At 41.8% G+C, this 251,475-nt stretch overlaps 4 protein-coding genes, 1 long non-coding RNA gene and 2 pseudogenes across 15 annotated transcripts, besides 1 other annotated feature; 2 read left to right on the forward strand and 5 right to left on the reverse strand.

The window, feature by feature from the left end:
- Positions 1-1,031: 1,031 nt before the first annotated feature.
- Positions 1,032-106,981, reverse strand: Mylk4 (myosin light chain kinase family, member 4). 4 transcript variants are annotated; one of them, NM_001368880.1, is made up of 15 exons: positions 83,987-84,172; positions 81,766-82,036; positions 29,284-29,362; positions 28,543-28,963; positions 27,051-27,340; positions 24,987-25,092; positions 22,351-22,444; positions 22,166-22,275; positions 20,668-20,809; positions 17,758-17,828; positions 16,864-16,992; positions 16,067-16,219; positions 12,966-13,044; positions 9,088-9,154; positions 1,032-5,423 (listed from the first exon to the last, which is right to left on the reverse strand). In NM_001368880.1, exons 2-14 carry the CDS (start codon positions 81,922-81,924, stop codon positions 9,113-9,115), a joined length of 1,875 nt encoding a protein of 624 aa, NP_001355809.1. In that variant the 5' UTR covers positions 81,925-82,036; positions 83,987-84,172; the 3' UTR covers positions 1,032-5,423; positions 9,088-9,112. The 4 variants fall into 4 exon arrangements, with proteins under 4 accessions (NP_001355809.1, XP_006516733.1, XP_006516729.1 ...); XM_006516670.3 differs by lacking the exon at positions 83,987-84,172 and adding an exon at positions 106,905-106,981 and having other exon boundaries at positions 3,613-5,423; positions 27,237-27,340; XM_006516666.3 differs by lacking the exon at positions 83,987-84,172 and adding an exon at positions 106,905-106,981 and having other exon boundaries at positions 3,613-5,423.
- On the forward strand, positions 102,238-122,818 carry Wrnip1 (Werner helicase interacting protein 1). Its single transcript, NM_030215.3, has 7 exons — positions 102,238-103,252; positions 105,546-105,737; positions 106,967-107,208; positions 116,461-116,690; positions 120,427-120,582; positions 121,247-121,326; positions 122,092-122,818. The coding sequence occupies exons 1-7, from the start codon at positions 102,446-102,448 to the stop codon at positions 122,365-122,367; spliced, it is 1,983 nt and encodes a 660-aa protein (NP_084491.3). The 5' UTR covers positions 102,238-102,445; the 3' UTR covers positions 122,368-122,818.
- Positions 122,819-142,299: 19,481 nt separating this feature from the next.
- Positions 142,300-153,414, reverse strand: Serpinb1a (serine (or cysteine) peptidase inhibitor, clade B, member 1a). Of its 3 annotated transcripts, XM_030247348.1 has the most exons (8): positions 153,181-153,414; positions 151,350-151,509; positions 150,447-150,622; positions 148,827-148,964; positions 147,598-147,715; positions 145,879-146,021; positions 145,517-145,684; positions 142,915-143,430 (listed from the first exon to the last, which is right to left on the reverse strand). In XM_030247348.1, the coding sequence occupies exons 3-8, from the start codon at positions 150,612-150,614 to the stop codon at positions 143,026-143,028; spliced, it is 1,140 nt and encodes a 379-aa protein (XP_030103208.1). In that variant the 5' UTR covers positions 150,615-150,622; positions 151,350-151,509; positions 153,181-153,414; the 3' UTR covers positions 142,915-143,025. The 3 variants fall into 3 exon arrangements, with proteins under 3 accessions (NP_079705.2, XP_030103208.1, XP_006516787.1); NM_025429.2 differs by lacking the exon at positions 153,181-153,414 and having other exon boundaries at positions 142,300-143,430; positions 151,350-151,393; XM_006516724.2 differs by lacking the exon at positions 153,181-153,414 and having other exon boundaries at positions 151,190-151,390.
- Positions 160,156-163,386, reverse strand: Serpinb1-ps1 (serine (or cysteine) peptidase inhibitor, clade B, member 1, pseudogene; annotated as a pseudogene).
- Positions 165,261-171,120, forward strand: Gm35899. 2 transcript variants are annotated; one of them, XR_873210.1, is made up of 4 exons: positions 165,261-166,019; positions 166,227-166,321; positions 168,142-168,199; positions 169,371-171,120. It is a non-coding gene; the product is annotated as a predicted gene, 35899 (long non-coding RNA). The 2 variants fall into 2 exon arrangements; XR_382172.2 differs by having other exon boundaries at positions 165,261-166,321.
- Positions 176,573-178,576: an enhancer, named in NCBI's record as "nonconserved acetylation island sequence M71 enhancer". NCBI's record gives its function as "enhancer in mouse EL4 T cells and human Jurkat T cells" and the evidence as "EXISTENCE:reporter gene assay evidence [ECO:0000049][PMID:17135569]".
- Positions 181,426-240,836, reverse strand: Serpinb1c (serine (or cysteine) peptidase inhibitor, clade B, member 1c). Of its 5 annotated transcripts, none has more exons than NM_173051.2 (7): positions 198,322-198,348; positions 197,139-197,314; positions 189,080-189,217; positions 186,362-186,479; positions 184,429-184,571; positions 184,085-184,252; positions 181,605-182,433 (listed from the first exon to the last, which is right to left on the reverse strand). In NM_173051.2, the coding sequence occupies exons 2-7, from the start codon at positions 197,304-197,306 to the stop codon at positions 182,041-182,043; spliced, it is 1,128 nt and encodes a 375-aa protein (NP_766639.2). In that variant the 5' UTR covers positions 197,307-197,314; positions 198,322-198,348; the 3' UTR covers positions 181,605-182,040. The 5 variants fall into 5 exon arrangements, with proteins under 5 accessions (NP_001371017.1, XP_011242619.1, NP_766639.2 ...); XM_017315534.2 differs by lacking the exons at positions 197,139-197,314; positions 198,322-198,348 and adding exons at positions 238,732-238,909; positions 240,747-240,836 and having other exon boundaries at positions 181,737-182,433; NM_001384088.1 differs by lacking the exons at positions 184,429-184,571; positions 197,139-197,314; positions 198,322-198,348 and adding exons at positions 238,732-238,909; positions 240,747-240,808 and having other exon boundaries at positions 181,426-182,433; positions 184,085-184,188.
- On the reverse strand, positions 223,429-224,702 carry Gm18311 (predicted gene, 18311; annotated as a pseudogene).
- Positions 240,837-251,475: the final 10,639 nt, after the last annotated feature.

The following is a 251,475-nucleotide window of genomic DNA, read 5'->3' on the forward strand; positions in this document are numbered from 1 at the left end:
CACTCTTGTATGAGACTGTATTTATACCTAGCAAGGTTCAGGAAAAAATTGAAAATAAGTTATTGAAGAAACCTGAATTAGAAGGTATGGAAAGAAGCTACTTGGGGGCAGAGGACCCCAAGGAACCATCTTCTTCAGACTAGGATCATTAGCCAGAATGGTGATGCACTTTCCTGGTAGGGACTAGAAAGGGAAGTCGGAAGGGTCTGATAGCCTCCTTCTGTAGCATATTGAGGGAGACAACCCTGCCTATTCCAGTTCACTCTGGGAGAGGGACAAAAAAGACAGGAGAGGACTTGAATGGCTTTCAACCCCAAGTGTCAGGTCCTTGAGATTTCGCACTAAGAACTTGTTCCTGATGAAGAATGGGTCCATGAACACTGATGTGGTTGGTGAATGCAGCTTCTTCCTTGTGTGAAACAAGTCAGTTGACTCACCTAAAGGGCTAGGCCTGAGAGACTGGGTTCAAGAGGGACATGATATTACTCTAGTGAAAAAACATAAGCCTCTACTTCCACCTGATAAAGGGACCAGAAAATGCATGCCCCTGGGTATGGACTTCACAGCTTAAGGGCACAATGCTACAGGTCTCAACCAGTTCTGAGTTACTCCAACCATGCATACACATTTGGGAGCTGAACACGCTCTTTAGAATAGACACTCAAGGCTAGAAGGCATCACCGCAGCCTATGGCAGGGTAGCTACTCGGTTCCACGCTGGGGAGTTGTCACTGGCAGATGCTAGGGTCATGCAGCTGTGTTAGAGAGAGTGGAAAGCTCTACCCCATTCTCTGGCCCTAGATAATTTGCATATACATCTATGTGTTGTTCAATATTTTTGGATCAGTGGGAAATAGAGCTGAACTCCTACACTGGACCAACCATGCCTTCAAGTGGGACAGCTGCTTTTCCCCTGTGGAATTCTCTGCTAGTCACATAGATGGTTCTGGAACCCTCAGAAACATGAAGCTCCTTTAAGGTACCTTGGAGATCTTAGTGTCATGTGCCATCAGATGGTCAAAAAGGAGGGGATCTGTGTTGTGTTAGCCAAGGCTTCTTTATTGAATAATTTAAGTCACTAACAAACATAAATAACAACAAAGAAAATAATATAGTTCTTTAATATAATACACATATATGACTTACAGTGCACGTTCATAAGGCAAAGAAGTAAAGCCAAATGTTCCTACTACGTTCAGAAATAAAAATATACATGACAGTCACTACACAATCCACTTTTAATTCTGATCTGCATGAGTGAACCTCTTCAGAAGGACACACTGACATCTGTCAGCTAGGGTGAAAGCAAAATGCACACATGTCCAACTTCTCCACACACGGGTTAGGTATCTGTTGTTCTTTTGAATGTGCTTAAGCCTTCAATATATAAAGATCATTTATAGAAACACACTTCACCAGAATGGAGCAAAAAGATATGTAGGGCACTTCTAATTTGATAAACTGCAGACTTCAAGTTGCACAAGGACATGGTGTGAATCTTAAACCCAGTATCACCCATCCACTGAAGGCACTTTGCCATTTGGAAAAGAAATTCTCATCTCAAAAAGGTCACAGTGGTATAACATGTGCTTAGTGTGTACACGTTCCTGGGGTCCATTCCCAGCATGAAAAGAAAGAAGGAAGGAAGGAAAGAAGAAAGGAAGGATTGAAGGAAGGAAGCAAGGAAGCAAGGAAGGAAAAAAGGAAGCAAGGTAGGGAGGGAGGGAGGAGAGAGGGGGTAGAGGAAGGGAAGGAGGGAGGAAGGAAGGAAAAAGGAAGACAGGCTGACTGGCTCTTAGAGGAATATCATAATGAGGAAGATGAACTAAGTTCTAACTTAAAAAGAAATAAGTGAAGAAAAAATTAAAAACAAACACATTGTCTGAGCTCTGGAGCATGGCCCACAGGGATGGCAGAGCTGAGCCTACCCACCACAGCCCACAGGCCCTGCCTTTCCTTATTTATACTTTACAAATAAATTTTCCAAGCAAGCTGGCCTAGAGCCCAAACTAAACAAGAAAATGTATGCACACTGCACCCCTTGCTCAGGGAGGGCGTGACAGGGAGCACTCAGAGAAGAAGGAATGAATTAAGAGCATAACCCTCATTTCCTTAGTATAAAATCCATATTTTGATTCCAAAACAAGAAAATTGACTATGCTAATTTCCATAACTATTCACATGTTCTTCAAAACACTAAAGTACACATGCCTATTTACATTTTAAAGAAAGAAAATAAATTAATATCAGTTGGGCAAAAAGCCACCAAAAAATAAACTCATGGGTCTCGCCACATATGTGTTACCTAATTTAACCTGTAAAGCTTTGCCCTAAGCTATCTTAGAGCAGAAATTATTCCAATTTTTTTTATGGAGCAAATGGGAGCATGAGCTCTCTCCTCCATGTTCTCTAACATCAACTGTTTCTGGGTAAGTGTTAGCATCTTCCAAAGACAAGGACAAGGACACCCTTCTCAGCTATCTTCAGGCTCTTTCTTTCTAAACAGCACATGTGCTGCGGCTCCAAGCAGCTTTGGTAGAACTAAGAAGCCTCTTGTGCCCAAAGAGCGTGGAGAAGAAGACAGCACCCCAAATCCCGATGACCTCTTGGAAAAGTAGATGACTGGGGCCACAGAGCTGGCATCTGCATTGATTGGCCAGCTTTGCAAAGCCCCTTTCCCATCAGAGCCGACATCATAGGCTTTCACTGAGCAGCCTCCCGTGGGTGTGGATCGAGGGGACAGACAAAGCCAGACTAACCATCTCCTGCAGCACTGTAACTCAGCCTGTAATCCTCAACTTGGCGACTGAACTCGCCTCAGCTTGTGCATAAAACGATCTTGCTGGAGCGGGGTACCCACCTTCCTATCCAAATGTGCAAGCTTAACTGCCCATGCGACGATCCACTCTCAAAGCAGTCTCCTCTCTAAACCTCCAAAAACACAAACTAAAGCAATCACACCCACTAATTGTGGGGTATTGTGGAAATTCAGGTGGCCAAGAACTCTTGCCTGTATGTGACCTAAGCTGTCCTTTCCACTTGTGGCAGGTCCAGATGTATAGCAATGTGAGTTAGAATAAAAGGTGCATGTCTTGCTGAAGATCTCTTCCCCAGGCTCAGGGAGAATCCATGCCCGCAACTGAAAATGCCTTTCTATGCAGCGTTTTCAACCAGACCTTTGTGTCCCATTTAGCATTTGAGTGAGTACCAGCCTGCTGTGGTCAAGGAGGATTAATGTGTGTACTGGCTTGTGTTTTTTCCGAGTGCTCAGTGAAGAGCATCGGCTAAGCTTAGCACAGTAATAGAACATTGAAGTCAGAGCTTCTCCACCTGTCCCAGCTTGTGAGTGTGTATGTGTGTGTGTATCTTTTTTTATTAAGAAAATAAGAGGAGGAGGAAGAGAAGGATGAAGAAGAGGAATAGGAAGAAGGGGTGGAGGAGGAGGAGGAGGAGGAGGAGGAGGAGGAGGAAGAGGAGGAGGAGGAAGAAGAAGAAGAAGAAGAAGAAGAAGAAGAAGAAGAAGAAGAAGAGGAGGAGGAGGAGAAGGAGGAGGAGGAGGAGGAAGAGGAAGAAGAGGAAGAAGAGGAAGAAGAGGAAGAAGAGGAAGAAGAAGAAGAAGAAGAAGAAGAAGAAGAAGAAGAAGAAGAAGAAGAAGAAGAAGAAGAAGAAGAAGAAGAAGAAGAAGAATTTTAAGCTTAAAGGGGGGTATTAAAAACCAACCTTGGATGACACATGAGCCAAAAGAAAGGAGCAGGTGTCTGTCGCAGCCTGGGAACGCTGGTTGGAACAAGCAGAGTTTTACACATAGCACAACAGTGAAATGATACTGGCCTTCACTAAATGGTACCTACTTACCCTTTACTTTGGGGCAGGGCATGAAAGGGCAATGAGGAGGTGTTAGCTATTGGTGGGCATGCTTATGGACATGAGGGTTTGGCAGTTAGTCAAGGGTCTCAAGTCAGCCCCGGGTGACAGGGCCACTTGGCTATTCTTACCATTACAATTGTGACATCAATTTATGGCTAAAACTGGGGGCATTGTTTGGCTGAACTAAACTCAAAGGCCATTGGGAAATAAGAGCCTGAATGTCAGTGGAATTTCAGGGAGTTTTGCAAAGTCTTGCCCCAAGCCATCCTGTTCCCTAAAGGCTACCTACAGTGGTGCTCATATATCCCATATCTGACAGCAAATAGCCCATGAGCTTGGAAATAATACTTTGCAACCAATTCCAGGCATAGTAGTGGTGTGTCTTCAATCCCAGCATTCTAGAGTAGATATGAATGGGTTTCTATGAGTTTGAGGCCAGCTTGATCTACATAGCAAATTTCAGGCCCGCCAAGGCTTTATAATTAGGACCTCGTCTCAAAAAAATAAAATGTTTGTAATCAGAAATAGGTTTTGCCTTACCCTTAGAGCCATTGACTCCTATGGGAGTTTGCATAGTTTTGAATTTGTGTAGCTATGATTAATGATCTTTGAAGTGTTTCCATTTACCCAGAGGCTGGAGTCACTTTCTAGACACTGCCCCTGAACACTGCACATTGTAATTCCCTGGATGCACAGACGCAGCTCCTTCTGGTGACACCTAGGTCTTGAGGGAAGCTCTTATGGCTATCTTTTGAAGGTTGTCATTTTAAAGACTAAGCACAAATATGTACCTCCTCAAACCACCAGGTTTAGTGGGGATGAACTTGCACATTAGATCAGAGCAAGGGGAACCCTGTAAAATGGTGGGGAATGAATCTGAACATGGAATCAGCTACTGGGTAGAAACTGTTGCACTTGAGAGAGAGAGAGAGAGAGAGAGAGAGAGAGAGATAAAGAGAGAGAGAGAGAGAGAGAGAGAGAGAGAGAGAGAGAGAGAGAGAGAGAGTTCAGAATGCATGGAAGGTACCACATGTGATGGCTGATCTTGCCTTAGAAAGAAGCCTTATGTTCCAGCAAGCTAATAATCCATTGAATTCACTTCATTTCAAACCACAAAAAAAAATGGGTCCAAATCTTAGAATTTTGTTGTCAATACAATTGCCCACTTGAGAAACATAGTGCAAGGACTAGAAGTCGTTCTCTCTCCTCCAATGCATCCTCCAGATTTTGTGTCTCCAGCACCACTCTGGTAGTCCAAGAAACAGCCTAACATATCCGCTGCCCCACTAACATCCCAAACTAAAAACAAACATTGAAACACAAGAAGCCAAAAAGGCAGAGAAACATCTTCCCCTCTGAACACTAAGTGGGATGTGGGCATCTGCCTGGGCCCCTAGGGAGCAGCCCTGGGTCACCCACTGAGCACAGCAAAGCCTTTCCAAGTTCAAGTTCAAGGCTGCCCATGCTATGGCTGCCAGTCATCCCAGGGGTCAAGGCACCAGAACTGCTGATTTTTCCAAAAGCCTTCTCAAAGCAGCAGCAACCGCAGCAGTTTTCCTGCAAAGCAAACAAAATACCAGTCTTGTTAATTCAGCAGGACTTTAAAATTGTAATTAGCTGGTTGTGCCCCTTAGGAAACCACAGAGGACTTTTCATAATGTATGTGTGTATGTGTGTGAGACAGAAAGAGAGCGTTTGACAAATTCCATTGCACACCAGGGCTGGCTTTTTTTTTTTTAAGTCCCTGTGAGTATTTTAACATTATTTGCAATGCTGAAGGACAAGGCCCTCTTTGTTTCATCTGAAGCACAGCCACTCCTGTGCTCTTGTCATCAGTCCACAGTCAACTCCATTTCAGCATCAAAGTGAGCATTTGTGCTAGGCAGGGAATTTGGTCACCTATCATATAGGGATGGGGGTGAGTGTTCCACTGACCCTCCCACAGATGCCAGAAGCCACAAAAGCCAAATTCCACATATAAAGTGGCCCAAAATAATTGTGTAAAACCTACATACAAGTCCCTACATGTTTAAAATCATCTCTAGGTGGCTAATGGTGCTAGCAATATCATGGCACATGAATAATCATACCCCATTATTTATGGAACAGTGATAAGGAAAGAGTGGGTATATTCAGCACAGACACAGTGTTTTTCTGCAAATATTTTCTATCTATACTTGAATGGCTCCACAGATAGAAGCCACACAAAAGGATCTGACTATATCTCTGATTGAGGCTTATACACTGTTCCTGCCTGGCCTAACCACTGAGCAACAACTCAATTTTTATGCCACGTAAATGAGAAAAGACACAAGGTTGGGTGTGTTTAATAGAAAGCCACTAGGCTTGTTTTCAAGGTGTTTTATTGGTGCATCAAGAAACTGCTAATGGATCAAAAGAGACTCGTGTGTCTCCATTTACATTATAAACTGTGCCTGTTCATAGGACTTGCATCTCTTTCTTTTCCATAAGAATAATCTTTAACTACTAGGTTTTAAAAAACAAGTATTTAATTTAAATATTAGTTTCACATATAAGATCTTTGCAGAAACCTCATTCATCTTCTCAAGTGGGTTTGCTCAGTGGCAATATCTATACACACACACACACATACACACACACACACACACACACACACACACACACACACACACACCTTCTGTTTCTTTTTGTATGGTGCAGAGAATTGAACTTTGGGCTTTGCACATTCTAGGTAAGCAGCATGCCAATGAGCTGTAGCCTTGGCTCTCTTTTATAGTTTTACATTTTAAGACAGGTTTTAATAAGACGCCTGGCCTGACCTTGAACTCATTCTACAGACAAAGCTGGTCTGGAGTTTGCCCTCTGAGTTAATACTCTAAATTTATTTATTAATTTAAAATAGGGGTTCCATAATAGACTCCATGCTCATCAAGCCCAGGCTTCTACCCCGGGAGCTGAGAATAAAGAGAACGTAACTCAATAAAGAAGCACATGGATTGTGTAGATTGGCAAATCTGAAGCCATTCCGCCTGGTCTGCAAGGGAGACTCACACAGGCCAAGGGAGACTGAAGGAACCCAGGGAAGGGAGGCAGGCAGCCCACAAGACCATCAGGAGGCAAACCTGCCCGGTCTCAGTAATTCCAGCACAGTGTACCCAGCTGTACGGTGTGACCAGCTCAGTGCTTCCGCTGCTGTCTCCGCATGGGCTGCGCTGTCTTCCATCACACTGGGTTCAAAGTGACAGCTTTGGCACGGAAGGGTTTTACCTCCTCCCACCACCATTTCCTCTTCATTCTTTCCCCACAGACCCTGGCGACAGGCCTGCCTTGGAATGCAACCTCCTGTCACCCAGTATGTTCATTCCCACCAGGCCTCAAAAGTGACTCCAGGACTCTCTGTGGGAAGGTGGTTTGTGGCAAACCCAGGGGGTTTGTGGTGGCTGGGGACAAAGCTGCTTCTAAAGGAAAGGCTGGGAGAGAACAGAGATCGGGACTAGCACTGACTAGCACTGCTTGGTTGCTCTGTGGCCCTGACTGTTCACAGCTCCTAGTACAGGCCAAGGCTGAGGCTATCACTTAGGCCTGGGGCCCCTATGGACCTAAAGTGATACCTTCCTCTGCTCCTCCGCTTCCAAGCACTTTATTGCACAACAGTTTTTGACAAACAAGAATGTCTTGTACACACAAATCCCAAACCTTCTTAACTCTTCATAGAGTCTTACATAAATGACAGACACTTAAGTAACTCTGACACAGAAGACTATGTGTTTTCCAAATCCTGGTTTGAGTCGTTGACTATGATGCCGGGATTTACTCCCTCCCCATCGTATTCTCCAAAAGATTCAAGGCCACTTAACAGAATATATCCTGGCAGACAGACAGGCAGAAACTCTGAGCCCAGAAAAATGCAGATCAGAATGAAAGATTAAAATGAGTTAGAGCTGGAGTTACTGCTCAGATGGTTCTGGATTTGTCCCGGCACCACAAGATGAGAGAGAGAGAGAGAGAGAGAGAGAGAGAGAGAGAGAGAGAGAGAGAGAGAGAGAGAGAGAGAGAGAGAAGCAGTTTGTTGCAAAAATATAGCCATGTGTTAGAATTAAGCTGCAAAAATGATGATAGACTTTCTAAGATTAGGGCAATATCTCCTCTCAAACACTAAATTGTGGGAGTTTTAAGTCTCTCTTGGTTGGTGTTCTCTTGTTTTAAGTCTTTTCTAGAATTTGCCTTGAATTCACTATTAGTATCAAAGAAGGCATACATAAAGACATCCCTTAATAATTCAACTCAACTGTGTCAGTGTGTATGGTGATGATGTGTGCAGTGATGTGTGTGGTGATGTGTGTGCAGTGATGATGTGTGCAGTGATGTGTGTGGTGATGTGTGTGCAGTGATGACGTGTGCAGTGATGTGTGTGTGGTGATGATGTGTGTGTGGTGATGATGTGTGCAGTGATGTGTGCCGTGATGATGTGTGCAGTGATGATATGTGCAGTGTTGTGTGTGCAGTGTTGTGTGTACAGTGATGTGTGTGCAGTGATGTGTGTACAGTAATGTATGTTCAGTGATGATGTGTGCAGTGATATATGTTCACTAATGATGTGTGCAGTGATGTGTGTGCAGTGATGATGTGTGCAGTGATGATGTGTGTAGTTTCTTGGGGTCAGAGAGCAAAGCCATAATGAGAGGCAGCTGCTATGTGGGGGAATGCAGCCTTTAGCTTCTGAAAAAGCAGGGTATCTCATGCTTTTCAAGTGAAGGGTGCACATCTTCAGGTGAGCTACTTTGTTTTCCCAAGCATCACTCACTGCCCCTGACATTACACAACTGTAAGGGTGACCTGAGATCATTTCTGTGCAAAGTCTGGATCCCACTCTGCTGGGAACTCTCAGGGCTCTACCTGTGTTATCTCAGAGGGGCCACAAGCTGTGGCGTTGAGCTATCTACAATCCACACAATGGGGAGCTGCACTTCCTCCACTGGCACATGGTAAAGCTGAAGTGAAGAAAACACAATAACCTGATTGGAGCCCGCCAGCTCAAACACTCCCTGTTTCCCTCAATGTCCACACAAGAAATCCCCAACTACTCCATTCACATAAGCAATCTGTAGACATCACTCAGCAAACAGTTTCAAGACCTTAAAATCACATGGGAGACAGATTTTCCTGGGGTGCAATCCCAGTTATCCTCAAACAAATGTGATTTTATTTGTTCCCACAGGAGGAGAGACTTAAAACCAACCTTTTGAATAGGCTCCTTTCATGGATTATTTGGTCGTGAGGTTCAGAACACCAGAGTTGCAGTTCTTCTAAGGAAACAAGAGACATTGGGGGAAAAGGGTTAGAACAGTTTCCAACTTACAGTAGGAGGGCATGGGAAGAACGGAAAAATACCCACTGGGTTCGTGGTGCTCTCCCAGCAACATCCAAGAGAATAAAACTCCTAGCAGCCTTCTGCTAGGAACACCTGCCCTCATCTACTGGAACATCCCAACATCACTTCCCTTCCTTCTATTGAAGCCAGCATCCACCCACTTACTCCCTCTTTACATTTAATTTGAAAATGTATGTTTGCTCAAAGTCCACTTTGGCAAAACAAAGGAGCCAGTATTCATGTCACGGGGGCATGACAACTAAAGAGTACAGCTACTTTCAGGTAAGATCAGGGTAGTAGATGAAGGGATGTTAAGTGGCATCAGAAGATTTAAGAGGACAGACAAAGCCTCAGTTGGAGACTCTACAGCCATTGTAAAGGAGGTGGCATTGAACCTTAGCCTTAGTCAACAGGATGCAAGGTGTTAAGGAGTGATGGAGACACGTTTGGTGTGTAGGGTATAGTAGTACAGCTGTGGCTGCTGGTGTATTGTCTTGGTGTGGATAGTGGGAGATGTGTGAAAACTTTCTGATTGTAGATTGTCATGATACAGTTTGGATCTTAACTGCCCCTCCCCCAGGCCCCTGTGCTAAATAAAGGCTTATTTTCCAGCCTGCAGTGTGTTACTGGGAGGTGGTGGAGCCTCTAAAAGGCACTGGGGAGAATGACTTTGAGGGGATGATAGCTTGTTCTTTCTGTCTTTCTCTTCCTGGTCACTAAGTGAACTCTCTTGCTCTCTATCTCCACAGGTCCAATAGTAATGAAATTATAGGTGTGATGCAAAATTAAAAAAAAAAAACCTTATCACAAGAACTTCATCATCTCCTACATTTGTTAGAGCACTGGAAAGGTGACTAATACAGAAGTTGGAATGAGGAGATCCTTTGGTGGAGTATCGGTGGCCTACGGCATTTTACATTCACTAGGAGAAGAACGGGATCTGTTAGTAGATCCGAGAACAGGAAGAAGGGAGAAGGAGGATTCGTTGTAGGAGAAAAGAAGTCACATTACTCTTAGGTACATTTCTTTCTTCTGGCTCCAGCGTGCCAAGGAGTTTTGTAGGAGGTGCCTGGTGAGTTCGGAGAGTTGAGAACATTGCTTCTGATGGGGATGTGTGCTGTGTTCTTGGGGACATAAGACAGAGCAGAGTGTGTTGTCAGAGCCCGAGCCAGAAGGCAGAGAGCTTCCAGCCCTCAATTTCTAAGAGAGAAAAACATGCTTCTTAAAAGAAGACGGCATGTCCAGCTGATCAAAGGCTAACTGAGAGCTTTTGAACATACAGCAATTAAAAGGGATAGCAAGAAAACACAAACTACTTTAAAATAAATGGTTAAAATGGTAGTTTTGAAAAGAATTAAAATTGTATTTTAATACAAATGTAAACTCGTATATTTTTTGAGAACATATAAGAACCAGGTTATTTCAAAAGTAAATCTGTAAAAGTTTAGTCTCAACACAGGTTTAGTATTCCTAATCTAAAACTCTGAGATTTGAAATGCTTCAAAATCTAAAACTTCTTGAGTGTCAACAACATGACTCATAAGTAGAAAAGCCCACATCTGACCTCGTATGCCACGTAATGATCAAAATGCAGGTGTTCTGAAAACTGCACACTCTTTCCTGAAGATGTATGCATAAGATGTGAATGAGACAAGAGGATTCCATGCCAAGATGGGGTCCCTTCCTTTAGATATCTTATTATGTATATGCAAATATTCCAAAATCTGAAGAGATCCAAGATCTGAAACTCTTCATGCCTTCAAGCATTGTAGATAAGGGATGTTCAACCTGTATTTCTTTGAAAATTAAATGTACTGGTTGGATATTGGGACCCAGGAACACTACATTTATATAGTATTAGAGTGAGTCTGGAAACATGATTCAGGCTGTCACCCACCCATCACAACACTTCCCTGCCCCTCCTCAGTGTATGTAACAACACAACAGGGACAGTAATAATGTCAGGGCTATCAGGTCAGCATGAGGGTTACACGTTTTCATCTTCATAAAGCAGTTAGATTCAGTGCCATGTAAGTATAACTTTAAAAACTAGATGTATGCACAGACATTTGAAAAATTATTTTCTTGTAATATCTATCTGCCTCGGGTATCACCAGCTGGGGGGCATAACTCAAAGGTGATTTTGTAGCTGTAGTCCCACGATTTAAAATATTTCTAAGCATTTTTCAGCCTGTATAGTGTCATTAATTCCTCACTGTGGTTTCTATATTGTCCTGACATGTCAATGTGTATTTAGACTCCTGGTTAAAAATACATTGGTGGAAAATGGGCTCAAAATAGATTGGTTGCCCTAATAAGCAGTTTATGCAGTCTGGGTGAGGTGCTGGCTAGGTAATGAGTCTATTTTTATTTGGCATCAGTACCAATTATCAAGGAAAGGTATATTCAGACACAAATAAAACTCAGTACTGATGCTGAATTTAGATGTAGATTTAATTTCAATAAAATGTGGCTGTGGAAAAAGTGAGAACCTGACACACAGTCATTCCAAGGTTTGCTGGTCTGAGAGAAGATCCTTTCCAAACCCCAGGGTGTGTGGACAATGAGGAGGAGAGCAGAAGGAAATGGAAGTGTAGAGAGTATGTACTACCCTAGGCATGACACCAGCCATCTCACGGACGCACACATTAGAGACATCCTCACAAGCCTGAGGTTGGAAGGTGGAACTTGCATGCTGCCTCCATGTTCATCTATCCCAGTTCGGCAGCCTACATGGTGAGCAAAGTTACTCAGTGCAGTGAATCTGCTGTTGGATTATCTCTGTAATCTATGGCTATTTAGAAGAGACAAGCATAAGAGGCAGAGAAGCCCAGTTAGGAGTTGACGGAAGCAATGCAGGGAGCAGGTGTCTCAGGCTAGGGAAACAAGGCATACAGAGAGCTGGAGAGATTCCTAATGCAATTAGAACATACACGGTGCAGAACTTTCAGGTTAATCAAATATGAAATGGAGGACTGAGAGAGGAAGGAAACCGGAAATGCTCATGAGCTGACTGTGCCTCATAATGGACGTTCTTTGCTGGAAGAATGGTTGAAAGTGAGAAGATGGAGAAGAGTGTGGCTTTGGACTGAGAAGACCCAAGTGGAAACATTTAGGATACAAGCAGACATATAATTCTGAAGTTTAGATTCTGTCCCAAAAGGACAGACGAGGGAGTCAGAACACAAAGATTAAGGTGATGGGGACAGATTTCCCTATAAGAGATTAGCACAGTGTGCTCAATTACGCTCAAAAATACTTCAGTCTTTAGTCTCCAATAAAAATCTCTTTCATGTATGTTCAAATATATGTTCATTCCAAGCTTAGTATTGTAACTAACATCTGGTGCCCAGAGGAGGAGAAAGTATGTGAGGTAAATAGAGAATTTAGAATTGTAAATTTTTTATGGAGAAAGTTCTCCTAAATGTACTTCAGGATATCTTCTCTAAACTGTGCTTATATCGCCCAAACCATATATCTGATATCTGTATACAAGTGTGAGTTTGTGGTATGATATATTTCATAACAGATACAGTGATTTCATAATGCTAAAGGTAATATATGAAACATATGTAAAATATAACATTAATATCTCAATAAAAATACTCCAAGCAATATATTTCTAGCACAAGATTTGAGGCTGTAAACAAAGACATTAAGAGAAATCTCATTTAAGGCTGAGGTGACTGTCACATCTGATGAGACAGGCAAATGGCAAGCAAAGAGGAAACAGGAAACATGGTCACCTGTGCACTCAGCCTGGAGTGGAGCTTGTGGTCTGACAACCATGGGTGCTTGAGAGCTTCGCTGGCACTTATTCTCCAACTAAAGGGAAATTGAGAAGCATGTTAAAGGAACACACCGAAGGCCGCCTGCATCAGCAGTCTATCTCTGGCTCTAGTCACAGGTTTTGGTACAGTAGCTAACCCACATTCAAGCTTGTTTTCTAGAATTGTGTGGTATGAAAACATCCAGAGGTGACCATCAGTTCTAACCACAATAACAACACTGGTAATACAGGCAGGACAATAGTCAAGTTCTTATTAAAAATGGAGTGTTTTATCAAATATAAATAATTATTCTTTGATATGACATCTGAGCTTCATAAAATGGATTCTTAACAGACTATTGAAAAATAAAGGCACATTTCTTATAAGAATAAAATGCTACAGTAATTCTCTCTCTTTTTTAAAAGATTTATTTATTTATTTATTTATTTATTTATTTATTTATTTATTTATTATATGTAAGTACACTATAGCTGTCTTCAGACGCACCAGAAGAGGGCATCAGATCTCATTATGGGTGGTTGTGAGCCACCATGTGGTTGCTGGGATTTGAACTTCAGACCTTTGGAAGAGCAGTTGGGTGCTCTTACCCACTGAGCCATCTCACCAGCCCCACTACAGTAATTCTCAATGAATACAAAAGCAATTTAGGTAAGAAGTCACTTGAATATGTCTGTTAACTTTTGAATGAAGGAGTTTTGAAGAGTTTAGAACAGGAGGAATTACTATAATTATAATAGAACATATTAGATTACTTTATAAAGAAATTGTGTTCTTTTGGAGATGAAAAAAGGTTTACAAAATTTAAAAGAAAAATAACATGAAGAGTGATAAAAATGTATTATATCATAACTCTAAAACTTATAAACTTACTTGGTTGCTGATAAATACCACATTAAAATAACCTTTCAAATTAAAAACTGATTGCAACAATATGAAATATGCTTCTGCAAAGACATCAAATAATTCCAAGCAGTCACAAAGCTTCGATATGGAGGATTGCTTTAATACAATTTCTTTATTAAATGACAAATATTGAAGTGTAAGTCTTCACTTGCAATGAAGTTATTGAGAAAAATCACGATTATAGGATCCTGAACATGCAGAAAATATTAAAAACTCCTTAGCCCAGCAACTCCACATGGTTCTAGTTAGTATCCTAAGGTTTTACTGTTGGGTCCCTTGACCACTCCATGGGATAGTGTTGAAAGATGATCATTCCTACACGCTAATGAAAAATGTTTAAGATCTATTAAAAGGTTATTAAGATTGTACCTGTAACTGGCTTCTAATAATATTTCAGGTTCATTTTTGTACCCCAGATATTTATTTGATGACAGTGATATTTGGCCTAAACGTCAACCAAGTGTTGACTTGAGAGCTAAGTCAGTCATTCATCTGTTATCTGATATTTCTTGGATACTTAAGAGACCCCAGACTGTGGGAGTGGGCAGGACTCAGATGCCCAAGTCCAGTCACTTCTAGACCTGTTCTGCACTCGCCATTTGACTTCACGGCTCTCAGCCTCTCTTTCTTTACATCAAATTGTGACGATTATCCCCACACACAACAGGAGTGACCAGAAGTTTAAAATACACACATCACACACACAGTTCACAGTAAATGCGGAGTTCTTCATCTTCCAAAGTTCAAAGAAATTGGCATTTTTATATCTCTATATTGTCTAGGTTCCATCAATGTAAAACAGTAACAACCTTAGCTATTATTTTGCCTAGAGTTCAAGGACAAAAAAGTTAAGTCTGTAAATTGTTCCTCCCCTCAGACTGACATTTTTATTAGGCTAAGTCTCCTCATTCTTTAGAGCAGTGGTTCTTAACCTGTGGGTCATTACCCCTTTGGTAAACTTCTATCTCCAAAAACATTGACATTATGATTCAAAACAGTAGCAAAATTACAGTTATAAAGTAGCAATGAAAAGAATTTTATGATTGTGGTCACCACAACATGAGAAACTGTATTAGAGGGTTGGGGTCACAGCAAGATGAGCAACTGTATCACAGGGTTACACAGCCTTAGGAAGGGTAAGACCCACCACTGTAGAGGCTCAGACTGGCCCCATTGTGCTGTGAACTGCTTTGTATCACTTCTTTCTAAAAGATATCACTTGCCAGACTGGTGTTGTGTGCCTTTAATCTCAGCACCTGTGAGATAGAGGCAGGCAGATCTCTATGAGTTTGAGGCCAGCTTGGTCTACAGACTGAGTTCCATGCCAGCCTTGACATATTCCCCAGGGACAGACGTCCAGTTAAGTGCTTACATGAAATAATGCCCCTCTTGGCATAATACCCCATTATCCATGCTCCTACTCTCCCTTACATCCTCCTCCCTCTTCCTTCACAACCTTGTTTATTAATGGGGTCCAAAGACTGCAGAGAGAATCAAGCAACTGTTACTGACTCTGAAGACCTTAAATGTGACCTACTGTCATATAATTTAGATATAAAGCCATCTAAAGTGGCTTGTCAATGTCCATCCTACTCTGTGAGACTAAAATTAAGCCCCTATATTTCAATATCATACTTGTTCATCTGCTAAAATTTGAATTAATGTGTTTAGAAAAACATAAGGCAGAATGGCATCCTAGAACGTGAGCTTGAAGGAAGATGAACAAGTTTAGTGTCCTTCCTCTCGGATCCTAGCTACATACTGTCTCATCATAAAGTAGTCACAACAGACACTCCTCCTCTGGGAGTTAAGGTCTATGATTAAAAGAAATAATGTCCAAAAGGCAGATTTCTAGCCCATAAATGTTTATAGACATGGACAGATTGAGGGCAGGTCACCTGAGGCCGACCAGAAGGGCTTGGTTGCAAGAACTTCATTGAAAAAAATCAGAGACAAGCTTTAGAGCCCCATCCAGCCTCATGACTGAAACAGTCCTGGGCTTGAGTAGACTGGGTCAAGGAGTCCAGCCTCACTGCGTTCAGAGCCTGCACATGCACTGTAGATGTTACAGAGGGAACGGATTCCACTAACTCCACAATGCACCCTGCACCAAATCACCTCTTCTCCCACAACATGAGATGGACTTGCTTTACCTCTTCTCCTTAATCAGGAGCTTGGAGATGAACTCCTTTGCCTCCTCCGAGATATCCTGAAATTCCTCATCTTCTAAATCCCACCGGCACGCCAGGATGTTGGTCAGTGTCTCGGCATCATTGTCTCCCAAAAAGGGGGACAAGCCACTGAGTCTACAAGGCACAGGGTTCAGGGTGAGTATTTTTTTTAAAACAGTCATGATTCCTTTATAGATAGGATGCTTTCTGGTTTTGCTATTCAAAAATAAAAGCAGAAAAATAGCAATAAACTGCAAGTATATAGTCCATCACTGTAGCCAGGACCCTGCCTATGTGTCTCATCCCCACCCCCAATCCAGCAACTGCAGCAAAGAAGGCTGCCATTATACTTGAATAAATCTCCAACAATAAAGTAAAATTTCTTTTCAAGTATTTTACGGCTGGCAAGACAAAGTACTGTCGCATACCGAGAAAGCAAACTCCAGTACGTCATTGCTGAGATGCACTGAGCAGATCAGTGTATACTGATCCAAACAGATCAGCACCTAGGGTTTTTAAAAATCATGTTTAGAGCTCTTAGTCGTATCCTGGGACTTAAGGTGACCCATGGAGAAGACATACATATCTTTTTCTCCCCCTAGATACAATGGGGAAAGGAATTCACTCCTTTCAATTGTAAGACTCAACAGAACCTAAGCAACAGGAGATGACATGGTGATATTCTAGAAGACATAGGTCAAAGCTGTCATTCTAGTGTAAGCCTCCTAGACCATTCACTGATTAAGGGTGAGTATGTGAGAGACTGGGAAGTTGCTTACAGCATGTATGTGATGACGCCCACACTCCACATATCTGTAGAAAAGGAAACGAAATCATAGTTCACAACTTCAGGGGCAAGAAATTCTGGGGTTCCAAAGTTCACCTTCAGCTTCTCTCTGGGCTTGTATCTGAAATTGAGAGGACCAAGGTGAGAGTTGAGCATGTCAGTCAAAAAATCAAAACTAATGAACATTGAAAACAGGCACCATTTATAAGATAAAATTAACTTCAGTAATACAGCAAACTAAAAAAATAAACTTTTACCAGAAAATGCATAATGTCAAAAACCAACAAACCATTCTGGGGGTGTTTAAAAGTAAAAGTGAATCCTATAACACCTTAATATTCTAAAACAGCTGTGAGACGTCTACTCTGAATAATTGGAACATCTAAATGCAGACTGTGATGGATAAACTGATTCAGTCCCTCACATGCATTTGGACAGAGTAACCCTTTCCAAACTGGCATGACTCACAGCATCTGCTTTCTGCTCATTAACACGCTGAGCTGTTAACACACCCATGTAATTTCTTTGTTCCACTAAGAAACCAGACCCCTCTATAGTCTTGTTTAAACTATTAACATTTTAAAGTCTTCTCTTTATAAATGGAGCAAATACAAACACTTAAACAAAAATTCTGAATGAATAAACTTCTAACTTAATAAACTTCACAGGACTAGGTTTTCATTTCTCATCTTTTTATTAGATGTGTTGTAGATATTCCTCAGTGCTTGAACCTTTGATCTAACAGGGTTAGGGTAAATGCGATTTTCACTAAGTTAATTCTAAATGGAGGCATGGGATCTGAGGCACATCAGCAATGTCTTTGCAAAGATGAACACGCCTCGCATCCCCTGCTTCTATCCATGCACTTACATCCAAACAGACATACCTTCTGGCCAATCCAAAATCAATAATTTTTATTTGCTTAGCATCCCGATTCACACACAGGATGTTCTCAGGCTGCCAGGAGAAAGAGACACATTAGCAATGAAAACAACCATCTTTTACTCAAATTGTCCTTGAACCACAACTAAAAATACAAGATGCTCAGGAAAAACATATCAGGCCTTTCACTCGGGGGCTGGCTTGTCTGTGTGGGTATTTTCTCCTTTAATTATGTGGTGGATGAGGTTGTGGGTAGCCTGCCAACTTTGCATTACCCTGCCTGTCCCTCTTCATGGTTTTAGAGATTGCCATAATGCATGAGTTCAGGCAGGGGCCTTCTTGAGGAGAGAAAGGGAAGGAGCCTGCTCTAGCACTTTCCAAACAGCCTAGTGTAGGCCAGTTCAGAACTGACAGACCACTCCTCCTGTTGAAGTATTAAGTATATTTCCTTCTTGAAGCTATATTTCCCTCAAGATTTACGAGTTCCAAGAGAAATGGCCTGATTCAGTTAAACCACCACACTGAACGCGCAATATAATGCGACCAGCTTTGACCTCTGGATGTTTCCCTGGTGCTTTGTCTATGGGAATGTCCCATGCTAAAGGAAGGATTTTGTCTCCTGCTCATTCTTCATCCTCCAAAATCCCCAGGTTCTGCTGAGCTCTGTCTCAGTGCTTAAAGTCCTTGACTAAACGTTCCCTTGGAGTTAGACGCTAGTACAAGTTGGCCCTGCTAACCTGACAGGCGTGGGGGAGGGGAAGAGAATCAAGCACTACTACTCAGTGTCCCTGGAATGTCCTGCAGATGTAGCTATATTTATTGGGATAGAAAACATTTAAGTCTGGGAAAAATAAGTAATTTCATTTAAAGCCAAGGTCATCCATAAAATGAGAAATAGCATTTTCAAAGAAGAGCCAAGAAGCCTTAAATCCTAATTTCAGCTCCACTAAGAGCTGGGCATTAGCAAAGTTGCCAGGTGCCCAGGATTCCATCCCCATCCCTGACGTGGGCCACGCCCTCTTCCACATCCTGTCTGGTGGAAAGGAGGTCCAAGCAAGGCAGAAACCCAGACACACTTCGTGAAATGATGTAGTGTCGCCATACCAATATCTAATCACCCACTTGGCTGTGTGTAATATCTTTGGAAGCCCTTTCCTAAAAAGCCTCTAAAACAGATGCCTGAGAGTAAAAGCCACTTTAACACTGCAGTGGGTGCTGTCCTAGAGCAGTTGAAGATGTGTTTAAATAATGGGCTGAGCAAGTCAAAACTGTCCCATTTTCAAAGATAATACCATGGTATCCTGAAAATGCTTTTGTAGCATGTGAAAAATCATCTTCGAGGGCACGTCAAAAGGATAATTCCTATGATACTTAAACTAAAGAAGGTCTATTATCCATGTTCAGATAATATTTACAGAAAATATTATTACAAAGGAAATTACTTTTAAGTCACTTCTCAACTCCCTGTGGTGATGGCATGCTCTTTCCTTCCAAAGAGCAGGTCCTTCGCGACCCATCCAGCTGTCACCTTTACTATTATCTTTATATATAAACCATAACTAAAACTGCCCATTGAAAGTCTTCAATCAATGTTACAAAGCCACAGGTGGAGTCATTTGACTTATGATAGGTCAGCTCCTGGCTCCAGTTGCCAATCAAATCCCTTTAGGAATATCTGGAGAATATCCACAGAGAACAAAAGTGCTCCTTGAAAATGCACATTAGAATATTCATCCTGGCCAAGGACTTTGCTAATGATTTTTAACCTCTGACTTTGTCATTTTATGTACCACTTCCCCCACTTCCTCCTCCTGTGTAACAGTGAATGGGAAAGGCAAGGCACATAAATCAAGACAGTGAGAGAAGCCAAGTTCTCGGAAGAGAGGCCCATGGAAACCTATTTAAGGGGGCCAGATTTACTCAGCTGTACCATCCCTGGAGACTTACAATACACGGTATGTTGCATGGAATAAAAATTTATCTCACTGTCATGCTGTGCAAACAGGAAAATGAGAAAATGATCAAGCCACACAAGAAGATGCACTTTATGATAGTAATTCTAACAGACGGGATCAGGGTTATTAGGGCTTAGTCTCTTGTTGGCTTATCTAGAGCTGTTTACAATCCAGTTCTGGAGACTTCATAATGAGAAAGAGATAAAGAGTGGGAAGGAAGTGGACTGGCTTCCCTCATGCTTTCTGACTTGTGAACACTACCCTCTCTGCTTTTGGCATTGAAGCCCCACCTTCTACAGGCCTGCATTTCATTCTCCATGGCTTCTACTCAGAGGAAAGTAAGTCCCAAGCCAGAGTTTCCTGGAAGAATCCAAGAGGCTACTGGGGATTTTTAAGATCTGGAAAGGGCAGATGCAACTTGGGAATTGAAGACTAAAATTCTCCCACCATGGACTCTGATAGTAAGGAGTAAGGAATATTGTGCGAATAGAGCTGGTTTTAATTCTATACTTTTAGGGAAATGGCCTCCTGTGTTGATTTAATGTAGGTAATTATAAGAATCTCAACGAAAATCTCCAAGGACAGACATGCAAATAACAGCCCCTGAAGGTGGTGACAGAAGTTGAGAATGAGATAAAAACCCAAATGAGTGGTGTGACATGAGTCTGTCCCAGCATCTGGGGAAGCTGAATTGAGAAGATAGCTTGAGCCCAGAAGGTCATGATGAGGCTAGGTGAAGAAGCAAGACAGCTCAGAGGGAAAGAGAGAGAGAGAGAGAGAGAGAGAGAGAGAGAGAGAGAGAGAGAGAGAGACCCAGGTTGTTCCTGATTTCTGAAAACATGACCAGAAACAATACAACTTTTCAAAGCTGGTACATCATATTTCACAGGTCCCCCCCAACAGTGTGACAGAGGAGCTAACAAGGCTTTGCATTTCACAGGGTGAAAACCATGTTCTACCTTGAGATCCAAGTGGAGGATGTACATCTGGTGCATGTACCGTATCCCCTCACAGATCTGCTTCATGAACAGGATGGTGTCCAGCTCTGTCAAGTTGCAGTTTTCATCAATGATGCGGTCAAAGAGCTCCCCACCCTCCACACTGCAGAGGGAAGAGGTGAAACTCAGGTTTGACTTTGTAAACTCCACATGCTTTTCTTGTGCTCAATTGCTGCCCAAGTTCCTATTGCCCTTTCATAGGTGTGTGTGTGTGTGTGTGTGTGTGTGTGTGTGTGTGTATGTGTGTGTGTGTGTGTGTGTGTGTGTGTGTGTATGTGTGTGTGTGTGTGTGTGTGTGTATGTGTGTGTGTGCGTGCCCATGCACACGTGCACAGTTATTTCCTTCCTTTCTTTGCCATATGGGTTACATGAGTCTTGTGTTGGATACTTTGAGTACACCTTCTGCACATATGATCTTCAATGTCACATAACTAAAGTCTCAAAGTCCCTGTCACTGGTGGCTGCAGCTCTAGGGGAATCCAAGTCTATCACATAGCAGATACTGGGGATGAAGAGGACTCAAGGACTCTGAGGCGGGATTCCAGCTTTAACAGAAGGTGAGACACAGCCTTCGCCGTTTGAGTTCTTAGATTAAGTGTAATGGCAAAATGCTTTTATGTAGCAGACGCTGGATGCTTACATGTTCCAAATGCCTTCTATACCATGGCCAATAAACCTAAAACCTGAAATAAAAATGAACTGAGTTTTCATGTCTGTTCAGAATTAGAACTGCTTGCATCTTGGGGTGGGTGTGCTGGTGGTCACCGGTAGGACTTGGATGGAAACCAGGGCATCACATACACTAGGCAGGCAGTCTACCTCCCACCTGAGCTGATTGAATCTTTACAAAAGTGGTTCTGAAATGAAGCCGCTTAGCCTAGGATCAGGGGCTGGGCATGCGCTTTACGCTCATGAATGATTAACCACCTCATGCAGAGCGTCCTTTTGCTGGGGTTTAGCTACTCATTGTTACCTGGGATCAGTGTAGCACAAGATATTCTGAAACAGAGACTGCATTCACACAACGTATAGTGTCATAGTTGATTCATTTTACGATGAGCTGCTAGCTTATAAGCTACTATTTACCATGGTTATTTAAGTACTTATAGGCTCAGGAACACTCCCAATCTCAGGCATCCACTAAAGGCTTTAGAACATGCTCTTGAGAATAAGGGAAATAACTGTTGAGGGACACAAAGCTCACAAACCACTTTCCTCTAGACCGCCCAGGATGAAGTCCAGCCTTGGTTTGTGACACAGTTTAGATATAGGCCACATCTATTTTGTCCTGCTGTGTCTCATCAGTGAGTCACAATGGAAGACTGCACTTAACAGCAATTTCCTTTCTGACCCTGGCAAGATCCCATGTCTCTGGCAACTCAGATCCCATGGTTCTGGCTGAGTCATCAGTGCTGTGCAGAAGCTGTGTGAAGGTGGATGGGTAGGAGAGGACACCTACTACTCCATGACAAGGATGATGTCATGCTTGGACTCAAAGGCATCATAGAGCTGAATGAGGTTCACGTGGTCCAGCTGGTTCATGACGCTGATCTCGTTCTTCACATCCTCCTGAGGAAAAGGGAACAGTCAATTAGTGTGGTGAAGACTGGTCCAAATTAGAGACTCAACTCCCACTGCCCTTACCTTGTCCTTTGCACCTCTAGTCTTAATGATTTTAGCAGCCAGCTTCAGGCCTGTTGCTTTCTCTTCACACTTATGTACCTGACCAAAACGCCCCCTGCCAAAGAAGAGACAGTTTAGTTGGACACAGTAGTCTGCAGGGCCCTGTATCAGCCCCTGCCAGGTGGGACAGTATGAGTTGCCTAGGCATTTGTCTCGTGAGTGAGCAAACCTACAAGTACATCTAGTGTATCTAGAATAGCATTGGCCAAGGTGAGTTCTATGGGTTGCCTACGTCCCCCTCATAAATGGAACATTAAGAATACTGTTCCAGGGCCCTGCATTTGTCCTATTCATGCATGAAGGCATAGCCCCAGAGTTCATTCAGCTGATTCCTAGGCATACTAAAATTTGAAAACTACTAGTACAGATAATTAAAAACTTTCTGAATACATATAAATGTAGAAAATGGAATTTGTAAGCATATGAACAATACAACTTATGGGTCAGGGATAAAATTCAGGGATTAAAATCATTCTAGAAACTGCATTTAAATAAAATAACAATTTGCACATAGAATCATAAAAATCAAAAGTACATATTGTAGCCAATGAGTCCCCAGTGAAGACTTTTATGTTAGCTTAGATATCAACTTAATACTTTATAAGATAGCTGCTTCTATGGACATGGTTTAACTGTGTTCCCAGCGGTTCAAGTGGTAGAAACTGAGTCCTCAGAGCAGAGGTGCTGATAGTTGCATTGAGTCTTTAAGAGCTAGGACCTATTGGTAAGTAATTGTGTCACTAGAGCTTTGGGGAGTGAACTGATATAGTTCTTATTGTGCCCTAGTTAGTTGTCAAGAAAGAGTAATTACAAAGCAAACTCCAATTGTTCTATGGCTTCCTGTTCTATATGATTCGTTCTCTCTCTCTCTCTTCTCTCTCTTCTCTCTCTCTCTCTCTCTCTCTCTCTCTCTCTCTCTCTCTCTCTCTCTCTCTCTCTCTCTCTCTTTCTCTCATCTACTATGATGTGATGCAGCAAAAGGGCTCTTCACCATAGCCAAGTGATGCTGGTAACACACTACTAATTCTTCAGAATTGTAGACTGACTAACTTATCTTTGTGTCATCACAAAGTACCCAGCATTTCATTATAATAGAAAACAGATTACTATAGCATCTCACTTATGTAACTGTATTCAGAAGTACATACACAAGGGAAACTTGGCTTGCTTCCCTTAATGCTTATTTAATAAAGCAAGGTAGGACATAGGTCTCTGCTCTGCGCACAGTGGCTTTCATGGCAGAAAGGGAAAGGGAATCTTTCATAACAACATAGAGAACCAGAAAAAAAAGCATATTTCTGTCACCTGCCGAGATGAGTGTGATCATGCTTGACATGTACAGGAATAGTAGCACCCAAAATTACTCTGTACTACTATGAGTGCACATAAGTGACTGCTTAGATTCCAACACTCACTATAGTGGCCCTCTGTGCTGGCACATGTGAATACAGGCACATGTACTTCCCATGTAATCATAAATAAGAGAATGTCTTTTTTTTTCATTAGCACTAATCCTAGAAGTGCCTGGTCAGCAGTGATGTTCCTTCACTGTCTGACTCCAGTTATCTCTCCATGCTAAGGCTCTCACATGACTTATTCTAGAAGGACCTTGATACTGAGACCACCACATAAGGTCCATGCTGGAACACCAGACTCATGCTAGCTGAACACAGACTTGAGGTATACACAAGTTAGCCTAAGGGAAGGAAGGTTTCCTAAGGGAAGGAAGGTTTGTTTTGACTCCTGGGTTCAGAGGGTTCAGCCTATGCCCACCCAGCCCTGGTGCTTTGGGCCTGCAGTAGCATGGCACATCATAGCAGCAGAAGAGCTGCACACTTCATGGCAGCAAGGAAGCAAAGGGTAGAAAAGGATGAGAGTCGTTTCCACTTCTCCCTTCCAGGACTGGTTGCCTAATTTCATTCAGATACACCTCACTTCCTAAAGGTGCTGCCATCATCTAATAATGCCATGGAGTAGCCTATAGTCTCTTATACACATTGGTTGAGATTCTTTTTTAACCCAAATGACAACATTGACATATAAGTATCCTAACACCCAAGAAAAGAAGATGAACCAAAGAAAACTGTTGAGAATCCGGTGGTATTTGGCCTGTTTCAATGTCTCCTCTAAGTAAAAGATAAGCTACTGCATAATGAACACTTTACTACCAACATGTCTACTACTAACTAGTATCCTGTACTTGGTGCTAAAACAAAAGCTAAAACAACAGGAATGAAAAACCAGCAGAAATATGAACTCCATGGCACTGCAAAGGCATGGATCTGATGCATTTCACCTCCTAGGTGCTAACCCTGGCTTTAGACAGTTCCTGGACCTTTTGGCGAGTCACACTGGGTTTTTCCTACTCTCAGACTTTATGACATGGCAAATAAAGCCAATGTTAAACCAGAAGTATATGCCAACCTTATGGGACTGGTGATATTTTTCAAAAATGGTTAAAACCTCTTGAAATGTTTGTTCTTAGTGTTTTCAGTTCTCAAGTCAAGACCAGCAAACATTTCTTCATCTTGGGCTCGGCCTCGGGAAGGCTCCCTGATTTTACTGAGGGGTGGCTGTTCAAGCAGAGCTTCACTCACCCTCCTAGGATCTCAGATTTGCTCACGGTGTACAGATTGTCCACTGAAGCATGTTTGGCCATTACCATCCGATGATCAAATGGAGCGGCAGGAGCAGGGATGTCATCTGTAAGATGACAAGAGAGGGGCTGTCCATCAAGAAGTCTACCCCTCCTTTCTGCACCAAGTAACATGTCTAAGAGTAAAAATCTGCTCATGTAAAACTGAAATACAAATCAGTCACCTGTCTTATTCCTAATGACACTAGATATAAATTTCCACTTCTGGTATGAATGGACTTTAACTCAAGAATATGTTATCTGGTGTCTTTGAAAAGAAATGTCATTCACAAACTCTTTGGGGTCACATTTAGACAATGCAAAACAGCGAGAAATCTGAAGTTCCAAGGCAGTCATATTTCTGGGGCTGGAGCTGATGTTCAATGAAATACTCTCTTAGCATGGACGAGATTCTTGGTCTGATCTCCAGCAACTCAACTTTTTTTTTCTTGTATGCTTCCAAGCCCGGGACCATTTTTCATTTGACCATGAGAAATTAATTGAGCCATCTTTTTGGAAAATGACCCTGTATAATTCATATTTTAATTAAAGCATAGAGGAAAGGGGAGAAACATGAATTATTTCCTTATGTCACTGAAATATTTGATATTGTATATGACTCTTGTAAAATGTTTTAGTCTTTATTTCAGTGGCATTTTAAGTGCAGAGTTGAATTTTTGCTGGCTGAATGGAAATAAAACACCCAATAAAACTATGCAAGTTATATTCTACCACTATCCAATTTCTCCCACTTTCCACCTTCTACCATGTATATTTAAGTGATAGTCCACATTGACATGAATCCTAACATAAATAGCTGCTCAATAATATTTCTCCTAATGGTCTTCATATTTTCCCATGACCATTGCTGTTCATGAATTTGATCATCCCTATTTAATTATTAAAACAGCTACTACATACATTCAGCAAGGGTATAAAGAGAGGGGAGTGGAAACAGCTATGTTCTTTATTTTATTAACTAATTCATTCATTCATTCAATTTTATTTTTGTTTTTGTTTTTGTTTTTGTTTTTCTTAAGACAGGATTTCTCTGTGTAGCCTTGGATGTCCTGGAACTCAGAGATCCACCTCTGCCTCGTGAATGCTGGAATTAAAGGTTTGAGTTACTATTGTCTGGCTCCAAAACAACTAAGTTATTTAAACTTGGCATTTATCCAATACATATTTCCTGAGCACTTATCTTGTTCTAAGTATATACTAAATAGTAAATTAAGTATTACTTAATAATTAAGTTTAATTAATTCAGCATTTTTATATTCAGATAACACAAATCTCTTGGAATTTAATTTTATGTAAACATTTACCTCTCATGCCACAAATATACCTGGAAAAAATTATGAGAGAATTCTTCAGGAAACATTCATTTCTTCAGATTTTATTCAGGCTGGGAAGATATCTCAGCAGGTAAGAGAGTCTTGTGCGCAAGCCTAAAGACCTGAGTTTGGATCCCTAGGATCCAAGTAAAAGCCTAGCAATGTAACCCAATGTTATGGACACAAGCTTCAGTCTCAAAGGGCTATGGTGGGAAATAAGGACATATGATGCCCTTCTCTGGCCTCCACACTATACAGGTACACACTCTGAGCACATATATTTATAGGCTATATATATATATACATATACATATATATTATCATATATGAATATATATATGAATATCATAATATTCATGCATACTTAAAATAGATAATAGATGATAGATTGTAAATAGATAATAAATAGATCATAGACAGATAACAGATCAATTATAAATAGATGATAGATAGATAGATAGGTAAATAGATAGATAGATAGATAGATAGATAGATAGATAGATAGGCAGGAAGGTAGGCAGACAGACAGACAGAACTGTTTCTCTTGCCTATGCAAAGATCAAGTTAAACATAATAATGATATTAATATGGCATATATCTCCATAAAGCTGTTAAGATAAGAGAAGTTAAGTTGGGATCCTTCATGGAATAGTTAGGAAGCTTTAAAAGTCCAGAAAAAAGGCATTTCCTACCCAGTGGGACCTCCAGGTCTTGCTCTCTAGAGGTGGTCATTCCATCCTGGAGTCTATCACCCAGGCTTCTGGCTTGCCTGGTTTCCTCTGTCCTAGCTGTGGGCTCTTCCCCTCTTCTCACTACATCTATTCTGCTCTTTTTGTTGTCCTCACTGAGGAAGCACTCCTCTGCCACCCTGCGCTTACTGCTGCCAGTAGACTCTGTCTGTTCAGCATTCTGGAAAGTGGATCCTGATGCTGAATTTCCAAGGATTCCTGGTGTAGAAGTGGTCTTTATATTACTGATGCACCTGGAAAATAGAATACATTTGCAGTTTTCAAAGATTCAAGGGAAAATGTTCAGATTGTCAAAATGCTTTGGGAACCAATACTTTCTCATGACAGTGTCTGGGGAAGACAATGTGCTCTGTGATGTGAAGACAAGCAGTCTAGCAGTTGAGGACATCAAATCTAGGAAGATCCAGACACAGAGAGTCTTCCAGAGACCCAACTATGAGCCCTAAAGTGGTCATTTAGGAAACTTAATAAAAGAAAATAAATTATAGAAAAGAAGCAATAACCTCTCAAGATTGACAGCCACAGAAGAACCATTATTTGTGGAAGAATTATCTTAACTAGCATGTTTGGCAGGTACAGGTCTTTCTAAACACATCTTCTAGTGATGAACTTCAATAACAATCCACATTAATATATTGACAATTATATTTCTTCAAGTTTAATTTCAAATGCTAAACCTAAGTAATAGTCATGTCTTAAAGACTTCAGAGGTGCTTGAATACTCTTTATTCCAAACACACAGTCATCATATCTAGAGCAGATAAGTTTAATTGAATACATAAATTCCTGAATTTGTACTTTACCCTTCATAATTTTAGTTTTAAGGAAGAAACTTAGTCAGTTATCTACTTCCTACAGCACAAGGGAAGAAACCACCATTGCATGGATTAGGCCAATGTTTTCAGGTTGGGTTGTTAATTTTCAGCTCAACATAATCATTATTTAATTCTTAGTTTTAGAGAGGATATTTTTTTCTTTATTTTTAAATGGCAGAACATTTTTCCATTTGACCTCTAAGTAGTACTGATTGCTGGAGATATTAAAAATGGTGATCTTGGTATTGGTGTTAAGACTTGGAAACAATCAGACTGAGTTCAGGGAGCCCCTGAGCAAGGCCCTGAGCTCCATCCTCAATGGAGAAAAGCAAGGAAAGAAGGAAGAAAGGGGCTGAGGGATGGAGAGAGGGAGGGAAGAATGGAGGGGAGAAAGGAAGGGAGGTGAGGAAGAAGAGAAATAATTGAAAATATTGGCAAGAATAAAGAGAAATAGCAGAATAATAGCAAAATGTAGCCATGAAAAATCAATGCAATAGAGAGCAGGTTCTAAACATTGCCGTTAAAACTGTCTCCATTTCTCTTTCAGAGTGGCCTCAAATGTCACAGCACACAGAGCTGTAAGACATACCAACTGCAGATGTGCAATACTGCAGCACTACCTTTCATGGGACGGGTCACCATTCATGTCCTCAGTGTGCTGGCTTTCAGTCGAGTGTTTGTCTAGCACTGCTCCACTTGCAGCTGCTGAAGCTCTGTTCTCAGCTTCTACTCCTCTGGAATCGTCCTTAGAAGAAATCCCATTTTCTCCTCCATTGTTATCTTCAGTGTCTTGTTTATCTCTCAGGTTGTTGCTTTCTTGTTTCTCCAGACTTTCTATGCATGGAGCATCTTTTGCACCTGCATTCTCTCTTAGCTCTGTGGAATTCCTCTGAACAAATTCTATCTTGTCTTGTCTTTCCACGTGACATATGACACAACTCCTCTGCACTTCTAATGCACTGGTCTTCTCTGAATTTTTCTTGTTAAGTTTGGTAATCTTTTCTTTCTCGGAAGAGAATTGGTCATTCTGGTCAGTTTTCTCTAGAAGTCACAGAACACAAAAAATTTTAATGAAGAATGCACATGGTCACTAATTTTGGCTTTATTTAATGGCACCTCTTTTCTGGCCCCTTTTTAACATTAGATTTAAGCTTTCAGAAGCAAAGCAGAATAAAATATACCCAGCTGACTGATAACTGCATATCAAAATATTTTATTTGTCATGGTTATGGCCAAACCCAGTCAGATAAAGATATTAATAAAACAGTACTCCTTTCTACAGGATTCAGGAATGTGTGATTTCCTCTGAATTAGAGTACAACAGACTTTCTCCATAACTAGTAAATCTCCTAGGATGTTACCTGTGAGGGCTGATGTCCTTCCTCCTTTGACAATTATCCTTTCATCTAGTGCACGGTTGGACCATACATTTTCCTCAGCCTGTGGGTGCACAATCAAGCAATTGAGGTTAACAACAATGTACACACTGCTTAGCTTCAGCACTATCAACAAGGGCTATCTAATTCTTCATGTGACAAGCATCATAGTACAATGATATTTAACATTATACCTGCCCTCTCCCACCTAGCACCAGGATATATCTGCCTTTCAGAAGTGAGAGCCAAAAGAACTGACTTCTGACAATTAAAATTTAATTTCTCAATTAGTTTTACAGTATAGTAAATATATTATTACTGACTATATTTACCTGTTGTGTGAAAATATCTCAACCTTATTCTTATCTATCTTAAATGTTGTTAATTAAATATAATATTAACAAATCAAAATGTCTCCAAAGATTACTAAACTTCCTCAGGAGTAAAGGGAATTTCTTCCAAGTTGAAATTAATATACTATATAATTCAATCATGGATGGCAAAGGCACAGAAACTGATAGTCATATAAAGTATAAAATAATCTGAATTAATGGAATCCTGTATAAACAGCAATATCAATGAAAATGAGATCATTGTTTTCAAAGAAACTACAACTATGTCATGGTGTGTAAAAGATAGCCCAACTTCATTACTTCATTAAAGGGTATGGATAATGTGTTGGCCACTCTTGACCTCCACTTTAGTGATCTTGATTTGGCTCACATATAAATTGAATAAAAATCAGAATATATGTGAGTGAGTTTTCTAAACTATGAAGACATGAAGTCAGTGAGATTCACAACAATGGGCATCTCCATCCCCTAGAAGATGTCTTCTTCACGAGCTGTTAAATGTTCTCACAATCCTAGCTTCCCTGGGTTAGCTTAGCAAACCCTTTCACATACCATGTGATGGGTGAACATTAGCCTAATGTACACAAATTTCAAGCTATACATTATAAATTGATAAAGTCTTATGAAGCCATAGGAAATCAGTCCCTCCTCATATGATTTGCCCCAGAGTTCTGCAAATATGAAGTATCACAAAAGTGCAGAAAGTAGAAATTAAGACAAATTGCAAATACTCTTATAATTCAGAAAGCTTCCTTTTTCCAGATGGGCAGCTCACAACACAGAGGCACATTTAGTACATTTATAGAAAGCCAAGGTTGGAGATCAAAGCTATAGAAAGCCTCTCTCACTTTTAAGTGCAAATACAGAGATGGCAGGGAAAAAAAGGTCATTTCCTTGGGTGAAGCCAGTTGCTATTTTTGTATATGGGCACAGAAGTTGGTACTTACATAATACCAGCGTCCCTTTTAACATTTCACCAAACTGTCTTTGATAATCTAATTCCTACTAGATGGTGGGTTTATTATGGCCATAGTGCTTGGAACAGAGACATTACAAGGTGATAATGGTGATGGTGATGATGGTTACAGCAGCAGCAGAGGTGGTGGTGTAATGGTGGTAATATAAATGAAGATGACTATGATGATAGTGTGGTCATGATGATGGGGATAATGATGATGAAGATGGTAATGATAGCTAACATGTATTGGGAACAGTCTGTGAGAAATTCCTTGATGCACTTTGCATGCACTTGGGATTCTCAGAAACTCTGAGAGAGAGAGACTATCAGCCACATTTTTATAATGAAGTCAGGATTCTAATTTATTTCTCTGTTTGGTCTGTGCTCTAATGACAGTATATTCTGTATGATTTTTTCTGCTATAGAAAGGGATTTTAGTCAACCTATATAATTAGTATTGTTTGGGATCTACCAGAGAGCAGGCACCATAGAATAAAAAGAGTAACAGTTGGGGCCATAAAATAAAAGCATTAGCACAGCAAGGAAGATGTGTATGTTCATTAGTTAAAAGATTAGAATTAACATGGAAGAGGGGAGAAAGAGATAATTTAATTTTAATTCTAAAATGTCAAATAGGGCAGTTTAAGAAATTGTGTTGGTGGCATTTTATATTTGTCTCTTGGTAATTTCTCTTTTGAAATGATTTCTCTTCTGAAATATGTCTGGAGTATTGGTAGGCACCATGCTTTGGGCTTTAACCTGTGTGGCATAAGTGTTACAGTAAGAGCAAAAATTAGCTTAATAATGATGAAAACCTGGTGTGTTTATTCCAACCCATCAACATATGTAAAAGTAAGAGTTTGGCTATGTAACTGCAGAACCAGTCAGACCACATGTATCTGCTGGCAAATGTGAGCATGTTGTGTCCAAACTGTTCAGAGTCTGTAAGACACTGTCAGTGCTGAAGGCACAGAAGCCAGTCACCAAGCAAGGTGTATTGTAATTATGTATCACAGATGCTTTACCCTTTAAATAATGCAAAGCCTCCATTCATTGCCACAGGCTGATTATAGTTTCATTTCCCTATGTAATACTGACATCTAGAGGAACTTTGAACTGAAGCATCTCTAATAAGCTGAAGTGTCTTTCCCTCTCTGCACCTAGCAACCTAGAGGGCCTGCCTTCATTCCAAAAACTTGTCATTTTGCATCTCCATTCCTCCATAGGAGGACACAGGTCTAAAATAGGACACAGGTCTACAGATACACTTTATTTGTCATCCAAAAATGGCATTTGTTTCCTGTGAATGTAGTAGTCGGGATCAGTGGTGTTAAGCCAGACATTCCTAAAACCATTGCAGTCATCCCGCAAGAGGAAGCCTCTTCAGGACAGCGCTTCTTTCCTGAATTCTCAAGAGGAACACGAAAGCTCATTTCACTCCAATTCATGTATTCATCATTAAAAAAAAACATATATGAATTTTCATATGGACACCTTTGCCAGTTCCTACCAATTCCTTTTACAGCTCTCTTTAAATTTAGATTTTACATGTCTTAAAATGTATATTAATAAAATTGGGCAAACATAATTTATGAGTTTCTATAATAAATGTCTCTAAGAATAAGCATGCCCACATTCATTATCAATGCTTATCACACATGCCACACCATGTCACCTCTACAGTGACATGATGTCACTCGACATAGTAGCCAACCACGCACTCTGATGGGCACCCAGTCCCTGGGCATGAGTTCCTTTTGTCCTGTACCTCAAATCTGCCTTCAGGACCACATTCAAATCCTCTCAGAAGTGAGGGATGACGAAAGGAAAATTAACCCCCAAGGGCAACCTGTGCCCACTCCTTCTTTCATTCCAGTCAATAAAAACTACCCTTTTTCTTATGTTAACTTATTTATTCACTTTGCATCCGATCATCACCCCCTCCTCCCATTTCCCCTCACACAGTCCCTCTCCTGAACCCCCATACCCTTCTCCTCTGAGAGAGTGTGTACATGCCCAAATCAATTCTAAAATGGATTTAACCTTAACCATTACTGTAAAAGTGGAACTCCACTAGACCTCCATTGTGTTGTTGGGCCACTGTCCTCCAACTGGGATATAAAGTGTTCTATTTTGGTTTCTCTAGCACTTGAATGAGAGAATTTAGGGCTCTAAAAACTCCCAGGAAAGCAAGGTGCAGTGAAGGGAAGAAGCGCATGCAGAAATGGGTCTATCAGTGTGGGAGTGTTCTGCTATTAGGCTGTGTCACGGGAAAGCGAGGCTTCCCTGGGGACCATCTTGGAGCATCCCTGACACTCATATCCATTGCTTTACTTCAGAACAAAATGTTATATGACAATTATATCCCTGCATTTGGGGATTAGTTACTTCAGAAAAGAAATCTGTCCTGGGCATATATCCAGAAGATGTTCCAACCAGTAAGAAGGACACATGTTCCACTATGTTCATAGCAGCCTTATTTATAATAGCCAGAAGCTGGAAAGAACCCAGATGCCTCTCAACAGAGGAATGGATACAGAAAATGTGGTACATTTACACAATGGAGTACTACTCAGCTATTAAAAAGAATGAATTTATGAAATTCCTAGGCAAATGGATGGACCTGGAGGGCATCATCCTGAGTGAGGTAACCCAATCACAAAGGAACTCACACAATATGTACTCACTGATAAGTGGATATTAGCCCAGAAACTTAGGATATCCAAGATATAAGATACAATTTGCTAAACGCATGAAACTCAAGAAGAACGAAGACCAAAGTGTGGACACTTTGCCCCTTCTTAGAATTGGGAACAAAACACCCATGGAAGGAGTTACAGAGACAAAGTTTGGAGCTGTGTTGAAAGGATGGACCATCTAGAGACTGCCATATCCAGGGTTCCATCCCATAATCAGCTTCCAAAAGCTGATACCATTGCATACACTAGCAAGATTTTGCTGAAAGGACCCAGATATAGCTGTCTCTTGTGAGACTATGCCGGGGCCTAGCAAACACAGAAGTGGATACTCACAGTCAGCTATTGGATGGATCACAGAGCCCCCAATGGAGGAGCTAGAGAAAGTACCCAAGGAGCTAAAGGGATCTGCAACCCTATAGGTAGAACAACATTATGAACTAACCAGTATCCCGGAGCTCTTGACTCTAGCTGCATATGTATCAAAAGATGGCCTACTCAGCCATCACTGGAAAGAGAGGCCCATTGGACTTGTAAACTTTATATGCCCCAGTACAGGGGAACACCAGGGCCAAAAAGTGGGAGTGGGTGGGTAGGGGAGTGGGTGGGAGGGTATGGGGGACTTTTGGGATAACATTGAAAATGTAAATGAGGAAAATACCTAATAAAAAGTATTAAAAAAAAAGAAAAAGAAATTTGTAACATCACACATGGAGCATGACCAAGACTGTGCCTTGAATAGTGGTTGTGTATCTTGTTGCTATGGCAATGCCATGGTGAGCAACTTCTGGTCATTTTAATGTAATGTGTAGTAATATAAAAATAAAGTTATAATGTTCTAAAATGACTTTGTTAAATTTTAATTAAGTTCTTAGTGGGAGAATTGAGAATAAATAATTCCTCAATATAAAGAGGATAATTTTTAGAAAAATAATAAAAGAACCTACACTTTCCTATTTAAGTATAAAAGATTAATTTTAACATTTTATGTCTATTGTTTGTTTGCAGTATGTGTTCCACAGCAGAGCGTGGAGGTCAGAAGACAGCTTGCTGCAGTTGATTCTCTCCTTCCACCATGTGGGGGCTGGAAACTGAGTACAGTCCACCATGCTCAGTAGAGAGTACCTTTATCTGCTGAGCCATCTCATCAGCCTGATGAAAGATCACTTCTAGAGATCATTTGTAAATAAGTCTATTTCTCTTGATCTGAAGATGCTCTCAATTTCCTGGTACACAAAAGAGAGAAAACGCCCTGTGTCTCTGGTAGACAGGAGGAATTCTCTCTCCCACAGCACAGTCTGCCATCGGGTAAGCTAGGACAGGGTCTCACTAGGAATATAGGAAGGGAAATGTTGGTCTTGACCTCATAGCAGACAGACGGACGGAGTGGCTCCTCCCTGAGCTGAGAATGACATCAAGCAGAATCAGTCACCTGAGTAAATAACCCGGAAAATGAAAGCCAGTGGGTGTGTCCACTGTCAGGGAACAGTGCTTCATTCAGAATCATGAACACTGGACTGGACGGGTCTGGCGTTAAAGCTGCCAGTTCAGCAACGTTTAATTAGACCATTTGTCAAATGAAGATACATGAAAACGTAATATGGAATTTAAGTTCCAATTTTTGAAAAGAAACGGCATTCTTCAGTCTTCTCCAGCAGAAAAAAAAGCCAGCATAGCATAATGTTGATCTAAACACCATCTTTGGCTGTTCCTTGGTGACAAAAGCCTTTTCTTTCCTTCCTCCCTCCCTCCTTTTCTCTTCCTCCCTCCCTCCCTCCCTCCCTCCCTCCCTCCCTCCCTCCCTCCCTCCCTCCCTCCCTCCTTTTCTCTCTCTCTTTCTTTCTTTCTTTCTTTCTTTCTTTCTTTCTTTCTTTCTTTCTTTCTTTCTCTTTTTCTTTCTTTTATTGAAGGTTAAACCTAGGACTTCATGCATGCTAAACAAGTCCAAAGCCCAGAGCCTGCCTGGATAGTATGTCTGCAGGAGTTTTGAAAGACCAGTGACTAGGTATGGCCACGGAGAACAAAGTGTGGACCCCCCCCCCAGTGTCTATTCCACCTTTATTGGGGTACAGGCTACAGATCACAGCTATGAATGCTCCCCTCCATTCTGTTATCCAGCCTATCTCTGGAAATTTTAGAAAAACTCAGTTTAAAACAAATAAACTATAAGTTTTTACCTAATGTTTAGTCCCATTGGGTACTTAGTCATACATCTCTTATACCAAATTGATGGGCTGACTCACACTAAGATATATTACAAAAAAGATCTACATTTCTTTCTAAAGATTTACTTATTTTTGCTTTATATGTATGGGTGTTTTACCTGGGCATATGTGTGTAGTACATGTGTGCCTAGAATCTGAGAAGGCCAGAAGTGGGTATTAGATCCTTTGGAACTGGAGTTACATTGTAAGTCTCAGGCGGGTGCTGGGACTTGAACCCGGGGCCTTTGGAAGAGTAGCCAGTTCTCTCACTCACCCACCCATCCCCCATCGCCTCATATTTCTTTCTACTTCCCTCCTCCCAAATGAGAATTAAAGTGGAAACTTAAGGGTTCTTTGGAGAGTCCATTGTGTTGGATGGAGTTGAAGGAGTGTTTTCCTGAAGTGGTCGCTCACAGGCAGATTTGTGAAGGAACATTTCACTGAAGGAGACACAGGAGAGAGGATATTCTGCTAAAGCAAGCATGTGCAAGGACATGTGATGAAGTATTCTTTTCTAATGGCACGCATGCATTGGTCTGCCTTACATTATGTAGTTGAGCTCCATTTGTTGGGACTCTGTGGAGTTGGGCTGACTGGATGCATGTGCTGAGGCAAGATCCATGCTGAGGCAAGACACGTGGAAGACACGTGATGTTTGGAGGGTATGAATAGGACTCAAAGGAGTGACAGAGACAGAGCTTGGCTTGCTTGTATAGCTAGCTGTGTGGCACTTGTTGGTCTCTCGCCTTCACTGATCTTTGCTTCCCTGAGAGAGGCACAGCCAAGAACTTCTCCTGATGTCCCTCCTGGTCCTTCGCCTGTTCCCTCCTGATGACTGGAGCCAAGGCTGAAACCTGGCTGTCTTTGTTAGGTCATGTTACCACTGTTGCTATCCCAACTCAACTGAACTGGACTGCTGGTGTATCAATAAAGTATTTGCCAGTGGATAGAGCTGCTACTGCCTGTTAGCCTGTGAACTGAACTGTCAACAGACAACACAGACAGGAATTGCTCCAAAGAACCTTTCTAAACAGTTCCACTTCTCCTGTATCCTTTCTTTTCCACTACCTCTGGTGGGTAGTGGGCTACAAGAGAACCAACATTAAAAATAGGATTTGAAAAATTAAAGTTACAGAGAATGCAGAATCCTTATGTGTTTCCCTCAGACGATAACTTCTGCATGCCACCCCACCTCCACATCTGCCTTCTTTTGCTCCAAAAAAAAAAAAAAAAAAAATCTTGGCTCTGAATGCCAGGTCCCTGCTCCTAACTGCTCTAATAAAAGTGGTAGTAGAGGAGGTTGGTCTCAGACCCCGAAGTCCTCTTAACCTTACTCACAGTTGTGTGAATGTATGTACTACAGCCCTGTGAGCCACCAGTTTGTCCTTTACATCCCCCAAGCCCATTTTACTTAACAGATGCTCAGTCCTTACTCCCATAAAAGCTATGAGCATCTTCAATTATCCGGGCAGAGTACCTAAAAATCCTGCCTCTTTCTCACCCTTGACCCAGGTAATATGTAGGGATCCCAAATTCCCTTTCCAGAGTGACCTATGGGGTACCTAAGGAGAACTGTAAAATAAAAAAGCCAATATCCCTAACTGTGCCTCTGGTCCTTTGTCTGAAGACCTCCTGGTTTGCTTCATAGCCACAGTGTGATAAGTAGCCAGGGAAGGGCTGAAGCTGATGGGGGGAAACGTCATCAGACAGGGCACAGATTTATAGATCTTTATATAAAAGTATGTCTGAAAAGCATAAGCCATAGTATCCTTTGGTCTCCTTGGGATTCTGTGTCAGGAGAACACTTGAGCATGTCAAACCCAGCACTGCCACTTTTATGAAATTGTGAACGTGAGTCAGTGTATGAGAAACAAAATTCAAAGGGAATCCTCATTGCTTTACATGCATTTGGTTAGACCGAGTCTTACATGTAAAATTCTTTTTGGACTACACAAGACTAAATCTTGGAAGATTTGCACATGAAGTTTACAGTGGTTTTTCATCACCCAATAAAGCTTTTGATTTCTTCCCCTGCAGACAGTTTTAAGAGCATTCATTTCACTTGGTGTTCTCAGTGTGCATTTTATTTTAGACTCAAGTTTATCCTTCCACCTCCTGTCTCCTATCCCAAGCATTTGTCCTATAAACCCCCTTTCTCCCAGACCAGCTCTCTGTGGTGGCATATGCTGGCAAAGCCTGGATAGGAACACAGTGTCTTCTAGTGGTGGGAACGTGTCCTGTGGATGTTAGGGGCCTCAGAGATCTAAACTTAGACCAAATGGGCAAAATACTTAACCTCTTAATGGCTTGCTTCTGCATGCTCCCCAGAAGTAGAAAATGCTATGATATACTACAAAGCAGAATGGCTTTTGGAAGGCTACCATTTTAAAGCAATGAGAAGTTACAAATCTCTTTAAAATGTTACTAAACTTGGTATATGTAATATGAAGCCTAGATAAAAACTAATGGCCTGAGGTGGATGTGAGGTAGCTGTTAAGTGGCTCTGCTGATAAAGCCTAGAGACTTGAACTGAATCCCTGGAATCCACACAGTAGGAAGAAGAGAACAGAATCATGGGCCATACACAGTTCATAGCCTGCACATAAATAAATAAATAAATAAATAAATAAATAAATAAATAAATACATAAATAAATACATAAATAAATACATAAATAAATACATAAATAAATAGTTTAAAATCCTAATTGGTTCTAAATACACTGATTCTTTAGTTGTCTGCAACCTTCTACTCAATGTGTGTCTGTGGACTGGCAGAGATAGCATTACCTGAAACCCTCCTAGAAACACAAACAAGGGCTAGAAGAGCAGCTAAGAGGTACGTTGGGTGATTGGCATGCGTGCCTCTGGGTCCTATCACCAGCACAAGGAAGGAAGGGAAGGAGGGAGGGAGGGAAAACAGAGAAACAAAACAAGCAGAATCCTAGCCCCCACTACCTAGAACCTGCATTTCAACAAGTTCTCAGATAATTGCTGTGCACATTAAAATTTGAGAACATGGAACTAGTAAATCCATATAATAAACTAGTGTGAATAAATTACACAAATATTTGTAACAGCCTTATGAATCGTTTTTAATGCTGCTGTCATCTTTAAAGATCTCACCAGCTAATCTCTTACATACACGAACTCACAGGAATGGCAGCAGGAATGGGAAAATGGCTGAAAACACTGTGCTGGTCTGTCTGTCTGCTGGCCTTGGAGGAAGTCATATCCGAGAACCAAACACTGGGAATAACATCAATAAGGTTCTCTGAGTGTCCAGACCCTGACAATGGCCAGGACTCCCAGCAGGAGCTGAGAAAGGACAATGTGTGGTGGGTATATCATGCTTAGAACTTTCCAATAATTTGGGGTATACAGACTGTCAGACTTGGTTCTCAGAGGAAAACAACATTAAGATTGGTGCAGCCATGCAAGAGTGAATTCCAGAGAACTGAGAATATAGTCATCAGGGTATCTGAAGGAGACTGGTCTTGGGATCTCTGCTGACATTAAAATCCACAGATGTTCAAGTTTCTTGCATCAAATGGTGTAGCCCTTATATGGAAACTACACATGTGCCACATGCTTCCAATTATCTATAGCTTCCTGATGCTGTTTAGTGCCATGTAATGATGTGTGAATGAGTGGTTGTTATACTTCACCACTTGGGAAATAATGACAATGTCTGTACATGTTCAAAGCTGATGAAAAATTTCCCCAAAATTTTCAGTTGGTTGAAGCTACAGGTGCAGGAATACTTGAATGTAGAAAGTAAGTCTGTACATACTCATTGGCTCCACCAGAGCAAAGAATACAGTTATAATGAAACAAGCTTTTTAAACTTGGATTCTCCTTATAAATGTGCCCCAAAGTACTTTCATGTAGAGAAAATTGCCAATCTGTACCTCCATAGAAAACAATAGTCTTCTTAGACTACAAATATTTGTATCACCACTAACATCTGGAACTCTACTTCTACTGTGGTTTTTAAAAATAATTTACCATTTGGCCACCTTCTCAACAAATGTCTTACTTCTAATGAAAATCAGAACATGAACTGCAAATGTTCATTTGTTATTCACATTTCTGCACTGAACACAACTTCTTCAACATGTAACTCCTTTAGCACATTAGTGCAGAGAGACATTTCATGAGTGCTTTTGGCGAGAAAGAAGAGGTTTCAATTAGTCATGGTCACTGCCACTGTTCAGTTTACTATAATTATCGAATATTCTTTCCAGAAGGCAAGAGCAAACAGTAGCTATTTCCTTTATAACAGCTGATGAAACTTGTGTATACATTACCTAGTCTAACACTAAATAGGTGTGAAATAAGTGTCTTTATATACTGAAGTCCTTCCCAGCCAGGTATGGACGTGCTATGCCCACTGTCCCAGTTATCTATGAGAATGAGGAAGGATCACTTTTGCCCAACAGGTCAGGACTAGCCTAGCCTAGACAACATACAAAGACCTGCTTTGGGGAAAATACCATGTGTGTAATTAATTCTACTGTCCCCTCTGTTTTATAAAATCACAGAATGGCTGAGAAATTAGATGAGATCTTGATGCTATCAATGAGCACATGCTGAAACTTCTGATAGAGTAAAGTTCCCCTTGGGTGCTTTACCACAGACCTTCCAAGGGCTTCCCAATGGATGGGCTCCTAATTAAGAATGTTTCTGTAACTTATGAGGGAAGGAGTCTATACTTATTTTCTTAGCATCTGTAGTTTGTGTCCGCTTCTCAAGAGGCAAGAGCTCCACTTGGGCTCAAGACTAGGCTCTCGCTGCATCAGTATCCTGCTGCAGACTCAGTCAACGAAGTTTCACAAGTACCCTATCTCTAAATGTGGCTGGAGTACATGACCTCAACATTCCATTTGTTATAAATCCTAGGTTTTATGTTCAGAAGTAGACACTCTGTGTCAGGTGTTAGTGTGCACGTGAGCCTTAATTTATGCTCTGCCTTAGAATCCTCTGTGGAGAAGCACGTTATTAGTTAACTCTGATGTAACAGTCTTTATTTGAAGAGAAATAACATGAAAATAAAGACAAGGAAATTTGGGGAGTTGATAGGTAAGTTTAGGACCTTGTCCAAGGTGATAGCATCCAGGGTGTTGCCCTTTTCTAAACTCAACAAAATGTACTTTTTATGCATGTTATTTATAGCTCAGAATAAAGTTTTTAAATGGGCATGATAGCTGACAAGATTAGGCCAGATTGTGGTGGTGTTGCACACTGTTAGTCCCAGCACTTGGGAGGAAGAGGCAAGCATATCTCTACCTCTGTGAGGTGGAGACCAATCTGATCTACAGAGTGAGTTCCAGGACAGCCAGGGTTACACAGAGAGACTTTGTCTTGAAAACAAAAAACAAAAACAAAAGATTAAGAAAACTAGATTAGTGACTGTGTTACTAGGTTTTACATTGGTATAACCAATTCCTGAGATAATTAGCTTACAATGAGAAAAGGATTATCTGTGCTTATAGTTTTGGAGGTTTCAGTCCATGCTAAGGTGGACCCATTACTCTGAGCTACCTGGTGACACACTCATAAACAAAATGCTATATGGAAGAAGGAAGAAAGAAGAAAGGAAAGGGCCAGTATTCCAAAATGCCTCAATGTTGTTCTCTCAGTGATCTAGAATTTCTAACTGGAGGTCACACCACCTCCCAACTGTGCCACCTTGGGGACCAAGCTCTTCACACATGTGCCTGGAGTGGGGGTACTAGAGATCTAATTTAGCAATGCCTATGGTATCTAAAGGGAATTCTTGGACTCAGTCTTTGCCTGTGCAGTACTTGAAAACTATGAGTGCTACCTTCCTTCTTTGGCAGTGGAAGTGTCCAAATGGAACTCTCCAGAGGAGAAGAAAAGACGGATGAAGACAGATTCACTCTTCTTCCACTCTGCCGAGAACAGCAGTAAATTACTGTTTACAATGACGTGACAGCTGGCCCCTGTAGCACACCACGCTCTCAGATGGAAAGTTCAACTGTGGGCATCCCAAGAATAAAATTCAATTCTGTTTCCAGGCTCATATAAAACCATGCTCCATCTGTGTTTACCACATGCAGCTGTGCCTCCCCAGCTGCTTAACGATCTTTCTCTCCTTTGTGAACACTCTCCTGCAGAAGTGCACAAACACAACCACCTGAAGCACATGGAGTGAGCAAACACCACACAAGACAACACCGAGCCATATACATGTGCTCTTTCCAAGTGACCGAAGCCTTGCCTGCTTCACATTCACAGCCTGAGACAATCACCAGCTCACAGAATGGAAATCCAAACTGTGAAGTGAGAAGCTGCTTCAAAACACATGAGGAGTTCTTTTCAGCTATCCTGCTTCCATCTCATTATTTTTGTGTATAAAACTTGGGGTGGTAGTCTAAATATACTTTAAGTTCACATGTAATGAGAATGAGATTGGTTCGGTTTGTCAATTAACAATCACTAATAAAACTGCTCATTGTGATGTGATTCAGTTCTATACTGATATGCCTCTCAAATCGATCTCATTTTTGGTGGAGCAGACGTATGCAAATATTTGACTCGCTGTGGCAACATCCATCAAAACGGAGCATGGAAAGTGCTTTCTATGTAATTACTTTGCTGTTGTTCATTCTTTATTTACTCCCACAAAATTAATGCTCTTGGCATGAAGTTGTTCTTCCTAACACTCCTGTAGTGTGATATAAAAGGGAGCATGTCTGGGCTCCAGGTAGATGGATGCCATAAACATGACAAGAATTTTATCATTTTATGAAACTTAGTTTGTATCACCTGAAATTTTTCTCTACTAACAATATTATAACAATCAATGTCAAAGTCAAATTTGGTTTCCCTTTTGAGTTAAAAAACAAAAAATAAATGAAGACTATATTCTTGTTAAAATTAACATTATATAAACGAGGGTTTCAGCTGCCCAAAAAAATGCCCTCTACTCTAAATTCTAAAATCTATATTTTTCAAATGACTAAATAATCAAGGTTGGTTTACAATATAGAATGGATAATTAGTTTTAATGAAATTGCATTCCATTTAAATGCATTATGTTTTTATTAAAATATTGTTCCTATCACTACTGGTTCAACCAAAGTCACTTTCATAGAGTACATATAACCTTTTTCCTTCTAAAAATCTAATTTATTGATATTTAGAAATAAGAATTTTGATAGCAATAATCTCAAATTTATATTGAGAGATATTCTCTCTAAATCACATTTCACCCGAATAATAAGCAATGTTAAAGAAAATGTTCCTGCTAAATCACAAAAAATAATCAAAGAACACTAGCTGAAAAAATAATGAAAAAGCTGGGAAAGCTAGTAATGAATCTGTAAACATATTTATACTTAAAACATATTGTAAGCATTGCCGGATCAGAAAGATGGCTCAATGGGTGAGATCACTTGCCATGAAAGTCTGAGAACATGAGTTCAGTCCCCTGAACTCATCATGGGAGGACAGAATGAACTCCTAAGAGTTGTCCTCTGACCTACACACACACACACACACACACACACACACAGAGAGAGAGAGAGAGAGAGAGAGAGAGAGAGAGAGAACACATACAGACACACACACACAGGCATACAGAGAGACACACTCATTCACATACATACACTAATACACTCACACACATACACACTCACACATGCTCACACACATAAACTCTCATACACACAAGCACACGGACTCACACACATACACAAATACATATAATGAAGAAAATTTATGTGTGCTCATGAGTAGTATTTCTTAATGAAAATCCCACTTTTAAAACTTGGCCTTTGAGAGTTACATGTGGTTTCACTCTTTTTGCAATGGGTTTGTGAGTTAATTTTAGAATATACAAGAGGTGGTGTTTACATATCAGGGCTTAACTTTGCAGATTTGCCCCACAGTGAACTCTCCTTCATCATCTTGACTGTGTGAGAGGGAAGAAATGACTTACCTGTTACCAAAATAGAAGGAATTATCCAACAACAGAAACTACATTTACTTTGACACAAGCCCTCCATGTTTGCTCTGACAGCCATGATAATCACCCAGTGCTTAGGGCTCCTGGAAGCTCACAGCTACTGACAAGGGCTGCTGCCCTGGGTTAGTCAGGACTCTGTCCAAGCCCAGTTCTTCTCTTAGCTTGTCACTTTGCATTCCATGTTATCACTACAAGTTCTAGTTCCCATAGAGGAAGTGGGTACTTCCATACAGAATCCTTATATTATAGAAAGAGTTCATCTTCTGAGATATATAAATTATCCTGTATGGCTCATATCATGGGGTTTCTTTCTAAATAAGTAACTCTGATATGAGACCTTTTACAACAAAATCTATAAAGTTTATCCTCCATTTACAAGCCATCTGGCTGTTAAAGCAGTGTAGTCGTTCTTGTAGAAGATGCTTTGACCATGGCTGCTGTGGCCCGCCTCCTGCTTGTGATACCCATTGTGTCTCCACACTGATCATAGTAACACCATGACAGTCCTCTTCTTGACTAGTCTTCTTGGCATCTCTGAACGCTGAGCACATTTATTCTCACTCCTCCTGGTAAACTCATCCAGTCATTAACTCTACACCAATCATTTCAAAATGTATCTCTATTCCTCTAAAACAATAATTACTAAATCCTAACATTTGGTTATACTATAAATGGTGTGTGTGTTATGCATGTGGGTGTACACACCTGCATGTACATGGAGGTCAGGTGATGTCAGCTGTCCTGTTATTTCCACCTGATTCCTTTGACACAGGGTCTTTCACTGATCTTGGAGCTAGGCTGGTGGCCAGCAACCCCAGCAATGTTCCTTTCTCCACCTCATGCAACACTTCTGTTCGGCCACACTTAGCCTTTATATGAGTGCTGGGAATTTGAACTTAGCTGCTCAGACGTGCCCAGAAAGTACTTTCACCTCCTGAGTCATCCCCAAACCCAAGGATTTTGAACTTTATGTACCAAAAACAAAAAGTCATCTTACATCAACATCTTATTCTCTAAATTGGCTTGTTGCTATAGTTTAGATGTAGAATGTTCCTCTGGTGCTTCTGAGAGGCAGTGGAAATTTTAAGAGCCAAAGCTTAGTGATGGGTCTTAGGTCAGAGGGAGTATATCCTCAAAGGGATTGAGGGATGTCAGCCCTTTCCTCTGCATAAGATAAATTTCATTCCACTACAGGCTCCTTGCCATGATAGGTCAGCCTCACTCACATGATCCCCAAAGCAATGGAGTTGCCCGACCATAAATTATAATGAGCTAAATTAACTCCTCCTTCATTTGTAGAACTATGGAATTTGGAGCAGTCTGATCTGTGAAGAATTTTCACCTCTAAGAATCCAAGGTCAAAGCTGTAGAGATGTCTCAGTAAAATGTCTGTCATGCAAACCTGAGGACTTGAGTTCAGAATTCCAGCAACCATGTAAAGGCCAGACATAGAGAATAGAGACAGGAGATCCTTGGGGTACACTGGCTAACTGAATCAGCGAGATTCAGGTTAGTGAGAGGTCCTTCATAAAAAATACTGTTGAAGGTAATCCAGGAAATCCTGATGTCACTAGCCTCTGGCCTTCACAAGATATCTCTCTCTCTCTCTCTCTCTCTCTCTCTCTCTCTCTCTCTCTCTCTCTCTCTCTCTCCTAATCTTTTGGATGTGTTATTAACCATAATTTCATGATCAGGTGTTTCTATTCCATGCTACCATTTCCTGTTACAATGTCTTATTCAGCTCTGTTTCTTTTGGTGCAGTAAAGATGAAATCAAATGTGAACAAGATTGGATCTTAATTTTCCAACTTTGTGTAACTTTGATACAGAGGGACAGCTGTTTGGGTGCCTTACATGAGCTTCTCTGTAGAGAGCCAAGCTCGTGAAATCTAGATAACTGCAGATGAACAAATTTTAACGGGCAGTAATAGTTGAGAATCTAGGAGGTGTAAGAATGCTTTGAAAGCAACATTCGAAACACACATTTAATATGTAACAGTATATATTAACTGGAAAGAACCTTTAAGAATGGTGAAGCTGAATTTTAAAGGCATGTAATTTTAAAGTAGGTTCTGAGACTCTCATTCCAAACAGCAGCATATAGTAATAAATGTTTCCAGAATATCTAAAGCTCTTTGTTCCAGCCATAGTATCTATTCATGGCACTGTAGCACTTAGGTTAAAATTTAAAATGTGAAGCACAAGTCATATGTAATTCAAGTAGATGCATATCAGAAGATAGACCAGAGTGGGTCATTTGAAGTAGCTTTATCTTTATCTTGTTCTAAATGTAGAAGAAAGAGACTATTATTAGCTGATTTATTTAAAGAAACGATCACCGATCACCGTATCTCTACCAGTGTTCTGTAAGCCAACACCCTCAAGCACTGCTCTTTGGGGCTCATGTTCATCAGAAGCCACCAGAGTTCATGGATGGTCTCTGTGGAGAATAGGTAGGAATCTAAGCTGGTCCTGTTTAGTATTTCACCAGCTTCACCAGCTGTGTTCACAGGCATCTGTGTACTTTCTATGATAAGCAGGGATAGTTAGCAAATTCTAGAATGTGGAATGCCTGTGAGAAAGCCTGCCCAGGCCTGTGTGCCAATCTCACACCACTTAAATCCAAGTTAAAAGGCAACAATAAATCAAAGGACATTGCCAGTGAAACAATCAAAGTGTGGTCAGTGTGGTCTCTGACTATAGCAGTAATAGTGAATTCATTAATCTATGTCATTGTGTCTCAAGAGTTGATTTTTAAATCACTCCAGTAATGTGCAATGGTTTCTAAACTTATGATGGGAACCTCAGAGATAGTACATTTAATAAAATGCTTGTTAGACACTGAGACCCTAAGTTCCCTCTTTAGAACAGATCATTAAAAGATGGGGGTAGTAGCCAGAAGTAGTGACCCATGTCTTTAATCCCTGGTCTGCATAATTGAGTTCCACAGCTGCCAGATCTACATAGTAAAACACTGTCTCAAGGAAAAAAAGGGATTTGGGTGGGGTGGATGGGGGTGCTGGTGACAAGCTTGCTCAGCAGGTAAAAATGTTTGTTGAAGAACCTGAGTCTGATGTCTGAAACCCATATGGTAAAAGAAGAGAACAAACTTCTACAACCTGCCCTCTATCCTCTCTATATATACTGTAGACATGTAATGTGCTCCTCCTTAAAATAAGTAAATAAATAAAAAATATTTTTCAGAAAGTCGAGTATAGTAGTGTGCACCTGTAATCCCAGTGTTGGAAAAGCAGAGAAAGAGACCCTGAAGATTGACCTCCAACCTCTTCATGCACATTTATACACATGTATACATAAAAATTCACATACACATGCATATACACATAGCACACACACACACCCACACCAAAATAAACTAATTTAATCAGCCAAATTACACATTAGTGGGTTGCTCTGGAATTTGGTGCTTAAGAAGACCCCTTAAACCCTGATATAGCTGGCTCTTGTGAGACTAGGCCAAGACCTAGCAAACACAGAAGTGGATGCTCACAGTCAGCTATTGGATGGATCACAGGGCCCCCAATGGAGGAGCTAGAGAAAGTATCCAAGGAGCTAAAGAGATCTGCAACCCTGTAGGTGCAACATTATGAACTAACCAGTACCCCGGAGCTCTTCACTCTAGCTGCATATGTATCAAAAGATGGCCTAGTCGGCCATCACTGGAAAGAGAGGCCCATTGGTCAGGCAAACGTTATATGCCCCAGTACAGGGGAATACCAGGGCCAAAAAATGGGAATGGGTGGGTAGGGAAGTGGGGGGGAGGGTATGGGGGACTGTTGGGATAGCATTGAAAATGTAATTGAGGAAAATACGTAATAAAAAATATTAAAAAAAAAAAAAGACCCCTTAAGCTATGCCTGTCTTCACCAAACTGAACTCCTGCACTGGAGTTTTAAACACAAAGGCATAGGTGAGCACTCTCTGTAACACTTATCAGTGTAACTGCTCAAGCCTAGCAAAGTCCTGAAGAAGGCAAGCTATTCATCTCCATCAGGTGTTCACTCCAAGGGATCGTCTCTATCAAAACCAAAGAATGGCTTGGAGCTTGATACCAGATGTTGTGTTCTGAATAAACATTGTTCAAATACCCATGTGTAAAAAGTATGGACATTAGCCAATGACACTGGGAGATGGTGGAACCTTTAGGAGGGAAAGCCTAGTAGGAAGAAGTTAGGTCATTGTGACTGTGCCCTTTTTTGTTGTTGTTGTTCATTATTAGATATTTTCTTTATTTACATTTCAAATGTTATTCCCTTTCCTGGTTTCCCCTCTGAAAACCACCTATCTCCTCCCCCTCCCACTGCTCACCAACCCACCCACTCCTGCTTCCTGGCCCTGATCTTCCCCTACACTGGGGCATAGAGCCTTCACAGGACCAAGGGTATCTTCCCCCATTGATGACTGACTAGGCCATCCTCTGCTACATATGCGGCTGGAGCCATGAGTCCCACCATGTGTACTCTTTGGTTGACGGTTTAGCCCCTGGGAGCGCTGGGGATACTAGTTCATATTGTTGTTCCTCCTATGGGGCTGCAAACCCCTTCAGCTCCTTGGGTACTTTCTCTAGCTCCTACATTGGGGACCCTGTGCTCAGGCCAATGAATGGCTGTGAGCATCCACTTCTGTGCTCTTAAAGGAGGTATTAGGACCATAGCATCCTTTCTCTCTTTATTCCTAGTCACTATTAGATGAACAGCTTTTTTAACACATACCTTCCACCTGGGTACTCTGCCTTGTCACAGGCTCAGAGGCAATGGAGCCAACCATGGACTTAAATCTCTGAAGTCATGAATCAAAATAAGCTTTTCCTCTTAATAAGCTAATAGCCCCAGTACTTTGTCATAGTACTGGAAAGCTGAATAACACAGGCTCTGATCCTATTTCTGCTGACCAACCATAGACCCTTGAGGAAGTCATGGTCACCATCTGCTTCTGTCTGTTGTGTATTTTCCATAGAACTGTGAGATTAATGCACAGCAACATATATGAAAGTGTTTGTAAAATAAAAAATAATAATAATAACGAGGTGCTAATTCAGTTTAGACTTCCCTTGACCAGGCATTTTCAAGGTCTACACAAACATAGCAGCACACTGATACTCTCTACTGCTAAAATAGAAGGTTCTCCATGTATGAATCTCAGGGTTGGGTCTTTGTCACCTCTGCTGAAATTGGAGGAGTGTCCATGCTTGACCCTTACACGTGGAAAAACACTGTCCATTTTACATAACAGCCACAGAAAGCTACCCCTGGTAATATGTTAGGCAGCACATTCCCCACCCACGGAGTCAGGACAGGATTTCACAGACCAGACTCTCCTGGGGAGGTCACCAAGGAACAGCAAGGGCTGGTGGTGCAGCCAGTACCTGTTAAAGGTCACATCCTACTTTTAGCCCTAAGCAGAGGCTGTCAAATGTATCCTGAAGTGCCATTCAGTGGGGGATCTGGCTTTGAAGTTTTTCCTCTTCAACAAATAAGTTGTAGCCACCCCCATCCAAGTCAAGGTGAAGAATGACTTTCTGGTTGTGTGAAAAATGCATATTCAACCAAGATGAGATGCAGTCTACAACAGTGGCTACTGTCAAAATTGGGACATTACTAAGGAAGTAGCAAAACTGGGCCTTTTTGTGTCCTGTTGATAGGAATGTAGAATGGAACTGTGCTGTGATAAGACATGTGGAAATCCCTCAAAAGAGGGAACCTAACACCTCCATGTGATCCAGCCATGGCACTTCTGCGACTTCTGGGTCTATACACAGAAGAATGGAAAAGAGGCTGTTTTCGAGTTCTATCGCTGTGATAAAACACCATGACTAAAAGCAAATTAGAAAGGAAAGGGTTTGTTTTGCTTACTCTTCCACATCACAGTCCATCATCTAAGAAAAAACAGGCCAGGAACCTGGAGGCAAGAGCTGAAGCCATGGAGGAATGATGCTTACTGGCTTTTTCCTTATGGCTTCTCAGCCTGCCTTCTTATAGCCACCAGGACCATTAGCCCAGGAGTGGTACTGCCCATAGTGAGTTGACCCCTCCCTCATCAATCAACATATGCACCATGGGCTTGCCCAGAAGAAATTCTGGTGGAAGCATTTTCTCAACTAAGGTTCCCTCTTCCAAAATGACTCTAGATTGAATCAATGACATAAAACTGGCCATCACATGGGGCTAGGTTCACTTTGCTATAATGTGGCAGCACTACTCACAGCAGCCGAAAGGAGGGATCCAAACATCTAGGGACAGGAAAATGAGTTAGAGTTAACAACATGTGGTGAGCACTTAAATTAGAATACTTGGCAGCATTAAAAAGGAAGGACATACTGACACACTTCTATACAGACAAACCTGGAGAACATTATTCTAGTGAAATCCATCAATCAAAAAATGATAAACAGTATATGATTGCACTAATGGGAGAACTTGAAATAAATATATCCATAAGATGAAGAATATAGCAAGGTTTGCCAAGAGCTAGGAGGGTAATGGGTGTTCAGTGGTTGTACTTTCAGTCTCTGAGGATAAAGTTCTGGGGATGCTAATGTCAACTTGTCTGGAAAGGGCTGAGATCAAAGAGTCCAACCATATGAATGCACTTAAAGGTTGAACTGTGCCCTGAAGTATGCTGAAAATGGGAGGGCATGGTGAGTCACACCTGTAATCCCAGCATTTGAGGAACTGAGGTAGCAGTAACATCATGAGTTCAAGGCCAGCCCGGGTTACACAGTGAGACCTTTTGGAAGCCAAACCAGACACATTTATTAAAATGGTTGGCATGTGTGCTCTATAATTGGTTAAGAACCTAGGTTCAAATCCTGACCAGGTCATTTCTTAGTCACACAATCTTGGGTAAGCAATTAAGTCTTTCTTGCCTCAACTTTCTATGCCTGGTGGTTTCCATAAATTGCTTAGTGAGTGACTACAGAGGAAGTACTCAGAACTGGGTTAGCACATGATAAGCGCTGTACACATCTCTGATGTTACCTACAGTAAGAGACAGGCATCACACCATAATAGAAGGGATCTCTTCTGAGGTTCAAAACTCCTGAGTATTGGAACTAAAATAAGGGTCAGATGGATGGTAAGGACCACTGGGTGATTGCAAGGTGAAGAAGGAAAGATGGGAGCAGAGGTAGCTCTATGATGTGTGGTCACTGTGAACTTCTGAACCTTGCTTCCAAGAGCAGCATAAGGAAATGAAAAAGAAAGCAACTTTGTTCATATTTTAAAAGTCCAGCTCTAATTCTTGTAAAGTCTTACCCTCCATAAGGCATTTCAGGCTCATGTGTTAAAATTCTCTTTTTATAGTCTTCATGGTAGACATTCACACCTGATCAAACATCTGTAAATGAGCTAGTATAAAAATTGAAACCCCTGAACTGTAAGGCCAATCCCCAAGCAGACCTCCAGGGCACAGACTGCCTCACACCTCTGAAATCTAATTGACACCTGCTGTGGGTGCTTGTGGCCAAGAGAGGGCCTATGACTTTGTATCTCCCCCAGTACCTACTAAGTGAGCGGTGAGAATCTTGCATGTCATATGTTGTCTCCACTCCTAAATTGGAAGTTAGACTACAATCTTGGGCTATTCAACTTGGAGGTCTTATTGATTGAAGACAGATGTGTTAGAAACTCTGAATTAAGACACCTCGTTCAAAACAAAAACAAAAACACCATAGGCAGACCTTATTATGAGTCTGCATCTGAAAATCCAAAGTGATGCAAAACTTGAAATTTCTGAAATGCCATAGAGTACTACAAATAGAAAACAACACACTCAGCCTCATATGACATACTAAAACCATTGTATAAGCTGACAATCAATGTATATGTGCAAGTTGCATATATAACATACATGGATTTCATTAGATCTCAGTCCCATCTAAGATATGACACTATTAAATGCAAATATTTCAAAATATGAAACACTTCCAGCTCAGGCTTTTTAGATTAGGAGCACTGGGCTTGCATTTCTCTTCGGGTGGGGGCAGGAGCAGGCAGGGGGGCGGAGCTGCTAAGGAGCGGAGCAGCTTGCCTGATGAGTAGCTGGGACTCAGACCCACATCTTCTGACTTTACATTTAGTGTTCTTCACTGCTACCTTCTGCTGCCTGTTCTGAGAAGTACCGTGAACCCAATACCCTAAGACGTCTCCCAGAGCCATGGAGTGTTGCAGATGTGAGGAGCTTTGGTATCTCCAACCCATGCACCAAGACTCTGCTACGCACACCAGCTTAACTGCATCTCAGCATTGTCTGACAGCCAGACAAGTCAAAGGCTGCTAGGAATTTTCAATATCCTCTCCCATCTTCCAACCATACAGATGTCTGTGAAGCTATGTCCTGCAGATTCCATTGCAGATAGGGTAGCCAATAAAATAATCATAAAAGAATAAAAATCTTCCATAGAGAACTGTCTGTTCTGTTATCACCTAGAGTAGCAACAGGAGCCTGGCCTTGGACCCAAGGGGGGGAAAAATCAAAGCTTTGGGCTCTAAATTAACATTCTAACCAGTCCTAGAATTCTTTGTTATAGGGCTTAAATTTTTACATATTTAATCTGACATAGTTAAGGCTCTGCTAGAAGATGCTTACAATCTCCAGCTGATACATGGATGTGTGATTGCTGGGTTATTCCATTGCTTTTATACCTGTGTGGTTAGTAAGAGTCACATTTACTTGAAAGAATAATGAATAAAAAAAATACACATTTGTCATATTTTAATTTTATTTCAAAATTAAAAAGCAGAAGCACAGATGTCACTATGAGGGAGTCTTTGGATGTTTCTTCTTACATTAAGAAGTGCTGGAGATGGGGGAGGGGTGGTCATTTTATGGTTGGTCATTTTAACTTTTAACAGGGTGGGAAGTCAGTCCCTTATGGTCTCTGGGTGACTTTGTAAGGCCAGTCTCTGGACTCACAATAGGGGGCTCTTTCATTCTTCCGACACCCTCTCACTGCTGTGGTAGACCAAATGAAAAAAAATATGGGCTGGCTTTGAGCACAAGACTCCTGGCTTCCCAGGAAAAGCCAGCAGCATTCTTTGCAAAAAGACTCTTCAAAGGGCAGGATGTGCAGCTAAATCTTGAGCTACATTCTTGAGTTACATCCACCCACACATGGGGAAAAACATTCCCGTCAGCTTCACACGTACAGAAAGCACAATGAATGTTTATCCAGGACAGAGAAGAACGCAGGAAGAGAAGGGAAGTGGAAAGGAGAGGAGGGATCCAGCACTAGGAAGACCAGTATGTGGGAAAAACAAACACTAACCCTGAGACCTGGAAGGCAGAGATGAAGTTTGCTTCCATGTGCCCTGGCAGTCCAAAAGGAATTAAAAGAGAGTGACAATGCCCCAGGAAAACTATCAGTTTAAAAGTAATACAATATACAATAACAGTATGTCCAACTTCAGAATGGATGGACAGTGTTAATAAGTCAGTATTAGCTGGCTAAGAGAACATGCAGCATCTTCTAGCCTTGTGCTACTTGCCTGTGCTTACTAGTTTATTAGCTATAACTGACACCTGACCTTTCACAATTTGTCTTGCCACAGTTTTCATAAGGATAAGCCAAAACAATTCCAAGGTCATATAGATGAGAAGTCTATTAGACATTTATCAAACTGTGGGTGGTGTGTGCAGCATCAGCTTCACATCATCAGGCATCGTTTGTACTTGGAGGAATTAGCTCATTTTCTACCCACAATTTAATAACTACTTGTGTAATAACCACTAGTATTTTCTCTTACCTGTGTTGGCAACCTATTTGCAAGCGTCTCCATTACTTTTGTTTTCAATGTTGGGGATAGAATCCAATACCTTTCATGTCTTAGGCAACACATCTTACCACTGACCCCCCCCCCACACCCACCCATCCTCATCCACACCTACACCCACATCCTCACCCATTCCTACATCTACAAGGTTCTTTTAAAACTGAATTCTCTTCTTGTCGATTAAGACAAAGATAAACTTTAACCAAGCTCAGAATCTTTACCTGTAAATGAGCAGTGTCTATGTGAAGTTGTCCTGGGTGATATCCGAGGTCTCACACTAGAGACTTGGGTTGTTGAAAAGCCATTCACTCTCTCTTGAACAAATATTAAGGTCTCAGTGCTGCTAACACGGCACATGCATGTCAGGAGGACTCCTACTTGAAACTCAGCTCTATACCTTTTCTATCCAGCACTCTTGAGTTATGTCTACTCACTCTTGAGTGTCTACATGGAGAAGCCACTCCAGCCAGCTTCACACCCTAGGCTACTACACTGAGTCCATACCAGGGAGCAGGGAGAGAAAAGGAAGGGAGAGAAGACAGAAGGGAGGGCGGTGTGGAAGGAAGGAGAAGACTCTGCTCTGCTGCTTCCTTGGATGTAACTGAAAGAGCAACAAAGAGATTTGAGAACGACAAACACATGCACACAGTCAAAAGAGATGAGACAGGAGGTGACACTAGTAGAATTTTGGAACTAAACATTACCAAGAAAGCTAAATCTTAAAGAGAGCAGAGGAAAAATTGGGAAGAAACTTGAGTTCCATTTCAAACCTCTGTAAGTCTGCTTCCCAAACAAATAGCAAAAAAGACATCCAGAAACATAAGGCCTTAAATAATTCTTACTCTCCATCATGTTGAAGGAAGCATATGGAGGTTACAGTCCACTTAAATGAGAAGATTAAACAATCAAACAAACAAAAACCTAAAAAACAAAAGAGAGGCAATCCAACATAGAGAACAGTTTACTCCACACCAGCTGTGCTTTGGGTGCAGTGGGATGAAGTCAAGACCGACCAGAACCGATTTAGAGAATTTTCTCCAAGAACATAAAGTCTGTAGACTATCTAGTACATCTGAATGTGTGTAGAAATGATTTAGATAATTAGTATATAGTTCAGATATTTTTACTAACAAAAAAGAAAAATCTAGATCAAGGCAACCAATAACTCTGGGGGCAGAGGACAGTTTAGCAAGAAATAAAAGTTATGATAATGTTCCACCTTGCAATCACTCATGAGTAGTATTTTCCAGAAGCACGTAATTCTTATTTAACAAAACTTAGTAATAATTCCATGTTTAGAGAACAGGACCAAGAAGGACAACCTAATAAGTTTGTGTGAGTGTGTGAGTGTGTGAGTGTGTGAGTGTGTGAGTGTGTGTGTGTGTGTGTGTGTGTGTGTGTGTGTGTGTATGTGTGTGTGTGCAGTGAGTTGGAAGTAGAAGGTGGGAGAGATCTAATTCTTATCTTCTTTTATAAACAAGTCATTTTTAAAAAACATAAGTATGAACAGCAAAAGAAACAAATATATAATATTTGGATGCACAGAGGCAAGTACTAAACAAATTAGTCAATTAAATGGAAGTGTTCACCTCTGACGAAGAGGAAATGGGAGAAGGAATATGGATTGCTGTTCTCACAAAAACTTTGTGGAATTTTGAGTCTTCAGAACACATAAATGTATATAATAAATATATCAAAAATATATATCATATAAGAATATTAAAGATTTAATATTATAGTTATAAGTGGATTGTCCTAATTGAAGCCTGGGATTCATTGCTATATCATCTCAATGATTAGCAGCTTTCAATAAAATGGAAGCTTTTTGTCTTTGTACTTCTTCAACCTCATTTTATTTTAGATTCATTTTCTTGTCTGTGTATATGTATGTATACTTGCTTGTATGTCTGGTACCCATGGAGGTTAGAAGAAAGTGCTGGACTCCCTAGAATTGAAGTTACAAATGTTTCTGGGCCACCATGTGGGTTCTGGGAACTAATCCTGGGTCCTCTGCAAGAACAACAAATCATCTAAACCAATGACCCATCTCTCCAGACCCTTTCCTTAGTTTAAAAAAAAAAAAAAAAACTTTGTGAATGCTGACAATTGTTAAAATGGTTGAGTAGGATTTGAAATCTATTTCTTCTATTTCCTATCTTCCCAGACCATGGAGAAAAGTTGGCTTTACAGCTCTGATTTGAAACAAATCTGCTCAAGAAATCCAGCAATCAAATATTTAGACATACAGAATACGTGAAGATTTTTCAAAATAGTTAGGTAGCTTCCTCTGCCTGAGTCACCACAAGGTTCTCCTACCCTTAATGGCAGTGCTGAGTCTGTATTTGTCTTTCTGTATTTCTCCTCATTCATGGTCCCGTCAGAGTTTCTCAGAAACTCACGATTTGGCCTTTTGATATGCACTGAAAGCTCGGGGCAGAGGTAGGGGTGGGAGGAGGGCAGGGAGGAGATGACTAGGTTGTGCATCATTCTGGCTCCAGTCATCTCTGGCTAGACAGATACCCTTCATTAGGTTTCTTTCTTTCTTTTCTTTTTTTCTTCATTAGGTTTCTCATTAGAGACTCATGGAGGTCTCACCTACGATCAGTTGCTGCCACTGGCTCTATTGACAGAGCACTTTGAAGATGGCATTGTCTTCTTCCTGTAATCCAAAGTGACATTTCTCTTTGTTCAGCATCTACCTCAGATGAACTATCCACACACAGGACAGACATTCTAGTGACTGCTTAGTCATCCCTAATCTAAGGTGCCATAGGAACTTGGTCTAGACAGGGACAGGAATCCTAGAGAGCTCAATGTATAGGAACTATAAAACTGTACCTCGGATTTTGACCCCATTGAAGAGAAATCATGATGTAACTCATATAAAGAGTAGTTATAAATCTTTTGTCAGCCTATGCTTTAAATATGATCTATGAAATGAAAGGCATGGGAAGGCTGTTTAGAAAAGAACATGTTCTAGCGTTGGGATGTGAAGTACTATGTTTTAGTTTCAGTGAGGCATCTCTGGGAGGCAGTAGAGTCTTTAAGAGAGGAGAGCCTAGTAGGAAGACACTGAGGGATATGGCCCCTCAGTAAGTATCAACCCCCCTTCACTCTCTTTTAGTTATTGCCCATGGGGTGAGTGGTTTGGTTTGCAGTACACTCCTATCATGATGTGTTGCCAGTCTATCAGGGGCCTATAAGCACTGAGTCAGCCCAGTCACAGGCTGGAATCTCAAAAATATAGACTCAGGCAACCCTTTTTTCCTGCAGGCTGATGATCTATGTGCTAATTCTAGAGACATCTGTCTAACATATCAAGAAATGTATCCTTCTTTCTTGCTTGCTTTCTTTTTAATCTGTTGCTAAAAAGGCCAAGACATTTGAACCTATAATTGCAAAGCTTATCATTTATTGGGTATCTTGAGGAATCTGTTCTGTGATGATAAGGTTAACAGTGGAAGCCTACTAGCCTAATGTTCAAGGCAGGGTATGAATCTCATACCACTTGAAGAGAGAATTATCAAATACCTTAGTGATAATAAAAATATGGGCTGTGGATAGCCTTATACGCTGAAAACATAAGAAACATAAAACTCAAGCATACTGAAACTCTGTTGAAAGTAAGTTGTAGTTAAGATGTTAAACTTCTCTTTTAAGTTAAATCTTGATAGGCAGAGAATTTTTAAATAACCTTATGTGTTTGGCGGAGCATGTCATCAGAATTCAAAGTTTATCAAATTTTGATATTTCAAATCATTCTATCATTCAGAAACTTTATGTGTATATCGAGCGTTTGACCTTTTATGATATGCCTAGCAGGTACTTCCTTTTCTAGCCACAAATGTCTTACTTCATCAGCCTCTTCTGTTCTATCACTATCTCAGTATTTGGAAGGCCTGTTTCTATATACCAAAGCAAACATTCCTGATCTCTTATCTTAAACACATTGATTTGAAGGATATCCTAAGAAGCAGGCTATACCAGGGTACCATCTCTTTCCCTTGGCTTATTTACCGCTGTATCAGATGCATATAATGCCAAATGCCTCTTATGAGCAGGAGCATCAGAATACTTGTAATAAAAAGTCTTGTCTACACATACGATGTGTTTAGGAAATATACACTGTATATGAAAAATCCAAACATAGTATTGAGACTCTCTGCTGACAGAATTTCTACAAGTAAAACGTTTCAGGTTAGGCAGATGTAATAAAAAGCAGAGAAGATGGAGTAGGTGTGAAGAGAGTGAGGGATCTGGGCACACAAAGCCATATCCATTTCTCCCAAGAAATCGTTTTTAAAAGTTTTTAGTAGGCCGGTAAGCAGTTAGCATGAAACCAGATCTTCAGTTTTAGGTGTTTGCTTAAGTAGATTCCAATTCTGGCATGCTCTCCTTTCCGCCCCTGAGAAAATTACTTAAATGCAGAGGAGACAAAGGCCATGCCCAGAGTTGCTGGGTTCTTACCAGAGATGAGGAAACAGAAAAAGTTGAAATGGCTCAAGGGAACCACAAACCAAAGTAGCCTCTAATTGTCAGCTCTGCCTACAACTACCTGAAGACAACTCTGGCTTAATAAATTACCAAGTAAGTACCTCCACATGGTATCATTACCTCACAGCAGGAAAGCTCCATTTTGTGGTCGATAATGCATTTAAACATCTCAGAGTGTGATCTCAAAGGTGGCCCTTGCAAAGGCCTCTGTGCAAAGAGCAGAGGTAGAGACAGCCAGGGCAGAATCCAAAAGGCATCTAGGACTAGCTCTCTGTTCTCTTTGTCAGTCTTCCTGAGGCAATGGGCTCCATGAGGCAAAACTCAAAAGTTGTTCTCTCCACAGCTAAACCCCACCACTGCCTGGCTTCAAGCACAGGAAATGCCCACTACTTTAAGGTTCTGTCTTTGAGAAAAGCACAAGACTCTGGAAGGCTTCACAAACGTTTAGAATTAAATGGAAGTTGAGAAGAGTAGAGAGAATGGTGGACAGTAGGGCTGATGCCAACTGCAGGACAGGAGACCCTGGACAGCCTATCTCTTCACACCCGGTACCCTCAGGTGAGACAATGGAGGCTGCCACCCCAGGAGAGCATTCTCTCCTTGAAAAGAGACATCAGTGGCTCTGTGCTCCCTTCTGCCACACATGCATTAAAACTGACATGACAGAGAAGTTTACTAAGCACAACCCGTGTGCAGGGATGATGCCCAAATTCATGCAGAGTGCCATATTTTATAGAAAGAGAATCTGAAGTTCAGAGGGTAGAGAGGTGGGAAAAAAATCTAGGAGGAATTAGGGAAGGAAGTGAATATGATTTAAAGACACTTTATGAAATTCCCAAAGAATAAATAAAAACATTCTTTTATTTTTCAATATCGGTAATTTAAACTTTCAAAGCATTTAGGAACTCAGAGTTGTTACATCCAAACATGAAGATCATAGACTTTTATTTCATAGGTCAGGAATGCTTGGTGTATTTTTAAAAGCACACAGTTCTTATCATCTTATTACAATCACTATTAGTATATAACATTTATAATGACCTTCCTCTGGTCCTGACAGTCTTTATTTAATGTCTCCCTCTACCTCATATAAACACACAGACACACACACCTGCCATTATATACTTGAAAGGTTAAGTCATGTCTCCGAGGCCATACAGCACTAGATAGCAGACTGGGTGAATATGGTTCGGTGGTAAAGCACTTGCCTAACACTTAAAAGCCCTAGGTTTCTCTAGCAGTACAAAAACCACCAACAAAAAAAGTGACCATTTGAACAGAAAATCCTACTGTAGTACACTTTGCTTTTGAGTATTTTTCATGGCAAACAGCAGGGTCAAGAAACCTGGCTATTTTCTGCAGAATGGGAGACCCGTTAGGTGCCCCCTGGAGGGTTCACTTTACATTTTTTTATTTAACTTATCCTTTATTTATTATCCAAAGAAAGTGCTTTGAAACAAACAAAACAAAACACGTTGATAATGCCTGGCCTTTGCAAGTTGAAAGTTCTTTAATTGGCTCCCTGTGGCCTCCCCATGCCTGCCTTCTGCAAGGTCCTGTTTTAGGCCTTCTGCATGTGGGCTCTGCATTCTTTCCTATCTGAGACCGCTCTCTTCCTGCTTGCTCCACTAGTTTCCTAGGTGTGAGCACTCCAGAGAAGGCTGAGGCTGAGAGCCGGCTGGGGGTCCACAGAATGGAGTTCTGTTCTGGTTGCCACAGCAACCAAAACATTTCTGGCACCCGGCAGGCTTCTCCCTGATGTGGAAATCATGCAAGTTTACATGTGCTTTCCCTTGGTTTTCAAAGCACTTGTCAAGTCTACATCCAGTCAGTAGACTCCCTGAGACCTCAGTCTTCCTTGGATTGAACCTACCTCTAGTGCTTCCAACCCAGAGAAACATTAGAAAGAAGCTGGAGAGCAGTAACTGTTTCCAGCAGCACTGGTTTGGGTCCTTTTTTATCTTACATTGCTGCCTCCTCACTTTGCAACCCAGTGCCCCATATAATAATGAAGTCTCTGCTGGCTGCCATTCCTACTTGCAAGGCAATGGTCCTCAGGATGTCCTCACTTCCTGTGAATGTCTACCATCTGTGCTCACATAGAACACAATTCTTAAAATGTGCTTCTGCAAGCCTGACCTTCATTTTGGAGGAGATAAAGGTTATATTTTATTTCTTTCTAGGAGACTCCTTTTCAGGGGCTTTGTTTAGCATTTACAAATTGACATCATTGGTAGGGGAGTTCTTACCAAACACAAAGAATTCTGTTAGAAGCAATGACTTCTGTGTTTTGTTTTGTTTTCATTTACATAACCATGAAGGGTCACTTAATCTGTTTTTTCCCCAACAGAACCACTGAGCTCAAGAGATCCTTCTTGCCTCCACCCAGAAACACAGCTTCTGATCTTTAAATACTGGGTTTTCTCCCTAAAGCACTGCCTTGCCCAAGCTCCACTACCCATCCTGCTGACCCAACAGTGTAAGCAGCTCAGAAGCAATCAATGGGCAGCTGGCTAAGAGCAAAGCACTTGGGGTTGTGTCCAGAGATGGCCACCCATAGCTCATGGATCACACACTCAACACAGCTGCTCTTTGGAGAGCTGTGTTGAGTGAATTTGAATTTGCTGCAAGCCAGCTTGTGCTCCCTGGGCTAAGCCCAAGAAGAGAACATCAGCTGGCCAAGAAGTGTGTCTACAGTGCACGTAGAAGGATGTCCTTGTCACTCTAAGGCCCCAGAGGGAGTGTCTTTTTAAATTTTACAAAAATGCACTTGGCTGGCCTAGAGTGGCTCCCTATTCCAAGAGTTTCCTGGTATTGAAGAAGAAGGATGTATAAAGCACAAGGCAGGTGCTGTCTCAAAAACCCAGTTTTTGTTCATTACCACATTGATTAAGGGCAACAAATAGCCATGGAGTAGAGCAGGTCCCTGTGTGGTTAAAGGCTCAAAGTTCACTTAAGAGAGTAGTTTTCAGGTAACATTCTCTTACCTGGCATTTGTAATCAAAAAGTTCCGTGTCTGAAGAGGAATACTGAATGAAAAGGGCCATGTAGGAATCCCGTGTTGCTGATGAAGAACTTAAAAACCAGGACAGCAATGGTTTATGCTGTTCCATGCAGAGAAGACCCTTACTGTGGGCTCCCATACCTTGTTTTTTCCTTTATTTGAAAGGAGAAAAAGTAGAATTTATGCATCTTAAGAAAATATAAAGTGAAAAATTATCCATCAGGACAGCAAAGACCTGTTTCCAGGAAATGGATCTTGAAAGGAAAGCCTTGGTGTCCTAAGGTTGAAACCAGGAGGCCTCCTGACTTTGAACGTGAAGGATGAAAGAACCCTATGTCCAGGTGCAGGTCAGGCGGGCCCTCATTTCAGCTGCTACAGGAGGCTGCTTAAAGCCCTGGTTGTGGTCCAAGAATATCCTGGCAGTTAGTATCCTGCATTAAAATTTATAAACCACAAAAGACCTTTTCTCACAGAGAAGTTAATTCAGGCTGCATAGCCTTTGAAAAAAACCCTTTAAAAGAAAGTAGTCATCAGAAGAGGTTGTATGGAAAACTAGAAGTAAGTGATGCTTTTTACTCCCCCCAAAATGTACTAAAAATACAGCAATAGGAATTTCAGAAGGAAGGGAAATGGCACCACGTATAATTTTATTTCAAAGAGGTCCCAGGAATGAGCTATGGGATTGCCAGAATTAACTTTTAACGGTAACGAAAATATGGGAAGAGTATTACAGGCTACAGGCCCTGCCTGAAGAATGGAAACTGTCTCACCTTAGTGTCTCACTCTCTGGAGACTCAAGGTCTGAAAAGGTCCCCCAGCCAGTGGCACCAGCTGTGACTGTCCCCAAACACCCTGTTGTCTGTCCTGCCCCTCTGTTACTGCTCACTGAGCTTCATGGGCACCTCCTCTAGAATCTCCTGGGTTAACCTGGCCATCCTTTGGTGGCAGATGCAGTCCAAGAAGCCATTCTGACCCTACAGGTTAGGATAATTCTCCCTGCTGTATGCTCCTCCTGAGTCTGCTCTTACCTTAACCCTTGGCAACCTCCATCGCCTGGGCAGGGTGGGGTGCGATTAGGTTGGGGCTTTTATTCAGCACTATATCCAACTTTCACTCATCTACCCAACATCTCCAGTAAGTTCTCATGAAGTAAATGAAGGCCCCTCCCTAGGACTGCAGCTTTTTTGTTCTGTTATAGCTCCTCATTACCACACATGCTCAAGACAATCAACTCGTAAAGAGAAATGTTTGAGTTGGGTTATGCATAGTTGTTAAGGTCCTAAGACATGACAGATTGATCCTGTTATTTTGGAGTCTGTAGTGAGATAGTACATCACAGTGGAATTGTGTTGCAGGCCATAGAAATGAAAACTAGAAATAAGAAGAAATTAGGGTCACTCTTTCCCTTTAAAATACATGTTTTCAATGATTAAATGCTTTCTAATAGGCTCCATTCCTAAAGATCCATCACCTCCCATAGTGCCAAGGTGGCCCCCACCTTCTACACTTCTATAGGTATACCACCTATCAGAGCCCCCCCCCAAGCTTCCCTGTTTGTGTATGTGTGTGCGCGTGCGCGTGACAGAAATCCACCTGCTTCTGCCTTCTGAGTGCTGGGATTAAAAACATACATCACCATACCTGGGCAACACATCAACTTTTGGGGAGGGGACATTCCAACCAAAATATATGTTTCATTTATCTTTTCTTCCAAAAGGACCTGGGGAATTGGCTCTGAAGTTGGCATTCTAAGGATATTGGTAAAGAAAAGGAAGTAGCAGCAAGAACAGGCAATCACAGTGCTGTTAAATGGTCAAGCCAAAGGCAATCGGGCTGGTGGGCAGTGAAAGCATTTCACTTTATAGGAACAAAAGTGAACACAAAAACTATGCTCCTAGCTGTCTCAGAAGACAACCTGCTCCAGCCTATACTGCACCTGTGGGACACACCTGGAAGATTAAAGGAAACATCTGGAGGGGTACAGAGCAGACGTGGAGGATTACAGGACACACCTACTCAGAGGGTTTCCGATCCAAAACCCAATCTCAAATGTACTCAATCTTGTTTTCCTTCTGATTTATGTAATCCGTCATTTCAACTGCAACAAAATAACTTTCTAGAGTAACATTAACAACAACATTAGGAGTTATTTTATCTATTTTCTAGGTGCCAACTTTATACAGGACTCCGGGCTAACCATTCTGTGCCCAGATTCTGTTTATCTTCCACAGAAGTCTATTTAGCTTGTATTGTGGTATCTACAAGGAAAGCTGGAGAAGTGTATGTAGGTTCCACCACTAGTCATGGTAGGCATGCACAGGCAACTCTTATTTTGGCCTCCTCTGCAGATTGTTGTGGAGAGCTGGGTGCAGAGGAAGCATTTTAAGAAGCCTTTGAACCAGCTTGAGCAGAGCACAGCAAGTCTTTTTGTTTCAGCTTACAGGAGCTGCAAGCTGGGCCCCACATACAGACATGGGGTCTGCCTTAGAAGACCCTGATCTTCACAGAATCCATCAGTCTACTCTGAAACGACGCTATGCTATGTGTGCTAAGTGAGACTTGAGGCCTGCAAAGCTGATGGGCCCAGGAAAGTATTGGATCAACATCTTAGGAGACTGCAGTCTTCTACTAATGCGAAAACTGAAAATCTAGAATGCCTTGCAAGAAAGGCCAAAGGGACTGGGCTGGTGCCTCAGATCTCCTGGGAGTGACCCATGTTGCATAAAGTTTGGGCTGCCCTCCATCCGTGCTTGGCTCTTCCTGCCAGACATGAAGCCTTCCACAACCTCTGTCCCTGTCTGCCCTCTCAATCTATTTTCAGATGTGACTTAAGCTAATGCTGTGGAGTTTGATTTTGGTCAGTTCTCAAGTAGATGTCAGAAAGACACGCTGCTTTATAATTACTCAGGACAATGGCTTCTATCTGCTTCCACATAGAGCAAAGGGATTCTCTAGTCTTCATTCAAGCCTACTGTAACCTATATTCTTCTTTAGAATTATTTTTAACCTATTGGTCTGCACATATCACTTTTCTACTTCAGCTATCTGTTTGATATATCCTTTATATCAAGCCTTAAAAGAAGCAAGCCTTGTATTTAAAAAAGAAAAAAATAGCTTTTCCACTCAGTGGGTAAGGAGATAACTAAAGTTTTAATCCCATGTACATCTTTTTGTCCAGCGTTGATGTAAGTCACACAAAGGTAGCAGACACGGGCTGCAATGTGCTGAAGTACAAGTGGGGTCCTGAATCCATGCCCAGCACCAAATCAGAAAAAGGAGATGTTACACTGGCAATGAAAAGCTGTGCACAACAACTACAGTCCCCACAAGTTTCCTGTGTCACAGTCCCCATAAACCATAAGCACAGAAAACAAGCAAGCAACAGGAGGGAAAAGAAACTCAGTAATTAGTCAGGCCATAGGCTTATAGCATTTACTCCAAACAAAGCTATCTAAGAGCTGTGCTTGTCCTCTGTGTCACTCTGCAAAGATCCTAAGGAGCCACAAGGTTAACTTAACTATAAGAGGTAAGATTAATGGGTAATATTTTTACAGCCTAGAAAAATCCCCAGAGGTAACATGACATCTTTTTAGACCCAAGCAAAAAGGGAAAGAGAGAGAGAGATCTGGATGGTGATCCAGTGGCTGATCAGGCAAAGTGCTAACCATGCTTCTCATTGGAACCTTGGCGTTATTAAAGACATGGTCTCCTCACTATAGCACTTTCTGCTAAAGATGTCTGGTAGGGTCTAGAAGTCTTTATCTTTATCCCAAAGGATGCTTATTTCCAGTGGCTCTCATCCCATAACAAATAATCAGAGTATCTCAAAATACACTGAAGTCAACGTTGCTTATCTAACACAAGTCGCAGGGCTCAGATGGTGTTGTAAGCTCCGGACACTACTGACCTTTCCATGTGACCCTGGGAACTGTGAACCCAACATTAGCACGGACAGAGTGCAGGAAGATCCCGTGGCTCCCTGCCATGGGCACTTACGTTTGCAGGCCCTACCAGTGAGCACCTGGCAGGAGGAACTTGGTGACAACAGAGAATCTCACAGCCTGTTCCTCTACTCAGCATACAAGTGGCTTTCAGTTAAACCACCTGCTGCCTTGCTGACAAGGGCAGACCAAAGAATTTCCATGATGCGCATTCTGTTGGTGTCCTGTCACACAGCGGCCTCCTTTCAAATGGGTAAAGAACTCGATGTCCAGACCACCTCCCTGGGGATGAATGTGACCCTTCCAGGGAAGGCAGGGTGTGCTGCCATTCACATGTCCCCTCACCCCAGCTTATCTGACTGGCTGAGAGACAAATTCTGTGTTTTGTCTGCCTGGGAAATCTAATGGAAACAACTATTAATAGACATATTTATTTTATCAAGGAAAATATGCTCTTAAAATGTTCAAGAAAGGATATTGCCTAGTTCTCAAGGACTAGCCTGAGAGAGCCTTGAGAACACACACACTTATAAACATATTATATATATATATATATATATGCTTGCATCTATTACAAAACTAATCATATATGCACAACTGTACTAGTATCACATTTCAGCAACATTCATGGTAAAAATAACTACTCCTTAATTTTTCAATTGCAGGAAGTAATTAATATTCTGGTGCTTTTCAACCATTAGCATTCACGCAGGTAACCACACATGCTGTTATATAGAGTGTATATCTGGAACAAGTCCCTTGGTCACACCCATGCTGCTTGGCAGGCCTGGGCTGCTGTTTGGGGGAAAAGATTCCACTTTATGGTGAATGGCCATTTCTGTATCACCATAAAATAATAACTGACAAAGTAGAACCTATAAAGCAAGCTATTCAAATTGGTGTTTTCTTTCTAGGTTGAGTCTCAAAGGGACACCAGAACCTAGGCAATGCCTTATTGGTGTTGTTAAAAACAATTTTCAGTGTTCTAGTGCCACTGGAGAGTAGAAGTTCACAATTTTTGACGAAGAAGGATCAAATTGCCTTCTTTTTCCTGAGAGGACAGATAGCATCTGGTACAATGAATGCCTTTCTTTATGCTGATACTGAATGAAGACACTCAGGGTGTGTCAGACCACCCTGACCTTGCAAAACTGATCCTATCTGCAGAGAAAGGATTAAAATTCACTCCAGTGTATTCTCTTTGAAAATCTTGTAAAAAAAAAAAATAGGTAAACCCGAGTTATCCAAATATCCTGACTAGCCATACTCATGAGTTTATCTAAATATTTGAATAAGTATATTAATTCTAAAACTTAAGAAATTATACCTAACAGCTAAAGATAAACAGTACACCAAAGTAAGAGGGCTTATCACATCGAAAGATATGGTACAAAAATAAATAAACAGAGAATAATCCCTCTGGAGAGAAAGGTCTAGCTTTCTGGACATAGAAGAGTTTGCTTGCAAAACAGTAATGATCATAAAAGACATATAAAGTAGCCACAGCCAGCATGGAGTCCTTAAACAGTGTTTATAGAAGAGCAGATTAGACCTATCTGTGGTTATATTTGAATCTGGTCTTGAAAGAAAATGGTCAAAGGTGTGGAGTATAACCAAGAAGCAGGACCAGGAGTCAGTGTGGAGGTTGTATGTCTGTGCCAGTTACCAAGACAACTGCTTATAGGTATATCATCTTATGTAATCTTTCCCCCAAATAATTTGACATTATTATAGCAATGTGATGATATAAGAACTGAGACAAAGAAAAATGGAATGAGTAATGTCACACAGCTATTGCGTGGACCCCAAGGATATGAATTTAAGTAGAAAGGATACTGGAATCAAGATATGAACCCCAACATCTATCTTAGAGTTCCCCAGGCTGTTAATTATGTGTTGGGAAACAATATTGAAGTAGAATAGTTAAAAATAAATTTTAATGGGGCTCAGCTATAACCCTATATTTTATAGACTGTAATATGACTCATCATGAATAAGATGTTAAACAACTTAATAATTCAATAATGAGAAATCAAAAGCTGTATGGTGGAATCCTATCATTTGACTTGTGAGACCCAGATAGCACGGGCTTCATAGAACGTGAGGAAAGGCAGAGATCTGATATTCTATTGACCAGATGAAGAGCTGTGCCTCTTGACTTTGCAACCTTCCTTTTATTCCCAACAAATCTCATTAGAGTACAATGCCATGCCAGTAACTAGCCCCCCTGAGTTTGGGACTCATGACAGTTCTCTGGGGAAAAAGATAGAGAGCAGAAAGTGAAGAATAGAGCTTTCTCTGTGCAAGTTGGGGATAGGTATAGTCCACTAATTAAGACATGGCTCTAGACACCAAAAGAATCTCTTCTGTTCCTTTTGTTAGGCTAATAATAGTAGTTGTCATAATTTCAGAGCTGATGATTTTTAGAAACAATCTGTGCCAGGTTTACCTAGATGTGCACTCCCTGGCTCCTAAGGGTATTTAGCAGTATGTACCCAGTAAACCAACGGGCCTTGTCTCAGGTCTGTGAACCCCATGTTGCTTGATTCTTATGCATATCAGAGAGCAGGATCCCATCACACAATATTTGTATATTCACATGCATGCATATGATCTTGGCTCTGCGGCTCATTCATGCTGGAACTCCTTTCTCCCTCTCCATGGTATCTGATGCCAACTCTTCTGCACTCCTCAGCATCCTTATATGATGGTGAGGCAAACCAGCTCATTTTGCCATCATTCCAGTACGAATGAAAAGAAATGTCAGACACATTTCAAGAAATCACAGACTGTAACAATGTCTGAGAGGGTGTAATGGTGGGGATGGGAAGGAGACCAGCACGGCAGTGCAGTATTGAGATGTCTAAGGAGCAGCCTGGGTACCTCAGAAATGTGGACTCTCCCACCCACGGAAAACAATGGGACACAAGAAAACAGGAAAGGAGTAATGTTTTCCAGGAATGCAAATACGGGGTTCTGGGAAAGAAAGAGATTGGGACCCAGAGAAAGTGAAGGTGCACATGGTAAGGGAGTGGCTCGGGGCTCCTGACAGTGAAAGCTGTGCTGAGAGCAGAGCTAAGTGCCAAAGAGGTCCTATGTCCAGTTTCCTTACTGAGCTTAGTGTCATCTCTGGGCCAAGCTCTGTGCAAACTGTAGCAGGCAACAATTCTGTGAGGTCAATATTATGAACCTCACATGATGAAGGACACAGAAAGGGTCTATGGCACATGCTCACTGCCATAGAGGCAGCAAGAGGCCAAGTGAATTTCAAATCTGTGGTCATACATATGTCTATGTGTATTGCAAGGTAAAATGTTTTACACCACAACCACGGTGAAGCGAAACGTAATAGTCAGGTTGTGCTATAAAAGAGAAGCAGTATATTTGGGGGCTATCTGCCTTCAGAAAGCTAGCTTTGGTGAAACGTCAGTTGCATTTGCTAGTTATAACTTCTATTGGATTGACAAAGTACTTAATTCATAGGAGCTGTTGACGAAACAGTGGAGTATTTAAGAGCACACAGTTTATCTAACCTTACTTTGTATGCTCACACCAAGCAGATCCAGGATACCGTGTCTTTTCTAATGCAGGACTGAGAAAGTGCTGACGTTAGTTTGAACAACTACAAAGAGGATGCTGAGCTGGGGTGCAACTTGGTGGGAGAGCAATGGCCAAGCACACAAAAGGCCTTGGGTTCCATTCTCAGCACCAGGAAAAAACAAAAAGCCTGAAAGCTCACCTGCTGCCCACAATAGTTTTTTCAACTTCTTTCCACTGGAGGTCGCTGTTACTTTGCGTTTGCTGACAAGAACCTTAGTTTACAGGTTGGCAAAGTAGACATTTAAAACCTACCCAGTCTTTTTATGCGTCCTTGAAAAGCAAACAAGTAAAACAGCCATTAAATTGAGAAAAATACTTCAGATCATGTGAGATAAAACAAATTGTCCTTAGAAAACTCTGTATGTATATAAATATTTAATGGTTTTGTGGCCTTTTAAAATCTAAATTACTCTAATGGTATAAACATGAAATTTTATATTTGTTCAAACCCACAGACTGTACAGGGGTGAGCCCTGCCATAAACTATAGAGAATCAGTGTAGGACTGTTAGTTGGAACAAAAGCATGAGTCGTCTCGGCAGTCTGGATTGTGAGAGATGCAAGTGTATGCAGAGTTCTGTAACTTTCTCTTGGTTTTGCTATGAACCCAAAACTTCTCTAAGAAACATTTTTTGAAAGAAACTGGAACAAAAATTCCTGCAATTAAGCCTACATATAAGTTTTAAATGTTGAGCAAATGAATCCATTCAGAAAGAAATACCATCCTGGGCATGCAGCTATAGCACTTTGGTCAAACTTCTAGTCCCAGTAAACCTTAGCTTACTTCTCTGTAGACAGAGAGCTTCATAGGGCCACTGTGTGAAAATTATCGAACACACACACACACACACACACACACACACAGAGAGAGAGAGAGAGAGAGAGAGAGAGAGAGAGAGAAAGAGACATGGTGTGGGAAGTACTGAGTACTTAGCACAGTGCCTGGAACATGCAGCATAAATAAATGCTAATGCTCAATCAGGACAGATCTGCCTCCTGAGGTTGTCACAGAAAGTTGTTGTTGCACTGCTGGAGACTGAGCCCAAGGCCTTACAGTGCTAGCCAAGACCCTGAGTTCCATCCCCATTTATAAAGTACTTAGAACAAGTACTGACATGCAGTGAGGACTATTTCTATATCTGTCCTTAAAATAACTGAATAGTAAAGGAATACAACCAGGTTAAAGGCATAGGTCCTAAATAAGCAATCAGCAAACACAGCCCTAAGGACATAAAAATTGAAGTGGGGTGCAGCACATGTGCACAAAGTGTGAGCTGCCAAGGGCTGCACCCCTCCCTGGGGACGGATAATAATAGTATGATACACTCATTCTAGAAAGAATGTGACCCAACACCTTCAGTTCTTACAATTCTAAATAACTAAGGCCCGCCAGGTCGTCTGAATGGGTCCCCTAACCAAACATCTCTACTAAGAGGAAAAGACACCTCACAGACTCTAACCCTGTTTGATGCCTAAAGAAATAGGAGAAATAGTCTTGGTTTGCCAGGTTCTGCCTCTTTTTGAGACTACCAGTGACCATAAGCAAGTGAAATTGCTGTTGTCAGTGGGTTTTATGTATTCCTCTTTCAAATAAGAGTCATTATTTGACAACTTTTATTAGCATCTAAGCAGAGCCAACACAGTACCTTTCTAGCTTAGTAATAGTTGTTTTTTAAATATAAAGTCTATATAGAATGATTTAAATGAATACTTAGATTCTGGTTATGGGTGGGTTAGATATATTTATGAATTAAAATTTTGTGTTAATATTTCATTTTTTTGTCTGACCCTTGTCTTAATTCCATTAATATAAGCATTAGCCTATGTAGAAAGCATAAGAATAGGCCTAGCTTGCTCATCTGTGGAAAACAAATACTGGAGGCTAACAGTTAGTTAGACATGTTGGAATGTGAGCTTACACAGTACTGGCTTCTAGCCGAGTTATTTCTCTTTTTATAGAATTTCCTGATGCCTGAGCCACTGACAAGATCATTAACCTCACACCTGTCACAGCCTGAGTCTCCGGACTCACCCCCTGCTGTGCAGGCTTCTAGCTCCCATGCTGAGACATTTGGAGAATTTCTGGATGCAGTGCTGAGCCCCTGGAAATAAAGCACGGGTGATAATCAGTGTAGAGCTAGAAACCATGAGCTCAGGAGAAAGAGGGCCTGCAGGACTCAGTGAACTGAGCCAGATCTTGATCTGTAGATCCAATGTAGGAAGTAGCTGTGGGGAGGGTGGGGTTGACCCTAATAGAGACAAGAACTCTGAATAAAAAACGCTCTGGCAGCACAGAAGATGAGTTGGAAGAAAATCCTGATGTTCAGAGAAGATAGTCCCTCCCTTGTGAGGAATCTTGGATAAATCTGCTTCACTGCTCTTGGGTTTTGAGTTCTCCTTTCAAAGATTTGGATAAGCTGGCGTCCAAGGTCCTTCCGCTGTGTGTGTGTGTGTGTGTGTGTGTGTGTGTGTGTGTGTTCTGTCTGTCAGAAAGTAAATCTAGAGTCTTGTGCATTGTAGGCACACGTTCAACCATAGAGCTGTACCGGAAGTTGAGTTACAACCAACATGCCCAACAACACAGAAGATATTAACAAAGAACACCACCATAATCTAAAAGCGGCAAAACCTCCCGCTGGGTGAAGCCACGAGCCATGGACTAATACTAAAGATTTACGAAGGTATTTTAAAAGGCATGTATATCTTAATTCCATAAAATGAACTCATACTTTCCCCTCCCTGAAAAGCATTAGGTGAGGTTGAAAGAATTGTTAAAATGAACACCAGGGGACGGTACACAGGCAGAGGCTGTCTCCATGCTCATGATCATCTCTGTGTGTAAACTACATATGGCCCAAGGCTCAGATGCAGAAGAAAGCAATGCTCTGGAACTGGTTACAGTTACAGAGCCCCACATTTTTACACAGTCTTTCCACGAATACATGCTATTTTATTTTATCCAGACAGTACCCAGTATGACAAAAAAGGACAGGTACACACTGCTATTCAAAGAACATAAAGAACTCCCATGGGGTGGAAGAGTTGGGGCTGAAAACTCTATTCTTGGGACAATGCTCAGTGCTGGTTTTGAGAACCAGCACAGGAGTCACTCTCAGTCCTCTTCCTGCATGGGGACTGTGACCAGGCATCCTTCATTTCTGTTGTGGCAAATACACTAACACAGGGGAGGAAGGGAATTACTCTGTTTAAAATTCCAGGTCACCTCTCTCATCTGGAGGAGCCAAGGCAAGAACCTAAAGCTAGCACATCACATCTGTTGTTAAGAACAAACAAGAAAATAAGTGTGTGCTTGTTTGCTGCTTACCCTCTGCTAGCTTTATTCAATCCTACACAGTCTAAGGTCCAATCCCTCCCATTTGCAATTACCATTCAAAATAATCCCCCAAGGACATGCCTAAAGGCCAATATGATCTAGATAGCCCCTCTTTAAGATTCTCTTTGATTCTAGGTTGTGGCACACTGACAATTAAAACTAACCAGCACAGCAGATTAACTGATCCCAGCTATCTGGGGAAATACTAGTGTGTGCCTCTGAGACAAAGAAGGGAAGGCCTGGGTGCCCACCAAAGATTCCTACTAAACACTGGCTGCTTTCAGAAAGTGGTTTCCACCAATGACCAGGTTTAGAAAGCTGTCTCCCCCACATAATAAGTACTCCATATAGGGGCAAGGAGCAATAGTAAGCACCTCCACCATTTTTTGTGAGCCCCGTGCAGAAAAACCCAGTGTTCGTGAGCATTATGTCTGTGTCACGTGAAAAGCCATCTGTGGACAGAAAGAACTGACAAAGGTGTGCAGGCATCCTGGGGACCTGTGCAACAGTCAGCAGTATATCTGGTAAGGCCATGCTTTTTCCTCTATAAACTTTTTACTTTGAGACAGGGTATCTTGCGATGAACCCCAACTCAGAGATCTGCCTGCCTCTGCCCCCTGTGTAATGTAATTAAAGGTGTGCCCCACTAGGCTGCATGTATATTTAAGCTTTGTTCCTCATGCCTCAAGAAGCAATGCTGAGACCCAAAGCCATACATGCACTGTCTCCCTTGCACCCAGACACAGTCCCCAAGGAAGGCTTGTTGTGATGCCAGTGCTTGCCTCTTCATGACTTTCTTCTTAAAGTGTGCAGAAGTTCCCTGGTATAAGCCAGTGATGCCAAGAATAGGCTGGTAACACTGCAAGCTGGAAAGTGGTAAAACCAAAGCCGGTCACAACAATAAAAACCAAACTGAGCAAAACAATGCTATCTGATTGGCAAGACCTCAAAGGCAAAACTTTGAGGTCCTCTCTGTGTTCTTCCACAGTCTGGCCTACTCTGCTCCAGCTGTTGCTATAGCAACTATATGGAGACTTTTCCTGGACCCCTCAGAGCTACTGCATCTTCCTAGAGTTCTCTGGAGTTTCTGAGTGAACACCAGCTGAGACCATGCTTACACAGAGGCTGCTGAACATGCCACAGGGCATGTTAAACAGCATTAGAGACAGAGCCTGGTAGACTTCAAGTCCTACAACAGGGGTGCAATTATGAGTCTTCCCGTCCACAGTGGCCAGCTTAGCCCCATCATGCTGGGGTTTCCTTCTTTCACCCTCTCACACTCCAAGGTTCCATGTCTATCTCTAGGAGCCAATTCCCAAATTAAGGATCCAAACACAAGGCCTGCTTTCAGGTTCTGCTTTCTGGTGGAAATTCAGGAGTGGCAGTTTGAAGACACTAAACACACAGTCTTGGTAATATAAAAATCCTAAGCAAACTTTCCCAATATCAATGTTGAATAGTAGATGTCTCTTACTATCAATTTTCTCTTTTCTCTAGAAAGAAGACTCTGCTGTTGCCTGCTTATCTCAGTTTCCATGGTCTTTGTGATTGCTGCCACGCCCACACGATAGACAGAAAAGAGAAGACCATATGGAAAAGGACCAGATGCCACTGGGCTAAGACCTGGAAACAGTTCCTGGTGAGGGTGCTGGAGGCTGATCAGGGAACACCTAGTTGTGGGGGCAGGGGTTAGGTTCTCTGAGGTCACATACTAACAAATCATTTAAAATGCATGTCGTATATGCATTGCTGTACTTATCAAAATCATAATCTTGTTCTATTTTTGCTTTGGCTAAAATGCTTTAAATAGGCTGGCATATTAGAATATTAATAAAAACAAAAGTAACATGAAAGGGCAACCATTGGCATGTATTCTTGGGAGATCTGTTCCTGGAAGCCCTGCAGTTTTTTAAAAAATCTTTTATATAAACAGTCACAAGGTTTACATATGATTGGGTACCTCTTCTCCTATGCTTTAAATCATCTCTGACTTACTTATAATACCTAAAGCCGAATGTATGCTGATAGCTGTTGTTCTCTATTATTTAGGGAATAATTACAAGGAAAAATGTCTGCAGATGCTCAGTACAGACATGTTTTCTCCATGGTTGGCTAAATCCACAGATGTGCAATTCAGGGATATAGAGGGCCAATTGTGTAGTAAAAGTCACAAAGATAGTCTGAAAAATGGAAGTCTGGGTAATGCTAATAGATAAATGTGCATTTTTATGACCATAATGGTTTTGGGAAATGGAAGAACACAGTCTGGTAAATTATATTTAGAAATTTCATTAACACATGTGTTAGACATTCTCTTACCTAGAAACAGACATAACTAACAACAATTATATATTTAATCATGTCATTTTAGCTTTGACAGAAATAGGCAAAAAATATATTTTCTTTATATTAAGCAACTAACAGAAATTATATAAATTATCATAATTTTGATTATTCAGAGACACTGGAACAATGCACATTGTAAGTTTCCTCATCTGTTCTGTATTCAAGGCCATATAGAACTTTACATGAGACACAATCTACACATAGTGCAACACAAAACCTTTACCCCTTGACCGGACAACATTACAAATGGATTTTCTTACACTTCTGTAAAAAATAATCTATAAACTGTGTAAATTTGCCCAAGGGGGCAAATTTCTAAGATAACCAGTTGTCAACATTATAAACAACCATTAGTGATGAAAAGGGGTAAGAGTTATGTTGTAAATCTGACATAAATGAGCTTTTCTTTACAGGTAAAAAGCTACAAGAGACCTTTAAGAAAATATGTGTGGGACTTCTAAAGGCAGATATCAGAGGCAGAAATACCAGTGGCTCACATCTCAGAATTTCCACACAGAAGCTGCAGGCCCTCATGGTGTTTCTCACAGAAGAAATGTAGCCCTCTTGATATTTCCCACAAAATATATATTAAACAGCCAGGTGTGATTAATGCTTGGGCACCAGTGACTGGGTCTGAAGAGGTAGACAACCGTGAAATCAGGACTGGCCTAAAGACAGGTTTGTATATGCTTCAGCGTTTTTGTCTCTTGCTGTTTTTCTCCTGCAGATTTTACCTGGCCCTCAACTTTTATCTCAAGATTCATCTGTTCTTTTGAATGTGAACTTGATAATCATAGAAGTGAAGGCTCAGGCATTAGCAAAGCATAGAGCTGTGTCTTCTAAGCACCACCGAGACACAGGACTTGTGGCTCCTTGTAGGATAAGATATAAGTGATGCATGTATGCACACTGCTAGAGTTTGCGATGAAACCACCCTCTCAGGGCATCTTTTAAACTGTACATAATATATTGCCATTGAAGCAATAACACTCCAGTGGGGCATTGGTTCTTTGTGGAGAAGAGGTGAAGAAAATCTTACTCTTGGTATGTGTAAAGAATGTGCATATATAATGCATTCAGGTATAAATGGTATTTACTGAAAACAGAGTATCTGTAGAAATAAAGTTTAAGGGAAGGTCTGCGGTGCAGTTCAGCAGCACTTAACTGGCAACTTCAAGGCCCTGGGTTTGATGCCTAGCACTATAGGCACACAAGCAATTTTATATTAACATGGGTAGGAGTAGGGGGATGGAGAGGGGTTAGAGTAAGGGAAGGGGGGCTAGATGTCCTCAGGAACATGTCCTCAGGAACACCGGGTACCTCTTTCTGAAACAGGACCTCACTGAAGCTCACTAATTAGGCTAGATTGGCTGGCCAGGAAGCACTTGGATTCAGCACTGAGGTTACAAGATAGGTCACTATGCCTGACATTTTTTACATGGATTCTGGGATCAAACTCATGTCCTCATGCTTGCAATGGGAGCACTTCACCAACTGAGCCATCTCACTAGTGCTTCAGAAAAAAAAAAAAAAGTTTTGTTTTGTTCTTTTAAAGGAAATGAAGTACAATGTCATGGAAAAGTTGATTGGGGGAAGGAGTGCTGGGAGAGAATGGAAGAGAAAGAAAAGGATGCTGAGAAACACTGTTGCAAGCGTGCCTGATACTGAGAAACACTGTTGCAAGTGTGCCTTTCCCATAGACTGCTGATCCCCCATGGTCTTCTGCAGTGATTGCTAAACTGTCTTAAAGTGTTTCAAAATGACTTAGCAGACGATAACTGATAAGATAATCAAGGGCTCGGGGAGAACTGTTTTTCTGGGAATGGACACCTCCTCTCAGAAAGAACTAATCTCTTTCCACTGAGAACCATTTCTCTGCCAGAATTATATTTTGCCCACCAAATTCCATCCTAGGAATAGCTTATGGAAAGCCACATCAGCTGCAGCCCAAAGCACAGAAGTCCCAGCCCTCAGCACCCCTCAGTGCTGTGCCTACAACAGATTTCCTACAAACAGGGTGAATCTTACATTTTTTTCTTTCATAACTAAGACATAAAAAAGACAAGAATGAAGTGATGCCAACATTATTTTTAACTCTAGTACCCAAAACAGATCACCAACTTAAAGTTAATTCCAGACACAGCTGCTTCAAGATTCCCCGAAAGTTGGTCTTATTGCTAGAAATGATGAAAGTTGCCACATGTCACTATTATTATCCCAGCTCTCCTAAGACAGTAGTCCTGGGCAAAGATCCAGCAAGGCATAGATCAACTGCCTCTGGCAAGCACCGCTCCTGGACTGGAAATGTTCAAAGAGAATTGCAAAATGAATCTTCCCTAGGTCTGGAGGATTTCACTACCTGTGCATTCTCAAGTGCAGGTTCCTGCTTGGGGCCTCCCCATGCCGCCACTGACCGAAACAGGCGCCAGAAGACCGAAGACGACAGAAGGCACACGCTACCCACAATCCAGAGGTCTTTTCTTCGAAGCGTGGAGTCCATTCTCTGGGAGAGGCTGTGAAGTCCCTGGCTTTGTGGGCACCTTCCCTGCCCTGGTCTAGCACAGCCACTTTTGAAGTTCCCTGTGCTCCCTGCTCTACTCTGAGGAGTGGGCATTGTGAACCCGCAATGGGATTCTTTGTGCAGTCCTACGCTGGGTGTCTCCGGTTACACGATCATCGACTAATACTCTGCTTCTTTAAAAGGAAACACATGATGGCTTTTTGTGACAGATCAGAGACAGGTGCAGGGACGGAGGGAAATCGCCGGTCATAATTTATACTGTTCGTCCCCTGGTCAAGGACTAGTAGCTGCATCATAACTGGCATCAGCTGCCTCTGCTGAGCCAATGCCACCTAGGAAACTTTCCCTTGCCTTTGTGAGGCAAAGAGCAGAAATCGGGGGAGGGTAGAAGAATGTAATTTCAAAAATGAAAAACCTCCATCTTTATCTATGCTATTTTGAGATCTAAGAATAGTCATTATGAACACGGCTGGTGGTACAATTTCATAGCAGCTGTCAGGAAATGCCACCCGCTATTAAAACAGCCAACTCAATCAAAATAGGGACACCCATGCTTTACCCAACCAACCCTTTCTAGTCTTTTGCCCATCCGGCTAAGAAATAGTTTTGCTTAGTTCAGTCTTTGGATATCTGTGAGAAGCATTTAAACATCCCAGGGACTATGAGAGCCTGACTCTATTTGGACCATCTTAGTCTTCACTCCAAATGGAACTGTAGAAGAATGGAACCTGTTGTTGATGGTGTGTTATTGTATTTTGAGGGTTTTCCCCACTTCTTTTTGTCCTTTGTCTTTGAGACAAGGTCTCATGCAACCCAGGCTAGCCTTAAACTTTCTGTGTAGCTCAGAATGATCTTCAACAACTGATCCTCCTGCCTCTCCCTTCTAAGTGCCAGGGTTATAAGCACAGTTATCATGTGCTTATAAGGTTATAGGGTTATAAGCATGGGTCATCATGTCCAGTTTATGTGTTGCTCAAGCTCAGGCTTCATGCATGCCAAGCAAGCATCCCACCAACCGAAGTACATTCCCAGCCCTGAAACCTTCTTACTGAAGAAGACCTTTCTGCACAAATCACAATTAGCATAAATTCAGAAGGGATCCGCCTTGAAAAGCCCTGGAGGAGTGGCCCACAAGACATATTTTTATAAATGGACCATCCAAACTCCAATGCCGCTTAGTTTTTGTGCTTGGGACCAAGCTTTCAGGGTAAATGGCAGGAAATTACGGTCTCACAGGAAGGTAGAGGAAACCAAAAGAGGGGAGCATAAATTGTCTTGAGTATAAATTGTAGAAATATGGGTTGGGGATATAGCATATCCCTGATAATTTGGTTTGGGTCCCCAGAACCAAAAGTATGAATATAATCATTTAATTAAAACTCTACATTTGGTAGTGTCAAGGTAGCTATAATTGTAGCTGTGAGAACTATTTTTCATTTACAAGGTCATGGTATATACATGCTGGCTACCACTCTCATCACCCAGATCAACTGCTTATCAAGTTCTACTTGATTTCAATAACATACTTTGAACATGTTTAGATCTAGTGTACATAGTGGTACATGGTTATCTGTGGAAAATACTTTATTCAACCATTTATTTAACTTCCATATATGCCTGATCTTCTGATCATGTTGAGGGTGTCCTCATGGGACAGCTGGGGCAAGGGCATGGCCTAGGAGTGAGTGTAAAATCTAGGCTTTGTACTGAGCACTTCAGACATAATGGGGGAGTACTTGATCTCTGCAAAATCTTGTCGGTAAGACAGTCAGGCTGGTGAGAAGTCAGGTTGGAGATGACCCAGAAGTGAGGGATATAGGCTATTGATGGTGGCACAGATTTAATGTCTTCTAGAGGTAAAGACTGGCCTGCAGAGTTGGTCTTTCAGAGCTCATATGTGTGATATAAAGGAAGAAGAGGAAAAATACCTGGGGGAAAGGAAGTGGAGCTGCAGGTGACTATCACGTCCTATTTACTGACAGCTCCTCGCTTGAGGAGAGGTCTTTGCTACCCTCCAGAGTCTTTAGTTTTGAGATATGGGATGGAAAAGAAGGAACACATGGAAGCAAGCCTGTGGGTTCCTGCTTTAAGTCAGAGCCCTTTTTAAATCCGGCAGCACTGTAATAGAAGAGCAACGGGGCATTAGAGGATCAAATGGAAAATGAAGACAAATTAAAGAAGCAAAGTTAAAATCATAAAGTAAATTAAATGTTTTGAGTCCAAAGAAGTAGAATATGCAGTATTTAATAATTCACGCAGAAACTGGAGGAAGAGAAAGGTAGTTTAAAATAAACCCAGTGAAAGGAAAATAAATGAAACAGAAAATCCTGGTTAAGAGCAGGAAAGGTAAAATAAAAAAGAACCCGAGTTTCACTGAACAAATACAGGTTGTTAAATTTATATACAGCTTTTCTGCTCTTGGGACTGAGAGCAGATAAAGTTGCTTTTGGAAATAGTTCTCCAAGCTTCCAGAACAAAGCTGTGTCCCCAGAGAGTCTGAAATCCAGTGAAAATTGCCTTTCAGTTCAGCCAGCAAATGTTTCTGCCATTAGCAGCCTTAATCTTCTCAGAAAGAGATTGGGAGGGGGGAGAAGAGACGGTGAGAAACTTACAGGCCTTTAAATGGTCCTGGGAGAGAGAGTGGCACAGAAAGATCTACAGCAGCCCTACAGAAGATGGAGACAGCCATGGTAGCCCAGCTGTGTCCACACACCCAGGCTGCTGGGTTGGCTTCTCTACCTGCCAGCTGCTGGGCCTGCTGGCTGTGCTGCACCCACAGGTTGGGCTTTGACCACCATCGGGAGAGCTCTGATCCTCTGACAGCTGTACCTATCCATTCTGAGCAAGGCCAGAGAAGGACAGAGGTACTCATGGTGACAGCTCTGGGCCCTTCTCCATTTATAAATAAAAAACTAAATGGGACATATGGCGTTCCTTGTCATCGGTATCTACCTTCGACTGATTCAACTGTAGCATGAAACCAGAAGGGACCTGCTACAAAATGTTTGTTTACTTCTCTTAGGGTCTCTGTGGACTCTTTTCCCCCAAATGCCAAAATATGTAACTTCCAAATTAGGCTCTGAACTTTCTAGAACAGTTGGTAATCATAAAAATAACTCTTCTGAAGAAAGCTTATAACCCAACTCACCATTACCTCACAATTTAAGGCTGTCCGTTTAACATTTTTATCACATAAGCTTGGCATGGTGGCACACAGCTGCAATCTCAGCTCTTAGAAGGTAGAGGCAGGAAGATCAGAAACCCAAGGCCATCCTAAGTACACATGGAGTTCAAGGTCTTCCTGAACTACACAAGACCCTGTCTCAAAAGAAGCTTAGATCATAGATCTATGAGAACAAATGGACTTGACAAATAATTAAATCCATATAAACTGTTTGTTGGTTTCTGTGGAGCAAAGTGACAACGGATGAGCAGTTTTCTGTTTCCTACAGAAATTCATGAGGAGAAAATAAATTCTGTTTCCTTGTTTGTGCTATTAGTGGCCCCTATGAGGGTGTCTTTCATACTCCCTTACATTTTGTCTATGACAATTTCTTCTTCTTCTGTCTCTAGGAAGCTGGATGCTTGCATGCATTTTAATGGCTCCCTCTATCTGTGGCAGGCAAATGGCTGGGACCCAGGAGTTTAGGACTGTGAGTTTTACCATATTAGCATTTCTCCCACCCCAAATCTATACAATATGTATTACAAAACAACCATACAATGTCATGTACAAAAGGAAATTCTTTAAGATAAGAAAAGTAACTAAATCATATTGTTTTTTATTACCTGTCTGAGGTAGAGAGTGTATCCACTGGAGTGTTGTGTCTATAGAGGCTAGAGGTATCTGGTCCCCTGGTACTAGAGTCACAGGCTGTTATGAGTGACCCTCTCTTGGGGGCTGAGAATCAAGTGCAAGGCCTTTTTAAAGTCAGTGTATGCTCTTAGCCATGAGACATCTCTCTAACCCCTATAATTCTTACTTAATTTTCAAATTTTTCTTTAATATTTAAAGCTGTTGTAAATTAATCTTTTTGATTTTTCGTACTTATGTGTGTGAGAGAGATGGGGTGTGGCACATAGGCCACCACAGGGTGGAAGGGTTAGAAGACAATCCTGTGGGCTCAGTTCTTCCACCTTCATGAGGCTTCTGGATTCTAACTCGGGCCACTACGCTAGCATGCAGCACCTTTACCTACTTACTCATCTCTCAGGCACACATCTTTTGAACAGTGTAACTTGGAAATCCACGGAATCAGATATGAGTATATGGTGCAGTCACCTAGATACCCATGCCTCATATATGTATACTGTTTTTCCTATGTCACACACCCACGATGCACCAATGCCCATGCACAGATTAGCTTTTCTCTCTTTTTAATAAACTTAGCAACTTCATTTTACTCTGACTCATTGTGAAATTCTATTCTACAGTATAGTCAAGGATATGCCTTTACTTGAGTGGAGGTCCCTGGGGTAGCAGATGCCCACAGTATTGTGGTAGCAGGCTAGACTGCTTTCTCTTCCACCGCTGCCACTAACACTTCCCCCTCACCTTATACCCACTCACCCAAAATGCTCACCAAGCTTCAGACATAGTATTAAACCTGCTTTGATAGCACCTGTCATCTCACTGATCAGATTAGGCTACTCCATGTTTGATTTTTGGTGCATCTCAGAGCATTTGCTCTGCATAGTGGTCACAGGACTCTACCATCATGACATCAGCGAGGAATGCTGTCCCTTCTCTGGACTCTACTGTCAGTAGCTCTACCTCTCACAGGGCTCAGGAATTTTAGGAAATTAGAAGCTACACGGTTGTGCCCCTCATGGTGCTTCTCTGAGTTTCCAGCCCAAACCTGCGTTTTACATGATCCTTCTCTGAAACACGTTTTCTATAGCATATTCCATTAATATGTATGTATGCACTCATGCATGTTTGGTTGACAGGGGTGATGATATGGAATCGAGGGCCTCCAGCAGGTTATGCACATCCTTTATCACTGAGCTACAGTCCCCAGGAACTCATTTCAACACTCCTCAGCACTGCAGGGAAAATGCACTTTCAGAGTCTTCCAAACTATCAACCCAACTCAAGGGTAGAGTTTACCCACAGTCCTCAGACAAGTGGAATGGAAATCTGTTTTGCAAGCTTCCTTCCTCCTACACACACATGACAACATTGAACTTGAACATAAAAGGCACTGTCCAAGAGGTAAGGTAGAACATGGTTACCTCATTGTCTCCAGACTGCAGGTCCAGATCCCCCGAATTCTCCTCCAGGAAGCATTTCACCTTCTCCACCTCCTCCATGCACTGGAAAAACGCCACCTTCTCCAGCGGGTTGCTGCTGTGGCACGAGCTGATTTCTTCCAGCCTCTTCACCTTCAACATACTGGTGGTGAGCCTGATCAGGCTGCTGTCAGGAGTGGGGCTTTCATCTCCCTCTGTCTCAGATTTGTAAATGAGGACACAATCATGACTGCTCAGCACTCCCTTCTCTTGACTATAAAGAAAGGAAACAAAGAAACAAAACCTTCAGGTCACTTATTCTCCATCAACTTCCCAAATCAGGAGCAACCTGGATATTCACATGGAAACTTTTTCCACTGCTAGAACTTTTAAAAGGAAAACAACAATTTTTATTTTTATTTTTATTTTTATTTTTATTATTTTTTTTTTTAGCATTTTCTCAGAGATTCAAATAGTAAGAAGTACCATGCCAGGTGGCTGTGCGCATCCTTCACTGCATTAAACAAGACATACACTGAGAAAAAGTAAGAAATAGGACCCCAGTGTTGTTTATGCAGTATATTTCAAATTGGTTATTCAAATAAACCACAGGCCTTTTACACATAGGAACATCTGGGAAAATCCTTTTGTAAAAGGAAATTTATATCATCTAGGTTAAGAAGTAATAGATGACTATAGAGGTTCTTCTGTCTGGTATATGCCCCCTTCAGGAAAGACTGATTCACTGCTGCTTGAAGAAGAGACAGTGGGCCTCACACCTGCCTTGAACAGAGATGACCATGGGAGGCTGACATCTGAAAGGTTTCACTTGCAGCCGAGATGTTTGTGCACTTTTCTTTGATCTTCCTTCCTCCCCGCGCCCAAAAAGTCCAAAATTCAGTCTCTTCAGGCTTTCAATAAAGGACCAGGATGCTGTCCCCCCCTTTGAGTTTCACACTCCCATGCTGTGAGGGGCATGTTTTGTTTTTGTTTTTGTTTTTGTCTTTGTCTTTGTCTTTGTTTTTGTTTTTGTTTTTGTTTTCTAGATGTCTATTTATTAACAGTTTTTTTTTCTTCACAAACTAAAATTTAGCCAAGCTGCAGGACATAAGGGGCAAATTAAAAACTCTGACACCATGTCAAGTGGCCGGTTAAAACACAGTATGAGAACTGGGGTTTTAGACTTCGATGGCATGGCTTTCTCCTCACAGCCCTACAAGAAAGAGAGGTTGGTCTCAGAAGAGGGAATTCCTCTTCCTTTGGAAATTGTGACTCCTTCTTGGGCAGTGTCACCATAGGGATTTTCTGCCTGCATCCTCTTTAAGGTATTCAGTGCTAGGGATTAAACCCAATAACCCACACAAATTAGGCAAACACCTCTACCTCTGAGCCACACCCCACTCCTCTTGCCTACATCTTAAGACATTTGTATTGATTTTTTTTTTCCTAAAAGAAATTCATTTCAGAGGAAGAATACAGCCACTTTTCATTGCATCTTTACTAACAGCTGCACACTGAGCTCGGCTGCCCATGCTCTCTCTAAAATACTCTCCTTACAAATTCAGTAATGTACACGCAACAAAGTAACACTTAATTCTAGACACATAAATGCGTCTGTGTATTTATGTATTACTTGGCTATACAAGGAGACAAAGATTAAGACAAGATTTGAATTTGGGCTTTCTAGTGGCTAGCCCCTGAGGCCCCCTGCTGGAAACTCGCTGAAGTTTGTAATAATCATTTCTCAATCTCCCAGTGGAACTTCATTTTTACAATTCATAGAGTAAAATAACCTCCTAGAGTTATAAGGTATTTTAAATACTCTACGAATTTGTATATATTGCCTAAAGAACTTACATTTTAAAAAATGCAGATAACATCAACTAGAACTCTACAGGTTCATTATAGACCATTATTAGTATTTTTTTTTAACATTTTCTTGGCAGGAGGAACTTCTTAAAATAAGAAGACAGATGCATTTCTGTTTAATGGTGAACTGTGGTTAAGATATAATGTTGAATTGCAGGTAATACCAAAAATAGACTAGGAAGCCTCAAAACTTGACATATTAAGACAGAAGTTTAGGTTTAGCACACAATCATTCAGTACAGAAATACCAAGCACTGAGCTCTGCCTGCAGTTTGGAACGACTTCTTGTTAATTAAAGCAGCACAGAGAGAAAAATGCAACTGGATCAGTTCTAACAATAAACAGAAGTGATTACCATCTGTAGGAGGACATCCTGGAGTCTGACCCACTCACTCCGCAAGTAGAGGATTCTTTTCGGCCGATAACAGGGATCTGCAGAATTCAGAGGGACTGCAGGACTCTGCAGTAAGAGACTTCACTCTCAGTGGGCAGAAGTCATCTAGCAAGGCAAGTGTCTACCACCAGAGGAAGTGTCTTCCCTCTCAAATGCCACGCCGAGCCCCTGTTTAAACCAATGTGCTCCTTGAGCTCATGTTGCTCAGCTGTTCCTTCCTTAGTCAGATGGGGAAGAATATTAATTTTAGATGCCAGGCCTTTCAAAGCTGATGGCTCCATTTCAAAGGTCAGGTAAGGAGAGGATGAACTGAGAACACTGGATGAAATATCACCTTTACCTTCCCCTCTCCGCCCCTTGTAATTACCGGGCTGGATTTGTGCTGGGTGGTCGCATACTCCTCTCAGACATGATTGTAGCTGCCAGGACGAAAGGAATGGGAGCTCAAAGTCCCAGGAACATTTGTCTTGATGACTTTGAAGTGATTCGAATGTAGTATGGGGCCTTCTGAATGCATTTAGTGAATAGTGCTTAATTTACTCCATCATAATACTATTTGAAAAGTCTCCAACTCTCCCTAGTTCAGGGGGAAAGGCAAAGGCATATATATCCAGGAAGGTACAAAGACTAGAGGCATGTTTCTCACAGATTCTTGTGAGTAACACTGCAACTCTTTCCAAATTATCATGAAAACAAGCACCTTCCCAGGTCTACTATTCATAGATGTATACACTTGATATGGAACTTCCATTGCTGATAAGCTAAAACTGACATTATAAGCAGTCTCTAATTGTTTACAACCCAGACAATTGTCACGTCTTGTTTAGCCTTTATGAAGTCCTCTGTGTCCCATTGCTACACAGGTAGCCTCTGGCCCTTTGCTTGTGTGTGTGTGTGTGTGTGTGTGTGTGTGTGTGTGTGTGTTTAGATCAATGTTTCTAGTCAAGACAAAAATGAGTGTTTTCCATTTTAAGTAGTATTTGAAGGATTTTAGAAGAATCTTATTTGAAAAGCAGAACTGTTGCTATTTTTTTAGGATTCCAAAACTTAGTTCTTCAGGAAGATACATTATTCCACAAAGCATTCTCAAAAGGCTGAACTGACTTCAGGCTACCAACTTCTATAGGCATGTGTATGAATGCTGACAACAACAAATCTGTCTCAGAATAAGGAAGATGTATGTGGCCATGCCTCCAGTCAGACCAAAACAAATAAAGTCATGATTCCTATATCCTTGGCTCTTAGTCACAAGCATTAGAGATTCGGGGCCAGCAGATGCACTATTATTAACAAAACCCAATAGTTAACTTTCTCCACCCCCCCCCTCGATTTGGTTCTAGAATCCCATGCATGCTTTCACATTTTGTTTGGAGCCAACAAGATTTGTGATGGATTAGGCACAGGGTATAAAGGGGAGACCATAAACTGGATGATTTACAGATTCCTTCTGCATACCTGAAAGGACAAAGGTGAAGTGATATGAGATGACTATGGAAGGCCATAGAAACAGGCTCCCAACATCATAGAAACGGAGATCTACATATAGGGTGTAGGTTGGAGATGCAGATTTGTACAGCCATGTACATATGGATATTCCCATATATAATATATACTCAGCATTTGCTACTTAGTCATCAGAGAAAATAATTTTGATTGTATCTATGTGTCCTAGCTGTCTGTCTTATAAACTTTGGCATCAGTGACACAGTTCTGTTAAGTCATACTGTTCAAGCTTGATGGTTTGGAATACAAACTATCTGGTACAATAGTTGACCACAACATTTAATTGTCTAGGTGCTATGTGCATGCTCATATCCTTGCTAGCCTCAGGACCTAAAGTCCACCACAGACTCTGAAATGCTTAAAGATGCTCATTATGCCTAGAAAAACTAAAAGTAAAGGTATGAGCAGTCCCAGCACTCCAGTGTTTCCTTGACATTTTTGGACTTATATGACTTCTAAAAAATATATACAGAGGAAAACAGCCTTTCACAGAGCTAAGAAATCCTTGATTGTAAAACCAAATTCTGTGTTAAACTGGATGTCTTTATCCACTCCGCCACCTTTCCCTCTCTCCGCTTATCAAGGTTAAGGAAACATCACTGAAGCAGAGGCGATGTAAGAGCTGGAGTGTATGAAGGACGGCTGTGATGCACTTCATACTTATGTACCCTGTGGTTACCTTCAAAAGACCTGCACAAGATGAAACTGGCTGTAAGAGTGTTCTCCATGATTCACCCCTCTTTAGCAACTGCTTCTGGGGAAGGGAAAATCATTCCTTTTAGAAAGAAACAATGTTGGGAGGGTGACATGTTGGAGGAATATGGGGAAGTCGAAAGAGGGAAATGGGGTGGATGCATTTCATTGTATACATGCATGACATTCTCAAGAATAAAAAGAATAGAATTCCTTGACATTTTGGGCAACATTTCCACTAAACAAGGAAGGGACTGTCATCTAAGGAGACACATAAACAGGTATCATTGACAGATCACCTTCTGTTGGACATTCAGAGCAGGCCTGAAAGTACTGATTATTCCTGTTTATACACAGCTTTCTGAATTTCCCCAGAACAACAGGTGTCTACATACAAAAGTGGAACAATGGTCATGGATATCAAAATGCAGCTGAAAGGCTGCCACATTTCAGCTGCCTCCCTATCAATTACATGTTTTACCTTCCATAAAGCACCAGACAGTATGACCCTAAAAGCAGAAACTAATAAACTACACCCCATCAAAATTCAGAGTCTGCTTTTCAAAAGACAGCATTAGAAAAATTAAAAGCCCAGCTCCAGCCTGGAGAAGATGCTTCGACAGCCCAGATGTGACAAAGGGCTTGTATTCAGAACACACAACAGATTATGACAGCTCACTAATGGGATGACATACACCCCAATTTTGAAAGTGGACAAAGTATCTGAATAGGCAAGCAGGCAGAATATCAGCTATCAGGGAAATGCAAACTCAAACCACAACATTTGCACCCTCTAGGAGAGTATTAACTATAAAGAGACAGAGGAAAAGCAAACATGGCTAGTGCAGGAGGGAGGGGTGCTCTCATCAGACAGGGCATAGGAAGGAAAACGACAGAGATACTTTTGAAAGTGGAATGTCTTCAGTTTAAGTTACTTCCCATAAGTCTAGTACTTCTTGGTACACAGGGAAGAGAAATTAAAACGCGAGAATATGCAACCCTTGCACATAAGTTTTGGGAGGTGCAGTGCCCACAGATGCCACAATTAGAAGCAACCCAAATGTCCAATAGTTTTGTGAGGGGAGAGTACAAAGTGGTATGTCCAAGTAAATGGGATACTATGTCAGAAATGAAATACGATACTGCCTACCTATAACATGAATGGATTAAAACATGATAGTAAATTTAAAAAAGCCAGAGACAAAGGCCACATACCATGGGATCCTATATAAAAAAGACCAGTCCATAGACATTGAAAGCTGGGCGGTGTTAATAATTAGCTGTAAAGAGCATCTAAGTGGATCATGCATGGTCATTACATAACTCACCAAATGTCATAAGATACCATTGAATTGTATACCTAAGATGAGTAAATTTTATGATTGGCAAAGTACACTTCCCTAAGTTCACTACAAAAAAAACCCTCAAATTTAATATGATTCATAAAAAGTAATCTTGTTAAAAGAAGGGGACAGTGCTACTGGGCAGTTTGGAGCTGGTTATTCCAAGTGACCAAGGCTGTGATCCAGGGAGACATAAACTAAGGCCACAGTACTGTGTCACCTGGGGCTGAAGAAAGGAAAAGGATGGGTGGGAGAGAAAGTTAGAGACTCGTACTTTGCCTCTAGCACAAATGCTAGGTAACATGAGATTTTGTAATTTAGTAAAAAAAATCTGTGCTCCATGAATGGAATTAGTTTCTATCACTTATTACCTCCTTGGATATGGAATACTCTCAGCCAAGAGGGTAATGATGTTACAAAATGTCCAGACTTGTTTACAGTCCATTTGATATTAGACCTTTAAATTTTCCAAGTGGCAGTGAGTAAGTAGCTAAATATTTTGTAATAAAAACCAAGGAGTCTAAAACTCCCAGGCAGGCTGGGCATGGTTAGGTGGTAGAGTTCTTGCCAGTGTATATGAGGCCTTGGGTTTATCTTCAATGTCACCGGGTTGGGGGGGGACACAAAGAAATAAACACACATTCTCAGGCACATAATTAATCTTCTGTTTCTTTTACTGTTTAAAACATGAAAACAAAAGAGATGTCATAAAACTGCATTTAAATTAGTTTATCTTAAACATGCTAAAAACTATCCTAGTAAATTATTCCTATGGTAGTTGGGTGCTGTACTTTTAATTATATGCCATTTTATTTATTGTTGAATGTAAATACTTATCATTGAGTTGATACATTATTTAGAAAATAGCATATGATATTTCATTCAAAACAAAGTACATCATCCAATATTGATCATAAATAAACTGGCAAGTGAGCTCCCAAAGTCATATATGACTTTTACAACATTTTGTTGTATTTCTTTGCTTCCTAGCCTTTTAAAAACAAACCAGAAGGCTAAGGAAAGTGTTTGTCCTGACTGCATAAGGTCCTGGGTTTGGTCCTTAGAACAGTAAAAATAGATAAATTTTAAGTTCAAACTCGCAGAGGCCTTACAAGAAAAGTACAATCAATAGCTATATAGGTTTTCTTTTCTTTTCCATTTTTATTAGGTATTTAGCTCATTTACATTTCCAATGCTATACCAAAAGTCCCCCATACCCACCCACCCCCACTATATAGGTTTTCTTCTCATCGCCAACATTTGCTGTTCTGTCTTCCTTCTAGAGCTTCAGTTTTCCTGAGACTTCATCCCCCAATGCATGAGCATGTCTTCTCAGATGAGAGACATTTCTCATACAAGCAGGTCCAGTCAAATATCCCACAGTGCATTTGTTGTAAAGTCTTGTTTAAATCCCCTTTTCTCTACTTTAGAAGCAATCATCCTATTCTTTTTTCCTTTTATTCTACATGAAATTGTTATTTTTGAAACTTCAGACAAATATAGCTTTCCTAAATTATCAGAGTTTGAATTGCCTGATTGTGTCTTCACATGTGGAAGCAAGTTAGATTTGTGGCAAGAAAACCAGAAATATAGTATACTTTTCTCAGGGTATCCCAATGTGTGGTACCCAATGCCAACTTGCGCCATTGTTAGTAAAGGTAACTTTGGTGATCTCATTATGGTGGCGACCACTAAATTTCTCTAATATAAGGTTACGTTTTTCTCTTTCAAAGATACATAAATTATGGGACTCTGTGAGTACCCTGTGCTTACTGCCAAGATTAGTATCTATTCTTGGTTGGATGGATTGCTGTGGTGATGATGTAACAGTAAGTTTCTGAGCCTACCATTTCTTCCACATTTGCTAACTATTGTGATTTTCTAAATCACAATGCTTCCTTTCCAAATCTGCATGTTCCCCTTTGAAGTGGAGGTATAAAGTAACTCCAAAACCAAACCAAACCAAACCAAAACATTTTCATTTTGATGCTCGATTGTCAAATTGTAGCATGTCTGTTCGAAGAGAATATCTGTGTTTGCTGTTGTGTACTTTTGATACACCAATACTATTTTTGATATTCCTCTAATATGATCATGCTATTTCTGGAATTTTCCATTTCTTCAAGGAACTCTGGTTCTTTTTGAAAGGAAGGAGGACAATTCAAAATCAAAACCAGGCCACAGACATGCCCCTTAAAAACCAAGAACTGGGCAGAGAAATGCTCTCTGCTACTACGGTGTCATTGCTTCTTATCATGACAATAAAAATAATGTCTTATGTGCTAATTCACACATATTTATAATTCCACCACCACATTGTAGGATTCTGCCTCTTTCCACGTCTTCCATATGTATCTCCCTTGTTGGTTCTTTAAGCCTAAGTAGGAAAGAAGAAAGCACGATGCTTGCTACAAGGTACAATTTACACTATTGCTCGGACTATCCACTCCAAACACGTGGAGGGCATCTAGGAGCCTGCTGTCCCCTTATGAAACCCCCATCTTATGGCATGAATCATCATTTTCTAGATTTAGGAACTAGAAGAACAGTATATTTATACTGACATGCTTAGAAATGCTCTTCTACTTTCTAAATTGGAAGAGGATTTGAGGAGCCAGGAGAAGCTTATGATAGCGACGAGGCATGAAATTACAGAAGTGCAAACCTCAAGCCACACTCTCTCACCAAAGCTGGTGAGCCAGAGGGTAAGCAAGGCTCAGGGGAGAAATTTTCCACAAGGAAAAACACTGCACTAGGAGGTACAATAATGGCTGATGAAAAGGCCTGGGAAACCCCACCCACTGCCAGGATGTGTTATTTACTGTGAAAGATAAAAGAATTTTAGGTAGAATGTTAACTGGGCAACCTCAGAATAGTTCAGGGGGAGTTGCTAGTGTTTATTCTATATGTTCAAAAGTATTGAAGAGTTTGGCTGCAAGGTCTTCAGTGCTCTGAAAAGACTCCTTGTAGCCTACAAGAGGACGAAAGGCACTACCAACACAGTTCCCACCTAGAACAAATGTTCACTGTGAAGAAAGCTGAGCGAGGTACAGAGGATGCTGCTATTCTCACACGTGGCAGAAAATGAAGGCTCAGCTTATCATTATGAAAGACACCTTGAGCACACCCTTGGACCACATCAATGCATTTTTAAAAAGATTCATTTATGTTATGTCTGTGTATGTATATTAATATATCTTATGCATATGAGTACAATGTCTACATATACATCAGAAAATCAATGTCTGCACATACATCATATTCCATCACAGATGGTTGTGGCCACCATAGGGTTGCTGGGAATTGAACACAGGACCTCTGGAAGAGCAGACATTGCTCTTAACCTTTGAAATTATCCTTGAATGTATGATTTTTTGTTTAAATAATGGCATTGTTTTTATGTTTAAAACATTAATTAGGCTATGAAGATGTAGCTCACTGGTAAGACTATTTACCTCTGGTATTCAGTCTCTAACATTGCCAATAATAATGATAATAACACGTTGCAAATAAACATTAAAACAAAATGTAAGTATGAGTGTCTTAAATAGGAAAGAATCTCCATAAGAAATATCATTTCATTACTCCCATTTAACAATATAAGAATAAATGTAATGTTCAAGTTGAGAAAAAAATGAAAGATTCCAGAACAGTATTTGCAGTAGGTTCCAAATTTGTTTGTTTGCTTAATTGTTTGTTTGAGACAGCTCTTATTATGTAGCTCTGGTTGTCCTGGAACTCACTATGTAGAACAGGATGGCCTCAAACTTACAGAGATCCACCTGCCTCTGCTTCCTAAGTGTTGAATTAAAGGTGTGTGCCACTATGTCCAGTTATGTCCCCAATTTTGATGGTTTAAAAACATATGCTGTAAATAAATATTACATATACGATAATATATAGAGAAAAATAATAGAAAAATGTCAGATAAGATTGTTGCAACACATATGATTTATGCTTTTCTAAAGTCATCCACTGGTCTAGAAGCATTTATTTTCTTTTTAACCTGAATGAAACTTCGTTTAAATAAAACAATAGGTGCCACAATATAGCAGCTAGCCTAGTGGGAACTCGTGGGCACTACAGAGAGTGATGTGAGACTTGAAGTTGAGATTCCCTTACTGTGTAAGAGTGACTGTGTGGTCGTCCTAAGCCTTAGTTCTTCTCATCTGTTAAATGACAGTAATAATATTTACCTTACAAAGATGAGGGATGGGAAATGAGGTGAAAATGATTGATGTGTAACAGAGACTTGACAGATGGCAACCTTTATGTTATTTTTGGTACTATTATTGCTATTAATGTTACTAAATTGCCCCCCCCCCCCCACACACACACCAAAAGATAACAGCTTAAAAATTTAGAAGGAAGGAAGGACATGTCTGAGGATTTTAATTTAATTATTCCACAGTGCACCTGTAAAATATTTTCCCCTTTACTGGGCTGTTACATATAGAAAATTAAAAATAACTATAAATATAGCTTAAGAAGAATGATGATATTCTTGCATAAAGCCACCACCAGGCTACACACTAGAATACTGATAGCGCCCCTACACCTCACTCCTTTACCTTCTCTTCAAGTTCTAATATGAGGTTTTAGATGACAGTTGCCTTGATTTTCATCATAGTTTTACCACTTTCACGTGTACTGTAAACATATAACTTTATGCCAGTCTAGGGCTTGTGTGCAGATGTATCCATACTGCTTTCATTCTTTTGTGTCTTTTTTTTTTCTATCAAATAGTCCATCTCTGGTAGTATATTTTTGTGTCTGCTAGTTCTATTTATGCAACATTGCAATGCATAAATACTTGTCCAATATTCCATAACTATTTATCTTCTTTATTATGGTATTGATTGATGTTGTGGGTGTCTTTGGCTTGGGGTTGTTATGAATTCTACAGTGCATATAAGTAGCTATCAATATATTTCCACTAGAGCCTCAGTGGGGCTCCTTTGTTCTGCTTTTAATGCTTTTTGCTAATTTAGTAACCACATAATAATACAGCATGTTAAAAACTTAAATTGTATGTCTCTAATAACTAAATGGCTGAAGTTATCATATATATGAAAATATGCAAACCATGAATATATGCATGCTTTACTTCCATTAAATGCATATGTAAAGGTTTTAATCTCATGCTTTGAAATTTTTAAAATTATTTTTATCACTAGGAAGGAATTTTCAAATGTCTTAAATATTATGTTGCATATATTAGATTTCATTTAATATTATTTATAAATTTATATTGTGTTTGATATTTTATTTTCTAAATATGTCCTTATTTGAACTTCCCATATAGAAATTTGTTATAAACTAAAGTAGATCAAGTATTCCCATATGTTCTCTCAGCATCTCTTATAGAAAAGTCTATTTTTTTTCACAAATTTTTAAGATAGCCTTCTTCCTTGTATGCTTGGGGAGTGTCTTTTGACAAGCTCCTTCACCCACTGAGGAGATCTTCATATTCTTAGCACATTTAAAACATTTGTAGAATCAGATTGTTAGTTTATAGATTCACACCTGTAGCCTCTAGGCTGGGATGGACCTGAATCTGTAGCTGAGGCTAGCTGGCAGTAGATTGCATCGTACACTAACAGGTGTTGGGAACTACAGACATGGAATATCACCTTTATTGGTCACATTCTCTCTCACTTTCTCTCAGGGAGGTTATGCAACTTTCCACCTCTGAAGGAAGAAAACTGTCTCTTCATATTTTCCATCAGATTTATTCTTAGATAATTTAGATTTGGGCTTCTGGTTCCTGCTTTGCTCTCTAGCTTCTTTCCACCTGGGCCTACTTTTAGTGTTGACTATTTAACGCAGACAACTCATTAAACTTTCATAGCACTGGAAGTAATTTTTCTGTCCATAATTCTTTGGTGTATACGACCTACAGAGAAAGATGTGTCATTCTTCTGTGCAGTCTGCAGTCCCCACCCTTATCCCCTACTCGCTTCCTTACGTCCTAGGGCTTCTAGCGCAACACTGAGTAGAAATGGTCTGACATTTATTATGGATTCTCTTAGCTGAAAGTCAACATTATCATTACTTTTGTTTCTGTCATTCTGGTAAGAATGGAGTGACATCCACTGTGGTTTTAATTTGCATTTAATTTTATATATTCTGTTCTGTAACTTTTACTCATTTGTAATGGGGTTACTTTGTTTTACTATTACAGTGAGGTCTCTTTCCACATTCATAACTTCCTGTGTAGATTATAGTTTCATTTTCCTAAAGGTGTCTCATTGATTGATTGATTGATTGATTTCTGTAGTCCAGGCTGGCCTTACATTTGTAGAGATTGTTTAGACTCTGCCCCTCAACTGTTGGAATCACAGGTGTGAGTCACCATGCCCAATGTCCAAAAAAAATCTTTTCAACATGTGCATTTAAATTTTGACAAAATCAAGTTTAACCTTTTCATGATCAACACTACCTGTGTCATCTCCAAGAAACTATCTACCCAAAGCCATGATGCAGTGACACATTACAGAACTCTCCATTTCTTAAGATTGATGACCTATGGTGAATTCATTGTTTTTCTTGTGGGATCAGGCTTGTCCCCCGCTCCTCTTCTGGATAACTCAGTGTTGACATCACCGATTTCTGATCTCCAAATAAATTCCAAGTACTTTAAAAAAAGGAATGTCTCTTTAAATTTCCCCTTTCCATCTCCGTTCAACCCAGCAAGCCCACGGCACAACCGAGTGTGTCCCCTACATATTTCTGAAGGTCCTCAGAGACTCAACTGTGTTCACAACCAGTCCATCAGTGAGGCCACTGATGAAGACCTCACAGCTGGGAATGCCCACATGCACCCTCAGTCTGTGTGGTAGGTGCTTTGAGCAGGTGTTCCCTGAGCTACCATCATCTGACGCCAGAGAGAAACTGGGGAACATGGTGCTTTGGGCCTTCCAGATCTTGGAGAAAACATGGCTCCCTGAAAATTCTGCTCATGTCTCTCTTCCAGCCTTCTTGCCATTGAACTTCCAACCCAATGCAGGGAGAAGAAAAGAATGTTTGGTGTGTCCATTGCATCTCTTTCGTCAATCCCATTGCTTTCAAAAAGGACCTGTGTTTTCTTTCTTTTAGCTCTTCATTCTTCCCAGATGGTTGCTGTACTTTTACCTCTGAAAGTGTTTTTTTTTTTCTTTTCTTTTCTTTTTCTTTTTGGAAGGCTTCTCTAAATATCTAAATCAGCAGAAATCAGCAGAAAGTCTTCATCTGACTTTTACTACTTTAAAAGCCCCAGTCAGGTGCCCCCCCCCAGAAGAAACAGAATGTTCCAAACACTAGCCTTGAGCAAAATGAGTTAAGCCTACACATCAGCCCTGCCCAATTGCTTTCACCCACTGATTCTGTTCCAGCACACCCCACAGCATGTGAGGCCCAGTACTTGGCACTGAGCTGGCAAGGGGAAGAACTTTACCCTCTGGTGGAGGTTGGCAGGAGTAGTGGAAACAGACATAGTAACTGGCAGTTGGGATACTGCCAGGTAACTGCTCGGAGGGACAGTCAGGGTCAAATAAGCATATGGCAAAGAGTAGCAAAACGGCCTGGAGCCAGGGAGAGGCTAACAATAGCACCTCTATGCAGCAAGGTAACCAGGGTTCCAATCCCACTGGAAGGCTAGAAAGGTACTCTAGGGTGAGGCAGCATGATATGCAAAGGTGGGGAGCTGGATGTGAACATAAAAGCCACCTCGAGTGCTTCTGGTCATTAAACATCAGAATGGCTGCTGGTTACACCAAGAAAGAAATCATGAAGTTAAGGAGGTATCTTTAGTAAAGCTTCACTGTTTGTAAGTCAAGGACTAATACAGATTGCTGTCAAGTGTTCCTAAGACAAAGATGCACGCTTTCTCCAATAATCTGACAACATTTAGTGTTAGAATGGAAAACTCAAAAATTCTTATCCTGATATCAACTGTGTTTTCTGCAGTTCAGTTCTGACACTGCGCTGCTCAGTCAGCGCATCCTTTACTGGTCAAGAGCAAAGTTCACCACACAGTGGCTCCTCCCACTTTACACTGAACTGATGTCCCACTTTCACTTCGGATAAAGTGCAAATGTGGTATATAGTCAAGCAGAAAATCTTCACAGAACTGGCTGAGAAGAAAAACCATACTTAAGAGATTAAAGCCTCATTATAAAGGAGACACAAAGGAAGAGTGTATGCAGGGAGAGGGGCAGGCCCCGATTATGAAATCATGTGTATTGTTGACAATGGGCACAACCCTGTTAAGGACACTGGCAAAGGTGGTTCCCGATGTGGTCCAGGCTCAACATGGGTGGCAAAGTTCTCCTCAGGAGTCCAAGTTTAGTGTTTAAAAACCATTGGTCAGTGTGTGCAAAGACTAGCAACTTCAGCTTCTTCTTCCAGGCTAACAGACTCCCCCAACTCCACGCCCCAAGCCACACATAGCTGCCACATTCTGGGGTGTACCCAACAAACGTGCTAAGAGTTCAGGTTGTAGGACGTAGCGTTCAAAGAAACCTTTACCATATCCCGGCAGCCAAGTATGCGTGTCTGTCCTTTTTTTTTTTTAATTAGGAATTTTCCTCGTTTACATTTTCAATGCTATCCCAAAGGTCCCCCATACCCACCCCCCCAATCCTCTACCCACCCATTCCCCCTTTTTGGCCCTGGCATTCCCCTGTACTGGGGCATATAAAGTTTGCAAGTCCAATGGGCCTCTCTTTCCAGTGATGGCCGACTAGGCCATCTTTTGATACATATGCAGCTAAAGACAAGAGCTCCCGGGTACTGGTTAGTTCATATTGTTGTTCCACCTATAGGGTTGCAGTTCCCTTTAGCTCCTTGGGTAATTTCTCTAGCTCCTCCATTGGGGGCCGTGTGACCCATCCAATAGCTGACTGTGATCATCCACTTCTGTGTTTGCTAGGCCCCGGCATAGTCTCACAAGAGAGAGCTATATCTGGGTCCTTTCAGCGAAATCTTGCTAGTGTATGCAATGGTGTCAGCATTTGGAAGCTGATTATGGGATGGATCCCTGCATATGGCAATCACTAGATGGTCCATCCTTTCGTCACAGCTCCAAATTTTGTCTCTGTAACTCCTTCCATGGGTGTTTTGTTCCCATTTCTAAGAAAGGGTAAAGTGTCCTTTCTTCATTCCATCCCTGCAGCTACTCAGGATTCTGGGGCCCAAGCCTTGCAGGCCACGGTGTGTTAGTCAGCTTTCTGTAACTAAGTGCTTGAGACAACTTTAAAGAGGCAAAAGCTTATGTGGATCCCATTGTCTTGGGCATGAGGTGAGGCAATCAAATAGCAGGGTAGGAAAATGAAGGGGAGAAAGCAGCCTCATAGAAGCCAGGAAGGAAGGAAGGAAGGCAAGAAAGAAATGGGAAGGGTTTGCTAAGATTCTAATATCCTTTTCAAAGGCGCCTCTCCAATGACCTACTTCCCACTAGGATTCAGCTCATAAAGGTTCTTTCATCTCCCGACAGTGCCACAGGCTGGCAAACAAGGCTTTAGCAGACGAGTTTTGGGGGAACGCTCCAGAGATCCCTTTGCTAGCAGTAAGGCCCAGGGCCAAGGCATAGCGCTCCATACCCTCCTTTCCTCAAATAAAGGCATGCCACCCTCTCTCGCTTCTGTGTGTTCATCACCAGGAAGTTCCACTGCGTTTTTCCAAGTTTCAACCCTAGGGAACACTGGGCATTGCATATTTGCATAACACAGACATCTTATTACTCAGGAAAACCCCAGGTTTGTAAGATCTGTGCCAGCTAGAAAAAGATCAGATTTTTTTTTTAACTGTGCTACAAATTAAATTGGCTAAAGACTATGTATAAAGCAAATAAGCACAAAGCTCTTTGAAGATGTTTTGCGGGGCCTACCTACCTCTAGAGCCTACCAGAACCAGCAAAAAAAACATGAGCTATTTCTAATTGAACATGTGTGGAAGAAACCTGCTCACTCAACTGATGCCCCCTGCTGTTACAGACTCACATAAAAACAAGACACTTCTCACTGAAAGGAGTTTGCAAAACATGAAACCTGGGACAAAGCATGACTGTCTACCCCTGAGCACAAGAACTCTGAGTGGTCCCCCTTCTTAACCATCTGGTTAGTAAGCAGTTTTTCCTCTCTTCCTATAAACCGCACCTAGCTCAACAAATGGCCTGCACACATTTGAACAGGCTTCCTGTGTCGATCTTTAACAGAAGGCCTTTGTGTTTTACCACACAACCAATCTGGTGCCACAACACTGACTTTTATGTGCACGACACAGTGGACTGGCATTCCCAGTGTCAACCTAAAAGTGAGAGACCAAATCTTTTAAGTTCAGACTCCATTTTAGAGAACTTGAACTCAGGTGAACTAACAGGCCGGTACCTAACATTAGTTTCCAAGTTACCTCCCAACAAAACCTGAGCCTAGCTCCAGTTTCTAGGCTGACCCCCAACTGACAAGCATCTCCAGGTTAATCTCCCCCAACAACTCAGCGTTTCCAGGTTAACTCCCAACAAGCCCACCCCCTGCCAACGACCACCAATGCAGAGGGAAACAAAAGTTAAGTTTATGGTTTGACTCCCAGCACCAGCCAATTATGTTAAAGACCATAGTTGCTTCCCAGTTAGATGCTTCTCAGGCTAGAAACACTCACCTCCCACTTGTTGCTTTCTATAAAGCCTCACCCGGGTAGATATTCAGGGCTGCTCTCCACCAAAACCATCCTGTGTGTCAGCAGTGGGCTGAGGGGCCTGAGCCAGCTCCATTAAAGGACCTGTTGTGATTTGCACTGAATTGGCTCCTGTCTGTTTATTTATTTATTTATTTATTTATTTATTTTTAAAGATTTATTTATTATTATATGTAAGTACACTGTAGCTGTCTTCAGACACACCAGAAGAGGGAGTCAGATCTTGTTACGGATGGTTGTGAGCCACCATGTGGTTGCTGGGATTTGAACTCTGGACCTTCGGAAGAACAGTCGGGTGCTCTTACCCACTGAGCCATCTCACCAGCCCATTTTTTTTTTTAAATTTTATTTATATTTTTTATTTTTTGGAGGGGAGGGGGTGTTCACTAACACTTCCCTGGCAGTACAAAAGCACTTAAAACTACTAGGAAGTCACAAGTATGAAAAAATTAACTCTTAAAAATCCATGCATTTTTATATCAATAAAGGTAAGGAAAAGCGTTCGAAAGTCCTACTTGCAGTACCAAGAAAATATCTACAATATGTTGGGATACACGTAATAAGCAATGTGGCATAGACTCAAGAAAATGCAGGAACGAGACACTTGAGCTTTGGGTAGGGCAGGAGAATCATGGAGCAGTAGCAGCAGATGACCATAGGGGTAGCTTTGATGAAGGTGACTGAAGATGGCTGAGATGCTTGCCAGGTGGAATTAACTAGACTTGAAATGAGGGCGTAAGACAATGCCCAGAGGTTCAGCATCCCCAGGACGCTCACAGTATCCAAGAACAGCAGCATGCCACTCTGGTTATACTCACTTCTGAATCAGACGGTCTATTCCAGTCTTTAAGGGCCCCACATTCTCCACTCTGACTTCTGAGGCAGGAGAAGAAGAGGGAGAAGGAGGAGGAGGAGGAGGAGGAGGAGGAGGAGGAGAAGGAGGAGGAGGAGGAGGAGGAAGAGGAGGAGGAGGAGGAGGAGGTATACACAGCTCAAAGTAAGCACTCAAAGACAGATGGAAACCATCAGAGCCTCTTTAAAGGAGAAAATCAATTCTAGGCTTTTGGTTTGAAAACATTTTTTTTTTTGTAATTTTATGAGCGAGTTTACATGTATTTGTATTTATGCTGATTTAAAAATAAATTAAGTTCGGCTAGGCAATACAAATTAAGGAGTGATTTTTTTTTTCTTTTTCTTTTTCTTTTTCTTTTTCTTTTTCTTTTCTTTTTCTTTTTTTTTTTTTTAAAGTCCTTGCTGGTATGGTTTAATTTTTTGTACCATCACCACCTAGTGGAGAAAACCTTGAACTTCAAAGAGCTAAGGTTTGAGAAGAAATGCAGGGAGGGGTATTATACTAGTCTTATTTCTTCTGTTCTCACAATGAACTTTGAGGTCATTTTCTTCCTTAATATTTGGAAATGGGGTCAGAAGTTAAGTAGCTTTACCAAGGGCCACAGTGTGACTCACTCAGTTCCAGATAACTTGAAATTAAATGTAGTTCATTTTCACCATATAGCCATTCAAAGGGCTCAACTCTATTCTTGTCTTTGTGAGTAAGTTATGTATCTCAATATGGAGAATTGCCTTATTTATACGTGTGAAATGACATGTGCAAAAGGACTAAGATGAAGATAGAGTAGAACACATAGTATGTACGAGACCCTGGCTTAAATCTCTATCACAAGACAATGGAAGCAAGGAGAAAAAGGGGGGCGCCCAGAGACTGGATTCCCTTCCTTTATCCCTGAAACCCCACTTCTTCCTCTATGAGCCCACGACTTGTTTCTCTTTGAATCTACTATTCTTGCATCTTAGTCATTGAGGGTTGGTCATGTGCACTGTATGTTCAGATCTGATTTCTGTGCCCAGAGATCCAGTCACTGTATGGATGCTAGCACTGTCTTGATTATTGAACCATCTCCTGTATCCATGTTGTGTAACGAATACTTCCCAGAGGCTGGAGAAATGGCTTAGTGGTTAAGAGCACTGACTGCTCTTCCAGAGGTCCTGAGTTCAATTCCCAGCAACCACATGGTGGCTCCCAGACATCTGTAATGGGATCTGATGCCCTCTTCTGGTGTGTCTGGAGAGAGCAACCGTGTACTCACATAATATATATATACATATATATACATATATACATATACATATACATATATATATATTTACATATATATATATATATATATATTTAAAAAAAAACGCTCCCCAATCATCTCTGATTGGGTAATAACAAGCTGACCAGCCTGTGGCTGAGCAGAGGAGATAGGAAGGCTGGACTTCTGATCTCAGCCAGGTAGAGAGAGAAGGAAGAGAGGGACAAGAAGACCAATGTTTGCCATGAGGTTGATATGAAAGAGCAGTCATGAGGACACACATGGACCAGAGTGAGCCAGGGGAAGACCAGATTGGCATGTTAACAGGGCATTTGTCTGGGTATTATCAGCCTTAGAGGGTTAGAATAGCCCAGAATGGTCCAGCTTAGGCTTGCTTCTTGTTATTAAACTTAATAGTTCTTTGTGTCAGCTATTTGGGAGCCAGAACGGGAACAGATGAGTTCTACACTTAGGTATGTAACAGAATTTGTAACTCACGTCACATTAGCTATTGCCAGTTTACTTCATAGCATAAGATAACTAAACCTTCAGTGGGAAAACAGTAAATAAAAAGTTTCTACTGTAACTTGCTGTATACTGTTGGGTGGTAAAGTAAATACACACTCAAATTTTGACAAGATTCATAAGTCTTTGCTTTCCCTTAACACATTTAATTTCTGATTATCAGCAATAATCAATTATAATAAAATTTTGATGTTTTTGGTAGCCCCCAGGTACAGGTTGAGAATTCCAGCCTTAGCAACTTAACAAGTCACACTCCTCTCAATCTACCTATATGTATTTAAATATTTTAAAAGATGTATTACATTTATATTTACATGTTTTGCCTGCATGTATGACTGTGCATTACCTAGGTGTAGTGCCCCCAGAGGCCAGAATAAGGAGCCAGATCCTCTGACCTGGTGCTGCAAACTGAAAGAGGAACCTACAATAGCAGCAAGTGCTCTTAACTACTGAGCCACCTCTCCAGCTCCTTTTGCATCTTTCCAAGGAGTAACTTACAGAAAAGCATAATAAAATCATAAGCAGTAATACATGGATGTAGACTACCACACTAACTTTTTAAATTTGCTTTTCAAAAGTAAAAATACAATTTTGTATTATGTAGCCCTGGCTGACTTGGAACTCAAAATGTAGACCACGCTGGCCTCAAACTCTGAGATCCACCTGTCAGTGCCTCCTGAGTACTAGTATTAAAGGTACACAGCACTACACCCAGAGAATATACATTTATAAATGCCTATTGTACTCATTTCCTGCTCCTGTCTGCTGGAAATACCTTTAAGGACTGCCTGCCATCATTTTGTTATTGGGATACAACGGTGATTTTCAGTTTACGACTATTATATCAGCTAGAGATAACTATTAAGCAAGTACTTTGGGCGACAGGTCCTAAAGTAAAATTAAGGGGCACAGGGGAGGGAATCCCTTTTATTGCATTTCCTTGAGCAGCCTTCGGAATTGAACTTTGTCTACCTGTGTAGCTCTTGTGTGTTTATGTCGAAGCCCTTTCTCCAGCTTCCTAGGCACTTCTGGGGTATTTCCACTTCGTTTTAGTTTTATTACAAATATTCTCCCTGATGACAGCATTTCTAGTTCCGCACCCAGAAGGCCAAAATCCTGGAAAGCCAGGTTCCCAAGTTCCCTCCGCTTGGGTTTTACTCGAAGGCGGTTGTTTCCGGTACTGAGCAGGCATGCGCACGCGCACCACGCCTATCCAAGCAGCGCCACAGAAAGGCTCTTCCCAGGGACCGAAGAAGACGAGAGGGCCTGTTGTGACGGAGAACTACATTTCCCAAAGTTCAATGCGAGAAATTGCCGGCGGCGATTGGGGGCATCGGGTTGCGGAGTCTTCTGCCCGCTTTGGACTACACTTCCCGACACGACTCGCGAGGCGTTGCCAGCTGCGGGCCGAGGGCGAGTTGACGCGGGAGCTCAGGACGTGAGGCATGAGCGGCGCCCTCCCTCGGCCCGTGCGTGTCCTGCTCCCTACCCGCGCGAGGGTCGCGCGGCACCGGGCCTAGCGGCGGGCATCGGCGTTCTCAGGGGCAGGTGCAGCCGCACGGGCGCCAGGGAGGGCAGCTGCCACCATGGAGGTGAGCGGGCCGGAAGACGACCCCTTCCTGTCGCAGTTGCACCAGGTGCAGTGCCCAGTGTGCCAGCAGATGATGCCCGCCGCGCACATCAATTCGCACCTGGACCGCTGCCTGCTGCTGCACCCTGCGGGGCACGCGGAGCCAGCGGCCGGCTCTCACCGCGCTGGGGAGCGGGCCAAGGGGCCCTCGCCACCCGGCGCCAAGAGGCGTCGACTGTCGGAGAGCTCGGCGCTGAAGCAGCCCGCCACCCCGACGGCGGCCGAAAGCAGCGAAGGCGAGGGCGAGGAGGGCGATGACGGCGGCGAGACCGAGAGCCGTGAGAGCTACGACGCACCGCCCACGCCCAGCGGTGCGCGCCTTATCCCGGACTTCCCGGTGGCCCGCTCCAGCAGCCCCGCCAGAAAGGGTATGGGGAAGAGACCAGCGGCTGCAGCCGCCGCAGGCAGCGCATCCCCGCGCAGCTGGGATGAGGCGGAGGCGCAGGAGGAGGAGGAGGCGGGGGTGGACGGCGATGGCGACGCGGACGTGGACGGTGAGGACGATCCCGGGCACTGGGATGCGGACGCCGCCGACGCCTCGTTCGGAGTCAGCGCGGGCCGCGCGCATCCCCGGGCGCTGGCGGCGGAGGAGATCCGACAGATGCTGGAGGGCAAGCCGCTGGCTGACAAGATGCGTCCAGACACGCTGCAGGACTACATCGGGCAGAGTAGGGCCGTAGGGCAGGAGACTCTGCTCCGCTCGCTACTGGAGGCCAATGAGATCCCTTCGCTCATCTTGTGGGGCCCGCCAGGTTGCGGTAAGGTGAGTGCTGCTCTTGCTGTTTTTGCCAAGGGCCGCGGAGGTATTCTGAGCCGGGTGCGGTCCTTAGATTCCGGACCCCTCCTCTGGAGAGGGAGGCCTGGGGGCGCGGTCCTGATGCGTGAGCGGAGTTTGTAATACGCAAGCAAGCATGCCATTTCCCCAGATTCCCCAGACCCCTTGTTGGGCGTTTTTCACAAGAAAATGCCCAATTTTCTTGGTTTATGCAGAGATGTGGACAGAGATTTGAGCTATCTTTGTGGTCATATCCATGATTTTTAGTGACCCAATTCCAGGCAGGGGACATGCTGCAAACATTGGGGAAGAAACATTTTGTATGCTCCATTTGTTGTGGAAAACTAATTAAATTTTTTCTATTATACTTGACCCCCTCTCCCACTAATTGGCTTATTCTAACTGGTTTTTGGAACTAATAGAAGTCTCTCTTCTGTGATTCGTTTTCAACAGGCATTTCCATAACTTTCCCATACCAACTGCTGCTTGAGAAAAGCATCAATGTTCTGTTTTAGCCACAGCCAGAGGAGACTGGTTAGAATACCGTGGGTTTAGAGAACAGGTCACTGGAAGAATACTTGAGAAAATGTGGTGAAGTGACAGTCCTGCTCATAGGATACCCGGACCGTCCTGTGGACAGTCAGGAAAGGGCCCAGGATTATAAAGAGCTCTTCTCAATTTACGGTTCAGACTGCTTCATTCACAAGCACATTCCTGATGCTTATCCTGTTTTCCTTTGCAGCTCCTCTCAGCCACACCTCTTTATTTGCTGGAATACATCATTCCTTTTGTGTCTGCTTGTACTCATGTTCTCTCTGGCCAAGCATAAATCACATGTACCCAGATAACATTTTTTTTTTAAGCCCAGGCCCTTGCACTCTACTCCACCATTGAGCTACACTTCCAGCTCTCAAAATAACATGCTGATTGCTTAGGGTGCTGACTGTTAGCATCTTGCCCACTCCTCCAAGATTTAATGGTAGTTACTCCATTTAGGGGTTCGGTCAGTAGCATTGGTAGCAATTCTGACATCTGTGTTACGACATGGAAATAGTCAGCTATTGATGCTTGTAAGCTTTGAAAAGGTCTGCAGGGAAATGACTGGTGAGTCATGGAGAATTGAGTACAAGAGATTTACTAGGCCAAGGCTTCTCAGTGAGGCATGTGGTGATAGTTACAAGCCTATATGATGGGGGAGCCTAATTCCAAAAGGCACAGGTAAGCTGGGATTTATTACCAGGCCGCCAGTGTCTAGTAACACTCAACTGTACAATTTCCAGAAAATAAAGTACTACCTTTCTATTCAGGGATAATTTGTCATTCGGCAAGCAACCTTCTCTCTCTCTCTTATTTTTTTCTTCCCATTTTAAATATTGAATTGCTAACAGTAGTATTAGTAGTGTCAAATACACATTTATTGAGCGGTGCCAGATATTGAATTAAGAGTTTTCTTGAGGGCCTGAAAGGTAGCTCAGTAGTTAAGAGCACAGACTACTCTGCCAGAGGACCCAGGTTCAATTCCTAGCACCCACATGGTGCTAAGCACCTGTAACTGCAGTTCCAGGGGATCCAGTGCCGCCTTCCAGGAGAGCTGACAGCCTCTCTTCTGACCTTCCAGGGCAAGAGACACACACATAGTGTAGACATTCATGCTGGCAAAACACTCTTATTGCATAAAACAAATTATTATTATTTTTTAAAAAGGTTTTCTTGAGTCTTTCCTTTGTTTTCTAAGTACTAATAAGATCAAATTGCTCCTTTTAATTTCCTTGTAGAGTGGATGTGCACAAGTGGCATGTAGCTGTCTCATATGCTAGCTGCTTATTTCCCTCAGAAGCTGTTCATTTTGCTTTTCTCAGCTAATCTGCTGGCTTCCCATTTGAGCTTGGTTCTGGGATCAGCTCTTATCCTGGGGCCTTTAGCATTATACTCTTGGCCAAAGGAGAAAGAATTTTCTCTTTGGTGAGAGGTCACAGCTGTCACCCTGGCTTTGCTAAATCAAGACTTCTATTCTTTATTGGGATTCATAAGAGCTTAAAGAGTCCACCAATAAAGAATCAAAAGGAGTTAAGGATGGAGGATGGTCAGAATTGGCCTAAGATTTAACTATCTCCTGATTTTCATTGTAATGCTTATGTATCGTCCTTCTATGCTTCAGCACTCTTCCAGGTTCAGTGTACTTGGCTAAGTAGATATGATACTTATGGTACTTATACTTTTTGGTACCTATGCATACTGCCCAGTCTGACTAGGTTTTTAAACTTTGCATATCTTTTTCTAGACCACCTTGGCTCACATCATAGCCAACAACAGCAAGAAGCACAGCATAAGGTTTGTGACATTATCTGCAACAAATGCCAAGACAAATGATGTGCGAGATGTCATAAAGCAGGCTCAGAATGAGAAGAGCTTTTTCAAAAGGAAAACCATCCTTTTTATTGATGAGATTCATCGCTTCAATAAATCTCAGCAGGTATATTAACTTTTTGCTATTTTTAGATATTATGTATGTAAGATAAGATACATAGAATGTAAGATCAGGTTGTAAAGTATAAAACAATATAAACCTGCAACAAATGTTAACTTTCCTCAAGACACATAGGCTTGCCATCCATCCTCAACCCCCCCTTACTCTCTCTTCTTTCTTTCTTTAAAGTATTTTTAGATGACAAGAGAATGCTTTCTCTCTCTGATAAATGAAATAATTGCCATATCTCTGAGCTGTCTGTAGAAGAAAAGGTTCTTTTGATCCATTTTCCAACTTTTAGAGCCTTTTAATCTAAAAAGACATTGTGACTAGTTGAACTCAATATAAAGATCATTATTTAAGGCTAGGGTATAAAGTACTTATCTAGTTTATGAAAACCCTGGATTCTAGTTCTGCCCTGCCCTCCAAAGTTCATGGTTTTATCTTTCCCCACTATTTTTATGTTCAAAATTATTTTCTGTTTTCTGTGCCAAGGTAAAAATTGTAAGATAATGCTCTGTTTATTTTCAACCCTTTAGAAAGAAAATGATAGTTTGTTTTTATATGTAAAACTTCTTTTTTGAGTTACCTAAATAGAAAAAATATTTTCAGGCATACTCTTTTCTTTGATTTACATTGTTACAGCTTTTTACGTATAGGTAGAAATATTTCCCCAAACTAATAAACCGTTTTTCTCCAGATCTGAATCTCTTTGCGTATACCAACACCTTAGCGTTCTGCCTGATTTGGGCTTAAATATGCGACCAGTGAGTTGACATTTCCCCTTTAGACAATGTCTGCTGGCTGCATCTTCACCAGTTCCTTAAGAACAGTTAGGTGATGATTGAAGTATGTAGGAGAAAAACATTTTAGAAATACTAACAATGATCTTCTGTAGAAAGCTGGTGTTGCATATGTTCACACTGTGTACTAGCTCATCAGTGGGTAGAAGGTACTTGTCTAACCAAGAACTAGTTTATGTTGGAGCTGTTAGAATTGTACCTGAGAAGTACCGTGTTCTTCCAGCAAGAGACCAGAGTTAGACACTGGCACCCAGAAGTTGCACTTTACATATGCTAACTAAGACAGAGACTCTTGAAATGGATGTGTCTAAACTGATGAATATCCTGAAAAGGTAAAATTAGACAATGAAGGAATAGATAGGCAACTTACGTAGGATGCTGCACGTGGCTCTTGAGTGGAATCACTTTCTTCTCTTTTCCTCCCATGGTTAGGACACTTTCCTTCCTCACGTGGAGTGCGGGACAATCACGCTGATTGGTGCGACCACTGAGAACCCTTCCTTCCAAGTCAACGCCGCCCTTCTGAGCCGCTGTCGGGTAATTGTTCTTGAGAAGCTTCCAGTAGAGGCAATGGTGACGATTTTAATGAGAGCAATCAACTCACTGGGAATCCATGTCCTAGACTCCAGCCGTCCTACTGACCCTCTGAGCCACAGCAGCAACTGCAGCTCTGAGTGAGTAGATTGTGTGCAGCCCCTGGGTGCCCACACCTCCCTGGGAATCTCTTGGCGGAGGGCCAGAGAGGGCTGGGCCTTAGGCAGGGGAAGGGTGAGGCCAAGTGGAGCCATTGGTCTGCCTGTAAGGAAGCTAAAGGAGGAGGAGAGTGTTTGCTTCTGCCTTGCAGGACCTGCCTAAGGCTCCCTTTCCTTAAGGTGCATCTTGTGTCTACTGAGAGGTGTGTCTGCATCTCTGAGCGTTAGCATTGCTTTGTTATTATTGTGGTGACCAGGGCATTTGCTTTTATGCTTCATGCTTTTTCCTCTCTCACTTACTTTAAAGGTTTAGAAAGACTATAGGAAGCCTTATTTAAAGGCTTAAAGCCACTCATTAAATAGAAGAAATAGATATATACTGTAGAATTAATTTACACATGTTTGAAGATTTGTGTTAGATTCAGATTTCTTTTTGCCACACAGTGTAATTTTCAAAGTATTGAGGAAAAGCTAATGTAATTCTACCCATACAATTACTTAAAACATTTTGTATATTCCAAAGCTCATTTCCATAAAAGTAAAGAAGTGTTACTGAAAGTGACATGGTCTGAAAGTGACAGGCTGAAGAGACTGTCTCATTCCTTTTGTTGACTAACTCTGCATCGTGACCACCCGTAGCCTTTCTTGTGGTTAATCCGTTTGATTTCATGGGTCAGAGGTTTTTCTTTATTGTTAGAAATGTTGTTCAGAAGTCATTTGTTCATGTGCTGACTGAAATAATACAGTAGAACATCATGTGGTCTGAGGAGAAACCATTGCCCACCTCCACATGCTGTAGACCAGACAGCTGCTTGTGCTTGCTCCAAGGCCAAGTTCTGGGGCCACTTTTCAGTGAGGATTAAAGTACAAGGCATAGTTGTACCCTCAGGTTTTAGGTTTCAACAGTTTCTCCCTGTGTGTCTGCATTCTCTCATTTGCTTCTGTCTTATATTTGGGAAGAACACTACCACCATGCCTCATTAAAAAAAAAAACTTTGAAGTATTTGGATCTTTGGGCAGAATGAAGTTGCTTCATTGTAGAGTACAGTTATGGAATGGCCATTAGAAGTTGGCCAGAAAAAAAGTTTGGGACCTGCTGTTATCTGACCATTGTTGTCGTATCAGGGGCCCTTGTGGGCTGGGTCTCAGGTCATTGTATCTACTATAGTCTTTTCTCTGTCTTAGAGGGTTAGTTCAAGGACCCCTCACGAGTAAATGTGTAGGTACTTATGTACTCTCTATAAAAAGATGCAGTGCTTGCATTACATCTATACACATTCTCCCCGTATACTTCAAATTCTGATTAGATTGTTTTTTAGTTTTTAACTTTTTTTTTTGCTGTCAACTCAATACCTTGTTCACGACAAATGTTTTATTACTGAACTGTGCTTCCACCCTCCCTAAAGTACAATGCCTAATATGATACAAATGCTATACAGATAACTGTTACTCTCTGTTGTTTAGGGAATAGGGGCAAGGAGAAAAGATCTGCACATGTTTAGTAAAACACATTTTAAAAAGCTTTTTTTTTTTTTTTTGTTTCTGTCAAAGACTGATAGAATTTTAGGCTGTAGAGAATCCATGGGTCAGGTGTAGACTCATGTCAGCATGTGGTAAAGGCAAATTGAAAAGAGAAAAGCAAGCCAGGCAGTGGTGGCGCACGCCTTTAATCCCAGCACTCGGGAGGCAGAGGCAGGCGGATTTCTGAGTTCGAGGCCAGCCTGGTCTACAAAGTGAGTTCCAGGACAGCCAGGGCTACACAGGTTTTTGGTCTTAAAAAACCAAAAACCAATAGGAAACTACTTTTATCCTATATGTTAGTTGTAATGTGTCTATAAGTTTATGTCCCGCATATTTAGGGTCATTTTTATTTCCTGGGTCTGAGTTATCCATGTGCTTCCAGGCTTCTTGTTCACTGCTCTGTCATGATTGAACTGAGGTCAGTAGAACTGTGGGGCTCATCTTCATGCACAGGGTTTCCGTGCTTTAAGAGATCCCCAGATGATCTGCAGGCACATAAAGTCTGAGGAGATTCAGTAGAAGAATTAAGACCTCATATAGATACAGACCTGCTAAAATGGCGTTGCCGTCAGTGCAAACCTCCCATATCCAACATGGCTTACTGTTGTCAGTTGTTTAGAGCTGATCCTAGTTATGGCTTCTTTTCATTCTTGCTTGCTTCTTCTGTCCTCCTCCTTCCTGGGTATGCTAAGAAAATGGGAAGTTGTCCTTGTTTATATACCCATCACCCATCAGTCTTATCTTACCTGCTTGGTGATTGGTTAGAGCCTGAATAAATCGTAGCTTTCAATGTGAAAACCATGGTTTAATTCTTCAGGACTATCCTTCAGAGGAGGTAATCGCCCAGGTATGAGAACCTTTTTTCTTTGGTAAAGTATCCCTTTTTCACAGTAAAGTAAGTATTAACCTTAGCACAATTGATGACTGAATGGCTAGCATTACTGACAAGAAGTTAGGAGATGTTGTAGATCACAGAAAAACAAACACTTTCTAGGTGACTTCCTGAAAGAAGTAGCTGCCACCTCAATTGCCAAGAATAATTTTTGACTTTCAGTTTTTGTGGATAAAGTATTACTTTCAAGTCACTATTTACTAGTGTCAACTCTATGTTCATTCTTACACACATTAATCAGGTTGGTTACACTGATCTAGGTAGAAGAAAAGACTCAGCTCCCAGTCATTGACTCCTCTCTGGGAATACTGTGCATCCATTTGATGTGATATATTTTGATGCTCTAGGTAGAAACTAGAACATGCACAGAGAATTCTAGACTGTTGAAGGACGTGTGTGAGGTGGCAGGTGTGGCATCTAAGAGTAATCCAGGTGATGCTTACGCCACTAGATTGTATTTGCAAATCCGAGTTCTCTCTCTCTCTCTCTCTCTCTCTCTCTCTCTCTCACACACACACACACACACACACACAGTGTCTCCATTGCAGCAGCACAGAAATATTCAGTTTCTTGCTTGTTTTGGTGCTGGGGTTCATATCCAGGTCTTTTCAGTTGCTCAGCCACTAAGCTCCACCTATCTCCACCCCAGCCTGCGTGCTTTTAAAAAGAAAATTCCTTAGGCCTTTAATCTCTGCATTCCTGAGGCATTAAAAGTCCTAGATGTGCTAGGTATTGGCTGCTGGGTATTGTGCATGTTGAAAAGTACATTTCTGGGCTGGTGAGATGGCTCAGTGGGTTAGAGCACCCGACTGCTCTTCCGAAGGTCCAGAGTTCAAATCCCAGCAACCACATGGTGGCTCACAACCATCCGTAACGAGATCTGACTCCCTCTTCTGGTGTATCTAAAGACAGCTACAGTGTACTTACATATAATAAATAAATAAATCTTTAAAAAAAAAAAAAAAAAAAAAAGAGAAGATCTTTGTCCAGGAAAACTACAATGGAGATTTTAAAAAAAAAAAAAAAAAAAAAAAAAAAAAAAAAGAAAAGTACATTTCTGTGCTTGTAGAGAACATGTAGTGTGATAAGAGCCAGACAAGCAAAGAGCTCGTAGTATTCCGCTCTGGTCGTCTGTACAAGAGAGCTCCTTAAACTTGGTATACTAGAGAGCCTTTTCTTCAAGAACTCGTATGACCCCAAGTATATAAGAGAGGTATAGAAGTCAGACTTTGATGGGTGATGATTCATAAAGTGATGATGATGGTGATGCTTATGTTTTGGTTTTTCAAGACAAGGTTTCTCTGTGCAGCTCTGGCTGTCCTGGAACTCACTCTGTAGACCAGGCTGGTCTTGAATTTCAAGATCCACCTGCCCCTGCCTCCCAAGTCCTGGGATTAAAGGTATTCACTACCCCTGCCTGGCTAAAATTATTTTAAAATAGTTATTTAGTGTACATGTAAGTTTTTTCACTAAAGATGAAACTTATTTGCTTAATAATGAGGTGAATGTAGTTGTTTGTTTAAAACAATACAAAGGATACACACTGATTAGAACTTATATACTGATGAATGACAATAGAAAAATATTAAAAGTCTTTATTGTTTTGGGACTGGGGATGTATCTCAGTTGGTAGAGTGCTTTTCTAGCATGCCTGAAGTCCTGGGTTTGATTCCCAGCACTGAAAAAACTGGGCATGGTCATATATGCCTATATTCCAGCACTCAGGAGTAGAGGAAAGATGATGTAAAGTTTAAGGTCATTCTGGGGTTTATAGTTCAAACCAGGTGTCTTGAGTCCAGGTAGACAGCATAAGTGACATGTGTCACTTAAGTGCATCTTTACAAAGACTTCATCTCAGCTCTTGCTTCTTTTTATTCAGTGAGCCAGGCTGGCTTCTTTGGTTCTCCCATGAAATTACAAATAATTTTACTTTCCAGTATCATGTGCTGAATAATACCCAAAAACTAATGTGTGAAAGAGTTCAGGCCTCTAGAAGAGACCATGGAGTTTCCTGTGATCTGCTTAGGTCAAAGCTTTTTCTCCAGTTGGAGAAGCTAGGTCCCAAGTCTTTTACCTCTGTATCTTGTTAACCAGAAATACATTTTCACATGCATTTGCTTTGGCCAATTTTTCCTTATTACAGAAGCTTTTATATCTTTGTTGTTGTTACTTGTTGTTGCTATTTTTGTTTGTTTTTTGTTTTTTTAAAGAAAGATCTCACTGTGTTACCCCGCTGTCCTGGTAACTTGCTTTGTAGGCCAAGCTGGCCTGGAACTCAGGACTACTTGCCTCTTCCTCCTGGGTTTAAATTCATGGGCTACCACACCTGGTCATGTTACTTCTTTATTTTGTTTTTCATTTATTTTGCATGTGGATTTTGGTGCATGTATGCCATGTAACACATGTGGAGGTCAGAGTACAGCTTACGTATTAATTGGTTCACTCCTTTTACCACGTGAGTTCTGGGAATCGAATTCAGGCTTAGCAGCAAGTGCATTTACCTACTAAGTCATCCTGCCAGTTCCCGTTTGTGACCTCATCACAGTGTAGTTTGCTATTTGTTATTTTATTGCAGGATACTATGAAATTTTGGTCAGTCTAGTTCCAAAGTAGATTTTACTCTCAATTAATTTTCTTTAACTTTTGAAGTTTCTTTCTAAATTGGAGCACTCCCCCCTCTGTGCATGTGCATATACGTGCATATACGTGCATGTGCATATATGTGCATGTGCATATACGTATGCATGTGGGTAGGAATGACAGGCTTCTGAGAGTCAGTTCTCTCCTTCTCTACGGGTTCTAAGGATTGAACTCAGATTGGTTTAGCAGCAAGCACATGTGCTCACTGAGCCATCTCACTGGCTCCTATTTTATCATAGTATGAATTATTTCCTCCCCTCATTCAATTATAAGACATTTTAGTTTTAAATTTTAGTATTTTTAAAGTTTTATTATTATTATTAATAATAATAATAATAGTATCAGTGTGTCACTTTGTGTGCTTGTGCAGTGCGTGGGTATGTGAGTGCTGGAAGAGGTCAGTTAGAACCAGTTAGAACTAGGAGTCAAAGATGGTTGTGAGCTGCACCACGTTGGTTCTAGGAACTGAACTTGGGTCTTCTGCAAGAGTATTACATGCTCTTACTCACTGAGTCTTCTTTCTAACCCTAATTTTTTATTAGTGTGTGTGTGTGTGTGTGTGTGTTATGATGTGTGTGAATGAGTACATTTGTATCATGCAGCATATGGGAGGTCAGACAACAGTTTTGTGAAGTTAGTTCTTTCTTTATGTAGGTTCTCAGAATTGATATCAGGTCTCCAGGCTTGCACACTGTCCACTTTTACCTGCTGAGCTATCTTCACTGCTCCCAGAGTATTTTAATGCACCTCATGTAATTACTCGTCACAGCTTTTAAAAGCAGGAGTTCGGGACGTAACAGAGTGGTGGGTAGAACCTTGGAAATTCCTGCCTGGTGTTCTTAAGTGGGGATTGTCATCCATGCTTTGCTTATGCCCACTGAGTGCCATCAGCACAGCCCCTCTTACTATTTGGACAGAGTTGCTGACAGATTTATTCTGTTTTTAAAATACTCTGACAAGGGTAAAGTTGCAAGTATGAATCATATAAAGGAAAGAAGGAGTGGTGGCTCTGTGACTGCAAACTGCATTAGAACCTGTAATGACAGCTAGCTGGATTAGCTCTATAGCCAAACTCTGGGTGCAATATAGACAGCAATTGAGGAAGATACTGGGCATCAACCTCATACCTCCTCATGTATCAGTGTACACACACACACACACACACACACACACACACACACACACACTACACACCGTGGTTTAATGTTTAAGGGAGCAGCTAATTTTCTCAAGAGGATAACCCCATGTCTACTCTTGAGGCTCTAGTCACAGTGTGCTATTTATAAATCTTTGAAGCACACACTTATGGAAGGGACATATACTACAGTGCTAATTTTAAAGACCAGCATTGTGTGCTTCTATTTTTTGATTTTTTTTTTGTAGGTTCAATATAACATGTATTTGCTTTAGAAATGAGGTCTGAGCAGCTATTTATTTGAAGAGCATAAAACTATACAGTATGATCCCAGTAGTGTTTTAAAAATTAGCTACACTCTTCATGGTTGGTTGACTCATAAAGGAAAATTAACAAATGACAATGTAGGTGTTATTTCTGGTTGATAGAAATAGGAATTTTGTTTTCTAATGCTTTATTTTTTTAAGAAAAGAGTGTCTCGCCTTGAGATGATAAGAAAGCCAAATTAGCCCACTCATTATACAAATTTTGAATGCCTGTTGTCTACCAGGCATTGGAACTACCACAGAAGGATAGACCTCCCACCTCTGCCTTTGTGCTATCTTTGTAGGATAATAAAAACAATTTCAAAATGACATTCTCAAGTACTGCACTCAGTGCTTATTGGGGTCTCTAAGAAGAGAACAGTGGTTAACAGCACACTTCATGGTTTAGGGCTCACACTTTCTGTGTTGAGAAGAGGCTTTCCTCAGAGACAAAAGATGTCGTTTTCATTAGTTCCAAGGCAAACTGGAATTATTCAGGCAGTTTCCATCGTCTTCCTCCCTGGCATGCCCTTCTCGCTCAGGTGACCCTTTGGTTCTGGTCCTTTCTCTGCACATTTTGTTCAGTATGTGTCTTTTGATTTTCTTTTAATTCATCTTCAAGAAAATCCCATCTCTAGTTGATAATTGTTTCCTAGGCTCTACAGAATGCTAATGGTGTAGTCTAGATGTGTGGTGAATCTTCTGGTGAAGTGTCTGCTGGTTGGAGCTGCCATTAGAAAGGAAAAAGGCCATTCACCAGAGCTGTGAGGCTCAGGTGGTCCTCAGGAGTCTGTGAAGAAAGCAGTGTTAGAAAGTTACATGATGAGAACTGTAGTGTCCTTGCATTTTTGTCAACCTACACACTGGAGTCATTTGGGAAGAGAGAACTTCATAATGCCTGCATCCACATTGCCTCTAGGCAAGTCTGTATTTTCTCAGTTATTGATAGATGTAGGAGGGCCCAGTCCGTGGGAGGCAATGGTACACCTGGGCAGTTGGTGCTCAGTTGTATAAGAAAGCAGACTGAGGAAACCATGGAGAACAAGCCAGTAAGCAGCCTTCCTCCATGGCTGCTGTTTCAGTTCCTGCCTTGAGTTGCTGCCCTGACTTCCTGCAGTGATGGACTGTTACTTATAACTGTAAGATGAAATAAACCCTTTCCTACTGCTTTTGGTCATAGTGTTTAATCAAAGCAATAAGAACCCTAAGACACAGAATGAATGACTAGAAATCTAGGACAACTTAAGTAAAGAAAAAATGTCATGTTTAAGAATTATTACCATACAAAGTATTAAATTTCATCATGGCTTTTTTTTTTTCAAATAAATTTTGGTGTGTTATTGTTGTTTCTAGTTCTCCCATCTCCCTCCTCCGAGGCTGCTTTTGAAACATTAGCCATTACTTTTGTGGGTGGGTAGGTAGTAACAAACACTATGCCAACTCCAGCAGACAGCTGGATCCTCTCCCCTTCAAGATGCTTTCTAGCCCAGCCTAGTTCACTGTTTCCCAGGTAGCTGGTTTGGACATCTGTGACCAGGACTCATTGTTACCATAAATAGTTTTAACTGAAGACTGGAAATGACGTGAATGAGCTATGAATTTAAAAAAATATATTTTTCCTACAAAAAAATACAACTAGTCACTCAATCAAAAATATCCCAAATAACATGTGTTAGCTGGTTGACGAGGTTGGGGAGAAAAATTTTATCAAATCAGGCTTTAAAGATAGTTATAGTTTGACCTTCTTTATAAAGGTCTAAACTTAGAAGTGATTGTGTCTAGATAGTATAACAGAAATCCCTAAGTCCACTGCTGGGAATCAGGTAGGAAGATTGCTAAGTTAAGGGTGCATTCATTGGTCTTCTAAGAGAGACTATGCCTCAAAACCAACCAACCAACCAAACAAACAAACCAAAAACCAGAAAAATATGTAAATGAATAGATGTTATTGTGAAAATCAGTCCTAAAACGTTAGGTGACTTACTCAAGTTCTGAGAGAGCCCTCTAATCAGTTTCTAGGATAGTGTGAAGTACCACATGCTCTTTATTACACTGGGAAGATTTTATATGATTAATACCCACAGAAAGTGGCATGCTGCCACCCAAGAATGCCATGGCCCAAATTCCAAAGACCTGTTGTTCCTTGGTCTGCTGTGCCAGAGTAATTGAGATCCTTGTTTGTTTGCAAGATGAGGGATTTGGGCTTTCTGATTAAAGACATGTGATGCTGTCTTTACCCCATGTGGAAGGTGATCCGAATATTCCTGTGTCATCAGATGTGGATTACCCTTGACATACATAGGCTTTCTATACACTATGCTGACATGCTAGCATGTCTAGTAGTTTTCATGATTTATAGGCTAGAAGCAGACAGCCCACTTATCAACAGTGACTTTTCATAACATTTGCTGTCTTGCTTTGTACAAGTCTGTATAGATTAACTTGTACAGTGAGGTTCTCTGTGGTTCATAGATAGACTGTGACAGCCTCAGCTTGTGAGATAGAGTGAGATACCCTATAGATCATGTCTGGTAAAGTGTAGTGACATACCCTTAGGACTTAGGAAACTTGGTCAGTTCTTAGTCTAAATAATGCTTAATTATCTATGTTAACAATATGAATTCAGAATAAATATTAGAACCTTTGAACCAGAATGTTTTACTGAAGTTAAATTACGATGTGCTGCAAATGAGAAGTTGAGCCTTGAGTGTGTTGGTAATGAACACTGGTTTCTATTGCAGGCCCTCTGTCTTCATAGAAGATAAAGCAGTGGACACTCTGGCTTACCTCAGTGATGGTGATGCCCGGACGGGCTTGAATGGACTGCAACTGGCAGTGCTGGCCAGGTTAAGCTCTAGGAAGGTGTTCTGTAAGAAGAGCGGTCAAACCTATTCTCCTAGTCGAGTTCTGATCACTGAGAATGATGTGAAAGAAGGCCTACAGCGGTCCCACATTTTATATGACCGTGCAGGTGAGGAGTTGAACGATGGGAAAAGTAGAGGTGCAGGGACAAATGTGCCCACAGCTCTTTCCACCCTCTGACCTTCAGCCAGGTCCAAAGCGTGCTCCAGATGCTCAATTTGATCTGCATATTATAATGGAAGTAAGCCTCCTACACAGGACTGAAGACAGGCATAAAACAAGCTGTCTTGATAAGAATCAAGACGAGCTTGGGAGTTTGAAATAGGACGCTTCCCCTTCATCTTGTACGGTGGTTAGATGTAGATTTCCCCTTGTTGTCTGATAGCACCTAGGAGAACACGGCAGTTTGAAAGGCCATGAATTCAGTTGACAGTGATTCTTGTGATCACTTACAAAGTCAGTGAGGCAGAAAAGATTGGTTTATTTGAGAGTTGAAAAATCCTCCATTTTTAATATTAAAGATGAGTTTACAAGGATTTTGATAGTTTGGTTTTATAGTAGCTTTGAAATTTTGAATTTTGCAGTATGTGCTAGGTGTTTGCACAGAAACATGTTTATAGATGGCAGATATCCCAGCTCTTATTAAATCTGTGATCTGGTAATATTAAATATCATAAGCACAGCATATTTGTAACTTCTCATTAAAGGTAGAGATGAAGATGGCTTATTGAAGATTAAGCTGAACTCTATTCTAGAACATTTGTGTGACTCTGAATAGTATCACATTGCGAAACTATGGAGTGGAATCTCCATGCCTTTAAAAGTCCTGCCAGGAGAAGAAGCTGATAATTGAATCTTCCCGGTCTCACAGTGACTGTGCCTCCATTCTGGTATTTCTTAATGATGAGAGTTCTCCTTACAGGAGAGAATTGGAGGGTGGGGCTGTAGAATGGCCCTGGTCCTAGTCACTGCTTTTCATGAGTGAACTGGCTGGCCATACATCCTGAGTGACTGAAGCATCCCTAGCTGATAATACTGTGTGGTGTAACTAGTGCTGACACATTGGTCACCCCTGTCCCATCTATGTTGTGCTGAGCGTGGGCTCCAGCCAGCGGCCTTTTTGCATGCTCTCTCTTGAATATCTTGTCCTTGAAAAGCCTGGGAAGTAAAATATCTAGGCATAGTACCCTACTTTGCTTTAAGCCAAATACTAACACGCGATAAAAGCAAACTGCACATTTTTCAGCAGTGAGCAACTTCTCACCCACCTGTTTCTTTTTCCGGAGGCCCAGTAGCAGTGGTCTTTACCTCCCCGGTGAGCAGCCCAGAAGACCCTTTCCTTTGACTGTTTCATATTTATCAGGTCACTAGTCACAATCCATAGGACATTTATGAGTGATCTTTTGAGTTTTTTTTCTTTAGATTTCCCAAACAACCATATAAGGTAGCTTATTAATATTATCCCTACTTTATATAAAACTCATCTCAGTTCACAAAGCATGTGCTAAAACTGATTCTAAAATTCACCTTTATCGGGGTCTGTTAAGATGGCTCAGCGGTTAAGAGCACTGACTGCTCTTCTGGAAGTCATGAGTTCAAATCCCAGTGACCACATGGTGGCTCACAACCATCCGTAATGAGAAACAAATAAAAAACCTTGGGCGGGATTGAGCAGGGCCCGGAGCAAGAGGGAGAAGGGAAGGGGGAAAAAGTTCACCTTTGTCTACTTCCTGAGAAGATGTGCTGTCTCACTGCCTGCATATACCCCATGCCTACCTCCTAGAGTCACTAAGTCACTCTACCTAGACCATGTTACTGAGAAGAGACACTTGGAGATGTTCAGCCCTAGGGAGCTATATGAGGGGCACCTTCTTACTAGCCCTTTGCTATTCCAGGAGGAGCTGAAGGCAGTGGAAGTTCCTTGGCTTGGTAGCACAGCCGGGAGGACCCATATGTCATACCCCTATGTTAATGTGCTTGCACTGCCCATCCATACCAGCATGTCTGTGCCACAGGGGATCATCAGACACACATAAATATAACTCACATTCTCAAGAAATATACTTTTACAGACTGCTCCAGAAACAAGAATTGTAGAACTGTTGCCCTATAAATGTGTTAGCTTAGACTCTTGGAGTTTTTTTATAACCCTGATTTGACAAAAACAAACAAAAAACTACCATTAGAGGCTTTGTTATTATTAATCTCGTTTAATTTCACAAACTACACAGTTGCCCCCTAGTAGGATCCAGTAAGGTGGTTCAGATGTTTATACACTAGAGTGAAGATATTTCTGAATGAGAACAAATGGTCTGCCCTGCATTGATCTCATGCTTTTAGGTTAATAATATGAACTCTCCAATTCTCAAGCTGCATGTAATAAAAGCAAAAGTAAATGCATTGTTTCTGTGGGCTAGTAATTAACATTAAAGGTTTAGTTGTTCTGTACTGTTCTCTCTGTACAAGGCCCGTGTGTTTAAAACAACATTTTACCTAGTGGGAATCTCAAGGCATGGAGAACTTGCTAAAGTCTGCATTGCTAGTGAGTTTGAGGTTCAGGTCCAAACTGCCTCAGGCTAGAGCCTATGGTACAGTTCACTGTAAGTCAGTAAAGATGAGTGACCTGTGTTAGAGAGTATAGGGTTAACAGGCATGAAGGACTAGAGGTGGCTGCCTATCCCTTCCCAACCGTATGCTCTGCTCTGTTGAGAGATCAGGGTTCAGAGTGCCCAAACCAAAGAGGCCAAACAGGGGCTAACGCCATGTAGAAAACTCAGGACACTTCAGCCAGGGACCATGGCTCACTTTACTAGAGAAGCCCCAGTCAGAGGACACTGCTTATTCATAAAATTTAGTAATTAGATTCATGCCTTTGACCTGGCCTGAAATTCCTTAGGAATTGAAGTTTAAAGGGCCTGCAAACTTAGATACTTACCCTTTGGTAGACCAGATTCTTGTCACTCTATTTGAAGAGCAAATGTCATCTTAGCAGCTGCTAGGATTTGTTCCTGGAGCCAGAGTGCCCTGCCCACCAGAACACTGTCACATTGTTGATGTAGCTCATGATGTCTACAGAGCAGGTGCTTCTCTGGAAGGACTTAGGACCAGAGGACTTTGCCTCTCAGCTGTCATGTTCTTAAACTTCCACGAGAGAATGGTCAAAAGACATGGACATGTGTAAAGAGCGCTGCTTATTTTTGATAACTGTTCATCTATTATTCCGTTCTTAAGTGTCTTTTCTAAAGTACATTTTGCTAACCTGTTTGCTTGTGAATCTAGGATTAAAGATGAACTAAGGCCAAATGGTGAGGATGGGGCCACAGTGCTTTGAGGCTAAGAGCCATTATTTCATTTATCAATACCCTAAGATCCTGCTTCACAAATGTCCCCACAGTCTATGGTGTAATGACCATGGGCTTCAGATACCAAGATGTCAACTGGCAATGCCACTGAGGAACAAATGAGCTCTATCAGCTGTCCTTCCCACTTTCTCTCAACCCTGATGACCATGACCAGGCCAGTCAGTTTCACTCAGATAGATTCTATGTGGGCAGAAGATGGAACCAGGACATGGTCCTCTCCATTTCCTTTGCCAGCCTCTAAGTCTAAGTGTCCTCAGTGTGTATAACCGTCAGGAGTTTCTCCTCTGAATAGGCCTGCTGTGAAACAGGCCTGGAGCCCTGAGTGAGCTCTGTGGCTTATCCAGGTTTTACCCCACTGAGTGTGGCTGGAGGGCAGCTGTCATGCCTGCCTTCCCCAGCACAACTGGGGCCTGTTTTAGTATGCTGCTTTGTATGTCGTGTAGGCATACAAGGCAGACACGTGACTGTTGTTCTGGTGTATAGGAGAAGAGCACTACAACTGCATCTCTGCCCTACACAAGGCTATGCGTGGCTCTGACCAGAATGCTTCCCTGTATTGGCTGGCCCGGATGCTTGAGGGAGGAGAGGACCCACTCTATGTGGCCAGGAGGCTGGTAAGGTTTGCCAGCGAGGACATCGGTGAGTGGAGGAGAGTTTGTGTGGGGGTGGGGGTTCTGAGAGGGGGTGTGCTTACTCTAGTGTGGAGTCATGCAGAGTAGGTAGGAAAAGAAAGACTTGTTCTGAGCTCAGTGGTCGGTTGCTCCATGTGCATGTGTCTGACTATTTACAGAGTCACTGTTTCTGCTTCTTTGGAGATGATCTCAAGGTCATTCAAAATGCCGATGTGTAGGAGAGAGTTTAGGTTTGCTTTGTAGCCAATGTTAAGGTTTTTATTCGTTAGTTCTCAGGTAGAAATGGGAGGTTCTGGACACCATTCAAGACAAAGAATAGAAAAGTTTTCCTTTTCTTACTATAGATACTGTGCTTTCATCCATCCATTCTTATGAATGCCTTCATGGCTTTGAACTTTGTGTCTGTCATGTTTATCAGTCTCTTGTTTTTCCTACTGGAATATATTTTTCCACAAGAGGCCATTTTGACACCAACAGTAACTCAATAAACAGTAACAACTACTATAAATGTAATGTGATTGGAGCTCAGAGATAAATTGATATAGTTGTGCTGGGTATTTTATCCCTAAGTCTGCATGCAGTAGTGGTTGCTGTTTACAACAGCACACTGACAGGTTGGAACAAGAGTATCCTGTGACTTAAACTTCGATTTGTCTCTTGTTGTATGATAGGCCTGGCAGATCCATCAGCATTAGCACAAGCAGTTGCTGCCTACCAAGGCTGTCACTTTATAGGCATGCCCGAGTGTGAGGTAAGATACCAGCTCAGTTCTTTGCAAATCTTCTTTATTCTGTGCCCTGTCTTTTGTGGGTTTGAATATAAGTCTTGCCTTCATCACAGGTGTGTTAGGTCCACTGAACAAGCTGCTCAGCTTTGAACTTTGTTATGTAGAATCTTAGCCTCCTAAGAGATGAGAGCTTCCCTGTCTCATCTGGTTGTGGTTTGGTTTTGGTTTTATAATATTGGGGCTTGAGCCCAGAGCTCATATGTGCTAGTTAAGTCCTCCTCCACAGTACTATCCACAGCCCTGTTTTAACTTTTTAAACAGTCTTATGGGTTGTTCAAAATAGTCCTTAACCCATTCTTTAGCCCCCAGGCAGGCCTTGAAGTTAGAACTTCCTGCCTCAGCCTCCTGAGTTACTGAAGTTATAGGATTGTCAGATCAAGCATGCTTTCACACCATCCTTAACTTTCTGGGAACAGGAAGCAGTGGGTTCACCTCCATGCCGGACAGTCATGGCATCTGCTTTATGAACCAGGGCTCAAGAAATATTTGACTTAGTGAGAAGTTCATACCTTAAATGAGAACTACTGATTTAGTTCCGCTCTCACCATGTAACACTTTCTCCATTGTTACTAATTGTCCAGACTAAGTGAAAAGTGGGCTATAAAAATTAACTTAAAAAACAAGCAAGCATGGGAATCATGTAAGAGTTAACTAGGAGGAATCATAAAGTGCTCTGCCAAACAGAAACTGTGCCATCTTCCTGGTGACATGTGCCCTTCTGTGTCCTAGGTGCTTCTGGCCCAGTGTGTGGTCTATTTTGCCAGAGCCCCAAAGTCCATTGAGGTGTACAGTGCCTATAACAATGTAAAAGCCTGTCTGCGGAGTCACCAGGGGCCCCTGCCTCCTGTACCCCTGCACCTGAGGAACGCGCCCACCAGGCTGATGAAGGATTTGGGCTATGGCAAAGGGTACAAGTACAACCCCATGTACAGTGAGCCTGTGGACCAGGACTACCTGCCTGAGGAGCTGAGAGGAGTTGACTTCTTCAAGCAGAGGCGGTGTTGACTCTCGGGCCATGAGTAGGATGCTTGTATCTTGAGGAAGGCCAAAAGTCACTGGATCTTGGAGTTGGTTGCCTGGGGAACATTAAAAATAGACCAACATTTTGTGCCAGAAATTAAGGGTTCCATAGATGGAGGTGGTTACTTCAGCTAAATGTGTACCATTGAAATTGTGTTCATTTGCACCCTGTGCAATGATTATGCTTATGAAAATACCTGGCAGCTTTGTGCAATTAAGTAATGTTATAAGGAATTATCTATTTTGTCATAGTATTTAAGTCATAATGTCATTTCAAAATTCTGTTCTGTAGGCTTTTTTTCTTTTAAAAAATGTATATTCTGGGTAGTTACAATTGGTACAAGAAAATGTAATTGTGATTTAATACTGCATAGTGATTTGGGTATTTTTTTTATATGCAAAGGTCTTATGAGCCAATAAAACTATTTCAAAGTACTCTTCAGTTCTTCAGTGTTCCTCCTTTTTGGGATGGTGGCACCAGTGTCTGCCACCATTACTTCACAGGAATGAGATACAAAGAATGAGCAAACACCATAGGTGAGAAGATTGGAAAGGTAGGGGCTTTTTCTGAAAATGAGTGACCCCCCCCCCCCCCCCGCCACCATTGGAGGATCTCACTTTGTAGCCCAGACTGCACTTGAACTTGTGGCCCTTTCTATTCACCTCTTTGGTGTTGGGATCATACAGGAGTATGCCACTACTTTCAGCTCATTTTATTTTTTAAAGGACTACACCTGTACAGTTTATGTGGCCTGTGAGAGACTCTAATATTCCTAGCACATTCTACCCCAAGCCCAGTAGGCCTTACTTACCTGTAGCCCTGTTTTTTTTTGGGGGGGGGGGAGGTTGGTTTTTTGAGACAGGGTTTCTCTGTGTAGCCCTGGCTGTCCTGGAACTCACTCTGTAGACCAGGCTGGTCTTGAACTCAGAAATACACCTGCCTCTGCCTCCCAAGTGCTGGGATTAAAGGCCTGCACCACCACGCCCGACTGTAGCCCTGTTTCTAAGTCCAGTTTCTTGCTTTACTTTTTTTGTTTCTGGAAGTTCCGCCGCTATCTCTTGGTTTGCTGCCTTTGGACTGGATGCTAATTCTTCTCAAATGCATTTCAATGGCCAGGCTGTACACATTTCCACAGAAGTTAATGGGTCACTTCTTACTCCTTTAATGTTATCTCTCTTAGCGGTTCCTTAGGCAGCCCAGAGTTGATGTCAGCAGTTTTCCTGGGAAACGGCCTCTGCCTTCCTGATGCTAATACTTGTTCTGCTGCTGGGATATCTAGTTTCAACAGCCCAGAAAGGCAGCATACTATAGAGGCTTTTCATCCTTGCTCAGGCAGCATGCTTCCTTCAGTAGTGTTGTCACAGAAGGATGCTGAGAAGAGCCACCGTGGACCCTTAAGGACTGAACCTGATGCTTGTGGGCTACCTTTAGGCTTGTCTGATAGTTTGGCTGGGAATCCATTGTAGGTAAGGAATTATTTGTTCATTGTCTTCTACTTTCCCAGCTTGCTATTTAGAAGTCTGAGGACATTCTGATCAGGTGTCTGCTTTGTAAATACTACAAGCTTTAGAGCCTTCTGTTTCTGGTATACAGGAAGTCTTCAATCGTTTTTATGTGCATTTGGTAGGGCCTTCCTAGATGGAGCTCCCTGACTTGCAATTCTAGAACATCTCTCTCTTCTTTTTTTAACCCATTAAATATTGCCTGTTTCACACTAAGCAATCTTGTTGATATTGGAAACACCAGTGAACAAAAGAGACAGTTTTGCATTTACTGAGTGAAATTACTGTTGTGCCCTGTAGAAAACTGAATCAGAAATGAGATGGGGAAGATGGAGAGGCGTGATTAGATTTAGCTGGAGGACCAGTGGGGTCTTCAAAGAAGGGATGGACTACCACCATCCCCTCTGCTCCACACCCAGCCCTGTTTATTTTTCCTTCTTAGTGTAGTTTCTGGGAAATTTCTTTACCTTTAGTTTTTGTTCCTTCATTACTGCCATCCTGTCTTAAATTTCCCAGAGCCTGCTTTTCTTCCCTGTCTGGTCCTTCTCCCTTCCTCCCCCATTCTTTCCTTCTGTTCTCTAGTCCTCTTTCAGAAGCCTGTATTTATTGTGCTGTTTGATGACTGCTTCCTAAGGATATTAATTTTTAAATCTTTTCTATTTTTTTCCTTTTTGTTTGGTCTCTTGTATTGCTCACCCTCCCACCCCCCACCTACCCCACACACGTCAGGCATGGAATTGGAAACTGAACACGGGATAAAGGGCAGTGTGCTGTATTGGCTTTGTTCCTGTTCAGGGTATTTGTTGAAAACCCTGAAAGTCCAGTCCTTAGGGCTTTCCATTTGGAATAGTGGGAGCTCCCTCTGTTATCTGCCTGTGGGTGAAGGTTCAGTGCCTTGAGTGCTCAGTGTCAAGCAGGAAAACAGGTGTGACCTCTGATCTGGTGACCAAGTGGGACCCAAGCTGTTGGCTCTATTTGGAGCTTTACAGTTGAGATGTTCTGCTGTGGCCTGGAGTAAGATGAGATTGTCCCTGGCCTTGTGAATGACCCCAAGACTTTGAGACAGTTTCTTCAGAGAAGAAGTGGGTGCTTGGCTTTCCTCATTGGACTTTGTCATCTCCGACCCTCAGCATCATCTGCCACTAACTTCCTCGTTTACCCATTTTCCCTCCCTCCCTCCCTCCCTCCCTCCCTCCCTGCCTCCCTCCCTTTTTTTATTATTGTTGTTGCTGTTTGTATTTCAAGGCATGGGACTTACTCTGTAGAACAGAGTCACCTTGAACTCAGACACACTCCCCCAAGTGCTGGAATTAAAAGCTATGCCACAATGCCAGGCATTTACCCATTTTTCTAGGGATAGATGCAAGATTTTAAAAATTGCTTCACCATTGTTTTGATGAAACATAGGAACTTATGAAATTCATGTAGGACTAACTGGATTTACTGATTTTTTTTTTTTTTTGGCTAGGATTCACTACTCAATATTTGATCGATTTGTACTGTCTAAATATGGAGATTAGGTAACTTGGAGCTAAGAAATGTGTTTTTTTCATGGCTCCATTTGAAATGAGACGTCCACTCCCTCTGACCTGTTTCCTTGGGGTCTGAGTGAGGAGATACCACTGAAATCCATAAATATTTTCTGTCAAGCTAACAGGCTATAGAACCAACTAAGATCACTTTACTGGGCATTTAGCTGAGGACATCATGGTATGTGAAACAGGCATGGTGCCTGTCCTCATTTATGAAGTCCTATGGAAGTGCTTTTTGGGTGATTCCACAAATCTTAAAATAGAAAAGAAAATAGAAAAGCAAGTTTTTTGTTTGTTTGTTTGCTTGCTTTTGTTTTTGTTTTTTTGTTATGGTATATCTTCTCTGCCCAAAACAATATATACCACAGCACATATGAATGGGAGAGTACAGCCCACACCTAGTAAAAAACAGTACTACGACTCAGTGTACCAGCGAGTCAAGGCATTTGCCAACTGGAGGCAGCTAGTCTGTGTTGCCATGCGTTAGGGTCATGTTATAATTCTGAAAAGCATTGGGGAAAACCACCAGTTCCCTTGTTCTGCACCAGGGCTGTTAGGTTTTGTTTCCCCTGGTACAGCACGGTGAAATTCAGCGATGTTATGCAAATAACTTGCAGAGAATCTCCAGTTGCTGTAAGGAAAATGATCATTCATCTTTTCGAGATACACGTCTTCAAACGAAGACATCTTGTGGCTTTTAAATGAGAACCCAGCTTTTATTAGTACTGTGTTAGAAAGTATAGTGTTCTAGGTAGGACTAAGGAGAAGGCTCAGTGGATAGAGGCTTCATATAAGCCTGGAAACCTGAGTTTAGTCTTGGAACCCACATGTATTTTCAGTGTTAACTTTTCTGTTGTGATGACACTATAGCCAAGGCAACTTAAGAACAAAAAGAAAAAGAGTTGAAATAGTTTCAGAGGGATGATAGTCCATGATAGCAGAGTCTCGGGGCATGGGTTCTGGAGCAAGAAGCTAAAAACTCATGTCTTCAGACCACAAGCAGAAATAGAGAAAGCAACGGGAAATGGCGTGACTCCAGCAGTTAAAAGTACTGGCCCCAGATGTTTCACTACTGACTGTAACTCGAGTCCCAGGGAGCTCTGAAACCTGGCACAATGCACGGATACTCATGTGTGCAAAATGATCATACACATAATTTTGTCTAAAAAAATTCAAACTCTCAAAGCCCACCTGCAATTACATACTTCCTATAACGAGGCCATACCTCCTAAGTCTATCCTAAACAATTCCACCAATGGGGGACCAAATGTACAAATCCATTCTCACTCAAACCCCCATGCTATGTAAAGGTGGAGGGAGAGAAACAACTCCACAAAGTTCTCTGACATACATGGCTGCATTTCAGACCTCTAGAAGCCATGCAGGAGCTATACAGGGTAGGTTTAATGACCACCTATAACCCAAGCACATAGGAATCAGAGATGGGATTCCAGGGGCAAGCTGGCTAGCTTGACTAGAATTGCCAAGTTAGGTTTAGCTGAGAAGCCCTGCCTCATGAAATAGTAACCAAAGAATATAACGTCTGTCAACTTTGTGTCTCTCTGTGCAATCGCATGCATATGTGTGTGCACCCCACCACATGCACCCAACCATACACAGACACGCACATGGGCTGGGGGAGGTAAAGGGAAATGTGGAGAATGCAGCTACTCTCAAGAGGAGGCTATTCCTGCATACCTCAGGCACTAGAGAAAATATCTGAACAGTAAAATGACCAGATGTAAGCAACACACTCAAGTTGGTAGCTTCTTGGCCACTAATTACAAGCAGCACACACATACCCAGAGAGACACCCCCCAATGGCAGCCAAATCTGAACTTGTCAGTAAGGAAGATAGGATAAAAAGCATGTAGAAACAGAAAACTTGTATAGTTCTTAAATGAGCCTTGCCTTTGATTTGTTTTTGTGTATCTCTCATGCTTAGCATGTAGAATGTGAAAGTACATATTTGCTAAATAATAAAACGAATGGATAACGTTTCCCTGGGGTCTATGTAATGTCTGGAAATCAGGCTAGTCCTCAAAGCTTCTCTCCAGCAGGGGTCAGGCTGAGGCTGGAGCAAAGTTCCTAGTGACCATTGCAGGCCAAGGTTGTCTTACTGTTTGTGATCAACAGGACAGATAAAGTGACCTTTCAAGAGTTGATTTGTCTGGTTGCAAAAGCAGTGTTTGAACACTACAAAAATTATGCAAAAAGTAGTGGAAATAAACCATTTTTCCTCAGTGGTAACTACTGTGAATGGTTCAATATATGTCCTCTTGGTTACAATACGGTAAATAGAGTTTAATATACTCTGTTAGTTATTGATACAACCTGGACAGCCCCCTAGTAACCCAGGCAGAGTTGTATGGATTTACTTAATCAGCTCTTGCACAATTGCTAATATATTTTTCTAAAGCCAAACTGGCTACTTCCTAGCTGCTCTTGCCAGTGGTGCTTGCTGTTTGAGTCTTACCCAAGTTACTTCTCCAGCAGTCTATTTTGGGGGTGGGATGGGCATGTTCTCCTGGCCCATCACATCTCCTGCTCTCTCCATCTCCCTCCTTGACTCTACTTTTCTCTGTCCCTTGTGGTCCCTATTTGCAATCCCCCAGCCCAGTAACTGAAACTCCACCTACCTCTGTTCTCCCCAGTGATTGGCTGTAGCCACTTTTATTTAGCCAATAGCTTTAAATTGGGGAGCCAAGTTTACATAGACTCACTTGGTGTACATGAGGATATGTTTGTCAAGAGCAGCCAGGTCTTGGGGGCCAGTATTTAGCATTTGAATACATAGCAGCACCAGACCAGCCCCCAACACTGGACATTTTTTTAAACGTATGTGTGCATATGAAAATTGGAAACTTATGCCACCTGTTTAGCAGCTACAATCTGAACCACCAGGGGGCGCACAGTTCATGTCCTGCACCTCTCCATCTGTGCCATCCACACAGGCAGTGAAAGAATGGACAGCCTAGGAACTGTACTTTATGAGAGAAATGAATCCCTTTGCACACTCCGCCTGCCAACCTTTGCCCTCTGCCCCCATCGCCAGGGTTCTATCAATAGCCCAGCCATCCATGCACACTGAGGAACATGGACCCAGAGTGAGTCTGCTGGAATTCAAACCCTGGCTGGGCTGATTCGTGGTCAAGGTTGTCATCTTTGCTTTTCCCCTTCCTCATCTGTAGGAACTTAATTGCAATGGAACCTCATCACTGAGAACTGAGATGTACAGGGTCTCATCTTGCAGCGCTGAGCGCCTCATCTCAGCCTTTTGAGTGCTGGGATTAACCAGTGTGTGCCATTGTCTCTGTCTATTTCCGATAATGACTTTAAAAACCTACCACAATGCCGGTATCATACTATACTCTATGCTGTTACTTGGGGACAGACTTTTTCAATTTGTAAGATCCTGCCTCAAAACAAACATGTCCAATCACTAAGCAAGTAGTGTATTTTGCACCCCAGGCAGTGCAACATGTTTCTTGGCTGTAGCTGTACCACAAACACAAGTGAGGCACGGTGCATAATGGAGCTAGGCCATAGGAACGTGGGCTCTCCATTACAATCTATGGCAGCACCAACATATGTGACAGGTACCAACTGGCAGTGGCAAAATACCAGGATACAGGGAAAGTGTTTTTCACAGAACTCAAAATCCCCTGTGCACTCTCCTTCCTGGTTATAGTAAAAGTGTTTTTTTCTGGTCCTGAGAATTATAGAAATGGCTGGCATTGCTTTGCTGTGCTAGGACCTGCTCTGACAGCTGTTCTGACACCTGCAAAGCCACATGTGTTAAACATTGATTCTGTGATTTCCTTCTGGGGACTGTTTTCCTTGTGTTTTAAAACATGAATACGTGGAGCTGGGTGATAATCTCTGATTCAGCCATAGGACATATCATCGTAGGACAGGAAAGGAACATCTGAGTCACTTAATCTAATTCCTGCAGTGTGACAGCAACTTGACCATGGTGGTGATAAAAAGACCGGAATTACAGTTTATCAGATGATGCATTCGATCATGACTTTTTCCATTAAAGCAGGCAGGCTTAAGAACACCCAGGCTTCACTGAATTAAGTGCTTTATACTGTGTCTACAAGCACAGAAATAGCACAGTTTTAAAAAGTGAATTGTAGATACAGACACTGTAACAAGACAGGACACTTTTCATAACATGTGAGTAACAAAGTTGACTCGTCTGCACTATGTACTTAATCAAACTTCCATGACATTCAGTCAGTTGTCTTAACATCTTTGCTGGAAACAGGTCTAAAAAGGTTTTGTAGAGCCATCTTACTGTGCACTGATATCGACTTACCTGCATCTGGTAAAATACAACATATTCACAGGCAGTGAGTTTCAGGCAGGCAGCAAGAGATTGGAAGTGCAGGGTGCCCTGGGAACTGAGCCTTCAGGCTCAGGAATGCTTAACAGAGTAGATGGATTTCCTACCATGCACCACCACTGATGTAGCCCAGAAAGCATGCTATCCTGGACTTTATTTTCCCAGGGATAATTGACAAGCTGCACTAAGAGCACAGAGAGCCATCTGGTTTCTAGAAGAGGGTCCTCTTCTCAAGCTGTTGTATTCCTAACTTTGAGAATTTTTGTTTTTGAGAAGTAGCTAAGGGACTAGATTGGTCCAAGGTCCCCTGAAGAACTGTCCTGCAGTTAACCACCCAAATCAGGCATCCTTACAACGCTAGTTTGTTTCAAGAGTCCTGTCTCCCCAGACACTTGTGCTGTGGTCTCTTACTATACTGGTAGATTTGACGCCTTCTTTCATTTTTATCAGTTTTGTCTCAGTGTATTTTGAATCTTCCCCCTTGGACGATGAAAGTAGCATGCTGATGAGGAAGAAGGGGAAACCAAAATAAGTCTGTAATTGTTCAGGATCTGTGGACTCGGGGTTAGTAAAGTCACAGTACAACAAGGCTGTCCCAGTCAGCATCACCCAGTCATTTTCTCCTGAGCCCAGAGCCCTCAAAATCCTCTTCTGTCAGATATTGGGCGCATATTCTTCATCCCCACCAAAATAAAAGTGACATATCATCACTACAAAGTAAATGGCAACTAAAGATTATTATTTTCATGACAAGTATTATCATCTTAAAGAGGCTTGCATTGGTTACTTTTATGTGGCTATGACTAAATAACTGTAAGGGAGTAAAATTTTGGGAGAACCATCATGGCAGGGAAGTTGTGTCGGGTCAGCTTACTGCTTAGGAAGTAAATGTAGTGGCGACTGTTCATGTCCCAGAAGAACACTAAACAGAGCTCCACAGGAACTGGGGGCTAGGCATTACTTCGCCCACCATGACTTCTGCCACTTGGGTCTACTCTGTAAAGGGTCCACAGTCTGTAATTGGACTGTATAATATGTATGTATATGCATATGTAATAATGGCACCATTAGCTGGGGACAAGTGGTCTAAACATTTCCTCTTCCAACACAAGTATGTCAAATATGAAGGCAACTGATGCAGCTTGCCTGCAGAGTTCCAGACATTATCAGACCTCTGAGCATTGAAGCTCTGAGATCCACCAGGAATGACTTATCTAACTTTCTTTCCGGGGGCCTGACGAAATAGCTCAGAGGGTAAAGTTCTTTACCAGGCAACTGTGAAGACAGATATTCAGAGCCCAAGAACCCATGTAAAAGCTGGGTAGGCATAGCAGCCGCTGGTAATCCTTGCAGATGATCCCTGAAGGAAACTGACTAGTGAGACCAGCTGAAATGGCATGCTGCTTGTTTAGGGAGAAGAGTCTGCTTTGATATATAAGGTATAGTAATTAAGAACACTTTGGACCACCACACACATGTACCTGCACACATACCACACACACACACACACACACACACACACACACACACAGAGGAAAACGAAATTCCTCATGGCTTAAATGAACCTAACTTCTGTCACAATACATCCCTCAAATTTCAACTGTTCTACCTAAGACTCTTTCAGCATGTTGACCACTAGAAAAAGGAACCACGTACCCTCCTGCTTTATATTGTTCAAAGGTTGGACTCCTTACCCCACCCCACCCCTGCCCTGTAGGCAGTCTAGTTCTGATCAGATCCTCCCAACACGAGAAGCTAAACCGTGAAATTTCACATCCCAGTTTCTTCCATCCTGACTGCGATAGCTGTCACAAGATTTTGCGAGTGTTGCTTTAATAGTCGATAGGAATTTCAAGTAATGCCTTAAAGTCAAACTGAAGTTGGGGCTGAAATAATAGCGAAGCATCCAGCTTTTTATGTCACAATTAAGTCTGATGAAGCCATCATTTTCTCCTGCTGCCTGGCAAGCCCAGAATATAAAGGAACTTTATTTCATGTGGGAGGGAACAGAATAGGGATAGATTTGCGGAAGTTACAGAAACAATGATAAGAAGAGATAATAAATCAACAAGGAAATTGTTGCCAGGCAACATGGTTGGTTGTCAAAGAGATAGCCTTCAGTAATAACCCTTGGCAATCTTCAATATTAGGCTGTAAATCTCTGAATAAGAATGACTGAGCTATGAGTGGATCAGGGTGGACACTCTTCCAAAGAACCAGTGCACCCAGCTCACCCATTCTGTCTGTAAACATAACTTCTGCCTCTCTGAGAACTGTGCATCTGTTTCACTGACTGGAACACTTTGTCTCTTGTGTATTTAAAATTATACTGTGATTGTAGTTTTTTTTTTTTTTTCTCAGTACAATGAACCCAGGTTGCCATCTCCCTACTTACTTGGGTCCCAGAACTCTGGCCAGAGGTAGCAAGGGCATGTGACTCACAGACAGTGAAACTGGGGTCCTGTGGGAGTTCTCCACAACCTGAAACCAAATTAGGTAGGTACAGAAGGCGGGGCTAGTTGGCTCTGGGGTAGGAGATCTGCATGAGCAGTGTCAGTCTGTAAACACTGCGGAGGAGGAAGATACAGTTGCTAGCCTTTGTACACACTGGGAGAAGGAAATACAGTTACTAGACTTTGTAGACACTTATCAGTCTTCCTAAACAGTACACCAGAACTCCCAAGAAAAGCCTTGCAATTTCTCTTGAGCCTGGCTCATATGCGAAACAGCTTTGCCTATTTCCCATGTGAGGCCTTGGGCATCCTTGACACAGCTGCGCCCAGCCTGGCCCATATGGATAATAGCTTTGTCAATTGGCCATGTGTCTGGCAGGCCTTTGCTGTCCTCCACAAAGCCTTGGCCATGATAAAAATCCATATCTCCTCAGGATTTCACTCACGCAAGCCTTCCTTTGCTCCCTATACCAGTTGATGCCAAATTCCCTTATATTATTCTTGTTAGATCACCAACATTTGACCAGTGAGTCCCGTACATTCCCAGGTCCATGAAGTCTGTAGAATGTTGGATTTGAAGGAACATTACAGAATACTGGGCCACGGTCTTCATTTCCATGGCTGTGGGATCTGCTCTATGACTGACAATCTCCTTTCTTCTTGAATCTGTGTTCCACAGAGCCTGCCTTTTATGCTTGGAGCCCTCATCCTGTCTTTTCCTTGTTAAAATAGTCTATGGCAGGAAAGTCTGCTCTGCTCACCCTTGTCTCCAGCTGCTAGGCATTTCCAGGATTCAGAAACACTGACAAATGGATGTGAGCAATGACTTCCAAGATCTACAGCAAAGCTTAGTCACCTAGAGGCTGTCCTGACATGTTTGGAAGAGTCCCTCCATCCTTCCCTCCCTTCCCCGTGTGAGGCTTTGTGCAAGACAGTGTCAGTGCATAGATGAATGGGCGGGCTCTCTGGGCTGAAAGCTGGCTCTTGAGACTGTGGACAGCTTGTGTAACATCTCTTTATTGGTTTCATCATCCATACAATGAGAACATGTTACATCTAACTCATTAGCCGGATGAGAGGATTAAAGAAGCTTAAAAATATTCTAGTATGTAGATAAGTATGAGATATATCTCCCTTTTTTGAATCTTTGCCATTATTTTTAATCAAGATGAAGCAAAATCTGCCCCCCAGAAGACTAGGACAGTCTGTTCTCATAAGTGAAGGTTAAAATCAAGGGCAGGAGAGGTCGAGGTGGAGAGGAGCCGGGATCTTTCCTATAGAGGGGTAACTTTTCTTACTGGGCTGGTGGGAATTTTAGCAGTATTAGCTAAACAATCATTTTGCTGTCTTTCATTGGGACTTGTCACATGATGGTGAGTTCACTTTACTGTTTTCAGAAAGTGAGCCGACAAAGAGGGCTTCTGAAGGGTTTCATTGCCATCACAACCGAGCTGTGGTTGAACAGCTCAGGAAGACAATGGTTTCCTGTGTAACTGGAAACAAAATTGCTTGTATCTAGGACAAGCGTTTCTTAATAGCCAAGAGAAAAGGGAAGGCAAGGGGCAGAAAAGCAAAATAAGATCGAAGTTCTTTTTAAAATCAGTTTATATTGATTGCACAAAATAGTAGGTCCCATTATGACAGATGTAAGTAAGGGGTTTAACCATGTCTATCTCTGAACACACACACACACACACACACACACACACTATTCCCACCCACCTCTCCTCGTCTTGTACCTTAATATTATGAGCCCCTTGAATTTCAGGTCTTTTTTTTTTTTCAAGGTGGGAATTCTTTGCGAATGTTGGCACACAATATTGAAGATTTAACAGTACCAGCCCTCACATTGGAATTGCTGTGAGCCAAAGGGATCGGTAAACTAAATTAAGTTTCTAGAGATCTCTTTTATTAACTAACCACAAAAGAAATTGGTGGAGCCTGGGAACACAGCTCAGTTGGTAAAGTATTTTTCTTGTCCCACAAGGACTTGAGTTTGATGTACAGAACCTATATAAAAAAATTCCATGCATGATGGTTTCCACTTATAATCCCATCTGTGGGACTTGCTGGTTTAGTTAGCTTCACTCACTTGGCCAGTTCCGGGCTGGTGAGAGATGCTATCTTTTAAAAACGTTGCTGGTTCCTGGAGAAAGATACCTAAGTCCTCTGGCATCCACCCATACATGTATTATGTATGTATATACATATATGAGGGAGAGAGAGGCAGTTAAAGAATTAGAAAAATGCAGAAAAATGTGTGAAATCATGCAACTCTTACTAATATTTACTGCAGTTGTCTTAATAGAAAACATACAGGTGACTGAGCCCAGTGGAGTATGTATGAAATATGAGCACATGGAAGGTTGAGAATTATAAATTTGAGAATTATAAATTTGAGGTTAGTCTGAGATATATAACAAGATTGTCTCAAAACGCCAAGAGAAGAAAAAAAGAAGCAGCAGAGGCTTATTAAACATGAGGGGAAGAGACTTCCTAGTGTCTTAAGTATTTTAAGGAACATGATACTTTACTCAGAAAACTGAAATCTGTGGTGCATCTACATTCATTTAAAGCTATCTGTAAAAATATTATGCAATGTTGTTTACATTTTTAAAATACAGGGAAACCATTTTCTCTGTGGAATTGAAGTCCCAGTAGGAGCTGGCGCAACAGTCCACCATGAAGGAAGGGCTGGCGCAAGCGCACTTTGAAAACCACATTCAGTAACATCCGCTTGCTCTTGCAATGCATGGCAATCCTGAACCCTGAAAATCACTCAATTTAATGAAGTATGTAAAACTGTACACCGTAGGACCCCCTTAGGGCCATTCCCTGCACTATATTCCCCCTCTCCATGCACCTCTGTGTTTATTTCTCCCATGTTGAAGTAGGGCTGCCACCTCCAACACAACGTGTTAGGGCCAGACAGTTCAGGTGTAGAAATTCTTCACATGTTATAATCTCCATATGACTCTGAGCCATCAGCTTCTCTGAGGGAGAAATAAAACCACTCCTTCCTGAGTCCTGTGTTGTCTTTATGTCATGTATTCACTCACACTCAGGCTCACTCACACTCACTCACTCTCACACTCACATTCACTCTCACTCATCACTCACACACTCATTCATACCCTCACTGACTTTCACACTCACTCTCACTCACTCTCACACTCATGCTCACTCTCATTCTCACTCACACTCACACTTTTACTCATCTCACTCACTCTTACACTCACACTCACTCTCCCATTCATTCATTCACACACTCACCCTCACTCAACTCTCACTCATTCTCACACACTCATACTCTCACTCACTTTCACACTCACTCTCATTCATACTCACACTCTCACACATGCTCATTTTCACTCACACTCACACTCACACTCATTCACTACCGTTCACTGTTACTAACTCTCACTCATACTCACTTTCACTCACTTTTGGTCACTCTCACACTCATTCTCACTCACACTCACTCTGACTCATTCTCACGCACACTCACTCACTAACTCACACTCTCACTCATTTTCACTTGCTAATTCATTTAATGTGTTGATTTCAGTGCACGGTCTGTGCATTCGAAGCTCAGGCTCAGCCTCTGAGCTAGATACTCAGTCCCAGGTGAGCGGGATTTGGTGCTGATGTTGACTGTTTATAGAGATTTTGGATTTCCTAGGAGCCACTGGAAAAAAGTAGGACTACTGAAGGTGTCAGGGAAAGGTTACACTCAACAGGTGCTACTGAAATGCTGTTTATCCACGGTCTTCTATCAGTATCAGCTACCTTGTTGAATGTATATTTATTGGAAATTGTAAAATCATTAGTGTTCCTTTTAATTGGCAGCAAGTGAAAGGGCACTGATGTTGAAGTATAAGGACCTCCTAGGGTAATGAAGAACTCTTTGTGGGCTTAACTATTTGTGGAAGTTTAGGGATACTAGCCATGATAGGTGGTCACACTGGTTTCTGCACCTCAGAGCTTGGAGACGCATGCTCTCATTCTCCTCTGAGCTCCTCCATGGCATGAGGACCATAGCATCCAAGGCATGATGTCAGGGTTGATAATCAGTAGACATACAAATGTCAGCCCAAGGGCCCAGGCTTACTCGACGTTCCTGTTATTTTGCATTCTGTGTTAGTGATTTCTCCCACCATAACAGGAGGTGAAGCTCTCTTTCAGTGAGACTCCCAGGTTACATTGTCATGATTTTCTTTTAAGTAGAAAATTGGTAGTGATTAGAACAATTATTTTAAAGAAACAGAGCAGGGCAAAATGTGTCAGGCGTCTGCTGTAATTTTAATGATTTGTAAAGCACCCTTAAAAGGTAAATAAACAAAGGCAACTCAGTTTTCTACTACTCAGCTAGATTTCTCTCCTGCCCCCTCTTAGAATCAGCTATCCCTTTCCTTGTGTCATTAAAGACAGTGTTTCCAGCTCAGAAGCCACTAGAAAGCCAGTTTTCTGCCACTGCGAATTCACAAAGCTCTCCCTGCCACCAGCTGTGGTTTCTCTTTATTTCATTTGAGATCCAATGAGAAAAGTTCTGGAACTGGGCTGTTCATACAGGTCATTCTCTAGGACCTCTCATGGGGCTGTAGCCCATGCAAATGATCAGGAAACCTGCGATTTAACTCAGAGTGTGCATTTTGCAAAAGTGAAGATTTACTGTTAAGTTGACTAAATCTAAATTTAACTAATAAAAAATATTAACATGTCCAATTCAAGCTGAATGTGGCTGTGTACGCCTATAAACGGAGCTGCTTGGGAGGTTTGAGAGGGAGGATGGCTTGAATCTGAAAGTTTAGAGAAAAAGAAAGCAAACAAGGAAAGAAGAAGAAATGGAAGAGAGGAGGAACATATGGGGAGTCCAAATGCTTAGGATTGGAGAGATGACTTAGCAATTAAGAGCACTTGCACTCTCTCTGTCTGTTTTTTTTTTTTTGTCTCTGTCTCTGTCTCTGTCTTTCTCTCCCTCTCTCTCTGCCTCTCGTGTGTACACTACATGCATGTATGATGCTTTCAGAAACTGGAAGAGAGGACCAGAGTTGTAGATGGTTGTGAGCCACCACATGGATGTCGGACATCAAACACACAGATTTTGTAAAAGGGCAACAATTGCTCTAAACTGCTAAATAATCTCTCCAGCAGCCATACTTGCTGTTCTTGCAGAGGACCTGGATTCAGTATGCATGTAGCAGCTTACCACAACCCTTAACTCCAGTTTCCCAACTGATACCTTCTTCCCACCCTCCATGGCCAATAGGCATGCCATGCCTGCAAGAGAAACATTCATACACATAAATTTAAAAACAAGCATATAAATACCTTTCAAAATTCCCAAGTCAAATAAAACACTTACTTGTGTATATGTCCTGCTTAGAAATCACTTTTTTCAAGAATTGATTAAAACAAACAAACAAACAAACAAACACCCCATCAACTCGTATTTGGTCTTCTCTCATCTTCTGAACACTTTGTTTTGTTTTCACAGTGAAGTCTACAGTTGTGCTGTTGTCAATTTATGTACAGGGTGTAAGGAGAAATTAAATTTCATCTCTTCTCACATAGTTCCCTACATGTTTGAAACAATACATGGGAAATTTTCTCCTTTCACCTTCTGCCCTGGAGAGCTTCCATGTATTGTCAATATATGATCTGGGATTTCTAATACAAATCAATTGAATGTGGAGTGTAAAGGGTGGGCTTGGGAATAGTTGTCCCCAGGTATTTTTAGGCCTATGGTCTTAAGACCACACCCTGTGGCCATCCTCCTGTCCCCCATGGGTATAAAGCAGAGGACCAAAAGTACCTTAGATCACAACATTTGTATAATTAATTATACCTATCCTCCCTTTTAAGAAGTTGAGTTATTGTTAAATGACTTGTAATGTTTGGTACAGTGTACAAATAACATGAATCATTATGCTTTACTGATTGGGGAATTATAACAAGAACTAAATATCTGTATGCATTCAATACAGACACAAATTTAAAAATACTTTTTATTTCCAGTTGATTGACTCTGTTATGTGGAATGAAGTGTCTGGGGCACCTGGATTACACTGGGATCAAAGGCATAGAGAGGTTTCTCTGGAAAATGGAATGATGGTCTTCCTCACCAGAAAGCAGGGCTCACAAAGTGCAGGGTGACTTCTAGGCTCTCTATTCTATCCACTTCTAACACCCCTACATGTAAACTGTCCTGACTCATTTCTGCAGCATTAGCCTAGAAGGTTTTGCCTCAGTGTGTCCTCTTACCTAAGTTGTCTTCTTGTTAGACTTGGAAATTCTTAACCTTTTTAAAGTTACACAACTATTAGTAGCACTTGCCCTCTTTCACAAGAAAGGTGTCTTAGTTACTCTTCTGTAGCTGAGAAGAGACATCAGGACAAAGGCAATTCATAAAAGGAAGCATTTAATTGGAGGCTTACTTACAGTTTCAGAAAGTGACCCATGACCATTGTGGAGGGGAGCATGACAGGAGGCAGGAGCAGTTGCAGAGCTTACATGTCGAAACAACAATCATATGGGAAGATAGAGACAGAGACAGAGAAATAAAACATGTACAAACTGTAGTGGCTCAGACTTTTGAAACCCCAACATCCCCCTATTGACACACGTCCTCCAACAAGACCATACTTAATCCTTCCCAGTTCCACCAACTGTGGACTAAACATTCAATTATATGAGCCTTAGGGGCTATCCTCATACAAACCACCACATAGAGTACAGCAAAAGGGAGCAGATATGGATATATCTGAGGTCGTATAGTTCCAGATATCAAATAGTGTTTTTGAAATACTGGATCACAGGCTTGGGAGATGGCTTAGTGAGTAAGGTGCTTACATCACACACATGAGGATCTTAGTTCTGATCCACAGCATACAGGTGGACATCTATAAACCTAACACTAGGGAATGAGGACAAATGGATCCAGGGTGATCTCTGGACAGCAAAACTAATCAAACAGCAAGCTCCAGATGCTGTGAGACACTCTTTTATTGGACTTATTCTTGGACACCAGAGAGTTTTCTGATTTATTCTTAATTTTAAAACTGCAAGTATGATGATTACATGGACATAACAATTGGTTTTGTAAACTGAACTAGCTATTTTACTTAACTCCCCTCGATAATAGTAAGATACAGTTTCTAACAAAATAATCGAAAACATTATGAAGTTAATTTTCCTTTGCAAAATAGTTCAATATTTTTCAGCTATAGCTAGACTCTTTATTAAGATACTAGATTATTATTTATCAATTATTAATTATACTTATTAATTATGGAGAGCATGCATTTTTTTCTCTAATTTCTTTCTATTTTTGTTCTTTCACTTTGAGGGAATGCTACTGAGTGCATGCAAATCTAAAATTTTTATATTTTCTAGTGCACTGAATCTTTTTCTCATAAAGTGTTCATTTCTAGGATAGGAAAAGTTATTTTTGCCTAGGATTAATATAGCTACATCTATCTCTGTGGTTAGTGTTTGCATAAGTTAGCCAGTGAACCGTTTCCTCTTTGGAGTTTAAGAGACAGGAAGGCAGATTGTTCTTTGTATTCAAGATTAGAGGAGTTATTGAAATCATAGGTGGACAAACAGATGGCAGCACAGCTGGACACTGAGGACAGATGCAGCTGTGTAAAGGAGTAAGAAACCTTGTATATTCTTGAGAAAGAGTAGGGGTAGATTGAAGTGTTTTTCTTTTTAACCTAAGTTTGACTTTGGTGGGGATCAAGTGAGTACCATATAATTGATAAACATATTTCCTGGTTCATGAAGACTTGGGGCCAATGGGACAGGGAGACAAGAACCTAGAGAAACACGTTCACTGTATTCTGGAAACCAATTGACTATAGTTAGTTACTGCAGCTGACACAGTTCAACCAAAATACAAGATGGCATGGCCCTCCCTGGCCAGCAGTCAGTTTTCTCACTGTGGCAGCTGAGCACCTAAGAGGCAGCTTAATGGTGGGAAGATAGATTTGTGCTGATGGCTTCAGGGGTTTCACTCCTTGGCTCTCCAGCATGGATGCCTGTCACTACATCATGTCTGTGGGGGTGGGTGGCACATGGTGAGACTTCACTTCTGAACAGACAACGAGTAGAGAGGGGGGGCTAGATAAGATAATAGCCCCCACAACCACACCCCACTTACCTGTTTACTTCAGCTTGGCCCACCTTCTAAAGTTTCCAGAACTTCCCCAAATAGAGCCAACAGCTAAGGACCAAGTGTTTAACACACTTTGTACTCAAACCTATTGAATGTCTTTTTTTCCTTTCAAAGAATGTTTCCTTAAATATTACATGTTGAACTGACCACTATTGTCTCTTAACTAAACCACTTGGACATTTTACATTTCAAGTAATTACTTAACACCTACTGTCACTTCCCATCTTGTTGTTTCTCATGCTTCTTGTATCTTGATTTCTTCCCTTCTCTTGCCTTCTTTGGGTTGATTGTACATTCTTTGTTTCTCTTTGGTTCAATATAGAAGCTGCCAAAGCATTGTACTGTTAATCCTTAGATTTCAGCACCTATCCATGGCTTATCTTCCCAGACAATGCAAGGACCTTGGAAAATGTTCTGTAAGTGAAGGAAGTACTAGAGACTTAACTATTCCTCTAGCCCAATAGATTATTAAACTCCATTCCCTGTCATCTGGCTTCTAAACCATAATTTATATTTATTTTAGAATTAAAGTTTGAATATGGTGTGATGTGGTGCCAGCTAACTTTGAACACATGAACTTAAATCATCCTTTTGCATCATCATCCTAGCTATCTAGGACTATAAAGCTCCAAATCTGGAGTATCATTTATTTTAAAATAGTTCCCATAATTCTGTATACATTGAAAACTACTTAGACACTATTGCTACTATTTTATATGGTCAATATTTACTTAAATTCACCACAAATGCACGTTCTTGTTCTTTAATGTCCTCTTTCCTGTGCATAAAGAAGATTTCTCAGGATAGTCTAAAGGCAAAGTCTATATAAATCAATGCTCTAAGTTTTTGTCTGAATATGTCCTGAAGGATATTTTTCTCAAATATGAACTAAGTTGAAGTTGGTAGGGTTTGGAGTCTGCGTTTCCCAGCTAACTGGAAGACCTGTCTGTGGCCTGGCTCCACAGCTGTGTGGCTGTGTGTTGTTAGCATGGCTGCCCTGTCTGATCCCTTTTATTGGGTTGTTTTTATGATCGTTGTCTTAAGACTTCTGCAGTTTTTCAAGGATATGCTTTGTTTTGTTTTCTTTCTAGGACAGAGTTTTTTTTTTTTTTTGTTTCATCGGCTAGGGTCTAGAGTGTTCACCGAAGCCTTTTTATCTAGTTTGAAATAACCATTTTGAATGTTAGCTTTTTTTCTTTTAGGTGTGTGTGTGTATGAGGGTATACGAAAGTGTTGGTGAGGGTGTGTGTGGATGTGTCTTCACAGGGGTGCATATGTGCATATTGGTATGCACACTATTGCATGCATGTGCACTGACAGTCACGCTTCACCATATGCTTTGAACACTGTCTCTTACTGCACTGGCTTGGACCTTAGTGATTGGCAGGGCTAGCTGCCCAATTCTCTCCAGGGATCCACTTGTCTCTGTCCTCTCTCAATCCACTGCTGAAGTTACAATCGCACCCTTCTACACAGGGAGTGTGTGTGTGTGCTGGTGATCCAAACTCAGGTCTTCATGTTTTTGCAGGGAAGGCACTTCAGTGACTCAGCCATCTCCCTGGCCAAATGTTTGCCCTTTATATATAATTCTGCTCTGTATCCCATCCCTGTCTCCTATGCATTTTCAACAACTTCTTTTGGAAAGGTGTTTTGAGATAGAGTGTAAACCTTGCAGTCCTATAACTGACTTGGTAGACCAGGCTGGCCTCCACATTGGAGATCTGCCTACCTTTGCCTCCTGACTGCTGGGATTAGTCCTGGCTGGCTTCATCCTTTTTGAGTTGTTTATCATTCCTTCTGTATTTTCCATGCTTACTTTTGGTTTTGGAGTTTATTGACTGTGTAACTTTCTAGAAGAAACTAAAATCATTTAAATAACCAATTTATTGGATTGCTTCATCAGACTTAAAAATCCACAAATTCTTTATTATTTAAGTTTTCAATGGAAATAATTTATTGTATGTTTAAGCTCTGGGGTTTCTAGTTCCTTTTCATCCAGACATGAAATGTTGTTTGTAAGTTTGCAATAGCCTGCTAAAGTATCTGACCTTGGATTTCGTCAATATTATCTTCACAGACTGTTGTTCTCTGGTTTGTATGGGCGGCAGCAGCATTTAGAGCCTTCCACTGTTGTCCTTCTCTTTTGTTTGTGCTGCTTTGTATCTCTGTTGCCATGGCTGCCCACCCAAACAGTTATCTTTGATTATACTCTGGATGTTGTACTTGAAAAGCAGATTGTAATAATGATTTGAGGCTTAAGGGTATCCACGCTACCCCAGATGGATATGACTTCAGTTAGCATCTGCAGGCACCCACCTACAGTCCATAAAGTTTGAGGATGGAGTCGTCCAGAATTTTCAGCCTAGCTATGAACCTTTGATGTACTCTGGAGGTCATGCAAAAGCCGAGGAGGAAAACAGGAGTCCTGCTTTCATTGTACAATCAAAATAGACATACCCATGCCAAAAGTCATGGATATAAAGAGCTAACAGGGTTGAACATACAAAAGAAAGATTGGTTTCTGGTTAGAGTTTTTATTGTCAAGTACAAATGAAAATAATCACTATTAAAATCTCAGGGAATGAAACTCTAAGCTCTGCCTTGTATCTGTAAAGTCTCCTTCTTCTATGGGGAACAAACCCTGCCAAGGAAGAGCACATTAGATGTGGGATTGTGCCGAATGAAGAAAATGAACGGATGGTCCACTGTGAATTCTTCCTCAGGCAACAACATACAGAATGTAGCAATGCCTCCTGTAGCAGCGGCTGCCTCTGTTCCTTCCTCATTCACTTCCACAAAGGACTTGTGGACAATTTTTGATATGAAAAGATCTCTGGATCCTGACATGCCAGAGAGATCAGCCTTGCTACTGCTAAAGAGATCCTGCACTCCCAGGCGGCCCAGGTTAGAGTTGAGGGTATAGCTCTCTTCTATCTTGAACCGGGGCAGTTTGACGTGGACATCAATGAATTCCAAGTTCTCACGTTTGGTCCATTCAAGCAGTTTTTCCAAAGTTATTTGCTTTTCAATCTGGAATTAATATAAAGCAGGTGTGTATTTACTTAGTTGATTGTTATATGGTAATTACTATGTGCCAAACCCTTTACATACATCAATTTGTTCGATGGTCATAGCAATGCTCCCCCATCACAGTGGTTCACTGATGTCAGAACATATTCTGAATATTTACATTTTAGGCTTCTGGGCTGGGAGTGTGGCTCAGTAACAGAACACTTAACTAGCCCAAGGTACTTGGGTACCGTGAATAATAAAATAATAATAATGATAGATGTTAATTTATTACCGCAACAATGTACTATTCCAATGAACGGACTCACAGTTGCCACAAGTCACAGGGTTTTCTTCATGATTTCTGCCTAAATAGATTCCACTTAGATTTTATTTTATCTGTAAATTGCTGGAATATATCGGAATTATTTTCCAGGTCTTTGAGGGTAGAAATCCAAAACAAAAAACAAACAAACAAACAAACAAAAAACAGTGGGTCTTTCATCCATTCATCCACCTATCATTTTGTGGATGAATTTTTGTTTGTCTACTTCTACCTATCTATTTATCCATTATCCATCCACCTATCATTCATCCATCCATCCTTCATCCATTCATCAATCCATCTACTTATCTGTCCATCTGTCACCCATTCATACATCTACTACCTATTCAGTCATCCATCTTCTTTCATCCATCCATTCATCTATTCATTTCTCTCTGCCTCACTCCTTCCACTTGTTCTATTCTTCCCTTCTGTTCCTCCTTTAGTCCATCCATCTGTCCATTCTTCCACACACTCAGGATTCTTAAACCCCTCTCACATTGAATCACTTGACTGATGGACTATGAGGTTTTATTACCCTGACTGCTTGAAAGGTACAGGGAAATTTTAGTAGTTTTCTTTATTTTGAAACTTTCTAGAGTTGTAGTGATGTATACACTCTACTAGAGCTGAAGTAACATTCCATAACTCCTGGGGTGGAGAGGGGGGCAAAATATATGGGCTTTATTTATTTATTTATTTATTTATTTATTTATTTATTTAAACCAAGTGTAAGTAGTTAACATGGGGCCACACACCCTGCAATCCCAGCATTCAGGAGCCACTGAAAGAAAGCTGTAAGCTTTGGCTGCACAGCAAGACCTTGTCCATGGAATGGAGTCGAGTCGAGTCGAGTCGAGTAGAGTAGAACATAGAATAGAATAGAATAGAATAGAATAGAATAGAATAGAATAGAATAGGCATGCTAATGACAGTAACTTTGTAGCATTGATGTGACCATTGAGTGAATTGATATAAAGGGTTTGGCACATAGTAAGTACCATATAAATATTAACTACTATTGTTCCTCTATTGGACTAGACCAGAAACACTTATCTTATGGATACTGACAATTTCCTTCTTTAGATCAGAGTATCTTTTTGTAATGAGATAAATTACCAGGTAGAAAATACAATTGACAAATGCACCACAATCATGTTAGTGCACACTCTGTACATTGGAGTGACAGCAGGCTCCTTCTTGAATGCAAGTGTAGGCTGGGAAGGAACAGAAGCTAAGGCTCAGGGCAGTCTAAGATTTCTGAGGGAAAACTGTAATCTTCACAGTTTGTCTACTTCTAACCTTGTTAGGAGACACCCAATCCCCAAAGACTTAAATCAATTCTTAATATAATTCCTTTAAAGTTACTTTAAGTAACTTTATTATGGGGGACCACTCATCACTGTTACTTTTCAAATATCTACATGTTCCCCCATTACAACGGTTCACTGAAGACCAAACATATTCTGAATAGTTTAATTTTAGGCCTCTGGGCTGGGAGTGTGGCACAGTGACAGAACACTTACTTAGCCCAAGGTAATTGGACACTGTGAATAATAAAATAATGATAATGATAGTAACAGCAATAATAGCAATAGTAGTAATAATAACTATATAAACATGAGATCTCAGAGCAGTAAGTCCTGATGGACTATATTGACAAATATGGGCCTGCAGGGTAAAGTCTGTGGATGGACAAGTGTTTATGGTTCAGTAAACACATGGGAAATATAAGAACAATGCAATATAAGGAAACAAACCATGGCATTGAGAGCCAGTTACCTTCTTAAGACCCGTGGACTCGTCCTCAATGTCTTTAGGCAGCAGAATGACCATGCTAAGTTCTCCACCCTGGTAAGGCATCTCCAGCACCTTGCACTTCAGGTCCGAAATGTAACCAAATGGAAATTTTTTCTTTTGATACATCATCTTCACTGTTTTTGTGTCTTTCTGAATGGTTGCAAAATAAAAAAATACTCAAGTTATTCTCTCTTGTGTTTTAAAGCAGAGGTGAATTGGGGGTCTTGGGGTAGAGGGCTCAGTGGTAAAGGCCTGGCTAACCATAGAGGAGACACCTTGTGCTACAACTCCAGCACTCACACACATACAATCAAGAGCATCCCAGGATGCTGGTGTCACCTGACCTTACTCAGTCGGAATGGAGCATCCGTTGTGTCCTCTGTCATGAATTTCTCCTCCCACATTCCCTTAAAGTAGATGGCATTCACCAGCACAAGTTTGGTCATACTGTCCACCACACCCACAGACAACAGTTCTGGGATTTTCCCTGAAAAGATAAGGTAAGCTTTTTTAAAGGTTCATATCAAAAGTTTAAATTTAATCCAGTCACTACTTAGCTCTCACATAGAGGTCACACTTCATTTTGTTTGAATTCAGTGTTGTCAGGAAGGACCCACTTGTCTCATTTTTATTTTAAACAAACTAACTTGTAAGACCAAGCGGGCTGTGCCTAGTGCTTCTTGAGACCCTAAGTTCCATCGCTTGAACCAGAAAACAAAAAAATCATTAATGTCAGTCAATGTCTTCAAAGGTTTAAAACAAGAAAGTTCTCCTTTCTGGCATGCAAGCAATAACCATTATTTTGTGAATGGCTGTTCTTTAGAGAAAACAAACAATATTCCATAGTGAAATTTTTTGCTCACTGGTAAATTATGTCTTCAAATCTGCTAAGTAGGAGACTGTTCTTTTGAAAAGGGCTTTAAACAAATGTCCAAGAGATAAAAGATTTATCCTAGGGTAAGTCTATTGAAACAGGAGCTATTTTACCTATAGTCTAACACACTTCTGGGAACTGATAGAGTTCCAGACAGGATCCCTGAGTGCTGACTCACACAGAAACAAGACTGAGGACAGATCCATTACCCAGCTGAATTGAGCCCAGAGAGTGAGTCACTCCCTATCCACTACTTCTGAGTTACTGGACAAGATGGTGGCCAAAAATATTATGACTATACCAGTTTCTAAATACTGACTTCATGGTTCCATGAGGTTTCACCTCTCATTTCTTTGCATATGAACACTAAACAATTCTGTTTAGGCATGTATAATAACTTTATTCTGCATTTTAATGTTGGTTTTAATTTTCAATTGTACTTCAGGGGGACCCATAGGTACTCAACTGGTTCCACTAAACCATGTCTGTATTTCTCCACTAATAAGTTTCTGACATCTTACATTGTCCCTTATTCTAGGGAATAGCATCTACATGTCAGTGCACATAAGTCAGGATTTGGGAAGTTGTGGAAGGGAGACAGGAGATGCAAGTGAGAGAGTGCAGGGGAATGAGAACTTGTGCATAATGGCTCTGCTGTGGTTCAGAGGGGTCCCCAAAGGACCCTGACTTGAAGGTTTGGACTCTGGTCCATCCTGCATTGGAAGACAGAGGAACCTTTAAAATGTAGGTCCTAGGTGGTGGTGGTGGGGTCTACCCACCTATACATCATTGGGAATGTATTTTAATTTATTTGTATTTTGAGACAGGGCTCTTGCCATGTGTGCTCAAGGCAATCCTCCTGCCTCAGCTTCCAAAGTGCTGGGATTGTAGGTCTTTATCCTCAACGTTACCTTGGAGAAGGCTTGCTGCTATTGAAAATGGTTGTGAGACACTGGTCTCTCCTTCCTTCTCTTTATTCACCAATGAGGTAAACAGGCCTCCTCTGCTGCACTGTCTTAACAAGAGGTGCAGTGTTGCCATGGGACCACAGCATCAAGTCCAATCATTTATAAACTAAAACCTCCAACTCTGGGAGTCAAAATCAGCCTTTAGTCCACAAGCTGATTGTGTCAGGGTGAGCTCCAGAAGGGGAACTGAGTAACAGAGCCAGCACTGCTCAGCCTCTCACCTTCTGTTTGACCTTTGACCCACTGGTTTATCTCCTTCCTTGCATCCTCAGAGGCATGCAGAAAATCCACAGGGGCCAAGTCAGCACCATACATTTTCTGGGTTGAAGCCAAGTATTCCTGTTTTTTTTAAAAAAAAAAAAAAAGTGCCATGAATTATATCTATTCCCTACAGAAATTTTCTAAAATCCCCACAAGAAAATAACAAAGTCCTAAAAATTGAAAATGTTTTATTAAAACCTAAGCTTTGGACTTTTTTGTTATGTTGAAAACCACACAACAGTAAATGTACTGTCCTAAACATTTCCATTTTCCTTCCTTCTTCCCTTCTTTCCCTTCTCCCTTTTTCCCTCCCTCCCTCCCTCCCTCCCTCCCTCCCTCCCTCCCTCCCTCCCTCCCTTCCTTCCTTCCTTCCTTCCCTCTCATCCTTCCTTCCTTAAACCCTCCACCCACATCTCTTGAGATAGGATGTCTCTTTGTACCAGCCCTGGATGTCCTGGAAATCAATTTGTAGACCAGGCTTGCCTTGAACTCACAGAGCTCTTCCTACCTCTGGCTCCCATGTGCTGTGTCTGAGTCATCTTTGAAGCTTACAATGCTGTAGTGGCAAGTATATCCCTTTATATAACATTTCTGGTGTTAATACAAAGGCTACTCATCCTTTTTGAATTTTACACTAATGTTTTCATAATTGAGTAAATGTTGATTATACTTCAAGTGGCTTTTCAGACTCATTTTTCCTTTGTATGTGTATGTGTGTGTATGCAAGTGGGGTTTATGTATGTACAAATGTGTATATGGGTGTGCATACCTGTGCAATCATGGAGGCCAGAGAAAATGACAGGTGTCATACTTTTATTCCCTTAAAACAAGGTCTCCCACTGAACCTGCCTAGGCTCGTGGTCCACAAACCCAAGGGGTCCTCATAGCTCTTTTTCCCACAGGGCTGGGGTCACAGGAGACTATAGAGCCATGCCAGGCATTTTTCTGGGTTCTGGGATCCAAACTTAGCTTCTCATACTTGCACAGGAAGCGCTCTTCTCCACAGAGGCATCCCTTCAGTCCTTGCTTTCTCAAGTCATCCAGGATGGATCCTTTCCTTAGAAAGACTATGAGATGAAAGTCCCACATGCATTCTTTGCTGTTTTTATGAATACCTGCAACATGTCTGTGCCTGGAAAGGTCTGTGTTACTTCAGGAAGTTTCAGAATGTGAAGTGCTAGGTACTTACAGGAAGGAAGTTGTAGGTTTTCTCTCCATACAGTCTGTTAGCAAGTTTCAGAGTGTGAGATGCTCCACGTTTGCTCACTTCAGCATTCAGGCTTTGGAAGCGTGAATGGATGTCCTCAACAGAGTCAAAATGAAAAGTCTAAAGGAAAGACATCATTCTTCATACAATCATCTATGAAGTGATTCCCTGTTGTCTACATCCACCAAATTACTTTTATTTGATACCCAGTAACTCCAGCCCAATATTTTATTAACATATCATTGGCAAAGGAAATAAAATGGAACCAAAAATGTATGGCTCTGTGAGACATCATTAAACATAGCTTCTGAATAATTTTCAAATGTTCCCCGAATGTGAATGGTTAACAAGTTAAATATTTATGTCAAAATTTTTTCCATAAAGATTCAAATGGTATATTCAAGTTTATATACTGTGCCATATACAAGTTTGTTAAAAAATTTTTTTTAAATCTCAGAAATAACTAAACAGTGTCAATAAGACACATTCCTGTTGTGAGACCCAAAACGTGGGAGTGACTGAGACCTTCTTTCTCAATGCTTATCTTATTACGGTCCACAACTCATTCTCTAGAGAAATAACTTCCTTAAGTTTATTCTGGTGAGAGTTTACTTCCTCTTCTGCTAGTTGTAAATCAACAGGCCTTTTATGGTTGTGTGAGGTCTGGCCTCATTACTTGCTTCTAGGACACAAAGGACAAAAGCACACAGGGTCCAGAGTCCATGCTACTCTCTGAGCTCCGCTTACTAGATTGCTACATGGACACACCTACGAGACTGAAATGGGGAGGGAAAGGCCTTGAGACAGTATACTGTTTCCTGATGCTGTCAGCTGTAAAAAGCCTTAATGCTGAAGCAGACATAACCTGCGAGAAGCACCTAGCAGCAGGTGCAGTTAGGAAACACTTTACCCACTCCTGTCATGATTTCCAAAGGTGGCAGAATTCCCCTCTCAGAATTAAGGAACACCAAGAGCAGAAGTGCCCTTCATACCCATTAAGGAAGACTAGGCAGCTGTGGGGAGAGATGCAAAGGTGACCTGCTGTCTCCCAGGGGTGGACTGAGAGGAGGTAGGACCTGTCCAACAGGCCACAGGGACTTTACAATCCCTCCTCCTGCAGAGCCACAGCCAGTGAAATCAGGCTGGAGAGAGGCACAGGGCTAACCCTGGGAACATAGACAGGTGGCTGTCTTTACCTTTTGTCCCCATAAAAAAACCACCACCACCAAGCTCTCTTCCTGTAGCATGTTCTTATATTTGTCATGCCTGAAGGTGACCCTATTACTGGCATGATTTATGAGTAGTGGTTATCAGTGCAAAAGGAAAACAGGAAACAGCTAGCTCTGGGGAGGTGCAGGGCTAGCTTACCTGAAAGCCTGTGATTCACTCTTGTGAATGGGAGAACCAAACCCACAGGTAGTGTCATTGTCTTTCTTCACTTTGTGTCCCCAACTGAACAGAGACTCTGCCCTAATCTCACTTAAAGTTGGTAGTGAATGAAGAACTGACTGTTTTGGGGGTGTGGCTCTCTGAAAGTCTGACTGTACCATCTAACAAGCATGGAGATGGCAGGGAGAGCTGGCCAGTTTGGCTTTTGCTAACCTTAGAAAGCTGAGCTGCAGTGCTGCCTTTGGCCCCCAGAATGACCATGGCCAAGGCAGAAGAAATGCTGAAGGGAGAGAAGAAGATGTTTCCTGTGGGGCTGCTTTCATTCAGGGTTTGGAACAGCTCCAAGGCGAAGAGGGTGTTGGCTGAACTCAGCTGCTCCATGGTGAAGTCTGCAAAAGAGGGGAGATCAGCACTGCCAGCTACAACACCAGCAACACTACCTACCTCAGCTCTGACATCCACCCCTAGGACCCTACAGTTTGGAATTCCTACCTCATCCTGTTTTTCCTAAGAGGGCAAGCATACTACTTCAGTTCTCCATGCCTGAGATCAAGGCTGAAGTCTCAGCTGGAGTGAAATATGCGAATTTGAGAATGCCACTCAAATAAGTAAGATGTGGGTGACAGGGAAGAGGAACACTCCTCTGTGTCCCTTTTGCAAACAAGCTGATTCCTGCAGTGGGTAAGCAAGCCCTGCTTGAGGCTCATCTGCTAATCCAGCTGGGTCCCAAACTCAGAGCTCCAGTTTGTCCAAGTACAGGCTAATCACAAATGTGTGTCCCTGGCTGTTTAGCTACCCGGGCCACATGGAGTTCTCATTGTTGAGGATCTAGGATCTCACCAGCTTCCTTCCCTCCCAGCCTCCCTGCAGCCAGGATTGACCGTATGAAGCTCAGGGCACTGTCTCCCAGATCAAGGTTCAAAAAGAAAGCCGAGGGAAAGAAAAACTAGGATCACCTTCCTCCCTCGGGCCCGCGGCCTGGAGTAGGGTGCAGTTGGGGATCCACAGAGCATTTTCTGGTTACATCTTGGGTGAGGGTGAGGTACCAGGAACGTGCTGGTTCCTGGAAGAGGTGCCAGCTTCCTCCCTCCTTGCTATGACCCCTGAGAATCTTACCTCTTGCTTAGCAGGTCTGGCTCCACTTACAGCTAGGATGAAGTGCTCAGAGCCAGCTGTTGCCTTTATAGCATGCAGAAGGGGCGTGTCTTCCTGGCAAGCCCAAGCTGGGTGGAGGCGCCTTTTCTTGGCTGAGTGTTTAAAACCCGACCTTGGAGGGCTGTCAAAATAAAAGCAGAAGATTGTGGCCACTCTCAAGGGGACTTTACTTTCCTCAGTTGCAGGCCTTTTTATTATTATTATTATTATTATTATTATTATTATTATTATTATTATTTCTTTAAGCAGAGATCTGGTAAGTTATTTCTTCCTCAGCTGCAAATGGCCAAGAGAATAAATAAATGTCCTTTCTTCCAGGTCAAAAGATACCTTCTTGAATTCCACTGAAACGCTGTAAAATCAAAAGGAATCCTTTCTGTGCGGTATGTAGGTAGGGATGGAGAAATATCTTTGGGGTCCTTTGGATAAGGTCCCAGATTGCCAGTTACAAGCAATAGGTGATCCTTGTCTTCTCTGCCTTTCAGGTGCCAAGGCTAGCTCAGGGACCACACCAGGCTGGAGAAGCCCTCAACCCACAATTCCCCACTATTAGACTAAAAGTTTGGACAAATCCCCTCACTATGCAACTTAAATTAGAATTGACTAGCCCAGGCCATTGTTAACTTGATGGGCTCAGCTTTATTCTCCTTGAAGTGTTTGGAACTGTAAATTCACAGAACTTTTAGTGCTTCTTGTCTTTCTTCAGAGGACAAAGGAAGAATCCTACTGTAGGTGAGGGTCACAACACATGGATTAGTGTTTGTTAGACTCGGGAACTAAAAGAGGAGAAAGGAAGATGGGGAGGTGGGTCAGCACGTCTCTTGAGCACTCCCGTGTTGGATATAATGCCTATTGTGAGGTATCAGAAGATAGAAACTTCGTGTGTGGTGTTTGGGAGGTGAGGACTTTGAGAAGTGATTAAGATTACACAGGGTTCTCAGGGTGGGGACGCCTGACTGAATTCCAGAATATCATCTTCATGACCACTAGGTGGCGAGCACGCCCCAGCTCTTAAGGACTATGACTCCAAGCTTTAATAAGAGAAGGAGAGATGAGAAGATCAGAAGAGATAGATCTGCGCTCCTTTTTTCCCCCCTATGATACCTTGATGCCTTACACTTTCTGGGACCTTGTCTAGATGAAGGCTAGTTCAGATGCTGAGTCTTGAACATGGAGAATTCATAATTATCAAGCCACAAATGTTTTACTATAACAACATAAATGGACATAGTCCTTTTCACATACAAAATATATTCATCCATGTAGCTCAACGTTATTCTAGTATTACCAGAATCAGAAATGAAATTCAAAATATCCCCAGTGAGCCCGTGGAGTCAAATAAGTTAGTTTCTTCTGAAATAAAATGGGACCAGCTTAGAACAGAATTTCCTTTTTAAAAAAATCAGTGACAAGGAAAAAGTGGTAGGTCCTACAGACTTTCAAAGTCCAGCATTACAAGCACTGGGACAACTTGAGGCTTGAATACCACCATTACACCTCCCTGTTTCTACAGTCAGACAGGGCAGGGTCATGGATGTCCAAGGCTCTGGTGGACTTCAACCCCATAACCACCAGATGTCGATGACGCAGCAGCCCTCATGGGCTGAGTCCAGTGCTTGTGGCTTTCCCAGGCTGCTGAAGTCTGTAATAATGCTCTGCTGATCAGGAATCTTGGAAAAGAACCCCTCTTTAATTCCTCGAAACATCTTCCTGGTGGGAACTTCGCAGTGTTACAACCCCAGGCTCCAAGAAGCAGCACTCTCTGGTGACTCCATGGCTGCCTAGGACTTACCTCATAAAGCCATCCCTTTAAATCCAGGAGAATGTGCCACACTGCACCACCTCACAACCAGCTGGCCCGAGACATCATGACACAACATCAAGGACTTTCAGAGGGACAGCAGAACCAAAGAGTGCCATATTACAACGTGGGGGCAGTTGTGGTATCCTGAGTCCTGTAGTGCACTGGGTCCCTCCCTTGAAACTCTTGTGTCTGAGGCCTTCTGGTGTGTGACAGGCATGGCAATTGGGATAATCTCTTGATGACTTTGGCTCACTCTGGCTTGCAGTAATGAATAGCCTCTGGCTTCTTGCCACATTAATCTCTTTATCAAAGCTTACTTTTGTCACAGCCTCCATATTCTTTCCTGAACATGGGGTTTCTTTCTTTAACATGGTGGGGGATTTCCAAAATCCTCCAGTTTTATGCTAACTAGTTGCCGCCCTCTATCCCTCCACCTCCCCCCTCTCTCCTTATGGCAAATAAATCTGCTTTTGTGCTGAGAACTTGGTCTTGGGGTGTCTTGAGCTGACTCCAGTTGAGTGTCCCTACAATTTGCCTTTCTGAGCCTAGATTACTTCACTTAGCATGATGATCTCTAGCTCTGTTCAGTGTCCTGCCAAGACATAATTTCATTCTTCTGAATAGCTAAAAAACGCCCACCATTGTGTACACATACCACATGTAAAGTGGCTATTAAAACATCACAGGACACTTTCTCCAAAATCGTCCACAGACTTGGACACAAAACAAGTCTCAGCTGATACAAGAAAGGTATAATAATAACATGCATCCTATGCGACCACCATGGACGAAAGCTGGATATCAACAACAACAGAGATAGCAGAAAGCTTATGAACTTAGTGAAACTGAACAACTATTCAGTAGTGAATGAAAATTGGGTCAAGACAGAAATTAGGGAAGAAATCAAGAACTTTTCAGAATTAATGAAAATGAAAAGACTCAGACCCAAACTTTTGGGACACAATGAAGGGAGTTCTAAGAGTCAAGTTCATAGCACTACATTAAAAAATAATTGGGCAATTCTCCAACTAATAGCTTAATGTCAAACTTGGAAACTATTGAAGAAAAGGAAGAGATCACACCATTTTGGAAGTAGATGTCAAGAAACAAACTCATGGTGGAAATAAGTAAAATGGAGACAAATAAACAAACAAAAAACAAAACCAAAAAATCTCAAAAACCAAAACCACCCAAAACATACAAACAAACAAAAATGAATGAGAAAAGGAGTGGTTCTTTAAGGAAATCCACAAGATTGACAAACTCTTAACCAAATTAAACATGGAGAGAGAAGATCCAATTTAACAGAATTGGAAGAAAAGAGGGATCTAAGGGCCACCAAGGAAACCCAGAGAATCATAAGGATGTATTTTGAGAACTTGAACACCACCAATTTGGAAAATCTAAAAAAAAAAAAAAAAAATGGATAATTTTCTTGTCATGTACTATTTACCTAAGTCAAATCAAGATCATATAAGCAATTTCAACAGAAATATCCCCTGGGACATATAAACATTAACTAAAATCTCTCAGTCAAAGGAGCCCAGGGCCAGATTGTTTTAATGGAGAATTTTACTATAATTTTGAAATAGAATTAATGCCAATACTCTTCAATTTCCATGCCACAACATCAACCTAAATAGGAAGAGTCTCAAAACTATCATGTGGAGTGTTGCTACTCTGCTTTGGCTCTCTGTGGGCCATGTGCTTCTAGCCATCTGCCCAGGAACTCTTTGGATCTGTGAATGAAAAAACACACAAATTAGTTTATTTTCTAAATGCCTAGGCCACTCAAGGGCTGGGCAGTTCTAATCTTCCCATGGCTAGCATACTTTTCCCTCTGGTACTTCTGGTTCAACACCTTCTAAATCTACCTTTAACTTTCCTGCCCTGTTACCTTCTGTGAGGTCCATTGGTCTTCACTGCACAAGATTCTTGTGGACAGCCCTTCTGGGGGTCCACTTTCCCTTTCCTCCTACATTTTGGATGATTTTCCCCCTACAGCTCTAAATTTTATCTGTCTCTCTCTCTTGGTGATTCTCTGTCTCATTTTCCCCAGTTTCTAGCCTGTGCAAATCTAAAGGTTCCACCCCATCTCCCTTTGCTCAGCCACTGGCCACTGATGTCTTTATTGATCAATCAAAAACCAACTGGGAACAAGGACCTTTAGCATTCGGACACACAGATTCACAAAACATTTCATGAAAGAACATGACAAGGTTGTCCATTCTCTCTGTACATAATCAATATAGAACTTGAAGTCTTAGCTAGAGCAATAAGATAACTGAGGGAGACTAAGTGGATACAAATAGAAAAGAAATAATCCAAACTGTCTTTATTTGCAAATGTTATCATAGTATTCATAAATGACCTTAAAAAAATCACACCAGGAAATTCTTATAGCTGACAAACAGTTGAGCTGTTGTAAATTTGTGCACTTGGTGTAAGAAAAAAAATCAATTTCATCTTTTCTCACATTGGTTCCTAAATATTCAAAAACAAGATATGGGAAATTTCTACGGTTCACCTTCTGCCTTGGAGAGCTTCCATGTATTTATTTTAAATATGTAACCAGTGATTTTCAATACAAATCAATTAAATGTGGAGAGTAAAATGTGGCTTTGGGAATAGTTGTCCCCAGGTATTTGTAGGGATATGGTCCTAAGATTACTCTCTGTGGTCATCCTTCTGTCCCCCACAGATATAAAGCACAGGACCAAAAGTACCTTAGATTACAACATTTGTATACTTATATGTATCTCCCTATAGGAAGCTGAGTTATTAAATGACTTGTCATGCTAGATACAATGCACAAACAACATGAATCATTATGCTTTACTGGTTGGGGAATTATAACAAGAACTAAATATCTGTATGTGCTCAATGCAGACACAAATTAAAAATACCTTTCATCTCAAGTTGATTGATTCTATGATGTGGAACTATGTATATGGGGTAACAGATTGCACTGGGATTAGAGGCATAGATAGGTTTCTCTGGGAAATGGATAGATGGTCTTCCTCATCAGAAAACAGGGCTCATAATGTACAGGGTGACTTCTAGGCTTTCTGTTCTATCCACTTCTGACCATCCCTACACATAAACTGTCCTGACTCATTTCTGCAGAATTAGCCTAGAAGGTTTTGCCTCAGTGTGTCCTCTTACCTAATTTGTCTTCTTGTTAGTTTTGGAAGTACTTGGTCTTTTCTAAGTTATACAACTATTAGCTGCACTTGCCCTGTTTCCTAGGAAAGATGTCTCTTCTGTAGCTATGAAGAGACACCAGGACCAAGGCAATTCATAAAAGGAAGCATTTATTTGGAGGGTGAGTCCATGACTCGTAACCATCATGGAGGGGAGCATGGCAGGAGCAGTAGCAGTAGCTGAGAGATTACATGTTGAGACAATAATCATGGGAGAGAGGGGGGGTTTGCAGTGGCCTGGACTTTTGGAATCCCAAAGTCTCCCTACTGACACAGCTCACCAACAGGACTGTACTTAATCATTCCCCAGCTATTTCACCAACTATGGAGCAAACGTTCAATTATATGAGCCTTAGGGGCTATCCTCAAACAAACCACCACATAGAGGACAGCATAAAGGAGCTGATATGGACGTAACTTAGGTTGTCTAGTTCCAGATATCAAATAGTGTTTTTGAACTACTGGATCACAGGCTGGGGAGATGGCTTAGAGAGTAAAGTCCTTGTATCACGCAGGTGAGGACCTTAGTCCAGATTCCCAGCATACAGGTGTATATCTATAGCCCAACAGTATATGATGAAGGCAAATTGGATCTAGGGGGCTCTCTGGAAGCCAAACCAAACAAAATAGGGAGCTCCAGAGGTGTGAGACACTGTGTCTAAAAATATAGGGTGGAGATCAATAGAGGAAAGAGGAGAACATTTGACATCTACCTTCAGCCTAAACATGCACACAGACAAACAGATAATACATTCATACAAAGTACACACACACACACACACACACACACACACACACAATACTACAGATTTCAAATCACTGAGTCATGACCACAGCGAAACTCTCTATTCATATCTTCATATTCCCCTCAGTGATATTTGTAGTTTTCTACATAGAATCTTAAGCATATTTTATTGGAACTCTTCTTAGACACTAGAGTGTTTTCTATTTTTCTCAACTTATATATCATTCAGAGTCTAGTCTGTTATCTGTGACTTAAAAATATGTTTGACCTTCAACAACTTACTTGTAGTGGTAACCTCATGGGTAAAAAGGATTTAAGTAGAGTTGTTTAGACTCTTAGGCTTTAGTTTGTGCATATTGAATAGTATTTAGATCTAAGACTGGGTTTTACTGGAGGAAATGTGAGTCAGCTTCCCATTACCATAACAAGCTTCTTAGAAAATAATCAGCTTATAAATAACAAAGTAGGATTTGGCCCCAGTCTCAGATTCTTGTCTAGGATCACATGGTCTCTGATGGAAAAGCAGAAAGTAAACCCAAACTGCTCACAGGGAGACACATCAGAAGAAAGAAGGAACTTGGGCCATCTACCTCCTCCAGGGACACACCTCAGAATGATCTGAAGACTTTCCTTGAGTTCCACCCCTACCCCACCTCTTAAAAGAGTCACCATCTCCCAGTAACACAATATTGGGGAAAAACTTTTAAGACTTGGGCTTTTGGGGAACACTCCATATCCGAACTAAAGGAAGCAACCCAAAAGAAGGGCTGCAGAGGCTACATCCACTGCTTTTGTCTTTTCTACCACAGCTAGGAGAAGCTGGATACAGTAGGTGCTGGTATTTGTGGGGAGAAGCAGGGAGAAAAGGAAGAAAACCTTCCTGATGATCTGTTCCAGTTCTGTTTTTAACCTGTGAGGTCCTCACTGCCATGCAGATTGTTAAGGTCAGATGCCTCTATGAATGTAGCCTTGGTTTGCCTGAGCCAGGGAGCAAGAGGATGGGGACCATCTGTGTTGCAGATCCTAACAAATTTTAGATATGTTACAATCCACCAGTCTTGTGCAAGAACGACATGTATAAATCAAGGCCCATTCAAAGAAGTGCATCTGACAAAGGGTCATACCAACCCAAGAGTCCCCAATCCAACTTCCTTCCCAAAGCCATCCTATCACCATAGCTACCTGAGTGATAGGGGTTAAGAGGCTTTATCAAAAAACACAGAGAAGTTGATTAATGAGGGTACTAACCCTACAGGACAGAATCATGGAGACAGTATGTCTTCACAAGAAGGGGCCATTCAGTTGTATTTGTTCCCATGACATATCTGCTTTTAAGTCTGGCTTCAATAACCAGGGATACCTTCCACCCTGTCTTCCAAAACTCTTTAAAAGAAATAGTGTTGTTTCATTTCACAAATCACAAAAGAGATTAGACAACAATTATTATTTTAGATCCATTACTTTTATTAGTGCTTTATTATTTATAAATTATTTATTATTTTATTTATCTCTTGCTTTTAAAAAAACAGGTCTTTCATCCATTCATCCACATGACTATTTATCTCTGTCCATCCATCTCTCCATCAATCTAGTTATCTATCCATCCATCCATCCATTATCTATCCATTCATCCATTATCTATCCATTCATCCATCCACCCATTCATCTATCTATCCATCCATCCACCCATCATCCATTTATCTATTCATTTTTCTCTGCCTCACTTGCTCCTTCCATTCTAGTCTTCCTTCAGACCATCAATCTATCCATCCTTTCATCTACTCATGATTTTTAAAGCCCTATCACACTGAATCACTAGACTGATAGGCTATAAGATTATTTATGATCCTGATTGCTTGAATGGTAAAGGGGGGATTTTTGAAGTTTCTTCTATTTATTCTGAAAACTTCTAAAATTGTATTCATCTGTAAAGTCCACTAGAGCTGAAGTAATCTCTAATAATCTTCAGATAAAAATTAAAACAGTTCAAAATGTATGAGACTTAGTTCATTTAAAACAAGGACAACCAGCTGACATGGGGGCATACACCATGCAATCCCAGCATTCAGGAGCCACTGAAGGAGGTATGTAAGCTGGAGGCCAACCTAGGCTATATAGCACAACCTTGCCCATGGTGTAGAGTAGACTCAAGTAGAGTAGGGAAGAGTAGAGTGAAATAGAGTAGAACCTAGAATAGACTAAGGATACTAATGACACCAATTTTGTGGCATTATCATGACCATTGAATAAACTGATAAATGTAAAGGTTTGGCACATAGTACCATATAACTAGCAAGCATTATTGTTCCTCTATTAGACCAGAACAGAACCACTTATCTTATGGATACTGGCAATTTCTTTCTTGAGATTAGAGCCTCATTTAATTAACAGCCAGAAAACACAACTGGCAAATGGATCACATTCATGCCAGTGGATACTCAGTACATTCAAATGACAGCAGGCTTTTTCCTGATTGTAAGTGTAGACTGAGAAGGAACAAGAGTTAAGCCACAGGGTAGTGTAGGAATTTTGAGGAAAAATTGTAATTGTTACACTTTTGTCTACTTCTGACCCTGTCAGGAGATACCCAACCCCTAAAGATGTAAATCAATTGTTATAATGATTCCTTTAAAGTTAATTAAGAGACTTTCTGTAAGGGATCACTTACCACTGTTACCTTTTATATTAAATCTTTAGATGTTCTCTATCACAATGCTTCACTGAAGGCAGCAAATATTATGAATACTTCTGGACTGGGAGTGTGGCTCAGTGACAGAACGTGTCCCTAGCCCAAGGTACTCAGGCAGTATGAATTATAAATAATAATAATGATAGCAACAGCAACAACAACAGTATAGACATGAGGTCTCAGACCAGTATCTTCTGATGAACAATATGGACAAAAATGGGCTTGTAGTGGCAACAGATTTTGGGTAAAGTCTGAGGATGAACAAGTGTTTATGGTTCAGTGAACACTGAAAGGAAACATAAACCATGACATTGAGAGCCAGTTACCTCCTCAAGACCTGTGGACTTGTCCTCAGTGTCTTCAGACAGCAGGATGGCCATGCTAAGCTTTCCACCCTGGTAAGGCATCTCCAGCACCTTACACTTCATGTCTAGAATTTAGCCAAATGGAAGATTATTCTTTTGATACATCATCTTCATTGTTTTTGTGTCTTTCTGAATGGGTACAAAAAGCATCACTGAAATTATTCTCTCTTGTCTTTTAGAGCAGAGGTGAATTTGAGGTCTTGGGGTAGAGGGCTCAGTGGTAAAGGCCTTGCTGACCGTAGGGGAGGCCCTGTGCTACATCCCCAGCACTCACACACATACAGCCAAGAGCATCCCAGGATGATGGTGTCACTTGACCTTACTCAGTCGGAATGGAGCATCTGTTATGTCCAGTGTCATGAATTTTTTCTGCCACATTCCCTTGAATTAGATGGCATTTACTACCTCAAGTCTGGTCATGCTGTCCACCACATCCTCAGCCAACAGGTCTGGAATTTCCCTGAAAAGATAAGGTAAGCTATTTTAAAGATCCACATTGGAATTCCAAATTTAAATCAATAACTTCTTAGCTATAACATAGAAGTTACACTTCATTTTGTTTTAATTAGTGTTAAGTTAGGAAAGACTCACTTGTTCATTTTTTTTTTTTAAATAAGCCAACTTGTAAGATGAAAGAGGCTTGTGCCTAGTGCTCCTGAGACCCTAAGTTCCATCCTTGAACCAGAACATTATCATTAAAGTCAGTCAAATGTCTTTGAAGGTTTAAACAGGAAAGCTCTCCATTTTCCTGTGCAAACTCTAACCATTAGTTTATGAATGGCCATTCTTAAAAAAAAAAAAAGAAACAATATTCCTTAGTGGAAATGTTTTGGTCACTGGTAAATAATGTCTTCAAATCTGCCAAGTAGAAGCCCGCTCTTTTGAAAAGCACTTTGAACAAATGTCCAAGAGATAAGAAGACTTATCCAATAGATGAGTCTATGGAAACAGAAGCCACTCTCTGCACAGCCTGATGCACTTCTGGAAACTGATAGCGTTCCAGACAGGTTCCCTGGGTGCTGACTCACACAGAAACAAGACAGAGGACAGATCCATTAGGCAGCTGAATTGACTCCAGAGGGTAAGTCATTCGATACTCACTACTTCTGAGTTACTGGAAAAGATGGTGGCCAAAAATATTATGACAGCAATAGTTTCTAAATACTGACTTCATGGTCCCATGAGGTTTCTCATTTCTTTCTTTCCACATGAGCACCAAACACTTCTGGATAGGCATTTTATTAATTTTATTCTGCATTTTAATGTTGGTTTTAACTTTCAATTGTACTTCAGGAGGATCCATAGGTACTCATCTGGTTCCATTAAATCATGTTTGTATTTCTCCACTAATAAGTTTCTGGCATCTTACATTGTCCCTTATTCTAGGGAATAGCATCTACATGTCAGTGCACATAAGTCAGGATTTGGGAAGCTGTGGAAAGGAGACAGGAGATGCAAGTAAGAGAGTGCAGGGAGTGAGAACCTGCGTACAATGGCTCTGCTGTGGTTCAGAGGAGTCCCGAAAGGACCGTGTCTTAAAGGTTTGGACTCTGGTCCATCTTTCACTGGAAGACAGAGGAATCTTTAAAACCTAGGAACTAGATGGGAGTCTATAGATCGTTGGGGATTGAGTTTTCTTTTTATTTATTTGTATTTTGAGACAGGGCTCTTGCCATGTGTTCCCAAAGCAATCCTCCTTTGTGTGCCTACAAAGTACGGGGATTGTAGGTCTTCACCATCAAACCTACCTTGGAGAAAGGGTGCTGCTATGGAAAACGGTTGTGAGACACTGGTCTCTCCCTCTTTCTCTTTATTCACCAGTGAGGTGAACAGGCCTCCTCTGCCATGCTGTCTTGACACCAGGTGCAGTGTCGCCATGGGACCAAAAGAATGAGTCCAATCATTTATAAACCTAAGTCTCCAGCACTGTGAGTCAAAATCAGCCTTTAGTCCACAAGCTGATTGTGTCAGGGTGAGCTCCAGAAGGGGAACTGAGCAACAGAGCCAGCACTGCTCAGCCTCTCACCTTCTGCTTGACCTTTGACCCACTGGTTTATCTCCTTCCTTGCATCCTCAGAAGCATGCTGAAAATCCACAAGGGCCAAGTCAGCACTGTACGTTTTCTGGGTTGAAGCCAAGTACTCCTGATTTTAAAAAAGGAAGTACCATGAATCATATCTATTCCTTAGAGAAGTTTTCTAAAAATCCCCAAAAGAAAAAGTTATAAAAGTGAAACAACAGTTCATTTAAAACTTAACCTGTATACTCTGTATTGTGTTATAAAATAAATAACACTAAATTTACTGTCCTATTTTTTAAGGTTACAGTGTAGTAGTGGCGAGTGTAATCCTTTATTTACAGTTTCTGGGGTTAACACAAAAGTTACTAATGCTCTTTGACTCGTACATTAACATTATCATAAATCAGCAGATGTTGAATATGCTGCAAGTGGCTTTTCACATCTATTTTGCTTTGTGTATGTGCCATGTGTCCAAGCAGCATTCAGATATTACCTGTGAGAAGCACCGAGCAGAAGGTGCAGAGTAGCCAGGCAACTCAGTTAGGAAACACTTTGCCCACTCCTGTCTAGACTTCCAAAGGTGGCAGAATTCCCCCTCTCAGAATTAGGGAACACCAGGAGCAGAAATCCCCTCCACACCCATTAAGAAAGATCTGAAGGTGATACTGTATTACAGGCATGGTTTATGAGTCATGATTGTAAATGCAAAAGGAAAACGGGAAACAGCTAGCTCTGGGGAGGTACGGGGCTTCCAGGATAAAGCTGTCAGATTCACTCCTGGGAATGGGAATGGGAGCTCAAAGCCTGCAGGTATTGTCATTGTCTTTTTCACTCTGTTTCCCCAACTAAGCAGTTCCCCACACTGCCCTGTGCTCAGTTAAAGCTGCTAGTGAACCAACAACTGATTGTTTGGGACGGAGTGGTTCTGAATGTCTGACTGCACCATGCTAGCATGGGGACGGCAGGGAGAGCTGGTCAGTTTTGCTTCTGCTAACCTTAGAGAGTTGGGCTGCAGTGCTGCCTTTGGCCCCCAGAAAGATTAATGGCCAAGGCAGAAGAAATGCTGAAGGGAGAGAAGAAGACATTTCCCGTGGGGCTGCTTTCATTCAGGGTGTGGAACAGCTCCAAGGCGAAGAGGGTGTTGGCTGAACTCAGCTGCTCCATGGTGAAGTCTGCAACAGAGGGGAGATCAGTATTGCCAGCTACAAAACCTGCAAGGCCACCTGCCTCAATGTTGCTACCCATCGCTAGGACCCTACAGTTTGGAATTCGCACTCAGCCTTGCTTTTCACAGGAGGGCAAGAATACCTCTCCAGGCACACAAAGCTGGGGCCAGACATGAGGAAGGGCATGGCTTGGGGTGTAGCCTGGATGCACAGAGGCTTTTAGGGCTGCCAGCTGCATGAGTGTGTGTATGTGAGCCTTGGGAAGCATGCAGGTTCCCGGAGGCAATGCAGAGAGGTCTGCCCACATCCTACCACCCAAGTGCCTTACCTCCTACATTGTCAGTCTAAGTCCACTTGCTGCAGACCTAGGAAGAAGCTCCCAGGGCCAGCTGTAGCCTTTATAGTATGCAGAACAGGGACTGTCCTGGCAAGCACAAGCTGGCTAGAGAGTCTCCTTGCCTGGTTGAAAACCAAGCTTGCAAAGCTGGCAAAAGAAAAGCAGAAGATTGCAGGCATTCCCAGGGGACCAGTGCTCTTCTTGGTTCCAGGCCTTTCTCTGCTTCTCTAAGCAGAGGACATTATTTCTTTTTCAGATGAAACAAACTCTCTTATAGGTCAAATGATTCCCTTTTGAATTCTATGGAATCAGTGCAAAAACAAATGAACAAACAAACAAACAAACAAACCACTAGAGATCCTTTCTGTGAGGTGTGTAGGTAGGGGTGGTGAAACACTGTTGTGGCCCCTTGGATAAGGTTGCAGAGTGCCAGTTACAAGCAACACGCTTGACTGTTCTGCCTTTTGGATGCCAAGGATAGCTCAGGGACCCTTCCAGCCTTAGACAGGTTGGAGAGATCTTCAAGTCACCTTTCTCAGTTATTAGACTAAAACGTTGGACACATCCCTACCCCATCAAATGAAAATTGGAATTGATTAGATTAGCACAGGCCATCATGACCTTGAGGGACTTGGCTTTATTACCTTGAAGTGTCTGGATCTGTAAAGACACAGTCTTCCAGTGCTTCTTGTCTTTCTTCTGAATGACAAAGTAAGAGTACTATTATTTGTTAATGTGGGAAATTATTTCTGAGGATAAGAGAAAGGAGGATGGAGAGATGGGTCAGTTGGTGCCTCATTTACCATCCAACCACGGGGACCTGAGTTTGGATCTCTGAGCCTCTGTAATCTTAGTGCTGGAGTGGGGATGGGGGTGGGGACAAGCATTCCCTAAGAGGATCTCGATGACCAGCTAGTCTTGCTCACTCAGGGGGCTCCTGGGTCTCTGAGAGAACCTGTCTCAAAAAATAAGGTGGAGAATGATAGCGGGAGACTCACAATGTTGACCCCTGGGTTCTTTATGCACATGTATCTGTGCACCTGCCTACATATGTGCACATAAACTAGGTGTGCACACTCACCACTCACCACACAGGAAAAGGACCATAGTCTTAAAACAAACAAGCAAACAAAAAAGAAGCAAAGGAAATGAAAACAGAAAGGAAATACAGTTTCCAGTTGACGTAGTTAGTTGTCATGATTTGATAGATTTGGCAACTTCACTGCTATTTCAACAAGACTGGGGAACCCCCTCAATGACAGGATGTCAAAAGGATGAAAATACGCATCCAAACACTGCAGTTAAAGACTTGGGACAAGAGGTGCACCACCTTGGGAATGTAGATGCCTGCCACACCCGTGAGGCCTTGGGTTCCATCCCCAGCTCAAGCCCAAAGCAAGGAACAACAATACTCTGAAATGATTTTTTTCTGACACTTTCTGTTGGTGCTTACCTAAGATCAAAGCTATTTTATATGTATTTTTTCTTCCAATTTCATATATATACATACATGTATATATATGTATATATATGAAATTATATAGTAGTCAGGAAGCTGTCCTGTCCAGCTCTACAGCCAAGCTCAGTGTTCCTCAGCACTGCTGCAGGGCACTTCCTTTTGCTGGAGGTGCAGGGTTTGATGTGCATGTGCCCTAGTCAGATGGTGTCATCCCACTAGCAGGTCATTTGATGTCCCATCTTCCGTTCCCACTGGAGCCATGACCCACCCTTCACTAAGTCCATTGATCTGAGAGTGGCAGGATGTGCAGACTTAACCTGTCTCCTGGGAGCGCATTTATTGTCATGTTGCTTGGGTATGGAAGGATAACTCTTATTCCTAGTGAAAGAAGTCCTCTCGGAGATCTAAACAAACACAGAATAGTTCTTATAAGTCTGGTCATGAAGTCCCAACCTTCCCATAGATGACTTGATTATGCCCCCATTGAGCAGCAGCTGTTTCCATGGTCCTTGTTCCCCCACAGGGATCCTTAGACAGTCCATTCATTCAGCTGCCACACTGACCAGGTGTCCAGGGTATCAGCAATGACACCATAGTAAGTAAAAATGTGGCTGGATGTGGTGGCAGAGGTGGCCAGCAGACCCTAAAGATGCAGAGCCTATTGTATACATCATTTCCAATCTAGGTCAGAAGATTGCCATTGAGTGTCCAGATGGCAGCGATGTTCAGTGCACCTTCATGATTGCAGTTTTATAGAGCCATCAGTGGCCACACCTCTGAATCCTGGACCCTTAGCCACAGTGGGCTGGAGCATCCACTAGAGGTCACTCTGGTGACTTGCTGGTAAGCTAGCCGTTAACTTGTAGAGCTTGCTGATCCATTGGGTATGTCACCTGGGCCCAAGTTTTAATGTATCATTTCATTCTGCAACTGAATTCTGTTGTGTTTGTCTATTTACACTAATTGTGCTCAATATCAAAGTAACCAAGAATGGGAGGATTATAACAATGAAAAATTGCCTTAGGTGTGAAAGCTGAAATTGCCTTGTAGGTCTGAAAGCTGAGAAGTTCAAGTTGCCAGCAGGTTTGCTGTCTGCTCTCAAAATGGTGTCCTGTGAAGACAGTGAGATGGTCCTGTGGGTCAAGGTACTGGTCACTAAGCCTGAACACCAGGGTTTGAAGCTTGGGACCCACACAGTAGACTAAATGAACTGACTCCAGAAAACTGTCCTCTGACATCTGTGCAGGTGCCCCGGCCCCGGCATGCACAGCCATGCCTGTGCACACACGAATGTTAAAACAAAAACAAACAAACAAAGATACCTTGTTGCTGTGCCTTCAAAGATGGAAAGTAGACTCATAAAAGAGTTAAATGCATCTTTTATAAGGTCCCAACCCCACACATAAGGACTGTTTTAATACTTTTAGAGAATTAACTCTCATATGCAGTTTAGGAACAACACATCCAAACCTCAGTATCCCAGCCACCATCCCTGCTCTCCCAGAACTCATGTCTGCTATAGTTAGGATATGGTTTGAGCTTGTCCCCTGAGCACTCAAGTGTTGAATATAATGCCCGCTGTGAGGTATCAGAAGATAGAAACATCGTGTGTGGTGCTTGGGAGGTTGGCGCTTGGAGAAGTGATTAAGAACTCAAGATTCTCAGGGTGGAGCACGAGAATATCATCCTCATGACCACTAGGTGGCGCGCACGCCGCAGCTCTTAAGGGCCAGGAGGAGTCTGGTGCCTGTGGCTTTCTCAGGTTGCTACTGTTCCTTAGTTGTCAGCATCTTGGATTTGAAATCTTGGAGGAGGCCCCGCCTTTAGCACTGAGAAACAGTGTCCTGAAGGGATTCAGCAGTCTTCCTCTAGTCTCTGTTTTTACAAGACAGGAAGATATCAGAAGAGACACACCTGTTCCCTTTCTCACTTTTCTCCTTTTTTACTGTGATTCCTTGATACCTTCCACTTCCTGGGAACCTGTCCAAACAAAGGTTATTTCAGATGCCGAATCTTGAAAATGGAGAATTCATAGTTATTAAGCCTCATAACCTACCTCATAAATGCATCCCTTTAAATCCAGGAGAATGTGCCACACTGTACCACCTCAGAACCAGCTGGCCTGAGACATCTTGATACAACATCAAGGCCTTCTAGAGGGACAGCAGAACCAAAGAGTGCCATATTACAACGTGGGAGCAGTTGTGGTGTCCCCAGTCCCATAGTGCACTGGGTCCTTTCCTGGATCCCTCCCTTGAAACTCTTGTGTCTGAGGCCTTCTGGTGTGTGACAGGCATGACAATTGGGATAATCCCTTGATGACTTTGACTCACTCTGGCTTGCAGTAATGAATAGCCTCTGGCTTCTTGTCACATTAATCTCTTTATCAAAGCTTACTTTTGTCACCGCCTACATATTCTTTCCTGAGCATGGGTTTCTTTCTTTGGGGATTTCCAAAATTTTTAAGTTTTATCCTCCCTCCCTCCCTCCCTCCCTCCCTCCCTCCCTCCCTCCCTCCCTCCCTCCCTCCCTCCCTCTCTCCCCCCTTCCCCCCCCTCTCTCATGGAGGATTATGCCCACACATCCCATCACTGTTTTTATCTGTTGGAAAGCACTAAATTGTTCAAAATGACTTGTAAATGGCCATCTTCCTGTGTCAGACTCCCATGTCACTGGGATGAAAGTCTAGTATGTGCCTCCACACCTGGCTTCTCTCTTGATTATAAATTGTCTTTAACTTTTGCTTTTTTTTTTGTATGTCAAGCAATAGTGCACTGTCAACAATTTCCACAGAGATTTTTTAAAAATTTTTTCATTTTCCCCAAATATTCTAGTTCCTTGCTTTTACAGTCCTTCACCCAGAAAGCATCAGGGTATAGGCATAACTCTGCCAAGTCACTGTCACTTTGTGGGACACCAGTCTTTCTTTGGGTTTCTCACACCTTGTTCCTCATTTCAATCTTAGATACACTCAGAATTGGCTTTACCACCCATGTTTCCGCCAACATGCAGATCTAAGCCAGGTAAGATCTCTCTCAGAAGAGCGTATCAGCTCCCCATTATGATCTATCACCAGTATCATCCTTAAAGCCCCAACAATAGAAATCTCAAATGCTGCCAATCTCTGTTACCACTCTCAGTAGAAGCCACTGTCACGGCTGGGGTGGTTGTGTAGTCACAGTGAAAACATGATGCTGATATCTTACTTTGTGGTGTTATAACTCAATAGTGAAACTGAGAAGTTTATTTACAAGATTGTTTCACTTTTTGAGACTGAAAGCTTGAGTTCAAGGTGGGAAGTTCTGTGTTTAGTGAAGGCTTCTCTCTGCTTCCAAGATGGTGCCTGCTTGCTGAGGTTTCTGGGAGATGAGGCTCGCCCTCATGAAGCAGAAGAGATGAGAGCGGCAGCCCATCCACTCCCTCTGTCTTAGTCAGGGTTTCTACTGCTGTGATAAAACCACATGCCATGACGAAAGCAACTTGGAGAGGAAAGAGCAGGTTGATTTCAGTTCCTACTCAGGCCACAGGTAACCACTTGGGGAAGTAGGGGCAGGAGCTCAAGGCAGGAACTGAATCAGAGGCCATGCAGGAGTGTCGCTTACTGGCTTGCTTTCCATGGCTTATGCTGAAAATAATATTTCAGTACAATATATTCTAATTTGGGTTTCCCCTCCCTCAAATCCCCTTAGATCCTCCCTCACCCACTTACCATCATACCATTCTCTCTCTATAGAAAACAAAGCATCCAATAAACTAGAAATTTAAAAAGAAAAAAAAAAACCCACAAGAAACATAGTCAGAGATAATCACAAAATTGGAAACCATAAGTAAAAGGCCAATAAGATAAGAAAACCAAAACTAATAAAGCCACATGAGACAAACGTTTACAAAAATACCACCAAGTTCGTTTTGTGTTGGCCATCTACTGCTGGGCACAGAACCTACCCTTAAGTGGCATTAAGTGTGGCTAATGCACCGAGTAAGATTCCATGGGAGCAAACTGATTTCTCCTTTGCAAGCAGTTGTCAGTTGGAGACAGCTCCTTGGTGAAGGATGGGAGGAGACCTTGTCTACTTCCCTTTCTCAGTGCTGGGAGCCTGTATGGCTTGGGCTGGGCAGGACCTGTGCATTCTGCCACAGTCTGTATGAGTGTATTATCTGTGGGATTACTGAACATTTCCATTTCTATTTTAGGAGCACGGATTACCATGAGCAACTGAAGTCACGAAGAGGGAGACTCCTGCACTCAGTTATTGCTGCTGCCCCACCCTTGAGAGCAGAAGTGATTTACTTTTAGCCTGTCCTGATCTTCACACGTGCTGCCTATCCAGTGCTCTGGATTCTCACAGATACCATGAGAGCCTCTGCTTTACACTTTGAAAGCATTTTGAATTAGTTTGTTCTCCTCCCACTCAGTTTAGAAACTGTCTTGGGGTGACTTGTGACACGTTAAATCGATACGGAATTATAAATCTCAGGAAAGTGCTTTATGATATAGTGAAATGTGATAACAATTTAAACTCTCTCTGGCTGTTCTGGTTCTCCATCTGCAGATCAGGCTAGCCTCCAACACTGGTTTGTAAACTTTTAAACTTAGCCTATATAATGCAAAATAGTGACTTTATTCCATCTTCATGCATATATATTATCACACTTTGCTCAGATTGACTCCTGCTTTACTGTCTCTTGTTCTCCTAAGTGAGAACCATGGGTCCTCCTCTTCAATAGTCACAATTTTATGTTTTTTTTCAATTTCCCTCCAGATTGCTGCCCTCCTTCCTGGTTCCCTATCCCCCCACCCTGTTACACAGTCCCTTTCCCCACACTCCATCCCTTGTTCCCTTTCTCCTTTGAGAATGTGAAGAACTTCCCCCCCCCCCCCTGCAGGTCCAGGAGCATCCTCTCCCACTGAAGCCAGACAATACATCCTACTTAAGGGAACTCTACAGATAGGGAACAGCATTAGCAATAGCCCTCTTTCTCCTATTGCGGAACAAGCTATACATCTGCTACCTGTGTGCAGGGTGCCCATGTATGCTCTTTGGTTGGTGGTTCAGTCTCTGAGGGCCCCAAGGATCCAGGTTAGTTGACTTTGTTGGTCCTTCTGCGGAGTTCCTATCCTATTTAGGGCTCTCAATCCTTTCCCCAGCTCTTCCATAAGAGTCCCCAAGCTTCATCTTGTGTTTGGCTGTGAGTCTCAGCATCTATTTTTGGTCAGCTTCTGGGTAGAGCCTCTCAGAGGACAGTTATGCTAGGCTCCTGTCTGCAAGCAGAACAGAGTATCATTAATAGTGTCAGATATTGGTAATTGAAAATGGGATTGGCCTCAAGTTGGACCAGTTATTGGTTGGCCATTCCCTCAATCTTTGCTCCACCCCCATCTCTGCATTTCTTGTAGACAGGATAAATTTTGGGTCTAAAGTTTTGTGGTTGTATTGGTGCCCTTTATACTTTTTATATGTTTAAAATAAATCTGGGTTCCACATCAAGGAAAAATGCTATGTGAGTGAAGGGACTCTAGCTGTCCTGAGAAAGACAAGCATGGCTCTGGCAGGCCTTGCCCTTCTCCACAATTCCCTCTCCTTGGGTAAATCCTGTTAGATTATATTCCTAAAGCTGGTTGCTAAGGTCTATTCCTTTATTTGGCCACTTCCTCCTTCTGGGGCTATCAAAGTATTGAAGTTCATCAGTCAAAAACCCCCTTACAGTTAATCTATTTAACATGCCCAATCAAAATTAAACAGCTCATCCTTACACGGAGTTTCACCTTTGATTGTATAAACTACCATCTGCCTGTGGGCCATGTCTGCCTCCTCTCTATCCAGAGGCAGTACTTTGTTCCCTTTCCCCTTGCTCCTTTCCTACTCTTCTTAGTCTTCTAGCTCCCGTCTTTGTCTCTTATTCTCTGGCCTGTTTTCCCTGGCAAATAAATCTCCTTTGTGTAGAGAACTTGGTCTTGAGGTGTCTTCGTCTGATTCCAAGTGTCCCCACAATTTGCCTTCCTGAGCCTGATTTATTTTACTTAGCATGATGATCTCCAGTTCTTTTTACTGTCCTACAAAATACATAATTTCATTCTTCTATACAGCTAAGTAAAACACCCAACACTGTATACAATACTACATGTAAAGTGACTATTAAGGCACCTCATGAAAGTTTCTGCAAAATTGACCATAGAACTGGACACAAAACAAGTCTCACCTGATACAAAAAAGTGCAATAACAACATGTACCCTGTCTGACCACTGTGGATTAAAGCTGACTATAAAAAAACAACAGAAATAGCAGAAAGTTTATGAACTTAGTGAAACTAAACAGCTATACACTAGTGAATGAAAATTGAGTCAAGACAGATTAGGAAAGAAATTAAGAACTTTTCAGAATTGAATGAAAATGAAAAGACTCAGACCCAAACTTTTGGGACACACCAAAGGTTGTTCTAAGAGGCAAGTTCATAGCACCAAGTGTCTAAATTAAAAAATAATTGGGCAGTTCACCTACTAATAGCTTAATGTCAAACTTGGAAGATCTTGAACAAAAAGAAGAAATCATACCCTTTTGGGAGTAGATGTCAAGAAATAAACTTTTGGTGGAAATAAGAGTGGTTCTTCAAGAAAATCAATAAAATTGCCAAACCCTTAAACATGAAGAGTGGAGATTCAAATTAACAAAATTAAAGAACAAAAGAGGGATATAATAGCCACCACAAAAACCGAGAGAATCAAAAGGATGTATTTTGAGAACTTATATACCACCAACTTAGAAAATCTAAAAGAAATCGAACATTTTCTTGACATATACCACGTACCTAAGTCAAATCAAGATCATATAAGCAATTTCAACAGAAATATAATCCCTAGGAACATATAAGTAGTAATTAAAATCTAACGGCCAAAAGATTCCAGGACCAGATGGTTTTTAAAGCAGAATTTCGAAGTAGAATGAATGCCAATATTCCTCAAGTTATTCTACAAAACTGGTACAGAAAGAATACTGCCCAATTCTTTTTATCAATCCAGAATTAGCCTAATATCTAAACCATATATTGGTCATAAAAAGGAAGAAAATTACAGAACAAAATTCCTAATAAAATAATCACAAACCAAATCCAAGAACACATTAAAAAGATCATTCACTATGATCAAATTGGCTTCATCCCAGGGATGAATTCAATATACATAAATTAATAAATGAAATGCACCATATGAACAGAATGAAAAAATCACATGATCATCTCACTAGAGACAGAAAGGGCCTCTGACACAATTCAGCACCCCATCATGATAAAAGTCCTGGTTAGATATGGATAATTGGGATATATCTCAACATAATAAAGGCACAGTACAGGGAGCACATAGTTAACATTGTAGGCTTAGATTTTTTCAAAACCTACTTTAATTAGTGTATTTTAGTGCTTCAACCTCCCTTCTAGCCCACCTACCAAAAGTTGGGGGAAGGAAAGGTTAATAGGAAATGGGGGTAGTGGTCCTGCTTAGAAGTAGTTCTTTGGGGTGATTCCAATCTTCATTGTCAGGAAAACAGGAGTCCAGTTCAACACTGTCACCAAACACAACTAGCAGGAGTGGCTTGATCCAACAACAAGGCTCCACCAAATCAGCAGAGGTCAGTGGAAGCAGTAAGAAGCAGAAGGACTATCATCAGAAGTTCTTTGGTGCATTTCTCTCTACAAAGTCAGGACAAGCAAAGGTCAGCTAACGAAACAAAGTCAACCAATGCAAGAGTGTTTCCAGTGAAGACAGCAAAACAATACAAGGTGAACCAGTACAAGAGCATTGTCCACTGATTGTTGGGTTATACTTGTTTACTTTCCAAACACGACATGGCCTCTCAAGAGTCCTATCCAGCAAAATCTCACATGCCTTTCCCCAAGGCATCTTCCAGAAAAACACCATGTCTCTGTTCTCCGTCAAACATCCTTTTACATGTCTGCTTCAGCCAAACATCCTCTCATAAAACAGCTTCCAGAAGAACATCACATGACACAACCGAGTCTCCAAAGACACCAGAAATTTCCATGTCAACCTAAATGGGGGAGAAACTCAAGACAATTCACTAAAATCAGGAGCATGACAGGGTTGTTCACTTTCTCCATACCTATTCAATATAGTACTTGAATTCTTAGCTAGGACAATAAGATAACTGGAGGAGATTAAGTGTATACAAGTAGGAAGGAAAAAGCCAAACTATCTTTACTTGCAGATGATATTGTAGTATAAAAAAAAAGATCTTAACAATCCAACAGGAAATTCTTATAGCTGATAAACACTGCTGATAAACAGCTGAGCTGTTGTAAATTTGTGCACAGGGTGGAAGGAAAAAGTCAGTTTCATCTTTTCTCACATAGGTTCCTAAATGTTATAATACAACAGATGGGAAATTGCTTCCTTTCACCTTCTGCCCTAGAAAGCGTCCATCTATTGTCAGTATGTGACCAGTGGTTTCTAATCCAAATCAATTGAACATGGAGAGTAAAAGGTGGCATTGGGAAAGATGTCCCGGGGTGTTTGTAAAGATATGATTCTATACTCCCTGTGGTCATCCTCCTGTCCCCCATGGATGTAAAGAGGAGAACCTAAAGTACCTTAGATCACAACATTTGTATAATTATACATATCCTCCTCTATAAGATGTTGAGTTATTGTTAAATGACTCACAATGCTTGATACAATGTACAAACAACATGAATCATTATTCTTTACTGACTGGGGAATTAAAACAAGAACTAAATATCTGTTTTTCCTCAATACAGACACAAATTAAAAAATATGTTTTATTTCCAGTTGATTCTGTGATGTGGAGCCATGCATCTGGGGTAACTGGGATTGCACTGGGATTAGAGGCATAGAGAGGCTGCTCTGGGAAATGGATCGATGGTCTTCCTCATCAGAAAGCAGGGCTCATAATGTGCAGGGTGACTTTTAGGCTCTTTGTTCTATCCACTTCTGACCATCCCTACATGTAAACTGTCCTGGCTCATTTCTGCACCATTAGCCTAGAAGGTTTTTGCCTCAGTGTGTCCTCTTACCTAATTTGTCTTCTTGTTAGTCTTGGATATTCTTGGCCTTTTCAAAGTTACACAACTATTAGCAGCACTTGCTTTCTTTCACAAGAAAGAAGACGTCTTAGTTCCTCTTCTATAGCTGTGAAGAGATACCAGGACCAAAGCAATTTGTATAAGAAAGCAAGCATTTAATTGGGGACTTGCTTAAGGTTTCAGAGAGTGAGTCCTTGACCATCACAGAGGGGAGCATGGCAGTAGACAGGCAGGAACAGTAGCTGAGAGCTTACATATTGAGGCAATAATCGTGGGGCAGAGAGATAGAGAGAGAGAGAAACAGAGAGAGAGAGAGAGAGAGAGAGAGAGAGAGAGAGAGAGAGAGAGAGAGAGAGAGAACTGCAGTGGCCTTGACTTTTGAAACCTCAGTGTCACACACCTATTCACACACCTCCTCCAATGAGACCACAGTTAATCCTTCCCAGTTCTACGAACTGTGGACTGAACATTCAATTATATGGGCCTATGGTGGCTATCTTCATACCAGCCACCACAAAGAGTACAGCACAAGTGGGCTGATATGGATATGATTGTAGTTGTATAGTTCTAGATATCAAATAGAGTTTTTGAAATACTAGATTACAGGCCAGGGAGATGACTTGGATGTTCCCCAAGCTTGTTTTCCCTGATCTCTAAAAATACAGCCAGAAAGAAGCTCTTTGTTCTCTATAGCCAGCAAAAAGCCTTTTTGTTTCTGTGCCTTACAGCCAGAGATGCGATAATTGTAGGAAGACCTACAAGGACACAGAGATAGACGAGATAGAGATAGACGCTGGAGAGGAGCTGCAGCTCATCCCCCCACCCCCCAGAAGGAAGCTGTAGTCAACTCTCCTCCCAAATCTCCTCCCAACTCCTCCCAATTCCTCAGCTAGCTGTTAAAAGCCCCCTACTGTGCCCTGCACAGCTGGAGGAGTTCGTCCTCTGATAGCTAATAATAAAACCTCTTGCAGTTTGCATCAGGTGTGGTTTTCTCTCTTGAGTCATTGGGGTGCCAGTCAGCTCATTCTGGGACTTGAGCAGTGGCCCAGCTTTGGGGGTCTTACAATCCCATTCCTCCTGCCCCTGTTTCTGAGAGGATGCTCCTTCATCCCCAGGCCTTCCCCCTCCCTGGGACCTTACATTTTTCAAGAATTTGGTGCATCTTTTCCCACTGAGGCCAGAGCAGGCAGTCCTCTGCTATATATGTGTTATGGGACTCAGACCAGCTCATGTATGCTGCCTGGTTGGTGGCTCAGTGTCTGGGAACTCCCAGGGGTCCTGGTTAGTTGAGACTGTTAGTGCTCTTATGTGGTTGCCCTCCTCTTCCACTTCTTCCATCCTTGCCCTAATTCAACCATAGGAGTCCCCAACTTCAGTCCAATAGTTGGGTTTAAGAATCTGCGTCTATGTCAGTCAGCTGTTGGTTGGGCCTCTTGGAGGATAGCCATGCTAGACTCCTGTCTGTAAAGAACAGAATAGCATCACAGGCCTTGGTTTGCCCCCATGAGATGGATCTCCAATTGGGCCAGTCACTGGACTGTCTTTCCCTTAGTCTCTTCCCCATTTTTGCTTCTGCAGTTCTTTTAAACAGGTACACTTCTTGGTCAGAATTTTGATTGTGGGTTAGTAACACTGTCCCTCTGCTTGAGGCCCTGTCTATCTATTGGAGGTGGACTCTTTGAGTTCCTTCTTCCCACTGTTGTGCTTTTCATCTAAAGTCCGTCCCATTGAGTCCTAAGAGTCTCTGGCCTCCCTGATCTCTGGTACTTTCTAGAGGGTCTCTGCCCCTCCCACCTTCTGAGGCTGCTTATTTCCATTCATTCTGCTGGCCCTCTGGGTTTCTCTCCTGTCCATCCCCCCATACCTGATCCTGTTCCCCTTTTCCCCTCCCCCTTCTCTCTCCCACTGAAGTTGCTCCCTCCCTCTTCCTCCCCTGATTATTTTCTTCCCCCTTTGAAGTTTCTGTATCAGGTAGACTCTTTATTAACATGCTAGTTTATTATTTAACAGTTATTAATTATCTTTGCTAATTATTAATCACTGAGAGCACAAGATAATCTTCTTATCTTGCATTCACAATTCTCCTTTAATTTCTTTCTATTTTTGTAATTTCATTTTGAGTGAATGCTACTGAGCTCATCCAAATATTAGATTTTTATATTTTCTAGTGCACTGAATGTTTTTCTCATAAAATGTTTATTTCTAGGATAGGAAAAGTTATTTTTGCTTAGTATTAATATAGCTACATCTATCTCTATTGTTAGTGTTTGCATAAGTTAGCCAGTGAACCATTTCCTCTTTGGAGTTTAAGAGACAGGAAGGCAGATTGTTCTTTGTATTCAAGATTAGAGGAGTTATTGAAATCATAGGTGAACAAACAGACGGCAGCACAGCTGGACACTGAGGACAGATGCAGCTGTTTAAAGGAGTAAGGTAACTTGTATATTTTTGAGAAAGAGTAAGGGGTAGTTTGAAGTGTTTTTCTTTTTAACCCAAGTTTGGATTTGGTGGGGATCAAGTGAGTACCACATAATTGATAAACATATTTCCTGGTTGGTGAAGACTTGGGGCCAATGGGACAGGGAGACAAGAACCTAGAGAAACACGTTCACTGTACTCTGGAAACCAATTGACTATTGTTACTGCAGCTGACATAGTTCAACCAAAATACAAGATGGCATGGCCCTGGCCAGCAGTCAGTTTTTTTTTTTTTTTTTCACTGTGGCAGCTGAGCACCTAAGAGGCAGCTGAATGGTGGGAAGATAGATTTGTGCTGATGGCTTCAGGGGTTTCACTCCTTGTCTCTCTAGCATGGATGCCTGTCACTACATCATGTCTGTGGGGGTGGGTGGCACATGGTGAGACTTTACTTCACTTCTGAACAGACAACCAGTAGAGAGGGGGGTAGATAAGATAACAGTCCCCACAACTACACCCCACTGACATGTTTACTCCAGCTTGGCCCACCTTCCAAAGTTTCCAGAACTTCCCCAAATAGAGCCAACAGCTAAGGACCAAGTGTTTAACACATTAGTCTGTGAGGGACACTTTGTAATCAAACTAATTGAATATCTTTTTCTTATCAAAGTCTGTTTCCTTTAAATATTACACATTTTCAACATAGACTTACCACTGTTGTCTCTTAACTAAACCACTTAATTTACATTTAAAGTAAATCACTTAAATATCTTTCACTTCCCATTTTATTGCTTCTCATGCTTCTTGTATCTTGATCTCTTCTCTCCTTTGTGCTTTCTTTGGGTTGATTGTACATTCTTTGTTGTTCTTTGGTTCAATATAGAAGCTGCTAAAGCATTGTTCTGTTCTTCTAGACCTTAGATTTCAGCACTAATCTATGCCTTATCTTCCCAGACAATGCAAGGACCTTGGAATTTTTCTCTAAGGAAATGAAATGCTAGAGACTGATGTATGCCTGGATCCCACTAGAACATTAAACTCCATTCCATATGCTATGACTTCTTTATTATTATTTATTATTATTATTATTATTATTATTCACTTTTATTTATTTAGAACTCTAGTTTCAATATGTCATACCAACTGGCTTTGAACATATGAGCTCAAATTCTCTTTCATCAGCATCCTAGGAATCTAGAAGTATAGACACAACCCCTAAATATAGTTTATCATTTATGCTGAATTATTTATATTATTCTCTATACATTGAAAACTACTTTCACACTATTGCTATTATTTTATATGGTCAATATTAACCTAAATTTACCATAAATGCACATTCTTCTCGTTCTTTAATTTCTTCCTTCCTACTCTGATATTCCTGTGCATAAAGAAGGTTCCTCATAATAGTTTAAAGAAAAAGTCTACTTCCACTATGCTCTTAGTGTTTTCTTTTAAAATAGATATTGAAAGGTATTTTTGCCAAATATGAACTAAGTTAAAGTTGGTAGGGTTTGGAGTTTGCTTTTTCTGATACACTGTGGGCCTGGCTCCCAGTGCTCCTGTGGCTATGTGTGGTTAGTGTGGCTGCCTTCTGTGATCCAATTCATTTGGTTGTTTTTTATGATTTTTGTCTTAAGACTTCTGCAGCTTTTCTGGGATATGCTTTGTTCTGTTTTCCTTCTAGGCCAGAGTTGTTTTGTCTTCTCTGTAGGGTTTAGAGTGTGCACTAATGTCATTTATCTAGTTTGAAATCAACATTTTGAGTGTTAGCTTTTTTCTTTTTTCTTTTTTTGTGTATTTGAATGGGGGCAGGGAATATGTATGTATTGGTGAGGGTATACACCTGTGTGGAAGTGAATATGTCTCCACATGTGTGCATATGTGCTTGTGGGTGTGCATGCACATGCATTCATGTGCACCGGAGGCCACAGCTCACCACTCTCCACCATATATGTTGAATACTATCTCTTACTGCATCTGCCTGGAGCTAGTGATTGGCAAGGCTAGCTGGCCAGTTGTCTCCACGGATACACTTGTCTCTGTCCCCCCTCAACACAATGCTGAAGTTATACATGCACCCCTCCACACAGGGCTTTTACATGGGTGCTAGTGATCCAAACTCAGATCCCCGTGACCACAGGAGAGGCAATTCACTGACTGAGCCATGTTCCTGGCCCAAATGTTTGCTCTTCATATGTTATTCTACTCTGTACCCCTACCTTATGCATCTTCATCATCTGTGTGTGTGTGAGTGTGAGTGTGTGAGTGAGTGTGAGTGTGTATGTGAGTGTGTGTGTGAGTGTGAGTGTGTGTGTGTGAGTGTGTGTGTGTGTGAGTGTGAGTGAGTGTGTGTGTGTGTGTGTGTGTGTGTGTGTGTGTGTGTGTTTTGAAATAGGGTTTCTCTGTGTAGGCCTGGCAGTCCTGGAATTCACTTAGTAGACCAGGCTAGCTTTAATCATAGAGGTTGTCTCTGCTTCTACCTCCTGACTGCTGAGAATAACACTACCTGGCTTCATCCTAACTCTTTATTCCTTCCGTACCTTCCACATTTACTTTTGAGTTTTAATGACTACATTGGACTTTCTAGAAGAAACTAAAAGCAGTTAATTACTTAATCATTATAATGATTTCTTCATCAGACTTTAAAATCCACAAATTCTTTTTCTTGTTATCTAAGTTTTTCTATGTAAATAATTTATTATATGTTTAAGCTCTGGGATTTCTAGTCTCTTTTCATCCAGACATGTAGTGTAGTTTGTAAGTTTCCATCTGCCTGCTAAAGTATCTGACCTTAATCAATGCTATCTTCACAAACTGTTGATCTCTGGTTTGTATGGGTGGCATCAACATTTAGAGTCTTCCATCATTGTCATTCTTTTTTGTTTGTGCTGCTTTGTGTCTCTGTTGCCATGCCAGCTCACCCAAACAGTTATCTTTGATTATTCTCTGGATGTTATACTTGAAAAGCAGATTGTAATAATGGTCTGAGGCTTCAGGTTACCTCCCCTACCCTGGACAGACATGAATTTAGTTTGTATCTGCAGGCACCCACAGAAAGCAGATCTAAATCTAGGGTTGGAAACTGGGTTTGTCCAAAGACTGCAGAACAGCTGTGAGCTTTTGATGCATACTCTGGGGCTCATGCAAAAGCAGAGGAGGAAAATGGGAGTCCTACACTTGGAAGGACAAATTGTTTCCCTTTGCCTTAAGAGTGATACAATCTCCGTTCTCATTACCTCCTCTGGACTGGCAAATGCTGCTGAGAACAGTGGATGGATTTGCCCCTGAATTTGCAGTTTCTCTTGAATCTTGCAGTAATTCCTCCTATCTTATAGCATCTCATTACTGACTGCTTGCTTTCTTGATGTTATAGTTGTCCTAGGGGTTGGTTTCACACACACACACACACACACACACACACACACATACACACACACACATGCTATATACACACACATATATAAATACTTGCTATATATATATTATATATATTATATATATTCATAGGGATATATACATATTTACATATGTTTACATAATAGCTGAATTAAAATCTAGTCTATGATCTGTGACTTAAAAATATGTTTGACCTTTAACAACTTACTTCTAGTTTCCTCTCAGACAAAATGGAGTTGAGCAGAGTTGCTTAGACACTTGGAATTCAGTTTCTGGATGATGAACACCATGTAGGATGAAAACAGTGGGTTTTGCTGGAGGAATGTGTGAGTTACCTTGTCATTGCCATGACAAGCACCTTAGATAGTAACCAGCCTATGAAGAGCAAAGAAGGACTTGGTCTCAATCTCAGACTCCTGTCGGTGATGACTTGGGCTGGGAGGGATGGCAATGGCAAGGAGCAGAAAGTAAACCCAAATAGCTCATGTGGAGACAGAACAGAAGAAAGAAGGGACTGGGCCATACATCCCCTCCAGGAACACATCTCATAATGATGGCTTTTCTTGAGTCCCTCCCTACCTCCACACCTCTTAAAAGACTCACCATTTCCCAGTAACACTATATTGGGGCAAAACTATTAAGACATGGGCCTCTGGGGAACATTCCATTTTCAAACTAAATGAAGTAACACGAAGGAGGGGCTGCAGAGACCATGCCTGCTGCTTTTGTACTACAGCTAGGATAACCTGGATACAGTAAGCACTGGTATTCAGTCTGGGAATAGGGCAAAAGGGAAAAAAGTTTCCTGGTATTCTGTGAAAGGTCTTTGCTTCAACCAGTTGAGTCTTCACCACATCTGTATTGTCAGGCCAGTTATCTTAGTGAATGTAGCCTTAACTTGCCTGAGACCAGGGAGAAAGAGGATGGACATCATCTGCCTTACAAATTCTAAAAAATCTTAGGTTTGTTACAATCTACCAATCTTGAGGAATTTTGAAGAGTAGAATCTCAAGACCCATCCAAAGGAGTGCATCGGACAAAGGGTCATATCAACCCAAGAGTCCCCATCCCAAATTCCTTCACATTGCACAAAGCCATCTTATCACCATAGCTACCTGAGTAATGGGGGTCAAGAGGCTTTATCAAGAAATCCAGAGTAGCTGATTAATGAGAACACTAACTGTACAGGGCAGAATCATGGAGAAGGTATGTCTTCACAAGAAGGAGATCCTTCAGTTGTATTTGTTCCTATGGCATATCTGCTTTTAACCCTGGTTTCAACAGCCAGAGATGCCTTCTATTGTGGCTTCCAAAACTCTGTAAAAGAAATAGCATTGTTTCATTTCACAAATCACAAAAGAACATAGACAGTAATTGTTACTTTGGATCCATTAATTTTATTAGTGCTTTATTACTTTTGGTTTTCTTTCTTCCCCTTCCTTCCTTCCTTCCTTCCTTCCTTCCTTCCTTCCTTCCCCCCTTCCTCCGTCCCTCCCTCCCCTCCCCCTCTTTCTTTCTTTCTTTCTTTCTTTCTTTCTTTCTTTCTTTCTTTCTTTCTTTCTCTCTCTCTCTCTCTCTCTCTCTCTCTCTCTCTCTCTCTCCTTCTTTCTTCTTGTCTTACTCTAGTTTTAGACTGAGAAAAAACTGATTTAGGAAAAGCTACATATTTTCATGCCTGTCAGTACTGTAGGTCAATTGTACAGGTTACCTTATGGTCAGAAAACTATATCTATTTTGTCCTTTGGACTTTAAACATGACATTGTTGACAGTGACAACAGCATTTTTTTTTCAGTGTAAAAACAAAATAGACACACCCATGCCAAAAGACATGGATATAAAAAGCCAATGGAGTTGTGCTCTTTCTTACAAAATAAAGTCAAGTTTGATTCTGATAGAGGTTTTATGGTCAAGGGCAAGTGAAAATAATCACTATTAAAATCTCAGGTAATGAAACTCTAAGCTCTGCCTTGTATCTCTAAAGTCTCCTTCTTCTATGGGGAACAAACCCTGCCAAGGAAGAGCACATGAGCCGTGGGATTGTGCCGAATGAAGAAAAGGAATGGATGGTCCACCGTGAATTCCATGGGCATCAGGCAGCATCCAACAACAGTGCCTGGCATGGCAGCATCTGTCTCTGTTCCCTCCTCATTCACTTCCACATAGGACTTGTGAACAATTTTTGATATGAAAAGATCTCTGGATCCCGACATGCCAGAGAGATCAGCTTTGCTGCTGCTAAAGAGATCCTGCACTCCCAGTTGGCCCAGGTTAGAGTTGAGGATGTAGCTCTCTTCCATCTTGAATTTGGGCAATTTGACACAGACATCAATGTTTTGTAAGTTCTCACATTCTTGCAGTTTTTCCAAAGTTAATTGTTTCTCAATCTGGAATTAATGTAAGGCAGAAAGCAGTTAATTTATTACTGTAATGAGGTACTATTCCAATGAACTGACTCATAATTGCCACATCTCAAAGGTTTTATTCATGTGTTCTACTCAAACAGGTTCCACATAGATTTAATTTTATATGTCCGCTGATGGAATATAGCACCATTATTTTCCATGTCTTTGAGGGTTCAAGTACATTTTTTAAAAACAATACATCTATCATCTATTTATCCACATATCTGTTTATCAGTACATATATCCATTCACCCATCCATCCACCCATGATCCATTCATGTATCCAATTCTCTCTGCCACACTCATTTATTTCTTCTGTTCTTCTCCTTTATCTGTCCAGCTATCTGTCCATCTGTCCATCCACTCAGGATTTAAAAACTTCTATCTCACTGAATCACATGGCTGATGGGATATAAATGGAGTATGATCTTGATTGCTTGAATGGTACAAGGAAAATTTTATGTTTCTTCTACTTATTCTGAATCCCTCTAAGGTTGTAGTGATTTGCAAATTCCACTAGCGCTGAAGGAATATCTAATAATCCCTGGGTAAAAATGAAAAAGGGACAAAATGTATGGGACTTAGTTATTTAAAAGGACAACCAGCTGATATGGGGGCATACACCCTGCGATCACAGTATTCAGAAGGTACTGAAGGAGGAATGTAAGCTGAAGGTCAACCTAGGCTTTATAGTATGACCTTGTCCATGGAGTAGAGTAGAATCGAGTAGGGAAGAGTAAGGTGGAATAGAGTAGAACCTAGAATAGAATAGAATAGGGATACTAATGGTATCAACTTTGTAGCATTGTTGTGACCATTGAATAAATTGATAAATGTAAAAGTTTGGCACATAGTAAGTACCATATAAATAGCAAGCATTATTGTTCCTCCATTAGACCAGAACAGAACCACTTATCTTATGGATAGTGACAATTTGGTTCTTGAGATTAGAGCCTCATTTAATTACCAACCAGAAAACACAACTGATCAATGGACCACACTCATGCCGGTAGATACTCTGTACATTGGAATGACAGTAGGCTCCTTCCTGATTACAAGTGTAGGCTGGGAAGGAACAAGAGCTAAGCCACAGGACAGCCTAGGATTGCTGAGGGAAAACTGTAATCTTCACAGTTTTGTCTATTTGTAATCTTGTCAGAAGACACACAATCCCTAAAGACGTAAATAAATTCTCATTATAATTCCTTTAAAGGTACTTCAAGAGACTTTCTGTGAGAGGCCACTTATCATTGTGACCTATACGTTTGAATCTCTACATGTTTCCCCTCACAATTATTCACTGGAGGCAGCAAATGTTCTGAATATTTATACATTAGGCCCCTGGGCTGGGGGGTGTGGCTCAGTGACAGAACATGTCCCTTGTCCAAGGTACTTGGGCACTGAGAATAAATAATAATAATAATAATAGTAATAGTAATAATAACTGTATAAACATGAGGCCTCAGAACAGTAATGTCTGATGGACTATATTGACAAAAATGGGACTGTCGTTGCAAGGAATTTTGGGTAAAGTCTGTGGATGAACAAGTACTTATGGTTCAATGGACACATGGGAAGTATAAGGACAGTACTGTGTAACAAAACATAAACCATGACATTGAGAGCCAGTTACCTCCTCAAGACCTGTGGTCTCGTCCTCAATGTCTTCAGGCAGCAGAATGACCATGCTAAGTTCTCCACCCTGGTAAGGCATCTCCAGCACCTTGCACTTCAGGTCTGGAATGTAGCCAAATGGAAGATTATTCTTTAGATACATCATCTTCACTGTTTTTGTGACTTTCTGAATGGAAACAAAAAAATCACTGAAATTATTCTCTCTTGTGTTTTAGAGCAGAGGTGAATTTGAGGTCTTGGGGTAGAGGGCTCAGTGGTAAAGGCCTTGAAGACCCTGTGCTACATCCCCAGCATTCACACATGTACAACCAAGAGCATCCCAGTATGATGGTGTCACCTGACCTTACTCAGTCGGAATGGAGCATCGGTTGTGTCCCGTGCCATGAATTTTTTCTGCCACATTCCCTTGAAATAGGTGGCATTCACTAGTACAAGTTTAGTCATACTGTCCACCACACCCACAGCAAACAGTTCCTGAATTTTCTCTGAAAAGATGAAGTAAGCTTCTTTAAAAGTCCATATTAGAATTCCAAATTTAAAGCAATGATTTATTAACTCAAACATAGACTTCAAACTTTATTTTGTTTTAACTCAGTGTTAGAAAAGACTCACTTGTCCAATTTTTATTTTAAATAAAACAAATTGCAAGACCTAACAGGATCCTCTCTAGTGTCAGGCTCCTGTCTAGTCTTCCATGACCTTCATGCCCATCATTAGGACAGGAAGAAATATTCTTAAAGTCACTCAAATGTTTTCAAGGTTTAAAACAAGAATGTTCTCCATTCCTGGAAGAAACAGTAACCATTATTTTGTGAGTGGCTATTTTTTTTTTACAAAAAAGAAACCATATTCCTTAGTGGAAATAGTTTTGATCACTGGTAAATAATATCTTCAAATATGCTAAGTAGGAGCCTGCTCTTATGAAAAGGACTTTGAAGAGATATCAAAAAGATAATAAGACTTGTCTAATGGGAAAGTCTATTGAAACAGAAGCCACTCTCCCCACAGCAAAATGCACTGCTGGAACTGATAGAATTCCAGACAGGATCCCTGGGTGCTGACTCACTCAGAAATAAGACTGAGGACAGATCTATTACACAGCTGAATTGAGCCCAGAGGGTGAGTCACTCCCTACCCATTACTTCTGAGTTACTGGACAAGATGGTGGCCAAAAATATCATGACTGCAACAGTTTCTAAATACTTACTTCATGGTTCCATGAAGTTTCAGGTTTCATTTCTCTCCATATGAGCACCAAACACTTCTGGATAAGTATTTTTATTAAATTTATTCTGTGTTTTAATGTTGATTTTAACTTTAAATTTTACTTTAGGGGAACCCATAGATACCTAACTACTTCCATTAAATCATGTCTGTTTTTATCCACTAATAAAATTCTGACATACTTTTTAAAAGATTTATTTATTTTATATATGTCAGTACACTGTTACAGTCTTCAGACACACCAGAAGAGGGAGTCAGATCCAATTACAGATGGTTGTGATCCACTATGAGGTTGCTGGGAATTGAACTCAGGACCTTTGGAAGAGCAGTCAGTGCTCTTAACCACTGAGCCATCTCTCTATCCCTCCAAATTCTGACATCTTACATTGTCCCTTAATCTAGGGAATAGCACCTGAATGTCAGTGCACATAAGCCAGGATTTGGGAAGTTGTGGTAGGGAGACAGGAGATGCAAGTGAGAGAGTGCAGGAGAGTGAGAACCTGTGCACAATTGTTCTGCTATGATTCAGATGAGTGCCACAAAGGACCCTGTCTTAAAGGGCTGGTCTATAGCCTATCCTGCATTGGAAGACAGAGGAACCTTTAAAATGTAAGTCCTAGGTGACGGTGTACCCACCTATAGATCATTGGGAAATATGTTTTTTTTTTAATTTATTTTTATTTTGAGACAGGGTCTTCCTATGTGTACTCAAACAATCCTCCTGCCTCAGCCTCCCAAATGCTAGGATTGTAGGTCTTCATCAACAATCTTACCTTGGAGAAGGCTTGCTGCTATTGAAAATGGCTGTGAGACACTGGTCTCTTTCTCTTTCTCTTTATTCACCAGTGAGGTGAACAGGCCTCCTCTGTTGTGCTGTCTTAACAAGAGGTGCAGTGTCGCCATTGTGACAAAGCAATAAAGTCGACTATTAATAAAACAGAACCTGCACCACTGTGAGTCAAAATCTGCCTTTCCTCAGTAAGCTGATTGTGTCAGGGTGAGCTCCAGAAGGGGACCTGACTAACAGAGCCAGCACTGCTCAGCCTCTCACCTTCTGTTTGACCTTTGACCCACTGGTTTATCTCCTTCCTTGCATCCTCAGAAGCATGCTGAAAATCCACAAGGGCCAAGTCAGCACTGTACGTTTTCTGGATTGAAGCCAAGTACTCCTGATTTTAAATAAATGAAGTATCATGAATAATGTATATTTCCAGCAGAAGTTTTCAAAATCCCCCCCAAAGAAATTAATGAAGTCCTAACCTAATCCCCCCTACACATATGTAACAGGTGTGCAGCTTGGTTCATATGGGTCCTGAACAATTTGGCCAGGGGCTATCCCAAAACATGTAGCCTGTATGTGGGATATGTTCTTCTAGCTGGGCTGCCTTGTGTGGTCTCAGTGGGAGAGGAATTGCCAGGGTGGGGGGCATAACCAAGGAGAGGACCAACTTACTTGGAGGAGAAGGGGATGAGGAGGGACTATGGGATATGGTGACCAGAAGACAGGAGTGAACGAGATGTAAAGGGAATAAGCAAAATGAATGAATGAATGAATGAATGAATGATAACAACAACCCTAAGCTTTATACCTTTCTATTGTGTTGAATATCACACAACAGTAAATTTACTGTCCTAATCAATTAATCATCATTTCTTTCCCTTCCCTTCCCTTCCCTTCCCTTCCCTTCCCTTCCCTTCCCTTCCCTTCCCTTCCCTTCCCTTCCCTTCCCTCCCCCCGCCTTTGTCTTTTTCTTTTTCTTTTCTTTCTTTCTTTTTTAAATTTTTTTTTTTAAATTTTGAGACAAGGTTTCTCTGTGTACCAGCCCTGGCTGTTCTGGAAATCACTTTGTATACCAGACTGCCCTTGAACTCACAGAGGTCTTCCTACCTTTGCCTCACATGTGCTGTGTCCTAGTCATCTTTGAAGGTTACAGTGCTGTAGTGGCAAGTATATCCCTTTATATAACATTTCTGGTGTTAATACAAAGGCTACTCATCATTTTGAATTTTACATTAATATTTTCGTAGTTGAGTAAATGTTGATTATACGTCAAGTGGCTTTTCAGACCCACTTTTGCTCTGTGTGTGTGTGTGTGTGTGTGTGTGTGTGTGTGAGAGAGAGAGAGAGAGAGAGAGAGAGAGAGAGAGAGAGAGAGATTAGGGTGTATGTGTGTACATATATGTATATGGGTGTGCATATTTGTGCATTTTTGAAGTCCAGAGAATATGTCAGGTGTCTTACTTTCACTTTCTGCCTTATTCCCTTAAAACAAGGTCCCCACGGAACCTGTCTAGGCTCATGGTCCACAAGCCAAGGGGTCCTCATAGCTCTTATCCCCATTGGGCTGGGGTTACAGGAGAGTATAGAGCCATGCCTGGCATTTTTCATGGCTTATGGTATCCAAACTCATTTTCTCATGCTTGCACAGGAAGCGCTCTTCTCCACAGAGGCATCCCTTCAGTCCTTGCTTTCTCAAGGTGATGAGACCCAGTGACAAAAGAACACACATGGTATGTACTCACTGATAAGTGGATATTAGGAAAAAAAGCTCAGAATACCCACAATACAACTTACAGAGCATATGAAGCTCAAGAAGAAGGAATACCAGAGTGTGGATGCTTCAGCCCTACTTAGAAGGGGGAACAAAATAATCACTGGAGGTAGATAGTGGGAGGGGACTTGGGAGAACAAAGGAGAGGGAGAGGAAAAAGGGAGGCAGGATCAGGTGTGGAAGGAGATGGGGGAGATGTACAGAAGGTCGGGAAATTGAACAGAGGTATATAGTAATGGGGGATGGGGAACTGGGGGTAGCCAACAAAAAGTCCCAGGTACCAGAAAAGCAAGAGGCTCCCAGGACCCAACATGGATGACATTAGCTGAAATCCCCAATAAAGGGGAGAGAGAACCTATAGAGACAAAATGGAGAGGTTAGGCAAGGTCCCTGGTTGAGGGATGGGACCTCCCACCCTTCTCAAAAATTTTAACCCAGAATTTTTCCTGTTTAAAGGAAATACAGGGACAAAGAGTGGAGCAGAGACTGAAGGAAAGGCCATCTAGAGACTGCCCCACCTAGGGATCCATCCCATATGCAGCCACCAAATTCAGTCACTATTGCTGATGCCAAGAAGTACTTGCTGTCAGGAGCCTGATATAGCTGTCTCCTGAGAGACTCTGCCAGAGCCTTACTGATATAGATGCAGACGCTTGCAGCCAACCATCCAACTGAGCACAGGGGACACCAATGAAGGAGTTAGGGGAAGGATTGAAGGAGCTGAAGGGGTTTGCAACCCCATAGGAAGAACAACAATATCAACCAACCAGACAGCCCAAAGCTCCCAGGGGCTAAACCACCAACCAAAGAATATACATGGAGGAACCCATGGCTCCAGTTGCCTATGTAACAGACATAGGCCTTATCTGACATCAACTGGAGGAGAGGCCCTTGGTCCTGTGAAGGCCTGATGCCAGTGTAGGTGAATGCTAGGGTAGTGAGGCGGGAGTGGGTGGATGGGCAGAGGAACACCCTCATAGAAGTAGGGGGGAGGAAGGTAGAATAGGGGATTTGCAGAGGGGAAACCAGGAAGTCTGATAACATTTGGAATGTAAAAAAATAAAATAACCAATAGAAAATTAAGAAGAAGAAAGACTATGAGATGAAAGTCTCACACACATTCTTTGCTGTTTTTATGAATGCCCGCAACATGGCTGTGCCTGGAAAGGTCTGTGTTACTTCAGGAAGTTTCAGAATGTGAAGAGTTAGGTACTTACAGGAAGGAAGTTGTAGGTTTTCTCTCCATACAGTCTGTTAGCAAGTTTCAGAGTGTGAGATGCTCCACGCTTGCTCACTTCAGCAGTCAGGCTTTGAAACTGTGAATGGATGTCCTCAGCAGAGTCAAAATGCAGAGTCTAAAGGAAGGAAAACATGCTTTATACAATCATTTTGTTTGAGGTTATGAAGTGATTCCCTGGTGTCTACTTCTATCAAATTATTTTCGGTTGGATACCAAGTAGCTGCAGCCTAATATTTTATTAATATATCATTGGCACAGAAAATAAAATGGAACCAGAAATATACAGCCCAGTGAGACATTATAATTAGACATGGCTTCTGTAGTGGCTATTCCTGGTTGTCAACTTGACTATATTTGGAATGAACTACAATCCAGAATTGGAAGGTTCACCAGTGACCCTTATCTGGAGGCTTGGAGATCCTTAACTGAATCTTGATTTGGAGATCTTGAGCCATAGTGGCTATGGATTCCAGAAGATTGAATCTCCGAGTTTAAGGAACACACCTTTAATCTGGGCTACACCTTCTGCTGGAGACAATATAAGGACATTGGAAGAAGGGAGTCTAGCTCTTGCTCTTGCTCCTTCGCCTGCTTGCTGCGTGAGACTGAGTAACTGCTAGATCCTTGGACTTCCATTCACAGCTGCGACTGAATCATTGTTGGGAATTGGGCTGCCGACTGTAAGTCATCAATAAATTCCTTTACTATCTAGAGACTATTCATAAGTTCTGTGACTCTAGAGAACCCTGACTAATACAGAAGTTGGTACCAGGAGTGGTTCTAGAGTAACAGAAGTACAAGGATGAATCTTTTAAAATACTGGAATTGGCTTGTTGATCCACCAGCACTTTCAAATATTGAAACCTCTCCAGATTCTCTCCCTCCTGGGAGCTCAGAGAATTTTGAAGACCCATGGTTGAAACTATATTCCGAACTTAAAGAAGCTAATGACCTTGATTTTCTTAATGAATTAGGTGATTCAGTGCACAAAGCTTTCTACAAGATGGGGAAAAAATCGGAAAATGATTTTACTGGCTGGCTGCTCTTAGTATCTGTGGAAAAAATGATGAATGAAAGGAAGGAGTTGTGTGATAAAATCGAAAGGCTTCAGACACAAGTAAACGATCTAAAAGTTGCTAAGTGTGTCCTTGAGGAGAATCTTCTATCTTGTAGCAATAGAGCTCAAGTTACAGAAAATCAAACAGAAACTCTCATTGTAAGTTTGGCTGAACTACAGCGAAAATTCAAGTCTCAGCCTCAGAGTGTGTCGACAGTTAAAGTAAGGGCTCTAATTGGCAAAGAATGGGATCCTACAACATGGGACGGGGATGTGTGGGAAGACCATGTTGAATCTGAGAATTTTGAATCTTCAGATTCTCAAGGGTTTGCCCCACCTGAGGAAGTAGTACCCTCAGCCCCACCCCTTGAAATAATGCCTTCCCCACATGAGGAAATTAATTTTGCAGAGTCTGATAAACCAGCAATGACTTTCACTACTGATGTTTCTCAAGGCCCACCAATAGTTTCTTCTAGACCTGTAACCAGACTCAAAGCAAAACAGGCTCCTAGAGGGGAGGTAGAAAGTGTAGTCCATGAGGAAATTCGCTACACTACTAAGGAGCTTAATGAGTTTGCTAATTCATTCAAGCAGAAACCTGGTGAATATGTGTGGGAATGGATTTTAAGGGTGTGGGATAAGGGTGGAAGGAACATAAAACTAGAGCAGGCTGAGTTTATTGACATGGGTCCTCTGAGTAGAGATTCTAGGTTTAATACGGAAGCTCGCATAGTTAAAAAAGGTGTCAAAAGTTTGTTTGAATGGTTGGCTGAGGTGTTTATCAAAAGATGGCCTACTGGAAATGACTTGGAGATGCCTGATATTCCGTGGCTTAGTGTTGATGAAGGGATTTTAAGACTTAGGGAAATTGCAATGCTAGAGTGGATATATTGTGTAAAGCATAATTGTCCACAATGGGAAGGTCCAGAAGATATGCCTTTCACCAGCTCTATAAGACGCAAATTGGTGAGAGGGGCACCAGCACATTTGAAGGGTTTTGTTCTTTCCCTTTTCCTTGTGCCAGATCTTAGCATTGGAGATGCTTCTGCTCAATTAGATGAATTAAATTCACTGGGTTTAGTTGGATTCCGAGGTAACAAGGGCCAGGTGGCAGCATTGAATCGCCGGAGACAAGGTGATTCTAGTTATTATAATGGACAGCGTAGACAAAAGAATGTTTATAATAACATACCCAGTAATGGTCAGCACAGGAGAGGTGAAATTTATAATGGCATGACTCGGTTGGACCGTTGGTACTGGCTAACCAATCATGGTGTTTCCAGGAATGAAATACATAGGAAGCCTACTGCATATTTGTTTGATCTGTATAAGCAGAAAAATTCTCAAACAAATGAAAGAAAGGCTACATTAGAGCGTGGTAAACAGCCAAATGAAAGAAAGGCTACATTAGATCGTGGTAAACAGCAATCTCGGCCAGTGAATCAATTTCTAGACTTGAGACAGTTTGCAGATCCAGAACCCCTTGAATGAAGGGGTGGCCAGGTTCCGCTGAGGAAGGATCTTGATAAGACACCCAAAGGTTTTGCTGTTACCCTTTCTTCAGTTCTTCCCCAGAGGGACCTACGGCCTTTTACAAGGGTAACTGTACACTGGGGAAAAGGAAATAATCAGGCTTTTCGGGGTCTGCTGGATACTGGTTCTGAGTTGACACTGATCCCAGGGGATCCCAAGAAACATTGTGGCCCTCCAGTTAAAGTAGGGGCTTATGGAGGGCAGGTGATTAATGGAGTTTTGACTGATGTCCGACTCACAGTAGGTCCAGTAGGTCCACGGACACATCCTGTGGTGATTTCCCCAGTTCCAGAATGTATAATTGGGATAGATATACTCAGAAATTGGCAGAATTCTCATATTGGTTCCCTGAACTGTAGAGTGAGGGCAATTATGGTTGGGAAGGCCAAATGGAAGCCTTTAGAGTTGCCTCTGCCAAAGAAAATAGTGAATCAAAAACAGTATCATATTCCTGGAGGCATTGCAGAAATTACTGCCACTATCAAGGACTTGAAAGATGCAGGGGTGGTGGTTCCCACCACATCTCCGTTTAACTCTCCTATCTGGCCAGTTCAGAAAACAGATGGATCATGGAGAATGACAGTTGATTATCGAAAACTAAATCAGGTAGTAACTCCAATTGCAGCTGCTGTACCAGATGTAGTTTCGTTACTTGAGCAAATTAACACATCTCCGGGCACCTGGTATGCGGCTATTGATCTGGCAAATGCCTTCTTCTCAGTACCTGTCCATAAGGACCACCAGAAGCAATTTGCTTTCAGTTGGCAAGGCCAACAGTATACCTTCACAGTTTTGCCTCAAGGATATATTAACTCTCCTGCCCTGTGTCATAATTTAGTTAGAAGGGATCTTGATCGTTTGGATCTTCCACAAAATATCACATTGGTGCACTATATTGATGACATTATGCTGATTGGACCAAGTGAGCAGGAAGTAGCAACCACTTTGGACTCATTGGTAACACATATGCGTATCAGAGGATGGGAAATAAATCCAACCAAAATTCAAGGACCATCTACCTCAGTGAAATTCTTAGGAGTCCAGTGGTGTGGGGCATGCAGAGATATTCCTTCTAAGGTGAAAGATAAGTTATTGCACCTGGCCCCTCCTACAACCAAGAAAGAAGCACAACGTTTAGTGGGTCTATTTGGATTCTGGAGACAACACATCCCTCACTTGGGTGTGTTACTTAGGCCTATTTACCAAGTGACTCGGAAAGCTGCTAGCTTTGTGTGGGGCCTGGAACAGGAGAAGGCCCTTCAACAGGTCCAGGCTGCTGTGCAGGCTGCTCTACCACTTGGACCATATGACCCAGCAGACCCGATGGTACTTGAGGTGTCTGTGGCTGATAGAGATGCTGTTTGGAGTCTCTGGCAGGCCCCTGTAGGTGAATCACAGAAAAGACCTTTGGGATTTTGGAGCAAAGCTCTACCATCATCTGCAGACAACTATTCTCCCTTTGAAAAACAGCTCTTGGCCTGCTATTGGGCCTTAGTGGAAACTGAACGTTTGACAATAGGACGCCAAGTTACTATGCGACCTGAACTACCCATCATGAGCTGGGTACTATCAGACCCTGCAAATCATAAAGTGGGACGCGCACAGCAGCAGTCTATTATCAAATGGAAGTGGTATATACGTGATCGGGCCAGAGCAGGTCCTGAAGGCACAAGCAAGTTACATGAAGAAGTTGCTCAAATGCCTATGGTTTCTACTCCTGTTACAATGCCATCTGCTGCCAAACATGTGCCTATAGCCTCATGGGGTGTTTCCTATGATCGACTGACCGAAGAGGAGAAGACTAGAGCCTGGTTTACTGATGGCTCTGCACGTTATGCAGGCACCACCCAGAAGTGGACAGCTGCAGCATTACAACCCCTTTCTGGGACAACCCTGAAAGACACAGGTGAAGGGAAATCTTCACAGTGGGCAGAACTTCGGGCAGTACACATGGTATTACAGTTTGTTTGTAAGAAGAAATGGCCAGATGTACGATTATTCACTGACTCATGGGCTGTAGCCAATGGATTGGCTGGATGGTCAGGGACTTGGAAAGATCACAATTGGAAAATTGGTGAGAAAGACATCTGGGGAAGAAGTATGTGGATAGATCTCTCCAAATGGGCAAAGGATGTGAAGATATTTGTGTCCCATGTAAATGCTCACCAAAAGGTGACTTCAGCCAAGGAGGAGTTCAATAATCAAGTGGATAAGATGACCCGTTCTGTGGACAGTCAGCCTCTCTCCCCAGCCATCCCTGTCATTGCTCAATGGGCACATGAACAAAGTGGCCATGGTGGTCGAGATGGAGGTTATGCTTGGGCTCAGCAACACGGGCTTCCACTCACCAAAGCTGACCTGGCTACAGCTGCTGCTGATTGCCAGATCTGCCAACAGCAGAAACCAACACTGAGTCCCAGATATGGCACCATTCCTCAAGGTGACCAGCCAGCAAGCTGGTGGCAGGTTGACTACATTGGACCACTTCCTTCGTGGAAAGGACAGCGTTTTGTTCTTACTGGAGTATATACTTATTCTGGTTATGGATTTGCCTTTCCTGCACGTAATGCCTCTGCTAAAACCACCATTCATGGATTGACAGAATGCCTCATCTATTGTCATGGTATTCCACACAGTATTGCTTCTGACCAAGGAACTCATTTCACAGCCCGAGAAGTACGACAGTGGGCCCACGATCATGGAATTCACTGGTCTTACCACATTCTCCATCATCCTGAAGCAGCTGGTCTGAAAGAAAGATGGAATGGCCTTTTGAAGATGCAGTTACAGCACCAATTAGGTGGTAACAGCTTGGAAGGCTGGGGCAGAGTTCTTCAGAAGGCAGTATATGCTTTGAATCAGCGCTCGATATATGGTACAGTTTCACCCATAGCCAGAATTCATGGGTCCAGGAATCAAGGGGTGGAAAAAGGAATAGTTCCACTTACTATCACTCCTAGTGACCCTCTAGGAAAATTTTTGCTTCCTGTCCCCATAACTCTAGGTTCTGCTGGCCTAGAAGTTTTGGCTCCAGAGAGGGGAGTGCTCCTACCAGGAGCTATAACAAACATTCCATTGAACTGGAAGCTCAGACTTCCCCCTGGTCATTTTGGGCTTCTAATGCCCTTAAGCCAACAGGCTAAAAAAGGAATAACAGTGTTAGGAGGGGTGATAGATCCAGATTACCATGGGGAAATTGGATTACCTCTTCACAATGGAGGTAAGCAAGATTATGTCTGGAGTGTAGGAGATCCCTTAGGGCGTCTCTTAGTACTACCATGTCCTGTGATTAAAGTCAATGGGAAACTACAACAGCCTAATCCAAGCAGGATGACAAAGGATGCAGACCCATCAGGAATGAAGGTATGGGTCAATCCTCCAGGAAAAGAGCCAAGACCTGCTGAGGTGCTGGCTGAAGGTGAAGGAAATACAGAATGGGTAGTAGAGGAAGGTAGTTATAAATACCAATTAAGGCCACGTAACCAGTTGCAGAAACGAGGATTATAAAGTAATATGAATGCCCAATTGTAAATTTACAAATACGTTTGCAATTGTACAAGGGATAGTTATATCATGTTAGGCGTATTCACAACCTTGTTATTATTTCATGTGAACATGAGATATTATTTGTGTCAAGTTGACAAGGGGTGGATTGTAGTGGCTATTCCTGGTTGTCAACTTGACTATATTTGGAATGAACTACAATCCAGAATTGGAAGGTTCACCCTTATCTGGAGGCTTGGAGATCCTTATCTGGATCTTGATTTGGAGATCTTGAGCCATAGTGGCTATGGATTCCAGAAGATTGAATCTCCGAGTTTAAGGAACACACCTTTAATCTGGGATTAAAGGTGTGGTGGAACACACCTTTAATCTGGGCTACACCTTCTGCTGGAGACAATATAAGGACATTGGAAGAAGGGAGTCTAGCTCTTGCTCTTGCTCCTTCGCCTGCTTGCTGCGTGAGACTGAGTAACTGCTAGATCCTTGGACTTCCATTCACAGCTGCGACTGAATCATTGTTGGGAATTGGGCTGCCGACTGTAAGTCATCAATAAATTCCTTTACTATCTAGAGACTATTCATAAGTTCTGTGACTCTAGAGAACCCTGACAGCTTCTAAATATTTTTTAATAGTTCCACAAATTTGAATAATTAACATGTTAAATATTTATATCTGAATTCTTTTTCCAAAAAAAAATGATTTAAATGTTGTGGTCATTTTTCTAGTCTATGTCACATACAAGTTTCCTAAAAAAATTTTTTTTAAAAAATCTCAGATATAAATAGTGTAAATAAGAGTCATTCCCTCTCTGAGACCCAAAAGGTGGGACTGATTTCTTCTTATTAAGGTCCACAGCTCATTCCCTTGAAAAATAACTTCCTTAACTTTATTCTGGTGGGAGTTTAATTCCTCATCTGTTAGTTGAAAGTCAAGAGGCCTCTTATGGTTGTGTGAGGTCTGGGCTGGTTACTCACTTCTAAGACACAAAGGACAAAAACCACACAGTGTTCACAGTCCATGCTACTCTCTGAGCTATGCTTGCTAGATTGCTACATGGACTGAAATGGGGAGGGAAAGGCCTTGAAACTACTGTTTCCTGAAGCTGTCAGCAGTAAAAGCCTTAACGCTGAACCAGTGTTATATAACCTGTGAGAAGCACCTAGCAGCAGGTGCAGAGTTAGGAAACACTTTACCCACTCCTGTCTAGGCTGCCAATGATGGCAGAGTTCCTTTCTCAGAATTAAGAAACACCAAGAGCAGAGGTCCCCTTCACACCCATGAAGGAAGACTAGGCAGTTGTGGGGAGGGTGACCTGCTGTCTCCCAGAGGTGGGCTGAGAGGATGTGGGTCCTGTCCAACAGGCCACAGGGATTTTCCAATCCCTTCTCCTGCAGAGCCACAGCCAGTGAAATCAGGTTGGAGAGAGGCACAGGGCTAACCCTGGGAACACAGACAGATGGCTGTCTTTACCTTGTCCCCACAAGAAGGTACCACTACCAAGCTCTCTCCTGTAGCATGTTCCTATATCTGTTATGCCTGAAGGTGACCCTATTACAGGCATGGTTTATGAGTAATGATTGTAAATGCAAAAGGAAAACAGGAAACAGCTAGTTCTGGGGAGGTATGGGGCTTCCAGGATAAAACTATCAGATTCACTCCTGGGAATGGGAATGGAAGCTCAAAGCCTGCAGGTATTGTCATTGTCTTTTTCACTGTTTCCCCAACTGAGCAGAGACTCTGCTCTATGCTCAGTTAAAGCCGGTTATGAACTAATACCTGGCTTTTCAGGAGGAGGGTGTCTTTTCTGAATGTCTGACTGCACCATGAGTAGCTATTGAACTCAGTTTGACATGGCTTAGAAAACACACCAGAAGAACTCTGAGGCACAGCTTTTAGCATGGAGATGGGAGGGAGAGCTATGCCAGTTTTGCTTCTGCTAACCTTAGAGAGTTGGGCTGCAGTGCTGCCTCTGGCCCCCAGATAGACCATGGCCAAGGCAGAAGAAATGCTGACGGGAGAGAAGATGGTATTTCCTGTGGGGTTGCTCTCATTCAGGGTGTGGAACAGCTCCAAAGCAAAGAGGTTGTTGGCTGAACTCAGCTGCCCCATGGTGAAGGCTGCAACAGAAGGGGGATCAACATTGCCAACTATGTCAGCAAGGCCGCCCACCCCTAGGACCTGCAGTTGGTTACCCGTGTTCCCGCCCATTTTTTTCCCCAAGAGGGCAAGAATATTGCCCCAGGCACAAAAGCAGGGGTCAGATTTCAGCAGTGACACAAGACCAGGACCTAGGGTGTCTCATGTCTCTAGCCTTTGAGACAGGTTGTGTCTGAAAAGGGACCATGCAGGTGGCCTTGACACAGTGTCCACACTACACAGCCTTCTGTCTGGAGCTCAGCCATTGTGGGATGTCAAGTTCTAGTTCATTTAGGCAATGAATCCAGAAAACCACGTGGACCTACTCTACATAGATTAGATTCTGGTAAAGATAACAATGTTATCCTTTTCGTTCTCCAGGGATTCAGTTTTGCATGCCTGAGGTCAAGGCTGAAGTCTCAGCTGGAGTGAAATATGCGAATTTGAGAATGCCACTCAAATAAGTAAGATGTGGGTGACAGGGAAGAGGAACACTCCTCTGTGTCCCGTTTGCAAACAAGCTGATTCCTGCAGTGGGTAAGCAAGCCCTGCTTGAGGCTCATCTGCTAATTCAGCTGGGTCCCAAACTCAGAGCTCCAGTTTGTCCAAGTACAGGCCAATCACAGCCGTGTGTCTCTGGATGTTTAGCTACCAGGGCCACATGGATTTCTCATTGTTGAGGGTCTAGGATCTCACCAGCTTCCTTCCCTCCCAGCCTCCCTGCAGCCAGGATTGACCCTATGGAGTTGCAGGGCACTGTCTCTCAGATTAAGATTCAAAAAGAAAGGTGAGGGAAAGAAAAACGGTGGCTAGGATCACCTTCCTCCCTCTGGCCTGCGGCCTGGAGTGGGGTGTAGTTGGGGATCCACAGAGTATTTTCTGGTCACTTCTTGGATGAGGGGGAGGTACCGGGAGCATGCTGGTTCCTGAAGAAGCAGTGGGGAGGTCTGGCTACCTCTTCCCAGCCACCTCCCTGCATTGACCTTACCTCTTGCTTAGCAGGTCTGGCTCCACTTGCAGCTGACCTAGGAAGAAGTGCTCAGAGCCAGGTGTTGCCTTTATAGTACGCAGAAGGGGTGTGTCTTCCTGGCAAGTCCAAGCTGGGTGGAGAGGCCTTTTCTCTGGTGACCCTTTAAAACTGAGCTTGCAGGTCTTTTGAAATAAAAGCAGAAGATTGCAGGTACTCCCAAGGGGCAATTACTTTCCTCAGTTCCAGGCTTTTTTCTCTACGCCTCTAAGCAGAGACCCAGTAACTTATTTTTCCTCAGCTGCAAATGGCCAAGAGGATAAATGTCCTCTATTCCAGGTCAAAAGATTTTCTTTTGAATTTCACAGAAACACTGCAGAATGCAAAGGAGTGTGTGTGTGTGTGTGTGTGTGTGTGTGTGTGTGTGTGGTGTGGGGGGTGGGGGAGGAGAAATACCTTTGTGACCCCTTGGATAAGGACCCAGAATACCAGTTTTAAGCAACATCCTTGGCTGCTCTGCTTTTCAGGTGTCAAGGCTAGCTCTGTGACCACAGCAGGCTGGAGAGGCCCTCAAGTCACCATTCTCAACTATTAGACTAAAACTTTGGATTAATATCAAACTAAAATTAGAATTGATTAGCCCAGGCAATCATTACCTCCACATACTCAACTTTATTCTCCCTTGAAGTGCCTGGATCTTTAAAATCACAGAGTTTTTTTTTTTTAAGTTTTTAATTGTTTTTTAATCTTTCTTCAGAGGATAACGGAATAATGCTACTGTTAGTGAGGGTCACTACACATGGGTTGGTGTTTGTTAGACATGGGAACTAATGAAAAGAGGAGAAAGGAGGGTGGGGAGATGGGTCAGTTGGTGCCTCATTTACCATCCAACCATGGGGACCTGAGTTTGGATCTCTGGGCCTCTGTAATCTTAGTGCTGGAGTGGGGATGGGGGTGGGGACAAGCATTCCCTAAGAGGAGGTCAATGGCCAGCTAGTCTTGCTCACTCAGGGGGCTCCTGGGTCTGTGAGAGATCTTGTCTCAAAAAATAATGTGGAGAATGATAGTGGGAGACTCAGAGTGCTAACCCCTGGCTTTAATATGCACATGTATCTGTGCTCCCACCTACATATGTGCACACAAGCAAGGTGTGCACACTCACCACTCACCACACAGGAAAAGAACCACAGTCTTAAAACAAACAAGCAAACAAAAAAGAAGCAAAGGAAATGAAAACAGAAAGGAAATACAGTTTCCAGTTGACGTAGTTAGTTGTCATGATTTGATAGATTTGGCAACTTCACTGCTATTTCAACAAGACTGGGGAACCCCCTCAATGACAGGATGTCAAAAGGATGAAAATACGCATCCAAACACTGCAGTTAAAGACTTGGGACAAGAGGTGCACCACCTTGGGAATGTAGATGCCTGCCACACCCATGAGGCCTTGGGTTCCATCCCCAGCTCAAGCCTAAAGTAAGGGTCAACAATACTCTGAAACGATTTTACCACTTTCTTTTGGTGCTTACATAAGATCAAAGCATATATATATATATATATATATATATATTTATATATTTTTCCTCCCATTTAACACACACACACACACATATGAAATTGTCTTTTTGTCAGATACTAAAGAAGCAAATGGCTAACTGTAGTGCATATTAGCATTTGAAAATTGCATGCTGGCTTCTAGTCTCCCTTAGTCCCTGTGCTCTTCTCAACTCTTCCCATCCCATCCCCTCCCCTAAGCCTCTCCAGTCCAGGGTACTTGGTTCTCTTCCTCCAGCTTCTCTATCCTATACAATCCTGACATTTCAGCCCTGTGCTCTCTTGTCTTTCCTGGTTCTCTTGACCCTTGGTCTCTACTCCTCATCCCTCTCCTCTCACTACTTTTCCTCTCTCCCTCCCCTCCCCCCATGGCCTGGTGCAGTCTCCTGGCCATGCTTAGACCACATGGAGCAGGCATGACCTCATCTTATTCATTTTAATATGTAGTTTTCCCTATATCACACACACACACACACACACACACACACACACACACACACACACACTAGTTTTTATCCAAATGGGTTAGTATACAGGCAAGGACAAATAGAGTAAAAATAATTTTTTTCAGAGCACGGTTTTTCCTTTCTTTTGGCTTGAGCTGGGAATGGAACCCAGGCCTCCTGGATGTGCCAGACAAGGACTTTCCCATAAAGGTGTACCTCCTGCCCCATGTCTTTAATTTCAGTGTTTGGATTTTTATTTCATCTTTTTTACTTCTTCTCATCAAGGGAGTTCTCCAGTGTTTGTAGGAACTAGTAGTTGCCAGATCTGATCAAGGCATGACCACTAACTTCGGCAGCTGTAAACTGTATTCTCTTGCTGTTTTTACTCATTTGTTTGTTTGCTTGTTTCTTTGTTTCCAGACTGTGGCTCTTTTCCTCTGTGGTGAGTGGTATGCAGGTGGTGTGTGTGCATGTATGTATGCAGGTGCACAGGTGCGCACACACACACACACACACACACACACACATATATATATATATATATATATATATATATATATATATATGCTTTGACCTTATGTAAGCACCAAAAGAAAGTGGTAAAATTGTTTCAGAGGTACATTTACATATAGAAGCCAGGAGTCATCATTGTGAATCTTCTCCTGATTGCAGTTTTTCAGAGCCATCGCTGGCCACGCCTCTGAACCCTGGACCCTTAGCCACAGTAGGCTGAAGCAGCCACTAGAGGTCACTCTGGTGACTTTCTGGTAAGCTAGACATTAGGCTGTAGGACCTGCTGGTCCCTTGGTATGTCACTTTTAATGTATCATTTCATTCTGCAACTGAATTCTGTTGTGCTTGTCTGTTTAAGGCAATTGTTCTGAATATCAAAGTATCCAAGAATGGGAGGATTATAACAATGAAAAATTGCCTTATAGGTCTGAAAGCTGAGAAGTTCAAGTTGCCAGCAGGTTTGCTGTCTGCTCTCAATGTGGTGTCCTGTGAAGGCAGTGAGATAGTTCAGGGGGTCAAGGTACTGGCCACTAAGCCTGATGAACCAGGTGTAACTCTTGGGACCCACAGAGTTGAAACAAAAAACTGACTCCAGAAAGTTGTCCTCTGATATCCATGCAGGTGCCACAACATGCACAGTCATGCCTGTGCACACACACAAATGTTAAAAAAAAAAAAAAAAGGGGCACAGTGTTGCTGTGCCCTTAAAACTGGAAAGTGGAATTTTAAAAAAGGGTAAATGCATATTTTACAAGGTCACAATCTTACTTAAAAGGGACTTGTCTAAATACTATTAGATAGAAGATTAACTTTCAATATGGAATTTAGGAAGAATATCCTAAAACCTCAGTATCCCACCCACCAACCCTGCTCTCCCAGAACTCATGTCTGCTATAGTTAGGATATGGTTTGAGCTTGTCTCCTGAGCACTCCCATGTTGAATATAATGCCCGCTGTGGGTATCAGAAGATAGAAACATCGTGTGTGGTGCTTGGGAGGTGGGCGCTTGGAGAAGTGATTAAGATTAGCCTCATTTATAATAGCCAGAAGCTGGAAAGAACCCAGATGCCCCTCAACAGAGGAATGGATACAGAAAATGTGGTACATTTACACAATGGAGTACTACTCAGCTATTAAAAACAATGAATTCATGAAATTCTTAGGCAAATGGATGGAACTAGAATATATCATCCTGAGTGAGGTAACTCAATCACAAAAGAACATACAAGGTATGCACTCACTGATAAGTGGATATTAGCCCAAAAGCTCGGAAAACCCAAGATACAATTCGTCAAACACATGAAACTCAAGAAGAAGGAAGACCAAAGTGTAGATACTTTGGTTCTTCTTAGAAAGGGGAACACAATATCCATGGGAAGAAATACAGAGACAAAGTGTGGAGCAGAGACTGAAGGAATGACCATCCAGAGCCTGCCCCACCTGGGGATCCATCCCACATACAGTTACCAAACCCATTGTGGATGCCAACAAGATCTTACTGATAGGAGCCTGATATAGCTGTCTCCCGAGAGGCTCTGTTAGTGCCTGACAAATACAGAGGTGGATGCTTGCAGCCAACCATTGGAATGAGCACAGGGTTCCCAATGGAGGAGCTAGAGAAAGGACCCAAGGATCTGAAGGGGTTTGCAGCCCTATAGGAGGAAAAATATGAAGCAACCAGACTAAACCACCAACCAAAGAGTAGTCATGGAGGGGCTCATGGCTACAGATGCATATGTAGCAGAAGATGGCCTTGTTGGACATGAATAGGAGGAGAGGCCATTGGTCCTGAGGAGGCTTGATGTCCCAGTGTAGGGGAATAACAGGACTGGGAAGCGGGAGTGGGTGGGTTGGTGAGCAGGGGGAGGGGGGCATGATAGGGTTTTCGGAGGGGAAACAAGAAAAGGGGATAACATTTGAGATGCAAATAAAGAAAATATCTAATAAAAACAAAACAAAACAAAACAAAACCAAGATTACACAAGATTCTCAGGATGGGGACCCCTGACTGAATACGAGAATATCATCATCATGGCCACTAGGTGGCGGGCATGCCTCTGTTCTTAAGGACTATGACTCCAGTGCTTGTGGCTTTCCCAGGTTGCTGCTGTACTTCATAAATTAGCTCAGCAGCTCTGAAATCTGGGAGGAGACCCAGCCTTCAGCTCTGTGAAATACTGTTCTGGTGGGAAATCAGCAGTGGCAAAAAACATGGCTCCAATGACCATAGCCTTCTGGTGGCTCTACTTCTGCCTCCATTTTAAAAGACAGAAGCCAGAAGAGATGCACATGTGCTCCCAGTTTTTGTTTGGTTCGTTGGTTGCTTGGTTTTGGTTTGTTCTGTGATGCCTTACAATTCCTGGGAAGGCTATTTCAGATGCCCAGCCTTGATCCTGGAGAATTCATAGTTATCCAGCCGTCATTTATCATAATATAAATGGACATAGTCCTTTTCACATACAGAATATATATTCATTCCATGTCACCCAACTTTATTTTAGTATTACCAAGATCATATATGAATTTCAAAATATTATTCTTAGGGAGCTTGTGAAATAGAACAATCTATTTTCTTCCACAATAAAACAGGTCCAGTTTAAGAGTATTTCCTTTTTAAAAAGTCAGTGACAGGCAAGGAAAGAGTGGCGGGTCCTACAAACTTCTAAAGCTCAACATTACAAGCACTATGACAGGCTTGAGAATACCCCATCACACCTCCCTGGTCCTCATCTGGCACACACTCAGGGAGGTCAGGGTAGTTGGTTGTGCACGACTCTGGTAGACCTCATTCCCATGACCACTAGGTGGCGCACGCAGACCTCTTACAGGCTGAGTTCTTCCCTGTGTGCTGTGGCTTTCCCAGGCTGCAGTTGTACTAAATCATTCTCCATCCACCTCCCGACTCCCCAACAGGAATATTGGAAGAGCACTGCCTTTAGTTCTGGGAAACACCTTCATGGAGGGAACTTTGCAGTGGCACAACCCCTGGCTCCAATAGCAATGGTTCTGTGGTGGATCCACCTCTGCAGCCAGCCCTTCTCTGCCTAGTGCCTCCCTTGAAATCTGTGGCATTGTGGAACATTACTATTGTATATTTTCGGAGCACGGATTGCTATGAACAACTGAAGTCATGAAGAGGGAGACTCCTGTACTCAGTGATATTTGCTGCCCCACCCTTGAGAGCAGAAGTGATTTACTACAGGCTAAGGCCTGTCCTGATCTTCACACGTGCTGCCTATTCAGTGCTCTGGATTCTCACAGATACCACGAGAGCCTTTGCTTTATACTTTGAAAGCATTTTGAATTATCTTGCTCTCCTCTCACTCAGTTTAGAAACTGTCTTGGGGTGACTTGTGACACATTAAATTGATAAGGAATTATAAATCTCACAATCATGTTTTACTAAATAGTGAAATGTGATTAATTTTTAAACTTTTTTGATTTCTAATCAATTTCTTCCTTCCTTCCTTCCTTCCTTCCTTCCTTCCTTCCTTCCTTCCTTCCTTTCTTTCTTTCTTTCTTTCTTTCTTTCTTTCTTTTTCATTTTACTTTCTGCTCACTGCCCCCTCCCAGTCTTAAACTTTATTTATTTATTTATTTATTTATTTTTGAGACAGAGTCTCTATGGCTGTCCTGCAACTACATCTGTAGAACAGGCTAGCCTCTAAATCTCATTTTTAAACTTTTAAACTTAGCCTCTATAGTGCATTTCATTATTCCATTTTCACACATGTATATCATCCTACATAGCACAGATCAACCCCCACTTTACTGTCTCTTGTCCCCATTCCATGGGAACATGGGTCCTCCTCCCCAATAGTCACACTTTTATATCTTTAAAAAAAAACTCTGGGTTCCACATTCAAGGATTTGTGAAGGGGCTTTAGCTGGCCTGACAATGGCAAACATGAATCAGGCCTTGCTCTTCGCCCCCATTTCCTGTCCTTGCTAGAAATGGTTAGACTGCATTTCTAAAGCTAGCCATCAAGGTCAATTTCCTTATTTGGCCAAAATTAAACAGCTCATCCTAACCTGGGATTTCCCCTTTGACCTTTGTAAGGCGTCATCTGCCTGTGGGCCACGTCTGTCTCCTTTCTATCCAGAGGCAGTCCTTTGTCCGCCTTCCCCTTGTTCCTTTCCCACTCTTCCTAGTCCTCTAGCTCCTGTCTTTGTCTCTTGTTCCCTGGTCTGTGTTCCACTGGGCTAATCTGCTCTGTGTAGAGAGTGTGGTCTTGGGGGTCTTGAGCTGACTCTGAGGGTACCTACAGTTTGTCCTTCTGAGACTGGTTTGTTTCATTAACATGATGATGTCCAGTTCTATTCCCTGTTGTGCAAAAGACATAATTTCATTCTTGGTAGCTGAGTAAAAACACTCACTATTGTGCATAAAAACACCATGAAAAGTGACTGTACAGGCAAGTTATTTCCATGATTGTACCTCTGGATAATAATTTTTAACTTTATGACACATTATACAATTGTTGGTGAGTGTGCAAGCATGTGGGCACACCTAGTGTGTTCACCACATACCATGATCATGACAAGGTCAGAGGACACTTTGCTGAAGTGGATTCTTTCCTTCTACCATGTGGGTCTAGGGGATTGATCCCAGGTTGCCAGTCTTGGTGACAGGATTTTTTACCTACTGAACCATTCCACTGGCTTTCAAAGCCCAGCTTTGACTCCTCAGGGTAAACTGAGGCAGGCAGCAAGATGTGGAGTAGGTGATTGGGGTCAGTGCTGAGAGCATCTGGCAAGAGTTAGCACTAAGAGGGACTGATGAGGGTCAGTCCAGATAGTGACCCACAGGGGCTGCTGCCTCTGTCAGCCAGCATTAGAGAAATTACTCAACAGACGATACAATTCTCTGAGGAGCAAAGCTTGATTCACTGAGTGTAGTGGCTTGAATATGTTTGGACTAGGAAGTGGCACTATTTGGAGTTGTAGCTTTGGAGTAAGTGTGTCACTGTGGGTGTGGGCTTTAAGACCCTCCTCCTAGCTGTCTGAAAGTCAGTATTTACCTAGCAGCTTTCAGATGAAGATGTAGAACTCTCAGCTCCTCCTGTACCATGCTTGCTCCCACCTTGATGATAATGGACTGAACCTCTGAACCTGTAAGACAGCCCCAATTAAATGCTATCTTTGTAAAAGTTGCCTTGGTTATGCTGTCTCTTCACATAAGCAAAATTCTGACTAAGATACTAGAACTGGTACTCCCAGTGTCCAGCAAAAAATTCTGAACCCTTTTAACTCTTAGTGGCCAGAGAGATAAAAAAGGAAAGAGAGAAAATTTAGACACACACACACACACACACTGAGTAGATGAAGCAAAAGGCAGACTCCAATAACTTCATACATGCAAATGCATATGTACATATATACATGCACATATACATGCATACATATAGACCTGCAGACAGACAGAAATATATACATTCACACATAGAATGGACACTAAGTTTCCAACATGCTAGTTTCAAGCATTTCCCACTAACACACACGCATACACATACACACACACATATATACACATATGAACATATATACATATACACATATACACACATAATCATGTGCACACACACACACACACACACACACACACACACACACACACACACACACACCTGGAAGGTGGATGGAACAACTTTCCAACACATACCTACACAAGCTCTACATACATACATACATACATACATACATACATATATACATATTAGATGGATGGAACAAAGTTCCAACAGCTTTATTTTTTTCTCTTACAGCTTATATATCAAAAAGTTTTCAAGCAGTATAAAACTGCAATGTGATTATGTTCTAGTTTTCTTCTAGTGAATGACGTGGAAAAAAAAGTATGTCCCCCTAATACCTTTACAAAATACCATTACGTAGTACAGGTAAAACATTTTCAAATTGAACTTAGAAAGTCAGTGATTTCTGGTTTTCTAAGAAAAGGAATGAAAAGCAAATGTCTAGGCCGTCTTCTTTCAACCAGCATAAGGCAAAGATCCTTTGCTCTAATTCTGAAAAAGGGAACCTGATGGTCCTCAATTTTCTCAAACTTTGAACCTAGTCTACTTGGTACAGTCTCACTTTGAAACTCTGTATAGGCCTGGCATGGGTTGCGTCTGCTAATAAACACCATGGCATGGCCAGAGACTTCTATCAGGAATAACCAGAGAAAAAAATCCCATCACACTGGAAACCCCAGTAGTATTTAAAAGGTTTTTTTTTTCTTTTTGGGAAGATGTGTAATCCATGGCTCCGCACTTACAGACCCTCATCAGCAGGGTAGACAGGTACATTTGCTCAGAGCAATGGGGAGCTAAAGAGACAGATTTACAATGAGACTTTTGGTGATGTCAAAGTTACTATCCAACCGCTGGGTCAACTGGTATGCCTGTCACTGTTTAATAAAGACAAGAAGCCAATCACTGGGCGAGAAGGAGGTGGGCCTTCCGGGTCTGAGAGCAGAAGAGGGAAGGCAGGAGGAAGGGAATTCCTTTTGGACGATGAGAGAAAGGCAACCTAGATATGGGTCGGGCCAGTTAGTTCGGGTGGCAGAATCTACCAGTATCTGCCACTAGAAGATTTCTAACAGAATAATTGGTGAATTTAGGATGGTAAATTCTGTGCCCAATGATTGTGTTATCTGTTGATTCTAAACTAAGATTGGTGTTTTCCAGCTCTCGGCCATTCAGCTGAGCACCAGGGAAAGGTAAGCACAGTGAAGCATTGGGTTGGTGAGAGTGTACCCCCAACTAGCTGTGGAAATTTGGGAGTACAGATCAGGTTTCTGTTTGTTAGGAGTAATCCGTTCCGATTTAATCTCCTACTGAAGCCTAAAATTAACTAAGACAGAAATGGCCTTATGCCTGAGTCTCATGTCATTCATACCTCTCCCACTAGAATATGGTTGGCCCCAGGGCCTCCTAAGCTGTTGCTTGCCCAGGAGGCACTTGTGTGTGCCCAGGTGCCTTTGTAACTTAGCTCCACTCATCTCCCAAATAAACCCGGAGGAAGCAAGACATCTTTTGAATTGCTTGGTATGGAAGGTGTGATAAGTCAAATCTTCGAAGATTGAGTCTCCAGAAGGGGCTGCTGCTCATTATGTCAAGAGGCTGATCTTGTACCTGAACCTTGCATGTTCCAGGGATAGCAAGCTGAGCAGGTGAGGTCAGGCCCCATAGTGAGGAGGGCTGAGGTTTCCTGTGGGGAATGGTCAAGTGGAAGTGCAAGTATAGAATACAGAAGGGAAATGAGGAATCAGAGAAGCTGGAATTTCATTAGCTTTTGCTCCTCTGTTGGGCAGGTCAACAGATACAAAATACAACTGTTATGTGGTTAAGAGGGTGAGGAATTCAGGATGACTGCACGGTCTGAGATGCACCCTGTAGATTTATCCTCCCCATTTCTTGGCCATCTCCTTTAATTGGCCAATGTCTTCACCTGGATGGGACTCGGATGCACTCCCTAAGAGGCAAGCCACAGACACCACAATCTCCTAAAATCTAGGGAGGGCAACAGAAACTAAAGAACAGAACACTCCCCTCCCCCCAACCAAGACAATACCAGATATCAACACCTAAAATTACATTCACCTCTTACAAAGACACCAGCATAAAAACATAATCAATAATATTCAGGACAATATGTCTCCACCAAAGCCCAGGAACCCTCTTACAGAAGACTCTAAGAAATGCAGTATAGCTGAAGCACAAGGCAAGGACCCCAAAGTAGCCATCATGAGTATGTTCACGGAACTGAAAAGAGGATGTGAATAAATCCATTCATAAAATCTATGAACAGTCAAACAACGAAAACTGTTCAAGACATGAAAATGAAAGTAAAATCACTAAGCAAAATACAAACGAATCTAAAACTGGAAGTGAAAAACTTAGGAAGTCAACAAAACAATCATAGACCTGCTTTACCAACAGAGTATGAGACAGACTTTGGGCATTGAAGAAAAGGTAGAAGAAATGGATGCCCCTGTCAAAAGAATGTTAAATCTAAAATTCCAAGCACAACACATTTAGGAAATCTTGGATACTTTTGAAAGATCAAATCTATGAATAACAGGAAAGGAAGAATGAGAAGAAACCTAGGTCAAAGGCACAGAAAATATTGCCAAAATATCATAGAAGAAAATGTCCCTAAATCAAAGAAAGCACCTCTCAAGGTACCAGAAACCCACAGAACATCAAATAGACTGGACCAGAAAAGGTAGTCCTATCATCACATAATAATCAAAACATGAAATGTACAGAACAAAGAAAGAATATGAAAATCTGCAAGGAAAAAGGTAAGTAACATATATAAAGATGAAAAAAAAAAGATATTGCAAGCAAAGGGGCCCAAGGAGCAAGCATGTATAGCCATTTTACTATCTGGCAAAATAAAACTTAAAACCAAAAGTAATCCAGAGACATAGAGGACACTACACACTCATTAAAGGAGAAATCCACCAAAAGGACATTGGAATTCTAAACATTTATGCACTAAACACAAGGGTAACCAAGTTCATAAAAGAAACACTACTACAAATAAAATCACATATTGACTCTCACACAGTGATAGTGGAATGACTTCAGTATTGCCCATCCAGACAAGAACTAAACAGAGAAATGCTAGAACTAACTTGTTTTAAGTAAAATGAACTTAAAAGATATATACAAAACATTTTACCCAAATACCAAAGAATATATCTTAGTAACTCATGAAACATTTTCAAAATCGACTACAGACCACAGAGCACTGAGAGAAATAGACTCTAGTCCAGTCTATTTGATGTTCGATGTGCTTCTTGAATACAAAGAATTTCTCAAAAGATATAAGAAAAGTGAAATAACAGATGCATCCTGTCTGACCACATGGAATAAAGCTGGAACTCAACAAGAACAGGAAAAACAGAAAGTTTATAAACTCATGGAAACAGAACAGCTTCTCAATACTGAATGATAAATGGGTCAAGACAGAAATTAGGAAAGAAATTATGAACTTTGTAGAATTGATTGAAAATAAAAACACTCATACCCAATCTTTGGTAACACAATAAATACAGTTCCAAGAGGCAAATTCATAGTACTAAATGCCTACATTAAAAATATTGGAGTGATCTCATAATAATAGGTTAATGGCATACCTAAACACTCTTGAACTAAAAGAAGAGATCACACCGCAAAAAGTGGGTGGCAAGAAATAATCAAATTTGTGTTGGGAAATTAGTAAAATAGAGACAATAAAAATAATAACCAAGAATCAATGAGACAAAGAGTTGGCTCTTTAAGAAAACCAGTAAGGTTGACAATCTGTTAACCAAATTGAACATGGAGAGAGGAGAGTCAAATTAACAAAATTAGAAAAGAAAAGAGGCATATAACAGCCAGCAAGGAAGCCCAGGGAATCATAAGGACAAATTTTGAAAATTTGTACTCCACCAGACTGGAAAATCTAAAAGAAATGGATATTTTTTTCTTGATACATACCACTTACTTACCACTTAGTCAAATCAGATCAGATAAGCAATGCCAACAGAAATATAATCCCTAGTGAAGAATAAGCCGCAATTAAGTCTCTCAGAAATAAAAGCACAGGGCCAGATTGTTTTAGCACAAAATTTTATCAGAATTTCAAAGAATAATTAATGCCAATATTCCTCAAATTATTCTACAAAATATAAACAGAAGGAATACTACCAAATTCCTTTTATGAACCCAGACTTACCCTAATACTTAAACAATATGAAGACCCTACAAAGAAAGAGAATTACAGACTAAAATTCTTAATTAAATACTTGGAAACCAAATCCAAGAACACATCAAAAACATCACCCAAGTAGTTATTTTCCCATAGATACAGGGAAGAATTCAAAATACATAAATTGATAAATGCAATGTACCATATTAACAGACTGAAAGACAAAAATCACATTAGATGTAGAGAGGAGTTTTGACAAAATTCAACAACACCGCATGATAAAAGCCCTGCTGCAATAGGGATACAAGGGATATTCCTCAACATAATAAAGCACTTTACAGGAAGCCCATAGCCAACATTAACCTAAATAGAGGGGAATTTAAAATAGTTCACTAAATCAGGAGCAAGACATGGTTGCCTCCTCTTTTCATATCTATTCAGTATAGTATTTGAAGTCTTAGCTGGAGCAATATGCCCACTGAAGGAGATTAAGTGGATATGAGTCAGAAAGAAAGAAGCCAAATCATCTTTATTTGTAGATGACATTTTAGTATACAGAAATGACCTTAAAATTTCCACCAGGAAATTCTTACAGCTGATACACATGTTTAGCAAAATATCAGGATACAAAGTTAACTCACAAAAATCAGTAGTCCTTCTGTATAAAGATGGCAAATGGACTGAGAAAGGAATCAGGCAAACAACATCTTTCACACTAGCATCAAGATTATCGTTATCACCAAGCAAGTGAATGTGACTTGTATGATAAAGACTTTAAGACACTGAAGAAATTGAAGAAGATAGCAGTAAATGGAAAGATCTCCCAGGCTCAAAGATAAGCAGGGTTAATATACTAAAAATGGTCATCTCACCAAAGCATTATACATATTCAATATAATCCCCATAAAAATTCTAACACAATTCATCACAGAAATTGAAAGGACAAATTTCAGTTTCATATGGAAACACACACACACACACACACACACACACACACACACACACACACCAGCATAACTAAACCAATCCTGAATAATAATAATAATAATAATAATAATGATAATAATAATAATAATAATAGTAAACTACTGGTGGTAGGAACTTCCCTGATCTCAGATTGCACTACAGAGCTATAGTAAAAACAAACAAACAAACAAACAAACAAACAAACAAAACAACAACAACAACAACAAACCAGTATAATGTTCTCACAAACACAGATATGTTGAATAATGGAATCAAATTGATGACCCAGATATAAGTCTGCACACCTGTGAGACCTTCTTTTTCACAAAGGATTCAGAAATACACACTGGAAAAAAGATAGCATCTTCAACATACGGTAGTAGTAAACTTCAAATGTATGATGGCTATATGTCAAAAATGCAAATAGATCCAAACTAAGTACCCTGCTCAAAACTCTTGTCCAAACAGATCAAAAGACATCAATGTAAGTCCAGATACACTGACTCTGATAGAAGAAAAAATTGGGGGATAGTCTTGAACTCATTGATACAGGAAAAAGACTTCTTGAACAAAATACCTATAGCATAGCCCCTAACATCAACAACTAATAAGTGAGACCATGTAAAACTGAAGATTCTCTGCCTCTCGGGGAAACCAGAAGTCTGTGCCAACTCAAGCAGGACATTATACCCCACATCGTTCCTGGCCTCAGAAGATCATTACAGCATGCACACACACTGTGGAGACAGTTTTTGTATCTATCAGATTCTAGCAGTGTGACAAAAAATAGCCAGACAGTGGTGGTGCACACCTTTAATCCCAGCACTTGGAAGGCAGAGGCAGGCCGATTTCTGAGTTCGAGGCCAGTCTAGTCTACAGTGTGAGTTCCAGGACAGCCAGGGCTACACAGAGAAACCCTGTCTCAAATAAACAAACAAACAAACAAACAAACAACAACAACAACAACAAAAACCCCTAGAGTAAGCAACTAAAAGTTTATTTTGGTTTATAACCTCAGAAGTTCCATCTGTTGTTGCTCATTCATATTATTGTGGAGCTGTCTTGAGACAGTGCATTATGACAGTGAGCCCTTAGTGTGCAGCACTTCTCACTCTGTGGAGACTGTAGGAAAGGATGCAGAGTGGAAGGGTCTGGGTGACAAAATCTCCCTCACAAGCATGCCCCATTCACTACCCTCCCCCAACCCCCATGAGTCCCTGCCTCCTAATCTTTCTGCTGACTTCCTACATTACTGCCTTGGAAAGAAACACTCCAGCATCTAAGTTCAGAAAAATCATTTAACATATAAAACAATAAATAATCTTTCCCTGGTTCCTAAATGCTGATGTCCCTTACATATTGCAAAATGAATCCAGTTTGTGAATCCCCCATACCCTTAACAGTTCCAGCAACGTGCAAAAGTACATAGCCGACTCTGAGAGCCTAGGCACCCTTATTTTTGAAGCTGTGGAAAACCAAAAACAACATTGCACATGCTTCCAATACACAAGCACAAGTGCACACTCCCCTTCCAAACTGAGAGAATGGGAAACTGTAAGGAGGAATCAGACTGGTATGAGAAAAAAAAAAAAAAAACCAACAGGGCAAAGGTTAAATCCATTAGCTTTGTCTGGCATCCAGAGAATGTGATAGCAGGACTCAAGTGCTAACAGGCCTGGGCAGTCCCAGTCCTGGGAACTGGTTGGCTGTGGTTCATCTGGGCTCCCTCTTTGGGGCCAAATCTACTCTTTGTCTACAGCTTTTCCAGGCAGCACAAGTTGGAGGAGTGTGGAACATGTTTCACTTTTACATGGATTCTGGCTTCTTGAAGTGGCATGGATTCTTCCACCCACTGGCCTCACAAAGCTTTCTATTGAAATCTCAGTGGAAGCCTATACAACTCCAACCCCCATCACATGTGCAATACCAGTCAGCAGTAGAGGGAGGAAGGCCCACTTGAGCTGTGGCTGTGGTGACCTTTGAGTCCCTGAATAGCTAAAAGCTGAGGAAGTGAGCCCCAAAGAAAAACTTCCCCAGGCAGCTCTGTGCAAGCAGGACATGTCAGAGCTCATCCCACAAAACAAAGTCATTTAAAATAGTTTAATCCTCTTCAGTGTGTGAAGAGCAAGAACTTGCTAATTCCTGAGACAGCATCCAGCTTTCTTCCTACTGTCCCATACAAAGTACTTGAGTGTGTATGTGTGTATGTGTGTGTGTGTGTGTGAGAGAGTGATATTATATGTGTGCATGTATGTGGAGGCTAGAGATCAACAGTTGATGTCTTCCTCTGTTGCTCTCCACTTCCTTTGAGGCAGTATCTTTCACTATTCACTTGCTTGTAGGTGAGTTCTGGGTATCCATTAGTTTTCCCACAACCCCGGTGTAAGGTTATAGATGCATGCTTCTGTGTCTGGGTTTTACTTGATGTTGGGGATTTGACTGGGGATTTATGGTTTTTTTGTGCTTGCAGAGCAAACATGTTACCCACTGAGCCATCATCCCAAACCCTACTTGATTTCTCTTTAACAGTGACAATTGCTTTAACAAAAACCTCCACTCCCCCAGGCATTTCTGGTAATAAAGTAGCAAGATTTTTGCTTTTTGTTTGTTTGTTTCTTTCTTTCTTTTTTGGAACATAGACTTTACTTGGATCTCATGTGGCAGCAGCATTCCATCAAGATGCAGACAATCCAAAAAGAAGATACCCACATAAACATAATTCCACCTCTAACAACAAAAATAACAGGAAGCAACAATCACTTTTCCTTAATATCTTTTAATATCAGTGGACTCACCTCAAAGACACAGGCTAACAGACTGGATACATAAACAGGACCCAGCATTTTTCTGCACACAGAAGCACACTTCAGTGACAAAGACAGACACCTCCTGAGAGTAAAAGGCTGAAAAAAAATTCCAAGCAAATGCTCCCAAGAAACAAGCTGGAGTAACCATTCTCATATCAAGTAAAATCGACTTTCAACCCAAAGTTATCAAAAAAGATAAGGAAGGACACTTCATTTTCATGAAAGGAAAAATCTACTAAGATGAACTCTCAATTCTGAACACCTATGCTACAAATGCAAGGGCACTCGCATTCATAAAAGAAACTTTACTAAAGCTCAAAGCACACATTGCACCTCACACAATAATACTGAGAGACTTCAATACCCCACTCTAATCATTGTACAGATCATGGAAACACACTAAACAGAAACACAGTGAAACTAACAGAAGTTATGAACAAATGGATTTAACAGATATCTATAGAACATTTTATCCTAAAACAAAAGGAAATACCTTCTTCTCAGCACCTTGTGGTACCTTTTCCAAAATTGACTATGTAATCACTCACAAAACAGGCCTCAACAGATACAAGAAGATTGAAGTAATCCCATGAATCCTATCAGATCATCACGGACTAAGGCTGGCCTTCAATAACAACAAAAACAATAAAAAAGCCTATATACACATGGAAGCTGAAGAACACTCTACTCGATGATAACATGGTCAAGGAAGAAATAAAGAAAGATATTAAAGACTTTTTAGAATTCAAGGAAAATGAAGCCACAACATACCCCAACTTATGGCACCCAATGAAAGCAGTGTGCTAAGAGGAAAACTCATAGTTCTGAGTGCCTCTTAAAAGAAACTGGAGAAAGCATACACTAGCAGAATGACAGCACATTGGAAAGCTCTAGAACCAAAAGAAGCACACAAGAGGAGTTGATGACAGGAAATAATCAAACTCAGGGCTGAAGTCAACCAATTAGAAACAAAAAGAACTATACAAAGAATCAAGCAAACCAGGAGCCAGTTCTTTGAGAAAATAAACAAGATAGATAAACCTTTAGCCAGACTAAACAGAGGGTACAGAGGCAGTATCCAAATTAACAAAATCAGAAATTAAAAGGGAGATCTTAGCCATTCTGAATGGTGTGAGATAGAATCTCAGGGTTGTTTTGATTTGCATTTCCCTGATGATTAAGGATGTTGAACATTTTTTAGGTGCTTCTCAGCCATTCAGTATTCCTCAACTGAGAATTCTTTGTTTAGCTCTGTACCAGATTTTTTAGTAGGGTTATTTGGTTCTCTGGAGTCTTACTTCTTGAGTTCTTTGTATATATTGGATATTAGCCCTCTATTGGATGTAGGGTTTGTAAAGAACTTTTTCTAATCTGTTGGTTGTCATTTTGCCCTGTTGACAGTGCCCTTTGCCTTACAGAAGCTCTGTAATTTTATGACGTCATATTTGTCAATTCTTGATGTTAGAGCATAAGCTATTGGAGTTCTGTTTAAGAAAATTTCCCTTGGGTCCATGTATTCGAGGATCTTTTTTTTTTCCACTTTCTTTTCTATTAGTTTCAGTGTATCTAGTTTTATGTGGAGGTCCTTGATCCACTTGCACTTTAGCTTTGTACAAGGACATAAGAATAGATCAATGTGCATTCTTCTGCATGCTAACCACCCATTGAATCAGCACCATTTGTTGAGAAAAGTCAGCATTTTCAACAAATGGTGCTGGTTCAACTGGTGGCCAGCATGTAGAAGAATGCACATTGATCCATTCTTATCTCCTTATACAAAGATGAAGTACAAAGACCTCCACATAAAACCAGATAAGCTGAATCTAATAGAAGAGAAGGTGGGGAAAAGTCTTGAACACAGAGGCTCTGAGGGAAATTTCCCGAACAGAAAACCATTGGTTCAGGCTCAAGATCAAAAGTTGACAAATGGGAGGGACCTCATGAAACTGAAAAGCTTCTGTAAGGCAAAGGACACTATTATCAGAACAAAACAGCAACCTGCAGATTGGGAAAACTTTACCAACCCAACATCTAATATAGGGCTAATAACCAAAAACTACAAAGAACTCAAGAGGTTCGATTCTAGAAAAGCAAACAACCCATTAAAAAATGGGGTAGAGAGCTAAACAAATAATTCTCAACTGAGGAATCTCAAATGGCAGAGAAGCACCTAAAGAAATATTCAACATCCTTAGTTATCAGGGAAATGCAAATCAAAACAACCTTGGCATGGATGTGGAGAAAGAGGCATACTCCTCCCTTGCTGGTGGGATTGAAAGCTTGTACAACAACTTTGGAAATCAATCTGGTGGTTCCTCAGACAACTGGAAATATCTCTACCTGAAGACCCAGCTATACCACTCCTGAGCATATATCCAAAATATGCTCCAACATATAACAAGGACAGGTGTTGCAGTATGTTCATTGCAGCCTTATTGTAATAGTCTGAAAACAACCCAGATGTCCCTCAACAGAAGAACCAATACAGAAAATGTGGTACATTTATACAATGGAGTACTATTTAGGCATTAAAAATGATGGCTTCCCAAACTTTGTTGGCAAATGGGTGGAAGTAGGAAATACCCTGAGTTGGGTAACCCAGACCCAAAAGGACATACACGTCATATACTCACTGATAAGTGGATATTAGCCCCAAAGCTCAGAATACCCATGATGCATCTTACAGACCATTTGAAGCTTAATAAGAAGAAATGTCAAAGTGTGGGTGCTTCAAACCTATTTAGAAGGGGAAAAAATAATTATGGTAGGCAGAGGGAGGGAGAGATCTGTGTTAGAGAGGGAAAAAGGGGGGGGGAGCAGAATCAGGTATAGGAAGAGACAGGAGAGAAGTCCAGAGTGCCAGGAGAATGAATAGAAATAAGTAGCAGTGGGGAATAGGGAACTTGGGGAACCACTAGAAAGTCCCAGATGCCAGGAATTCAGGAGGCTCCCAGTGCCCGTTGGGGAGGACATTATATCTAACAGCCAAAATACCCAACAACAGGGAGATAGAACCTGAAGAGACCATCTCCAGTAGATAGATATGTCTCCCAGTGTAGGGATGGGGCCACCAACCCATCTAAAGATTTTTAACCCAGAATTGTCCCTGTCTAAAGGAAATGCAAGGGCAAAAATTGAGCTTAGGCTGGAGGAAAGTCCATTTGAAGACCTCTCCACCATGAGATCCATTTGATCCACAGACACTAAACTCCAACACTATTGCTGATGTCAAGATGTGCCTGCAGACAGGAGCCTGGTGTGGCTGTTCTCTGAGAGGCTCTGCCAGTACCTGACTAAGAAAGCTGCCGATATTCACAGCCAACCATTGGACTGAGCCCAGGAACCCCAATGGAAGAGTTAGGGGAAGGACTGAAGGAGCTGAAGGGGAATGCAACCCCATAGGAAGAAGAACGATATCAACTAACTAGACACCCCAGAACTCCCAGAGACTAAAACACGAACCAAAGATGTACATATGGATGGGTCCATGACTCCCCCTACTTAGGTAGCAGAGGACTGCCTCTTCTGGCATCAGTGGAAAGGGAGGAGCTTGATCCTGTAGAGGCTTGATGCCCCAGAGAAAGAGAATGATAGAGGTATGAAAAAGGAATCAGTGGATAGGTGGGGGAGCACACTCTAAGAGGCAAAGGGGATGGGGGTGGGGTGAGGGTTCACAGAGGGGAAAATGAGAAGAGGGATAACATTTGAAATATAGACAAATAAAATGATTAATAAAAAAGTTCGATCTGCTCCTGGAGCTGACCCTGTGCCACAACTCTCTGTACCCAATTCTCTCCCGAAGAGAGCTGGTCTCTCAGGAGTGCTGACACACCTGAAAGCACAGGTAAAACTACCACTTCTGCTCAAATTCCTGGCCCAAGAGGGACCCATCCAGAGTCATTAGGACAAAGGGACCAAGGAATAGCTGGGGACAAGATCCTTCCGCACCCAGTTTCCATCTGCACACAGGAACTGACCCTGTGCCCCAGCTCTCCATACACAAATTCTGCTCAGAGAGCTGATATCCCAGGAGTGCTGATACACAGGCTTGTTGGAGGGACAACCACAGTCAGAGACAGCAAGACCAGCTAACACCACAGATAACCAGATGGTGAGAGGCAAGTTCAAGAACATAAGCAACAGAAACCAAGGCTACTTGGCATTACCAGAAGCCAGTTCTCCCATCACAGCAAGCATTGGATACCCCAACACACTGGAAAAGCAGGACTCTAATTTAAAATTACATTTCATGATGATGATAGAGGAATTTAAGAAGGACATAAATAATTCACTTAAGGCAATACAGTAGAACACAGGTAAATAAGTAGAAGCCCTTAAAGAGGAAACACAGAAATCCCTTAAAGAATTACAGGAAAACACAAACAGATGAATGAATTAAACAAAACCATCCAGGATCTAAAAATGGAAATAGAAACAACAAAGAAATCACAAAGGGAGACAACCCTGGAGATAGAAAACCTAGGAAATAAATCGGGAGGTATACACACAAGCATTATCCAATAGAATACAAGAGATAGAAGACAGAATCTCAGGTGCAGAAGATTCAATAGAAAACATTGACAGAATAGTTAAAGAAAATTCAAAATGCAAAAATCTCCTAACCCAAAATATCCAGGAAATCCAGGACACAATGAGAAGACCAACCTAAGGATAATAGGTATAGATGAGAATGAAGACTTTCAACTTAAAGCGTCAGTAAATATCTTCAACAAAATAACAGAAGAAAACTTCCCTAAGCTAAAGAAAGAGATGCCCATGAACATAAAAGAAGCCCACAGAATACCAAATAGATTGGACTAGAAAAGAAATTCCTCCCATCACATAATAATCAAAACACCAAATGTACTAAACAAAGAAAGAATTTTAAAAGCAGTAAGGGAAAAAGGTCAAGTAACATATAAGGGCAGACCTATTAGAATTATACCAGACTTCTCCCCAGAGACTATGAAAGCTAGAAGATCCTGGGCAGATGTCATACAGACCCTAAGAGAACACAAATTCCAACCCAGACTACTATACCCAGCAAAACTCTCAATTACCATAGGTGGAGAAACCAAGATATTCCATGAGAAATCCAAATTTACACAATATCTTTCCACAAACCAAACTCCAACACAAGGAGGTAAACTCCACCCTAGAAAAAGCAATAAAAAGACATAGGCTAACAGCCTGGAAGCATAAACAGGACCCAGAATTTTGCTGCATGCAGGAAACACACTTCAGTAAAAAAGACAGTTACTACCTCAAAGTAAAAGGCTGGAAAACAATTTTCCATTGTTATGTCTCCCATTTCATTTCTGATTTTTAAATTTTGAATACTTATTCTGTTTGTCAAATATTAACAGTTGAAAATATTAGAATCATGTTCTACATACATCATGGAAATATCGAATAAAATCGACTTTCAACCAAAAGTTTTCAAAAAAGATAAGGAAGGACACTTCATACTTGTCAAAGGAAAATCTACCAAAATGAACTCTCAATTCTGAACATCTATGCTCCAAATGCAAGGGCACCCACATTCATAAAAGAGACTTTACTAAAGCTCAAAGTACAAATTGCATCTCACACAATAAAAGTGGGAGACTTCAACTCTCCATCCTCATCAATGGTCAGATCATGGAAACAAAATCTAAACAGAGACACAGTGAAACTAACAGAATTTATGGACCAAATGGATTTAATTAATATCTATAGAACATTTTATTCTGAAACAAAAGAATATACCTTCTTCTCAGCACCTCATGCTACCTTCTCCAAAATTGACCATATAATTGGTCACAAAGCAGGCCTCAACAGATACAAGAAGATTGAAACAATCTCAAGCATCCTATCAGATCATCATGGACTAAGACTGATCTTCAATAACAACAAAAACAACAGAAAGCCCACATACACATGGAAGCTGAACAACGTCGTATTCAATGATAACTTCATCAAAGAAGAAATAAAGAAAGAAGTTAAAAACTTTTTAGAACAACCCGGAAGTCCTTCAACAGAGGAATGGATACAGAAAATGTGGTACATTTACACAACGGAGTACTACTCAACTATTAAAAGCAATGACTTCATGAAATTCACAAACAAATGGATGGATCTAGAAAATATCATCTTGAGTGAGGTAACACAGTCACAAAAGAACACACATGGTATGTACTCACTGATAAGTGGATATTAGTCCAAGAGCATGGGATATCCACAATACAACTCACAGACTCCATGAAGCTCAAGAGGAAGAAAATCCAAAGAGTGGATGCTTCAGTCCTACTTAGAAGGAGGAACACTATAATCAAGGGAAGTAGAGGGCAGGAGGAATTTGGGAGGAAGAGAGAAAAGGGAGCGAAAAGAGGGGCAGAATCAGGAGATGAGAGGAGATGGAGGAGATGTAGGTTAGGAAACTGAACAGAGGTGTGTAGCAGTGGGGGATGGGGAACTGGGAGTAACAACCAGAGAGTCCCAGATGCCAGGAAAGCAAGAGCCTCCCAGGAGCCCATGGGGATGACATTAGGTGAAATACTCCACAAAGGGAAGGGAGTACCTGTGGAGACCATATTCAGAGGTTAGGCATGGCCCCCGGTTGAGGGATAGGGTCACCCACCCCTCTCCAAAATTTTAATCCAGAATTGCTCCTGTCTAAATACAGAGACAAAGAGTGGAACAGAGACTGAAGGAAAGGCCATCTAGAGATTGCCCCACCTGGGGATTTGTCTTACATGTAGACACCAAACCCAGACACTATTGCTGATGCCACGAAGCCTGATGCAGCTGTCTCCTGAGAGGCTATGCCAGATTCTGACCAATATAGATGCAGATGCTCGCAACCAACCATCAGATTGAGTATGGGGACTCAAATCGAGGAGTTAGGGGAAGGACTTAAGGAGCTGAAGGGATCTTATCTGGCATCAATGGGAGGGGAGACTCTTGGTCCTGTGAAGGCTTGGTGCCCCAGTGTAGAGGAATGCTCTGGTGGTGTGGTGGGTGTGAGTGGGTGGGTGGGGCAGCAATCTCATAGAAGCACTGTAAGAGATGATGGGATGGAGATTTGCAGAGGGGAAATTGGGAAAGGAGATAACATTTGAAATGTAAATAAATAAAATACCTAATTTAAAAATATCTTCTGGAAAACAAACAAAACATTCATGGTTCACTAGGTTAGACTCTGGTAGAATATATCACTATGGGTTTCTCATCTTTGGTAAATAGTTGTTGTTGTTGTCTGTGTGTGTACATGTGTATGTGAGTACATTCACTTATACGCATGCATGAATGTCAGGGGAGAACATTGGGTATCTTCTTATAGTGTGCTGGCTTAAGGCTGCTTGTATTCTAATGCTAGTTTGGGGCCCCCAAGACTGGTGCCCCAGAGATGAGAGTCCACACTCATAATGGAGTTAATTAACTACTGCCAGTTAATTGTGATTGGTGAATAAATATGCTAATAGCTAATAGCTGTGCAGAAGAGACATAGGTGGGGTTCAGGTTTGGTGGCTTGGGATAAGCAAAGAGAGGCCACCATGGGATAGAAGATGTGCAGGAGAGAAGAAAGGGAGCTGCCGTTGGTTAGCTGAGCCATAAAAACATGCCACATGAGCTGACCAATTGCAGCTAAGAGCAGCCCAGATGAAACACAGTAAGTAATAACTGGGTTATGGATAAGAAGGTAGATTCTAACAGCATGGAGGGTAGGCAATTGACCAGTTTTGTGCTGCTTAGGCATATTTAAAAATATAAATGCTGTGTGTCTTTCATCCAGGAACATAAATAGTCTAAGAGGGTCAGAAACCCCATGCAAGGATAATTAATAATTCACTACATTTTCTGTCACTGTCTGACTTATCCCTTGAGAAAGAATTTCTTACTGAATCTATAGCTCAGCATTTTTAGACTAAGTAGTGGGCAAGACCCAACATTTTTTCGGTCTCTGTCCACCCAGGCAGCATTGGGTGGGCAGTTATGAGTGGCCACACCCAAGTCTTTTTACATAGGCGGTGAGTATTTGAACTTGGATATTGATGTTTGTGAAGCAAGCACTCTTATCCACTGAGCCATCTCTCCAACCCCATGACCATTTTTAAAAAATCAGCTGGTTTAATAAAGTGAAAAAAATGCCAACCACTGAGATATATTTTTAAATCTTATATCCATCAATTAAATTGTGCTGTTTCCAATGATAAGATTTAGAAACCATTGCTATGCAGTTTCTTTCATGAGGCATTCTTAATTTCACAGTGAAAGTATTTTCTGTGCAGTATGTCTTGGTACTGGGCTCCAGTGAGCATATGCCTTAGTCCCCCAAGTAACTGGTACTGTAGATGTACACCCCACTCCTAGGTGTTCATCTTTACAGTGTATCTGTCTCTGGGACTAGTAAGAATTTAGGTTTGAAGTTTTTTTCTGGTGTGGATGTATATGTGGTAGTGGAGAATGCTCGTTCATATAGAAGCCAATGGATATCTTCAAGCATTCCTCTATGGGAATTATTTATTGTTGTTGTTATTATCATTATCACTATTATTATTGACAAGGTCTCTCACTAGACTCATTATTTGGCTAGGCTGTTGGCTGCCAAGTCCCAGGGATCTGCTACCTGTCATTATCTCCTCAACACTGGGATTATAAGTATCACTGGCCCACCCTTTTATGTGTGTACTAATAATAGAACTTATGTTGTGCATGTTCTAAAAACAGATTGTTGACTAAGCTATCTGACCAGCCTCTAAATTCCTTTTAGAGACTAAAAATAAGTTCCACTCTCCCATCTCTAATTACAGGTTCTGCTTCCCTCAGATCATTGTTGGCTTGTGCCCTGTACTGGGTGACAGCTCACCCAGACACATACACTTTTACTCCCTAAGCTGTGAAGGGAGACACCCATTTCATTGTAAACCATGGAGGGAGGTGTGCACTTTGTTGTAAGTCACAGTGAAAAGAGAACAAAGAATATCCGCGTTTTATGATCAAGTTGATTTGATTTGTTACTAGCTAGTTAACTGGCACTATTTTATGCCTACTGGATCTATGTGTATGTTGCTTGATAACTGAGTGGAATGAGTCTCTCATTGTCTTGGCAAAGAATTCAGCCCACATCTTGAATATCACAAGAGGCTTTATACTGCATATCGGAGCTCTGATGTCTGAGGATATAACTGCAAGCACTTGATCCAGAATTTTGCAGCCGCCACTGTAGAGATGTCAGATCTCCTTGCATCACTGTTAGTGAGTTTAGTGAACCCTTGCCTCTCAGGAACATCTTCAGCTTTGAACTGAATGGGCTTCTGGTGAGTGCAAATGGGGCGTCAGGTTGATTTTGTAAATGTAATGAGATTCCATCTTCAAGCGTGTGCAGGTGTTCTTTCACAGAAACTATAATTGGAATCCCTTTGTCTGAAGCCATGTCATGTTCCTCAAAGAAAGCAGACAAGGTAGGAACCACGTACACTTTATTTTCATCTTTTTTACCCCGAAAGCTGAAGTTTCAGTTGGAATGGTCAGATCTTTTCAGAAAAATTGAGGCATACTGCATTTGGTACTCACCAAACTGATAAATGTACTTCCTTCAAGATGGCAAAGATGTTAACTGAGTGAGCTATTTTTTTTACAATTCATATTTATCTATGAAAAAATACTTTAATCTGTGCTCTTGCTCTCTGATTCAAAAACACTTTACGTTAATCACAAAGCTCAAAAATACATTTTAAAAATGTTTCCTCACCACACCATCTCACTTCAGTGAGAAATAGCAGAGGTTTGGTGGGCGCATCCAACTGGTTGTGTAGCTGCAAAAAAACAGTCAACGGTGCTCTCCTTTACAAAGCTGATGGAACCTACTATGTTTTACTTATGTCTTGTAACTCTTGTTACAGCATCTTCATTGTTAATACTTGACAATGAATCATATAGTGAATTCCGATGACTTCTTGTGACTCATTCTCTATCAAGCACTGAAATCCCAATTGACATCCTAGTAGCTGGAACACGGTCTGTGCACACATCAGCATCCCTTCCTCAAGAGAAGTTGATCACTGTCATAAATGAATCAATTGTGCTAATAAATTGTTTGCAGTAACTGTTGTTTCAAGAGGTTTGCAAAGATAAATTTTTTAAAGTCTCCGTCATTAAAATACTTCACTTAAACCTATGAACAGTTTGCCACACCTGTAGACTCATCAGGCTGAATGCTGGATATTGAATACTTGAGGTGAAATAGCAATCAAGAATAGCAGACATGTCATCGATTCTTCTTCAGAGAGTGCCGTTAGATTAAAAAAGTTGCCATCAATTCCATGACAAATTCATCTCTGATCATAACTTGATCAATGTCTTTGGCTGCTGGCAACAGTAAATCTCCAGTGTTGGTGTGACATTTCATAGTTCTGTCAATTCTGAGTGACAGAATTCAAAGCTTCTCAGCTTCAGTAAGTTGGAGAAGACAGTACAGTGTGTGTGACTTTGGGTCTCAGACCTAAGGAGACCCAGGTCAAGAGCCTGGTCCTGGTAGGGTTTTGTGGCCTTCCTCAGGAAAGAGCACTTAAGATATTAGACAGCAAACATTAACAAGGGTCTGTGAAATATTTTCCTGTTTTCCTTGAGGCAGAAGAAACTGAAACAGAGCAGACTTCATCTGCAGAAGCTGGAGGAGCGACTCCTACTGAGCAGGAATGTGGAGGAGGGTGTTCCTTAAGGCTCTGGTGTGTTTATGACCAAGGAGGCAAGAATAAAGAGAAACAGATCTTAAATTCTCATCTACCCGACCCTCCCTCATGGACCCTCTCTCCCTCACACTTTCTGGATTTGTTCCTTTCATCAGACAACTAGGAAAGTTTACCTAGCTTCACCGCTGATTGCATGGATTTCTCTGTTAAAGCTGTTGAGATTCCATTCAGTAGGTGTGGCACATCCTTTTCTACTGATTTCCAGTTTCTACTGCTTCACCTTTGCTGCCCAGTTGGCCACTGGTCTTTTCCCTCTGCCGTCATATGTTTATTCATTACATACTTCAGCTGGTATGCCAGATAACAGGCTGGGTCCGGGAAATGAGGAGTGAAACTGCCCCAGCCTTCAAGTAGGGTGTGCAGTGACCCTGATCACACACTGGCAATTCAGTGCAAGCACAGCCTGTCTGGTCACCTGCCCTTTTGTCTCCCTGCCTGAGTCTCAGTGCAGCCAGCTCCCCTCGGCAGCATGACTCCTATTGGTGCCTTTTTTACTGCGTCTTTTCAGATGTTCATCCATTGGCCCAGTCCATGAGTTTGGAGTTTAGCTTCTTTCTTTGTGTCCTGACTATAACTTCCCAATCAAATGCCTGAACTTACATCCCAGCTTTTGTTTCAAATTCATATGATTTTACACACGTGTCTAGTTTGGTCTAAGTCAAGTTACCTGCTTCTCCCCTTCAGCTCCACATATACAAAATACAAACAAACAAAACAAATAGCAAAACAACAAATAAACCAAAAACAATGATGAGTCCTGCATTGCTGGTGGTTTCAAGTTTTTATAAAAACAGCAAAGAGAGTATGAGAAGGGAGGTTGTATACGGTACCCAATGTATACTGTGTGAAATTGCCCTTATCTTGCACAGTACTATGGAAATGAATATATACAATGAAGTTTTTAAATGGACAAGTAAATAAAAAACAAAACCTAAATAATCAAGATAGTATGTTTTCAAAATGACTTAAAGAAAAGAAACCCTTATTTACTGTTTAAGGGGACACAAGTCTGCACAGATACTATAGAAAACAATATGGAGTGTGCTCTAAAAGGTGAGTATGGATCTACCATATGGTTCAAAAAATCTCACTTTTTGGTATGTAGCTAAAGGAAATAAAATCTGTGAGTACAAATAAAATTTGTATGAACAAAAGATGGTAACACCTGTTTTTATCACAATATTAATCCTAACAGGGATTAATTAGGGATCTGTTTGTGTGCAACAACTGATGAACAGGAAAATAGAGAGTAATGTGCATTCATAAAAACAATGAAACTCTGTTCTGTCTTAAGGAGAAAGAAATCTTGCATTTTAACATCATACACAGGCCTAGAAGATAGCACGTTAAGTTAAATTAGAAAGTCCAACACTGTGAATTAAAAGTTATGTAGAAGTTTAAGATTCTTGAAAACAATTTAACCAAGTGGCAGTTAGTGTAGAATGAATGTGATACTTTACACCTCTGTTCACAAATCATAGCCCAACACAAACAGCAAGGGGAAACAGAAAACAGCCCAACCCAAGGTCAAAAAGCAAACCAGCGGATTTACTTTAAAAACTTGACTTGCTTTGTTTTTAAGATAGAATCAGACAAAACTTTCATCCATAATATAGAATAACTGATCCCTGCTGTCTGTGTCTGTCCACTGGAGTTTTTGGTGAAAGGTAGGCATGCAGTCTGGTATTCACGGAGGCAGGAATCTTCAAGGCAGTAAATGAAATGACCCATAGTTAGACCACAAGTGGGCACATACATGTGAGAAGAAAGAGAGCATTGTTTAATAAAAAACAGGCAGCAAGTCACCAGCCAAGATACAAGAATCAGCAAGACCTGCAAGACAGTGATTAGCAATGTTGACCAGGGAGAGTAGCAGACAAAGAGTCAAGATCAGCAACTAAGAGAGAAAACTAACAGGCAGAGTGGGGCTTCGATGTAGACAACTTTGGATGAGCAGTGAGTAAGCAGCCTCTGATAATGTCTCTGCCTGGGCCAGGGGAATGTGCACAGCCTGTAGATCCATATCAGCCCCACCCAGGAGATGCCCAGACTAACTAAGCTCAGTACTAATACCGTAGTCTGAGTGGTTGCTGCATGAGAACCCTCCCCTAGATAAGCAGCTCAGTGTTTTCTCCTCTGTTGGAAGCCCTCCCACTCCAGAGAGCTTCATTTTTCCTTTGGTTATTTGCACAAGTGTATTTGTTGGTGTGTGTTGTTGTATGTTCATTCTCAATCATCACTAGCAGCAGACAACACGCTCAAACAAACTGCCCTGGTGTACTCTTGGTGACAGTTGATTGTCTGGTTCCTGAGTCCTTGAGTGAAGCAGAGCTGGGCTGAGGAGGACTCTTGCTCTCAAAGGTCTGCATTTCCAGTTGTAGAAATGCTCTACGCGCCTGCTGTCTCACTGTGTTCTGACTTGGATTAAAGACAGGCGTGTTTTCCTTTTGAAATAGACAGCATGCTCTTTGAAGAATGGCACATTCTAAATACCTCTATGTTTTCCATTGTCTCCTCATTTCCAAGAGTATTGACATCATTGTTAGAGAGGTCACTTGAATTCTGGCAAACTGGGCAGAAGGGGACAAAGAACAAGCTAAAGAAAGGAGAAACATAAAACTATGATGACATTAATCATTTCAAAGTTATTTTTCTGATAAGCCAGGAGCAGGGTTACAGAATAAAAGGAAATTAACTGTCTGGCTAATCCCACTGCTAGAGTTTTGGCCTGAGATTCTTCCCTAAAGTTCCTTGTGGCTTAATCACCAGCCTGTGGCATAACTGAGAGTTGGCAGAACTTTTAGAGCAAACAGTTTTTGGAGAAAGCTGGGTTATTGCTAGTGGGGGTGTATCCCTGAACCCCCTCTTTTCTTAAACTTCTTAGCAGGGGGGGGCAGCTTACTATACCTTACACACTTATTGCCACGATGCTCTCACACACTGTGAGCACAAAAACAATCAACTGTGTGTCCAGACATCTGAAACTCTGAGCCACAATGAGCCCGGTTTCAAGTACACTGTTGCTGCTATTTTTATAGTTGTTATTGTTTTTGTTGTCGTCGTTATTATTGTTGGTGCTTCTGCTGTGGTTGCTGCTGTTATTGCTGTAGCTATTGTTCTTTCAGGGATTCTTCTCAAGAGAGAACGCTGACTTTTGCAAGAATCAAAGCAGAGGGAACCGTGTGGATTTAGAAAGTTTGACTTTTATCATTCTCTCTGATTTGTCTGAAAGTTAGATGATAACTTAGATTTGGCTTGCTATCTTCAGTTACTGTGACGGACTCCATCTAGATTTTTCCTCTGCTCTGTTAGGTGTGGGGATTGGAGGAAGTCTTGCGTGAGTAAGTTTCTGAATGAATGGGTATGACTGGCATGGGTGTGGTCATGTGTGGAGGACTCCAATGCCTTTGTCCCATGCTAGTGACAAAGCATTAACTGGGTGAGACTCAGAGGGATGGCAGAGCATTCCTTAGGGCCTGAGTACAAACATAACACCAGACACCACTGTCTCAAAAACTAGCAGCGGCTGCTTCCTCATCCTGGGTGATATCGGTCAGAGACTGCTTGCCTATAGCGACCTCCTATCTACACTAGCCATCCTCTCCATGTGCTGTACATAATAAACATACTGTGATTCTGGGTTGCCACAGCCATAGATATAGCTCCATGTCTGACTGGACACCAGCTTTTCTGAATGTCTGTTTATGTGTATGTCCTGTCTTCAATTCCTTGCAGCCCCTAGTTTGGGTTTCTGGACTTAGGCCATTCAGGTAGAGGTAGTAAGGACCCAGACCAAGAACTTAGACTTCTTCAAAAGCAACAGTCTGAAATTTTATTAGCTACTAACTAACCTGTAACAAGAACTTTCCACTCTAACCAAGGGAAACTATTTTCCTCTTCTGAACTCTGCTCATACTTTCTACATTTCCAATCGGCTCTCTAAATGAGGCCTAGCCAAAATTCATAAATGTTCAAATACACTCCCTAAACTTTTAATGTTCTTTGCTGAGGTCCAGCCTCAGTGTGAGCAAGGTCCCGAAAAGGCAGGAATAGAAATAGTGCTAATTCAATAGTAACTAGGAATCAGTAGTGAATCCAAGCTGTCAGTTCAAATACCCTCTCTGTTCCCAGGATTCTCATCATCCTTCCTTCTTCTGCTTTCTCCCTTCTCATTCTTTTTCCTTATCCTTTCTCATTCTTTTGTCTTCTCTCGACCAGAGATCCTGAACCCAGTCGCTTATTTAGGATAGTTACACCATAACAATAATGAAAGCTTTGATCATTATTAGTAATATTTTTAGAAATCCTTAAATTTCCATAAATATTATGAATCATGAATATTTGATTCCAACCTCTGTTTTCTTAAAACAGAAATTAAACCAAAGCAAAAACACACTGGCTTATGGGATTACACAGCCTGTTCTTCACGAGCAGCTGCGTACAGATCTTGTGGTTTCCTGGTACAGCAGACAGCTGTCTTTAGTAACTTCTTTCATTTAAAAACAGAAAGGTGACAGACTACTAAGGCTGAAAGGATTTCTTAAGAAGTATTTTTATATACATTGCAGCCTTTGCCCTTCTTCTGGATTCCCTCTCCCACAGTTCCTCACCCTACTCCTCCTCCCTCTTGCCTTTGAGAGGCTCTCAACAGGCCTGCCTCTTCCTTCCCTGGGGCCTCAATCCTCTTGAGGATTAGGCACATCTCCTCCCACTGAGGTCAGACCAGGCTGCCCTCTGCTCTATATGTGCTGGAGCCTCTGACCAGCCCATGTATGTTGCCTGGTTGGTGGCTCAGTCTCTGGGAACTCCCTGAGGTCTGGGTTAGTTGACACTGCTTGTCTTCCTGTGGGGTGGCCCTTTTCTTTAACTTCTTCAGTCCTTCCCCTAATTCAACTATAGTAGTCCCTGACTTCAGTCCAATGGTTGGGTGTTAGTATCTGTGTCTGTCTCAGTCAGTTGCTCATAGGGCCTTTCAGAAGATAGCTATGCTAGGTTCCTGTCTTCAGTCTCTTCTTCAGTTTTGTCTCTGAAGTTCTTTTAGACAGGAACAGTTCTGGGTCAGAAATTTTGACTGTGGGTTAGTAACCCCTTCCTCCCTCTTGAGGTCCTGTCTGTCTACTGGAGGTGGTCTCTTGGAGTTTAGTCTCCCCATTGGTGTGCATTTTGGCTAAGGTCACCTCCAATTGAGTCCTGAGAGTCTCCCAAGTTCTAGGTCTCTGGTACTTTCTAGAGAGTCTCCCCACCTTTCACCCCTGAGGCTGCATATTTCCATTTATTCTCCTGGCCCTCTGTGTTTCTCTCCTGTTCCCCCCCACCCCAGTTCCTGATACTGTTCCCCTTTTCCCCTTTCCCCTCTCTTCTTCCTCCCAGGCCCTTCCCTTCCTCTGCCTCCTGTGATTATTTACTTACTCTTTCTATGTGGGATTGAAGCATTCTCTCTTGGCTCCTTTTCTTGTTACACTACTGTGGGTTGCATCCTGGGTATTTTGTAGTTTTTGGCTAATATTCACTTCATATATGTCCTTTTGGTTCTGGATTAATTCACTCAGGATGGTATTTTCTAGTTCCACTGATTTGCCTGCCAAATTCATTATGTCATTGTTTTTAATTGCTGAGTAGTACTCCATTGTGTAAATGAATTACATTTTCTGTATCCATTCTTCTATTGAGGGACATCTGGGTTCTCAACTTCTGGCTATTATAAATAAGGCTGCTATGAACATAGTGGAGCATGTGTCCTTATTACAAGTTGGAACATCTTCTGGGCATATGCCCAAGAGAGGTATTGTTGGATCTTCTGGTAGTACTATGTCCAGTTTTCTGAGAAACCACCAAATCGATTTCCAGAGTGGTTGTACCAATTTCCAATCCTACCAGCAATGGAGGCGTGTTCCTCTTTCTTCATTTCCTTGCCAGCATCTGCTGTCATTTTTTGATCTTAGCCATTCTGATTGGTATAAGGTGGAATCTCAAGGTTGTTTTGATTTGCATTTCCCTGATGACTAAAGACTTTGACTATTTCCTTAAGTGTTTCTCAGCCATTAGAATTTCTTCTGTTGTGAATTCTCTGTTTAGCTCTGTACCCCATTTTTAATTGGGCTATTTGGGTTTGGGGAGGTTAACTTATTGAATTCTTTATATATTTTGGATGTTAACCCTCTATCAGATATAGGATTAGTGAAGATATTTTTCTCCAATCTGTAGGTTGCCAATTTGTCCTATTGACTGTGTCTTCTGTCTTACAGAAGCTTTTCAGTTTCATGAGGTCCCATTTATCAAGTGTTGATCTTAGACCTTGAGCAATTAGTGTTCTGTTCTGGAAATTTCCCACTTTTTCTATTAGATTCAATGAATCTGGTTTTACATTGAGATCCTTGATTCATGTGAACTTGAGCTTTGTGCAGGGTCATAAATATGTATCTATTTTCATTCTTCTACATACAAACACCAAGTTAGACCAGCACCATTTATTGAAGACACTTTCTTTTTTTCCACTGTATGGTTTTAGTTTCTTTGTTAAAGATCAAGTGACCATAGATATGTGGGTTTATTTCTGGGTCTTCAATTTTATTCCATTGATCAACATGTCTGTCTCTGTACGAATACCATGCAATCTTTATCGCTACTGCTTTGTAGTACAGCTTGAGGTCAGGAATGATGATTCCCCCAGATGTTCTTTTACTATGGTGAATGACAGATTTTGATGTGTTCTTGAATTTGGTTTGTGAGAATTTTATTGAGTACTTTTGCATTATTGGTGAAATTGGCCTGAAGTTCTCTTTCTTGGTTGGGTCTTTATGTGGTTGAGGTATAAGTGTAACTGTGGCTTCAAATAATAAATTAGGTAGTGTTCCTTTTGATTCTATTTTGTGGAATAGTTTGAGAAGTATTGGTATTAGGTCTTCTGTGAAGGTCTAGTAGAATTCCTCACTAAAATCATCTGGCCTTGGCATTTTATTGGTTGGGAGGTTTGTAATGTTTGTGTCTACTTCCTTAGGGGTTATAGGACTGTTTAGTTTACCTGATCTTGATTTAACTTTGGTATGTGGTATCTGTCTAAAAAAAAAAAAAAAACAAAAAAAACCCCATCAGTTTCATATAGATTTTCCAGTTTTGTTGAATGTAGGCTTTCATAGTAGGTTCTGATTTTTTTTTAAATTGATTTAGTTACTGTTGTAATGTTTCCCTTTTCATTTCTGATTTTTATTAATTTGGATACTGTCTCTGTGCCCTTTAGTTAGTTTGGCTAGAGGTTTGTCTATCTTGTTAATTTTCTCAAAGAACCAGCTCTTGGTTTTGTTGATTCTTTGTATCACTCTCTTTGCTTCTAACTGGTTGATTTTGACCTAGAGTTTGACTATTTCTTGCTTGTCTTTGTTACTGTCTTATATGCAACAAAATGCTAGATCCTGTTTATTTATCCAGTCTGTTACCCTGTGTCTTTTTATTGTAGGAATTGAGTCCATTGATGATGAGAGATATTAAAGAGAGATGATTGTTCATTCCTGATATTTTTTGTTGCTGGAGGTTGTATTATGTGTATGTGATTGTCTTCTTTTGGACTTGTTGTGAGATGTTTAATTTCTCCTGCTTTCTTAGGTGTAGTTACCCTCCTTGTGTTGGAGTTTTCCTTCCAGTGTCGTCTGTAGAGTTGGATTAGTAGAACAATATTGTTTAAATTTGGTTTTGTCATGGGATATCTTGGTTTCTCCATTATGGTGATTGAGAGGTTTGTTGGGTGTAGTATCCTGGGCTGGCATTTGTGTTCTCTTTGGGTCTGGATGGCATCTGTCCAGGATCTTCTGGCTTTTAGAGTCTCTTTTGAGATGTCTGGTGTAATTTTGACAGGTCTGTCTTTATATGTTACTTGGCCTTTTTCACTTACAGCTTTTAATATTCTTTCTTTGTTCTGTGCATTTAGTGTTTTAATTATTATATTACAAGAGTATTTTCTTTTACGGTTCAATCTACTTGGTGTTCTATAGGCTTCTTGTACATTTATGGCCATTTCTTTATTTAAGTTAAGGAAGTTTTCTTCTATATTTTTGTTGAAGATGTGTTCTAGCCCTTTGAGCTGGGAATCATCACCATCTTCTATTCCTATTTTTCATAGGTTTGATCTTTTCATTGTGCCCTGAATTTTCTGGAAATTTTAGGTTAGGAGCTTTTTCCACTTTGTGTTTTCTTTGACCAATGTGCCAATATCTTCTAGGACTGAAATTCTCTCTTCTTATCTCTTGAATTCTGTTGTTGATGCCTGCATCTGTAGCTCCTCACCTCCTCCCAAAGTTGCCTATCTCCAGGGTTGCCTCTATTTGTGTTTCCTTTATTGTTTCTATTCCTTTTGAGGTCTTGGACTGTTTTGTCCAATTCCTTCACCTGCTTGATTGTATTTTCTTGTATTTCTTTAAGGGATTAATTTGTTTCCTCTTTAAGGGCTTCTATCTGTTTGCCTGCATTTTCCTGTATTTTTAAAAGGAGTTATTCATATCCTCCTTAAGGTCTCAATCATCTTCATAAAATAGGACTTTAGGCTAGAATCTTGCTTTTCAGGTGTGTTATGGTACCCAGGACTTGCTGAGGTGAGAGAACTGGGTTCTGATGGTGCCAACTTGCATTGGGTTTTGTCCCTTATGTTCTTGTATTTGCCTCTCACCATCTAGTTATCACTAATGTTAACTGGCCTGGGTGCCTCTGACTGGAGCCAGCCTCCTTGGAGGCAGGTAGTGCTCTGTGACATGGGTTACAGCTGGAATCCTGGAAGGCAGGCATTGCTGTCTCTGATTAGCAGAGGGCAGGGGAGGGGGAGCTCCTGTGTGTCTCTGGTTAGAGCAGGCCTCCTGTGTCCTGACTTAGGGCAGACTTCTTGTATTCCTGGCCTGGGTGAATTTCCTGGGAGACATGTAGGCTCTGGTCTCCAGGGGCAGGATCTGCCCCAGTTACAGATGGAGGTGTAAACTGGATTGTGCCCCTTATTAATGTAAACCTCATGTGTTCCTGGATATTCTAGACTTCCTGGGAGTCAGGCAGGCTGTGGCCCTGGTTACTGTGGACCTCCTGGAAAGGAGGCAGGTTGTAGGGTGTGGGAGGGTATTAGGTCACTGATCTGACCAGGGTGGGGAGGCAGACCAGAAGGAAGGTGGAGCTTGCCAGGGCAGATAGGTCCTGTGTCCACTGGGCTCTGTGGGTATCCCAGCTGACATGGGAATTTGGGTGGGAGTCTCATCAGTGTCCCTGATTACTGTGGACCTACTGAGTGGCAGGCAGCCTATAGGATGTGGGAGTATATCAGGCCCACTGATTTGGCCTCTTATGAAAATTTATGCAAGTAAAGCAGCTATCTCTCTCTCTATTATCTCTCTTGACATTGTCATTTCCATTCCTTTAAGTAACTAGGAGAACAATGTACTAACATTTTGTATGCTTATACACCATCTTTTAACTCTCTAACCTTTGTTTCCTCGTCCTAGCAAGTCCATGGCCTTACATACTTTCCTTCTTATACTACTTATTTCTAAATCCTTTACAAGGCTTTCTCCTTTAAAATAAACCCATCTATCATTTGCTTGCTTTCTATAGATTCCTTCTTTTCCTATCCATACCTTTTTCTTGAGACCACTTTAGCTTTCTATCCTTGATGTCCTCAAATTTACCCTGGCTAATTAATGCATCAGTTATTGGACCAGAGGGTCCATGAATCTCTTCATAATTTCAAAATCAAGGCCAGGAATGGCAATGAACTATTGGTACAAAGGACAATGTAGGCTTTTATGGCCTCTGGAGTTATGTTGTCTAGATCCTTTCTAATGGCCCTAAAGGCCAAGTAGAAGGCCTGTTTCTCATCCTCCACAGCCTCAGGACCACCTCCATTCCTAATTCTTGAGAACTCCATTTAATGTAATGGGAGGAAGTATATTCTCCAGAAATAGAAATAGGAAGTAAAATAGAAGAGAAAGTAGATCAGTTTCAGGCCAGCAGCAACCACAAGCACAGGTGAGGATCAAAGAGTGATGCTTCAGGGGCAGGAATTGTGTCACACCTCCCCTTATGCAGGCATGCTGACTAAGCCTACTTAGTGATTTATTATCTTTGTTTAAAAACACACCACGTCTAATCTTCATGAGAAGGCTGTGTTTCCCAGGGGGTACACAGGCACAGTGCTAAGCAAGTCTCCTTTGTCAGGACAGGAAACCTGAGCCCCTTGACAAGTCATCTGTGCCCAAGGGCTCTTCTCAATGGAAGCAAATATTACTGACAACAGATGACAGGAAGGAGAAGGCAGAAGTTCAACTCACTAAAAATATATACTTGACTCAGAATACTCACATGATGTGAAAAAAGAGAAGTTCTCTTGCCTGTTGCAGGTGACAAGGAGTGAGAAGTGGGGGAGTCATATGTCCCCTTTGCCAAAGACATGCTAGAGCAGCTCTATCTCCCTCATGCCCTCAGGGCTGACTCACCTCCTCCCTTGCCCTAGAATATGCTCTACTATACTGCCCAGGTGAGGGGCAGGGCCAGGTCTCCTGAGTGTGGTGGCTGGCAAGGGGTGGGGTCAGCTCAGCACAGAGATGCATCTGCATGGTCCTTAATGGTAACAAGGACCTGTTCCATCAACACAGACCCCAGCTTCCCTAGGACCAGACATGGCCCCCAGATGCAGCATGGGTTTGGATGTCCTCATGGCCTAACGTGGTAGTGTGGTCTACACAGATCACATGTCCTTTCATGGCAACCTGGCTCTTAGACACCTATATAGTCTCTAGTTGCAACCCAGATCATGGACATCTGCTTGGCCTTTGGTAGTAACTCAGGCACCACAGACATAGACACAGACTCCAGATGCAACAGGACTATGCACTCAAACATGATCCTTGGTGGCAGCTCCAGCCAGGTCCTCACCATAGCCTTCTCATGTGTTCCTGCCTCACTTCTTTCCAGTTCCACATTTCTTCACAGTGTACAAATACCTCAGCTTCACGTTTTAATACATCTCTCCACCGCTTACTCCATATTTCCTATATCTGCATCACACATTCACATATTGGGACTCACAGAGCACTGGGAGGAACAGATGAGAGTAAGACACCCAGCATTGACACCTGCCCCCTATATAAAAAGAGCTATACAAAGGCATGTAGACACACACACACACACACACACACACACACATGATATACATGAGCATACATGTTATATACATACATAAGATCTGTATAAGTGTTTATTTTAGTGAACCTGAACCTAGAAAAGACCATGAGGACCAATTAGGGAGAAGTCTCTCTACACATGTATGGCCTCGTGGACTGTGTTTGGAGATGACGAGACCGAGCACTTATACCTGAAAGGATCTTCATGAGAAAGAAAGTCCTGGCAGACCACAGAGCAACAGTGATGACTTCCCACTGTGAAGCTCTATGCTGAAGGTTCTTTTCTCAGGCAAATGGCTCCTGCCTGTCCTGGAATCCTCTGAGGTCAGGAACCAATTCCTAATCTCCTGGAATGCTCTCAGGATGCTTGTTAAAAATAATAAACCCAATGCCCAGTCAGCAAGTGGATTAGCTACACACATTTGCCCCTTACAGTATTTAGCTAATGCAAGGAAGGTTGGACAAAATTAAGAGCAAGAGTTATCCTTCCTTCCCATTGAATAATTACCAAGTCTGTTGCTCTAAAAATATGATAGATCTCAGCAAATTCTTTCAAATAATCTCAACATCTTTTCTTACCTTTCAGTATTTGGGATGGAACCTAAGTTATAACCCTAACAATACCCTTCCTCCACCTTTTAATTTTTTTTTTTTTAATTTGAAACTGCTTTTCCCAGGCTAGAGGCAGACTTGGGATCCTCCCATGTCAGTGTCCTTAATAGCTGTAATTAAAGGCCTTTGCCACCAGGTACTATTGTATGTAATTTAAAAACCACTGTTACTTTGGCTAAGCTTTGGGACTAACAGTCACTTATCTGCCATCTAGTCAACCCCCATGCCTAGGTAATACTTTCTGGAGATCCTGGCTATGCCCAGAGAACAGACCCTGCCATGTTGCCAGCTGGTGTTTTCCCGAAACTGCCCTTTCCTCTGGCTGGCTTTGCAACCATCCCTCCTGAGAATGCCTGGAACTACTGCTTGTGGTCCACTGGCCATTCACCCCCTTTTACTGGGACTGCCTTGTGGCTGTACACTCTCTCTTGCTCACCTGAATTGCCACTGATAGAAACGCCAGGCAAACTTAATATTTAAAATCAACTAGATGACACAACTGCTGGTCATGGAATCTATCATCCTAGGCTCATCAGGTATCCTATGTTGGAATACCTCCAGTGATGGAGTCCACCACTGGGTCTAACAGCCCCCAGCCTACACGGTGTCCATCTTCTCCACTCCTCAGCCTGGCTGAAAAAACCTCCCCTCCTCCCATATATTCTTCCCTCCTCTTCCTTTCTGGGACCTGGAAATCCTGCCTCTATATCGTCATCCAGAGATTGGCTTCTGCCATCTTTATTTAGCCAATGAAATAATTAGGGAACCTCCACCTACACCTCACCTTTTCTGTCCAATAAAAGCAACAACAACAACAACCTCTTCTCCCTGATATAAATGAAAAAAAAATCATGACAAGTAAGTTACACTGTATGAGGTACAAATAACATCCTGTCAATTTGTCAATTTAGATAAAGTACTCTACCATCTATCCTAACTTAAAAGGCTTACTATTCTACACCTGAGCTATGTCCTGGGTAAGGCTTGTATACCATCTGAAAATAACCTCTCAAATCTATATCATCTCTCTCAATGCTAAAGAGCTTGGATGGCTATGAGACTACAACAAATCTTCAACCCTGCCAGAAATCCAAGAGGGACATAAATATTACCTGAAAAATATAGAAAGCACTAACATAGCTTCCAAAACTAAAACAAATTGCAGAGACAGCTGTCTACCTCATAGTCCCATATTCCTCAAAACGTTGGAGCAATTGTGTTCAGCCTTCTGGCCCAGAACATCAGACAGACCTGAACTGACACGGTAATTCTCATGCAGGACCAACTTATTCTTTCTTGGCTGAACTAAGCTGTCACCTATCATGCGTCTTGACTTCTTTCACAGACAGTATTTTTTTTGTTTGTAGATGAATTCGGGCAACTTCTGCCCAGTGGCTGCCCTGCCATGAAAACAACCTCCTAAAGATAATGATGTTCAACATCCTCTCCAAAATGTGAAGGGGGTTCTGTCAGGAACAGACATGTCTCTAGACAAATAATTTTTAATAATGAAATAGCCATAAATGTCGTATTCTGTGGAATTCTGATGCTTTTGAAGGCTATCAATCTATGTAAAGTATATCAGAACTGCCCTTTAACTAAACTCAGCTATTTCTAATTGAAATATCTCAAAAACACCCCTTGATAATTAAATCAGAACCATGAGTTTGCTATCTGGCACTTAATTCATATACTTGAAAGAGTTGCGTAGGTACAAGGTACAGCATGAAATTATTTATGCACCACTGGTAAATGAATTCTATATAAAGTTTTGAGAGTTCCACCCTAGTTGTTACTCAGGTAATCTCATTGCCCTTAAAGAAGTCTTACTGGAGGAGACTCTCCCCTTCCTCGTTAGCCCTTGCTCCATAAAACAGTGTGTGCACATTCCTACTGTCCCTTATCAGCAGTTCTTATGCATGTGACATGGGTAGGGTTATGACAGAGAACATACCTGAGATATCTGGACTGCCGTCTGTCCCTTTGCACCCAAGAGGACCATAGCTGGAGCAGAGGAGATGCTCACAGGAGAATAACATACACGTATTGAAGGGTTGCTTTGACATAACATCTTCAAAAGATGGGTGGCAAATGTGCCATTTGCTTGAGACAGAGTACTCATGATGCAGAATCTGGAGGGAAAGGAGATATGGAACTCAACACAGAGGTGAAGGTTCATTGTTCTGAAGCAGGGAAACTTGGGACTCTACTTCTGATTAATATTTCCAAGATCATAAGTACCTTAAATCAAATTTCAAAAATTTATTTTAGGTCACAGTCTTTCACATTTTGAAGTTGTTAGCTAAGTGTGGCCATGGCAGCAGACCTTCTTTCTTGTCTGCACAGGTAAAAGGAAAGATCATCAGAGACACAAACCCAGGACACAGCAGAGAGAGGCTGGCTCTAGTCTCCTTCCATACTCACACATACATATCTTCTGAAGAATGTTGAGCTTTGGCTAAAGAGAAGGAGGAAGAGAAGAGGAAGCAAGGAAGAAAACAGACAGGAGCATCTAGGTCTTCTAGCCTGCCTTCGGCAACTCTGCATTCTGGACTCTGCCTGTGAATAAGTCTCCTGAGATACCCAGGGGTGCATTAGATGGTGCCCATTTGCAGTTAGACAGGAAAGACACTGAGATCCTGAATGAGACCCAAAGACAGGCTGGTGTTATCAACTCTGTTGTGTAGCAGGGAGCATTTCCCTGCAGTGACTGCTCAGGGGACCTTGTATCCTCTGAAGGCACCCAGGCTGCTTTTCTCTTGAGCATGCCTCAGCTTCCAGATAAATGGAAAGCTTGGCCCAGACTACGTCACTACTCCAGATGCCTTAACCCAGGTCTGAGTCACTGTGCATTCCATGACCGTGCTCTCACTGTCATATGACTCTTGAACCCTGGAAGTCTGTTTCAGAGTGCATGGTACTGTGCTAAAATACAGATCAAAAGCCCAGGGAGCCTCAGGACACCTCAACCCATGCTTCTTCCTACTCTTCAGACAGACGGGCACAGCATCCTGAGAGTGTACTTAGATCCTCTGGGTCCTCCCCTGAAGTCTCCCAGGGCTCTGAGGGAAAGGTGGGGCTGCTTTATATCAAGTGAATTACCCTCTGGTTGGTCCTCTCATCAGACCCAGCTTGCCCCTTCTCCTGCATTCCTGCCTATCCTTATGTCACTTTAAAGTTGCTTCTGAGTCCTTTGAAGTGCTGTTGACTTCACCTAGAAGTTCTCCTACCCTATCCCTGTCACTGAGTTCAAACTCCTCACCGTTCCTAACTTCACCGGAACAGGAAAGCCTCAGGGCCTCTGCTGTCCTACCCTAGTGCAGCTGCCCAGCTCAGGTCTGCTCATCACTCTTAAGTATCACCTTTCTTTTACTGATTGCTGTCCACCATCCTCCATATTCTGGAGCTCTGTGAAGTTAAGGGAGATGTCTGACACCCTAAGAGTAAGCACCTGGAAGCAGGGTCAGATAAAGGGATTACTCAGATAAATTCATCAAAGACATGATTACTGTCAGCATGGAGTGAACTGTTTTATAAATGGGAATGTGCAGTGCTCAAATTTAGACTAGAGACCCCCAGATGTTTAAAAGGCCCCAATATAAGAGAATTTGCATTTATAAGAAATGAGGAGAGAAAGATAAGGCAGTCAAATTGTCAACTGTAGACACTGAGAAGAAGCCGGGAAGGAGGCCTGTGGAGAGGCTGCTACCACCTTGCAGCACCCAGACCTGACTAGAGGAGGAGCCAACACAGCCTAGATCTCCAGTTCCAGGATCAGCCTCCCTGACACTGACCAGCTGGGATTCCTAGTAGAGTCTCCTTTTTAAAATGCCCATCACATACCACCTCCCAGCTCTCTCTTTCCCTAATTCTATGGTCCTGTGTTTCCCTCCTGGATTCAGCCTTCACATTATAAAACTGACCGCTGTGAGTCCCATAGCCCCATCCTGAGCCAGGTCCCAAACCTACCAGAGTAGCTGCTCCTCATTGTAGCCTTTTCAGCCTGGATGTCCCTTGTAGCTTAACACAGCAGCCTTCCAGATTCAGCTGACCCCTTTATTCATTCACTTCAGGGCAGGGACTTCCTGTTTAGTGTCTCTGGCTACCTACAGTGAAACTGGCTTCCTCTAGCTCTGGCCTCTGCAAGAAGAGGACTGGTGGCAAATCTAGGTCTTTAGAGAAAACAAAAAAAAAACAGGAGCTTTTGCTGTGTGCCAAAGGAGAATCTATGCAGGATTTTAATAGCTCTCTGGGGTTCAAGTGGGGGATGTGGGATGTGGAGGGTGCCCAGTATCTGTTGACAATCCATAACTCCAGGGTGGACTACTAAGCCCTGCAAGGTGAGTGAACCCCGGCCGAGAATAAGGCCCATGGTTCCCGGGGGCAAGGATGGTATAGGCTCCACCGGCACCGGCTGAATACTCATTTGAGGCATTAGTAGGAAGTCGGAGGCGGCACGCAGGTCCACCCTTGTGGGTCTTCCTGGGTCGCCTCTCTGACTGCTTCCTGGGTCCTGACAAACCGGTTCCCATATCTTTGAGGGCCCTGGGACCGAGGGCCCGATGACCCGTTTTTTGGCACATCAGTTGATTGACTATCAGGTGGGGGAAGGACTCTGCCCTTTATATCCCTCACAGAGCGACACTGGTCAGCTCTATGATAACCCTTGCCACACTTAGAGCAAAGAGTGAGAGTCCCTCCCTGTTTATCTGGAGCTCTGCAATCTTTCTTAAAATGCCCAGGCTTTCCGCAGTTAAAACATGTCCTCTGATTATTTCTGCCCATGGAGCGGTTTTGGGATTGAAGGATGGCAGCCGCTAAACCTGCATTGCTGAGAGGTCCCCCAAGCTCTCGACAGACCCTGAGCCAGTCTTGTAAGCCTTTGTTCTTTCTTGGGGCTATGGCCGCTCGGCACTCCTTTGTGGCTTGCTCATAGATTAGCTGTTCTATCAGAGGCGCAGCTTGCTCTGACTCTCCAAAAATACGCTCTGCTGCCTCTGTCATTCTGGCCACAAAATCTGAGAAGGATTCCTGAGGTCCCTGGATTATCTTTGTTAACTGACCAGTGGTTTCACCTGCTCGAGAGAGCGCCTTCCAGGCCCTAATAGCCGTGGAAGAAATCTGGGCATAAGCTCCCCAATGGTAGTTTGTCTGATCAGCAGAATAAGCTCCCTGACCTGTTAACAAGTCAAAAGTCCAATCTCTCTGCTCTGGAGTCAAAGCAGCTGCGTTTGCTCGGGCCTGCGCTTGTGCAGCTTCGTGCCAAAGCGCTCTCCATTCCATATATTTGCCCATACTAGGGAGAGCGGCTTTTACAACCGTTTGCCAGTCAGCAGGAGTTAGTGCCATGCCAGCGAGCCTGTCTAACTGCACCAAGGTAAAATTAGCATTGGTTCCATATTTACGAACCGACTCGGCAATTTCTTTAATTTGTAAGTATTCTACCGGAGCGTGGACACGCCCACCCTCGGCTCCTTCAAAGACCGGAAATGCCTGTTGTATTTTCCTTTGTTCCTCTCTGGGAATGAATGAGTCTGCGCACTGCCTCTCTGCGCACTGCCTCTCTGCGCATTGCTGACGCACTACGCAGGGCGGGGACTCCGCATAGGGCGGACCTTGAAGCCGACTGCCCTGAGGCCAATCAGCAAACTGGCCTTCGCCAGCCGCTTTTGGCTTTTTTCTTGACCAATTAGCTGGCTGGTACCCTTTTTTCTCATAATGAGCTGCTTCTTCCTCCCAGTCTGTTTCCTCAGAGGAGAATTCTTCACCTGCTTCAGAGCTACTAAGAGCTGGCTCCCCGAGCCCATCCAGCGATGAGCACAGGCTCCTTTTCCTAGAGACCTCCGCTAATTGATCTTTCTTCTTTTCCCTTTTTCCTCTTTTTCTTCTAATCTCTCTCCAGGTATTCCTACCTAACCTTAACTTTTCCTCGGGTTCAAGACCCTTGGAAAGGCCTGTATACTTATTTTGTGTACCATATTTTCTCTTTGCTCCTACTCTCTCTCCCCGCTTTACTTCTGATAGCTTGTCCTGAATTTCATCTAGAATCCGCCCTATCTTAATCACTTGATAACATGTGAAAAGGAACAAAAGGGCTCCTAACACCAGAAAAAATTCAAGGCCAAACATATTCCACTTTACTTCTGATAGACTGTCTTGAATTTCGTTAGAAAGTTCAAGGCCAGGCTTACCTCGTAAAGCTGTACTCACTGGTACTCTCGTTCCCCAGCTGAAAAGTTCTGAATTCATACAGTTGAATCCTTCTTAACAGTCTGCTTTACGGGAACCTTTATTACCGCGACCCGCAGTTCTGGTTCTGGAATGAGGGATCTTCCTTGCGCCAGTCCCGAGTTTTTTTCTCGTCCCGGAATTCGGCACCAATTGTTATTAGACGCGTTCTCACGACCGGCCAGGAAGAACACCACAGACCAGAATCTTCTGCGGCAAAGCTTTATTCTTACATCTTCAGGAGCCAGGGTGCAGGAAGCAAGAGAGCAAGAAGCAAGAGAGAGCGAGAAGCAAGAGAGAGAGAAAACGAAACCCCGTCCCTCTTAAGGAGCATTCTCCTTCGCCTCGGACGTGTCACTCCCTGATTGGCTGCAGCCCATCGGCCGAGTTGACGTCACGGGGAAGGCAGAGCACAAGTAGTCATAAGATACCCTTGGCACATGCGCAGATTATTTGTTTACCACTTAGAACACAGCTGTCAGCGCCATCTTGTAACGGCGAATGTGGGCGCGGCTCCCAACAAGTATCAAAGCTCATTTCTACACACCCACCCTCATCTCCTGTCAAACACAAATCCATTTTATGCCTTTCTCCTTAGTCATGAGCATTTCTTGTGAACAGAATATGTGCTCATGTGTGTGGTCTTTTACTAACCTGGTGTTTCCAAGGGTCAGCCTTAAGTGTTTAAGGTGGCAGTGACTGGACACAGACAACAGTCTTGCTATACAATGCCATCTGCGGGAGTTGGATTATGTTCAGAAATCTCAAGTCAATTGAAACCACCATTCTTGACTTCACCACAGAAAGGACTTTCAGGAAGAGACAGAGTGAAATAGAGTTGGATATATTAAGAAACAAACACAAATATATTTAAAGAGAGTAATATATAAAGGGAAGGAAAGTAGGAAAAGAGATGATGAAACACACCTAAGCATGCAGGGCTCTGAAGGAGAGCACAGCTTCAGCGTCTCAGCAGTAGGAACATATGTGGCTTTGGTGACTCTCAGATACTGAGAAACTCTCATTCTCCTTTATACTTAATAGAGATCCAGTATTTATTTGTTTAGCTATTTAAGGACAAGCTTTTAAAACTACAAAGAATGAAACTATATGAGGCTAAGACACATGAGCAAAATTTCCATGTAGAAAGTATTCTTGCTGGGAAACAGGAACATTAGGAGGACTTCACAGACACAGGAAAGTTTCATCTGTCTACAGTATCATTTATCTCGTTCTCCTGGACAATATCAATTTTGGGGTTGTCTGAGCCTGAGAGCTCACTCTGTTTCAAACGCCGTGGTGCACTCAGTCTAGATAAAGCTTTCCACTCCACGTGCTCTCCTTATGGGTCATGGATGGGAGCTTTTCTCCAATCTCTTCCTCCCTGAAGCCTGCTGGGGTGCATTTTGGGTTTCTTCAGGGTGCTCATCTTCTCTGCCCAGTTCCATGTTTCCATAAGAGTCTGCTCACACCACGTGTTCTCTAACCTCTGACCCAGGAGGGAGTGAGCACAGCTACGGGACCTTTAGCCTGTGGCTGTCTTGCTCATCTTGCTTGGGGAAATATTTGGCTTCCTTTACCAGCAACATCTGTTTCTTCTGTCCCCATCTGTCCTCCAGGAGCAGAAGGGGATTTCAACCTCCTGCTTCTTTATGTTTCTCTTATTTCTTCTGATTTGACCAACAGTTAATCTGACCATCTTTTGTCTTAACTCATACTCTTGGGGCCACTTTTCAGTTTGATTCCATGTCACTGAAGCAGCTGGCTCATTGTTATCTTCCCCTTTGTTCTTGTATCTTTTGACATAGTCTCTCCTTTCTTGTATCTTCTGACACAGTCTCTCCTTCCTCTTCCCTGCTCCATCCTTAGACATCTGTCATCCTCCTCTTCATCTTCCAAAAACAGGCTATAATATTTCCTCTTCTTGACTGGGAAGCTCTGTCCTTTATTCCACCTCCTGATTCCCCCCATTTTACTTTCTCTATGTAGTTTGTTTCAACATGGGCCTGCCCTTTAAAACAGTGCTCACTTTACAGAGCACAGATCTCATTGCAATATCTTCTGCCTTAAGGAAGAGTAGTTCATCTCTTTTATGGAAGTTATTGTGATCATCTTCAGTGCACTTTCTGCTTGATGGCATGGGCTCTCATTCTTTTCACACCTGGATAATTATTTGGAGTCAATATTTTCCAAAGTTTTGCTGCTTGCAACTTCTATCCAAGAGGGCTAGAACAGCTGACCCATATGCCAAAGCTCTTTTCCTTGTTTTTTTTTTTTCCTAAATAAATGTGACTTCATGAATACCTTGCATAGATATTATAATCAGGAATGACAAAGCATGAGTTAGAATGCTCCTAAGACATCTCTTGGGCTATAAATAGATTTTCTTGCAAATTTCCTAGGAATTTTCATGTTTACATCTGGAAATGGAAAATGACCATGCATACATAGGCTGTAAGCATGATTTCTGCCTTACTGTTCATAATATGCTTACATAGATTGATTACTGTGTGTATGTCCACTACCTTCAGAATAACTGGAACGGCAAGAGTCTTAATTCTACCCATGATTAATGGGTTTCATTCTTTTCCCAAGTCTCATTAACATCCTGGTTCTCTCTTTGCTATCTCAACACTGTATTTGACAGACATTAGTTTCTTTGCCTGAGTCAGGATATTAATAATAATATCTAAAATAAGTTGATGTTAAATTGGTCTGTATTATATTATTTGTATCTTTTATCTAGTATTAATTTTACTATGAGCATTTATGTATTACTTTGTGTATAGACATATGCTCTCTTGGAGTTACCTAGCATATAGCTAAAGGAATTTCTGGGTCATATAACAACTCTACATTTTACAGTTTGAAGAACTATCTAATGAGTTTGAAGGCTTCTATGCACTCATATGTACCTAGCAGCACCATGGGAGTTTCAGTCTCTCCCTGTGCATGGTTTCTCTTAACTTATTTTAGCCAATCAGTGTGATGTGATTATTCATTATGGTTTTGAGTTTTCCCTGATAAGAAGTCATGTCAATCATAAGCTCATGTGCTCACTGGTTCTTTAAAAATATTTCTATAAGGTGGCTTGGTCAACTCCTGCATATTTTATTTAAGAGTTCATCATCATCAACATCGTCCTCAACGTTGTTGTCGTTGTCCTCCTCCTCTTCCTCCTCCTCCTCCTCCTCCTCCTCCTCATCATCATCATAATTCAAGAGAATTCCCTACCCACTCACTCCCACTTTTTGGCCCTGGCGTTCCCCTGTACTGAGGCATATAAAGTTTGCTAGACCAAGGGGCCTCTCTTCCCAGTGATGGCCGACTAGGCCATCTTCTGCTACCTATGCAGCTAGAGACACAAGCTCTGGGGGTACTGGTTAGTTCATATTGTTGTTCCACCTATAGGGTTGCAGACCCCTTCAGCTTCTTGGGTACTTTCTCTAGCTCCTCCATTAGGGGCCCTGTGTTCCATCCTATAGATGACTGTGAGTACCCACTTCGGTATTTGCCAGGCACTGGCATAGCCTCATATGAGACAGCTATATCAGGGTCCCTTCAGCAAAATCTTTCTGGCATATGCAAAGGTGTCTGGGTTTGGTGGCTGATTATGGGATGGATCCCCAGGTGGGGTAGTCTCTGGATAGTCCATCCTTTCATCTTAGCTCCAAACTTTGTCTCTGTAACTCCTTTCATGGGTATTTTGTTCCTTAATCTAAGGAGGAATGAAGTATCCACACGTTGGTCTTCCTTCTTCTTGATTTCCTTGTGTTTTGCAAATTGTATCTTGGGTATTCTGAGTTTCTGGGCTAATATCCACTTATCAGTGAGTGCATACCTAGTGACTTCTTTTGTGATTGGGTTACCTCACTAAGGATGATATCCTCCAGATACATCCATTTGCCCAAGAATCCATTGTGTAAATGTACCACATTTTCTGTATCCATTACTCTGTTGAGGGATATCTGGGTTCTTTCCAGCTTCTGGCTATCATAAATAAGACTGCTATGAATATAGTGGAACATGTGTCTTAATTACCAGTTGGAACATCTTCTGGGTATATGCCCAGGAGAGCTATTGCTGGATCTTCCGGCAGTACTAATGACAGAATTCTTAACTGTGCTCTCTGGTTACACTTTCCCCTCTCTGGTAAATTCTATGTCCTCCCAACAGTGAAGATGTTTACACCCTATGCATAAAACTGATGACTATGCTATCTCTGTGAGACATGTATAATGGAATGTTCCTCTTAGCCACAATCACAGCCCTAATCTGCCTCTTCCTAGAACTTGTGTGATGCCTATTAAGAAAACTTCCTTTCATGCCTCCATAGCTCTCATTAAGCCCCTTAAATCAGACATAATCATCTGAGAGTTCATTGGTTCACTGTAGACTCTTCCTTGGGATTCACTGAAAAACTGAAGATGCTTTCACTTTAGGGGTGAAATTTTTGGAATTCTCTTCAGAAAATGGTATGTCCTAACCTAGTTTTCTTTTTGTTCCTGTAGATGGATGGCTGGAGCCTGAGTCTGCCTTCCCCTGCCTGTCTGTAGGCCTCTATTCCTACCATCCTGTGATGTGTATACTCCACTATCCTGTCCCATGGGATTCAGTTATTCGTGGGTGCGAGGGGGATTGCAAACCTGGAAGGAAATGGGAGGAAGGGAAGGAAAGCAGGAGACCGAGCAAATTTGTCAAGGTCTCATTTATTAGGCCGAGGTGCCTTGTTTTAAAGCATACATCGCGGGGAATAAGGAGGGGTCGAGTGTTATTAGACGCGTTCTCACGACCGGCCAGGAAGAACACCACAGACCAGAATCTTCTGCGGCAAAGCTTTATTTCTTACATCTTCAGGAGCAAGAGTGCAAGAAGCAAGAGAGCAAGAAGCAAGAGAGCAAGAAGCAAGAGAGCGAGAAAACGAAACCCCGTCCCTTTTTAAGGAGAATTCTCCTTCGCCTCGGACGTGTCACTCCTTGATTGGCTGCAGCCCATCGGCCGAGTTGACGTCACGGGGAAGGCAGAGCACAAGTAGTCATAAGATACCCTTGGCACATGCGCAGATTATTTGTTTACCACTTAGAACACAGCTGTCAGCGCCATCTTGTAACGGCGAATGTGGGCGCGGCTCCCAACATCTCCCCCTATCCTTTTAATAAGAGCAAATAGGCCACCCATATTAATGAGAGTGGAGATAGAGGTCAAATCCCCAGTGTGTAGGTAAAGGAGCCATGTACAGGATTAGCTCTTAGGCTCACAGGCTTTTACCCAGAGCAACCCTGACCTGCTCCCGTGTCGTTTTGCCTGGGGGAAGGGAACTAGGACACTGAACCTTCATGAAAGATGACATGTCTCCCTAGAATAGGCTCATATATGCCGCAGAGCCTTTCCATTGCAGTGCTTAGCCGTGCAACTCTCTCGGGCTGCTGAAGCACACTCACTCTATCCCGTGCAATGAGTCTAGCCTCATGGGATATAAGAGCTGAGTGGCCAGCGACCTATTGCCTAAGCATAGATATATCATATATCAGGGGGAGCTCCATGTTCTAGTCCTGTAAGCGCCTGGGCAATAACCACCTTGTCTCTCCTAGTTTAGGCCTTAAGCTTACAGACCAATCAAAGAAGCAACACTAATCCACAGCAAAGTGTATCTCCAAATAATATTAATCCCACCCATTTTTTAAAGAAGGAAAATGCTGAGGAGATCTAATTGGGTAATCCTTTGGTCAGCGACAGGTCCAAGCGCGTGGAGTTGACCTGAAGTCTCAATTCCCGAAGGATCTGTTCAAATTCAGCCATCCAATTCTGTAACATATACTGAAAAAGACTTTTTGACAAATTAGCTGTCCTAGTAAATTTAACATACTGAATGGAAATAACACACAATCCCGGAAACTTTTGTTCACATCCCTGCTGAGTTATTTGTCATAATACATTTAGTTGTATCTGGACAAGATCTATGAGTTGATTAACCAGCATGAGACCTCCCTGTATCTTGACATTAGCTGAGGCCTGTTCATCTATGACTGTAGTCACTGAGGCTGACAAAGTGTTAATGGTGTCAGTTGTCTGGACCTGTCCAGACAGAGCCAAGGCTGTCTGAATTAAGGCCAAACCCAGTTCCTAGTTAGTGGTAAAAAAGCAGGAGAATACTTGAGCATTATACATCACCGTCATTGGGAGTGGAAATGTCGACATTATCCCCCAACGCTGCTCTCTTTTTATTATTGACGCCCTGGACATCACCAAGACGAGGGACATTAGTATTCCCTTGGTCAGTCTGGATTTTTCGGGTGAGTCTTTCTGGTAACCAAAATGGGTTGTCTTCATTCTGTGGGAAAACACAGATAGCTCCCCTGGATCTTATCAAAATAGGATCCGGGCCATACCATTTATTATCAAGGACATTTTTCCATTTAACCATCTCATTGGGCCTATCTGGCTCTGTACAATGACGTTCAGCCGCAGTATGGCCATGAACATCAATATTTAAAAAATTGAGTGTAAAGAGTGCCATAGACACCGACACTCTTGGTGCTCGGGGTACAGTCTCCTCAAAAGTTCCCCTCTTCTGTTTTATAAGATAGGCTTTGAGGGTGCGATGCACACGCTCAACAATACCCTGTCCTTGAGGGTTGTATGGAAGTCCAGTCAGGTGGGTTACGTCCATCTGACGGCAAAACTGCTGAAATTTTTGAGACGTATAAGCTGGTCCATTATCAGTCTTAAGGAGTCTGGGTTTCCCCCAAGCACTCCATGCCTCAAGGCAATGTTGAATCACATGTGAGGCTTTTTCTCCGGTTAACGGAGAAGCAAACATGATGCCAGAACATGTGTCAATGGACACATGGAGATATTGAAGTTTTCCAAAGGAAGAAACATGTGTAACATCCATTTGCCAGACCTGTAGAGGTCGAATACCACGTGGGTTAATTCCCACATGAGGAACTGGCAAGAACTCACAGCAGCTTTGACATTGAGTAACAATGTCACGGGCTTCTTTTCTTGTCAAGGAGAAACGACTGCGTAATGTTTCAGCCGTCACATGAAAATTGTTATGAAAAATTTTTGCAGCCTCTACCGGGGATGATAGGGCAGCAGCCACCACTTTAGTGGCCTTATCTGTCAAATCATTTTTCAGAGCCATGGGGCCAGGTAGGCCTGAATGGGCTCTAACATGAGTAATATAAACAGGAGATCTTCTAGATAACAAAACTAATTGTATCTGCTGAAAAATATTGGCAACTCTACTGGAAGGCTTAATCACTCCAGCCACTTCTAAAAGATTTACTGCATTAACCACATAACAGGAATCTGACACAATATTAAGGGGTTCTAAAAAGGTTTTTAAAACTTCTAAGACCACTAAACATTCTACCACTTGAGGTGAATTTTCATTATATTGTTTGGATACCACTTTACCATTAGCCACATAGGCACCTATGCCAGTTTTTGATCCATCAGTATATACCACAATCCCATTTTTAAGTGGGTTTCTTACTGTTATTTGTGGAAACACAACAGATTGATTTTGGGCAAACTGTAAGATTGGATGTTTTGGATAATGGTTATCTATTTTTCCTGAAAAGGAGGTAACTAAAACTGCCCAATCATTAGATGTGGCTGCCAAGGTTTGAACCTGTGCAGCGGTATAAGGTACAATTAAAAGATATGGACTTTGCCCAAAGTGGGTGATTGCTGCTTTTAGACCTTTAAGGGCAAGCTGTGCAATTGCATCAGGATACCAATCTATTATTTTAGCTGGGGATACGTTTGGATGGATCCACAACAATGGCCCATTCTGCCACAAAACTGCAGTTGGCAATTGTGCTGTCTTAAAGACACACAAACTGAAAGGTTGCGAATCCTCAATACGTTGTAATTGTGCATTCTGTAAGGCCTTTTCCACCTTTTGTAAGGCCTGGTTAGCAGCTAGAGTAAGAGTCCTAGGGGAGGAGATATGAGGATCTCCTTCTAAAATACTAAACAAAGGCCTTAACTCAGCGGAAGGAATCTTTAAAAAAGGTCTGAGCCAATTAATATCTCCCAACAGCTTTTGAAAATCATTTAAGGTATGGAGGTGATCTCTTCTTATCTCTACCTTTTGGGGCACAATCTTATCTGGGGACACCACAGAGCCCAAGAATTGTCCTGTATCAGAAATTTGGACCTTTTCTGTGGCTATCTGTAAACCCCACTGACTTAAAGTTTTAAGTAGAAAAGGATATGCCTTTTGTAGCATGGTAAGGTCTTTATGGCACAGGAGGATGTCATCCATGTAAAGGAGCAAAATTAAAGAGGGGAATTGTTCCCTCACTGGCAAAAGAGCTTCTTGCACATAAAGTTGGCACATTGTAGGACTATTGGACATTCCCTGTGGTAAGACCTTCCATTGATACCTCTTATCAGGTTCCATGTGATTAATAGAGGGGATGGTAAAGGCAAATCTGGGCCTATCTCTTGGACACAA

This window comes from Mus musculus, chromosome 13 (genome assembly GCF_000001635.26).
Source record: "Mus musculus strain C57BL/6J chromosome 13, GRCm38.p6 C57BL/6J".
In the NCBI taxonomy this organism is placed as follows: domain Eukaryota; kingdom Metazoa; phylum Chordata; class Mammalia; order Rodentia; family Muridae; genus Mus; species Mus musculus.

What these genes read in the sequence shown, in the direction of transcription:
- Mylk4 (XM_006516666.3), bottom strand. Translation starts at nt 106,960, where the DNA reads ATGGGAGGAAAAGAGAAGAAAGTGATTCCACTCAAGAGCCACGTGCAG. An exon ending in TGCAGTCTGGAGACAATGAG is followed by an intron (nt 29,363 to 81,765) that starts GTAACCATGTTC and finishes GTGCACCCACAG; the next exon opens with GCTGAGGAAAATGTATGGTC. An exon ending in TCCTCCACTTGGATCTCAAG is followed by an intron (nt 17,829 to 20,667) that starts GTAGAACATGGT and finishes TTCTCCTGGCAG; the next exon opens with CCTGAGAACATCCTGTGTGT.
- Serpinb1c (XM_006516708.2), bottom strand. Translation starts at nt 197,405, where the DNA reads ATGGGCGGGAACACGGGTAACCAACTGCAGGTCCTAGGGGTGGGCGGC. An exon ending in CTCCATTCCGACTGAGTAAG is followed by an intron (nt 184,253 to 184,428) that starts GTCAGGTGACAC and finishes GTTTCCATTCAG; the next exon opens with AAAGTCACAAAAACAGTGAA. An exon ending in AGACCACAGGTCTTGAGGAG is followed by an intron (nt 182,434 to 184,084) that starts GTAACTGGCTCT and finishes CATTAATTCCAG; the next exon opens with ATTGAGAAACAATTAACTTT.
- Serpinb1a (NM_025429.2), bottom strand. Translation starts at nt 150,614, where the DNA reads ATGGAGCAGCTGAGTTCAGCCAACACCCTCTTCGCCTTGGAGCTGTTC. An exon ending in GGTCAAAGGTCAAACAGAAG is followed by an intron (nt 146,022 to 147,597) that starts GTGAGAGGCTGA and finishes TTATCTTTTCAG; the next exon opens with GGAAAATCCCAGAACTGTTG. An exon ending in AGTCCACGGGTCTTAAGAAG is followed by an intron (nt 143,431 to 145,516) that starts GTAACTGGCTCT and finishes TATTAATTCCAG; the next exon opens with ATTGAAAAGCAAATAACTTT.
- Wrnip1 (NM_030215.3), top strand. Translation starts at nt 102,446, where the DNA reads ATGGAGGTGAGCGGGCCGGAAGACGACCCCTTCCTGTCGCAGTTGCAC. An exon ending in GCTTCAATAAATCTCAGCAG is followed by an intron (nt 105,738 to 106,966) that starts GTATATTAACTT and finishes TCCCATGGTTAG; the next exon opens with GACACTTTCCTTCCTCACGT. An exon ending in TAGGCATGCCCGAGTGTGAG is followed by an intron (nt 121,327 to 122,091) that starts GTAAGATACCAG and finishes TCTGTGTCCTAG; the next exon opens with GTGCTTCTGGCCCAGTGTGT.